Raw genomic sequence first — 288,358 nt, forward strand, 5'->3', positions numbered from 1 at the left:
TGTTCCACGCCTAGTGTGTCCAGTATTCCCCACAATTCCTCTTGAACCACGCTATCGTACGCTCCCTTGATATCCAAAAATGCTAGCCACAGGGGCCTGTGTTCTTTTTCTGCTATTTCGATGCACTGCGTCAGTGAGAACAGATTGTCTTCCAACCTCCTGTGTTTCCGAAACCCATTCTGCAGTTCCCCCAGCACCCCCTCATCCTCTATCCACGCCTGCAGTCTTTCCTTTATAATCTGCATCGCCAGCCTGTAGACCACTGATGTCACTGTTATAGGACGGTAGTTGTTTATGTCAGCTTTGTCCCCCTTTCCTTTATAGATCATGCTCATCCTGCTAAGTTTCCATCCATCGGGAACTTCACCATCGATTATTATTGTACTCACTGCCTCTCTCAAAGCCTGCTTAGACTTCGGACCTAATGTTTTTATCAGCCTAATTGGAATGCCATCTGGGCCTGTTGATGTACTACTAGGAACCCTTTTCTCAGCCCTTTCCCACTCTTGTTGTGAAAATGGAGCCATTGCACCACTTGATTCGTCTTTGTCTATTGTGGTGCATAAAGTACTTCTTTGTTGAAATTTTTCTGTCACCCTTGTTCTTATATATTCAATAGCTTCGTCCCCTTCTAGCCTAGCACCTTGGGCTGTAGTTATAAAGTTCTGCTCTAGGCTCGTCTCATTTCTTAGGGAGTTTAAATGGTTCCAAAATTTCGCAGCTGCCTTTCTATCTTTTTTATGTACTTCTGCCAGCCACTGAGCTCCCTTCTTCTAATCTTTTCATTGATCAGAAGGGATGCATCCCTTCTACAGCTTAGAAAGGTTGCCCATTTTCTTTCCACATCATCTGTCGGTTCACCCCGCTGCTTAGCATGTCTGTGTTCCCTAGAGGCTTCCTGACGTTTTGCTATGGCTCTCTTAACTTCCTCATCCCACCAACTTTTGGGTTTGTGTCTTCTTTTCCGGGGTGACTTGTCACGCGTCTTAGCAAGCTCAATCTCAAAGAGTCTAATTAAATTCGTGTATGTCCACACTGTCTTATTATCCTCCGTGATTACTTTCTCAATTTGTTTAGTGGCTATTTCAATTTGCCTTTCTGGATAAAAATTTTCCTGTAGTTGCTCATCTTGTCTCCTTCCCACTTTCACTGCTCTTCCAAAACTTAGCTTGATACGTTTGTGATCGCTACCCAGACTTCTGGAGCCACCTTCATCTATGTGCATTTCCCTGAGCTTATCATACATCCTATGTGACATCAGTGCATAATCTATCGTCGACTGAAGCCTTCCTACCTCCCATGTTATTTGCCCTTCACACTTCTCGGTACTGTTGCAAATGATCAAATGATGCCTTTCACACATATCCATGATCATTTTGCCTGTCGGGTCGGTATACCCATCTATATCTTCTATGTGCGCATTCATGTCTCCTAGTATAATTATCTCGCACTCTCTTCCTAACTCCTGAATGTCCTTTGATATACACTCCACCATTGCCTGGTTTTCCTCTCTGGCCTTTGCTCCCGTCCACAAGTACACGAAACCAAGGAGTGTCATTTGACCTGCCACTTTCCCTTTTAGCCATAAGTGTTCCTTGCACTCCTGCTTGACCCTTTGCCAGTCTGTACTTTTATGAATGAATGCCCCAATACCACCCCCCTTTCTGCTGCCTTCTGTTCTATTACAATACTCCCACGCGTAGTCCGGGTTGTTCGGAGGTTGTTCCATGTCCCTGAGATGTGTTTCTACAAAACCGTATACCATCGGCCTCTCTTCCCTTAGCTGTTCTTCTATCTCTTCCCACTTCAGCCTGTTCCTACCACCCTGCATGTTAATATACCCTATGTCTGAATTGGCTCGGCGCTCGTGGCTACGTCTATTTATGCCCCGGACTCTACGTATCTTAGATATTGGTGCCACTTTGGAATCGTATCTGTCCATACCACCTGTCGAAGAGTCTCCCTGGTTGTTTTCCTCGTTACTAGCTATCCTGCACCCCGAAGGGCTCGCTTGCCCCCCAAAAAAGCTACTGCGCGTCCTGCAAGTCGCCAACCCACCTCATGACCTAGCCGCCCATCGAAGTGAATTCTGTCTCGTTGAAAACCCCCCCACCTATGCACCTCTCTGTTTATTTCCACCACCTCAAAGCCTTTCTCTCGACTCATCCGCCATATCTCTTGGTTTGCCTTGACCACCGCTCTTTGCAGGTTGCTATCACGCACCGGTACCTCCGGTATCGTGCATATCACTACCTGCACCTTAGGAGAAGTGGCGCGCATGTCATCGACGCCTTTCGCCAGTGTGGCTGCTAGTCCTGCTGCATCTTCATTTAGGACATCGTTTAAACCGCCTGAAATTATCACGAGGTTGCGTCTATCAGCTGTCGTTTTGAGCTTTGCGCTCGCTTGCTTCATGACTGCTTCCAGCTTGCGTCCTGGGAACGCCCCTACTGCAACCCTCTTGTCACCTCTTACCCTCTCTTTGATGGCTTCTGTGCATCGATTTAAATTTGAGTCCCCGGCGATTATCACATTCTGTGACTTTTCCGCTGGAGCGTTCTGCACCTGGGGGCTACTTGCACCTGTGACGCCGGCTCTTTTGTTCCCTTCCTGCCCCACCACTACCTCGCTGAAGCTGGGCCTTGCGACAGTTGAACCGGCTAAACCTGTTTTTTCCAAGCTTGCTTGCTTTTCCTTCTCCACCGTTCTGGTTGCCGGTTCCCTACTGTTCTCTCGGTAGGTCGCTTCTTTGTTCAGCTTCGCTAGCACTTCCTCGGCGGACTTCAGTCTTTCTCCCATTGCCCTCGTTTTTTCTTGCTCTGTCGCCAACGCAGTCTCGAGTTTGGCGATTCTGATCAGCAGTTCACTCTGGGCAACCATCATTTTCTCCATTTTTTCCTCGACCTCACATTGCCTACACTTCGCGTCAGCCTCTTCTCCATCCGCTTCTACGCTTGGGTCCACTTTCAAACCCACTCCACATCCTGAACACTTTACAGTCTTTTTAACCATGCCTTTCTGACACCAATTGTCCCTATACTCGATAATTACTAAACTCGAGCCCTGCACTACGAAAAAAAAAAAGAAAGTCCAAGCTCTACTACAAAAATTTGCGTGTTCAATGTACGCGCACCTCCCCAACGGGGTGGCAAAAGAAAAAAAAACAACAACAACAAAATTCAAACACACACACCCGCACTAACTAATAAATACCTGGTGACTGGTCCCGAAAAAGCCGTACCATAAAATAAGTGCTACGAAGATTTCAACCGCTGCCTTATAATTATAGAGACAAGCTCAAAACATGCAACAACACTTATCTGCGCAGTCGATCCGGAGCGCTCAAAAAACACGTCCATCCACCTTGACAGCCTGAACTGAACTGAATAGGGCTTGTTGCGAAGCGCGCCTCCGACGACATTACAAAGGGCGCTACGAATCTCACCGCTGCAACCACTGTTTCGAAAGACGGCGACGCCAACACGGTCCCGAAGGCGCCACTGCTTCGAACTCCGCCGGGAAGGTCACCAGCCGTTTGGTAGCGTAGGTTTCGCAGCTCGCGACTGCTTCTGCGCAGAGCTTATAGACGAGCGGACGAGACGACGGAGAGTTAAACAAGGTTTATGTACAGCATATATACAGAGGCGTTACAAATTCGGCACTGGGGCCGACAGAGACTCGAAGAGCCGAGCTCTCCTCTCTAACACATAGCTCTACTCTCAAAATGGGTCTGCTAACACATAGCTCAACTCTCTATCACATAGCTCTCTTCTCTGACACACAGCTCAACTCTCTATCACATAGCTCAACTGCGACACACATGTCTGCTCTCACATAAGACTGCTGCGACACACATGTATGCTTTCCAACAGGACTGCTACTCGCGATGCGCCGCAGGGCTTCTTTTATATGCACAGGGGCCAACCAAAATGTCCAACCAAAAGCGCCGCTGATCGTGAGGTCAGACTCCTCCAATGGGGGCCGCCGCTGGGCCGCGTCATTCTTTCTCATCGAATCTGGAGAGGCTGCGCTGCAGGTGGCTGCACCCAAGGACGAGTGACGTCGCCAGGCATTGCGTCAGACCCGCCAGACAGGAAGACGCCGGTTGTTTACTCGACGGGCTCGCGGGCTGAGGTCACTCACTGCACGTGCGCGCCAGAAAGGCGCCGTCTCGTGATGACGCCGTTGAGTTGTTGATCGCGTCAGGCGGGCTCGCGTGCTGGCCTTGACACAGATTTCCTTTTTCCGCGGCATGGACGTTCGCCGCGGACTCGCTGGCATAACAGGCTCCAGACCCACACTTTCTTGCCTGGTTGATAAGTGACGTATCGGTGTCGCAGGTTATAACGTTGTGCGTCGTAACTCTGCTGTCGGGCGATTCGCACGCGTGCTAGCTGCCGTGCCTCTTCAGCTCGTTGGGTAAAGGCTTGAACATCCGTGTCTGTATCCTCGCAGTCGTGCAGCAGCATGGCATCAAGCATTGTCGCCACTTCACGGCCATAAAGAAGACTAAATGGCGTGCTCCGTGTAGTTTCCTGCTGCGCCGTATTATAGGCAAACGTCACGTATGGTAGAACGTCGTCCCAATTTTTATGATCCACGTCGATGTACATACTGAGCATATAAGCAATTGTCTTGTTGAGGCGTTCTGTTAAGCCGTTGGTTTGTGGGTGGTAGGAGGTAGTTTTTCGATGCGCTGTTCCACTCAACTCAAGCACTGACTTGAGGAGCATGGTCGTGAAAGCGGTACCTCTGTCTGTTATTATAATTCTAGGAGCACCATGCCTCAGAACGATGTTTTCAATGAAAAATCGTGCTGCTTCTACTGCGGTTCCACTTGATAAAGCCTTTGTTTTTGCGTAACGAGTAAGATAGTCCGTAGCGACAATTACCCACTTGTTTCCAGTATGCGAAGCCGGAAATGGTCCAAGGAGATCCATTCCGATTTGTGCAAAAGGCATGGTGGGCACTTGAACTGGTTGCAACGATCCGGCTGGTTTAATGGTGGCGATTTTCGTCGTTGGCAATCGAGGCACGTGTGGACGTAATGCTTTACAGTGCCTGGAAGCTTTGGCCAGTAGTACTTCTGTTGGATTCTGGCCAATGTGCACGTGTATCCGAGGTGGCCGGAGGTTGGCTCATCGTGGCAAGCGCTCAGGATCTCATCGCGAATGGATGTCGGGACGACAAGTAAGTGGGCGTTTCCGCTGGGGGCAAACTTCTTGTATAGGACACCACTGCGCAAGCAGAATGATGGCAGGCTCCTTGCAAATATCTTGGGAACGCTTGTAGACTGGCCGTTAAGAAAATTAATCATTATCATCAGCCTGACTACGTCCACTGCAGGACAAAGGCCTCTCCCATGTTCCGCCAGTTAACCCGGTCCTGTGCTTGCTGCTGCCAATTTATACCCGCAAACTTCTTAATCTCATCTACCCACCTAACCTTCTGTCTTCCCCTAACCCGCTTCCCTTCTCTGGGAATCCAGTTAGTTACCCTTAATGACCAGCGGTTATCCTGTCTACGCGCTACATGCCCGGCCCACGTCCATTTCCTCTTCTTTATTTCAACTATGATATCCTTAACCCCCGTTTGTCCCCTAATCCACTCTGCTCTCTTCTTGTCTCTTAAGGTTACACCTATCATTTTTCTTTCCATTGCTCGCTGCGTCGTCCTCAATATAAGCTGAACCCTCTTTGTAAGTCTCCAGGTTTCTGCTCCGTAGCTAAGTACTGGCAAGATACAGCTGTTACATACCTTCCTCTTGAGGGATAGTGGCAATCTACCTGTCATAATTTGAGAGTGCTTGCCGAATGTGCTCCACCCCATTCTTATTCTTCTAGTTACTTCAATCTCGTGGTTCGGCTCTGCGGTTATTACCTGCCCTAAGTAGACATAGTCTTTTACAACTTCAAGTGCACTATTACCTATCTCGAAGCGCTGCTCCTTTCCGAGGTTGTTGTACATTACTTTCGTTTTCTGCAGATTAATTTTAAGACCCACCTTTCTGCTCTCCCTGTTCAACTCTGTAATCATGAGTTGCAATTCGTCCCCTGAGTTACTCAGCAATGCAATGTCATCGGCGAAGCGCAGGTTACTAAGGTATTCTCCATTAACTCTTATCCCTAACTGCTCCCATTCTAGGCTTCTGAAAACCTCCTGTAAGCACGCGGTAAATAGCATTGGGGAGATAGTGTCCCCCTGCCTTACACCCTTCTTGATTGGTATTCTCTTGCTTTCTTTATGAAGCACTATGGTAGCAGTTGATCCCCTGTAGATTTCTTCCAGAATGTTTATATACACTTCATCTACGCCCTGATTCCGCAGTGTCTGCATGACGGCTGATATTTCTACTGAATCAAACGCCTTCTCGTAATCTATGAAGGCTATGTATAGTGGTTGGTTATACTCTGAGGATTTCTCTATTACCTGGTTGATAGTATGAATGTGGTCAATTGTTGAGTAGCCTGTTCGAAATCCTGCTTGTTCCTTAAATAAAATTAATAAGAGGGAGCAACTCACTGTCTTGTTTCTGCTTAGACGAAATGGTGACTGTGTCGACCACTCCTAAAAATGCCATGTCATCATCTTCTGAGACATCGTCTTGCTTTATAGGCGACCTGGATAAGCAATCAGCATCAGAGTGTTGCCGTCCCGACTTATAGACGAATGTCGTATCGAATTCTTGTAGGCGTAAGCTCCAGCGCGCTAGCCGACCGAATGGGTCCTTCAAGTTGGTCAGCCAGCAAAGGGAGTGGTGGTCGCTGACTACGTGGAAGGGACGGCCGTAGAGGTATGAGCGAAACTTCAGAACTGCCCATACTACAGCAAGGCATTCCTTTTCCGTTGTGGAATAATGGGACTCGGCACGGGAAAGCGTCCTACTTGCTTATGCAATCACTCTCTCGGCTGAGTCTTGCCACTGGACGAGTACAGCGCCTAAACCTACGTTGCTGGCATCAGTGTGGATCATGGTTGGAGCGTCCTCGTCAAAGTGAGCAAGCACAGGTGGTGTCTGCAGGCGCTGTCGTAGACCGTCAAATGCTGCTTGTTCCTCTTCGCCCCATAAAAATGGAACATCGTCTCTCGTTATGCGTGTTAAGGGCGACGCTATGTGCGAGAAATTCGCGATAAACCTGCGGTAGTAGGCGCAAAGGCCAAGAAAACGTCTTACGGCCTTCTTTTCTGTTGGCACCGGAAATTTTCGGACGGCGTCGATCTTGTCGGGGTCCGGACGAACACCTTCATGGCTCACCACATGTCCTAAGAATCGGAGTTCCTTGAAACCGAAATGACATTTCTCAGGTTTCAGCGTTAAGCCAGCGGACCGTATTACTCAAAATACTAATAGCAGCCGTCTTAGATGTTCCTCGAATGTTGGTGAGACAACAATGACGTCGTCGAGGTATACCAGACACGTCTGCCACTTAAGGCCTGATAGGACGGTATCCATCAGTCTCTGAAATGTTGCTGGGGCTGAGCACAATCCGAAGGGCAAGACTTTAAACTCGCAAAGCCCGTCGGGCGTAACAAAAGCAGTCTTTTCTCTGTGCCGCTCATCGACCTCGATTTGCCCATAACCGCTTTTTAAGTCCATCGACGAGAAGAAGCGTGCATGCCTCAGCCTGTCAAGTGAATCGTCGATACGCGGTAGTGGGTATACGTCTTTCTTTGTCACGCGGTTCAGCTTGCAGTAGTCCACACAGAAGCGTAAGCTGCCGTCTTTCTTCTTAACTAGCACTACCGGTGATGCCCAAGGGCTTTTTGACGGCTGAATGATGGCATCATTGAGCATTTTCTGGACTTTTCTTGGATTGCTTCGCGTTTTTTCGGTGCCACGCGGTATGGGTTTTGTCGAATTGGTTATAATTCGGTGCTTTGTCAGTGGCGTTTGATTTACCCTCGAGGTCGACGAAAAACAATCTTCAAACTGGCCGAGAATATGTAGAAGACTCTGCCTCTGCGCTGGCGATAAATCTGTGCTCACGTCAACAGGCAGTGGTGTTGAAGCGGCTGGCGTCTCTGCCTGTTGTACTGCGAAGCACTCGCGGAATTCTACAATTTCTTCGAAGTATGCAACTGTGGTACCCTCTGTAATGTGTCGACGCTCGTTGCTGAAGTTTGTCAACAGGACCTCTGCTTGCCCAGACACTACACTGACGAGACTTCTGGCAATAGCGATTCCTCGAAAGAGTAAAAGCGTCGATATTTGTTCCGCGACACCTTCTCCAGTATGCTGCGTGTTACACGTGACAGAGACGAGGCGGCATGACAACGGTGGCATGGTCACGTCGTCAATCACGCGCATGGGCTTGTGCTGCAGCGCTGCGCTATAGTCCGCTAAGAGGGTCAGTACACCGTCCGGTATATTTATGATGGCACCGTACTCCCGCAAGAAATCCATACCCAAGATGGCCTGTTTACAACACTCAAAAAGAATAACGAAGGTTGCCACGAATGATGAATCCCCGATCTTGATTCGTGCGATGCACTTTCCGGTAGGCGTCAGCAGCTGGCCTCCGGCTCCTCTAATTTGCGGCGTCGTCCATTCTATTTTTACCTTCTTGAGTTTGTCGGCCAGATTCGCAATCATTATTGAAAAGTCCGCACCAGTGTCGACCAGTGCGGTCACGTCGTGACCGTCAATTGAAAGTGTAATGTCGGCGGTGACAATCTCATCTTTCGTCGGTTCATTCGAATTGTGCGGCGCTTCGTGCGGCGGTAATGGGGGATTTTCAAATCTTCGGCAATTCGCAACCTTCCCCTCTAAGGTCGCTGCTTTTAGTTTCTCCGGCGTGGACTGGGAGATCTTCCTCTCGCCATGTCCGTGGTGCTACCTCTATTAGATTGGGGAAAATGACCTGGGGAGGGCGAGCATTACCGGAACCCAGGAGAAACGTCCCGCGGGATCGTCGTGCTCGTATCAACGTTGCGTCTTCCGTCAAAACAGCGCCGAGGGGTAGTGGACGGAAATCCTTGATACCCGGCAACGCGATGAGGGCAATACCGCCCGATGTGGCCTGCTTCCCCACAATGGAAGCACAGGGGCCTGTAGTCAGGGGTACGCTATATGTCGGTTTTGCGGAGTGGGGGTCGCATCGGCGTCGACGTTTCCCTGTAGTACCAAGGCACTGTCGGCGGTTGTTGCTGGTGGTACTGTTGAGGTGGCGGCACGTTAGATCTAGGCTGTCGACGGAGAATATCTGCATAAAGTTGGCCTAACTATTTCAGTGTTCGGCTCGGGAAGTGAAAGCACTTGTCTTATATCTTGGCGCACAACTTCTGTGACCGACGCAATCGCGCAGTCATTCGGTGTGGCGGTGAGCTTCTTCACCTCTTCTTGCACAATTTCGCGTATCAGGTCACGCAAAGAACGCTCGTCAGGTGTCACAGTGGTCACGGCGGTTGCGCTGATTTGTCCGCTGTTGTTTGGGCGGTCGTACTGGCGGTACCGTAGCTGTAGTGCGCGTTCGATGGCGGTCGCCTCCTTCGAAAATTCGTCGACGTTTGAAGGTGGGTTCCGTACGAGACCAGCAAACAGCTGCTCTTGAACACCACGCATGAGGTGGCTGATCTTTCTGTTCTCGGACATACCGAGATCGGCTCGATGAAAGAGACGAGCCATGTCCTCAACAAACATAGCAACAGACTCGTTGGGCTTTTGAATCCGTGATTCGAGGAGCCGTTGTGCATGCTCCCGCCTTTCGGTGTTTGCGAAGGTGTCCAGGAACTTCCGCCGGAACTCGTCCCACGTTGACCATACGCGATTCGTGAACCATGTGCGAGCCCCGTCTTGAAGACGGAAATACACGTACCCCAACTTCTGTGCGGCGTTCCACCCGTTAACGTTGGCTGCCTTCTCGGAGCTGTCCATTTTGCCGGCTACGTGAGAATTGGAATGGGACTTAAGACGGGCGCCGTCCATTTAGCTGTCTATTTAGCCGTCTACGGTGAGTATTGGAACACGCCCCGCGAGAAATAACGGCTGGCCAACAGCGTATACAGGACGCGCGTTGCCTTTCTCTCTATAGACGGGCATCGGGGAGTTTTAGAATATCGCACAGCAAGCCCTTGCGGTGCGGTCGCTGCCACAGCACATGCGTCGTAACGCGAGTCGGCGTTTGCGGACCGCACGCAGAAAATTCGAAATTGCGTGGGGCGATCGCGGCCCGCACGTGACCCGCAAGCGCTGCTTTCGAGCAACGCCTCCTCTAGGAAGATGCCTGCCGCATGAGAAAAAAAAAACAGCTGCCACACCTTTTCCCTCCTTCATTTTGAAAATGTTCTCGGTCGCGAGCGTCACTTGTGGCGGACGGTGCAACAACGCAACACTTTGCATAGCCTCCGAAACAGTGGCGCACAGTTGCAGGTCTCGAACGACTCTCGACTGACGCGCCCCTATGGGCCGCTGATGTAAAACGCTTAGGTGGTACCGCCCGTCGCCGTGATGATAGTGTCGGTCGTGAGTGCCACCGCGTGGAGCTTGTTTAAAACTGAAGGCAGGCCAACTCTGCTGGGAGCGCGAGCCATTCCTCAGGCATCTTTCTAGAGGAGGCGTTGTTTCGAGGCTACGATGTCGCTGCGATCGCGCGTTGCGGTTTGCAGCAGGGCAAACGCTATTCTAAAACTCATGTGGCGCCCCCCATGCCCGCAATGCCCGCAGCGCCTCCAAACGGCATTCTAAAGCTCCCTATTGGCATTGAATGCGGTAAATTGCCGCGATTGGGCGACCTTGGCACAACAAGTTCGGCGTCCATTCAGTGACTGCTTTCCTGGCTATCACACCGCTTTCTCCGATTCCGCTGTCACCGCAGCTACCACAAGCATCTACGACCACGAAGGAGGATTAAAAAAAAATGCTGGTGTGGAAATGAGTGCGCAGAAGTGAAGCCGTTCCTCTGGCAAGATGGCGGCTGTGGCGGCCATCTTACTAGGCCCTGATAAAGTATACCACCGTTCAGCGATTAAAAACGAAGCGTTACCCTCGCACGCCCAACGAGTTTAATGTGGGAACTCTTTCGGGTCACATAGTGCTCCAAGTGCGTTTTACATTTACTAGTTTTCCTTAGTGAGCCTGTAATTGGAGACGTTCTTTGAAGAATCAGCGATCCATACTCGTATCTGTGTGTTATTTCGTCGGGAACAAATGTCTTTTAATATAGAACTAACGTAGTATGTACATAACATATCAATTGATCTTTAAGTGGGCACTATCAGAAAAGAGCATGTTTCCGCCATCTTGTAAGTGGCAAAAACTGGCTTCACTTCTGCTGGCAAGGCATTGCGGGAGCTTCAACTCCGGCAATTTTTCTTTAATCCTCCTTGACGACCACAAGGATTCAATCATTGATTAGGGATGCTATAGTCGTCGAAGTGGAGATCTATCGCTAAGCGTCAGCGTGTGCACGTTCAGTTAAACGGTGCTTATAGACGGTTTCAAGGTCACAAGCGTTGTACCCAAAGAAACTCCCGGTCACCTCATTTGCCAAATCCTAACGTCAAAACTGGAAAGCACGTGTTCAAGTTCTTTTCAGGGGCGAAGAAAAGTCTCTCGTTTTTTCACACGAAAGGAACGTGCGTGAAGTACTGTTTCATAATTTGTATGTAGCTCAAAAGAACATGTAATTGAATAGATTTTTTCAAACAAGGGAAGGAAACTAGAAAGAAAATCAGCGGCCTATTTTCTAAAGCTCTTGCTGTCCACAGATACTATTAAGGCACATCGGTGGAGAAAACCGGATGTCTTCAAGGGGTTGTGTTTGTAAACATTGAAAGGGTCTATATAAACGTGCAGGGAATATTCGACGATTTCTGTAAGGTCAACATTTAACTTTCGTGGTCGCCCTTGCAGCTGTCATTGTCATTTTCGAACTAATCCGTAGAACAGCTTGTCCGTGGGTACACTTTGGCGACTGCAGTAGCTCGCGAATAGTCGGGACGAATCGCGGCAAATGATTATTTCTTGTTTGGTCTTGCCGCTGCGTGCGCTTCGTAGCCGCGGCGCCCTCCTCTCTGGTGGCTGGCGCTCTACTGGAAAAGCTTGGCTTCTTTCTGAACACACCTCGTCTGTTACTTCGTTCCTTCCCGACGTAAAGGGTGTATAGGGTCTTCTTGCTAAAGTGTTTCCAAGCACCGGCATGGCTATGTCGTGGAACACTGGGCTGCCGCGCATCAGGCCCACTTTCGCATCCCGTTTCATGGTGGAGTTTCTTTTTTGTTTTTGTTTTTTTAGCGGTGAAGTTTCTTATGGCGTGGCTTGTGCGTGCCTCGTTGTAGTGCGTAACAACCGCTGGCACATATCGTTAGAATGTCCGCTGGATGGCGGCACTTGTACATGATGAACACATGATGAAAGGATGTGAGGTGGCTGTACTTGGGAATGTTCACTTGATAGATGGACGGACGGACATACAGATATATGGACGGACTAAAGGACGCACAGACAGACAGACGGACGGACAGACAGACAGACGGACGGACGGACAGACAGACAGACAGACAGACAGACAGACAGACAGACAGACAGACAGACAGGTGGACGGACGGACGGACATACAGACAGACAGACAGACGGACGGACATACAGACGGACGGACGGACAGACATACAGACGGACGGACAGACAGACGGACGGACGGACAGACGAATAGATGGACAGAGGGGCGGATGCATGGACGGACGGATGGAAAGACACAGGGACGGCCGCACGAACGGACGTAAGGATGGGCGGACAGACAGACGAACGAATGAACAGACGGAAGAACGGACGTACGGAGGGACGCATGGACGGACGGACGGAAGCAAGAATGAATGGATGGATGGAAGCACGGACGGGCTGAGGAACGCTTCGCCCCACCAATGATCATTCACTCCGTGGATATGCTGTCATTTTTTTTTTTTTCTATTTCTCGGGAACGTGGCTATATGCAGACACCAGCGCCGGCAGCGATCAACTGCGGGGCCAAAAACGGCCGTTTTTTTGTGATCTCATAACCAGAGCTATTCAGTCATATGAGTTGCGAAACTCCCGATATGCTCCACGTATCTAAATCCGGACTCGCTAATGACCCAAACGGCGGGAGTGTGCAGACTTTCGCGTCGCCTGTTGATCATAAAACCAACTATCAAACGCATTATTTTGTGTTCTACGTTCTTTCTTCTAGATGGCACACTAGTCTGCAAAATACCGTGGGATGGGCCAAATACGTGTCCAGGTTTCGGAACATATTTTCGCGAGTGGTGTGAACATGATTGACCAACTGTGCTCACAGCAGCTTTCGCTGTTAAAGTACATGACTTTCGCCTTCGTGTCTACTGAGGCGCACGCGCGAAGGAGCGAGAGAAAAATTTTGATTCATTTTCCGGCAGATTGCTCGCGGCTGATCTCGTACCTGTAGGGCTTCGCGAGTTTTTATTTCGTGCTCCGTTTTCTTTTTTATTTCTAATGATACTTGGCACTGTGGACTATATAATTCAGCTGTGTGTAAAACTCACGGAGAAAGGAAAAACACAGGAGGGAGCGTGACGTCACGCACCCAGCCTTGGCAAGCCAACCCGTTTTCAAGCCATCAAAGTCGGCCCAACACGTGACCTTTTGTCGTGAGATCGCGCAATACACGACACTTGCCGATACCTTGGAGTACGACGCCCGGTAGCTTTTAATCGAAATGCGCTGGTTCGGAGCAGACATCCCGGCTCAGGCAGGTAAAGTGAGCTATAGCCTATAGAAGAGTGTACTGGGCTTGCTGGGGTACCGTACTTGAAGCCGCATATGTCACGTGTGTGGTGGCGCCACCAGGGACTTCGATGTAGGGCGCTGCCTGACGGTCGCGATTGTGCGCCACCAAAGCCATGGTTTCTTGCGCGCTTTTATCATATATACTGCACGGAAATGGGCGCGAATTTCGGCAGCGTAGACGGAGACGCGGACGTAGATGAGAATATATAAAAGAAAACTGAAACGAGCTCAGTGAGTTGGCCTTTACTTGCCCGTAAATCACGCTAACTTTCTAGAACAATCCAGCGTGGTGTATGCAGCTCTGCTGCATGATAGCTTGTTGTGTCACGTGACGTGAATGAATGACAAAGGTATATATGACTGGTGCAAACATGATAATCATGACATGCGTGTCATGTAAGAAAATGACTGCATGCCACGCTCAGGATGCTCTCGCGGCCGTTTCGCTAGCTTCACACGTACCAAATTCGGTATTACGTGACGTGAATAGACGACGAAGTTAAATGACACGCCCTAACATGTTAATCATATGACATGCGTGTCATGTAAAGCATGACTAAATGCTACGCTCATAGTGCGTTCGCGGCCGTTTCGCTAGCCTCACATATGCCAAATTTTGCATTACATGACGTGAATGGACGAACACGAAGGCCAGGCGCAAACATGATAATCAGTTACGTGCGGCACAATTTACGTCCACCTCGTAAGGTTGTGCTGATTTTAAAGTAAAATATCAACCTTCCTCATTCGCACTTCGCATATCATCGATTCCAATTGTGCGTGAGATCTGGCCTTTTTTTTTTAACTATCTCGTACAACGCGCAATTACAATGCATGCAGAAGTCGGCACATACTATAAGGACCATGCGTTAATTTCAGATGCATATAAATCCCACTTATGTGTTATAAGTAGTGATGGCGCGCTTCCAAAATCATACATTGTGCGGCTATCAATTGTAAACTCCATTCTATGCATTTATTTAAAAAAAAATGCACTGCTTTCGTCACGCACACATTTTACGAGTTTCTGAAAATACTGCCGATGCTGACTTGGACACATACTCGGGAGAGTTTACTACGAGCACTTAAAGGGGTACTGACACAAAATTTCGGGGCCGAGATAGCCTGCGGGGTCAATTCTCGTGAACGTCCGTATATCATCTGCTAGATATCAACAGCGAATATAGCTTGGAAGGTATCTTAGGTTAATTTTAAAGTTTGCGTTCGCGACCGACTCCATAGCGCTATAGACACCCTCGGAGGTGACCCCGAGGTGACCCCCTACTTCTTTCACGTCACCACGCTGCGGTCAACAAAACAAGTTATGATGACGTCATAGCCGCCATTTTTTCTTTTGCCGCGTTAGTTCCCGAAGTCTATATTTCTCGGCGGCGGGTTGCGAGTGCGTGGCCGTGGCGCACGCTTAGAAAGTTTTGTGTTTAGCGACATTCCAGTCCCGTTTCCTATTCGAAGGTAATTCCTGATGCGGACCGCGCGGAAGTTCGTCACAGCTCTGTGTGCTGACGTCGTCAAAGTTGCACACGCTAGGTGGCGACAGTTGCACCAAGTTTCAGGAACTCTCTCAAACCGAAACTAAAACTGATCGATAATTAGGGGCCTGCAAATAATTATATGTCGCGTGCTGCAGGAAACAATGTGTCGTGTCATGACTAACAGCCCTGCAGCAACGCGTTGCAGCAGAAAAACGCGAGGCGAATTTTTTTCGTGTCAGTAGCCCTTTAAGGTTATCGATTCCAAAGATTTCTAAAAATTGCAGCTGCTCATTCCTTCTGCAGATGTCCAGTACCTTGGCTCTGTAGTTTGGCTACTTCTGCACTGAATATTTCTATTCAAATAATGTGAAAATACACAGATGAGAAAAAAGGAGGCCACTCATTTGAATGAATGAATGTTCTTTATTTCACGCATATAATAAACAAAATGCGCACAAACTGTGCGGTCTCATACCAAAGGCCAGTGCGGGACCCGTTAGAAGTGTACATAACAGAAACTGTAATAGTTCTAATTAGTGTAAACAGAAGTACACAATTCAAATTTGAAGTCCTCATACAAGAAATAATGTTGATCGTCAAACATCACTTGAATTGGAAAGAGCAAAGACGAAAAAAAAAGGGGGGGGGGAGTGCATCACTTATACTTTATACAAACATTTGGTCATTAGGGGCGTATACAAAACTGCACAATGAATCTTGTATTTTCAAATAAGAATATGGTTACCTTATATAGCTTAATAAAGAGAACAAGGGTATTGCAACACCTAGGAAAGAAAACACATAAAGGGCAATATATATACATAATAAAAAATTACAACCCGAAGTATCAGTTGACTGAAGCAGAAAAAACTACTTCAAAGTAGTATTTTTTTTTCAGTTAACAGGTCGAGTTCCGAGTATTCTTTATATATTGCGGTATGCCATTCCAAACTTTCACTCCCGTGTATTGCAGTGGTCGTTTGCCGTAGGCTACTTTGCACGTGTGCGTATTTCCTTTCCTTCGATTATATGCACCTAGTCCCGTAGCCCATACCTCGTCTCAAAATGAAGTTCACACACGACAGATGTGTCGTCCACAACTTTATTCACTCTATGCAAATTCTTTTCGCATTGCTTCCTCGGGGCTGCACCCTTGGGAACACCGGACAAAGACGGCTTCTTGCTGCCTTTCACGTGGACGTAACCCGTCCGACAGCCTGGCGTGGAAATGTGGCGTTGCTGCCGTGGAGGCATTTTAACCCCGCGAGACGAACACTGCTTATCAGGCCACATCACTGTCAGCTGAAAAGCCCAGCGGATTGACGATGGAAAATGCGACGGGTAGTCTAGGGACAAAACTCGCACACACCGACCGCCGCTCCAAACACGCAGCCCCAGCGCCAACGCTCAATACATCTAAGGCGACGGTGGCGCCGCGCCGCGGAAGCGCGCCGAAACACATTTTTGTGACCTTCGCGACGTCACCACAGAACATTTATCGGTTACGTCATCGCGATGCATGGCGCCAGCTGGCGAGTGAGCCCACTACCCTCTTCTGGCCAACACTTCAAACGCAGGTGTTTCATATGCGGAACAGCACCGGGAATACCAAAAGCTACCGCAAGCTCTGACGTTTTGATCACGTGTTCGGCCGACAAGGTGGGCTTGACTCGTGTGACGTAGTGCTGCCTCCTTTCTTTTCCTTCCTCCGTGGGAAAACTTTGCTAGTCATTTTAGTGCAGCAGAACCTGCTTGCTCTGAAGACCTCTCCCATTGATGTCTGGCAGCAGTGTTCACGTGTGCTGGTTAAGTTCTTGGCTTAGAGCTTGCAGTAATTTATCAGCGTTTATTGTACATATTTCCTTTGTTTCTAGCCCCGCCGCGGTGGTCTAGTGGCTAAGGTACTCGGCTGCTGACCCGCAGGGCGCGGGTTCGAATCCCGGCTGCGGCGGCTGCATTTCCGATGGAGGCGGAAATGTTGTAGGCCCGTGTGCTCAGATTTGGGTGCACGTTAAAGAACCCCAGGTGGTCTAAATTTCCGGAGCCCTCCACTACGGCGTCTCTCATAATCATATAGTGGTTTTGGGACGTTAAACCCCACATATCAATCAATCAATCCTTTGTTTCTAGATCATTACAATTTCTGGGATAAAAGTCGCACGTGAAGGTAAAAACCATGCTGCAATGCTAACACAGTTGTCGAACCAAGTGATAATCGAACACAATATGTTAAGAAAATAGACCAGCGTGACTGGTACGTTGTTGAAGGTTGTTTGGATTGGCACGTGAAAAATGCCGCCGCTTGTGTTGTTGCGAACACGCCACACTTCTGTATTTGTCTACGGTCCGCGTCTGAGCAAGTGTCAGGCCTACGGACGGCTCTGTGCTCTCCTATAGTACAGTACGTAGTGCTGTAAATCGCTACCCCCGTTTTCTAACCCTCCCCCCCCCCTCGATTCTTCCCTGACTATGCCGCTGCTATGCGTGTGGCGTACGCAGCAACATCAGTGTCGTGAACTTAATCATGGCGGAATTTTCGTCAACACGGCCTCATCAAGTCTGAGGTCCACATGACGGCTTACTGCTGTCGAATACCGAACACTCTGTAACCATTAAACTCTTTTTTTTTTCTAAACACACAACAGATAGTTGTTTCGGCTGTGGCTTCTTGAAACTGGGACAGCTTATGCTCTCCCGTAGTTGAGTACATTGTACTTTAAGTCGTCGTCATTTGTTCTAAACACACATCAGTCGTACTCACTGCTGTCCCATAGTTGAGTTCGAAATACTCACCTATGGGACAATACAACAGCAACAACAAAACTTTGCCTCCAGTTAGAGGCTTACTAAGGAAAAACTAGCAACACTAAGACGCATCTGGAGCAGTATGGGATCCGAAAAAGTTTCCACGTTAAACTCGTTGGGCGTGCGAGGGGAAAGCTCCATTCTTAATCGCTGAACGGTGATACTTTATCATGCCCCTAGTGAGATGGCAGCCGCAGCCGCCATCTTGCCATAGGCACGGCTTCACTCCTGGGCGATGATTTCCACTCCAGCATTTTTTTTTAAACTCCTTGAATCCGAGCGACGCAGAAATAGACGCCGTGTAGCTGCCGAAACGACGAAACGCGAAGCTCTGCCGCTATGGTGCGCTTCAAACGCTGCAAAACCAGAAACGCCAGCATTGATTGAATGACAGCCGGTGAGGATGATTGTGAGCGTGAGTGGATGAAATAGCTTCTTCCTGACGAAGAAAACAGCACATGAACACGGCCGGTCCGGGGCGGTGGTACATCTCCTATCGTCTGAGAATGCTCTCGTCGTGAACGGCACCATGCTGAGTTTGTTATTGGTTCATCGTGACCGTTACGTCATGATTCAGAGCGGCCGCAGTTGGGCGCGCGTAATACATATTGACTGTGAGGCACTTTACCTTTTATTATTCTTAGCTTGTCACCGAATTTACGCACGCTACGTGTGTTTAATAAAGTGGGTAACAATTTCAAGTACCAGATACTCTACTATAGATTATTCAAGGTTTACAAACACAGCCCCTTTATGAGTTCCGGATTTTTCCACCGATGTGCGTTAATAGCGTTAGTGGGTCACAAAAGCTTTAGGAAATATCCTGCTGATATTCTACAGTTTCCTTCCCTTAGTTGGCAAAATATATCTAAATATATATTTCTCTTGAGTTACATAAAAATTACAAAACATTCCCTTGTACTTTACGCGCGTTTTTTTTTGTGAAAAACAAAGGATAGGATTTTCTTGTGCTTGAAAAGAAATCGAAAACGGGCTATCAGTTTCAATGTTAGGAGCTGGCAAATGAGGTGATCGCAAGTTTTTTTTTCTTTTTTGATACAACGCTTGTGACCTTGAAACTGTCCATGGGAGAGCATCGAGCCGTCCCTAGGGTGTTCGTTTGTGTTTAGAAAAAATGTGGTTAACGATTTTGAGTACTTGGTACTCTACTATGGGAGAGTATAAAGCCGTCCCTTCCGAGATGACCTCAGTGATTCACCTGGACGTTTGTTGAGACCTAAACAGTCTTAAGCAGTCCTAAGCGAAAACCCTAACGTATACGCTCAAGACGTAATGGCTTCTGTATGCCACTCTAAAGAGAGTAACAGCCGCGCTGAACGGTTTTGTTAATGTATCTCGTCCGATTATTTTCAAATTGACGACTTTGAAAAGGGAATGCTCTATTGTTCGGACCGTCACATATGACTTTTATCCGAGACATTGTAATAGTCGAGAGGAAAATAAAAGAAGTATGTCACGTGCGAGTAAAATACCGCAAGTTTTGATGTAAAAGTGCTTCAGGACATGAGATCGTTGCCTCGGAGTTCTTTATAGAGCGTTCCCGCGAGCTTCGTGTCCGGCTTCTTCTTTTCGGTCGCTCTCCCTTCTCGTGAAGTGTTCTGAGCCACTGAAACCATTTCTGGTATGTCAAGGCACCGACTCGTCCAACAGTCGACTCGATGCTCTGAGCCGTATTGACCTCGAGGACATACCGTGGCGCCACCTATACGTGATTACGTCACTCATAGAATACCGGGTTGTGTTGTCTGCTAGAAAACCGCATTTCCTGCGCTTTTGCTGCGGACACCGTGTGTGCTTCCCTATTGTTTTGAAGCTCATTGTTTAAAGAAGCGGCAAGACCTGATAATACGGGCAAGAAAACTAGGAATCGATGCCACCAGTGGCACTCTCGTGTCTGATTTGCATCGTGAAACCGCGACTAAGAACCGGTGTAGTCATGGTGGACGGTGCAAGTGTTGTCGCGAAAGCAAAGCTGTTGCATCTCACGACTACAACGCAGCCGAAGGCGAGCGCACTAATCACTACAATGTAACACATACATGTCTGCTGTGTATGTATGATCGTTTCGGAAATAAAATTCTCTTAAACACGTCAAAACGATCGCAGCGCTGGCTTCTCTAGTGGAGGCCCTCGTGGCCAATAGGGTTTCTTAGTAATACAATAGAGGAGGAAAAAAAAAACGTAGCGCTTGCAAGGCATAGCGCCTCAGCTTGCACGGGAATAACGGCTATGCAAGGATATACTATATATAGGCTTCGTTCCGTTTCCGCTCAGTTTTGCTCCGTGTGTGGTTTGCAGCCGCGTTCTCGTAAGACGTGGAGCAGCAAACGCTCAGCATTGCCACTTCGTTACCGCAAGATTTTCTAGTGCCGAATCCAGAAGAGGGTGTGGTGGGGTGGGGGTGGGAATCGCTTCCGAAAAAAAAAAAAAGTCGCTACATATCCATGCAGTGAGTGATGATAACTAGGGTGAAGCGTCTATCTATCTATCTATCTATCTATCTATCTATCTATCTATCTATCTATCTATCTATCTATCTATCTATCTATCTATCTATCTATCTATCTATCTATCTATCTATCTATCTATCTATCTATCTATCTATCTATCTATCTATCTATCTATCTATCTATCTATCTATCTATCTATCTGTCTATCTGTCTGTCTGTCTGTCTGTCTGTCTGTCTATCTATCTATCTATCTATCTATCTATCTATCTATCTATCTATCTATCTGTCTATCTGTCTGTCTGTCTGTCTGTCTGTCTGTCTGTCTGTCTGTCTGTCTGTCTGTCTGTCTGTCTGTCTGCCTGTCTGTCTGTCTGTCTGTCTGTCTGTCTGTCTGTCTGTCTGTCTGTCTGTCTGTCTGTCTGTCTGTCTGTCCGTCCGTCCGTTCGCCTGCCCGTCCGTCCGCTCCTATCATACTAGAGCACAATCAGACGGACGGAAGGATGGACGCTTCCCACTCATCGGCACTCACTCCGTGGGTATGCTGTGCATGTATTAAAACAGTGCCATCGATTCTTCTTAAACGTCAACTATACAAAAACCACTAACATCATCTAGAGATATCATTTTTAAAGATACATGTGCACAACAGCATCTAGTGAGCAATTCATAAACTGGAGGTGGCTACGTGCGTATGCTTTGTATACCGCTTGTACAAAGTATTCTATTTACTTAGATACCACATACATACGTACATACCACATAGGAGGAAATTACCCCCCCCCCCCTCCTAAGGAGCTTCTCTCCTAAAAATTACTCTATATTTCACTACAGGGAACCATGTGGGGACGAGAAGCAGCGCTGGTGTCCACTTGTGTTTCCATTTGTATGTTTCCGTGTATGTTTCATATGTGTGTAGAGTATTATATATGGTTTGTATACCGCTTATACAAAGTATTGTATTTTCTTTTTATACAGCCTATGTATTATATATGCTTTTTATACCGCTTATATTCTTCGTACCACTATAGTGTCGCATAAAAAAAATGGCAGCATATCCACGGAGTGAATGATGGAGACTGGGGCGAAGCACCCGTCCGTCCATTCGTTCTTGCTTCCGTCCGTCCATGCTTCCGCCTGTGTGACCGTCCGTGCGTCCGTTCGCCCGTCCGTGCGTGCGTCTGTTCGTGCGTTCGCAGGTCCATCTGTGCGTCCGCCCTTGCATTCGTCCATGCATCCGCCCCTGCGTCCGTCCATGCGTCCATCTGTCGCTGCAGCCTCCCGTGAGTCCGTCCATGCATCTGTCTGTGTGTGCGTTCGTCCATCTATTCAACGCTCCAAGTAGCACCATCTCGCATCTTTTCACCATATATTCCTCATATAGAAGCACCGCCATCCAGCGGACATTCCAAGGAATGAAAGAGACGTGGCACACGCACACTTCCTTACGGCTTGCGCTTCGTGTCTACTTCCCACCTTTAACCACCTCCAGTTCATGGTATATACTAGTTCATGTATACTAGTTCATGTATTCATGGCACTGCGGCCCAATGCTCGCTAAACCTTTCTAAAACAAAGGAGGTTATGCCCAGCGAGTATAATGTAGCAACCCTTTCTTGACAGATAGTGCTCAATGTACATGCCAATGGCTGCTAAGGGGGAATGAGAGACAGGAGAATTCGGCTTTTAGTGAACGCGCACGCTGCGAATTTTTTATTGTTCGACAACGCACAGAAGAAAGATCTCACCGGCACCACTTCGGAGGTCAAAATGTGAGACTGGTTACACACTACGACTACTACTACGAGGGACGAACGGGTGCTGCTATAAGGAGCTTTGCCACAGAAAAGAAAAATCCTCTCTCAAGGCGCTGTATGATCAGTCGGTGGTTGTAATGTTAGCGAAGCTTAAGCACCCTTCTTATACCTGCTTCTGCCTTCCACAGTTCTTTGTGAGTGCATTCGGCTGTCATAAAGAATAAATGCTCTTTTGTTTTTGCAGTCTTGTGTTGCACAATCTATGTTAAACAATGAAAAAAAATCGGCGATTTGACGATTGCAGCAACGCGGTTTCTTCTAGTGATTATTGTAAGGAATTTTATGTTTCCATATAATGAGTATACCTGCGGGCAAATGTGTACACAATCTTGTTGACCGGCCCCCCTTCCTGCTCCCCTGCTCAATGCCCCACCACTTCCCCGCTCACCCCACCACTTTCCATCCTCGCTAATTGCTGCTGCGTGTCAGTTCGAGGGAGTGCGTCCGTTTGCTTCGCAGATGCTCGCTTCTCGCAGTGTTGGACGTCGCCCGAAGTAAATCTGGAAGAGCAGATGTTTCGTTGAGAGAGAGAGAGAGAGTAGGGGTGAGGAAGCATTGCATCTTTATAGTTGCGTGCAGTTCGTGTCGTTCAACCTGGGAGATCATCGTCCTGACCGGGTCGTCATACTGCCATCATACGGCGTTAAGAGGCCATAAGTAGTTAGGTTGGAGACAATGGCTCAAAACACGATGAAAGGAAGAGAGAAAGAGAGAGAGAGAGAGATAAAGATGCAAGGAAAGGCAGGGAGGTTAACCAGACGCACATCCGGTTTGCTACCCTGCACTGGGGAAGGGATGAAGGGGAGAAAATAGGTTGCAGAGAGATGAGAAGGTATACACACAGTCACGAGCACACTCGGGGAGCACACACAGTCTACAGGCGGTCGCTCAGGTTTGTTGACTTAAGGTAAAGTAGCAGTGCTTTAGTTGCTTTCTGCGCAACGATGAAAGGAGTATAAATGAAAGTATGCCTATAGACTTATTCCATCTTTGTAAATTGCGGTAGGCACCGCGGACTTGCTCAGTCAGGGCGCGTGGGCTCCTACCAGCCCAAAACTCGCCACCGCCCTCCATGATCACGTGACAAGTGGCACAGCACCGTCACGCCAACAGGAATAGTAGTAAAAAAGGAAAACAAAAATAGGAGGAAAAGAACGGCAGGGAGGTTAACCGGCCTACAGGCAGCCGGTTTGCTACCCTGAGCATGGGAGGGGGATGTGGGAGATGAAAGATGGAGAGGAGAGACGGTAGCAGTGTTCCATACTCGCCTTGGGGCTCACTGGTGGCGCTGACTTGAGCTCCCACGTTTAAATGCAAATACGTACCCTAGAAAGTGGACAGAGGGATGACCGCCGTCGTGGCTTTGTGGTTGAACAATGCGCGTGTTAGAAGTTTGCAGGTTTGGGTCTCTATCGGCAGTGAGTCATCTTTTCGTCCACTTTTCTTTCTTCACATTTACATTACAATCACTTGTAATAACATCGGCTATATTTCACTCGGAAGAGAGAGAGAGAGAGAGAGAGAGAGAGAGAGAAAGAGAGAGAGAGAAAACAAGTTTATTCCGAGCGGCAAGTTTCCGAGGATTTATATCCTCTCCCCTAAATGGCAGTGAATAGTCCTTTGCTGCCATCTAGGGAATATTTGTTATTTTTCATTAATGACCTAGCATGCAGTATGACTATGTGTTATCCTTACGGCGTCCGTCTTAGCGTATTTATGCAGAAAACGGCAGCTCAAGCGACCGGCTGTGCGCTCCAAACAAATGCGTTTCCGTCTGTACAACTACCAGGCCGAACGGACCACATAAACCCAATGCCTCGATAGTCTTCTGTGCGGTAATGAGTTCTAACTTCGTTGCGGATTCCATTTTACTGCCGCTTTTTGCAGAAACAACGTATACCTACGAGTGAAAAGCAAATCGAGAGAGGTAACTAATGAAAGGGGAAGGCTGGCGATGTAAATTACAGTGTGACGCAATCTCGGCGTGGTGCGCAGAGCCGGCTGCGCAGAAGTGGGTTCGGCGAGGGACGTAATATGGCCGTCTGGATTCTCTTCTGGCAACAGACAAGAAGGAGAAGAGAAGAGCAAAACTAGCAGACGAAAATTAAAATAGTAGCCGATGACGAAGAAAGTAGCAGATGACAAAGAAAGTAGCAGACGGCAGACGCTGCGTGAGGTTCACCGACCGCGCCCCGACCTTGAACTTTCTTTTTATTCGGGACGCCTTAATAACCCCCCTTCCATCGCCTCGCGCACTCTAAACGCCCTTCCTATTTGAGCCCCCACCCCGCTTGGAGTCTCTCGCCCAGTCGCGTTCTTAATTCCCCGGTGCACCGCGAGACGGCGCTGTGTTTAGTGAGTGCAGAAACAACGATACCGCACTATGAAAAACAACGAGCCTTGGTGTCCCGACGCCATCTTCCTTTCCGTTTCTCCGGAAAAAAAGAGAGGGTACAGGGCGAATAACCGAGGCCTTCCACATGCGCGTGTTTCTTTCCGCAGATCTGTTCCGTGCAGCGTGTGTGGAAGCAAGGCTTCGGTTATAACCTAAGACGAAATATCAGCTCCGCGCACAGAAGCGTGGCGGGGCTGTCTTTCAACTATGAGAGGATTCTGTGCTCGCTAGTTTCTCTGCTCGAACCGAAAGTACTTTTTCTCGGCTAATGTAAGCACTATGCATGCTATGAGTTCTCTTTTTTTTTTTTCGTCTTTTTTAAAGGGGCGAAGCTCCTCTTGCTCGGAGCAAGTTCTTCGGTGCGCCGTGTACACTATAATTCTCGAGGCGAGCGAGGGTGCTTTTGGCTCGCTTCCTTTCTCATCCTCTTCTCCCTTTTTCTCATCTTTCTTGTCCCCTTCCCTAATCCCCCAGTGTAGGGTAGCCGACCGGATGTCTTTCTGGTTAACCTCCCTGCCTTCTCTCTTGTGTTGCTTCCTCCTCCTTTCTCATCGCCGAGAACTCGGTGAGTGCGCATCTCCAAACAGCTACTCATCATGAACACCTTGGTAGCAAAGGCAGTGGCGCGGAGAGCTGGCAACGCGGCTGCGGATACAATGCGGGCAACACCAAAAACGCGTCTAGGAGGTCTTGGCCCGCCAACCACAAACTCGCGGTGAGAGCTCGCGAGAACGAAGAAAAGGCGCCAACGTCGGCAGCAATCGCAAACCATTACCAGCATCGATCCGGAGGTGGCAGCACCGGCGAGGCCTTGGGCAGTCATAGCGGAAAGGACTCGTCGACAAGTGGATCCCCGAGTGACAGACCACGAACCGGAGGCCGCAAGAGGACCTCGAATCGGAGTGGGCGGCGGGAAGCAGTGGTTTAAGCGCCGAAACCGGTCGGTATACCTGAAGTTGGTGGCACCGCGACACGCTCTTCAAGCGTCACTTCCACGATTGCTGGTTTGGCCACAGCTGTAAGGCATATGCGCCCGATTGTGGTTTGTCAACAACCACGTCACCACCATCGCCTCCATCCGCAACGACCAGTCCTGCGGTGCCAACGCTACCACCGTGCACCAACGAGAAGTTAACGGTTTTAGCCGAAAAAGCCTTCGAGCTTCGCACCACTCGTCGTCGTTCACTTCGTGAAGATGGCGACTTTTTTTTTTCATTGACGTGATGTAAGTAGATGTTGCCGCACAAATAAGACGCCGGCTTCTCCGTATCTCTTAGGTGTATCTAACATACAGCACGTAGGGTCCAAGTCTCCAAGCGTAAGATGTTTATAGCGTAAATAGAATTTAGCGCAACAGTTAGTAAAGGTTCGTCGTTACTACCGTTAATATTGAGCATAGTTGAGCTGTGACACCAGAGTTTGTGACAATGTTTACCAGGGCGATAAGGCGTTTTTGCCTAAAACTGGAGACACCAATTTGTGCCTGTATAGCTATAGCTTCACTCGGTGTGGTGTGGGAGCTGATTGAATATTAATCAATCCTTCGCAGTTTGTGTCCGCAACATATCTTGAAAGTAGTAGTACCGTTTTCCCCAGTCCCGCGGGAAATGTATAGAAGTGGAAATTGAGGACAACGGGACGGCTTCAAACTCTCCCATAGTATACAGGGTACCTTGTATACTCTAAATTGTTACCCACTTTAGTTTCTAAACACACCATACATAGATGTGCTGAAGTGTATGTGCTCTAATACTGGAATGTTATGAGGCATTTGTGTTCTGATTACATACTGCAAGTGAATGTTTTCTTAACACTATACTCGTACACTCTTTCAGTATAATGCTGTCGTCGTGGTTAGGCCCGTGAGACGGCTGTATACTCTCCCATAGTAGATTACCAAGTACTCGAAATCAGTACCCCCCATTTTCTAAACACACTCACGAATTGTGTTTTCAGTGGCAGTGCACTCGAAGTAAAGGGCCGGCATTCAGCTCTCCCATATTAGAGTACCAAGTACGTTAAATCGTTACCCACTTTTTTTCTAAACACATCGTTGCAAGTACACCGCCGTGTCTGTTGTAGGCAGAACCCAAAAAATGTTCTTTGTGGTTACCACCCACTATTTTCGTCGATAGGGCCTCAACAGCTGCGAGGCCCACGGGACGGTTTCATGCTTTTCTCTTAGTAGAGTGCCAAGTACTCAAACCACTTTTCAATCATTAAACACTTTTTTAAACACATAGTAGAGTACATCGTACTCTAAAATCGTCGGAAATATGTTCTAAAAATTGCAGCATATCTACGAGGTGAGTGATGAAGAGTGGGCCGAAGCGGACGGATGGATAGACGGATGCACGGAAGCACGGACGGACTGACGGACGCTTCGCCCCACTAGTCGTCATTCACTCCGTGGATATGCTGTCACGCCGTTTTTATTGACATGCAATGCACTGAAACTGGCTACTACGACTACGACGACGCGGGACATACGACCCACGGCGTAAGAGGCTTCGCCCCTAAAACGCATAACAATACCGGTTTTCGCGATATATTGGATATAACAATGAGAATTGGCTGCACCGTGGACTTTTGTGTGTTTCTGTGGTGAACTAACCCGTGGACAGTGACGCCCGCAAGCCCCGTCGCGGTGGTGGCTAAGGTACTCGGCTGCTCACCCGCAGGTCGCGGGTTCGAATCCCGGCTGCGGCGGCTGCACTTCCGATGGAGGCGGAAATGTTGTAGGCCCGTGTGCTCAGATTTGGGTGCAGGTTAAAAAACCCCAGGGGGTCGAAATTTCCGGAACCCTCCACTACGGCGTCTCTCATAATCATATGGTGGTTTTGGGACGTTAAACCCCACATATCAATCAGTAACGCCCGCATGCTGCATTGTCGGTTCTAACACTGAACTCTGGTGATCGCTTGTTAATCAAAGCAATGCGAAACCATTGAAAAAAAAAAAGAAGAAAAGGAGAGAAAAAACATTCAAGCTGCTGAAACCCCTGCCACAAACCAATCCCCCAGCATCGCTTCGAATTCTTGGTAAGCTATGCCGCATTGCGTTCTGACATTGCGGCGAAGCTAACTTTTGAACTTTGCTACAGCAAGGGAGCGGCAATGGCTTCTGTTAATACATTTTCTCAGATTCAGTTTGAGTAAAACATTCAAATATGGAAGAGTTTCGGCGTACGATACTTGAAACGTTATCATACATCTGCCTTATCTGGCTTGTGACCACCCGTTGAACGCGTCGAAAGTTTCAGTCATGTCCGAAAAATCGGCGGCTTTGTCACCGTTATCACTGATATCTGTTTGTATTGCTTTTTACAGTATAGGTTTTTCGCAACAGCCTGCCATCACCCTTATTTCATTTATTTTCGTGCAACCTCAACCCGTTTTAAGGAATTCTCGGTTATAAGAATAAAATTTTTTGTGGCACTCGAGTAGTGGTATAAGTCTGTTCGACTGTACATAAATTTCATGTTTATAGTGCTTAGATGTTGGTTTATGTGACTGTATCTACATGTTGTACTAACAGTGCAGCCTTACGCAAGTTCCCTAAGTTCTGGTAGCGTTTAATAATGTAACTATATGCAAATACGGAAATGAGTAGGCGCGACTGGATGGAGTGTTCATGAAAACTCTTGCTTTGGAGGACAGCGTTGGTTGTTGGTGGAGCTAGCATTTTCTTCTTGGGTTAAAACCGAGTATTGAATGCGAGTGGCCGCTCACAAGTGAATCGTGATCTTCGAAAGCCCATGCACTGTGGATGTCACTATGGATATCACTGTGGATGTCACTGCACTGTGGATGTCACTGCACTGTGGATGTCACTGCACTGTAGATGTCACTGCACTGTGGATGTCACTGCACTGTGGATGTCACTGTGGATGTCACGTATATGTCACTAATACAACCTGTATCGTGTCAGGCCCAGGAGTGCAAGCTAGCTAGCTATCTTGGTTGCACTACACGTGCCTTTCTTTATTATCTACTAATCGCCTTCCCCTCGTTTCGCTATATAAAACTGATGGCAATAAACACAGGTGTTCACTACTGTCCTGACATGCGCTAGCTATAACTAATTCGCAGTCGGATTTGATTATCAGTGATTCAAAGACAGCCATCCGAAATCTGGCGAGGGGCAGAATATCGGCGACTGCCGGACGATTTCTGCAGGGGACCACGGGACGAGAAATTAGAGAAATAGAAATTGTCTGGGTACCAGCACACTCGGGGGACCCTGGAAACGAGGCGGCTCGCCTGAATGTTCGAGGTTTCGTCAGCCGGGTAGGTGAGCCGCCAGTTCAGGGGAGGTCCGCGAGAGATGGGCTGGTGTCCTTTCATGACATAACGAATCATTATAAACTAGAGCGGAGGTTTTATCCGCCCCCGCACAAGCGGTTGACTAAGGCGCAGGAATGCGTCTGGAGAAAACTGCAGACGCGATCTTTTCCCAACCCTTACGTGTTGAACAACATGTACCCGGAGGAGATTAAGCCGCAATGCAAATGGTGTCAGGCTGTGGCAACATATGATCACATACTTTGGGAACGTAGCATAGTGCCGCCGCCGGTGGATATTATGCGTGATCCCTCTCTTGAGCACTGGAAGGCCGTGTTGACCAGCTCGGACCCAGTCGTCCAGTTAAGGGTCGTGGAGTGGGCCACACAGGTCGCCGCCAAACTTGGGTTGATGGCCATCTAACACGGAATCATCCTCAGTTGCTTTCTGACCAAATAAAGTTTTACCATCCATCCATGTCCTGACATGCGTGTTGGTGTCATTGAACGTGGCCCGGCTCACACACAACCTAAGAATAGATGCAATCCCCACCGCAAAACAAAAAACAGAAAAACACGGTGTGCTTGTTTATCAACCATATGAGAGTTGAGCAAGCTGGTTTGCTATGGAGCTGTAAATGGGTTTCCTGTGCGAGCGTGAAAATGACGCGCATCGTAGACTAAATGTTTGTCGTTACTACGCAAAATATAATATTCGGCTGTGCAGTAACGTCATAATCACTCGTGAAATTTTACAGGACGTTCACGTATTCGACTCGAAACTGGCAGCACATACACGTCTTTGTGCACCAGTAACTGACCTGAAGAAAATGAGCAATGGTGATGGGACCATTGGACGACTGAGAAAGTAGGGGACGTCACACAGCTAGTGCACCTAGTGCTCTAAATTGTTAACTACTTATTCTAAACACAGATTTTTCATCCTCGCAGCCATAAATTGTTTTTTCTTTCAAGGGACGGAGTTCAGCTCTCCCACAGTAGAGTATCGAGTACTCCGAATCGTTACCCACTTCTTCTAAACACAGTGTTTGTGATTGCACTGAACTTTAATTCAGTATTGTGTAAGCATTTATTTATTCATATACGCATTTTGAAAATGTTGTAATTTGTTTCTTTTCATGAAGTGTACGTACCCCTGCGCTTTGTTTTCTCTGTGCACGTTAGAATTTCTCTTTACAGGTACAAACCATTCCTCTTGTGCATTTGAATGTATATTAGGATATATTGACAATGTCTTGAGAACGAAAAATGTCACATATGAACGTCTTCTGTGTATGTATGCTTCTTTGAGAAATAAAATTCTCTTAAACATGGATGTTGCGTCATACTATGTAGGCGCTACTCCAGGTTCGTCTGGTTTGGAAGGTTCGTCGGGCGTTATGCAGTAGAAACCCCTATACAGCTGGCCTTCTGAAAGTGACATGGCGTCACTTTACGGTTGTTAATAAACATTGAAGGCGTGGCACATTCCTTTATGCGTTCCATGATGTGCACATGCACGTATAGGTCAAGTTGCTTGCAGCAAGTGGCTTCTAGGTCGGTGTATCGAACAGGTCCGGTACACGCTGCGCGCAACTAGCGCGTCAAGCCGGTTCGTCTGTTCTGCACAGCAGACGACGCTTCCCTCCTCTTGTCTCAAGTCGCGGATGTGGCAGGTGGTGTTTTTACGCTACGCGGGCGAAGCCGGGAGATCGGCTTCTGGGAAGGCAGCGTTGCAGTGTGTGTGCAGTGTATATATGTAGTTGCTATCGCGGTAGCTTAATGGGTGCATCGCTGCGAGGTACCGGAAGCGCTCTCGCAATCAACAAAACGTTAAAGGCGACGCGATAGGCTTGGCTGGGACGGGCAGGCGTTTAATTGATGCCAGTTCAGACGGGAGGACGCTGGAGATTCGGGCCTTTTCTTGCCGGATGTCGTAAGCGCGGTAGTTTGTATCAGGCAGGTGCAGCGAATGGGTGCGTGACATGTACTGGATGCGTTAGGCATCGCTACTCCTGTTCGGTGCTCTCTTTCTTCTGTGTTGGATATAACGCTGCCTTCAACTAATGAATGATGTACCAAAAAGTTCACGTTCGCACGCTCCTCAAGTTTTAGAGCTCCCGTTCGCGAATTATATATTGCGACGGCTTACGCAGCTAAGCGTCTGAGTGGTGCATGTAAAAAGTGATTTTACTTCCAACCCATCGTCGCTGCCATCTTCGGCTTTCTTACTATGAAGCGAGGCAGATGGTAGCTCAGAGAATTCGGTGGCGTATTACGTGGAAAACCCAGCGCCCGTGCTTCACATTCATCGAAAGTCAGTCGTCTTGACTGGCAATATAAGCCGTGCCTTCGTACTTAAGTATAGACTGACATCGTAGCCTCTAAGCCAACGCCGCGGCTGGACTGAGCGGGTAAAGGATGGAGTTTCTGCTGTATACCACTGCGAGCAGACGACAGCGTCGTTAGGCCTAACTGCTTCCAGAAGCTGAGGAAATGGAGCGTGTATGTCGTTCGCCGTACGCAGTTTCGGCTGTCATTACACGCACGAGTTGCGCGGCCGCATTTCCAGACGTTCCGAGGCCCCTGAACCTCCCAAGAAGCTCCCCGCCCCCTTTACACCCTCCCCCCCTTTCGGTTTCAACCCCATCCAGACCGACTCCTTCGCCTCCATCTCGGCTGAACCCTGTACTTTCCTCAGCTCGGGGACCCACAGTGCAACGCTGCGAAGAAGTGTATTCGTGTCTATTATTCGTCGTCTGTGCTGCTTCCGCTCGGAAGCCGTCCGCCTCGGACGCCACGTATCCCGAAGAGGTGGGAGCATGGATACGCTCCGAAGACTCAACGACGCAACGAAGGGCCATCCAGCGGCTTGAGGAGGCCCTGGCAAAGCAGACGAGAAAGGGAACCGACGCCCTGGACAACGGGAGCGGAGGAACCCCAAGTATCCAACGCCTATAGCCGGAACACAACGTCCTCAAGATCTAGGCCCTGGGACTATAGGACTCTATTAGCCATAGTCTTCAGATAGGGAATACCCGCGCCCTGCGTGGCCGGTGACTTCCCGCACGCCGGATGCGTAAATAAATGTTGTTTCTCTCTCTCTCTCTCTCGGTGGTACAGTCGTCATGGTGCTCGGCTGGTGAGCCAATCGATCGTCCTGTGTTCGATACTGGCCGCTGCGATCGCATTTCGGTGCAGGCGGAATGTCATAGAGGCCTGGGTAATATATGCGTTATCGATGCACGTTCAAGGACACCGGATGGTCGAAATTTCTCGAGTCCTCCACCACGGCGTCCCTCATAATCGTATATCGTGGCTGACATGTACGCCCCAGACATTATTATCTGTTTGGAGGCATAGATAGTGTCGTCTTACCTCTCTTAAAACACAAACAAAAAAAAAACGAATTGCTGTCTTTGAACGTTTCGCGATTGCTTCTGGCAGCGTTGAATGGAGAAAAGCATGACCTGCACCAATGCAAAATAATACAGAAAAAAAAGACATGGTACAAACACAATTATTGGAATTTGTATTAAATGAATCTAAACGTGGACAACGTGGCTGCCACCTAAGGGCGCATCGCCAACGTTATTCAGTGGGGGGGAGGGGGGGGGTATTCGAGCAAATAAAATAGTTGTCTTTGACTTGAACCATCATAATTGGATATCGATCACCACAGCTCGTCACAGAAAGTTGGCGGGAGCGGCCCAAGAGTACATGCTCTTGTATATGGTCACACTATATGTCAATGGTTTCTACGTACATTCACAATGTTATGACGATAGTTATAGCGCGAGAACAAAACGACGACACAGAGACAAGAAGGACACGTGTCCTTCTTGTCTCTGTGTCGTCGTTCTGTTCTCGCGCTATAACTATCGTCATGCCATACCAACTAGCCCAAGCTGCCACACTTCTAAGTCACAATGTTAAAGTTGTCTACGGCACGGATCTCTGCGAAACTGTTCTAGACTGTATATTAAGCTTCAAGTACTCTATATCAAATGGGGTCGTGAAACGGTCGCTTCACAACGACAATGCGGCACCATCGGCAGCCACATGTGCTAGCTATAGTCATCAGCCCGAGTGGACCTGCATGGACGCTTTGCCTATCGATGAAGGCAGAACTCTACGGCGTCCGTAAGCGCGTGAAGGAGGCGCTCATTGGCGTCTGCCACACGCGATCCGTGACTCACAAGAACGCTGCTTCATATAGCGTCAGACTTAAAGTTAGCGCTGATTGCGTAAGGCGAAGACTCGAGATGCGTATCCTGATTCAACGCACTCACAAGTACCGAAGACTTCCGCGTTCCTCAATAGGCAGAGCATTATTTATGATGACGTCACCTAGTTAGTGCGTGTGCACGCCGGTGGTTTCGCATTGTCGCTTTAGAGTGAGCATTTCACGTCCCTTTTTTGAGCTTACTTACGATATGAGTCTCTATAACAGTATGATTGAATCTTCTACAATATGGAACTTGTCTACAGTCACGAATATCTACAACATACAGTTCTATAGGCAGCTATATTATGTAAGACTGTTTTCTACAATATGGTGCCCTGCAGCATTTATAATAATAAAGTTGTCCAGATTGTGGGCGCGCACATCTACAACAATAAAGTTGTCTACATATGTTATGAATATTCATTGCGTATTGTTCCAGGTGTCCACATGTTTGTGTCAACCATATGTCACAATATGGTGGCATTGTCTACAAGATCTATAATGTGCAAGTTGTCTGCAGTATAAGTGTCTACAATATTGTTGTGGACACCCATACTCTATGTATACGGCAGTTGCCTACAATGTGGGCGTCTACAACATCTGACATATTAAAGTTGCATTACAGTTTCGGTGTGTACAGTGTACTGTACTAGGCACATTTGCTGTGTATTAAAGTTGTACACAATATGAATATCTACAACTTCTGCAATATTAGTGCTACGTCTACAATGTATGTGTCCACATCGCACTGTTCCAGACATCCATACTGCGAATTAAAAATGCCCTGCAACACTTTTTGAGCATGGTCAGAAAACGCTGCCGATTGGTAGTAGAGGCTCCCGACAACACGCGAGCCAAATATTATAGCGAAGCACGCGGTCTGCAATTCGCAATGAATTATCAAAGTCAGCTAAATATAGCTTTCTCTTCCCTCGACAAATGACGGAATAAGCCCTAAATCCACTCGTAGTAAGCCCATCTATCAGCCATTGGCTGATTTTAACATGGCGCGCTCGGTTGTTACAGAGGCCACTACGAGAGGCCGTCACTTGTCCACGCGTGCGCGCGCGATCGCACTGAAAAAGCCGCGTATTCGAAGCAAAAAAAAATGTGCTCAAGGTCATGAGGCGCGAATGACGTTTTTCGTTTGCCCCTCCCGTCCCTCCCTGCTCAGCGTCCAGCGGGTTGCAGCGTGTGACAAATCTTTGTAACTCCGTTCGCACTTGACGGATTCTTAAACTTTATGCGGAGTTGAACTTGTGAGGTAATACGATTTTCCTGTGAATTGATTCCATGGTTACTCAAAAAAGTGTTTCAGGGCCCTTTTAAGGTTCTCTGCAATACGGGTGTCCACAGCACGCAAAGAACACGTGGATAGTGTGCGCGCTTCGAAGATTTAATGTGATTTAAAACCAGCACTGTTGCACATTTTCATTCCTGCTGGTGAACCGCTTGTTGTTTTTGTGTGCGCGTTCTTCCAGGCTGACTTGACCAGTATTTCTTGACAATGAAACTCATTCCTTGGGTATTTCATAAATTCAATAACCATTTCCAGGTTAGTCTTATATTCACTTGTATTTGATCTATTCTCGCTTCTTGTTACGTAGATATGATAGAGCCCGAAGTTTTTCTACATGTTGTTTAAAATAAACGGGAACTATCAACTATTTTTATTTCACGAACTACATATTTTACGCAGCTTTACAACAGAAGGGCTTGTCGCAACGAACTGTTTGAAAGACAAACGGTGTCACAACAAACCTGTATATTCGAGTCTGTTTATAAACGATGATAACCATGACGCACACCGTCACTTGGTGTATATAGATCTTTCAGCGATACGATGCCGTCCCGTGGTGCATTGCGGTCATTGCATGTACTGTGGGGTCGTCTGCCGCACGTTGCCTGCTATGGCGTCTGCTGTATGAGCCCACTATAGTGCGTTCACCTTTCTTCTTCGATTCCGGGTATTGCGAAACGCGTTTCTCTCTCCCTCTCTCTTTCTTCTTCTGGAAATAAAGGGAACAACTGGCAGTTATCGCGCCCGAGCGCCAGGCGGCGCCCGAGCGCGCACTGTAATTGCAGACGATATACTTTTTCGCAGGAAGCAGACGACCGTGCACGCAAGCAGACGGCACTCAGACGTACAAAAAAAAAGAACCAAAGGTTTCACTGAAGACTTTTCGTTTTGAGTGAGGTGATCTACCCCTTTTCAGGGAATGCTGGTTTTCAAAACCAACAGCCTCGGAGAGTGGGAAGAAATTGAAACGAAAGCCAACAAGCGAACGAATGATCAAGTATAACAAAGCGAAAGAGGTTTGTAGAAGAGTCTTGCGAAGGAGTGAGTGTTTGTGTGGTGGAACGACGCGTAATGAACAGAAATGTGGGGCCGGCGCCGAATCGGTACAAAAGGGAGGATGTACCAGTCGTTCGCTAAGGGCTTGTAAGTGCGAAACTACGTGGTCGCGCGTCTTGTGTATGTGCGGCTGAGATGTGTCTCGAACCACCACCCCATCTTTTTTTTTTTCTATGAAAACCGCAGTACGAGGGATCGTTGAGAAGGAAAGAGTTTGTTGAACTCTCCGGCTAAGAGGGCCTTGTTCATTGCTTTTTTTTTAGATGCGGAGCATCTTATACTCGCGCCTTGTAGTGCGCCGTCCGCACCGCTTCTCGAACATTCGACAGCTGACGCGCGCGCATGCGCCGTCGCGCCGTCGCCCACTCTTCCACCATCTGTGCATCCCTTCCTCCTCTACACACCGCGCGTGCTTCACTCCTCCACCATCTGTGCACCCTTCCTCCTCTACACACCGCGTTCGACATCTACAATTCTCCTGATTCTCCAGTGGACGCGCATGTGGCGTCGCGCTTCGAGAACATTCAACAGCTGACAGTGCATGCGCCGTCGCGCTGTATATATACTCAAGGTCGGCGCTCGCTCGCTCAGTTGCCGCTTGTCGGTTGGTTTGTACGGCGCGTCGACGTCCAAGGTCGCGGTGAAATGAATTCCAACGAATCCACAAACACAATGATCGACGTCCCTTCGACCAGCGCCGCCCTTTCGCATACGTGTGTACGTGTTCACTCATTTAACACCCCCTCCTACAACCACGTTAACCAATTTAGCCATCGACCCAAGTAAGTCGCAATTTAACACCCCATTTCACAACCACGTTAACCAATTTAGCCATCGACCCAAGTAAGTCGCACTTTAACACCCCGTTAACCAATTATATGGTTCGCATCCTCCTCAGTGTTCCCCCGAGGGAAGCTGCGGGCAATTTTTTTTTCTTTCTTATCTTTCCCGAAGGCTACTGCTACCCGTGTCCTGTGGCTTGATGGCGTTCGACAGCAAACTCACTAGTGAGTCGACTCACTGAAGACTCAGATCGAGCCGTGAGTCTGGGTCGGAGTGTGCTCGAGACAGTAATATTTTGGCGAGTCAGTCCGGTTGTGGAAACTTTCAATGAGTCTGAGTGAGTCCAGTTGACAAATATATATTTTGTCGGCGAGCTCCACATTTCTTGCCGACCCAAGTTCGACAGCGATGATTTTGAATGATTTCAGCTGTCTTAAATTCTTACAAGCTAAGAATTCTTACAAGCGACGTTCTTACAAGCTGGCTGAGCTTGACTGGTATAGTTCCTAGTTTTGGCTACTGCTAGCCAGAGTTGACTCAACCATTATGCCACTATCGTAACGGTGACATCGTGTATTTTTAACCTTATAAGGTTAAATTACTAAACTACAGTTTAGTCATTAAGCTTACCACCGTAGCCTACTTTTATTTTCGTCGGGGAGCAAAAGTCTTGCTCGGTGTTTCCTGTAACTGTATACGTTTAGCAGTAAACAAATGAGTGACGTAACCCTATTCAGGGTATTCAGGCCGCCACGTTATTGGATTGTGTGCTTGCCAACATCATTGGTAATCCGGCTGTCGATGTGACCTTGATAACCGGTGAACGTACGGCATAATCGAAACGTCTGATCCCTACCGAAGTGGCTCTCTATTCGCTGTGTTCTGTAAAACGGTCAAATTCATCACTCCTTGTTTTTTTTTGTAATATGACGTAACAATGTTTTTTGTTTCTTGTTTTTTTTTGCCTTTTTACTGCGACCTTTTTATTGTAAGATCAATTATATTGACACTCTTGACTGGTGCATGACATCGACGTCGGTTTAGATGTCATGCACCGTATATGTATACGCATTTATGTATATGAAAATGCAAAAAAAAGAAAAAAAACACCAGAAAAAAAAAACTCCGGTGCGCGGAATCGAACTGGAACCTCCGCGTCGTGAATGAGAGGTGTTAACTGCATGAGCCACAGGGAGGTTTTTTTTTTCTTTATTACCTTCTTGACTACAGGCCAAGCTAATCTGACAATCACTATCACACGTGTTTCACGCGTGATAACGCTTCGAACAAAGATATTACATCTTCAACACAGTCGGTAGTCTTATACACATCTCGCACTTTTATAACAGCTTCCACGAAACACTCATTAACGGATAGAACTCTCACATCACAGTGTCTGTACGATAGCATACTACGCCAAACCGAATGAAGACCAAGTAAAAATATAACATCCAAATTTTGCACAGAACTATTACAAGGCAAAAAACGAATTCCATATGGAGTAAGAGGTAAATCTTTTTTTAAAGTCCTCTGTAAAATGTCCCAAAAGAAATAACGTTCTTACAATCAATAAACACATGTTCAATGGTCTCAGGTTTGTTACACAGGAGCCAGCTGCTTCCCCATGGTACATACATCCCTCTCTCTTCAAGCCACGTTTTTTACTGGCAAGGTTCCCGTATGAAGTTTAAAGAAGAAGGTTCTCACATTGTGTGGTATACACATGTTTTTCACTCGCTTTAGTACGTCATGACCATATAATTTTTCATACTTTGAACGGTACAGGGGCACAGGAAAAACATTCTGTATTAAGTCTTTCATAAGGCGCTTTCTTTTCACATTAGTTAGGTAATCTATCGAACACCTTGCCCTTAAGAAACGATATGAGAACACAACTTCTCGCAAGAACGATGACAAGGTGTCTCGTTCTCCCCTCTCTGAAGATACACAGAAGTCAGGCATGTGGTGTAAAAGCGTTGTTTGAAATAAATAACATAAAAACGAGTCCCTCTGGTCTCTAATGAGCAGGAAACGTGATATTACTTGGTTAAGACACAGATGGCACAAAGACAGCCCTCCTTGCTTAACACGCCGAAACAAGTTTGTTCTAGATGTTTGCTCCCGTGTAGAGTTCCAGACGAACGTGGCTGTACCACCGAGAGGTACATCGTTTAAGATTCAAACGGCAAGCTATCGTGTTTTCAGTATTATCAGCAAGATGGCGCAGTGAGCGTGCGGCGGCTCTTACCACTTACCGCTGTTGGCGGGCATCTCGGGGGGGGGGGGGGCAATCGTGTTTTCAGCATTATGAGCCAGATGGCGCAGTGAGCGCGCAATGGCTCTCATCTCTCTCGCGTACATTGGCCCGCGTAGCCAAAGTACGCGGGCCAAAGTACGCGAGAGAGATGAGAGGGGGTGTACACTCGATCGCGCGCACTCATCTTGCAGTGAGGAAAATCGTACGTCTTGGCTAGCCTTTGAGTTTCGTCGGAACGATTCGCTTGTAGTTACTGGGCGCACAAAGGTCACTGCAGTCGTTGAACAACGTCCGTTTGCGAAAAGGGCGCGCTTTTCAGACGCAGTGAAGTAACAAGTGAGACGCTTATTCGCGTTAATCTGTGCCTGTGAGTACGTTTCGTTCGTCCTTTGTGTGCACGTCAGAAACGCGGGGCACGTTTTGATCCGCTTGCCATTCTGCGCGTGACCTCCCAATTTGTTGCTATCGCGTCTTTTGCTTCGCATTTGGGCAAAGCTGTGGCTTTTTTTTTACTTGCCGCCAGGCGGGGACATCTTCTGCTATATATTGTCATCTTGCCAAGAGCTAGGAATATTTTCTTTGTCTTCTTTTTTTTCATAAAATCAGGGACTCTCATAGTTCCAACTGTGGCAGTAAATGTTCATGACAACAAAATACATCTTTCTCCGAAATGTGAGCTAGAACTGCGTTTCACTGTAAACCAGTTTACACCCTTAAGGGTGCTTTGCGTGTCTCTATAGCTAACACTGTATACGATGAGGGTGTTTTGACAGAACACCCTCATCGTATACAGTGTTTTGAAAAAATAACACCATCATCGTACACAGTGTTAGCTATAGCGACACACCAAACAGCCTTAAGGGTGTAATCTGGTTCACAGGGTCGCATGTCAATTTGAAGCATGTCCATTCCGATGAGTTAGCCTCGTAAAGCTTCGTCTCCTGCTAACGCTTACAATGGAGGCATTACGCAACAAAGTTGGGGGAGGGGGTAATAAGCAGGAAGTTCAGGAAAGGCTGTTAAAAGGTCACGTGGTCGACCAGACCACCTATTATAAACGTCTGCTCGAAGTGTCTTTTTTTACTTTTTTTGTTTGCAAAGTGTATGTGTAAGCTCGACTTTCGTTTTTCTTTTCGTCCAACTTTTGCGAGGTTCCTTTCCACCTCACCGAGTTCTGATGAGTCGACCTTTACTTCCGCCCGTCTCGCGTTATCACGCTTTTCGCGAGAACTCGCGCCGTCTGCTCCCGTTTTCCACCGAACTAATATTGTTGCGTAATTCGTTTGCGGGAACCAGACGATCGCGCTGCAGGAAAGCAGGAGGAAGATATAAAATAACAGAAGGCGCAACTGAGGCTGCGGCACCTCGACAAAGGCGTGCTTGCCAACACCGTGCTCTGGAGTCTCGACTGTCAGCCTAAGAAGAAAAGAAAAAAAAAAGAGAAAGATAACGAGGCGATACGACGTTTCGGCTACTGCCGGCATACGGAGAGCAGTAAGAAACGGCGCTTCTCGGGGCCTCTCAAACTACTCATGAGAAACGCCACGAAGTAAAAAAAAAAGCTTTAATTGGTGTAACAGCTTATAGATTGAAAGCGTTTGCTCAGTTCTCTGAAGCTAGAAAAAACTAAAGAAACGGGAGAAAGAGGCATGCTGGGAACGTCTATCTATTATGTTATTTTTCCGTAAGACGTCTTTTTGATGCGCATGCGTCTTCCGTAACACTGTTCCTTGGCCTGCTAAAAATGCGAAAAAGACAATGGTGAACAGACCAGCATGGCGGCACTCAAACTCGTCCGTAAAGTAGTCCATCCACTTTTCAAGAAGTGTTAGGTAATGTTAGAAGAATGCAGTTGCAAGAGTTGCTTCAAGAGGGAAAAGTACTGGCTGGTTCGCTGTTAAAGGGAACACTTTCGTGCACACCACGTCTGAATTTCGCTCTCTGGCAAAATCATCTTATAGTGGCTTAGATTTTCCTGAGACTACTGATGGTTGACTGTTCCGATGTCTTTTGACAGCCTGGTCATGTCTAGTGGCGTGCACGAACGATTTTCCTACCTCTGCTTGCGATTATGAGGCCCGCAATATGACAGGTGCTCATTAGAGTGTTCCCTTTAACAGTGGATGGTACTGTACATGCCGACCGTAGAATGAAGTAGGAACAAAGGAAGATTTCAATTACACAGGGGCCTGTTTAGAGAGTTACCTGAAGCAGTGCGCGGCATGTGTAAATCGAAGCGATAGAATGAAGTAAGAACAAAGGAAGACTGGGAGACTCGAAATACGCCAAACAAAAATAAAGATAAAACAGGTGAGGATATAATGAAGTAAGAACAAAGGAAGGTCCTTTTTAGAGCGTGTCCATTAGCAGTGCACGGCACTGTAAATCCAGGAGATAGAATCAATAGGAACAAAGGAAGATCGGGAGACTCAATCAGGTTAAGATGAATGGTGGTTGGGCGCCAGAACCGGATGAAACACGAATTGAACGGACCGCAGAGAAAAAAAAAAAAAAACAGGAAACTTGCAAAATCGGACGTGCGTACACCGAACTTTAACCTTGCCTATTGGATTAGTCTATAGAGAAAGACGAATGATTGTAAGAGCATTTAACTTGATAATAACTGGGGTTTAACGTCCCAAAAACACCATGTGATTGTGGGAGACTCTGTATAAAAGGGGGGGGGGGGGGGGAGTTCTACGGATATTTCGGCCATTTGGGTTTTTTTTTAACGTGCACCTAAATCTCAGCACACAAGCTTCAAACATTATCACTTGCACCGAAAACGCAGCTGCCGCAGTCGGGATTCGATCCCACGACCTTCAGGTTATTTGTCGAGCGCCATACCAATAGACCACCGTGGTTGGGCAAGTATATATAACTCTTTTTTAACTTGACTAGAATTTTTGTAGCTTCAAGTGATAAGATCATATAATTTGAAGCTACGAAAATTCTGATTCAAGTTCAAGAAAATATCATTATGACGTGTCTTAGCCGAGGGTAATGAACGAGTCACTGGACACACAAGTATTCGAAGTATGTGAAGAAACAAAGAAGATGAAGAGAATCGGGTACACTATATATTTCGGAAGGCGTAGTTATACGACTGTTCAGTGAAAAATAGAAGTAGCGGGTTAATAGCGCCTTTACATGGTTGAAAAAAGGACTGTAAAATAATATTTCATTGCAATGATGAGCCCCGGAAGGCCTCGGTTATAAATCGCGCCCTCCATCGGCGACTGCTATTTCGCCATGACGCGTGTGACGTCAGCAGCTGCACTGAGATAAGCCGACGTCTTCTACCCTGATTTCAGCCGCTGAGAATCGTTCAATTTTTCAATTCCAAGCCGAAGAAAGCTGTAAGGGCTGCATTCCACGCGCAGCTGACCGCGAAATTATATCGCTGGGCGGAATGCAGGCGCTCGCCTATATAGCAAGCGGCTTGTTACGTCACAGCTATCGAGTGCGCCACTGTTGTCAGACTCCCGCACGCCGTTCGTGTTTCTAAAGTATTAATTTCGAAATAAATGCTCGACCGAATGCGCTGAAATTTCGCCAGTTTGTTTGGGAACAACCAAATGCTAACCCCCATCGCGCAGGTTATGATCGAAAACTTCGCATAACGACCCCTTTAATCGTTTTGTCTTTTGCTGCGTATAATAAGCCTTAATGATAATCTGACTTTCCATTGTGCATTTGAAAAAGTACCAGTGGCAGGTTAGGTTACAGTATTGCGTATTGCGAAGAGTGTCGGGAAACATTTTAAACGAGGGCAGTCGTCTAAGCATATAGATAAAGTAAGTGAATTGATTGATATGTGGAGTTCAACGTCTCAAAACCACCATATGATTATCGCCGTAGGGAAGGGCTCCGGAAATTTCGACCACCTGGGGTTCCTTAACGTGCACCCAAAATCTGAGCACACGGGCCTACAACATTTCCGCCTCCATCGTAAATGCAGCCGCCGCAGCCGGGATTCGATCCCGCGACCTGCGGATCAGCAGCCGAGTACGTTAGCCACTAGACCACCGCGGCGGGGCAAAGTAAGCGAACGCTTCTGAACATGTGCTAAAAGTTTTGTATAGATGATTTTTCGCTAGAGTACTACATTAAGAGTTAGGCAAGCAATTGGCGAATCGGAAAGGTATGTAATGACGTTCTACATATGGCCCAGAAGAACGCTGTGCAATTTTGATACGCGTAATGCACGTGCATGTTCTTTAATCCTTTGAGCAAATTATCTGAAACATCCATTAACATGTAATATCGCTCCGTACTATAGTGGACTGGTACTTCAATATTTGTGACTCATGTTCCGTCGGACCGCGTTGTCTTTGTCTCCACAGCTGGTGTTTTACTGGGGGGTAACGCATATCGTGCTATTTCTACGTTTCTCTCTCTCTCCCCCCCCCCCCCACCTCCATTTCCTGCATTGTATGTTTCGTTTTTTTTTAACTACAACGAGTATCCAGTGCCACCGTAAAGGCACACTGTCTTGACAAAAATTATTCGTGGCGCAACTGATATTGAGCAAGAGAAAACGAGAGAAGACATCATATAGTGCGCCAGAAGGTCGCTGGTTTGTCTTCTCCCGTTTTTCTTCCTTGCTCTCAGTAGAACCATAAACTATTCCGTACACTTTTCTTCCAGAATTTTAGTGCTTGCGCCGCAACCTCTATCAAAATTGAACCCTAAAAATTTCGTTAAGCCATTTACCAACAGGCGCAACGTTACACTCAGGTAATGACAACATTATTTCCTACACAACATTTCAATTAAGGAAATAAAGTAAAAAAGCATGAAACGAATGCATTTCAAAAGTTGCCGACTGCAAAGGGACTACGAAAGAGGGAAGTACCAAATAAGAACAAAGCAAGAAGTGACCATTGGCCTTGAGGACATGCTCCGGCGCCACCTGTACGTGATGACGTCACTCATAGGATGCCGGGTTGTGTTGTCTGCTAGAACACCGCATTTCCTGCGATTTTTCTGTGGATACCGTTCGTGCTTCCCTTTTGTTTTGAAGCTCGATGCTTAAAGAAGCGGTAAGACACAATACCGGCAAGCAAAGTACGAATCGGTGCCCCCCGGTGGCACTCTCGTGTCTCATTTACATCGCAAAATCGCGACTAAGAACCGGTGCAGCAGTGGGGGACGATGCAAGTGGTGTCGCGAAAGCAAAGCTGCCGTATTCCGCATCTACGCATCATATCTGTGACGTCGAAACGATCGCAGCGCTGGACTCTCTATATATAGATTATTCTTCGTTATATATAGATTATTTGTCTAACAAAATCATACTTGAGATGGTATACGTACTTTTATGTATTTGATGTATTGTATACATACAATCCGTTGTTTGCATGGAACAATGCTGCAAGATACTGCAAATGACTTATTACAAATATGTTTCCTTCTTATATTTTGTTTCGATTTTTTGTCTTTTTTTCTTGTATGATTGAAGTGTACTTATAAAATATCTGTTTTGTTAACACAACCTGTTCCTTTAAATGCATATTTATTTAGACCCCCTACTATCCAGTGGCTATGGGTCTAACCAGTGTTGTGTATTTTCATGTAATAAGAGAACTTGAAATAAAATAAAATAAAAAAATAGTGCACGGAGGCCTTCGCGGCCAATAGTGCACACGTCAAACTTTGCTCCCCGATTCCCAGAATACACGCTAAAGCATCAGTGCGAAAAGATCAGCCAAGAAGCGGAGGAAATGGAAGAGAAGCGTTAATAAAGGTTCCCTTATACCAGGAAAGCCGTGGAGACGTTTATTGGTTCTTACGGAGAAAACCGCGGCTGCAGGCTTCGAAACAGAGCATCTGCTAAGCCTCAAAACATCGGCTTCGCAAGAAGCCTCTTGACCGGCGGAAGTAGAAAAAGCGCGAGGACTTCCGGGTAAACGTGTAACGGTATACTCTCTTCTTCTTCCTTTTCCCCGGAAGCTGTACGGAGCGAACTGTATCTTCCATATCCCCGCAACACTCGACAGCGCCACCTGGAAGCGATGGATCAAGCCTGTCAGAAGAAAGGTCACCGGTTCTCTTTGATGGGGTCACGAGATGGGTGTGGGGGGGGGGGGGGGGGCTGTTGGGAAGCGTGTGGGTGTTACGTCTAGTATGTGGGCACAGTGAAGAGGGCGTCGCGTGTATGCCGTCGTGACGGACAAGTCTACGGAGGTTTTGGGAGAAAGCTGAGACGCGTACGAAGAAACGAACGCGGGGTCACGTGAGGCCACGAGAAGTTGTTGCGAAAGATTTCGGGTCGCAAGAAATGAAGGAAACGAATGAGAAATGAAAGAAGGAGAAGAATGAATGGCAGATGCCACGTGCAGTAAGAATCGATAATATGCGAAGCACGTATGAGGAACGTTGATATTGTATTGATATGGGTCATGGCGCCTTTGCGTTCACTGTCGAAAACTAAATACGGTCGCCAAAAAAAGATGTGTATCCGCTTCCTATAGAATTAATGACGTCATTGATTGCCTGCATTCCGCTGCCGACATTTCGTCGCTGGATTTGCGATCAGGATATTGGCAAATACCCAGCACCTCCCCCACAAAAAACGTTACGCTTAAAGTCGAAGGGTGTTTATTAGCAGGGCGAGGTTGCTGGTGGGCTAATAATGGCGTCGGTATCTGCACCAGTTCACGTCTTCCTCCTCTTCCTCTCTCTCGGCTCATACCAGTTGCAATATATTAATTTAAAATGAGCACAATGTTGCGAGGCGGACGTAAATAATGCCGTATATGGCTTCCATGTCTATAATTATCATGGCTGCGCCTGGCATTTGTGTCGTCCATCCACATCGCCTAGTAACAAATTTTGTATGTATATGTGAAGCTAACAAAGCTTTGGGCGTGGCATTTAGTCATGTTTTACGTGACACGCATGACACGATTATTATGTGTCAGCAGTCATATACCTTCGTCATCCATTCACGTTACGTAATACCAAATTTGGTATATGCGAAGCGACCGCGAGCGCACCATGAGCGTGGCGTGCAGTCATGACTTACATGGCATGCATGTCATGATTTCGACGCTAGGGCCTGTCACTTATGTTCGCCATGCAGTCATGGTATATCGTACCAATGCCATGTGAACGAAACCGCCGTAAGGCCATGACATTTAAATCATCACATACAGGTCATGATTTTTATGGTTTGGCTATAGTCACTATGCTCGTCGTACAGCCATGTTATGCCATACCAATTTTGGAATATTCCATTATCGAAATGGCCGGGAGAGCTAATTGTCGTAGGTGGCCGGACAGACAGACAGACAGACAGACAGACAGACAGACAGACAGACAGACAGACAGACAGACAGACAGACAGACAGACAGATACTGACTGACGATTGATTGATTGGTGGGGTTTAACGTCCCAAAACCACCATATCATTATGAAAGACGCCGTAGTGGAGGGCTCCAGAAATTTTGACCACCTGGGGTTCTTTAACGTGCACCCAAATCTTGAGACAGACAGACAGACAGACAGACAGACAGACAGACAGACAGACAGACAGACAGACAGACAGACAGACAGACAGACAGACAGACAGACAGATAGATAGATAGATAGATAGATAGATAGATAGATAGATAGATAGATAGATAGATAGATAGATAGATAGATAGATAGATAGATAGATAGATAGATAGATAGATAGATAGATAGATAGATAGATAGATAGATAGATAGATAGATAGATAGATAGATAGATAGATAGATAGATATGGTCAAAGTCGCCGAAGTTCGCTAAGAAAGGCTTCGCATTTAGAAGAACTAAAATGTGAGACTGGCTGCCCATATTGACTTCATGGAATGTCCCGGGTTTTTGAGGATTTCCATATGTGTGAGGTATGTAGGTACACTTGATGATTATTCCTTTTTGGAAAAACAGGTCCTGGGACACTGGATGACTCTGTCCTATAGGCACAGTGTGCGTTCAAACCGTTGTTGCGTTTCTCGAGGACAACCGGCCTAGAAAGGAAGCCTTTAAAGGGACCGTGACACCCAAATTTTGATCATTTGTATCATGCTGGCTAATCCTTGTGTGATGCGATGGTGATGCGACTGGTGCGCGTAATTGTGAATGATTGAAAAGTGCGCGAAATTAAAGGATGACCGAGTGCACGTGCTGGGTCGCCTGAACAACGACGACGCCGAGGACCGGTACACGTGAGAGCGTGGAGCGCAAGCATCCAAGACCATAAAGCAAACAAGGGCCAATGGCTGATCACCACGGAGTTTTGAAAGGCCAATCGGGACGAGACAAGTGTGCCCCAGAGGAAGCCAATCCTGAAGGGCAAAAGAGCTAGTAGTTCGAGGTGAACGAGGCAAGAGGAAGGTCACAGCTGGGAGCTGAAGACAGGCAGTCGGGTGGCAGACCTGAGCCTTCTGGACTTCACCCGGTCTGGACCTCCGGACAACGCCTTCCAAGGACGGCGAGCTGCCTCAACGGTCGAGACCAAGGCCTGCAGATTCCGGTGCGGGTGCAGCAACGGCAGTTCGGGTCACGGGCCTGAGCCTTGCAACCAGCCACCTCATCGGGCGAATCTGGGCCGCCACAGGCATCACCGAGCGAGTCCCGTTCCATCGTCGCCGCCAGCGAGCATCGGTACACGCCGTCGCCACCATTACAGCAGCAACGTTTTGGTGAGATCGAACTTGCTCTCTTCCCTGCACCGCCGAATCACCGCGTCAGAACTGCATCATGTAGCTGTGACTTTCCGTCGGCAGTTTCGGGACTTTAGATGTTTGTTTTCCTTCTAAATCCCGCTTTTAGCCAGCTACTCATTTCTTGTAGTTTGTGTTTGAATTTTGCTTCAGTTCTGCAGTAAATGTTTAGGTGTTGTTTGTTAAGCAAACGGCTTTGTCCTTATTAGAAAAACTCTCCGGGGCTCAACCAGGAGAAACAAATCAGCAACAAGAACCCGCATCACAAACTGGCGTCCGCAACGACAGGACGAAGCCGTTGGTTTGACACCTTCATTTATTGACGCGGTTGACATCATGTCGAATATGCGAGAGCTAATGGCCTTGGCGGATCGCATGGGAATTGATGGGGCGGATTTTAAAGCATGGTACGAGGAGAAGGAGGCACGAGCACGAGAGGAACGGGCTGCGGAACGAGAAGCTCGAAAGGAACAGTTGGAACGGGAGACGCAGGCCAAGAAGGAGCAGCTTGAGCTCGAGACGCGCGAAAAAGAAAAACAGCTCGAACTGGAGACACGCGCAAAGAAGGAGCAGCTGGAATTAGAGAACCAAAACCTGCAACTGCGTCTTAGACTTGCCGAAGCTGAGAATAGCCGTGTAGAGACAAGAACTGTTGACTCAGCACCAGGCTCAGCACAAGAAAGGAGTGTTTCATGCAGCGTGAATCCTCATAAGTTGATACCGGGATTTAATGAAAGCCGGGACGACTTGGACGCCTATTTAAAAAGGTTCGAGAGAGTCGCCATCGGTCAAGAATGGCCTAGGGACAAATGGGCCACAGCTTTAAGTTTATGTTTGAGCGGAGAAGCCTTAAAGGTGTTTGGAAGACTTTCGCCGGAGGATTCACTCGATTATGATAAAGCCAAGTTGGCGTTGCTCCAGCGTTTCCGTTTTACGGCCGAAGGGTATCGGGAAAAGTTCCGACAAAGCAAGCCACAGGACGGCGAAACAGGCAAGCAGTACGCAACTAGGCTACTGAGTTTTTTCGATCGTTGGGTCGAAATGTCGAGGACCGGAAAAGAATATTCGGCTCTTCGTAACTTGATAGTTACAGAACAGTTCTTAAGAAACTGTCATCACCGTTTGGCACTTTTCCTGCGAGAAAAGAACTTCAACAAGCTAGAGGACATGGCCGAGGCCTCAGATAACTTTTTAGAAGCTCAGAGGCAAGTCAACCTGTTAGTTTTCCGAGAAAAAGTGGAATCTAAAAGCAATACGAAAAAAAGCGGTAGTTACTCGGAGAGAGGAGCAGTACGTTGTTTTGTATGTGGCAAAATGGGTCACAGGGCATCGGAGTGCCGATCAAGGCCAAAACAACCTTTCTGTGGATATTGTCAGAAGACGGGGCATGATTCCAAAACTTGCTCAAAGAAGAACGGTTCAGCCAACAAGACGTCATGTCTTTTGTCGCCAGAGGAGCACTCAACGGAAGTGAAGCTTTCACCGGACAAAGAAGAGGACATGGCGGGCGCCGTGAATACTCACCCGAAGTTTGCCACACACAAAATGCCCGTGTTACAGGGCCGAATCTTTGGCCGAACCGTCTCAGTGTTGCGGGATACGGGTAGCAATACACTGGTGGTGCGTCGTTCTCTGGTACCCGATGAAGCCCTCATAGGTACTACCGCTACGCTATTCTTAGCCGATGGCAGTAGCATCATCGTTCCTGAGGCGGAGGTGGAAATTCATTCACCTTATTTTTCTGGTACATCTATTGTCAAATGCATGACAAACCCACTCTACGACCTTATCGTCGGAAATGTACCAGGTTCACGTGAAGTCCATGACCCCGATACCAAGTGGGAGGAAAGGATTCCGGTAAAAACCTACCCCAACTATATAGCGAGTGGAAAAGGAGCAGATAGAGAGGATGGTACCCTGAAGTCTTCAGTGGTTGGTATCAAAATCCGAGAGCAACGGTCAATCTCATCTGAAATCGATGTACCCACCTTGAAGACGACCCGAAAGGATCTTAGTGCCGCTCAAAAACAGGACAAAACCCTAGATTCTTGCAGGAGTAAAGTAGGTCAAGGGCTACAGGGAGGATCAAAGTCCTATTCGTTCGAGATAGAAAAGGGGCTGCTATACCGCTATTATCACCTACCATCTGGTAAGGTGATTCAACAAGTAGTAGTGCCCCAAAGATTGCGCAGCCAAGTGCTTACTTTGGCGCACGAAACCCTGATGTCGGGGCATCAAGGAATAAAAAGAACGATTGATCGTGTTCTACAATCATTTTACTGGCCAGGAGTTCAAGAGGCAGTGAGGAGATACGTGCGCTCTTGTGACGCATGCCAACGAACCTACCCCAAGAGCAGAGTTGGTAAGGCACCACTAGGTCGAATGCCTTTGATAGACACCCCATTCGAAAGAGTGGCAGTGGACATTATCGGGCCTTTAAAGCCAATATCACACATGGGTAATCGATATATACTAACACTAGTGGACTTCGCTACTAGATACCCAGATGCAATAGCCCTGCCATCCATCGATTCAGCCACAGTAGCCGAGGCACTGGTAGAGATGTTTTCTCGAATCGGGTTCCCGCGTGAGGTACTTTGTGATCAGGCATCATGCTTTACATCGGAGCTAATGAGAGAGGTCAATGACTTGTTGGCGATCAAGCATCTCAGCTCCACACCCTATCATCCCATGTGTAATGGCTTAGTGGAGAGATTTAATGGCACACTAAAGCAAATGTTGCGTAAATTGTGCCAAGAGGAACCCAAGACATGGGACCGACTATTAGCCCCACTCCTGTTTGCGTACCGGGAAGTCCCGCAAGCCAGCTTGGGATTTTCGCCTTTTGAGCTGATCTACGGTAGAAATGTTCGAGGACCTCTCAGTCTACTTAAAGAATTATGGACCGGAGACAATCAAAGCGAGGAAGTGAAGACAACATATGGGTATGTCCTGGATCTCAGAGATCGCCTAGAAAAAACATTGCAGTTGGCACAAGAAAACCTGTCACGAGCTAAAACAACGCAGAAGAAATACTATGACCGGGGAAGTCGGATGCGTCGGCTAAAGGTTGGAGACCGCGCCCTCGTACTACTTCCCACGACGGAAAACAAGCTTATGATGCATTGGAAAGGACCTTTCAGGGTCACAGGAAAGAAGGGTGACTCTGACTACTGGCTGGATATGGGACATACTACCAAGCTGTTCCATATAAACATGTTAAAACGCTACGAAGAGCGTTCTCCAGAAATATCACCCCAGTCCGCATCTTTCATTGTAGTGGAAGAGGAAGAGACAGACACGCCAGTGCCTACCTTTAAAGCTACTGAGGGCTTTGGTACTGAAGCTATCAAGCTTGGTCCTAACCTCAGGAATAGACAAAGGGAAGAAATTGACGAGCTCCTAGCCACCCATAAAGACGTCTTTTCCGAAGTCCTCGGCAAGACAAACTTGTTAGAGTGTCGTCTTAAACTGACAACGTCCGAGCCTATCAACACTCCACAATATCCGTTACCATTCGCAATGAAAGAGGTAGTTGAGAAAGAAGTCGGAGAAATGCTGCGACTCGGAGTGATTGAAAGGTCCGACTCACCTTACAACTCACCATTGGTGCTGGTGAAGAAGCCCGATAAGAGTTACCGTACTTGCATCGACTTCCGTCGCATCAATGATGTGTTGGTCTCCGACGCAGAACCAATTCCGAGAACGGATGTATTGTTTACAGAGATCGGCACTAGAAAATTCTTCTCCAAGTTTGACCTTACGAAAGGATACTGGCAGGTGCCCTTGGACAAAGAATCCCGGCTAAAAACGGCATTCTCCACCCAATCGGGACACTACCATTTCCTCTATATGCCATTCGGTATCAAAACAGCGTCCGCAGTGTTTACCCGGCTAATGAGACGTCTCCTTCAGGGCATCCCGAACGTCGTTCATTATATCGATGATGTTCTCGTCGCTACGACAACCTGGGAGGAACACATGCAGACTCTGAGTGAACTGATGAATAGGATTCGAGAAGCAGGACTCAAAATTAAGCCCCAGAAATCGGAGATTGGAATGACGTCGATTGTGTTCCTGGGTCATCGACTGGGAGATGGAACAATTCAGCCGGTAGAGGACACGATCATAAAAATCGCCAAAGCCCCATTACCCGCTACGAAGAAACAACTACGTTCGTTTCTTGGCTTGGCAGGATATTATCGTGATCTAATCCCTCACTACGCTGAGAAGGCACTGCCTCTGACAGAGATGACAAAGAAAAGGGAGAGTAACAAGATCAATTGGAATATTGAAGGGCAGACAGCTTTCGAAACACTAAAGCAAGCTCTGGCGTCTGGACCTATTTTAAAGGCTCCGGATCTCAAACGTGGATTTGTACTCCGCAGTGACGCCTCCGATTCTTGCATCGGTGCAGTCCTTATGCAAGAGCACGACGGTGTTTTATACCCGGTAAAATACGCCAGTCGTCAGCTACTGCCTCGAGAACAGAACTACTCAACAATCGAGCGGGAGTGTCTCGCGTTGGTGTGGGCAGTGGAAAAGTTCCACATATTTTTATATGGGACATATTTCACGGTTCAAACAGATCACCAACCGTTGCAGTACTTATCTCGAGCAAAACACCTCAACAGCAGAGTTCTGCGGTGGAGTTTAGTACTGCAAGAGTACAACTTTCACGTAGAACATATAAAGGGATCCGAGAATGTTGGAGCCGACTACATGAGTAGGTTGCAGTGAATATGTTCTGTGTGTTATTATTACAAGGTTATGCTTGTGTGGTGGACTGTTACTGGAGTTAATGACTGTATTTGTACTGTTCTTAGTTGCTGCCAAAAACTTTTCTTATTGTTGTTGGTTGAATGTTACGTTCTGTGGACTCGGTGTTTCGACGTGAGACATGTCAACGAAGAAGCAGTGTGGTGCCATCGGTGTGTTGTGATAGCTTGTGTGGTGCGCATCGAACGACAGTTTTTCAACGGGAAAAACTTCTTCGAAAGGGGGCCATTGTGATGCGATGGTGATGCGACTGGTGCGCGTAATTGTGAATGATTGAAAAGTGCGCGAAATTAAAGGATGACCGAGTGCACGTGCTGGGTCGCCTGAACAACGACGACGCCGAGGACCGGTACACGTGAGAGCGTGGAGCGCAAGCATCCAAGACCATAAAGCAAACAAGGGCCAATGGCTGATCACCACGGAGTTTTGAAAGGCCAATCGGGACGAGACAAGTGTGCCCCAGAGGAAGCCAATCCTGAAGGGCAAAAGAGCTAGTAGTTCGAGGTGAACGAGGCAAGAGGAAGGTCACAGCTGGGAGCTGAAGACAGGCAGTCGGGTGGCAGACCTGAGCCTTCTGGACTTCACCCGGTCTGGACCTCCGGACAACGCCTTCCAAGGACGGCGAGCTGCCTCAACGGTCGAGACCAAGGCCTGCAGATTCCGGTGCGGGTGCAGCAACGGCAGTTCGGGTCACGGGCCTGAGCCTTGCAACCAGCCACCTCATCGGGCGAATCTGGGCCGCCACAGGCATCACCGAGCGAGTCCCGTTCCATCGTCGCCGCCAGCGAGCATCGGTACACGCCGTCGCCACCATTACAGCAGCAACGTTTTGGTGAGATCGAACTTGCTCTCTTCCCTGCACCGCCGAATCACCGCGTCAGAACTGCATCATGTAGCTGTGACTTTCCGTCGGCAGTTTCGGGACTTTAGATGTTTGTTTTCCTTCTAAATCCCGCTTTTAGCCAGCTACTCATTTCTTGTAGTTTGTGTTTGAATTTTGCTTCAGTTCTGCAGTAAATGTTTAGGTGTTGTTTGTTAAGCAAACGGCTTTGTCCTTATTAGAAAAACTCTCCGGGGCTCAACCAGGAGAAACAAATCAGCAACAAGAACCCGCATCACACCTTGTGCGTTCAAAAATAAACTGGCAATAGTTAGGCGCATTTTGTACAGCGCTTAACTTATCAATGAATATTTTGTATGAACACTTTTTTTATGAGTCGGACAACACCATACCGCACTCTCGAGCCGCGACGCAACAAGCAGCCTAGTGCTATGGTGGTGCTACACTGCCGACCAGAAGGTCACGGGATCAAACTTTGTCCACTGTGACCGCACTTTGTCCACTGTGACCGCACTTTGTCCACTGTGACCGCACTTTGTCGACCGTGACCGCACTTCGAAGGAAACAAAATGCTCGAGACTTGTGTATGTAGATTTAGTTGCACGTCGAGAAAACCCTGAGGGGAAAGTCGAAATTTCCGAAGCCCTGCATTACGACGTCCCTCATGATCGCAGCGTTGCTATCGCTCATGAGACTTTTGGCCCCAATGGTTATCATTATTACCTTCGCATTATCCAGAGACAGTCACTGGCGTCCGTTCTTGCGCGCACCGACAACAGCCAAATGTCTGTGGACAATATTCTTTCAAGTGCCCGAGAGGAGACATTGCAACAGAAGGCGACAAAAGCTCTCTTGAAATTCCTACGCGACACGGACTTGAAAAAGCGGCTGTAACAGCAATGTCACACACCGCGAAAGACAAGACAGGACCATGACAGAGTGTGCGCTCGTGTGCTGCCTAATGTGCTGTGTTTATCTCTCTTCCCTCTCTCCTGTCTATCTTTTATTTCACCCTCCCCCTCCCATGTGCAGGGTAGCAAACCGGCTGCCTATAGGCTGGTTAACTTCCCTGCAGTTCTTTTCCTGCTATTATCCTTCCTTCCTTTTTTCCTTCGCGTTATACCAAAAGGCGTCATGTTTGTCAGGAGGAGGCCCTCGCTATGTAAAAGCATGGAAGGAAGTGAATTTTTAAAATACGATAGTATTGCCCCGCCGCGGTGGTCTAGTGGCTAAGGTACTCGGCTGCTGACCCGCAGGTCGCGGGTTCGATTGCCGGCTGCGGCGGCTGCATTTCCGATGGAGGCGGAAATGTTGTAGGCCCGTGTACTCAGATTTGGCTGCACGTTAAAGAACCCCCGGTGGTCAAAGTTTCCGGAGCCCTCCACTACGGCGTCTCTCATAATCAAATGGTGGTTTTGGGACGTTAAACCCCACAAATCAATCAAATCAATCAAAATACGATAGTATTTAGCGGGAGACTTGAACGCAGATATTTTTGGTCTGTCTGTTTGCCTGTCACACGAAAGACGAAGCGATTCAGCGACCCGGCCAAAGTTTAAGCGCCTGATGAACGCCCAGGCATCTCGAACTGGCCGCTTCGTTCACACTTGGGAACATAGTCGATCAAAATGCAAATATAACGCATATTTGAGGCGCAACATCATTCCGTAAGTAGTAGATGGTCTAGTTCTTTTCTAGAAAAATACAGCGATACGTAATTCTAAAGACCCCAGTGTTCCGTACTCTGCGCTGAAAATGCAACGATGTGCACGAAAGAAGGCCGGTAGAAGACTGTCGTCTTTCGGCGACATTTGCAGCGAAGCACGTAGACAAGGGGCCATTTGTTTTTTCTAGGCGTTAGTGTATTCATTAGATACAGCCAAATTAAGCAAATGAGCCACGTAAAGTATACTCATTATGTGGGTCATACAGACCTTACATGACACGGAAAGAGGGTTTCACTGCATTTCGTGGGCTCTGCTGATAGGAACGTTCCGCTTTCAACGCGAAACGGCAAGTGGAAAACGGGGATCACTCCATCATCGCTCGCTGACCGAGAAAGCACGAAAAAGCGAGGTGGTGACGACGGTTGCCCGTTCTGGCTCGTTGACCACTGGTCAACCGCCCTCTAACTATGTTCAAGGAACCTCGCTTCTCCCTATACCTCCTTCGGCTTCCTGTTTTCTTTCTTGCGGGGGCTTTGGTTCACTTGCTTTTGCGGGTCATCCGTCGTGCTTGCGTTTACCGCAGAAAGAAAGGTGGAGAGAGCAATGAAAAAAGTAAACGGAAAGGAACGAAAGGAGGGGAATTGTTCAAGGACTTGCTCTATTAGTTTGCTGCAACCCAAAGAAAACGACACACAAGTAAGCCTTTTAAATTAGAACACACAAGGAAACCAAGGGAAGTGTGGGGGATGTTTGTAGCAAGGTGTGATGTAAATGGGAACGAAGCAAAGCGGACCGAAAGTAAAACCGCCGTGGTAGCGCAGTTGGTACAGCATCAGGTGCGTTATTTGAATGTCTCTAATTGGGTCCCTGCCGGCGGCGAGCTATGTTCTCTTTCTTCATACTTGGAAGTACTTCTAAACATAACTTGCATTGAGCCCCACCGCGGTGGTCTAGTGGCTAAGGTACTCGGCTGCGGCGGCTGCATTTCTGATGGAGGCGGAAATGTTGTAGGTCCGTGTGCTCAGATTTGGGTGCACGTTAAAGAACCCCAGGTGGTCGAAATTTCCGGAATTCTTTAGTATACGGCGTCTCTCATAATCATATGGTGCTTTTGGGACGTTAAACCCCACATACCAACCATAACTTGCAGTTACGTCACTGTGGTCGCTATCTTTATGTACCAGCTACTTCAGAAGCTGCGTCAACCCTTGCTGGACTGCGCGGTGCAAGAAACCGTCTCTTCTGATTAGTCATCGGTGCATCTTCGATTTTTTGTGTTCCCCTTGGCTTGGCTGGCGAACAGAATAAAGGAGAGGGGGGGGCGCAAAAGAACGCGAGGGATGATCGACTTTCTGTCGTCCCTTGCAGTGGCACTCAGTGACTCTCAAATGCGATGAAAATTCATGGCGGCAGCCATATTTCGGTACCCAGCGCAGATAACCTGTCTGTGACGTCACGTGCAAGTTATGTATACTATCCGTGGCATCATTGTCTGTAAGTTTCAATTTATTTTACGTGTGACAAGGGAAACCGAGCCCTTAAAATTCCTTTTCTTTCGTTCATTCAATCAAAGCTTGGAAGATAGAGGGGACATTATTTGCAGTTTTTTTGAACTATTGTAGTAGTTTTGATGAAAGCGTAAAGTAAACGAAAAAGCAACTTGCCGCCGGCTGGGAACGAACCCACAACCTTCGGGCAACTCGTCCGTTGCTCTTCTGATACAGCGGCGGTCTTCCTACGCCGCCCACTTTGTAGGGTGTGCGTCTAAACATGGCAGCGTTGTTGGTATGCCGTATTTGGGCAACAATAGAAGTTTGCAGGGGGCTACGACACGGTCACCCACCTAATTGCGCTTTTCAGCGAAAGATAGAAGTAGAGGGTATATAGCGCCTGTACGTATCGGAAAAAAATTTACTGCAGAGTAATGTTTCGTTGCGAAATGATCCCTGGAAGTCGCCGGCTATGAACGCATCCCAATGGCGGCAACCGCCATTTTGCGGTGGCGCGTGTGACGTCATGCGCTTCATGGAATGGATTGGATTGGATTGGGTAAACTTTTATTTGGCCCTCCAAAACATAGATCACTGTGTTGCGGGCAGCTCCCACGTGGGGACTGAGATGCCAATGGAGCCGTCGTCTTCTATCCAAGTTTCAGCCGTTGTACAAATCGTTCCATCATCATCATCGTCGTCGTCGTCGTCGTCATCGTCATCGTCATCATCGTCACCATCACCACCAGCAAAAGCAGCAGCCTGACTACGCCACTGCAGAGCAAAGGCCTCTCCCACGATCCGCCAATCAACCCGGTCTTGTTGATGTTCAATACCGGACTAAAGAAAGCTGAGATAGCTCCGTTGTGTGCTCAGCTGACCCGAAACAACATTGTCGGTTGAAATACAAACGCTCGCAATGCAAGCGGTTTCTTACGTCACTGCTCGCGAGTGCGCCAGAGTTGCCAGACTCTTGGGCCACTCGCGTGTTTGTAAAGATAATCATTATAAATTAACTGCTCTACCAAATGCGCTGAAATTTCGGCAGCTTGTTTGTGAACACCAGAGAAAAAAAAACCCCACTTACAGATTGTGAGGGGAAATTGGGGTTCATGGCCCCTTTGAAGAAACATGACACAAAAACCACAGCGCAGAGACATACACAGCGCTAGGCTTACAGCGAATGTTTCATTATCGGGCACCACGTCGTCTTTATGTGCACTTTTTTTTTGCATATCACTGCGGCTAACATGTGAAGAATCGTGAACAGACTATAGTTGAATCGTTAGCATTATTTCAGGCGCTATTGTCACGAATGGAAAGCATGTCAGAGGAGGCACAATAAAATTCATTTCTTTCACCAGTTCAGCTCACCGGTTAGTTAGCGCTGCTCGTATCCATGACTCACCGTCATCCATTACAATTACTTCACATTTATTTCATTTCGTAAGTATTACGCTGCCTTTAAAAGCAGTCCCCCCCGATGAATGAGGGGCTACGATACTTGGCTGTTGGAGCCGAAGCTCGCGGCCGCGGTCTTTCGATGGCGGAGGAAATGCATAACGCCCCCGTGCGGAGGTTCATGCGCACGTTGAAGAACTGCGGATAGGGTGACTTTCCGGAGCCCTTCACTACGGCGTCTTTCATTCGTAATCATGTCGTGGCTTTTGAATGTAAAACCTCTGGTATTATTATTATTATTATTATTATTATTATTATTATTATTATTATTATTATTATTATTATTATTATTATTATTATTATTATTATTATTATTATTATTATTATTATTATTATTATTCTTATTATTATTATTATTATTATTATTATCGGGCCCCTCGAGGTTCGTCTAACGATATCATAGCACTCCCAAATCACACAGTTCACCCTGTATTCATTCTGATGTTACGTTGATTCATGGGATTCGCTTCATTATTATTATTTTGCTTAAGGACTGCAAAAAACGTCCGTTGCGCTTTCCTAACCTTCACTGTTCATTACTTTTCTTTGGTTGCGTATGAGCCTTCGATTCTCTTCTCATCTTTTTTACTGTTTCTAAAAGCAAGTACTTCAAGCGCAAACAAAGTCTTTCAGGGGGGTGGGGTGGGGGGGTTGAACCATGCTTTATGCATGTTCGGGCGTGTGTTTGTTGGATGTGTGTATGTATGTACGCAAGCAAAACTGAAAATTTTTGAGGGAGTTGGAACCCCTTCCCCCACAACTTCGCTTCCCCGCTTGGCCACGCCCATGGGCTAAAGTAGGAGCAACAGCAAATTGGCGTTGACAAAGGCGAGGATAGGCGTCCTAAGGGAGCGTGACTGGTGTTGTGGACTTTTTTTTTTTTTTTTTTGCTGACTGCTCACTTGGGGGTCGCGGTTTTTCGAGGCTGTGCCTGCCCGGTGGGGGTGCTAGCGTGTGGGGGGCTCTCCAGTTGCTGTTTGCAAAGCGGGAAAGCTGAAGGTAAGAAAAAAAAGGAGGACCCCCCCTGGGAGGCAGGCTTTGGAATGCGAGTCGTTGTGGTGTCGCCTTCTCGTTATCCGTTTGTTTGTTTGTTTGCCTATTCGTCTTGTACGAATTCTTCCGCCCTTGCTCCAGAAAGAGAAATATACGCGTTTACCCGAGGACTATACCAAGCATGTCAGGCTTTGTCCCTTTCCGCCAGGTCTACTTACTACCAGGACCCGTGCTACAGTTTACGCACACTTTGCTTACGCACACTTTGCTTTCGGGGTGGTAAGTACGTGGCTTTCGAGCGTATACGCTAGTGGCTTGTAAGGCGTCGACATGTCTCTGCGTGAGAGCGAAGAAGGAATGTTCGGAGCTGTTGTTGTTGTAGTCTACGAAGTCTGACTCATAGACTCGAGGTATGTAGATTGGCCTCAATGATTGTAGCGCGTGACCTGACCGTTCTTGCTTTCCTTCTTGGGGAGTTTCATTGCTTTTTCAGCGGGAAAGAAGTAGGAAGGAAGCCTCGCTCGCGGAACTTCGAAAAAGAAGACGAAAAATAAATTGGCCGCGTACCGGCGTGCTTTGCTCCGAATGCCGTCGAAAGGAGATAGCATAATGCCGGTCTTCTTTCGTTGCGTATAGCGTCGCGTTTTCAGTGCAGCCTAAGAAACACTGGGTTCTTAAGAATTATGCATATGTGTACTTTCTAGTACTTACTGATGTTTCGACTTGGGTATGCGTAATATTTGCTATTTGATCGCCACTGCTGACAAGTGTGAACCGCCAGCCGCCAGTTCAAGATGGCTGGACGCTCAGCCAGTGTTTAAACTTGGGTCGGTTGGCTGAATCGCGTAAAAGACAGGCAGACAAACGGATGACGCGATAGACAGATGGATAGATGGACAGACCGACAGAAAGACAGATGGAAGGACGGACGGACGGACGGACGGACAGACGGACAGACAGACAGACAGAGACAGACAGACAGATAGACAGACAAACGGATAGATAGATAGATAGATAGATAGATAGATAGATAGATAGATAGATAGATAGATAGATAGATAGATAGATAGATAGATAGATAGACAGATAGATAGATAAACGGATAGATAGATAGATAGATAGATAGATAGATAGATAGATAGATAGATAGATAGATAGATAGATAGATAGATAGATAGATAGATAGATAGATAGATAGATAGATAGATAGATAGATAGATAGATAGATAGATAGATAGATAGATAGATAGATAGATAGATAGATAGATAGTCGTCTCTAAAGAGGAAGGACGCGAAGCTGTGCCTGGAGTTCAGCCTTTGTCGCATTCTTCGTTCGACGTGACCGGCATTCAAGGTCAACTGGGCTGCCGGATAAAAGCACAGTGATGCATAGGTTGGTGGTCTTCATCTGGCTAAGGTAGGATGTTTCGAGAGCGATTCACTTCCTCGTAATCTACGTTCTCTGTGCCTGTGCCCCGCCCCCCCCCCCCCCTTTTGCATCGCTGGCCGCATTCGGGGAAGTTGTCGCCAAGGTCACGTGACCCACTGAACCCACGCGCTCGTAATCTGTTCAGCCGGGCAGTGTGAGCTATCCACTGCAGCTTTTCTTCACAGCGCTCTGGAAACTGGGGAGCCGACGCGCGTGCCTTCTACCACGACATGCAGAAATATCGTACTGATGATTTTCCCACGTGCCTTGGCGAAATAAACACTACTTTATTTATCATGTGGTTCAGAGTGTTACAGATAGACAGTTAGGTAAGACAGAGTTATTGTTCACTTTGCAGTAATTCGTTCCTTATTTTTTTTTTCATTTCTTGGATATCACAACTTTTTCAGGGCACTCTTTTTTTTTTTTTTTTGAACACCACATTTATGACGAAGTGGATCAGTGTACGGCTGCAAACGCGTTGCTCAGTTCTTTAAAAAATACACATGCTTTTAATATGCCACTAAAAGATACTTTGAACCATCGAAATGTCTCTCCCATTCGCATTTTTCGTGATAATAATTTTCTATACGCTTTAACAATGCGAGGGAGCAAAACTGAAATGATCCGCACGCGTCCGTACCTTACTTAGCTAGGCAACATTTCGCCCCGCCGCGGTTGTCTAGTGGCTAAGGTACTCGGCTGCTGACCCGCAGGTCGCGGGTTCGAATCCCGGCTGTGGCGGCTGCATTTCCGATGGAGGCGGAAATGTTGTAGGCCCGTGTGCTCAGATTTGGGTGCACGTTATAGAACCCCAGCTGGTCGAAATTTCCGGAGCCCTCCACTACGACGTCTCTCGTAATAATGTGGAGGTTTTGGGACGTTAAACCCTACATATCAATCAATCAATTAGCCAACATGTATGGCTGGAAGCGCCGCCTCCATGGCGTTCGCTCTATTGCCAAGACAAGATGTCGCCTAGAATATGGCTTTACGTTCCAAAAGCTACGATGTGATTATGAGCATGGTCGGCGTTATGGTTCTTTCAGGGGGGGGGGGGGTGGGGGGGTGCGACAAGTCAGTTTGTGCTGTGGGTCAGGAAGACGGGTAACTTGTGCATCATCATTGAACTGCTTGATCTTGGGGGGAGGCATACGGGAGGCAGCTGCCCCCCCCCCCCCCTACCAGTCACTAGCGCCACCGCTGTATTAGGAGGCACGCTGTGGGGAAGGCGCTTCGGAAGTTTCGTAGCCACCTGGCGTCCCTTGAAGTGAACCGACATCTCACAGTATCATCATCAACATCATCATCAGCCTGACTACGTCCACTGCAGGACAAAGGCCTCTCCCATGTTCCGGCAGTAAACTTAGTCCTGTGCTTGCGGCTGTCAATTTATACCCGCGAACTTCTTAATATCATCTGCCCACCTAACCTTCTGTCTCGCACAGTATATGGGTAATATAATGCTACATAGCTATCACATGAAGGGTGAACCATTCTGTGGACAGAAGACGACGAAGAGGACTGGTTTGCTCGCTCTGTGTGCTGCGGTCCGATATCATCGGTGTAAATACACTGGCAAATAGTCACGTCCCGTCTCATATTACGTAACATATTTGTGGTGGAGGTGCTGAGTAGCGTCTCATTTTACGTAACAATATAGTGATTTCGCCGCCACCGAATTGCAACCGTTGCTGTGGGAATCGAACCGGCGACCTCAGTGTGAGTAGCTGGGCACCGTAGCATGTGTACCACTGAAGCGCATTTTTTTGCGGAGCAACAACGAAAATAGCGAGCGTAGTAGAGGGGAAAAATGATTGAGCTGGCTGTCGATTTACACACGCGCAGGGCTAACTGAGGTGCTAAAATCGTAACCACGAGGTTACGGGTTCTACTCCCCCTGTGAGCCTGCCCGCTCATCGATGGCCGCGAAATTCTATAACAGGAAAAGAAAGCGTCTGTGAAACTATATATTAAAGTAGCGTAACCTTGACATCTTCAAGAAGCTTGTGTAAACACGTTTTTGGAGCACTCAATGTAGGACCAATACTACGCACACACGCACAAAAATCAAATCGCAAAATAAACAAAAAGAAATAAACCGATGTAAGAACAGTACTTGTGTTGCATTTTTTGCCGATCTCTCAAAGTGAGTACGTGCCATATACTGAAGGAAAACAAACAAACAAACTGGCGTCTCAGATCCTCAAACACCCACACACTACACGATCCTCCGCGGCGAAATTCCTCTTGAACCTTCACTTTTTGCTCGTTTGCTCTTTAGTTATCTCATCGGGGCATTCGTATAAACCTGCTCATCCGTAACGACTTCTTGGGAGTCGGAAGTAGGCTAAATGCAACAACTCGCCCCCCCCCCCCCCCGTCCTGTCCTCCCGCATGCACACTCAGACACTCCTTTCCTTCTTCAGGCCTCTCAAACTACTCAAAGCTTCCCTTGCTCGTTTTCTAGCCAGTGTCTCATCATGCTACTGTCACTGCTCTTTCTTTCTTTCTTTCTTTCTTTCTTTCTTTCTTTCTTTCTTTCTTTCTTTCTTTCTTTCTTTCTTTCTTTCTTTCTTTCTTTCTTTCTTTCTTTCTTTCTTTCTGTCTTTCCTTCTTTCTTTCTTTTTCTCTCCCTCTCTCTCTTTCTTTCTTTCTAATGCAACTTCCTTGAAGTAGTGGACAATACCTGAAGTCTCAAGTGTGCAACTGCCGAAGTAAGAGGAACAACGCTAAGCAGAGTTCTTCTTCAACGCTCCCATTTTTCGAAGAACGATACCCTAGACCCTTCACGCCGTGGTAGAACCATTCCCTACCTTTGTTTTTTTTTTCTCTTCTTTTTTCTAACTCTATTCTACAAGCGTATCGAGTGACTGTCAGGCCAGGTTGACAGGGGAGAGCAGGAAAGGATGTATGTGTGTGAGAGAAAGAGAAACTGTGTGTGTGTGTGTGTGTGTGTGTGTGTGTGTGTGTGTGTGTGTGTGTGTGTGTGTGTGTGTGTGTGTGTGTGTGTGTGTGTGTTCGTTGAACCCACACAGAGAAGAGAGATACGGTTCCTCGAAGGCTCGCTTTTCGGTAGCGTTGGCGTTCCTGAGAAGGAAGAGGAGAATGTTTGAGGAATGGAAGAGGAGGATGAGAGCTGGGGGGGGGGGGGTTCTAACGCCTCTCGCTTTTGTTTACGGGCCGCGCAAGTAGCAGCAATCGACTTCTCTGCGTATTGGTTCCATTGGCTTCTTCTGCTGAGGAAACGACGTCTTCTGCCTAAGCGCGCACTTTTTGGTCTGTCTAATATTGGCCGCAGCGTGAACTGGAAAGAAAAAAGAAAAAAAAAAGAAACAGATAGATAGATAGATAGATAGATAGATAGATAGATAGATAGATAGATAGATAGATAGATAGATAGATAGAGAGAGAGAGAGAGAGAGAGAGTGGGGGTGGGTAGGGGATATGTACTAGCGTTTATGACATCGGTAGAGGCTTCCACAGAAGGCCGTGTGGTTTTCTGGTTGCTGCTTCTGCAATATTTCGCATGAAGAGGGCTCAAAAAGAAAAAGAGCTGGATCGATGGATGGATGGATGAAATGCATGGCATGGCATGACAATGACAGACAGACGAATGGGTGGATAAGTCGGTAGATGTATGGACGGAGGGATGGACGGACGGATGGATGGGTGGATGTTAGGAGAGTCACCTATAAATTTGGATGCCCACAAGTGCCACGAAGCTATAAGCCCTCTCTGTACATAATGTGTAGCCTGTGGGGACAAGTTCTCGGTGCTGACCTTCCCAATAGAAACAAATAAGAGGGGGGAGGGCGCAGTTCTCTGGTCTCTCTCTAACACCGCTTCATTGTACAGTTGATTACGCCTATACGCGTAATACTGCCGAACCTTTACTATAAGCGCGTATTACTGCGAACCTTTAAGATATACGTGTATTACTAATGAACCTTTAAGGGCTGTATTTGCGCTTGTAGACGCCGCGGGGTTTCTTGCAGTCACACCTGAAATGCTACAGACGCATGTGAGGCAATAGTGGATTTGCTTGAAGATCCTTGAACAGGCTGCACGTGACACCCTTTCAAAGTGCCTCCTAAATAACTACTGGGGTTTAACGCACCAAAACCACGATATTATTACGAAAGATGCCGTAGTCGAGGGGGGCCGGATTTACTTTGACCATCATGGTGCTCTTTAAACGGGCAGCTGGGTCCATGTACGCGTTAATAAACTTCTAAGTGCGAGAACTACTAGCACAAGAGACGAGGACGAGTGCTGGTGTTAGTTGTCGAAAGTTTTCGCGCTGAGAATTTTAATAATGGATTACTAACTAGCCCGATCTTACACTTTACTGATAGGTACGCGGGCCTGAAGCGATCTTTTCTGTCGAACTGCCGGCGTCATGGCCCGCATTCGACCCCGCGACGTTCAAGTGGCGCTTCCTGTTCAAGGGTTATCCAAACGACACCTGCAGTTCAATCATGTTCTGGTTTATTTATTCATTCATAATCCCCTTTACTTCTGCCATGTGTCTTGATTATATTGTATATTAGATACACATGTTGGATACACATGGATTGTATAGTACTATATTACTTCATGAAGGACAGAAGAATTTTAAGGGCACCCCACCGCGGTGTTCTAGTGGCAGGTATACTCGGCTGCTGGCCCGCAGGTTGCGGGATTAAACCCGGCTGCGGCGGCTGCATTTCCGATGGAGGCGGAAATAGGCTCGTGTGCTCAGATTTGGGTGCACGTTAAAGAACCCCAGGCGGTCGAAATTTCCGGAGCCCTCCACTATACGGCGTCTCTCACAATCATATGCATGGTGGTTATGGGACGTTAAACACCAGATATCAATCAAATCAGAATTTTAAGGGCTCATTTTTTTTCTGGTAGGCACGATATTGATGAGAACTGGCAATCACACCAAGGAAAGAATAGGGTAGATTATTCGTATAGTTGTTGTAGGTTGAACAAGAAGACAAAAATGCGGACGAAAAGATCCCTTTTCGTCAGCAGTGACCGAAACTGCATGCTCGGTGTCTGCAGCAACGGCAGATTGTCTGTTCGTCCGCATTACTTTCTTCACACTAACATTCACAAAAAAAGTTCTAAAAACCATCCCCTTTGCACTCCTTGGAATTATTGTTGGTTGGTTATCACCAATATTTACGTTACGTTAAGGTTTTTTTTTTGTACTTGAAGTGGCACGGGAGGAGGTTTGATGAATTGCTAAATTGAACTCTTCTGACGAATCTGTGCGACACAAAATAGACGTCGAATAAAGGCGGAATACGCAGAATAAAAGCGGCTGTAAACACGTGTAATCGCAGCTGTAACGTTTTGACGCGTGCTTTTTTTTCTTCTTCTTCTTTAACGCGAGCGCGGAAAGAAAATCGACGTTCCGGGAAAGTAGAACCCGTTATAACTTCATTTCTTCTGAAACTACGCAACTGCTGTGTTATGAAAAAAAGAAGTACGATTTGTTGCGATGTGGGTGTTGTCGTCGTCATTGCTTTGGTTTCGGAGAATCAGCTACGCCGAAGCCTCGCGAAGTCGCGCCGTTCTTTCGAAAACAAAAGGTAAAAACAAAAAAAAAACGACTCCGCACATTGTCTTTATTATCTTCAACGAACAATGTTCAGCTATCGCGGTTGCTTTATTAAGATTTTAATTTTCCTTCACACACGTGTTGAAACAGGCCTGCTGCGTTGTACAGTTAGTTTACCCATGCACGTGTTTTGTTTTGTTTTTGTTTTTTCACGAAGGAAAAAAAAAACATTTCTGGCTAGATGGGGTTGTCGGTTCGGAACATAAAAACAAATCCGAGATTGGAAATTAAGCCAATAATCTTTTTTTCTCTAGCTCTTTGCAGGATGGTTTCTAAAATTTCTTAGTTTTATTTCTATGAATTAGCTATAGCTGAGTTAGCGAGGAACGTTTATGTTTTTCTTATGTATTTAAATATCGGGCCTTCTCCTGTATATGTCGAATGGCGATATGAAATATGTCTCCCGTTTGGGGAGAGTGAACAAAATATTTATTTATGTCCTGTGCGACAAACTTCGGTGGATGGGATTCCGTGAAAGCGAGGCGTTAACCACTGAGCCACCCCGGAGCTCATCAATGGGATTCCGGAGGCGCTGCGTTAGAGTGCTTTGATCGACGCGCACAGCGGGTATAGATGCCACCACTGTATCGTATCGTCTTAGGAAAGCACAGGAAACACCTGCCTTTTCGTGCATATAGCGTTGCATTGTCAGCTTACGGCGTAAAAGGCAATGTTCCTTAGAATTACTTATGTATTACTTTTTGTAGTATGAAGAAACACGCCACAGTATATTGACGTGTTTATTTTCTGTCCAGATATGCGCTGCATTGGCTTTTTAATCGATACTATACGCACAACTGTGTGAACGCAGAAACCAGAGCAATATTGGTGGGCACTGCAGACTGTGTGGTTGGATTTTGGAATTGAAGGCAAACAGAATGAAAAAACGTTGGCCCGAATCTGCATGTTACACTCCCATAGTAGAGTACCATGCAAGTACTCTAAATCGTTAAACCTTTTTTTACTAAACACACTGCAAATATCGTCGAAAGACGATAGTCCTGCGTCTGGAGGGAGTGAACAAAACGTTTATTAGATGTTCTGCGCGTCAAAATCGGCGAATGGTATTCTGGAGGCGCTGCGTTAGAGTGCCTCGAGCGTGTAGCGGACGAGTGCATCGAGGCACGTTAGACACGAGCGCCATCTGGCAGTTGTCTTTGAAAACGAAGGCGTGCGCGCCCGCGGAGAAAGATGCGCGCTAATCTCGGAGATGGTAAGGTGTAAAATGCAAAGCAATGAACAGGTGCCACTACCGTGTTGTCGTAGCAAAGCGTTGGAAACGCTTACCTTTTTGAGCATCGCGTTGCACAGTCAGCGCAGAGCGATAAACGCTACAGTTGTTAGAGTTACTTGTGTGTGCCTCTTCTAGTGTAAATGCACACACACAAAACATCGACGTGTTGTTATGACGCCTTAGACATGCGCAATAATTGCGTTTTAATTGACAGTCGCACAACTATGAACGCTAGACCTTCAGCAATAGTGATGGGCGCTGCGGATGGGACTGGCCGTTTGGTGCCGTTTGAGGTGTCGTTAAAGGCAGACAAACAGACAAATGTACACACAGACAGTCAGACATATCAAATTTTTTTTGTCGAAGGTCTCCAAGAAAGACTATCGTCTTTAAAAAACTAAAAGAGAAGCCGTTTTGGGTGACAAGCAGACAAGTCGATAGACCAAATTTTGTTGCGTCGAAGTGTCTCAAGGAAGACTATCGTCTTTAGTGTGCCGTATAGCCGGATACATACATACATACATACATGCATGCATGCATACATACATACATACATACATACATACATACATACATACATACATACATACATGCATGCATGCATGCATGCATGCATGCATGCATGCATACATACATATATACATACATACATACATACATACATACATACATACATACATACATACATGCATGCATGCATGCATGCATGCATACATACATACATACATACATACATACATACATACATACATACATACATACACACATACATACATACATACATACATACATACATACATACATACACACATACATACATACATACATACATACATACATACATACATACATACATACATACATACATACATACATACATACACACATACATACATACATACATACATACATACACACACACACATACATACATACATGCATACATGTCATACATACATACATACATACATACATACATACATACATACATACATACATACATACATACATACATACATACATACATACATACATACATACATACATACATACACACACACACACATACACACATACATACATACATACATACATACATACATACATACATACATACATACATACATACATACATACATACATACATACATACATACATACATACATACATACATACATACATACATACATACATACATACATACATACATAACTGACCACCCTCAGCTTGGAACTCTGCTTCTGACGTGATCAGTGAGGCGGTAGCAAACAGGCCGACGCCGCGTCGACAAGTTTTGATCATCTCTCTACCTACGCTGCCTGCTCTCTACGATGGACGATCCCCTTGACACTTCTCTCTAGTACACTCTGAAAGAAAGAAAGGAAGGAAGAAAAGAAAGAAAGAAAGAAAGAAAGAAAGAAGGAAAGAAAGGGAACTGCCTGATGTGTTTCAGCCCGAATCAGCCGGCTTGACATCAATCTATTTCACTGCGAGCCAGTAGACTCACAAGCTTGGTAATCAAAAAACAACAACAAAGAAACTGATACCAAGGACGCCACGATGCGAACAGCAAGGCACTTTCGTCAAGCTGTCTGTGTGCTTGTGCGTGGTTTCGAGGGTGGCGTTTCTGGAAGAACGAGACAGCGTGGATGTTTTCCGTGTATGTAAACATTTTTTTTTTCTCTCCCCTCTCTTCTTCGTCTTCCCAACTTCTCCAATCTTCCGGGAAGCGCAGGAGCCGGGGGAAAAGCGATAGCGGTGGGAATGAGGAAGTGAACACTCGTGACCTCGGCCGTCGGCCTGTGTGACCACTTTGGTTTTTCACGATACCGCGTCGTCACCCCCGCAGTGTTGTTGATATTTACTTGTTTGCCCGCCTTCATACACTCCCTCTGCTTTTCTCTTAGTTCGACAGCTGGGTCTCCGTTCAAAAAAGTGTGCAGTCCTTTGGACATTGCCTAGATTGGACATTGGATATTGCTTAGTTGTGAATTTTAACGAGAGTGACCTCTACTTCTTAAAATGTGTTATGTAAACTTCTTATGCTATTTATGTTTGAATTTTGTGTTTACAATTTCAGGTTGCTTGAAACCAATGTATTGAATATATATATTGTTTAAGCTTTGCACTGTCACGAACTGCGGAGGGACAAGGGCCTTTGTCAGGCTGTTCGCCTTTAGCCCTTTGCCCCTGCAGTGAGCTCTGTATCCGGCCTACTGTAAATAAAAATACTACTACTACTACTACTACTACATAGCTACGAAGACGGAAGCGTGGACAATGATTTATTTATCGATTGACTGATTGATTAACTGATTGATTCACTGATTTATCGTATGTGTGCAGAGAGAGTCATGAACTGAAAAGTGGCGACATTCCTGTGATTGATAGATTGATTGATTCTTTGAGATGGCCATGAAGACGGAAGCAAGGATACTGCCTTGATCGAACAAATATTTATTAGTTCATTGATCGACCGACTGATATGGAGGCAGCCACAAAGAGAAAAGCTGCAACAAGGGGTGCATTGATTAAGTGGTTGATCGATTTATCGCCTGACTGATGGCAATAGCCACGGAGACGGGAAGGATAACGCTTACGACATGATAGCCAGTAAGAGGAAAGTCAATGCAAATGTCTTATCGATTGATCAAACGATTGGTTAAAAATAGCTGGATGTATGGAATGATTGAATGAATGGATATCGCTGAATTCGATATATGGAGGGTTGAATTAAGAGGAGCAATATTAAAAAAAAATGAACACAAGATGGAAGTTGGGGAGGAAACCGATCAGCCACAGCTGCGCAACGACCAATTTGTAGCAGACGACAAACGCACATGCAAGATATATCCGAGTCAGCCAATTAAACTTGATGCAGGCCGTCCAATCAACTGAAAAAAAACAACAATTTTACCTTATTTTTGAAGGCACTTTGTTGTCTACTTTAATAATTGACACTTTGACACCTCCCTCACACAGGAACGGAACTGGATCATTAACGATGCTTGAGCTAGCACTCGCTTCCTGCAGTTTGATGGGGCATATTTCGATTTTCTTCTATTTAGATTCAGAGATTTCTGTCAATAGAGTTGCGGTATGCGGAAGTAGTGTTGGAAAGTTATCGAAGAAGCGCGAGAAGCCATAACCAGGGGTGTTTCAGGTAAGGTACAGGTCCGAAGCAGTGACCGTTTCCAAAAAAAAAAAAAAAAAGAGCGGCGTGTTCGTTACCGCCCTCTGGGGGCCGTTCTCCTCACTTCCGGTAAACGTTTCTTTTTTCCCGGAAGAGCAGCTGTTGCAGTGGGAATCGCAGTATATTGATGTGAGGATGAGGTCCTGTTTTTTTTTTTCTTCCTCTCTTAAGACATATGCTTTTCTTTTTCCCTCACGATTTGCCTCATTCGTCTGCTGAACACTAATTCTCTCTTTAAACATCTGCTGAGCCTGGTCTTTTTTTTTCCTTTCTGAATTCGAAGTAGGCACCTAAAACCAGCAAACAAGCAGGCTATGATTTCAGTGAGAATTAGGAGGATCAACGTAAGAAAGTAAAATAGACAACCTCCTGTTTGTAGCACGAAGTGTGGCAGCTTGGGCTAGTTGGTATGGCATGACGGTAGTTATAGCGCGAGAACAAAACGACGACACAGAGACAACCTTCTTGTCTCTGTTTCGTCGTTTTGTTCTCGCGCTATAACTACCGTCACGTAGCACGAAGCCAGGGTAACATGATTGACTGTGTCAATATGGCCGCAGGCGTAATGTTTCCTACAATATTTACTCGAAGGAAACTTCGGCGTTAGTGCCTGTGCGAGGTGCATCACATGACGCGCCAGCCAGCATGGCGATGATAATTATAGTACGCAAATTTGTCTTGACTTCGTTCTATCGACTCCGCTTGGCTCCATGTGGCCTGAAGCCGCTCTGTCGCTGGACAAAGTTCGGCAAATGTTCAACGGTCCCACGTCGCCGCCTTAACCTTATAAGCTGGCTAATTCAAATAGGCTCAAAAAGTTCGCAATGCATCAATTGTTTTAGCCAACGCAAGCATCGAAACCAACGATAAACGAGGATACAAGTGTGGCTGGGTTGCGATTCTTAGACAGCACGTAGACAGTCTACGCAGACTGCTTAGAAGACAGCACCGAGCCCATGCTGTCCGAGAATCGGAACACACCTGAACGGTTTTTACGCGACCATGCGCCACCTCGCGTCGAGAAGAAAAAGCTAAAATAATCTAACGCAACAGTTGTATTTTCTGGCTTATTTTGTGTTGAAATAAAAAAACAAATAAACGTTACTCACATTGAGTGTCTGGGAAGGCGTCTGCTTGTGTGCAGATGACCATTCCGGTGAGATTTGATCTATCTGAGCGATTTGCTGAGCCGCCATATTGTTTAGACATCAAAGTAGCCTGCATCGTATTTGTCTACGATGCGGTCTTCTCGAAGCTGTCGATTTTGCCGGCTACGTGAGAATTTGAATGAGACTCAAGATGGCCGCCGTCCATTTAGCTGTCTATTTAGCCGCCTACGGTGAGCATTGGAACACACGCTGTGTTCAAAGCCGCAAACGCAAATACTAAGTAAATCCGTGCGCTACGCTACTGTGTACAGTACGTAATGCCCAAAGATGGCTGAATGATCGCAGCGCCTGAGTTTTCTTCAGTTAATATAGGGAAACTTTGTGCTCGCAGCAACTACATTATTTGACCACGGGAATGAAGGGAAATTCTAAATACCCGCATTGGCTTCGTCTCAAGATTTTACTGCGGCTACGTGAAGAACTGGCCCTCCGGCTTCATTAACCGGAGTCGCCCGGACACAGCTGTAAAGGCGAAAAAAGACCGATCCTTGCAGTATACAGCATGCTTGTGACGTCATGAATGTACATTCTCTAACGCATGCTTGTACACCATGGCATGTCCGCTAGCAGTATACGTTGGTGCTCCAACATGGCGCTGGTTTTTGTGACGTCAGTCCGCGCCGTGTGTAGTGATTCACTCGCCTGCTCACCGTCTGTTTTAGTCGCAGTTATCGGATATATTTTATTACTAGGAACATTCTGGCACGGTTGTGCCGTAATGTTTCCAGGGAAAATAAAAATAACACAGAAAATTTCGTCCAAAGTCTGTTGTCCGCCGTCGCACAAAATAACGCCCATTGCGTAGCGAACTTCACCCGCTGATCGCTTGCTACGCGGTTCACACTTATCTATAGTGGTTAGGGTTCGAATACCTGCCGCACTTTCGATGGAGGCAAAAATGGTTGGCACTGCGCGCTCAGATTGAGGAGTGCCTCAAAGAATCACAGGGGGTCACAACTTCCAAAGTTTTCTGTTACCGCCTCTCTGATAATCATGTTGTGGTTTTAACATGCTAAACCACCGGCAAACACGGTATTTTACAACTGACATTTTGCGTACGTCCTGAGCTTAACAATCATTACCTGCGTAAACAGCACCAGCAAGGAAGGAGACTTATATGCGATCAGTTTCGCAATCTTTGAGGCAAAGATTCGCAGTGTAAGATTGCATCTTCTTGTTCTTCTCCTACTACTTTTTGCAGTCGTATGAAACCAGCACAAAAACTACAACTTTCTTTCGGTGCTACGTGCGCCGCACCGCATAGCTTGGTGCGCTAGCAGAAAAACCTGACTTACGGGGGCTGCTTAATTTTGAATTCAAGTTTCTGGGGGGTTTGATGGCCCCCTGAGGCCTTGTATTATACGCACTACTAGCGATGTTACTTAAACGTTTGTTATTTTTTGTGCTAATTACAGTACTATTTGTGAAGATATGTGGTGTGCGAATAATTAGAATAGCAGAGGTGGCTCGAATATTCGATATTTTGAATAACCCTCAATGCTCGCTCGAAGTTCGCAAACTTGACTAATGCGATTATTTGCTGCGTATTTCTGTTAAATATATAATTTTAGACCTTGTTCGTTCATTTTAACTCAAGCTTGAACATTGCTGACTTTGTTTTTAGGCTCGTACTGGGCATTTGATTGTGAACATGATCACGCCACATGAGATGGACGGACGGAAAGCTGAGCTCTTAAGGGGCTCCGCAGGAATAGCGGACATCTCTCCTTTTGCTCCAATCGGTTGAAGGCCTATAGAAGGCTTTACAGAAGAAAGTCGTGCTTCAAATCGAACTAGTATACATTGACTTGGTGTGTGCGCTACCAGCTATACCCTCCTAATCATGTCCTGGTCAAAGTGCTAGATACAACCAGGACACCGCGCCTTTTTCATCTGGTTTCCTGGTTATACCTATCGCTTTATGCGGGACACGATGAAGAGTGTAGAACACGCTGCAGTAATGATGTTGCGCAGGGGATTTAGGTGCAGATCAGATACACTGAGAATGGTATCGACGGTGGTGGGCCAGATGGTTCAACTACCTGGATATTTTAGGCATGCTCTAGTGTGTTGCATTTAGGGCTCTTACTACTTTTCTTGCAACATATTTAGCCTGGTAAACGAAAAGGGGTGGTTCCATTGTATTGCATTTAGAACTCTTATTACTTTTCTTACGAGCTATTCCGTCTGGTATGCGAGAGGGGGTAGCCTGTGCTACCATAATGATACCAACCTCTCCTATTCAATCATTGAAATAAAATTTTAAAAAAAGAACCTGTCTTACCGAAACGAATCTACTTGAACTACCGCTTGATTGTGAGAATCCGTCACTAAAAAGCCATCGTTATTTCTGCAATCTCGTTAGACATTGGTTACGTGTATTTATCGGTTCTATATGCTTTATCGTTGTCCAAAGGACCAGGTAGGGGAGGCTGTTTCCGTTCCTCTGCACACCTGCCCCGAATACTGTGTCACATGAGCCCGCTATCGGAAAAAAGAAATAAAGAAACCCCCTATCGCATATTCCGTGCGCAAAACAACAATTCCTCGAAAAACCCACCAGGGACGTAAGCACTACATCGCTTTCGTTTGCGCACGACCCCCCAACTTCCTGGATCCGATAAGCGACCAACTCCCATAAGCACCCCCCATGTTTGCTCTCCCCCGCCCCCAGTGACCCCCGCATATCATAGCTGCTTGCTTTTGGTAAACGATAAGAGAAAAGCTGCCGTCACACTTTCGCCTTCCGTGATTCCACGAAGAGACCTTTCCGTAGGTACGTGGCGACCCTAGTTATCTCTCGTGAACGCTGCTTTTTTTTTTTTCACGTGCTCCAATAGAGATGTCGTAATAGTTGCGACACTTGCCACGGGGTGTACTTCGCGCGCGTGTAGTGCGTTTCAAGCACGGTGGTCTTAACGATATAGTTTCCTATAAGTAAACTATAGAGGGAACTCTGTCGCTAGTGGCTGTGGCCATAGAGTTTCTCACAATACTTACTAAAGGAACTCTGGCGCTAGTGTCTATGGGAGTTGCAACACACGGCGCTTCAGCGAGCATGTGAATGATGGGTAGTACACACATTTGTCTAATTTTCGTACTTCTGGCCTGTTTCTGGCTCCATGTGTGTTCGTGTGGCTTGGAGTTGTTTTTTCACGAAAACATAAATTAACAAATGTTCACCGTTTGCGCTTCACAACCTTATTCTTTTAGGCTTAGCATTTTAAATCAAGTGACTCAGTTCAAAAGGGTTCGTTCTTTCTTTCAAAACAAAACCGTAACCAGCAATAAACGAAGCCGCAAGTACGATTCGCCACCCGCAAGTACGAAGACTAGGCAAATGTGTGTACTACCCATCATTCCCATGGTAGCTGAACGATCGCAGCGCCAGAGTGCCCTCTAGTTAATTTTGGGAAACTCTATGGCTGTGACAGCTGCTTCAGCGAGCATGGGAATGATGGGAAGAGCATGAATTCGCCTAGTCATCGTACCTTACGTTCCTTCTGGATTCGCGTGGCTTGAATCGCCTTTGTCAAGAAAGAACAATGAGCAATAGTTTATCAGTTGCGCTTCACAACCTTAATTTTTTTTTTAGGCTCACAAGTTCAAATCCGGTCACGAAGTTCAGAACGAACCGTTCTGAACCTCGTGACTAACAAAGCCACAAGGACGATTCGAGGCCCGCAAATACGAATACTAGGCTATTCCATGTACTGCCCGTCATTCCCACTACTGAGAGATTATGACTTTACTGCACAGCCGAATATAATATTTTGCGTAGTAACGACAAACCTTTAGTCTACGATGTGCGTGATTGTCATGCTAGCACAGAAAACCCATTTACATCTCTATAGCAAACCAACTTGATGAACTCTCTTTGGTTGATAGACAAGCACACCGCGTTTTTTTTGCGGGTTGGGATTGTATCTATTCTTAGGTTGTATTAGTCATAGAGTTTCCTAAAATTAACTAGAGGGGACTCGGGTGCTGCGATCGTTCAGCGACCGTGGGAACGATGGGTACACGAATTTGCCGAGTCTTTGTACTTGCGGGTGGCGAATCGCACTTGTGGCTTCGTTTATTGCTGTGTTTCGGTTTCGTTGCGAAAGAGAGAACGAACTCTTTTGAACTTCGTGACCCGATTTGAAATGGTAAGCCTAGAATAATAAGGTGGTGAAGCGCAACCGCTGAACGTTCGCTGATTTTCGTTTCGTGAGAAAACAGCTCCAAGCCACGGGAGCACAAACGGGGTTAGAAGTACGAAGATTAGACGAATCCGTGTACTACCCATCATTAAACCGTGCTCTATGAACAACCGTGAGTGGCAGCTACCATAGACACTAGCGCCAGAGTTCCCTCTAGTGTATATTTAGGAAACTTTATGGTTGAACGATCGCAGACTGCATTCCAAGAGAAAAGGGCAAGCCAGTGAAGTGGACACGGAAAGTTGGATGGGTAGATGAGATTGGAAAGTTTGCTAGCCCAAAGTTAGCGGTAAGCACAGGACGGAGTTGACTGCTTGAACATGGGAGAGGCCTCTGTCCTGCGGTGGGCGCAGTCAGGCTGATCACGATGACGATAGACTATTTTACGGAGGGTTTCAGTGCCGCCATGTCGGTGCCAAAGCCTTTGCGTTTTGCAGCTTTAGCAACTAAACGAACAGTGTTATGGTACACGTATACGCACAGCTGAGTTGCTGTGCATCAAGTTTCATGGACTTATTTATTCACATCGCAACGTACAAAAAGAAGAAAACGCCGGCCTACCAGTCCAAGATGAGAGCGTCCACACGTCCTTTTAAAATAGTCTGTGTGAAATAGGAGCGCTGATTTTGACTGTTCACTGGACTTCGTTTCAGTTCGGTAAGGTTACATGGCAAGTAAAAGTGCGAGTGGCTGGCTGTAATCACCCGGATATTGAAGTATGTGCGTGAGCATTTTGAATGTCAGGTTAATTATCGCCCGTTGATTGCACGGTGCGATAAAATAGAGGCGTTTCAAACATGGCGTGTAATTTTACCGGGAAAAGATGACGTTGCTCACAAATCGGGCGAATTCATTAATCGCTCTGGCGGCCATGAATCGGAACTTTACTTTTGCGAAAGCCTTTACGAACGTCAGGTCTATTTTCGTCTGCGTATTACCCTGTTAGCGACTAACGCGAGCACTCGACACGCTTTTGACATGGACTAACTTCGAGGAATGAAGTTTCTGCTAATTCCAAATATAAAGTGCCACAAATAGGCTCCCCGCATATACCGGGAGCCGTGTGTGTTATCGTCTTTTGTGCCTTTTTCCAGGAAAACGGCATTGAGCTCTCGCTTGAGCCCGATTGTTAAGCGCGCTAACTATACTGCGTATGGTTTAACACAACCGGGAGGGACGAAACAAAAGCTTGCGAGTGGTAGGCCGATGTAATAATAGAGAATTTTAGTACTGCGGAATTGTGCTACGTACGCATCACGCAAGCGCCTTGCGTTACGTGGCGTCCTTTGCCACTGATCGGCTTTTAGTACGCCGTAGTACCCGCGTACGTAACGAGCGTCTAGGGTGCCTGAATGGTTTCCCTCGCCCGCCGCTCCGTACAGGGTGGGGACAACCGCGTCGTCTGCTAGAGCGTCCGCCATTACATATCTCACCCCAACGAAACACACTGCCTGCGCGCGCGTATGAGGAGAGTTTGAGAAGAGTTTAGTGCGAGAAATGGTATTTCGCGCTATAAAAAAGCAGTCTGAATATGTGCGTCTGTCATTGGAGACTGTTTGCAGGATAAATCTACATTAATTCATGAAGCGCACGCCTTTTCCTGTTACCTAAACTCACCGCACTCCTCAGTGGCTGTGCAGCGTGCCAGCCACTCAGTAGTGCTCGCATTGTACGCGTTGAACTTACTTCATCCTGCTTTTTCCCCCGCCTTGCGTGCCCTCGCAGCTCTGAATAATCTTGCGGGAATGAGATTCAGATTTGTTACACAGCTATTTTTCTGTTATAGCTGGTTGAGATAGTGAAACAGCGTAAACATCAATTGAATCTCTCGTTTTTATGTGACCACTGAGAAAAAAATCTTACTAAGTTATTGGAAAATACAAGATGAAATGCAGTAATAACGATTTTGATGCCCTATACCTGTTCAGTTTTTCTACTTTCCATAGATATATGTAAGCGAGCAATCTAATTATCCGAGAAGTATCACTCTCGTATTCTGCCTCTGTGACGCTGTGTCGGTATTGCTTCGACCGCAATAATATTAACTTACCATAAACATTCTCCAAAGATCACAACCTTAGTCAGCTTAAAGATCACAACGCTGTTTTTATCTAAGAATGTGATATTGTATAACAAATAAGAAAAATGTCTATGAACTTAAGGAGGAGGATGAAGAAAGGACAGGGAGGTTAGCCAGTTCACAATGAACTCAAAATATTTTAATCAAACAATAAGTGTTCTGAAAGAAAAAATAATAAAATTTATAAGTGACTGGTCCAGTTCGGCTGGTCACGGAAGGCTTACCCCAGCGCACGTCTTGCTTCCGTGTTCATTGACGCCGTTTGAACTAACGTGGCGCAAATGCACGCGAAGCCTCAGTCTTGCATAATTCGCAATAAGGAGTTTTGCTACGGCGTCACTGTGCTCGGAGCAAGTCTTTACGCAAGGGCGCACCATCTCGTTCAAATAATCGGTCACGGCCTTCAACGGGGACCTTAAGCGCAGCAAGCCCTCACTCCAACTTATGATGCCCCTGAAATGCTCTTCACACGACTTGAGTGTCAGCAAAACATCCTTGCTGGGATATGTGAGGTTGCCACCTTCACTCCTGTACTCCTTCAGAATAGTCAGAGTTGCGTGCTCGCTTTCAGTTGAGCCTAACAAGGCAGAATTACAATGCCCGCATCCCGCTACAACACTCAGCATACCTTTTAAAAGGAAGCCGCCGATGTAGAAAAGGATGTTGCATTCGTTTTCTTGAAGTTCTTCAATGAACAAAATTTCCGAGTCATCAATGACATCAGCTTCCACCTCCCCGTGCTCTTGTTTGCCTTTTGCAAGCATGTCGGCGAGGTACTTAGCATCGTCGACTTCGTAGCTTGACGTTCCGGGTGCATGAAGGAACTGACTCACGCACACAAGCTTCAGGGCACACTTTAAGTCATATGCGTTAGGAACAGGCTTCCTGATGCGCACCACCGAAAACAAATTTTCGAGGCAGTCTTGCAAGATTCTGCTCGTGAGGAAGAATTCGTATCCTTCACTGCGCAAGAGAATGTCTTGGAGACGAAGAACGACTTTTGTTGTTATTAGTAAACCTGCTTGCGAAGGCTTCCACTGTGCCTTGCTTCCCATCTTCATTCCTTGAAAAACTTCGAGGGCCGAGTTCAGTAGCTCAATTGATTCGTGGTACCTCCGCATGTCTCGAAGGCTGAGAGCAACTGATGGGTGGCGGGAAGACATTAGCGTGTACCAGTTGAATACTAATTCTAGAAACCAAGCTGTTGTCTCTGCCTCCGGCTCTATCGCGTCCTCTTTAATTAGGTACCGAATCGCTGCAGGAGCTTCCCTGAAGAAGCGGACAGCAACTCCCACTTTCATTTTTGTGAAATGGCCTCGCGAAATGTGTAACTCTGAGAGCCTCGGGGCGACTTTCAGCTCTCGTTCAGCATCATACTTAATTACACTGCGCACATGGTCCACGTTCACTTCTTTTGATGGCAGATTGTGCTGGCATACTGTTGCATCACTCAGAAAGAATACTTCCGATGAAAGCAACTGTGACTTGACATTCTTCAGCACGTGTGCAGCATCTGCTGTGAAAAACAATTCTTTGTCTTCCAGACAGGGGTGAGGCACTGAACATACAGTAATGGAATTCCTGTGGCTGGAGAATCCGAGCTCGCGCCACATAGCCCGATTAGAAGCCCCCATGTCGCAAGTGACGACACGGATTCTTAAAGAGATTTCCGCGCAGAGCTGCACTATCTTCATGACGTAGTCCTTGAGGATACTACCCTCTACATGACTTCCGGTGAAGTGGTAGGCAATCACTTGCTTCCATCTCGTATTCAGGCCTCCTACCATGAACACTAGTGCGTGATGTGCAGGTTCGTCTGGATTTTCTGGCATAGTTTGCCCCCCCAACACCACATCCTCAGCGCGATCGAGCTCGTACCCGCGAGCAATCTCCATTTCATCCAAGAACAAAGCACAGTCTTTTTCAATGTCTTGCATGTTCTCTGCTTTGATTTTGAGAACATCGATGACTTCCGTCAAAATTCCGGGAAGAAACTTGAGGCCCTGAAGGCGACGTGCAAGGGTTTTTCCGGATGGCAAGGGGTAGCCCAGATTTCTTAGTGTCTGGTAACCAGTTTTTCCACAGGAAAACTTAATCTGAAGCGCCTGCTTGATTGTTTCTGCAGACCAAGTGCTTCCCTTATTACTCTGGCGCCCAAGAGCCTGCAGCTGGTCATCATTGAGGAATTTCAAACGCTGTCCGAATAATTCCATTTTGGTTTCCAATTTTTTCACCTGTTTTTTTAGTGCTTGAATGGTTGAGGTGGCTTTCCGATGGACTTGATGTAGCTGAGTGTATTTTCTGCCCATATCGGAGAGCTGCTTATTTAACTGCTTGTTTTCACGTGCCCCGTCAGGTGCATCGGCCGAGATCACAACTTCTTCCCTTTCCATAATGTGCGGTACTGAATCAGGCGTCTGAGAATTGCAGCTTTGCGGTTGCTGTGCGCCAAGACTGTCTGTGCGTGAATTTAAATTCGCCTGTGCACTTGTGAGTGGCGTACAATTAATGGCCGTAGAGTTGTCACCGCGTGTTTCTTGGCATGCATCAGGCAACACAGCAGGTCCTGCCCTGTCCTTTGGCGCCTTCCTTTGTGGAGGCAAGCCTGCAGTGCAAAAAAGGACAGTCACAAGCTGCAAGTATTACAAGGTAGCCAGCTCTAATCACAGGCCTGTACTGGATTTTAGCAGTATTATAGGTTGCAGACATATGCCTTTTCTCAGGTCGCAGGCACGTACCCCGACTTTCTTAATATCCTCAAACGAGGAATTCCACGGATCATCCTAATTTTTGAAACTAAATCATTTTAGCCTTGTACTGTTGCCACCTGTTAGGTTCATACAGAATCTTTGACGCACAGTGAAACAGTAACTTACCCCTGAAAGGGAACACCGTTGGCACAGCGTTCGGCTTCAGTTTTATCCACTGGTCAGCTCGGTGCTGCTCGAAATGGCTTGCTTCAAAATGTGCCTGTAAGTCCGTTATGAACCATGAATTTTAGCTTAGCTTAGCCTAGACAGAATTACTAGAAAGACACAGTATACCACACAACTTTTATTGAATTTCGTGATTTGCAATAAACGAATGAAAAACACTATTCTGTAAATACGCAATTTAATAACAAGCAGCCTATTTTGTTTATACATATAGTGACTAAAAACTGGTACAAACTTCAAATACTGCGGCTGCGCCACACGTTTCCATAGCTGCACTTTTAGAGATCGCAAAAAAAGAGAGAAAAACTGCAACTTAGACGTGAAGCGTTTACAGCACCGACAAAGTGACCCACAGACACGTATACACATTTAAAAAAACAAGTTTCAAAGTTCTCGACGAGAAAAGAACACATGTCGGGATACTCACACTGCATACACACGAGGACTTCGTAGGCTGCCACTTGTCTCGCTTAATCTTCACCATCCATAGCAGCCTTCTTTTGGGCTCTGTCGGAAAATGGTAGAGTTTCCAACCATTTCTGGAGTTGTTCGTGCACATGGGCACGCAGCACCCAGTCATTTCCCTAAAAAAGTATATGACAGAGCGGCCACAGCTCCTTCTTTGCTCCCGTCGCTATGCGAAGTGAGATCTGCAATGGCGGCGGCCGTCAGGAAAAACCGGTCGCGGCGGCGAGCACCCCGTCAAACAATGTCCCCACCCTGCAAGGAGCGGCGGGCGAGGGAAACCATTCAGGCACCCTACGAGCGTCAAGCGTGTTGCGCCATCTGGTAGATCAAAATAGAAGCACGTGTTGTTGACAGCCAATGTGAGCCAATCCAAGTGTTATAGCCAGATTATGGCCATATTTTAAGCCACAGAGCTGGTCGGTGCTTGCCTTCGATGCCGCCATTTTGCAAAACGAAGTCTCGCGCTGTCGCGAACTTGTTCGAGAGGGGCGCGATCACCTCATATACGTACGCACGCACGCATCTCATGCGTGCGTACGTAGCGGCTGCGTACGTAATGCGATACGTGCGCGTTGCGGTCTGCGCATGCGCACTACACAGAACGTGGCGTCCTTACGTACGCAACGCCGCCACGCACGCAGCGTACGCAGTACTAAAACTCTCTAATGCTTGAACAAGACAATTCGCAAGCCCACACTGATTGAGATCATGCGCGCCGAAGGACGGGGAAACGGTTCTCCAAAGTCGGCCGTATATTGTGCTCACGACGAAAATCCACAGAACACGCGTCTGACGCACTCATCTTTCGACTAACATGCGTTCGTTTGCAAAACAGCACACCGACGCCTCCTAGAAAAAACTATGCCCGGAACGAGGCTCTCTCTTCAATTGAGAGCTTGCTGCCAGCACAAGATCTCGGAGGCCGTGCCTCCTATACCGCGTGTTGCGACCGTCTGCCGCGTGGGACCGCTCGCCTCCGTACCGCTCTGTCACGTGACGTCAAAGCTGCTCGGAGGCAACTGTGAGAACATTGCTGTGTTCGCAGGGGGGCGAGCGCCACAGGCATTCGCCTCCTTACCGGAGGGGGAGGGTAAAATCCGAGGGTAGGGAGGCGCGTTCGCGGCTTACGTTCTATAAGCATAATTTTTCTAGGAGGCGTTGAGCACACAAATCAGCGATAGCACAATTATTCCTAAAAAAGTCGCAGCATATCCACGGAGCGAATGATGATTGGTGGGGCGCAGCGTTCGTCAGTCTGTCTGTCCATTCGTTCTTGCGTCCGCCTATCTGTGTGATCCTTGGTGCATCCGTCCGTTTGTTCATTCGTCTGTCTGCCCGTCCATCTCTTTTTGCGGCCATCCCTCTGTCTGTCCGTCCGTCCGTGTTTCAGCCTGTTCGTCCGTCCATATGTCTAGTGAAAACTCTAAGCACAGCCATCTCACATCTTTTCATCATGTCATATACAAGTGCCCCCATCCAGCAGACATTGTAAGGACCGCCATTTCGGGTATGTGCCACTGGTGGTTACGTACTACGAGGGACGTACAAGCCACGCCGTAAGGAGCTTCGCCCCTAAAAGATTAGATTAGTGTTTTATTGTTAGATAGCCAAGCTGAAGTATACTAAAGAAACAAGTGTCAGCTGTAAAACGAGGAACAATCAGCGTTTATTTTTCTTTTGACACGCTTTTAATAATTGATAATTGTTGGGTTTTAACGTTCCAAAACCGCGATGTGATTACGAGAGACGCCGCATAGCGGAAGGCTCCGGAAAATTTCCGGCCCTCTGGTGTTTCTCGACGTATACACTGACACCGCACAGCACACGCGCCATTCCGCCTCCGAGAGAGTGTGCCCGGAATCGAACCCTCGACCTTCGCGCCAGCAGCCGATAACCGTATATCACTGATCAACCACGGCGGAGAGCTTTTTTTTTTCAAATTAATGTACCAGCATTGTTAATTTCATTGATCCTAAGATGTTAGTTGATACTAACACAACCAGGTTCGCGGCTAATAATAACTTTTTACTTCCTAAGGTTCGTACTAACTATGGTAAATCAACTTCTCTCTTCTGTACCATCACCATATGGAATAATTTGCCAACTTCGCTAAAATGCAAAGTTTCTTTATTTTCATTTAAAAACTCATTGAAAGAGTACCTGTTAAATAGTTGATCTATCATCTTGTTTGTGTTGTTTTATGCTGTATTATTTGTTTTTTGATTCCATGCCTTTTTGTTTTCATTCTGCTTTATATATTTTTGCTTCTACAATTCTAACAGCTGCTTGTGCTTTTATTATTTTTAATGATCGCCGAGGGTCCCTTTGCAGTCTTGTACTTTGGGACCCTCTCCTGTATATTTTACTCCCTGTAACATCCTTTTATGACATGATAATAAACTGATTGATTGATTGATTGTTCCGGCGGCATCGGGGCTCTCTGTGTGCTCTGTGCATACACTGGAGACGCCGGCTCCGGAAAGATGTCGCTCGTTGACACGAACAGCAGAAACACAAACAAGGAGGAGCAGGAAGAAAAACAGGGGAGAAGGCATGCAGAGAGGTTGACCAGGCACTTGCCTGGTTGGCTACCCTACTATTAATAAACATCTCAGTGCAAAAACAAAAAAAAATCAGACAACGATCACAAGAGGCGAGGACGAGCGCTCGTCTCTTGTGTTTGTTGTCTGAAGTTTATTTGCGCTGAGAAGTTTTTAATAACGGATTACCAACTACAGCCCGATGCCACACTTTACTGGCTACCCTACTACGCTGGGGGAATGGGAAAAGGGAATACAAAGAGAAAGAGAGAAGGTGAAAAAAGAGAAGCAAATGGTCACCAAATGTGCTCAAACGTGTGTGCCGGTGACACTATGGAAAAGTCAAAGACTGAGAGAGGAAAATTAAGACAACCACCCGTTTGTACGCTGCACGAAGCCTCAGGGAAATCAGTACAAATTTTTAAAATAGAAAAGCTTCAGAATTGTCGAAAATTTCGTCCTGGTTATGGCTTTACACCAGGGAGAGACGCCTTTCCTGACGTGGTCGCTCTACAAACTGAGCTGACCAGGAAGGTAGCGATTGGCAGCTCGATAGTGAATTCATCGACAACTCGAAGCATGCAGATAGATGGATGCAGATAATCTTCAGAGAGCACAGAAGGGCGAAGAAAAAAAAAACGCAGACGAAAGGCGAGATGCAATATACGAGGTTGACTCATCTCTGCGCGCTCACGATGCTCTCAAAACAAGCCCGGACCATGGTCAGAGCAGCTGTCGTAGAGGGGGGGGGGGGTGCTCCTTCTGCTACGTGGTGCCCTAATTTCCTGGAAGTGGTTGACCTTTCGTTCCTCTTGGGGGGGCAAATAAAACAAACATTTCTCTGGAACTCCGGCACCGATAACGGAACGGCCCGATTCTTCGCCAAGCTTGGCGCCGCATCTCTTCATTTTTTTATGCTTTTGTTTTTCTCAGCCTGTTTGCACGAGGTATCAGCGTAACATTGGTTGCTTGCTCGATGTATGCGCATATAAGCACAAGTCTTCTTCGAGTGTCACTTACTCTTTTTTTTTCATTTTTCGTAGAAGCGCTCTAATGATAATACTAATTGTCGCGGTCTAATGTCCTAAAACCACCACATGATTACGAAAGACACCGTAGTGGAGGGCTCCGGAAATTTCGACCACCTGGGGTTCTTTAACGTGCACCCAAATCTGAGCACACGGGCCTACAGCATTCCCGCGTCCGTCGAAAATGCAGGCGCCGCAGCCGAGATTCGAACCCGCGACCTGCGGGTCAGCAGCCGAGTACCTCAGCCACTGGACCACCGCGGCAGGGCAATGAAGGAAAGAGTGAATGAAATGCGCTGGAAAGTAATGAACGAAGAAAAGGAGGAAGGATTTCAGTATTTAAGCGACAAGATCACCTTAGATATTTTATTGAACTTTCACGTTTTTGTGTGAACACTTAATTTTTGGCGTGATTAGTTGTGTGTTTTTTTTTTACAAACTCAGTGTGGTGCGGACACAGTTCTATGCAGTCTGGACCCATTTCTGTGTGGTGTGGACACTCAGCGTTGAAAAACGTGAACTCATTGTGTAAGTGTTGTGCTATGTACATATGTATAGCCCTGTGTTTGCTACAAAATGTGCGATGTTGACTTTTGTGCAAGAGAAGAGGAGTAACCGGCGCCACGCATTGGCACCAGCCTCTCCTTACATGCATTTAATTAAAAAAAGCATGAACGCTTTAATGAATTGGTAGAGGATGTAATATATTATTCTTCCGTTTCGTCTACTTTTTCACGAGCTCTTGTAAAGTTTTTTTTTTCGGAATGCCCTGACACGAAGTAGCTGACCAACCAGTTCGCTTTGTTGTTGTTGTTGTTGTTGTGGTTGTTGTTGTTGTTGTCATCATCATCGTCGTCGTCGTTGTTGTTGTGGTTGTTGTTGTTGTGGTTGTTGTTGTCGTCGTCGTCGTTGTTGTTGTTGTTGTTGTTGTTGTTGTCGTCGTTGTTGTTGTTGTTGTCATCATCATCGTCGTCGTCGTTGTTGTTGTTGTCGTTGTTGTCGTCGTCGTCGTTGTTGTTGTTGTTGTTGTTGTTGTTGTTGTTGTTGTTGTTGTTGTTGTTGTTGTTGTTGTTGTTGTTGTTGTTGTTGTTGTTGTTGTACTGGGCAGCCCTAGAGGACAACGAGGGTGCATTCTCGTTTTTTTTTCTCTTTCATTCTGTTCTTTAGTGTCTCCCGGAAGCAGGCCTCGTATCCATATCTCTTCCCGGAATCGGCAAGCCAGCCTCAAAGAAACAAAAGATCGTTGGTCGCATATCTTATCAGGGCTGCCGTGTGTCCCGCAAACGAAGCTTGCCTTCGGACAACGCAATGTTACCTTGACTGGAGAGCGCTGTAACGTACAGGCTTACGACGTAACGCTGTGGCAATGTTTACGCCACCTCGGAGCTTTTTTTCCGAGCTATATTACAACACGCCATAAACTCGCGTAACTCGAAACACGCCGTGACCACTTGAGCAACACAGGAGTCCCCGCAGCCATCCATGGCTGTCGGCTTATCTTTGTGAAAGTGGTGGCTGACTGATGGATGAACCCTCGTGTCGTGTGACATGAACGCATCCAGTGCTAATCACAATCACCGGGAAGGTGACTCTGTTTGGCATTAGAGCAGTTGTGATCTAGAAAAAAAAATCGATCGAGCTCCTCGCTCTCTCCTCTTCGTACATAGTTACGAAAAGGGCATTGTTTTGATGCGAGACAGTTATACAAAAAAACTGTAAAGTAGTCGACACTTCCGTCAATGTGTGAACTTCCTCAAGGATGGACACCGACATAGGTACTCTTCACAAACACGCAACACACAAACACGCGCATTTGTTTGTGTGTGTGCGGCTGCGTGTGTGTGGCTGTGTGTGTGTGTGGCTGTGTGTGTGTGTGTGGCTGTGTGGGTGGGTGTGGCTGTGTGTGAGGGGGCGCAAATGGTGTTGTACCTTTGTACTTTCAGATAGCGATGACTTTCTTTTATAGTTTTTCTTTCACTTGTTTGTATGACTTATTGATTGATTGATTGATTGATTGATTGATTGATTGATTGATTGATTGATTGATTGATTGATTCTCCTGGCTGCCTTTTCCGCGACGCCCGCGTCGTCGATTCTGTCGCGCGAAGGCTTGACGAGAGGCGGCACGTCGCGCGACGAAGAAGCCCTTGTCGAGCCAAGGTCGACTTCGGCGAAAACTTTCTTCCCCCTCCGCGTTCTTCTTCAGTTTGGGTGATGGAGCGCGCGGCCGCCGGTTGCGCGTTCCGCGTCGTGGTGCCAAGGGGCGCCGCGTCCTCTGGCGCCGCCGCTTGGCAGAGAGAGAGAGAGAGATTGGAGAAGCAGGCAGCGCTGCGCCGTTCCCGGAACGCGTAAAAAATCACCAAGGCATAAAAAGAAGAAAGAAAGCAAGGAAGAAAGAAATAAAGGAAGAAAGAAAGAAAGGAAGAATGAAAGAAAGAAAGAAAGGAAGAAAGGAGGGAAGAAAGGAAGGAAGAAAAATAGATAGATAGAAAGATATATAGAAAGAAAGAAAGGAAGGAAGGAAAGAAAGAAGGAAGGAAGAAATAAGGAAAGAAAGAAAGAAAGAGAAAGGAAGAAAGAAGGAAAGAAAGAAATATAGATAGATAGATAGATAGATAGATAGATAGATAGATAGATAGATAGATAGATAGATAGATAGATAGATAGATAGATAAAAAGGAAGTAAGAAATAAAGAAAGAAAAAAGAAAGAGAAAGGAAGAAGGAAATAAAGAAAGATAGATAGGAAGGAAGGAAGAAATAAGGAAAAAAAGAAAGAGAAAAGAACAAAGAAGGAAACAAAGATAGATAGATAGATAGATAGATAGATAGATAGATAGATAGATAGATAGATAGATAGATAGATAGGAAGGAAGGAAGGAAGAAATAAAGAAAGAAAAAAGAAAAACAAAGGAACAAAGAAAGAAAGAAAGATAGATAGATAGAAAGAAAGGAAGGAACAAAAAGATAGAAAGAAAGGACGGAAGGAAGAAAGAAAAAATAGAGAAAGGAAGAAAGAAGAAAAGAAAGATAGATGATAGAAAGGAAGACAGAAAGAAAGAAAGAAAGAAAGAGAGAAAGAAAGAAAGAAAGAAAGAAGAGAAAAAAAGAGAGAAAACGATCACGTCACGCAATACCAAATTACATCTATATCAAGCTAGCGAAACGACCATGAGCGTACCATGTACGAGGCATGCAAGTCATGTTTTACACGACACCATTATTACGATTCTCTTATCGCCACTTCTCGTATATGTTCGTCCCGAAGACACGGCCCGGCGTACCTAATTTGGTGTATATACAAAGCTCGCGAAATGACCACCAGCGCACCGTGAGCGTGGCATGTAGGTCGCGTTGTTCACGACTTGCACGTCGTGATGTTCATATTGCCACCGGTTATTTGTGTCGCTCATGCAAAAATGACTCATCATACCAAATTTTGAATATATCAACCTACGGAAACGGCCGCTGGTGCACCACGGCTATGGTGTGTATTTTTTTTATATATTTGGCGGAACGTGGGAAGGTAGGCTACGTCATAGTGCTGGCTATCTCGACGTCATAACGGTAATATACATTATAAACACACGAAAAAGCTAGATTAAGATTAAAATAAGAAGAAAATCTAATCAATGAAACCATGCCATTCACAACAAGTGAGTGACGTTTTTTTTTTTTTTTCGTGATATGAATACTGGAATACTCATTCAAGTTCGTCATGGAGTCATGTTGCGCCCTACCAATTTTGGTACAAATCACATTAACGATACGACCTGGAGAGCACAACGTTGTTGGCGGCTAAATAGGTATACATGGACAGCTACGCGCGCCGAGATTCGCTAACGAATGTTTTTTTCGTTTGTGTTTCGAACAATTGAGCGACGATTTAGAGTATGATGTACTCTACCAGGGCAGAGCAGTAACCTGTGCCAGAGTCTTAAAAAAAAATGGCGTGTTTAGAAAAAGCTTTTCACGATAGTAAAGTACCTGGTACTTTACTATGGGAGAGCATAAGGCTGTCCCGAAGGCCTCACCCTTAATTGGGCCGTAGTCCACACAATAAAGTTTTGTGATTATAGAAAGTTTACAGCGACAGTACTTAGTACTGTACTATGGGGGAACTGCTGAAAGTCGTCCCGTGGGCCTCACACTCGTAAGCACGGTAATGTCGTATTTTCCATCCACGAATGCCAGTTACCACGGTGAGATAGTGAGGTGAGTACTATATGCAGTCCTCTCAAGTTGAGAAAATGCCATAGACGTACGTGCAGTCCAGTTTCTTTCAAGAAGCCGATAACCATTCTTACGACTAGAGTTGCAACAAGGAGAAGTTTATTGACTTCCAACCAAGGATAAAGTACATGACAAAAACATCGACCTTCACGACTACAAAGGGTGCATGTACAATCAGGAAAGCACCACTACCGAGGTACAATGTATGTGGGGGAACGTACCCCTCTATTTACTGTACAGCGCGTGGTGCTCCAGCAGGCTTAATCATGCACGGTGGTAGGTCTTCTCAACACGCGTGGGGAACAAGTAGCGACTTAGCGCTGTACACTGTTGCTGTCATGCCAAAGATTCAGTAATGCCTCGCAAGTCGATGAACTATTGCGAGATGGTTCCGTAGAAAGAAATCGGTGTTTATCGTCCAACATTTCCACCGTTCGTATGTATACGACTCTCTCTTCATTAACGCGCTCTCCAGTATTAACGCAAACACGGGTCTTCGCGTCAAAGGCGGATGCACTGTCTTTATGTTCTCGTCTGTTCTCGGCTACACGGGAAGGTTCTTTCTGCGAGCGCCATCGTCACAATGGTGGGGCGTTTTTGTTTACGGCTTTCTCTTTCCGCATTCGTTGCCCCCCGCTCTCCACGGCGCTTTCCTTTCGCCAGAGGGCGGATCAGGTCACCGGCGATGGCGGATCGCATTCCGCGGCGTGTCGTCGCATGTCCCGAGAAACACTTCGCGCACTTGGCGAAGCTGGTTTCCCGGAACATCGCCGTTGAGAAAGCAAAGCAGGCCGCCGCCGCAGTGCTTTCTCGGAAAGCGTCTTCGGCGCGCTGCATTCGTCGTCGCCGCGGCCAACCTCATCTCTCTATCCGCCTCTTTCCCCAAACAAAAAACCTCCTCTCTCTACGCTATAGCCTCGCCTCCTCTCTCAACTCCTTACGTTGTAACAATAACAGACCCTTTGTTATTCAAGACTGCAATTTCTCAGCAATGCTTGTAACTATACGCAGTTTCCATTATCTATCTTTGTCTTGTATGTGCTTGAATTCTTACTTATACATTTTTAGTTGACTTATGTTGCCTTCTTGATTTGCGCATCTGACACTTGTTTCTTTATTTTGTCTTTTTTTTCTTGTGTGTTATAAATGTTGTACCCACCCCCTCTGTAATGCCCTACGGGCCCTGAGGGTATTCTAATAAATAAATAAATAAACCAATAAACCTCGCAACCTTCATACATATCGTCACGTCTTGATCGTCAGTATAAAGTTTTTATTCCTTTCTGCCGTACTAACGTTTTTTTCAGACTCCTTTCTGCCAAAGACCAGTGCCGAGTGGAACCACCTTCCCCCCTCAATCGCCTCCATTGAGGACGTGTCATCCTTCGAGACTGCACTAACCGATCATATCTTAAGCCTCTAATAACTGAATATTGTTCGAACATGTATTCTAATTAATTGGTTGTATTATTGTGTTTCTGTTATTGCTGCATTTTTGTTATATTACTCACCCCCTCTGTAACGCCTTTATGGGCCCTGAGGGTAATATAAATAAATAAATAAATAAATAAATAAATAAATAAATAAATAAATAAATAAATAAATAAAAGTTAACCATTGGTGTTCGCGAAACGCACGAATGACGAACTCGTAGCAAAAAAATAATATAAATAGTTTTTCGGTGAAGTACCCGCGGTCAACACTAGTGATTAAACGAGGTAATTATTATTCGTTCGTGGTACGTTGACGTGAAGACCTGAGGCAAAAAAAAAAAAACATCGAAATCAAATGGAGAGTTTTGGGTTGGTGGCGACGTTGGAAGTATGCGACCCCCTGCTTTCGTCCATGCATACACGACGGCGTGAACTCACTATCTTTTTCCATCGACTATCTCCCCTGAGCATATATATCACGCAATGCGGGGGTGTCGAGTGCAGCAGAAGGAACAGCGACGAAGTGCCGCTGTTGCCCCAAATACCGCACCCGCTGAATCACTTCGCTTACACAGAGAGGGGGAAGAGACGCGGATGAGCGATCGCTGCGGTGAGCCACTTTCGCTCCTTAAAAGCCCACACGCTCGACACTCGCGCCATCTCACGTCACCTCTTTTTGTTCTTTCGTTACTTCTGTTTTTTTTTTCGTTTTTTTTTCGACTCCGCATTCAGAGACTAAAAACATGCGCGTATCCATGTCTCTTTTGAGGGCTTGGATGAGGCTTAATTTCTAGAAATTGCGTGCATTATTTCCGTATTCTTTTTTTCAGACAGAATTTTCCTAGTAGTAGTCGTAGTAGTAGTAGTAGTAGTAGTAGTAGAAGTAGTAGTAGTAGTTAGTAGTAGTAGTAGTGGTGGTGGTGGTGGTGGTGGTGGTGGTAGTAGTAGTGGTAGTAATGGTGGTAGTAGTCGTGGTAGTAGTAATAGTAGTAGTAGAAGTAGTAGTAGTAGTAGTAGTGGTAGCAGTAGTGTTAGTAGTAGTGGTATTAGTAGTAGTAATAGTAGTAGTAGTGGTGGTGGTGGTGGTAGAAATAGTAGTAGTAGTGGTGGTGGTGGTGGTGGTGGTGGTGGTGGTAGTAGCAGCAGTAATAGTAGTAGTGGTAGTAGTAGTGGTAGTAGTAGTAGTAGTAGTAGTAGTAGTAGTAGTAGTAGTAGTGGTGGTGGTAGTAGTAGTAATAGTCGTGGTAGTAGTAATAGTAGTAGTAGAAGTAGTAGTAGTATAGTAGTGGTAGGAGTAGTGGTAGTAGTAGGGGTATTAGTAATAGTAGTAGTGGTGGTCGGGGTGGTGGTGGTGGCAGTAGTGGTAGTAGTAGTAGTAGTAGTAGTAGTGGTGGTGGTAGTAGTAGTAATAGTAGTAGTGGTAGTAGTAGTGGTATTAGTAGTAGTAGTTGTTGTAGTTGTTGTTGTTGTCACGCAGTTCATGTCACCAGAGTGGGACGCAATAAAGCAATAATTGACATCAAATTATGATGATGATGATGATGAGGTGATGATGATGAGGTGATGATGATGAGGTGATGATGATGATGATGATGGGCTGGAGAAGAATGACAGATTGTTCACGCAATTCAATTTCATCTTTCGAAATACCGGTCGGTTCGAACTGTTACTCGGTGCGGATTTGTCGTTCTAAAAGTGTGCCGTTATACTCCTCGAATCCTGGCGGTAAATTGTGTATGCTACATCTCGGTGGGACGAAAACTGACAATGAAACCAAGGAAAAGTATATAAGGGGGTAATATAAGTATATGTGTATAAGTATGTAAGACATAAAACAACCCCCTTGCGGGGGCTGTTTTATGTCTGTTGCTATAATTCTGATGTATATATATATATATATATATATTGTTAGTTAAAATTGTTAGTTCACTCGGTTGGCCGTTACTCTCCTCTAGGCGTAAATATATCAGGCTATGTCTTTTCTACAACCTAATAAACGACAAAACTGGGATCTATAAAGGCAAATACATCAGACCACCAACATACATCTCATCACGACGGGACCATCCTTTGAAAGTGCGTGAATATGTGTGCCGAACATCAACGTATGCAAATACTTTTTTTCCCTAAAACTATTCACGAATGGGACAGTCTTCCAAAAAAAAAAAACATTGTGACCACCCCTTCCACAGCGTTTCCTTCCCTTTTAAAGGAGTATGTGGTCACATAACGATATTGTATGCTGTGATGTAGGTGTTTTTGATTTGTTTTTAATTTTTGAGTGCCGTGCAATTCAACTTGTCCCCACTGATTTAAATGTACGTTGAATTTGTAAACCCCCCTACAACAATGCCCCCAGATGGCGCTGTAGGTATATGTATAAACAAACAAGCAAATAAATAAATAAATAAATAAATAAATATGAAGAAAGTAAAGTCCCCAAGAAATACAACTTTCCGATGACATACATACCCAACTGGCAACTCAATTGGCAGAGCGTTGGAGGCTGTGGCGGCTGCATTTCCGATGGAGCCGGAAATGTTGTAGGCCCGTGTACTCAGATTTGGGTGCACGTTAAAGAACCCCAGGTGGTCAAAATTTCCGGAGCCCTCCACTACGGCGTCTCTCATAATCAAACAGTGGTTTTGGGATGTTAAACCCCACAAATCAATCAATCAATCGAGCGTTGGACGCGCAGTCCTAAAGTGGCAGGTTGAGTCTCTGCCTGCGGCCGTTCGCCTCTTCGCCCACTTTCTTCCCTTCTATGTCGTAGTCACTACAATACACTTAAAACGCTGTGAGATGGCGCCGGCAGCTACGCCACTATATCCGCGTATGCGTGGTTTGTTCGTAAAACTGGTTGGTCCATTTTCTCCGTAAGGGATTTTAACAAACCGATGCTCTGAAATACCGTTACAAAGGGAATACCGGGTTTCAAACGTTGCGCGAGACTTTTTCCGGCAAGAGAGGGCTGCGAATCGATAGTTCCCCCCCCCTTCTCTCCAGCTGGCTGGGCCGTCTAAGAGTTGCACCTCAACACCTCCGCAGCCGCTTCCGCTGAAGAAGGAACCGAGTTGGTTCCGAAACATTGGACAATAAACCCTACTTTTGGTTAGAGCATTCTCAAAGTCCTAATAAATCATTATGGAACGGCCTAAGGGGACAAATGGGAATGATGAACCGGTTTTGAATGATGAATTCTCTGAATACTTCGTTAGTTTGACTATCATAGGCTCGTTAATAGAAGATGAACGGTTCAATTACATTTTTGAACTTCGCACCAAACTCTCCTCACGTGTGACGTCACGTATTTTTTTTTTTTTTGTATTTCGACCACACCGGCTCAACTAAATGATGTGAAACATGGCAACCTAAGCCCCTGGCCTCCAAACAGGGCTACGTACAACGGCTACGAACAACTGCGTACGACATAACAGCGATTTGTGTGGGAACTTCAATGCGGCGTGGCCACCCTCGTTCTCTCGCACACCCAGCGCCTTCTCTCGGCAAGTCCTTTCGTCCGTCCATCCGTCCGTCCGTCCGTCCGTCCATCCATCCATCCGTCAGTCCGTCCGTCCGTCCATCAATCAATCAATCTATTCATTCGCCCATCCATCCATCCATCCATCCATCCAATCATCCATCCAATCATCCATCCATCCGTCCTACCATCCGTCCGTTCGTCGATCCATCCATCCATCCGTCTGTCCATCCGCCCGTCCGTCCATCAATCAATCAGTCCATCCATCCATCCATCCATCCATCCATCCATCCATCCATCCATCCATCCATCCATCCATCCATCCATCCATCCATCCATCCATCGATCAATCAATCATTTCGTCTGTCCGTCCGTCAGTTCGTCCTTCCGTCCGTTCGTCGGTCCATCAATCAATCAACCAATCAATCAATCCGTTCGTCCACACGTCCATCCATCAATCAATCAATCAATCCGTCCGTCCTCCGTCCGTCAGTTCGTCCGTCAGTTCGTCCTTCCGTCCATTCGTCGGTCTATAATAAATCAATCAATCCGTCCATCCGTTTGTTCATCCATCCATCAATCAACCTATTAATCAATCAATCTATCTATCTATCTATCTATCTATCTATCTATCTATCTATCTATCTATCTATCTATCTATCTATTCGTCCATCCGTCCATCCATCCGTCCGTTCGTCCATCCATCCATCCATCCATTCATCCGTCCATCCAAGTCTGTGGGCTTTCGTGATCATCTCCTTAACTTGGGGCGAACCAAATATAGTATGAGATGTCACGATGGTTCGACGATATATATCACAATCCCATCGCGTACGTCGTCAAACCCGTTCCGCCAGACGCATGGCTCATATATACCCGCGGGCGGGCATGTGCCACAGGTAATTGACAGTTTACATCCATACCCAGGAATGGCGAGAACAGTCACTGGTAATTCTAACGCGTGAGTGCTTAGAAAAAAAAAAAGCTGACATGGGCAGCATTTGACCGGACGAATGAAAATAATAAATGCCAGGGCTCCAGCAGGAATCGAACGCCAGCATACATGCGTGGCAGTCAAGTATTCCACCACAGAGCCGCGCCCGGCAAGCTTCACAAGTGCTTTTCGAGTAGACCGTAATGTTCGTAAAGCGTCTCTTATGTTCGCAGTGCTGGCTATCCAATCTTATAAACAGTACATACGTACTCCTATCATAGAGGCGTCACGTCGGTATGCGACAATTGCAGCGAAGCGCCATGCACACTGAAGCTCATTTATTTAGCAGTTTCCACGGGGCCGCCATCCTCGCTGGCACACGCGCTGTACACGTATCACCTACTGCTTCTGGGGTTGCTCTTAACGTCGTTACGCAGCTCTAAACAACTGGTTATGTAAAACATAAGCGGCTGTTTAACGTGTGTCTGTGCGTATATATTTAACGCCGCTTTCCAAACGTTTCGTTCATTAAAATATACAACAGAGTCATTTTTCATCCTCGTGCTTCGCGCGATTCCCATGGTACGTGGGATCTGCCGGATCTTTCGTCTTAACCTTTGCTAGTGTATCTCCGTCCCTTTAACCTTCCCTACACATCACCGTGGCCTCGTCGCTGTGAAAGCGCTGACGCTGGCGTCCATTTTACGCCGTCAAAATGAAGTCACGCGAACTGTAACAACAATGCACACTTAAAAATTGTTTTAGATGCGGAGCATCTTATACTCGCGCCTTGTAGTGCGCCGTCCGCGCCGTCCGCACCGCTTCTCGAACATTCGACAGCTGACGCGCGCGCATGCGCCGTCGCGCCGTCGCCCACTCTTCCACCATCTGTGCATCCCTTCCTCCTCTACACACCGCGCGCGCTTCACTCCTCCACCATCTGTGCACCCTTCCTCCTCTACACACCGCATTCGACATCTACAATTCTCCTGATTCTCCAGTGGACGCGCATGTGGCGTCGCGCTTCGAGAACATTCAACAGCTGACAGTGCATGCGCCGTCGTGCTGTATATATACTCAAGGTCGGCGCTCGCTCGCTCAGTTGCCGCTCGTCGGTTGGTTTGTACGGCGCGTCGACGTCCAAGGTCGCGGTGAAATGAATTCCAACGAATCCACAAACACAATGATCGACGTCCCTTCGACCAGCGCCGCCCTTTTTTCGCATACGTGTGTATGTGTTCACTCATTTAACACCCCCTCCTACAACCACGTTAACCAATTTAGCCATCGACCCAAGTAAGTCGCAATTTAACACCCCATTTCACAACCACGTTAACCAATTTAGCCATCGACCCAAGTAAGTCGCACTTTAACACCCCGTTAACCAATTATATGGTCCGCATCCTCCTCAGTGTTCCCCCGAGGGAAGCTGCGGGCAATTTTTTTTGGTGTCATTGTAAAAAAACATAAATAGCAAAAATTTGATTAAAGACCGTATTGCTTCTCTAACGTGCAACTCATATTCGCTAAATTTATTGAGTTCTGCGTGCTGAATGAAGTTTCTAGTGTTCGAGTACGATAGCTATAACCGTCTTCAGTAGCAAGCGCTGCTCAATACAGAGCGAAATGAAACGCCATGTTGATCGCGTGGGTCCTGTGTGTTACTTTTAATTCCGCCAATTTTCTCAGAACAAAGTGTCCATGCCTTGCCTTCTTTACTGAAAAGGTAGACTATAGTGTTTGTGATTTCACTGAACCTGGATTTAGTATTGTATAAGCATTTATTTGTTCCTATGCGCATTGCTTAAATGTTGTCTTTCGTTCCTTTTCATGAATTGTACGTACCCATGAGCACAGTTTTCTTTATGCACGCTAGAATTTCTGTTTACAGGTACAAACGATTCCTGTTGTGCATTTGAGTATATATTAAGATATATTAGCATGTCGTGAGAACGAACAATGTAATACATAAATGCCTTCTGTGTATGTATGATATTTTTTTTCAGAAATAACATTCTCTTAATTATGGCCTGACATTGAGGCCAACGGGACGGCTTTAAGCTCTCCCATAGTAAAGTACCCTGTACTCTAAATTGTTACCCACTGTTTTCTAACAACGCCCCCCCCCCCCCCCATGCCCTACGAAATGTAAGGCGCAAGGGACGGCTTATTTCTCTCTGATAGTATATAGAGTACCGAATACTCTAAATCGTTAAATACCTATTCCAAACACGTTATTACCACGTTAGCCCTATCGTTACGTTTGTGCTGCATTAAATTGGTGCAGTAAAATTTGTCGACACGGTCTCATGAAATGTGAGGCACACGGGACGGCTTTTTGCTCTCCGATAGTAGAGTACCTAGTACTCTGAAATCGTTAACAACTTTTTTCTAAACACAACGTGCGCATTGAAAGGTGTTCTTGAAAGTACAAGACATCTTAATTCTCGCCAGTGTGGTACATAGTACTCTGTGAACCGATACACTGAATGAACAGGAAAGACAGCTTCGTAAAATGGGTTTCTGTAGTCGCCTCTAAGCGATCTACTGTCCTCTAAGCTCGCTTTCATCCTCGGTCATGCCATAGAGTTTCCTAAGATTAACGAGAGGGGACTCTGGTGCTGCGATTGTTCAGTGACCATGGAAATGATAGGTAGTATACATGTTTGCCTAATCTTCGTACTTGCGGGTGGTGAATCGCGCTTTCGGATTCGTTTATTGCTGTGTTTCGCTTTTGTTTCGAAGGAAAGAACGAACCCTTTTGAACTTCGTGACCCGATTTGAAAAAGTAAGCCTAAAAAAATAAGGTGGTGAAGCAGGACCGCTGAACGTTTGCTGATTTTTGTTTCGTCAGAAAACAGCTCCGCCACGTTTATGTCGTCTGCAGTGTTTCTTTCCTTCGCCCTTTCGTTGTGCCGTCAAAGTGAGTGGAATTTTATCTTAAAATATAATACGTGTGAATGAGATCCTCTTATAAGCGTTTTGTTTGAGAGACGCTTTATTTACGCAGTCGTATTCGCTTTTGAGCCGAAGCCTTGCTTGACACCGGCCAACAGAAGCCTCGCAGACACATATACCGTCATTCCCTGCGCTCCAACATCGCTCCTTAAAAAAATTCGCATAGACGGTGGTGCCACATTTTCTTCTAGGTATTTGTAAGAAGCTCTATGCCCCCCCCCCCCCCCATGTCCTTCAACATTTCTTCATTTTGCATGTATATATATAGACAAACGCACGTATACAAACATTCCCCAACATGCGCAATGGTGAGGGGGGGGGGGGAGTTGAGTGGAGCGGAACGGTTTTACTGGAAAAAAATTTGTCCCTTCACCCGCATACATTCACATTCAAACATCTATCTCGATTCGAAGACGCAGGTTCTACTGCGCTGCACCGTTTTGGGGGAAACTCGCTAATGCCTGAAGCTGTTTGCGGATTCCGGTTACGACGCGCGGGCGTCAGACCGTTGCGTAGCCTTACGCGAATGCCTGTTGCGTCACAAGGGGCTCGGTTGACGACGCGAACGCCGCCAACGGGGCTCCGCATCAACCTTGCCCTTGTCGCGAGTCAACGAGGTCGTCTGTTCTCGCTGTAAGAAAGCAAGAAAGCAGAAGTTCGGGCACTAAAGCTGGCGTGGTCGTCGTCTGGTCGTTTACACCGTTTAACGTCTGGAATGAATGGAACCGGGTGTCGTGTCGTCTGCTCGTTTATAAAACGCGGCGGCTGTCGTCGTCGACGTCTGCTTGCGTGAAGCTTCTGTAAATAATGTGTGTATGGGCGATTCCTCCGCAACTTGACGAGCTGTCGTCACCTTGACGCATATTACGAACCGTTGCCCTTTTTTTTTTGTTTGCTGTACTTTGCGCTCTTCGCGAGGTTCTCTGAAGTCGGAAGCTTTCTCGCGAATGGGCGTGCATGGCGCAACCTCTTGTCGACAGATTAGAATTCCTATTCTGGAAGGTATTTTTTTGGGGGGTGGGGTGGGGGGGGGGGGGGGTGGAGCGAATATTCGGCAGAAATACAGCCTACGAGTGAATGCCCTTGTGAGAGCTAAGCTACTCGATATGGGATTTAGCTCTTGAAACTGCAGAGGACTTAGGACCCTTTCGCTCATACTTAATATACCGGGATGGTGGGATGTGTCTTATTGGTTGGGGTTTATATCAGCATATAAGCGTTACGGTCTAGTGACATGAAGAGAGTGTTCGTATTATGCAGTTTTTTTGAGAAACTCATCTGTTGGAAGTGAGCTCTTGTGTTGTAACAACCTCCCTTTGTCCCTGTTTGCGTTCGCTTAAGTGTTCTACTGGGTTTGTAAAGTCTATATTGTTTATATTGCTACGTGCGTTAAGTTGTTTGTTGAGGCGAAAGCCTTAAATACCTCTAACGACAAGGTTAACCGTTGGCGTAAGCACAAATTCTGCTAAAAGTCGTCATCACGTGATGAAATTGCCACATGAAGTCATCACGACGTCGCAGATCGCTGAGATTTGTGAGTCGCCATGGCTTAATTATGTCATCACTATAGATGTCACCTAGTGTGACGTCATACTATGACGTCATCGCGTGACACCTTCGCGTGGTCAAAGGTGCACCGATAACGGAGGTAGTGCGGAACCAGGGGAGAGATGCACAATGCTGTTGGCTGGAGGCGTTGGTGGGATCACTACATCATCCGAGTATACAGTGTGGCCAACTCCACTTCGCGAACGCTGTCCGCTTCGGTCGAACAGTGGCAAGGGTGTGCGGCTGCGAACCGAAGGTCGCCGGTTCGATTGTGGCCGTGCCGGTCAAAATTCGATAAAGGTTAAATAGTAGAGGCCCGTGTACTATGTGCACGCTAAAGAACACCAGGTGGTCGAAATTTCGGCTCCCCTACACTATGGCACCTCTCATAATCATATTGTGGTTCATCATCATCACCATCATCATCATCATCATCATCATCATCTTTGTCAGCCTGACTACGTTCACTGCAGGTCAAAGGCCTCTCCCATGTTCCGCCAGTCAACTCGGTCCTGTGCTTGCTGCTGCCAATTTGTACCCGCAAACTTCTTAATCTCATCTGCCCACCTAACCTTCTGTCTCCCCCTAACCCGCTTCCCTTCTCTGGGAGTCCAGTTAGTTACCCTTAATGACCAGCGGTTATCCTGTCTACGCGCTACATTCCCGGCCCATGTCCATTTCCTCTTCTTTATTTCAACTATGATATCCTTAACCCCGGTTTGTTCCCTAATCCATTCTCCTCTCTTCTTGTCTCTTAAGGTTACACCTATTATTTTATTTCTCATTGCTCGCTGCGTCGTCCCCAATTTGAGCTGAACCCTCTTTGTAAGTCTCCAGGTTTCTGCTCCGTAGCAAAGTACCGGCAAGATGCAGCTGTTTTATACCTTCCCCTTGAGGAGTGGTGGTAATCTACATGTCATGATTTGAGAATGCTTGCCAAATGTGCGCCACCCCATTCTTATTCTTCCAGTTACTTCAGTCTCGTATGGTGGACGTGGTGTAGTGGAGGGCCCGGAAATTTCGAACACCTGGGGTTCTTTAACGTGCACCCAAATCTGAGTACAAGGGCCTACAGCATTTCCGCCTCCATCGGAAATGCAGCCGCCGCCGCCGGGATTCGATCCCGCGACCTGCCGGTCAGCAGCCGAGTACCTTAGCCACTAAACCACCGCGGCGGGGCGTGCACCATATATCCATTAAACCACCGTGGTGGGTAGCAAGTTAGTTTGCTGGTTACGTAATTGCTAATGTGGTTGCGTTGTGATTTATCTATTAGATAGACGACAGTAAGCTCGTGAGCTATAGTTGTCAATCAACTGTTTAGTTCATCAGGCAGTTGATCATTTAGTACGCTTGTTGTGAAGTTAGTTGGTTAGTTCGTTAGTTACATGTGAGAGAGTTGGTGAGTCCTCTGGTTAACTGTATGGTTAGCGTGCTAGTTCCTTAGTTTCTAACCGATGGTGTCTGTAAGTTCGCTTGAGGCCGTTTTCTATTTGTGAATTCAGAAATCCGAGGTGCTCATAATCTCGACCAATTAGGGGACTCCGTCTTTAGGGTAAGTGCGCTTCGAAGGAACTAAACTGTAGCTCTCAACCGGTGGACCACAACAGCGTATGTTTTCGAGCCCTCAATCGCAGCGCCACCGTACGTGCTGTGAAAAGCCAGGTAAAGCATCTACTTCGCCTTACAAGAGCACCAATTTTGTTTAGTTATGTCCGCTGTTCTGAATTACGCCGCCTAGTGTTACACTTACTGCTTTCCCCAGTGAAAGAGAGAGAGAGAAAAAGAGAAAGAAACTCGCGTTCAATGCTACGTAACATTCGCACCCTGTTCCAGCAAGTCACTTATACACTTCGACTTAAGACTAAACGCAGCACGAGGGAGTTTCCCGCAGGTGTCTCTCTCGTCGTCTTCCGTGAAATCGGCCTCCCATACCGAAGTGTGCCTTCTGCTTCAACTGGCTGGCTTCCGAGATCGCTGATCATATATATATATATAGTAGCCCATCGCTTCGCGGTAATCACGGAGGCCTCGCTCGTTACTCTTCCATACCCCGTATAGGAAGCGCCCTCGGTTCGTGGTACACTTTAAGCGTTCCGCGAAGTCCCGGCGCAGCATGGCGCTATACCGCGTACCGATGCCATGAAAGGGGTCTAGCGAGAAGGAAAGGGCAAAAAAAAAAAAACAAAACAAAGGCGCCGCAGGCGGCGCTTCTGATTACTCGTGCTGGTTCCGAGGTTTGATACAAGAATAACCGAGAACCCGAAGGACACAAAAGCAAAAAAAAATTGAAGTTACGGGCAGGAAGCTAGGCTGGCGGTGCAAGGCGTGGAAAAAGCACTACGAGCGCGGCAACCCCTTTGAAGCGCGTCGTCTGCTGTAGCAGCTTCCTCGTCTGCTTCTGCGTAAATCGTCTGCTTGGAAGTCGTTTGCAGACGACCGGCAGATGTTGTGTGTAGGCCCCGTTGAAGAAGGCCTGTGGCGTGCTTGCGACTGTTTCAGGGGTACGCAGGAGATTAAAGAAGCACTGGCACAAATTCCAAGTATTTTCGGGTTGATGATCCAAATAAAGACAAGAGGGTCGAAAAACCTTAAAGAAGTGCGTGTATTCAATGCATTCTTGTGAATGCATTCTCGAGAATGCGTTGAATATGTATTTGCAGTACCAGAAACTTAAACAACAATTTCGGTGTTGGCATGAACGGGGGGGGGGGGGGGGGGCGGCTTCACATCGACGTGTAAAAACAACTGTGATGCCACTTGAAGACTGGAACTATTCGAGACGTACAAGCAACGCCTGTCAATTTCCTGTCAGTCGCACGTGGTTCACCTAAGCAACGACGATTGATCTGCCGTTCAGACTCTGACAGATATTCCTACGATACAGACTGCACGCGGGACAGAGATTTCGCCAACTTCGTGAGCTCCGCGGACTTGTCGCGATAATGTCTCTTGTAGATATATTCTGCTTGATCTACATGAGATAAGTCTCATTTACATGAGATAGGGCTTGTACCCGTGCCACACAGGCACAATAAATGACATTGAGTAGCTAAAGCACTACGTTCCTGAATGATTTTTTCGTTTGGCCAAGCTGCCAGACGTGTAAATAGAAAGGCATTTGACACGATGCCAGTTGCAGTTACTTTCGAAGTGAGCAACTTTAAAGTAACAATAAAATATAAATGCCTTTTTAACAACTCTACTCTGCGTTCACAGACAGTGAAACGTAGAAGTAATCATATTTTGTTGCTATTAGCTTCAGTGTTTTCCTCCATTTTACGACAATACGACCGACCACAACAACTTCGGCCATTGTATATTCAATGTGGAGCCTGTTGAATCGGACGCGGTCCCTGTTCTGTCGAAACCGATGCGATTCCAAAGTAAATGTCGCTATAGTGCAACTAGGAAATAACACGCTATGTGTTAAAACTCGTGTGTACAAATTTTTTTGCATAACAGATGCTACTTCTGTTTTATGCGTACTGCACTCAGAAAGAAGACCAAAACTTTATTTTGAGGAAGGCGTAGAAAAAGGGGGTACACAGAAGCTCGCTGCTGGAGGCTCCAAGTCCAGGGCCCCACTGGCTTGCTACGCTCGCTTGACGCGACTCGGCAGCGCTAATTGCATCTCTGGGTCCGAGCTGGCAAGCTGTGCCTCCCACTGCTCCGAACTTCCTACAATGGTGTGGCCTGAAAAAAAAAAAGATTTCAAATTATCTGGCTTTCGGGCACACTCCCAAGAAATGTGATATAATGTTGGCAAACCACCGCACCCATAGAGTTTCCCAAAATTAACTAGAAGGCACTCTGGCGCTGCGATCGTTTAGCGACCATGGGAATGATGAGTGGTACACACATTTGCCTAGTCTTCGTACTTGCGGGTGGCGAATCGTACTTGCGGCTTCGTTTATTGCTGTGTTTCGGTTTTGTTTTGAAAGAAAGAACGAACCCTTTTGAACTTAGTCACTTGATTTAAAATGGTAAGCCTAAAAGAATAAGGTTGTGAAGCGCAAACGGTGAACATTTGTTAATTTATGTTTTCGTGAAAAAACAACTCCAAGCCACACGAACACACACGGAGCCAGAAGCAGGCCAGAAGTACGAAAATTAGACAAATGTGTGTACTACCCGTCATTCCCATGCTCGCTGAAGCGCCGTGTGTTGCAGCTCCCTTAGACACTAGCGCCAGAGTTCCCTCTAGTGTATATTAAGAAACTCTATGGCCGCACCACGGACTTGCGTCGAAGCATTGGTGTCGAGAGTAGGCATTTCTCAGTGGAATGGTTTCTAGGGAAGGCATTAGTTGAAGAATGGCACTAAGTTGAATGCCATTTGTCTTTCCCGCGTAGTACCGCGCAGGCATTAAGTCATGAGTTATTACAAAGTTGATGTCACTTTTTGTGCTCGTGGGGTACGGGTGTTACTTAAACATCCGCATTGTTGAGGTGAGCGTTCACGTTGCGGTGGGACTGTGCAAAGTTGCCCGAAAAGGGTGCAACCTCGGTAGCTGCTTGAACGCTGTCGTCTGCTTCCTCGTCTGCTTCTCTGTAAATCGTCTGCTTCTGAGTCGCCCCGCCGCGGTGGTCTAGTGGCTAAGGTACTCGGCTGCTGACCCGCAGGTCGCGGGTTCGATTCCCGGCTGCGGCGGCTGCATTTCCGATGGAGGCGGAAATGTTGTAGGCCCGTGTGCTCAGATTTGGGCGCACGTTAAAGAACACTCTAAGCCAAAAATGGCCAAAATGGGAGCAACGGCTGTTTTTACTCCTTCAGACCGACTGTTACTCTCCGAAAAGACCAAGCGGAACAAGATGGCCGACTTGTTCGAGAATGGGGGAGCAACTGTATTCACCTTAAGTTTGTAAGGGAGCAACGGAAGGAGGAACCGCTGTAAATGCTCTCGTCACGCAACGGTTACTCCCCGGCAGGACACCGCACACAAATATGCATGCCGCCCACATTGATATTTATGGGCCAGATTATTGTTTGTTCTGTGTGCCAAACTTCACCAAGCCAAAACAGTGATTTATTTTAGCATCCGTAGATAATAAGATAGCAGCGCTGGCTGAACACAGAAGGCCTGAGAATACAGTACGGAAATACCTAACACACGCAGCAGCAGAATGGAGAGTTGGCACGTCAAAGCGGACCGAATGCCGAAACACGTGCAAAACAACGATAAAAAAAGCCTAGACACGCCGTTCGTCCGCGAAGTAAGGGCGTCAAAGTCGATCAAGCACCGAAACACGTGCATAAGGAGCACCCCCCCCCCCCCCCCGCCCAGATATATCGGAGAAGAAAAAAAAAAGCGGACCCAGACGCGCTTCTCATCAGCCATACACTTAGTAGCACGCTTCACCGTGTAGTTTGAGGGCAGAATGACAAATCTGCGCCATCTGCGCCCGCACGACAAAAGTGGCGCTGGTGTAGCAAACGATGTAAGTTTCAAAGTAATTTTTATTCAGTGTTTATGTTGACTAGCACTAAATAAAAATTACACTCAACTTTTTATATTTATTTATGAGTTTTAGTGTACCTCAGTTTTTTTTATATTTGTATTAGGAGAACACACTGAAATTATTGCGCTGACGCCTGTGCTGCCACTGCTGGACGTTTTTTTTTTTTCGGCGCAACTAGGTTCCCGTTCGCACTACTTACTCATTTTCATATGGTCTGTGGTTGGCGAGCACATGGACGGGCGAGCTTGTGAGCTATGTTTTGATCGTGTGTGTGTGCCGCAGATTTGCGTTTCTGCTTATTCGTGATGAAGGTTAGTGTATATTTATCTTTATGGAGCGCGAAGTAGTTGTGGATTTTGCTGCTGGGTGGAACAAACACATCGTAAACACGTCTTCAGCTATCTGCAAGCCTGTTCGCTCGTCGGACAAAGGACCGAGCATGCATCAGCGTGCAGGTGAGTGGCATTTCCAGCAACATTTAATGCTCTTACAATACATTGTTGAGTGGTTGCGCTATTGAAAGAGAAATGATTTGCTCTTATTCACCGTATCCATTGCTAGCCGTATCGGACTAAATTACCTCTATTACCGCCTGCATACCCTCTTGCTTCCCCTGTCACCACTGCAGTGCCAGTGTACTTTTGCAGTTAAAAGTTCATTTCCGCAACACTACCTCGCTTGAAAAAACATTGGGGCGGGGTTGTAGCTGCATTCATACTGGCACTTTTCTACCATTGGCTTTATGTAATGTTAACGGCTGAGTGTTGGGGCCTTGGGCCGCATTTTTTAGAGATGTAAAGTGTATGTAAATCAGTAAGTGAACAAATCATTGTCGCATCACTTCACTGGCATAGCCAGGCGGTTGCGCACAAAATTTTTTTAGGCCGGGCGTAGGGAGCCCAAATTGACGACCATATTCGCTTGCCCGGCCTATTCAGATAAGCGGACCCCCCCCCCCCCCTCCCCGCACGCCTAAAAAAAAAAAAATCTGCCCACATCACTGCGTCACTTGCTTCACCTCTGCGCTGAACGTACTATTTTATAAGCGCACCATCAAGCGAGCAGTTTACATATTGACAGAACAATTGGAGGAGGAATGACCCAAATCTTTCAGATTTCTTTAGTGATGTAAAACCTTAGCAAAACTGAATATTGTAAAAGACAATCATAAATGCTGTATGTTCTCGTTAGCGCTGTCATTATTCTGCATCATGAAATCTTTATGCGCTGTGAAAACTTGGCATGCCGTTGAAGTCACATATCGACGTTAATACCAATCGACGAAAATTTCGACAACCTCAATAACGCCGTTTGGGATTTGCCGCATGCACATAATTCGGCTGATTCCCACTTGGCTGTTCTTAACCTGACTTCACTGCTACCAAATGAAACAATATTTGATGCATGTCTTTTACTTTTTTTTTCAGGGATATGACACAAATTTGGTTATACTGCAGATAAAGATGCTCCCAACGATGCTAAAGTACAGAAAGCAAGTGAATTTTGGTAAGTGCAGACTTTTTGTACTACGTATATGAAAGCATCGCTTTTTAGGGGCAAACTGTGCATGTGTTGGCCAGAGAATAAGTTCATTATGCCACATGGTTACACTGGCACTGACAATTCGACATGGCTCCGCTGGCCCGTGTGTGTGCTCACACTGTTACCGTTAAGATAAAATGTTTGTTTTCATTGCAGGGATTGCTGTTTGTACTAAAAAGCCAACTGCCAAGATTTGTTTACGCTGGTACTCCTAAAAGTATGCTTTCCCTATTTACATGGATTTTGGCTTGCACAAAGCATAACACTTGGGCCTAGATTCACAAAGCTGTCCATGCGCAGGCCTTCATAACAGCGTTTCTTGACTTGCCTTTACCCTGTTTTCTGCAGATGTTTCGTGAGTTTAAAAGTGCCACAGCATGTTGACCTCCCCCACTCTGAAATATTCGCGTTCAAAGTTCCGCAAGAGTGGGCTTAACTTTCTTGTGCACCTCTTTGCTAGTCCAAGATACTGAAGTGTTATGCTCTTACCAGAGGTGGCAGTGTTTCTAATGTTTGTATTTCCATCACATTGACCAAGTATGCGATCTTGGCTTGACTGGTAGCACATCCTCAACAAATGTCTTTGTGGCACATGTAGAAGGCAGTACAAAACAAATAGGCAGACATTCACACCGGGAGCTAACTTCTAATAATGCTTTTTTTTTGGAAACCATGGTGTGCTTATTCCAATTTGTCTAACAAGCAGTAACCTGTTTGGCTGTGAACCAACAAGACGTTGAACTAATAAAAGCTTCACATCTTGTTGCTCTCAAATATATATGTATTGGCAAGCTATCTGTGACACTGTCAAACAAAGAATCAGAATATCTGTGCATGCCTTAAGATATATTGCTTCGTTTACATATCTCGTGGCTGTGACTCGTCAACCGAGTGAACAAATGCACCCTAGTTTTCTTAATTTAAAGCATTTTTTGAAGGTAGCACGGTCTACATTTATTTGTCTATAGTTTTGTCCAGCCGTTTGCGTCAGGTACAAAGAAATATACTGAAGATTATCATGTAGCCTCTGCAAATTGTTGCTTTCAAGCAGGCTTTGCATGCTTGGCTTGTGCCTACAGGTATTGCACAATTCAAGACGCAGCAGCGTATGATAGAACAGTAGAATCGAGAGCAACTATGTGCACGAGCTAAATAAGTATTTTAACATGAGCGGACAGTACGTGTTATCTGCCACACACATGACCTCATTTAGAATGCCCATTGGTGACTGGGCTCATAGAAATGTAACTCAGCTGTGTATAGGAAACACGTTAACTGAACCTAAGGGTATCTTTAACTGCTGCAAATATGCCTTGTTGAGGTGCTGCACATTTTCTTCCAGAATATTGCTGTCCGAGACATCATGTGAAGAGCGTCTACCACATCAGCATTTATATGGTTTGCCAAGTAAAGTTTGGCCAAACCTTCCTTTTTTTCACATTTCGTTTTGCAGTAGACATCCTAGAATGTAAGCGCTGCTGCAGTGTGTGTGACTCATTGTTATGAATTGATTCTGGCATGTTTAACCTCACACTTCTATTTTTTTTCTTGCAGCAATGAGATGCTTCACATATGCCTGCGGTGACGTTCTGCTGCGCTAGCCTGATGGAAACACCAGCTGCGAAACTTGAGTTCTTCAGAATTGGAGAAGTTGCCCTTCTCTCACCAATGATGACACAGACTGCCCTATGCTAGAAATTCAAGATTGTTTTTCCACGGATGACGCAGAAAACCTTTGATGTATTATGGTGTTTGTTTAGTGCTGGCTGTGGTGTGGCGAAGTCTACTTTTACGTGTGGTCACACGTCGCCTCATAAAAAGAACAATAAAGCATTTATTTTCCTTTCAATATTGTCCACTTTTTGTGTTAGAAGCACCCAAGCAGTGCTCTTCCAAGGAGCTCTCGCCATGTGTTAAGCGTGTGACAAGCATACTCGAGATAAATACTCATTTCCCCAAGGAGTAACTGGAAGCATGTGCAGTTGGTTTTCAGAGAGTAACTGCAAACACGTGGGAGGAACGGTAAAGAGTAACTGTTGGTCTTAGAAGAGCAACTGGTGGGAGTAAGGGTTGGTCGGCAGGGAGCAACTGGTGGGAGTAACTGTTGGTCTGCAGGGAGGAACTGGAGGGAGTAACTGTTCATCCCCCGAAGGAGGAACTGAAAGGAGAGCAACGGTTCCTCCCTCTGCAGTTACTCCTTTTAGGAGAGTAATGGGAGTGGCAATGCAATTGCTCCCTGAAAGGAGCAACCCCTATACCCCTGTTGCTCCGTTTTGGCTTAGAGTGAACCCCAGGTGGTCTAAATTTCCGGAGCCTTCCACTACGGCGTCTCTCATAATCATATGGTGGTTTTGGGACGTTAAACCGCACAAATCAATCTGCTTCTGAGTCGACCGTCTGCTCGCAAATCCTCGCAGACTGCTTCTCCCCATTCAGCAGTACATTGAGCGTGCGAAGCTGCGGATGTACTGTTCACCTTGCCGCAACCCAAAGAAAAAAAAATCACAGCATAACGTCCCCTCATGGGAGGCTTAGGCCCGGCCACCTAAACCTGCTGGTTGCTTATAATAAAGTTTGTTCCTTCTCCTCCTCCACGGAGTGAATGATAAGTGGGAAGAAGCGACCGTCCGTGTGTCCGTCCGCCCGTACGTTCGTGTATGTCGGTCTGTCTCACTTGTCTTACTGTCTGTATGTCGGTCTGTCTGACTTGTCTGTCTGTCTGTCTGTCTGTCTGTCTGTCTGTCTGTATGTCGGTCTGTCTGTCTGTCTGTCTGTCTGTCTGTCTGTTTGTCTGTCTGTCTGTATGTCTGTCTGTCTGTCTGTCTGTCTGTCTGTCTGTCTGTATGTCGGTCTGTCTGTCTGTCTGTCTGTCTGTCTGTCTGTCTGTCTGTCTGTCTGTCTGTTTGTCTGTCTGTCTGTCTGTATGTCGGTCTGTCTGTATGTCTGTCTGTCTGTCTGTCTGTCTGTCTGTCTGTCTGTCTGTCTGTCTGTCTGTCTGTCTGTCTGTCTGTCTAGTGAACACTTTAAATACCGCCATCTCGCATCTTTTCATCATATATTCATCATATAAAAATACTGCCATCCAGCGGACCTTCCAAGGACTAAACGAAAGGTGGCTATACTAGTACAAACATGGGACGTACGACCCATCGTGCGTAAGGAGGAGTTCACTTCTAAAGAATGTCGGCTCCTGCCCCAGTCATCGCTGTAACTCTTGCAGATAATTTGCTAACATCTCCGACCGATAGTGCATCCGAATATATGTGTTGTCTAACAAGTGTCGGGTGTAGCATATATAGCTTCTTTATTATACAGTCCCACATTTGCGTCACTCCTATTAGGCCATTGCCGCGAATTCGGAGCAGTCATTTTTTTTTCAAACAAGCCTGTGAAAAATGCCAGCATACAATGAACTTAAGAATTATGTGGGAAATATTAATGAATTGATTGATTGATTGATTGATTGATATGTGGTGTTTGACGTCCCAATACTACCATGTGATTAAGAGAGACGCCGTAGTGGAGGGCTTCGGAAATTTCGGCCACCTGTGGGGTTCTTTAACGTGCACCCAAATCTGGGCACACGGGCCTACAACATTTCCGCCTCCATCGGCAATGCAGCCGCCGCCGCCGGGATTCGATCCCGCGACCTGCGGGTCAGCAGCCAAGTACCTTATCCAGTAGATCACCGTGGCTGGGCGAATATTAATGAAGCTGTTTGTATTGTTATGATGTGAGGCAATTAGCGTGGGCGAAAGGGCAACTTCTCGCCGGAAGAGACCGAACTTGCGCCCTTTGGATGACGAACCCGGTTTGTCACATCTGTATCAGACTTACAATACATTGCACTTAAAACTGTGGAACTGACGTCCCCTGTATACCTTCCGCGCTTCCATGCATAAAGGTGCACTTTCCCTTCGTGAGTGACCGGCAGTGTACACGAAAGATGATTTTTTTTAATCTTATGTAAACACCGTGATTCGCGAAGGGTGGTCATTTACCTCACCATGCAGCTTTCCGCTCCGCGTGACAAGATCCGCATTCGTCCGCAATGTCAGGCAAGCTCGCCATCTTCCGAGTCCCCGGGGAAACGCGCAAAGTTGCAGGAACAGTTGGCGCGCGCAAAACTTCCACGGCATCCCGCTGAAACGACGTCGTCTGCTTCCTCGTCTGCTTCTCGGAAAATCGTCTGCTTCTGCTCAAATCGTCGTCTGCTCACAGAAACAGTTGTAGATAGATATGCGGCTGCAATGCCGCAGACGTACGCGCCTTTTTGAAAGGACTGCGTGGAACGTCGTGATACGCGCTGCCAATCATTTTCTTGCTTCCTAGAAGGAGCTGCGCTTGACTACACAGTGTGTCCCAGTTAACTAATTCACTATTCTCTCTTTAAGTGCGGAGCACTTTAGGACGGCGGACTGTCGTAGGCTCTGTTCGTACGGTGTTGACGTCGCTTGGCATAACGCGGGCAACACTACACGTAGCATAGCCATTTGGGTGAGCGCCCTCGCCAAAGACACGCTTTTTTTTTCTTTTTCGTGGAGCGCTTTTACGACGATATAAACCATTTGTAGCGTACTGAACTCCTAAAGAGAAGTCCTCTTGCTCTTTTTTTTTCTTCGATCGCCTTGATGATGATATTGTTACGCGCGAAGCCCTGGACCGGTGGGACTGGTAAGACTGAAAGGTCCCTTTACTGGGCCCCGAAGTTGAGCGTATGAGGGGCCAACAGGTTGCATGTATTGGTGGCGCCGTCGTCGTCTTCCTTAGCGGCCTCGGAGTGGCAAGCAAGTGCATCGGTCTTTGTTTGCTTCGTCCCTGTGCGCAACGTTCCTTTCCTCGCATACGAAGGCCGAGTGAGGCGGGAACAACTTCGTGCGGGCGACATAAACAGTGTGGGCCACTTGCGTCTTGGCAGCTCGCCCCGCCACTCGTCGTAATACGAGCTGTGGTTTATTGCACCCATGTGAGCCTGGTGATGAAAACAGATGGTCCATCGTAAGCGGCCAAAAACCTTTGGCATCTCTTAAGTCTCCCACCGGTACTATATGGGAGGTCAAAATACAGTGCCTATATATATCCGATGGTTAGATCTCTGTGGTGTAGCGCTGGCGGTCAGTGTTTGCGGTGTTTTACTTTGAAATAGTAGTGCGTGTATATATATATATATATATATATATATATATATATATATATATATATATATATATGTGTGTGTGTGTGTGAGTGTGTTGCATGTCCAATGTACCGCGTTTTTCAGTGCTGAATAAATTGGAATAAACGTCAAATACACTCCACAAGGACAGAGTCACCATTTTTTTCTCTATTCGTCCAGTCGGTTCTACCATCGGTCCCAGTGGAGCATTCTACGAGGATCAACATTTAAACCAAGTGGAGGAAGTGCTAGAGGGTAACAGTTGAACCCTTTCAGTTGCTCCCGCAGTTTGTCCTAAATTGGTTCAACATCTGTGGCTGCCCATTTAGTCCCCTAAAGGAGCAATGGAATTCCCCATTTTCGTCGTTTCGGCTTAGAGTGTGTCGTCTGCTCTCAGTAAGTATTCTGCATGGTTAAGATGTGTTGCCTACTTTTCTTTTGCGATCCCTGTCGTCTTCACTCCAAAAATTCATCGTCTGCTTTGCCACGAACCGTATGGCTTCTCAAGACCCTATACGGCTGCTCGTGAGCATCCTACGAACCATGACACTTCTGCAAGTGACACCAAAACCCTGAAGTTAACATATTTCCTTCGATATATGTTCTTCTTGAATGTAAGAAATGAACACGTTTCGCGTTTGAACAAGCAATGTGTCATCCACGCGTCCCCCTTCGAAAATATAAGCAATGTCAGCATACATACGTGCCAAGCATCAGTCCTTTCTTTGTTATACGACGTGTGACATGTATTTTTGTTTAGCGCTTACAGGAAGAGGCATAATTTTTCCTATAGAGTGTTTCCTATACAGTTGCGAATGCAAAACTGAACGAGTTTTCCGGTGTAGACTGTGTGTTGTGTGACTCTAGTTACAGGCGCCATGTTCTGCTTCCGAGATCACTGTCTATGACAAACGTTTCATCTTCTGTCATCTCTCTCCAAGTGTCGTCTGTCTGCTGTCGTCTGCCTGCTGTCGTCTGCTTGGCAGCCGTCTACCCCCTTACCTGCACAGGGCTAAAATGGGGTATGGAATTACTTCTGTCAGGGACTGAACGGGCTTTCGTAGCTTTTCAACCGATTTCCAGCACGATGCTAAGCATCCCTCATTTGCTTTTTACGACGCCTGACATGCAAATTTGTTTAGCGCTTAGCGGAAGAGCCATAAGTGGGCTAAAGACAACGTGTTGCCTGGAAGTGCTCACGCAAAACTGAACGTGAGTGGACTGCGTGTTTTGCGACCGTTCCCCCCATGCATCGTCTGCTTCCGAGATCACTCTCTTTAAGACGACAAACATTTCACACTCTGCCATCTCAAGGCGTCTTCTAGCGTCGTCTGCTCGCTGTCGTCTGCTTCGGCACTCCCGCGTGCTCAGAGCCGGTCCTGAGAAAATAACGGCATACCGCGAAAGGCCACCGTCTGTTGTTTTTGTATTTATGTATTCCTTTCCAGCGCAGCGCTAAGCCTTTTTCGCCCGCTCCACATCGGCGCGATCCGTGTTGTGTACTGAACGAGATTCGTTCCGAGAACGAGCGCAAGGCTAAGCGCAACTTCCTTTTTCCCCGAAGGGCTGCGTACATATATATACGCTTGTATGAGCCCACACCACCACATCCGGTTCGTCTGCTTATGTATTTATTTCGTCGTAAATCGTGTGCTATATGTTCTTACGCGGGAAGAAGGCGCTAACAAAGTAGATTCGACGAATCTTTCTGGTGTTTTAGCGTAAAGGAAGGGATTAATTGGAAAGTTGAGTGTTTGGAGAACGCAGATGGGTGAGCATATTAAGGCTTTCTGTGCAAACATGCAGCCGTTCTTATATAGGAACGTGAAAAAAGCTACGAGTAAGACTTGGTCGACGCAAATTCATCCGTAGGGTGAAAGTTTGGAAAGTCTTTAAATGTCGTTCTTTGAGTGCGCAGGATGTGATTAAGGTCAAGAACTAATCAAAACTCAAATGAAGAACGTTTTGTCCTTCGTCCTCATCCCTTAGCTCTGAATCCCTCCACGTTTTTCCTCTTCCGGGAAACCCAGGAGAACTCAAGCATAAAAAAAAAAACTCTTGAAAGAACGCTCTTTCAGAAGTCTCGACCGATTTGGCACAGCTCTCTGCAGTGCCACTTTTATCGTTGTTAGTACATTCGCGCTAATGACTGTTTAAAAATAAATGTTCCGTGTTTTGAGTTACATAAGCCGACCACAACTGAGCTTCCACTGTAAACCTGCTTGCGTAGGGCTCGAAGGAGCTCCATCAAGGACCGTATTTCCGGCAACAGCTGTCCTGGGAGAAGTCTTCCTGGTGAGCCAAGCTTCAAGACGAATCGGTTCCCGGCGGTTTTCAAATCGGGACGCACATTACGTCATCACGCTTCTCTGCTGTCTTTCTTTTTTATACTGGTGACATCATCAAGCTGCTTCCGTGCTTCACCACAAGGCTCACCTAACGCGCGTAACTAATTAAAGTTCATAGCTTAAAGCACGGAACAAGGCGTTGGTCTAACAACTGAACCTACCACAAACAGTGCCTTGCCCTGTGACCTTCTCTGTCTCGTGCTTTTTTGCCCCGCCGCGGTGGTCTAGTGGCTAAGGTACTCGGCTTCTGACCCGCAGGTCGCGGGTTCGTATCCCGACTGTGGTGGCTGCATTTCCGATGGAGGCGGAAATGTTGCAGGTTCGTGTGCTCAGATTTGGGCGCACGTTAAAGAACCCCAGGTGGCCGAAATTTTCGGAGCCCTCCACTACGGTGTCTCTCATAATAGTATGGTGGTTTTGGGACGTTAAACCCCACATATCAATCAATCATGTTTAGTGCTTTAATCTTTACGCCACTTTAAAAACAAACCTGAACCAACTCCCTCGGTCTAGCAATGTTTTGCACTGAATGAGGTAAACGTCTACGAACGTTGTGGCAGCCGATTTCCTAACGCCAAACCATCTTGTTTTTGTTCCTTGATTTTGTTGTTCTTGCTTATGTTGCCTCTAACAGTGTTTTACCTCAATTTGCCCTTAACAGGAGGTCCTGATACAGTCTTTGACTTTGGGACCTCCTTTTGTATACTAAACACGTGTCACATTCTTGTATTCGTACCAATAAAAAATCTGAAATCTGAAAATCTGTTCCTCGCAAGTCGGGTGGTTCTTGGCGGTGTTGTCCCAACTGTATACGACCCGCGTCCATGACGTCATATGCCATCATCTTGTTCGTTGTTTTGCCAAGAATTGCCTAAGCGCGGCGAAATTGAAGGGTCACGAGTTCGCCTTACGAAATTAGGGCAGTCGCGGAAAGCTTATAACTAAAGTTCCATGGCATCACCTTTCGTGCATCGTCAGCTGGTCGTTTTTGGCCAGGCAGCGCTGAATTCATGGAAACCGTGCAGGTCCTTCAAAACTGGGTGGCCTAACGGTTTTTTTTTTTTTTTTTTCAGGACGAGGCTTCACCTAGAAATGAACTATAGCAGGACGCTTATATGAGGTGCCAATTAGTCGTTGTCGGCAGTGTACAAGGAATAGCTTGAACCCACACGACGCAGCGCGTGGACGCCAGCGCTCCTTCACAATATGCAACGACAGCTTTGAGCACCAGGTACACAGACTGCACATGGAAAGCTGCACACTGTCTTCCATATAGGCGATGCTACATCTATTTGCCCGCATTCAACGAGAAGGTACCGGAAACAAAGTTCACTTAGGGCCCCCAGCTCGTCATCGGGCGATATCTTGAAAACGTTGAGCAAATTCTTTTGCGCGAGACGAAACTATAGGTGAAAAAACATTTTTTTTTTGGGGGGGGGGGGACATTGAAGGATTCGTTTCATCGCCACCTTCCTCATCATCGCCGGGCTCTGCTTCGTCGCCGTCCTCGCTCAAACCTTAGAGCCACAGCCTTTCTTTCATGGTCAACTGCAGGGAGGAGTACCCCCATCCCCTCTCCCACGCTGCTTCGCGGAATAGCGTACCCCCTTCCGACGCCCCCCCCCTTTCCCCGCAACTTGGCTTCTGCCAATCTGCTCTTGATTTTTGCGAGTTTACTCTCGGCGCCCTGTTTTTCCCGTGAGGATCGAACACCTGGCCCCTGCAGCTCGGATAATCTGCAAGGATTCGCCGAATGCGTACTCGCTACTCCCCATGAGTGACGTGGGCTGCTGGGCCTGGTGCGAATAAAGACGCGCGTGGCTGCTCTCTTGTTTCCCATCGGGGCTCTATATATCCGCCCTTCTCGTTGAAATGCGCGCGCCTGTTTATATATATATATATATATATATATATATATATATATATATATATATATATATATATATATATATATATATATATATACCGTGCCCAGGGCCGAATCTACGATCTTTCACCGTAACCGTAAACGCCGAGCTTCGCCGTGAGAGCTACCACAAGGGGGATGAGAGGAAAGAGAGAGAGCCCCGGAATTGTAATGATGCGAGGATGAATAAATGAAGTGGAGAGATCAAGGAGTGTTTTGGAGCGGGGTGGGGACAACAGTGAATGGGAGAGAGGGTTCCAGAGATCTGGTGTTAGCGGCGGTTAATGGAGAAGGAGTTTTAAAAATTACAGCATATCCACGGAGCGAATGATGATGAGTGGGGTGAAGACCGTGAATCGTCCATCCGTCTATCTATCTATCTATCTATCTATCTATCTATCTATCTATCTATCTATCTATCTATCTATCTATGTATATATATATATATATATATATATATATATATATATATATATATATATGTATATATATATCCATCTATTCATCTATCAATCAATCTATCTATTTACCTATTTATTCATCTATCTATCTGTCTGTTTCTCTGTCTGTCTATCTATTCTTCTTGCGTGCGTGTTTGCATCCCCTGCCTTTTTACAATGGTGAACCTTGTACAAACCGCGACTGCCTTGAAACAGTGATAGCGGATGATCCTTAACACCAGCGCTCCTCAAAAATATTTCTGCCTGGGAACCCTGCTATTCTACATGAAGTGTCAAGGATCCCCCCCCCCCCTTTTGGGGTGGGTGGGAGAGGGGGGCCCACAGCGAGGTTTTTCATTTTTGTTTTCAATAAATTTAACAACAAGGATAGATATTTAATAACCTTGCTTTATATGCTATATAAAAAGTTCATTCACCACGTGATGCAGAATCCTTTTTTTTTTGTCTTTTTTAAGCCTTCCGGCTTACCGCGTACTCGAGCGGCACCTATCTTCAGATGGCCGTAATGTGCATGGTGGTAATATGAGGGCCCCGAGATTCAATCCACCGCGCGTTTTTGGAGTCTGACTGGCTCCAAACTGCTGGTGGTATTTATTGCGGGCAGTTTGCGCGTTTCTTTTACGCACTGAGATGTGCTTATTCGCGTTCGGGTGTGAATAACGAGATTCCCCCACATCGATCAGATCGCCGTCCAGGTTAGATGAGTGGGTGGGTGCAGAATCGGGGAAAATTTGTCAGTGACTTGCGGAACTCCGAGGAGAAGTCGGCGGAACCCTTTTTGAGAACCCAATCTGGTGGCCTCCAGGTTGTTTGTAGACCTTAGCAAGGAGGCGCAGGTTCTTTCATGGTTGCTTCTGAATGGTTTCAGACTTTATCTAGGGGACGCTAGGTTGTTTGTTGCTGTGTGGCAGGAATGTCAAGGTCACTCCTGCGGTTAGCAGCTTAGAGGAAGAGCAAAGTTTAGTTCACGTTTACCAGATAACGATTGGTGACATTAATAAACTTTAATGTGGCAGTGAACGTACGGATCTTGGTTTCCAGAGTCGCAATGGCTAACCACCTGCAGTGCCGGTGGCCAGTGGCTCGACATGGTGAGAAATATTTTTTTAAACAAATCAGGTGGTTAAATCTTTTACCAGCAAACTCATTCGCCCACAAACAAGTCGTTGCAGCTGGTAAAATAATGAAGGCATGTTTCGTCACAAGGACAGGGTCAGAGCGTAAGAAAGGTTCGAGATAAACCACCGACATCATCTCGCAACCGCTGTTCCCTCACCCGTTCCCTATAAAGTTCTCTTACGTTTTTTTTTCTTTTTTGGTGAGTGCCAACTTATAGATCAGGTATGGCTTTGGTCTGTTAATGCATGTAAATCCTATACGTTAAGTATAAATTAAAACACCGTTGTTCCTGATTAACGTAACTTATGGATATGCAGTATTGGGGGAATCACCCTTTAACCTTTTTGGTTAGAACCCTGAGGATAAATGGCAACCCCGCTTCAAGAACAGCGGTTTTAGCCGTTCAGTCTTTACGAGAAAGTCGTGTTTCGTGGCTTCCGTTCAAATCGTAACGACGTAACCGGTGTAGATGGTGGGTTTTGCTTATAGTGGGACGGCTCAGTGCTCTACCATAGTTGAGTACGAAGTACTCGAAATCGTTAAACATTTTTTTTTCTAGACACACAAATCTTAAGTACGGAACTACGTGCAAATTGCACAAATCTTGATACCTGTTGTATATATTTACTAACATCTTCAACAAGTCTTGTAAATTCTGTACATATATCATCATGTACATTGTTCATATTGTTATTAGCGTATATGTTTAGTATATGTATGACTATAGTCATTAGTAACCTGTGTTAGGGACACCCTACGGACTTGGACACTGTTGTTTGAATGTGTCATGTGTGTCATGCTTTGTCATTTTGTTATTGTGCTTGTTGTATAGACACTAGTTCCGTAGGTTTGTTGCGTCCCACGATAGAATAAAACTTTTTTTCTAAACACAGTGAAGGGTCGATTCCCTGTAAGGTGCCGGGTACAGGGCCTCATTCAGTGTGAGGCCCACGGGGTGGCCTAAATATCTCCCATTGTAGAGTATACCAGGTACTTTAAATTGTTAACCACTGTTTTTTAACACAAATAATGCGCTTATTAACAACTACAAGTTGGTCGTCCCTGCTTCGAGTATATCGTTTGCCCGACAAGTGATGTCGCCATCATTCCTTGCCTAATAATAATTGTTGGCGTTTAGCGTCCCATAACCACTATATGATCATGAAAGACGCATTCGCATCCATCGAAAATGCGTCCGCTGCGGCAGGGATTCGATCCCGCGACCTGCGGGTCAGCAGCCGAGTGCCTTAGCCACTAGACCACCCTGGCGGGTGCAATCCAATTTCCCGAATTCGCCAGTAAGTTCAAAGCTTTGGATTGAAAACAAGTACGATCATGTGAGAAAATGTATGGAACGCATACGAAACGTGTATGGAACAGCACGAACACACGTGGATTTAAATAACCACCTCCTGATATAAGCGAAGATGGTATACGTGAAAAAAAATGTGCGAACTCGTTTGGATTGCTTCACCCACGGAGAAGTGTGCAGGACAGCGAAAACTGTAGGTGGAGCTTACATTTATTCTGAGAGAGACGGTGATTTTGTTTCCAACAATACATGAGGGGAGCCGAGTCGCTGCCATCGTTCAGCCAACGTGGAAGGAAAAGCGGTGCATGAATTTGCCTGGTCTTCGCGCCACGAGAGGCACTGCGCCATGCTCCAGACCGGGCTGCAGTAATTAGGTGCCTTTCTCCTCTTCTAACCACTACCACCACCACCACGAGCGTTGGCGTAGGGGTGCAAACGGTGCTCTTGCCTCCCCACCCCCAAGCCACACAAATACTTGCCCCCCCCCCACCCAGCGAAGCCTCGCAAACGGTACCCACCCCCCCCCCCCGTTTTTCCGACCACCATGCAACATGAAGTTTGCACCTGACCTCCCCCCCCCCCCCCAAGACAGGATTCTGTCGACGTTTATGCTTCGTGTTTGGAACTTGCCGACATTTATGCTTCGTGCTTGAAACTTCAAAAGCAAAATAAAATGAGACAAAAAAAAGAGTGTAAGCGGAAACTATTCGAAATCGCGATGGGGTCCCGGAATGGCTACCGTTATGGCTTCCGTCCAGCGTAATATACGATCGCGCCATCTGTGCACCGAATGGCGCACCAACTAGGACCCGCTGTTACTTGTGGCTCTGTTTATCGCCGTGTTCGGCTTCTGTTTCGGTCAAAAAGGAGATAACATTGTGAACCTGTTCGGGCCGATTTGCATATGTGAGCCTAAAAGGGTTCGAGGTGGTCAAGTGAGACTGCTGACCTCTGCTGGAGACCTCGTTTCGCAACGGAGCGGCTGCACACCGTGCGGAGCATGAATAACGAAGCTTTAGACAAACCCATGCGCTACCCACCATTTCCGTGCTAGCTGCAGTGTGACGTGTTGCTGTTCCCATAGAGTTTCCTATAAACACACAAGAGAGAGAACTCTGACGCTCGTGTCTACGAGAGCTGCGACGCACGGCTCTTCAGCGAGCGTGATAATGACGGGTTGCACACTAATTTGTCTGAATCTTCGTATTTTAGCCTCGAGTTGGCTTGGCTTGGCTTGGAATATCTTTGTCACGAAACGTCAATTGACAAATGTTCAGCAGTTGGCCTCCATCATCTTAGTCATTTAGGCTGACCGATTCAAATTAGGTCGCGAAGTTTGCAGCGATTTGTTCTTTTATTCGAAACAAGACCGAAACAACAAGAAGTAAAACCACAAGCGCGTTTGAAGTCCGCAGGCATGAAAAATGGGTAAGACTAGGCAAGTTTGTGTACTAGGTTGTGTACTAGGTTGTGTACTACTTATAGGTTGTGTACTAGGTTGTGTACTAGGTTGTGTACTAGGTTGTATATTAGGTTGTGTACTAGGTTGTGTACTACTGTAAGGTTGTGTACTACCCATCATTCCCACGGTCGCTGAACAATCGCAGTGCGAGGGTACCCTGTAGTCGAGTTTAAGAAACTCTATGACTGCTCCCATAGACACTAGCGCCCGAATTCCATCTACTGCATTATCGCCAAACTCTACAGGTAGGGGTTAGAGAGAGGAGAAAAGTAGGAGTTGCCGATTGTATCTTGGTTTTATTCCGCGACAAAAAAGAAAAAAACAAAACGCAGATTAAAGAGAACGGTTGGGAAGGTCCCTTTGTTCGACAACCCCTTTGTACGCGTCCGCCTGTTTCTACGCTCACCGTGCCCCGTCCGCTCCACTAAGTGCCCTCTTTACCTCCTTTCATGTTAATAGCAACGACGCGGTTTAGTGTTTCCAGATGGGTGCGTATACATTTCGCGCTTCGTTGGCTGTCGCATCGCGTGGGAAACGAAAATCGCGTTTGCGGTCCCCGAGATAGCAGAGGGAAAGGCAGCCGTCACCCCCTAATGGCGGCGAGGGGTGGGCGAGGTTAGGGCTGGAGTAGAGATACTGTATACGCTACCTTCCCGTAGGGAGCATATACAGTAACTCTAAGCTGGAGTAGGAAAGTGGAACTGCATAGAAAGTTGGCCAGATGAATGAGTGCCGCATTTACGGTTGCGTGGAGGCGTCAAGGTTAATTTTTTTTGTTGTTGTTGTTAGGGACGAAAGACCGTACAAAGTCCCTCCGTTCATAAACCACAGCCCGCGGCGTCTTCAGCAGTTGCAGAAATTGAAACATCTGTGAACGACCAAAAAGTACTCAAAAGGCTGTTGACCTGAAATAACAATATAAAAAGCCACTACGGCGGAAAAACTCAGACATTTGACATTCGTTCAATCAAAGCATGTGACAGTAGAAAAAGTTAACAAGAACAAAGTAAACGGCTGCCAACCTGAAAAAAAAATGAGAAGGCAACGATTCATGATTCGATTCACACTGTTTCGCCCCACATAGGCATTCACTTGGTGCATATGCGCGTTCTTTTTTTCTTTGGGTGCTTTAATGTAAAACATGCCACCCGAAGTAAGCTGGTGTTTCCGAGCCCCGCCGTGGTGGTCTAGTGGCTAAGGTACTCGGCTGCTGACCCGCAGGTCGCGGGTTCAAATCCCGGCTGCGGCGGCTGCATTTCCGATGGAGGCGGAAATGTTGTAGGCCCGTGTGCTCAGATTTGGGTGCACGTTAAAGAACCCCAGGTGGTCTAAATTTCCGGAGCCCTCCACTACGGCGCCTCTCATAATCATATAGTGGTTTTGGGACGTTAAACCCCACCTATCAATTAATCAAGCTGGTGTTTCCGAGTCTGAATTCGAGTCAGTTCCAAGTGTGCAGACAGGTATTCCACCCCGCGGATATTCGAATTTCGCCATGTTGTCGAATTCCATTACAGGGCCACTTTGATTGGCGTGGAGAAGGGGGTGTATACTATACAACCCCTTCGATCGGCTCAAAATGCCGTCATTACAAAATTTAGCAAGGTGGTCGAATCTCACAGCGTTCTGTGCAGCACTATTGATAGCAATTGGCAGTGTATACGTAGGGTTTCCGAAAGCGGTGCAACTAGCTATTCAGATATCGATTTCGTCTGTTTCCGGTAGGGCGAGTTCGTCTGCTACGTTGGTATTCACACAAGCGGAACGTTCTGCAAGAACGTTGTTGATGGAAAAGCAGAACAAGATGGCGGTACGAGCTGCAACGATTATTATTTTTTTTCGCTTCCCGACCGAGTTACGACCTCTCCAGGAAGCGGTTTCGGACTCTCGTTCTGCGTATTCCCATGATCGTGTTTGCTGTTTTTTCTCGAACGCCGAGAATCGGTGAGGGGAAGGAGGGGGGGGAGTTCCGAGAAAAAACATTTAGGCGACGTGGCGATCCGTGTCGGTGTTTACGAAGGGTAAAAAAACCGTTGCGGCGTAGCCCCGGTTTGTGTGCAATGAAACGCGACGCAGAGCGTTGGGGAACAATAAAACTTGCCCGCCGACGAGACGAGCGTCAACTTGCGTTTGTCTGTTTCGCCGAACGAAGCCGAGAGGGCAGCAACCTGACCCTTTCGCGAGGCTGGCTTACTTTCGTCACTGTGCCGGGGAATCATGGGAACAGCAGAGATTATGCGTACTGCGTATGACGTAGGCAGAAGGGAAGGGAAAGTTTCAACCCCTCCCCCGTGAGTTTTATCATTTGCACGGCAATGTACAGATGGGTCCACTGTTAAAGCTAACAGCTGCATGAGCAGCATGTTTATATTTCGCTGTCTTACGGAGTCATGGCGGCTTAGATATGCATAAGACTACTGGTGGTTGAAAGTTCCGACTCATCTTGAAAGACTATTGATTAGCATGAAGAATGTTTCTTAATGCGCTTGCTCTTAGAGGGCCGTGAATATTGATGGTGTGCATTAGAGCGTTCCCTTTAACAGTGTACCCTACTGTACATGCACGCATACAAACGCGCACCCGAACACACAAAGTATGGCATGCCCAGCTTCGCACTTCCTTCAGATTTGGCACCATCATTGACGAGTTGTGTAAATTCCGGCAACGCTGGCAAAAGTCCCGAAGTGTTCAAGCAACGCTGGGCTGAGCCGCCATTTCGCATGAAAAGAAATTAAAGAAAAAAACACGCAACACGTAGCTCGTGCGAGTGAAAAGAAGTATGAACGGGAAATAGATGTTTCATTTCTGTGTGAGCATTTTATGTGATCCAGGTGCCAGGCATGACGGTCAATTGCGCGAAACTGCTCATGCACAATGGCGGGCATTGGCTGTTTCTTGTACATATGTACAGATGGCGCTGCGACAATTTTTCTTTTTTGCATCTCGTCGATTGCGAAGCTTCCTTAATTTTTCAGAAGCGAAGCTCCATAGGTGGTGGTGGTAGTGGTTAGAAGATGAGAAAAGGCACCTAATTTCTGCAACCCGGTCGGGAGCACGACGCAGTGCCTGCGGGGAAGGGAAAAGGGAGAAAAGTGGAAAGAAGAATAAAGATTAATTGAGCAGTGGAACGGTTGTCATCAACAGAAGCAGCAGTCCAGAAGCAAGGGTAGGGGTGGCAAGGGGCCCATCCTCAGCGGTAGGCTCCGTAGGCTAGCACTCTGCTATCGTCGTTGCCGCCGAAGCTCCCAGCGCCGGACAAGTGCGCTAAGCAGGACAACAGGTGCGCGCTCCTGACGATCGAGGGCGCGGCGGCAGATGGCGCGCGGCGCACTCGCTCGCTCAGTCGTTCCTGCCACCGAGCGTAGTAGACGCTCTCCACACCCCACCGCCTTCACGAGCGCCAGCAGCGACATCAGGCGCATGGTCGTTCGCGTCCCATTTCTATGAAGCTTCACTCGCAGAATCCAACACATGCACGAACTTGCACAGGCTGCATGTATTCTATCTACCCCACAGCAAACGGAGATATTATGTCCGTGGTGTGGGGCCACACCAACTCAGTTTCACATCACGTGGGAGTGTACGCATCACCATGAAGAACACCACAACATGAACAACACAGAATAACAATGGGAGGTACTGCTGTCCAGCTCGGCCATTCTTGATCAGCGCTGGCTGGTCCAACGGGTAGTGATGATGGCTAGGGCCAGTGGAGCCCTGGAATAGGGGCCCGACCATTTGGCATGCTCCGCGTTATGCGCAAATAAAGTTCTCTCTCTCTCTCACTCTCTATTTCTCTCACTCTCATAGGTTGTATTCGTACACGACACAACTGCTAGTTTTCTTTAGGCTGTAACCGAGTCAGCCTAAGCATAAGTATAACAGCCTAAGCATAAAGCATAAGTACAAGGTCTGCCTTCGAAACTTCTATGCGCTTTTTATTCACTCATGTAAAAGAGTCGCGCAAGATTCGGGGCTTACTTTCGAGCAAGAAGTATTTTGTTTTTCTTTTTGCACTAGTGTATACAAAGGCTGGTCACTCTTGCCTCAAATATGAGCTTTCGTGAAGCAACGTCTTTCTCTGTAGAACACAGGTGGTCCTCTTCAGTGTATATATATATATATATATATATATATATATATATATATATATATATATATATATATATATATATATATATATATATATAGCACTGTATGTCTCTATGGCAACAGACGTTGCGCACAAAACGAGACTGTTTGTTCTTGTTCATGGTCCTAGAATATGTGATGGCCAGATCTCCGCTGTATTCTATGCAATGGGTGTACACTCCCCCCGTAAGTTGTACAAGGACGTCGGCGGAAATTTCAGGTTCAAAGCTCCTTAGGACGTGGGTCTGTGCATCCAGTGGGGTTTGTTGTTGGTGATGTACGTAGCCACCGGTGGCACATACCCGCTCTAGAGCCGGTATGTGCCACCTATGGTGGTACTTGTAGTTGATGATGCTTGTATTTGATAAAATTTAAACTATTGTGAAAGTAGCAGTCGATGAGGATTGTATTTTGATAAATTTAAAACTACATGGCGGTACTTGTAGTTGATAATCAAAGATGCCAGATGTTATAATATGAATTATGTCACATATGGCGCGTATCATTAGTGGAATGCATTTGTTCGGCGACGTCCGCTAGGAGGAGCGTTGTACTAGTTGGTGATTTGAACGTTGACATCGAAGACACGACCAATAATTGGCTTATCCAGCATGTTGCTTCTTGATATCTACTCAGATGTATATCGTATGACTATATGAAACCAACCGCGATCCGATGAACATGCATTGACTTAGTATTTGCAAATTTTCCACTGCAACCTATACAGGAACAGCTCACCCCCCTTCATTTCACGGACCATAAAGCCTTCATAATGAAGGGACATCGCAAGCCATTCAACGTCTCTAAAAACAAATAAAACTTGATTTCTATACATACACACAGTATTTCTCGTGATTTATTTAGATCATGATCGACTGGGCGAATTACACATGGAAGATTCACGGTTTTACCGATGATTCTCTCCGGAGCTTCGCCCACTCGTCGTCATTCACCCCGTGGATACGCTGTGATTTTTTTTCGGAGGAGGGGGGGGGGGCACCCTCTTAACACGAACAATTTTCGCTCTGTATGTCATGAGTAAAAATATTTCGTGCGAGTAGGTGCGGGGCACGGGCCTGGTGTACCGCCCCTTAGCTTTCCCACTGACGTGTATATGATGTGGTTTAATTGTAGCCCGCCATTTTAACAAGAGTGCCTGGTTGCGTTTCTATCTACGTTCTACCGCTAGATAGCTAAGTGCCTCTATGGTTGCAGGCTGATACTCTAAAACATCGTTTCCTAAAAGGTGCTTGGAACCGCATTTATGTAGAAACTGAAGCAGGGCAGCCCTTGAAGCAGTCTTTATGCAGAAAAAATCGTACTTTAGGAAACTAAATCTTAGTCGTGTAGTTCCGGCAATAAAGAAACTGGACGGAGGAAATTAGGGTTATCAACCCAAACCGCCATGCCGCCATTTTCGCTGGCGTGTGTATAATGCAGCTTCCAACTTTTTTTTTCACGCGGACAGGCAAATATCTTGAATGGGAACCAGCTACAACATGGAGGTGCCGCAAAAGCCTCTGCCCCCCCCCCTCCCTTTTCACCCCTGCTCTCCTAGGGCAATAAATTCTGCGTCTCGCTTTTTCACCACCCCCACAGTTCTCCTCAAAATAAAATGATACAAAAAGAAAAAAGAGTATAAGCGGAAACGATTCGAAATCGCGATGGGGTCCCGGAATGGCTACCGTTATAGCTTCCGTCCAGCGTAATATACGATCGCGCCATCTGTGGACCGAATGGCGCACCAACTGGGACCTGCTGTTACAAAAACGGCGGGGGAGCGAGCGGGAGGGAGGAATAGAGCACAGCTCCCTTTTTCCCCCAGTGGTCGTAATGGCCACTCACGCGGGAATGGTGTTTGGGGAGAATGTTTTCCCACCCGCGAGCGCTTCTACCGCGGCTACGGCTGTGGATCGGGTCGGATTCGCGAACCATCCGTACACGGTACAGCACTGGCTGCAGGAGGTGCTATGAGAGTATACCGGTCGCTTGTTTGCGTTTCCTTGTCGCCTTGCGCGGGGGTGTATAGTGTTCCTACATTTTGTAGGCTCGAGTACAGTCGTTGTTGTAATGGCCGATACAGCAGATGGGCTGTTATCTGGGGAGGCCCGTGGGCTTACAACAGCGGCTGCGACTGCGGCTATGGCCAAGCTTGCATGATGGCCTCGGGGAGTTGCACATTCTCTCGTCTGCTTCGGCTGGTCGTGTCGTCTGCAAGTTTCGTCTGTTTGCGTTTCTCTATACCATTGGCTAAGACATCGGCTACGCCAAGCTCTGTGTAGTCTGATGTGGTTTCGATTTCTCTCGTCTGCTTCGACTATCGTGTCGATTGTACGCCTGTTTCCACAGTACTTTCATTGGAGCAGCGACCTCGGCGTAGACACATCGAACTAATGTGGTCGTTTAGGGCGCTAAATACTCGGCTTTATTGCGCCTTCTCTTTCGTTGGAAACTATCGAGAGGAATAAGCAACATTCTCCCGAGTAGATGACGTCAGCCATTGCGACGCCGATTGCTAATTGAAAGTGAACTTGACAGGCATCCCGGCAACTTGTAGTACTGTGCCAATCATGTGGCGTTTAATTTCACAAATATTTAAAAAATAAACATACACTTGTCTTCGTTCCCTCGCAGGACCTACGAGTCACGAGGCGCACAGTGTGAAGTCGGATAAGTTATCTTTAACCACCGCATTGCCACGAAGAAACTCAGACTTGGACGATTCCGCACTCTACGTTATGTTGACTCCAGGTTCGATTCTGTTACTTTTGGCGGATGACCATAAACCGACTTGAATTTTGATAAATGTCTGCACATAGCGATTGCATGCCTTGTTTACACGTAGTCACTTGTAGCAGAATATCTGATTTTTTTTTTACGGTCCACAACTTTTACATCTGCATCTTTTAAAAAATCTGGGGTCGAAATACGCAAGGAAAGAAAATTGAAGTTTGTGACCTTACACTGGCGTTCACATGTTCAAGTTTCGGCGCAAAATTGAAGCGTACGAAAAAAAAAAAAAAAACCTTCATATCTCCTACAATCAACCTAAGAGGGCCACATTAACAACAGCTTCAGTGGCAATTTCTTCGTCTTAACTATTGTAATGTTTTGCTTTAGTGTAAATTTAACGTATGGTTATGCTTTGTTAACAAACACGGCGACTATACTCCACGGCTCTTTTATACTACGACTACCGCCAAGCCAAGCACGCTGCAATGGGCCTCCGTTGTCGCTTAAATATTTTAGCACGTTGGTTCTGCTTGGTACATCATTTTGCGTGGCACCGAATTCTCGCTTCTGTTCCGTAGCTTCAGCGAGGGTGTGTGTTTAGTGGAAGAGAGTCCCACCGAAAGGTGAAGGGGGGGGGGGGGGGTGCAGCCATTTCCTGACCCCGCCAACACCATGCAGGGGGATTTATGGGGAATGCGAGAACACCGCTGGCGTAAGGGAGAAAAGAAGGAGAAAGGAATGTTTATGCTCGTCATTACGGAAACGACGGCCACCTCGAGACTCTCGCGAGAATTCCCGGGAACACGCGAGAGAGTCCCCAGGATCTCCTCCACCCTCTCCACACCCACACGTAAGCTCCACACGGGTCGAACTGTACGTTAATAAAGCTTTCTGCACTCGGCGAGACGTCCGTCTGGTTTGTAGGGTGGAGGATGGAGCCATCTTCTGTTCGCCGGTCTCACCAGCGCTAACGCTTGTAGTCGCTCTTTCCCTCTCTTGCTCGCTGAAAGCAAGCGAATGGCGGACCCAGGGAGTCATCTCTCTATTTCTTCTGGGAGTCGTGGCGCGTCGTCTGCTACGTTTCTTTCGCCAAAGGCGCGTATCGTCTGCTTGTTGTCGTCTTGTGTCGGCCATGTCTTGCGTCAGTTCTTAGGCCTCGTGTAGACTTTCTCTTCGTGTTTTTCGTATGTGTGCGTTATTTAGTACAGCAATTTCGCTTTTTTTTTTAAATCACGTATCCATCAGATAGAAGCACTGCCATCCAGCGGAGACTCCAAGGACTAAACGAGAGGTGACATGACCGGACTAAAGGAGCGGCCCGCGCGCACTTTCTTACGGTCTGCGCTTCGTGTCTATAGTTCCCACCTTTCACCGCCGCTAGTTCATGGCGCTGCGGCCCAACTTTCGCTGAACCTATGTGTTTAGAAAAAGTGGTTAACGATCAGTACTCGGCACTCTACTATGGGAGAGTCCAGAGCCTTCCCGTGGGCCTCACACTCCATGTAGACTTCAGCAGCGAATTCGCAGCGTGAAAAGGCTATCCTAGCCCCGAGGAGGTTACGTCAAAAACCAAGGAGGTTACGTCAAGCAAGTTGAACGTTGCAACCATTTCTGGTGACATAGTGCTCAAAGTGTGTCCTTCAAATACTAGTTTGTTTCTTTTAGTAGGCATCAAATTCAAGGCTAATTTTATTACAAATTAAGTAACTGATACTCGTCTCTGTAGGCATACTCGTCTCTGTATTTCGCAGAAACAACTATCTGTTTAATTATAATTAACGTGTGCGGGTTTCCTCCTGAATTCAAACGAGGGCGCCCGTGCCGCTTCTCTATAGTCCGACCGTGGAAGTGGCTACCCACTACTACTACTACTACTACTACATACACTGAGGACCCACGACCCACGGCTTGAGGAGCTTCGCCCCTAAAAAAAACTACGCCTGGAGCGTGAGCCGCGAACGTGCTGCCCTACCCTACGAAGGCAGCGCCTCTGGCGTCTACACCCTGCGAACACAGCAATGCTATCAAAGTTTGCTCCGAGCCAAGTTTCGCCGAAAAGAGAAGATGGCATCTGGGCTGAAATTCGCCAGAAAGCTTAACTTTTTAACCATAACCCAGAGACGGGAACATGGGTCTGTATGTAAAGTTTAGATACCAACTGCGTACGAAGGTGTGATAAGTGCCGAAAGTAGCCTCCACAGTGCTGAAGCTAAGCAGCGCCCGTTGAGCTCTTATATATGATTTCATTTGTTACGAATCGTGTTTCGTTGCATCTATTGTATCGTTGTGCCATTGTATCACGATATCGCATTGAGTTCTTGTGTACATGTATGCCAACATTGGCATGTACATTAAAGCAATGATGTCTACACTGCAACGTAGTGATGTTGGTCGGGATACATAGATGTGCCGAAGTGTACGTGCCCTGTTACTGGAATGCTATGAAGCTTTTGTGTTCTGTACATACTGTAAATGATTTTTTTTCTAAACAACACACGCACTCGCCACACTCCATTAGTAGGGCCTACCCTGGGCTACGCAGAGGGCCCTCCTCTTTCCTGCGCGACACCACAGCCAGGTCTTCAAGGTGATTATTCGCTTTCTTGATGGCACAAGACTGGAAAACCAGCTACAAAAGCCGCCCGTCGCGTCATCAGTCATGGACGCCATTTCTCTTCTGGTTCTCCTGTCTTCTGCGTGTTGTTGCGGGTCGGGGGCTGCCCGGTCTCTTGTGGTAGCGTGGTGTAGCTTCGGGTTGAGGAAACGAGCGCTGACAAGATGGGGATACGAAAAAACAAACAGGTTTATGGCACTATTTACAAATATTTACAGCATAAAAAGGTTGAGAGTTTTCACAAACCACGAGCGTGGTGGTTGAACCGTTACATGGTTCAGAGCGACGTCCCGCACTCCGCGGCGTCGTTATAAGCCCTGTCGGGCTTCTCCTTCTTGAGTAGAACACCAATCACACACACACAACAGGCGAGGGGTACGAGCATGCACGGCCCACGTGAACATCCAATATTGAGTCGTCATCACTGCACTGCGAAGTGGCGCCAGAGGGGCTCTTCCTCGTCGTGTGTGTGTCGCTGGTCGAGGGGTCCCAAGCTCCGGACAGCAGACATCAAACGGTCCGCCAAGCTGTCCGCTCAATTAGCAGGGCACTTTGTGGCGGCGGCCACCGTTTCTTCCAAGGAAGACGCTGTCTTTGTTGTCCTCTCTGGAACGGCTCACGGCGTCGTGGCGACACGACGTCTCATCCTCGGGCTAGCAGGGACAATGCCTGGCGAGCATAGGCAGCCGGCCAGTCGGCTACTTGTTTGAGGATTAAAAGAGTGCCGCTCCCCCATCATCTCTGGACGCTGGTTCCGAGAAAACTGGGTTCCAGGTGTGGGAACGCTGCCCGACTCCGCTTCTCAGCGACAGCATGGCGCCTACTGACGACGGTCATAACAGTGTATACCATTTCCCCATTTGCCTGCAGGCGCCAAACGGTGATCCCAACTAGGGCTGCAGAACTTTTGTCTTACCCTTTCCTCGGCTTCTACTCATCCCCTCCTCATGTATATACGAAAAATGTACATATTCGCGTTTTCTTTTTTGTTGACCACGTAATGTGCATTTGTATAGACATCTTTTTGTGACGAATATGTGTTTGTGTGCGTGTATACGTGTGTGTGTGTGTGTGTTTGTGTGTGTTTGTGTGCATGTATACGTGTGTGTGTGCGCGCAAGAAACATGGATTCCACGTATTGCCTCCACTTCGTTCCATGTTTCGTGTCCATGTAACTCAACTCTGCTTTGCTGTTTTCGTAAACGTATGCCGGCAAATGTCACGATGGGTATGCGCTGCGAGCAATGGGTAAATCCCTAAGCTCGCGACCAATCCACTAAAATTGAAGAAAGCAACCACAAGCCCAGCAAACTTAGCCGACGATGCTTGTGGAGCTGAAACATCCTTCCTTACATTGAGGGAATTGAAACTGAGCGTGTAAGCAAAAAGAAGGAAAACACTGCATGCTTCGCCCCTACCCTGATTTCACGTTAGTGGAGCTCAAATACCCTTCCCTACATGAGTCGCTCCTCCCCATTTTTTAGGGACGTATCTTCTAAAGCTGTGGGTTTGTCCATGCATGTCTGTGGCCGGTTCGTAACCACCTAGTTGTATGACCCACTCAGCAGGTGGCGCTAGTGTGTGTGACAGACAGACAGACAGACAGACAGACAGACAGACAGACAGACAGACAGACAGACAGACGGACGGACGGACGAACGGACGGACGGACGGCCGGACGAACGGACGGATGGGCGGACGGACGGACGGACAGACAGACAGACAGACAGACAGACAGACAGACAGACAGACAGACAGACAGACAGACAGACAGACAGACAGAAGGACGGATGGACGGACGGATGGACGGGTGGCCGGATGGACGCATGAATGCATGGACGGATGAATGGACGGGCGGAAGCACGTACGGACGGACAATGTTAGTGCCATCGCCCTTCTTAATTGCAACTAGTTTTCAGGTGGCGTTGAATTTCTTCTAGTAAGAAAAAAAAAAGTACATATTCGTGCATCTGGCAAAGGATGCGACAGGGGTATGTTAATTGAACAAGCGTGACAAACTTCGCGCTTGTAGTAATGTGAGAGTCTGCAAACACGACGATTATTTCGAGCACGCGTTATTATTCGCTCCTGGTACACGCGCGTGCTACGTAGTCCCGTAAATATTGCGCGCAACTGCAGCTGGGGACATGAACGTAGCTCCCTCTGTCTCATTCTCGCATCATGGTGTGATTTAGTCGCGTTGTTTTCCAACGTCGCGATGTCGCCATTCCAACAAGAGACCCTGGGCCAAGCGAACAAAGGGAAAGCAGACGATCCCTATCATCTCGCATTCATTATTAGGCAGCCCAGTCTCTCTGTTTTTATCGTCTGCTACACGCTTCCCAGAATAGCAGACGATATTATACGCGTCGCCTGCCGTGCATGTAGAGTCGCTAAGGCTAAAACAAAGTTATTCAACCGTTTCAGTAGAGTGAATTCTTGTGTTCTCTCCCTCGTTACCGTCTATGGTTGGCTGAGAAATAGACGCTAAGGAAGCCAGGTGAATTAAGCCGTGGCAGACGACAAGCGCTCGTCTCGTATGCACAAGACAGACCCGACAACTTTTCGTCTGCTTCTGTCGTCTGCCTTGCTCGTGTTTTGAAAAATGGCGCGCCGTAAAAACGGTGAAATTACGGCAGTGAAGCAGGTGCGCTATGCCTAATTTGCTCGCTCTCATTTTCTTTCTCTTGCAGGAGTCGAATGAAAGTGCGCAGTAGCGGAAAGCTCTCTGACGTCACAGGTTCGAGCATGTAACGAGTATTACCGGGAAAAACGTGAGTGGTCGTTATTGCGAAGGGCGCTGCATAGTGTATGAGATAATATATAGGTGGCTTGTCTGCTGCTGCGATAGCAGCCGATATGTGACCCAATGGGCCGTGGCAATATTCAGGCCGCAAGATACGACTGGAACGCATTTTTTTTCCCTGCTTCCTCGAACTAGAACTACTTTCTATTGTCCGCGACATTTGAGTGTTTTCGTCAAGGGTGTTATCGCAACACTTATTCTTGAAGCAAGTTGTCGGCGTATAGTTACACTCCAGAAGCAGTAAATACACCGTTATAGCTATAGGAGGGTCTCGCACAAGAATTTCCTTTTTGGAGCAGCTATATACCAGCAGCTAAGGAGCGCCCCTGAGTACGTGCGGTAGCTAAATAAAGTATTTACACAAATGTTTTTCTCAATAGGCGATTTTGTTGACGGTTGCCGAAAGTGTAAAAGGAAGAGCCAAGCTGTACGGAATCTCTATTGATGAATTTGTCAAAAATCTATAGCATTTGTCAAAAATAAAATTTTAATTTATCTAACTAGGAGTAAGCTGGTGGCTGAAGTCAACAGCTTCGTAAGAATCAAGCAATGGATGGTTCAAAAAATAGGGAAACTATTTAGTATAGTGATGACATTTTCATGTCCCAGCACCGTGCCTGGTACTGTGTCTTCCTATTCTGCTCATGTCCTTGTTCCCCGGTGGAAGGTTTCACACTATTTTCTCAGATTGCCCCAGAGCACCAGGTGCTGTGGAGATTTTCATTGGTCCATGTTGCCGCAAGTACAAGATCGTACGATAAATCCAGTACAATGGACTAAGCAGAAAGGGAAGAACAAGAGCGGGGCTTTCACCTTTGATCACGTGGTATCATCTGCCGCGCTACCGTGGGACAGATGCTCCGACGTTCCTGGCATCGCGTTGCTAACCGCAATTCCTGCACAAATGTCCGTATACGCACACTCTCACGAACGCGCCCTCGCCTATAGCTTCCGCCATGCGCTAAGTGTGAGGTGAGCAGAGATCTTTCACACGTCAGGCGAGAATCTTTATGAAGCCCATAAATCTGCGGAGAGCATTGGACCAGTGGGAAAACGATGGTGAACTCCGGGTAACGACGGGGAAAGAGAAAAAAAAATAGCAAAGCAAATAGCACGAGAAAAAGGCTGGGAAAAGGGGGGGGCAACGCGGGCGTAATTCTTGGCAACAATGCTGGTAGTTTCGCCGAAGAAAACGCACCGCGCCGCCAATGGCCATAACTCTGTCATGGCGGAAGGGGACGGGTCCGCGGTTACGGCCTTCCCGCGCACTTAGGTACGGGAGCACTAAATTACCGAGTCTCTCATTAAAACGGTGCAGCTTGGCGGAACGGTGTTGCTGCGTCTCTGCGACATAAGCGACGTTTCGAGACTTGTGTAGCAGAGAAAGTTACGGGGAACTACAAATTAGGTTGGGGCGGCCGTGAGTGCATAGAAATAGCGTCACTCAGTCAGCAGAAGTATACTTTCCCGGTCGCTTTATCGTCTGCGAGTGTCTTAAAATTATCCCGGGCTCAGAAGCAGACGATGCTCCGTCGCTAAATGTTATAGGCAGCTACAAATCAGTCTTTTAGTCGCTGTGTATGGGCTAGAAACAGCGTTAGTCAGTCGGCAGAAGTATATACCTTGTCGCTTTGTCATCTGCTTGCCTCTTAAGCCTCACTCGGCACAGAAAGAGACGATGTTGCGAGACTTAGAGGCTGTGTAGAAAAAGTTATATAAAGAGCAGTAAATAAACTTTGTGGGGGCAGCCAAAGCTAGAAATGGTGTTATTAGACGAGCAGAAGTATCTTCCTTGTCTCGCTTTGTCGTCTGCTTGCTTTTTAAACATCACCAGGTCACAAGCCCATGACGCTTCGTCTACGTTTGTAGACGTTACAAGGAGCTACTAATGAATTATTTAGCGGTCACATATACAATGGAGATAAAAAAACTACGTGGGTCGTTCAGAAAAAATAATGATTTTTTGTTGCTTTGTCGTCTGCTTCTCTCTTGATAACACAGAAAGTGCGTGTCTTGCACCGAATGCTGCTAGTAGCATTCGCTGATGACGTAAGAAAACCGCTGGAGGAAAACATGCCGTCCGGTAAGAGGTGGCTTGTTCGCCTGCACTCCAATGTTGAAGCCAACAACGCAGTTCTCTTGCGAAGTTACAAGGAACTACAAATCAACCTTGTGTTCGCTGAAAAAGCTATTAAAAGCGTCAGTGATTCAGCAGAAGTCTAGTTTCTTGGAGACGTTGTTGTCTGCCTGTAAAACAAACAACTTAAGGAACAGAAACCAACGAAATTACTTTGTAACATTACAAGGAACTTCAAACCAACCACGTGGCTGTTTGTAAAGCTATAAACACGTCGACAGTCGATAAGCAGAAGTAGTTTCTTTTCGTCGTCTGCTTCGTATCTTCATAGCAGACGACGACAAAAACGAACGGTGTGGTTTCTGCGGAAGCTAGAAATTGAAACAATTGAACATTTCTTTTTATTCTGTCATCGTTATTCTTATCAGAGAAAAAGATTTTTAGTAGCCCCTTTACAAAAGCTAGGAATACAAGTAAATTTACCAGTAATTTTATCACTTGGCGGAACTTCATTTGGTTACTGCCACAGGGATGTATGCTCCGCTGTGTTTGATTACATCCACGCAACTAAAAGATTACCATGCTAGTGAACCACTACCTTTTCAGATCTTTAGTTTATTATTCGTAGTTATGTCTTTCAAAAACAAAAGATGGTTTGACCGCTTGCTCAGCACACATTTTTGTTTTTTGGTAGTATTATTTTAAGCTACTTTTTCAGATTGGCTTCATTTTCAGTTTAGTTTCATTTAAGTATCCTGCCGCCCGGTTCTTGGCCCATCCCCCTTTGTGGGTAAGCGCCATCCATCAAAGGTCATCAGCATCAGCATCAAATAGCGGCAGTCTGTCATAAGACGTAGTTTGTAGTTTCGTTGTTTAGGTCTCTCCGTGGCGCTGGCATACGAGGCTATGTTGCTAGCTGGAATGAACTGTCAACCGCTTGATCGCTGCTGAAGTAAAAAACGAATTCAGTCAATCAACAGGAATCCTTTTTATTGCGGCTTTGTGGTCTGCTTGTTTATTAACGGAACGGAACATTGAGTGTTTTAATTTATCGCGAATATATGAAAACGTTTATTTTTCTCCTGGAATATCTGGAAAAGGAAACATCATGGTGCCTGAACGGAAGAGATCGTGTGGTAATAAGTTGCTTGTGCGTCTGCTCCGCTGAACAGAAGCAGACGACGCTATTGTGTGCTTCGAATAAGCTACAAGTACACCGCCTGAACGCTGCTGCAGCTTCAAGCGTTCAAACAGCAGAATTACTTGCTTTGCGGACTTACCGTTAAGTCCGCAAAGTTTGAGTGTTAAGTTTGAGTGTTAAGCCTATATGAGGGTCACGTATACGCTGTGACGAATGCACACAGCGAGATACTAGCAAATCGTGTACGTCACATCCTTAAAGAGTAGGAGATTGCGTTAGCATCGCAATTCTCACTTTCATATACAACTTACAGCCTTTTTTTTTTTGATCGCGCGCGTACAGCTGCACACATCTCACATACGAATGCGTGCATCAACGAAAAAGCACATAACCGTTATCTTTAGATCATTTACCGGTACCCACATGTGCTGTTTGCTCGGTGCAAGGGTACAAGTGCATATTGTGCAAGCCGTAGCTCGAAACCTGTGTAAGTTTTCACACTATAACTGCGTTGTGACAACCTGAACAATAATATTATCTCCGTCCACAGCCATCGATTACCTTTGAATAGAGAAAACTTGCATAAATGCTCCATCCAAAAGCGCTCACCAATGTTCAGACCGCAGCTCATTTTTGATATAAGTTTAAGGAAGTATTGTGCTGCCATCGATGTCCTTTGAATAGAGAAAAACTTGCATAAATGCTCCATTCAAAAGCGCTTACCAATGTTCAGACCGCAGCTCATTTTTGATATAAGTTTAATCAAGTATTGTGCTGTCATCGATGGCCTTTTATTAGAGAAAACTTGCATAAATGCTCCATTCAAAGGCGCTTACCAATGTTCAGACCGCAGTTTATTTTTGACATAAGTTTAATCAAGTATTCTGCTGCCATCGATGTCCCTTTAATTGAGAAAACTTGCATAAATGCTCCATTCAAAGGCGCTTACCAATGTTCAGACTGCAGCTCATTTTTTGACAAAAGTTTAATGAAGTATTGTGCTTTTCAGCACTGGCATAACCGATGCGCCGTTTCGCCCCCGAATCGTTCGTTCATCGGTGGTGGTGCATCATCACTCGTGCATGCAGCGCCGACGAGGCAAAGCGGCCGTTCGAGAGACGAAAACGATCCACTTGCGCCTCAGCAATCAGTACACGCAGAACTATCAGGCTTAGAAATTGTTTCGAGTAATCCTCCGGAACCGACCGAAGACGAGTGTGACGGTGAGGTTCTAATCATGGTTCAGGCCCGTTCGAATCCCGTACCTAGCCTATTATGAAGGATATACTGGCTATGTTCCAATACTCACCGTAGACGGCTAAATAGACAGCTAAATGGATGGCGGCCATATTAAGTCCCATTCCCATTCTCTCGTAACCGGCAAAGTAGACAGCTCCGAGAAGACCGCATCGTAGACAAATACGATGCAGGCTACTTTGCTGTCTAAACAAAATGGCGGCTCAGCAAATCGCTCAGATAGAGCGAATCTCGTCGGAATGGTCGTCTGCACACAAGCAAACGCTTCTCCAGGTGTTCAATGTGAGTAAAGTTTAATTTTTTTTAGATTGCAACACGAAATAAGCCAGAAAACACAACTATTATGTTTGTTCATTTTAGATTTCTCTTCTCGACGTGAGGTGGCGCCTCGACGCGTAAAAGCTGTCTAAACGTGTTCTAATTCTCAGACAGCATGGGCTCGGTGCTGTCTTCTAAGCAGTCCGCGTAGACTGCCTAGGTGCTGTCTAAGAATTCGAACACAGCCAATGTTTCGAGACGTGCCAAAGCAACATGCAGTGTCAAAGCCACTGTCAGAAACCTAAGCTGTGGACAGCTTTGTCTATTCTTGCTCTTCAAGGGTCCAAATGAATATTTTAGAATTCTTTTCGAAACAAATTCTATTTCAAATTTTCACTTGATATCTTTTTCCAATGCTGTTCCAAATTCTAGTGAACATTCATTTTAGTGAACCTTTTTTTAAGTCAAATATTTCCTTCTTGAAGTGCACTCAAGCGGTAGTTCACTGCATTTACATTAGCCGAGAAATCGTACTTGTGGTTCGCGCGCAAAAACCATCAATCACGACTGTCTTTCACGAATGACAGGCAAGCGCATGCCGACGTTCTGTGGGCGGAGTTGACATCTTTTACTAGGTTGCAACCGAGCGCAGAACGACAGCTTCAAGTATACTGCACGTAATTTTTCAGCTAAGCGCAGCCTTTCGCGAAAGCAGAAGTGAAAGTGTGAGAAGGGGGCCGGTCGAGTCTGACGTAATTTACGACGTAGTTTCCGCAGTTACCTCTAGAGGGCGCAGTCTGCCGAGTCGCGCTTATCTTTTCGCACGGGATGGCGTGGTACAATCGGGAGAACGAAGATTTTCTTTTCGCTGCGGACACGTCGTTTGTATGCTCGCAAAACGAGCGAGAAAAATGAAGAAGCGCAAAAGGTCGAATTCTGCGAGAGCGCGGCCACATAAAGACCGCACGTCGCGAGTTTTAACGTTCTTTCGCGGGAAAGGTTGAAAAAAAGGAGGCGTTATCGGAGATAAGAAAGCCTCCTAACGCAAGAAGGAAAACCCTTGGAACTTTATGGCCTTCCAAGAGGAGAGGGAAATCCTCGGCCGTAAATTTGTTTTTTTTTTCTTTGCACCCCACCTCAGAACGTTGTCCAGATCTCACCTTCGAATCCCTCCCGGCTCTTCATGTAAGCACGCCGCTGTTCGCTGTAACCTTGCAAACGTGCGTGTATTTCTCTTTTTCGAAAGTATAAGGGTCAGTGATAAAAATTAGCAAAAATAAATAACAGAGGTGGTAAAAAAAAAAAAACAGGTGTGGAGCGCTCGTCTGTAATGGTGTACAGCAGACGAAAATGTTCCTGCTGGTGAAATAAAGAAACGACAACAGACGGCAAGTGCGATCGTCTGTCAAGTTGCGTGTTTTTCTGCAACTGACTCTGGCCGTTTTTTTTTTTTTTTTTTTTTTGCGAGCGCGGTAGCAGACGACATACCTCGCCACCGCTTTGAAAGTGAGATACTGTTATGGCGTCGGCTGCCGGAACATATATATTGTGTTTCCTTTTCCGGGGATCACGCGATCGGAACTTTAACGGTGGCGCGCTAGGCTTAGGGAGTGGAGGGGGAGTGGGACAGGAGCGGTGAAAAACGACCCGCGGAGCAAAAGTTACGACTGTGTTCTTATTTTCCGAAGCGAGAGAACTTACACGCTGCCTTTCGGAGTGTTGCCAACTCTCGCGAACTCGCACGTTAGCCCGTTAACATGAAAAACAAGCTCGTACCTTGTAATGCTTGTTCCCGAAACAATTAGCCAGTTCTCAGACCCAAAAGTTTATTTACTACGCCACACCATATCTCGCACGCTTGCTTTCTCATTTGCTTCTTTTTTTTTACATTTATGAATCTACTTGCCAGTTTTCTAGGAATGCACTATAGAGGAAGGCGGCGTACACACAGTGCCACACGTCACATACGTCAAAAAGTTTTCTCCACTTCCAAGATTTAAAAACTAAAGCGGCCACTGTCTTTCGGAGCCACGGATTCTTGTTAAATTAAAAAAGAGCAGACGATTTTCGCGAATCCCAACAGACGACTTTATAGCAGACGTGCGACAGCTAGGCCTAGGTGCTTTGGCGAGAAGTGTATGCGTGCCCACGAACAATTTGTGTTCCGAGAGCAAACCACGCGCTTTTGTTGAAGTTGTCAGCGCGGAAGACCGGTTTATTAGGACAGCATCGGCATACCAGGAACATTTTTTTTTTTTCTGCCAGGCACAAAAAAAAAAACGAAGAGAACGAAAATGAACGTTAAAACACGGGCCGTGCCTTATACCCTAGTAATCGGTCATAAATTATGTCTATACGAACGTCGCCAAAACACGTGTCGCTTCAGTGGAAACGGAACGGCATGCTGTAAACCGGAGTAGAGCAGAATGTTTCCTTCTGGGAGCGCGTAATTTAGACGTCTTTCAAAACGACGTACCGCGAGAGGTCGCGGGATGCGCGGAAAAAGTCGGCCATGTTTTTTTTTTTTTCTTGCTGTTAGCTCGCTTTGTAAGCGTTCGAATCACTAAATAATGTCGGAGCTAAGTAAAGTCGGCGAATAGAAGGTGCCGTCACGACGTGCAACGTTCGGTAGAAGTTCGTCACGCGTCTGTTCCTTGACGCGTGCTGCCGTTTATTTATTCAAATGTTCGCAATATGAGATTTGATGTAGTGGATTAGTGGCTTAGCTTAACCCTAACGTAGGCGTCTGCAGGCCTTCTAAAGTTTTTATTTTGTGTCTCGGTGTAGTTTCCTTGGTGAAATGAAATCGGGAGTTCGATGGAAACCCGTCTCTTCTGGGGGAAACTTGAAGATAGAAGGAACGAGCACCACCAACCAAATAACACTTGAAAAAAAAAAAAAGAGAGCGACGTTTCGGCTGGTGAACAAGGCTTCCACATACGGAAGCCGAAACGTCGTTTTATTTTTTTATTTTAAGTTTTATTTGGTCCTTGGTTTTCGTTGTCTTCAGTTTAGAGAGGGTGTTTATATGCTTAGGAAATTGGTCAAAATATACACAGCTGCTCCGGAGAGTTGTGTCGATAGAAAACAACGATGAACTATTATATCGAATTACTCTTGATAAATAAAGACACAGTAGTCAACTTAGTGACTGGAATCTCACAATCGGTATTAAGAAAGCATTGCTGCCATAACTGGCGGCATGCAGCTATAGCACTCGTGGTCATGTGGCCAATAAGTGGCATCGTTTAGCCAGTACACTATCAATACTGTGGCTTCACTGTTTCGCATGCAATGGTTTTGGCACCAAAATTTTAAAAGAAACTTCAATCGTCGTGTCTTTCTCTTCTAAAAATTTTGATCTCTCCAAAGTTTAACGGGTACTGCCTCCAATTTTCGAAGCTTACTTTACCTTGCCATTCATTCTATTGACTTCAGTTTGAACATGCAATGACCGTAGTTGCTGTGGTCAGTTGCAATTTTGTAAAAAATGAGAACAAACTCAAGCTAGCGGCACCATAGAAGGCTTTTCTACATTTGAATAGTCGTAGACGCCCAGTGTAACAAAACGTGTCTTTTTTCTATTTTATTATTACCCTAACATTGCTCACTTCGAAGGCCACTGTTATTGATATTACTAGATCAAATACCTTGGAATTTAATCGTGTTGCAACCGTTGGCTGAAAAAACAATCTCATTTAAAAATACTGAATGTCATTTCTTGTGTCCGTGTTGAACGCGTGTATCCACCGTTACTCTTCAATGTCCTCTTTAAAAAAAAATAAAGTACATCGCCGCGGACAGCGATTTCGAGATTATGAAAGGTTGTCTGTTTTCTTTTTACTGCATTCGCGTTGTCTGCTCACTTATGTTTGGCCGCCTGCTCATTCTTATTCTGTCGCCTGTTCACATTCTGTCGTCTGCTCTCGCGTGCTTCTGTTCGTGCAGCGCAGCTGCGACCAAAAAGTGCTCGCATATAGTTAGCGCAATACCCTATCGTATATACAGTAGCCAAATATGGTGCGCCCCGCGATTCCCAGAAAGTTGCGTTACGCAAACCCACTCGCCGAGCGTTAACGTGAAGCTGACGCAACCGACGCGGCGCTGTTAAATCGTTAACCGCCCCGCGGCGTCGTTAGCGCGCTGTGTGACGTCACAGGATGCGACGCGGGCCGCGGAGTGCGGCATGCACGTTTCATCACGCAGCGCAGTCTGCGTGCCATGCGAAACTTCGGTTGCGTTTGAACCGTGCCACGTTTCTGCGAATGCGTCAATGCACTCTGCGACCTCCATAAACTTGCCAAGGTTTATTGCAAACACAGTGGCGCTTATAACGTGTGGAAGCAGAAATTCACGAAGTTCGGGTGATTTTACATGTTTTTTTCTTCACACACACACACACACACACACGCACACACACGCACACACACACACACACACACACACACACACACACACACATATATATATATATATATATATATATATATATATATATATATATATATATATATATATATATATATATATATATATATATATATATATATATATATATATATTTCTTGAAAGTCTTCCTGGATTCCGGTCGAGTTATAAGTCACCAGAAGAAGCGAACGAGCAAACGAAAAACGATGCTTTATTGCCAACGTTACGGCCGGGGACCGGCCTTCGTCAGAGCATACGTGCATCAAGGCATACGTGCATCAAGGCATACGTGCATCAGGGCATACGTGCATCAGGGCATATGTGCATCATATATATATATATATATATATATATATATATATATATATATATATATATATATATATATATATATATATATATATATATATATATATATATATATATATATATATATATATATATATTTAAACTTGTGAGGGTGGGGGATGCTCAATAAAATCGGTGCTTCAGTCCTGCTATTATAGGTACTTTTTTTTTTTTGCAGCGAAAGCTGTTATGCGATCACCACAACGGCTGCTTCTGGCACCGCCGGTGTCAGTAACCTCTATAGCGCGAACCAGGATGAAACTATAGGCTTCAATCCTGGGCCCTTAACCATGGCAACACAGCTGCTATTCTAGCTGATCGCCATACCGGTGCTCGAAAACGCTTCGCAAAAAGACCGTAGGCAAGCTTCGTGTCGGGAACGAACGGCGTTAGCATATAGACCACGACCACTGGATGATTCAGCGGCCGTGTAATATGCTATGTACAGCGTGGTAGAAGAGTATAATGTAACAGCCGCGCGTCGCACTATGCGAATTGCGTAACCAGGCCTCTCACAAAGTGAACTGCGTAACTTGTGGGTCGTTGAGTGTTCCCAACCCATTACAAAAAGCTCAGCCACAATTTCTTCATAGTCATCAAACACTGCATCAATCAAGTACACATAATACCTTGCTGATGTGTAGTGGGTGCCTTGCTACACAGACAGACAGACAGGCAGGCAGGCAGGCAGGCAGGCAGGCAGGCAGGCAGGCAGGCAGGCACAAGATCAGACAGACAGACAGACAGACAGACAGACAGACAGACAGACAGACAGACAGACAGACAGACAGACAGACAGACTGACAGATGGACAGATGGACAGATAGATAGATAGATAGATAGATAGATAGATAGATAGATAGATAGATAGATAGATAGATAGATAGATAGATAGATAGATAGATAGATAGATAGATAGATAGATAGACAGACAGACAGACAGACAGACAGACAGACAGACAGACAGACAGACAGACAGACAGACAGACAGACAGACAGATAGATAGATAGATAGATAGATAGATAGATAGATAGATAGATAGATAGATAGATAGATAGATAGATAGATAGATAGATAGATAGATAGATAGATAGATAGATAGATAGATAGATAGACAGACAGATAGATAGATAGATAGATAGATAGATAGATAGATAGATAGATAGATAGATAGATAGATAGATAGATAGATAGATAGATAGATAGATAGATAGATAGATAGATAGATAGATAGATAGATAGATAGATAGATAGATAGATAGATAGATAGATGCATTCTAGGCATCCTTGCCCCTTTTTTCTGGATGGCAAGGGCTTTTGCACCCAGCCGCATCATCCCCCTCCCCGAAATATCGAGGGTATGGACCTTTCCGTTGCGTGACAATATGCTTGCTAAGAATATATATCGTAAATGAAGAGTCGTAAATGCTTTCGTGTGAACTTCCCACGCACCCCGCCGACGTAAGTAACAGCCAGCCAGCCACACATGGAAACAGCCATTCGTAGAAGCCATTTTATCCGACAGCCGACCGAAAGACAATGCAACAACCTTGATCGACGCCGAACTTTTTGTCGTTTTTTTTTCTTCCTCGGTGCAGTTAACGCGACGTCGACTACGTTAACAGACGTCGCATTAGCAAACGCTGGCTATGTACGTAACGCTAAGTCATCGTGTTACCCGTACTTTCACGTCGCTCTCCACATGGGTGGTTTCGAGTTATAATCGTCGCCTTAACGCAACTGTCTTGGAATAGTTCACAGAATAATCTTACGTAACTCCACAAAGCCGATTACTGAAGCCTACCGTTCGTGTGAATACGTGGCGCGCTTTCGTTTGAAGTCTTGCCCAATTATCCTTTTCCCGATATAAAGTTCTTCGGTAGAAGCGTTCTGAGAAATAAAGTGCACCTGTTGCCATAACCTCTTAACTATACTGCATTGAAGAGGACAGAATAATGCAGATTGCAACGCGCATGTAGCAATATGTTTGAGGTTACTATTTCGTGGGTGTGGTTTTTCGAATATTTTATTTGATAATGACGTGCTGCTGCTGCTGCTGCTGCTGCTGCTGAGGATGATGATGATGATGATGATGATGATGATGATGATGATGATGATGGCCTGTATGCATGGCTCGCCCCAACTCTGGGAGATTAGCAAAGAACTGATTAATAAGATGGAAAGGATGACACAATAATTGTATATCTAACGCACCGTTGAAAGGGTTAGAAGAAATTAATTTTACAAATTTACAGATTTGCGATCTTGCGATTGTCTTCGGTGTCTTCTATCGGAATGCTTAGCCGGACACAGTGCTTACGTTTTGGTGTCATCATAAAGTGACTAGCACCACCGGCGTAACCAAGAGGGATAGCTCCCCCCTCCCGACATATTATTATAGAAGTTTTTTAAGCTAGCCGTATCAGTGCGGCCTATCAGAAAAAAATATCGTCATCATCATAAACAATGTTCCACAAATATCGGATAAATCCAACGACTCGCCTCTGCAGGGTCCGCCAAAAAAGAAAGTAGGCAGCATTTAGGTTAAAACAAAAATGGCTGCAAAGATACGGCTGTGAGCCGACGACACTGAGTACCTATATACAACGAGCGAATAGAAGGGAACGGAAGAGGCAATGGTGGTTACGATAAGGCAACGAACCAATACGTCGATTATGATGTGCCCGTTGATTCGTGAGCTATGAGAACGCTTGGTTTCCTGTTTTTATGAGTTTTATGTAAGCTGAACACTGTCGTTTCAACTTTTTTTATTTATTAGTGTGTGCTAAATTACCCTATCGTAGTGTTCTAAATGTACCCATCGATATGACCCGAAATGTCTATCAAAATATCTCCGACATACTTCCTTGGAAAATTTTATTTGTGGTTATTTTATTTGATTGTTCGAATGATCTCTGTACTAACAAATTTAAATATGTCTACTAAATGTTATGGAAAAAATTTTCATACTCCAAAAGTCTTCGTGCAAACGTAAAATTTTTAAACCAGAATATCCGCAAGGCTTCCACGAGGTCAACCCTCCAAATATTTCGTCCGGTTGTTCAATTAAATAGCCGTCAAAAGTCTCGAAAATTGTCCGACCAAATGTTAGATAATGTTTCGTTGGAATGTTCTTAATGTATCCGTGAAAAGTTTCCAAAAAGTTTAACAAAATATCTCCTAAGTGTTCCACGCGCTCAACCGTCAAAATATTTCGTCCAGTTGTTGAAAAGATTTCTACCTAAACGTTTTGTTAATGAAAATGAGTTCTGCGGAATACCACAAGGTGGCAGATCAGGTTAGCTTCTGCTTAGCTCAATTGGTAGAGCGACCGCCCCGGAGAGGCGTTGTTACCGGGTTCGAACGACGGACAAGAACGACATTTTCGGGAACTAAGAATTAAGCTTTTCTCTTCGAGACATTCCTACGGATTTCCATGTGGCTTCGTGCTACAATAGGGTGGTTTCTATTTTCGCTTTCCTAAACGTTATATAGCCCTATTAAATGTTTCGAAATATTTTTATCAAAATGTTATTGAACTCCGCATTCAAACGTTCTGAATATCTCCTACCAAAAGTTCTAAAGTATTGCGTTGAACTGTTTTTTTTTTTTTGAACACCCCGTGTAAACGTTATGAAAGCTTTAAAGGGGTAATGAAATAAAATTTCGGGGCCGAGACAGCTTGCGGGGTCAATTCTCGTGAACATTCGTATGTCACCTGCAAGATATCAACAGGGAATATAGCTTGGAAGGTATTTGAAATTAATTTTGAAGTTCGCGTGAGCGACCGACTCCATAGCGCTATAGACACCCGCGGAGGTGACCCCGAGGTGACCCCCTACTTCCCACACGTCACCACGCTGCGGTCAACAAAGCAAGTTATGATGACGTCATTGCCGCCATTTTTTTCTTTTGCCGCGTTAGTTCCAGAAGTCTATATTTCTCGGCGGCTGGTTGCGAGTGCGTGGCCGTGGCGCACGCTTAGAAAGTTTTGTGTTTGGCGACATTACAGTCTCGCGTTTCCTATTTGAAGGTAATTCTTGATGCGGACCGTGCGGAAGTGCGTCACAGTTCTGTGTGCTCACGTGGTCAAGAGCTGCACACGCTAGGTGGCGACAGTTGCACCCAGTTTTTGCAACTCTCTCAAACCGAAACTGATTGATAATGGGGGGCCTGTAATTATTTATCTGTTGCGTGCTGCAGCAAACCATGTGTCGTGTCATGACTAACAGGCCCCCAGCAACGCATTGCGGCACAAAAAACGCCAGGCCAAAGTTTTTGTGTCGGTACCCCCTTTAAACCAAATCTTTTCCCAATGTTCCCGCGCAGCTGTCTCAAAAATGTTTTTTTTTTTTTTTTCACAAATATTCGGACAGTCGCGGATATCAGCAGTCACTTTTCCGTCACCTCGTCCGACTGATCACACGGTTCTCGAGGTCACTCCTTCCGCCACTTTTGAGAAAGAGAGAGTTAGAGAGAAAGCTCGCGATGTAGAAGTTATAGGAGGCCAGGTGTTAGGAAAGGAGGCATTTCGGTTCGGCGAAAACGGAGATGAGCAAATTTTTCCATCCTCTCCACGTCGGCCGCACCTCCCATGCAGGATGGACGGCAAAGGGGCGGGGGGCAACGAATGCACGTTTTCCGAGTGCTCGATTGAGACGCGTCACAGGCTCGAAACGGTTTCTATAAAGCCCCGGAAGAGGTACGCCGTGGCACGTTTTGTGGCTGCGGCTCTTCTATGAATAATAATAATAATAATAATAATAATAATAATAATAATAATAATAATAATAATAATAATAATAATAATAATAATAATAATAATAATAATAATAATAATAATAATAATAATTATTATTATTATTATTATTATTATTATTATTATTATTATTATTATTATTATTATTATTATTATTATTATTATTATTATTATTATTATTATTATTATTATTATTATTATTATTATTATTATTATTATTATCGTCATCATCATCTCTATCGAGTTTATGCCAGCTTAACAGATGCCGGGTTATCTAAGGTGCTGGAAGTATACCTGGGTTGCTATTCCGGACACAGTCTAATTCCGCCATATTGTCCAATTTCGTAACGGCCGAATTTCAAGCCAATCAGAGCGGTCGTAGCAGCTCACTTGGCCAATTATCATCGATCAATGGCGGAATTCGACAGTGTCCAGAATTATAGCACCCCCTGCTGCTGGAAACTGAAAAATTTCGCCTTACATAGCCCATTACGAGTTTCCCAGAATCGCACGTCTTCGCGGAAGGCGGCGCATTGTGATTCTTCGACGAATTCTCTCGTATCATTCAATTTCCAGTTAACTGCTTCCTCTCACTGACGTTCACACGAAGGAATTAGGTATTGATTATTATTCTTGTTATACGTTTCGTTCTACATTACGAAACCGCGACATGATTGTGAAGGACTCCGTAAGTGGAGGGCTCCACAAATATCGATCATCTGGTGCTCTTCAAGGTGCACTCACATCACACATTATACGCGGGCTTCTGGAATTTCGCCGCTATCGAAATGCGACCGCAACGTCGGGTATCGATCCCGCGTCCTTCAGTTCAGCAACCGAGCACCTGAAGCGTTGTGCACCACCACGGTGGAGGTTTTTACGAATGTAACACTGAGAAGATGATTTTAACTAATTCATCCTTTTTATATCGCAATATCAATTGGTAAAGTCATAGAACCTGGAATTCCCCAATCCAACCGTTTTTCATGCGTGTGCGCCTGCCGTAAGACGGCTCGTTTAGTCGTCAAAGATGCAAAACTTCAAGGCTAAGTTAGCCCAATGTGGCGCCACCGAAATGCGCCCGAAAAACAGCGCACAGTAAGCTGAACTAAGTGGAACGCTGCTCACTCCAAAGTCGTGGGTTCGATTTCCGTGGCGGCGGTGTGGTAGCATTTCGATAGCCGCGTAGGCTGGGCCACGTCAGCACGAGCAGTCTCGTCTTGTCTTGTCTTGTCTTGTCTTGTCTCCTAGGAGATCTTGGCTCATACCCACATGGGGAATTGGCCACACTGTACCTCATAATAGATAATTTTTTACAACGCTTGCTAAAAAAATACAGAAATTAGATAGGAACAATAATAACGTTGCTTTGAAAAAACGTGAAAAATTGCAGAAGAATGCGATAAACCAGAATATATAAAACAAATTATTAAGAATGAGGAAGGGGAAGAAATAATTGGTTATATCTGGCAACATCACTAGCAGCGTATCCTTCCGGTTGTCTGAATGCATTTATGTAGCGCTGACAGAATAGCACTGCGGCCCACACCCAACTGACTGGCTCCAAACGATAATAGGGTGGATGTATTGACTGGCAATCCGAGCATACCAATCGGTCTTTCAAGAATTATTCGGCGCAGTGAGGCCAAGCGGCAGTCGGAATTTTTGGATCCTTTCTTCTTCGGCATCCGTCACAAACACGTCGCGGTTTTGGGATGTTAAACCCAGATAATATTTTGTTATTTAAAAGCTTGTAAATTACTATTCTTTTAGGCAGTCGGAACGTATTGCCAATAATTATTGACCCCTTATCACAACCCACACGAAATGAGATTGGTGGCATAGCGAAGAGCAGAGAGTCGTCAATATCGGGCTGGCTGTTATCTGCGAACATGTGAAAAACTCAGTGGACATGCTTTTTTTTTTTCGTGTCTATGTGCTTATCATCATCATCATCAGCCTGACTAGTCCCACTGCAGGACAAAGGCATCTCCCATGTTCTGCCAGTCAACTAGGTGTTGTGCTTGCTGCTGCCAATCTGTAACCGCAAACTTCTTAGTCTCATCTGCCCACCTAACCTTCCGTCTCCCCCTAAACCGCTTCCCTTCTCTGGGAATCCTGTTAGTTACCCTTATTGACTACCGGTTATCTTGTCTACGTGCTACAAGCCCGGCCTATGTCCATTTCCTCTTCTTGATTTCAACTATGATATACTTTTAACCCTTGGTGCTTATACCAAGGATATTTAAACAAAATTAAAACCTCTTTGGCTTATATGTTCAAGCGAATTATACTACTACATACGTTGACGCTTTCACGATTCTCTAATGTTGATTCTTCATAGCACTGCCTCAAAACTTTTTTTTTTCATTAATGCTAGAACTTTGCGGTTCTCACCATTTCGCCGGCATCACTATATAGTGCTAAAACTCGGTACCGACAGCGGCGTGCGCCGCTCTCCCAGTGACGTCACGCGAGACGCTTACACTCAGGTCACGTGACCTTATCGCGTGTGACGGCGAACGACCGGAAGTGCCTCTGTATACTCGGCTCTTTAAGGCGGCGGTCTCACTCCGGCGGCACGAGCACATCGTTTTTGTCACTTTTCCAACTGACGTGGCGGCTGTTCTTCTTGTCTTATATAGTTGGTTTATGTGTCATTGAAAAGCTTAATTTTTGTACATTTTAAACATATCTATTAAAAATAAGTAAGCTTTTAGCATTTGGGTAGGGAGAGCCAAGAATAAGCACTAGTTACACGGTTTGGTCTGACTGTGTGTCAGCAGTGACCATTTTCTGAAAAATCTGCTGCAGTTACAGCACTGTTCTTTGCGCAGAACATTTAAGACATGCTAAGGTTAAAGCTTGGGCGAGTTGGTTCAAATACATGATTAAAAAACACAGCGCAAACAACGGCAGGAAGAAAGGAAGTCTGTCCTGTCTCTTCCTTTCTTCCTGCCGTTGTTTGCGCTGTGTTTTTTAATCATTTAAGACATATTTATCTATTTCCTCAACGTAGCAAATTATTCTAGCACTTTTACTGTATTGCTGATTAGCTTTTGAAAAGAGCCAAATTTAGTAAATGTCGATGCGAACTATCCGGCACCTATTCGCTAGAGAAAATTCATTTTCTGGGTGTATATAGAGGATGTCATTTTCCGTTTGAGTGCTCAATTTTATTTATGTACGCCCGCTCACTTTTTAATTATATTGATCTAAATTGGGCAATATTCTCATTAGATAGACCTACCGTGGCCCATTTTTGCGGAGAACTACTGAAGTTCGTTTGCTGAATTTGCACGTAGATAAACTAGAACCCCTGATCTATTTCCTCAACGTAGCGTTTTTCAATAAAGTAAGCAGAAATGCGAAACAAAGCTCGCGAATTGTCTTAATTTATCGTGCCGTAAACATCAACAAAGTCGTTGTTATCTTGAAATAGCAATGAAATCTAAGCATGCATAGCCTAAACTATAACAGTTACGGTCTCCTGGTATACTTATGCACACGAATCGCACACAACAGCTGCAGGAATATTGAGAAATCTACATTATTCCTATGACTACAACGAAAATCTTCCCCTAGCGCCACCTAAACAAAAATAAGGAAAGCGCTGAATTTGAAGGTTCCCTGTCTCCCCGAATGCGGCGTGCAAAAACATTTTGCCTCAGGAGGAAACGTCTTTTCTAACTTCAAACCATGCACCGTCATCTGTAAGCCTTCCTCCCCTCAGAGTCTCATAAGGCTGCGCGGTACCGCGGGAGAGCGTGAAAACAGGTCGGCAGTATCCTCCGAGAGGGTGGGGTGAGCGTCTTCACGGGAAAAGAAAGGCCGAATTCATGGAAAGTCCCTCTTTTATGTGTGCACGTCTTTGTCGCCCTCCTCACCCCCCACGGACTAAAGCGAAAAGCGAGGGCTGTGCGACGACAGTCAGAAGAAAGCAGAAAAACGAACGACAAACGAGCGATACGAGCGAACTGAGCAGACGTGCGTGAGTAAGGTATTTGTGAATATCTTTTTTTTTTACCGTGAAATATACGGAGCTTCAGACGTGCTGCGCTTGTTCGTATGAACCCATCACAACAAACAGCACAAACACGAAACGAGGCACACCTACAGGAATGAGATGAAGTCTGTTTTGTACTTTCTGCGTGTTTATTTCATTTATTTACTTTGGGGAAAACTACGGTGCGGCAGGAGTTGAGGACGCGTGTTCGCTTTCCGCCTTTATATACGACAAGCGCACATTTCCATAGCGCCGAAATGCGCGAACACCAATGTTCTGGAGTACCCCATGACGGCGCTCCTCATAATCACTGCAAACTTGCTCTAAGGGGACGCGGGCGCTTGCAAACTCTTCTCTCGGAGTCGCCTGTGAATATCCGTCATCGGTTTCAATAAACCACAAAATAGAGCAATATTTATTCCGTTGCTCACTGCATAAACTGGCTAAAATCATGCTACTGCCTGAAAATCTTGCAGATTTTTCAGCCAGTAACAACGAAGCGAAGTGGCATGAAATTTGCTGAATGCACGGCGTGGTGTAACAAAGTACTTCGGTGCGGGGACAGCAATGAGGCACCAGGGCTCTTTTTTTTTCTGCTTTGAAGCACCCGCGACAAGTGAGGTCCTTCAGGGAGGCAGAAAGGCGGATAACGTTTGACTATGCTCCCACTAAGCAGGTCTGGTGGGGGAGCGGCAGTGGTGAAGCCCATCTATATTTCCTATGCACTGAGGGTTTATGCCACTCAATCTAAGGATCGCAACGTCGAGTAGGGAACTTGTTGGTTTTCTTCAGTGCCAGTGTACAACACCATGCGACAAGGCACCCTGCCGACGTTTTCGCCTGAAGGAGAGAGAGAGAGAAAGGCAAAGGAAAGGCTTATATGCTACCCTACACGGGGAGGGGGAAGGGGAGAAAAAGAATAGAGAAAAATGTCAAGGGCATGCGGCACCTGCTGACAATTCGTCATTGGGAAGTCTGCCGTGCGGAGAACTGTCAATGCGTCAAGATAGCAGCTCCTTGACTCGTTAGCGTGAGTCATACACCTGACGAGTAGAAATAGCCGATCTTGGACTTACGCCTAGTAGCTCGAAAAGAACAGAAACGTTTCTGAAACGGATAAGTTTATAAGAAAGTGTGGTGACATCGGTGTGCATAAAACACGTTTACATGAGTGCGAAACATGCGCTTCGCATTCATGTAAGCAATGGAAGGCGCATTGCACTAATGCGTAGGAAATGGGCAGTTTTGCGAGTGCCGGTCGATTCACGGGCCGTAAATCACGATGAGGGGAATGGTGACCCCCCGTTGTGCGAACTTCGGCGTCCCTCTTTCGCTATAAGGAATTAATTAATATTAGCTCAAGAAAACAAAAACACTCGAGAAAGAAGTGGGACGAAGCAGAAATGTCGGGAGCTGAGATATTCCTGCCTCCTGCCACTCCTTTCTCAAGTCATTGTTATTTTGCTTGCGCTAATATGTACCTATTTATATAGTGGTTGATGACGCAGAAAATTGTGCGAATTTCTGTTTCCCATGCTCGAGGCACGACTAAGCTAATGAGTTATTTTTTTTAATTCTTTTACATAAACCAACTGGCCCAGCTACAAGTCGCTGTAATCCGATACTCGCTCGCTGTAATCCGACACCACATGGTAGCTGCGGCGCACAGAAGACGAGAGGTCCTGCAAACGGCGTCGCATCACCTTTCCGAAACGCGCTTGCAAAGTCGATGGGCTACTCTGGCATTCGTGTAAAATTGATTACAGCCTGACAGCTCGAGGCAACTGCCAGTCAGTCGGCTGCCAGCTGGGGCGACTAACTAACTTCATTCAACAAGAGGCCGGCACGCCGTCTCCATGGTTGTTGGGAGTGGGGTCCAGTTCGTCTTTACTCGATAAGAAAGCACGTTTGCGTATAGCCGGGCGTCGACAGTTTGCCGTAAGCCGGCACGGCACGCACAGCGTTTATACGAATGCGACAACTGGCGCATCACGACCATGTAAACGGGGGTAATGCGCTAGAAAGACGTATCGCACAAATGCGCCAGGCAGGTCTGGATTTCGAGGGGTAAGTCGACCCAGAGTACTTTTCACGACAAAGGAACGCCGACCACTCGTCGTGTTGGCCTAGTGTGCACTTCTCGCACACTACAAGACAGCTGCGAGGACAGTAAGCAAGAGCTTCTCGGAACTAAAGTCCGCTAAATTTTTCTCTTTTACCTAAGTAACGACAACTGCCTCCTCTCCCGATCCTCTCTCACACACAGCCGGTGTCTGCCGCCATGTGCTTCCTAACTAGGAAGACTTCCAAAGCCACGTACATATAAGTAAATTAGCCACGCGCCTATCAGTGAACAATGTGCGAACGCGACGCGCTTTTCTCCTCCAGCTAGTCCCCCGTCAATAGTGAGCGAGGAACGCGTTTTACCAGGTACCAAGAAGGGGTGCCCAAGGCGACACCACTAACACCTGAATAGTCTAGATGGCCCCGCATGAGGGCAGGGGATGTGGAATGACAGCCACTATGCTAGCCTGAAGGTGCGAGGCAGCATGACGAGGGGGAGGCGGACTGAGTGAGGATGAGGACGGACACAAAAATGCTTAGCGTGCGCTGCGAGTGCGTGTGGGAGTACCTGCAGCACGAGTGCCTTGCCGGGCTTCACACGAGTCATGACAAATCATAAGGATAGAGCTTCACGGTAGAGGAAGAGAGCCGCCATCGCGACATGTCGAGCACGGGCAGCAGCTGCATTTTCACACCATTCAAGGTAAGACCATTTCGATTACTGTGGTTTCTTTTGATAATAAAAGCGCGCAGCTACAGCAGCAAAAAAGAAAAAAAAACATTATAGAAGCCTATTCTTGATACGGTGGCGAGCTCGTTTTGTACCCCAGACGCAATGTGGGCTCCGTAAAGGAAGGAAGGAAGCAGAAGGCAAATTGTCACGTTGTGGGCGACATTCTTTCTATGATCAGCTTTACGTTGCCAGCTACACTGCTATACTTTACTCTTTTTTATGTTGGCATGTTAGTTTTGGCGGCTATATATGTACAAAGACGAATTCGTTAGAACTTCTGTTTTACGGCTTCAGGTGAACAAAACTGTCCAATGCTATAGCCCGTACTTTGTCGCTGCAGCGCCTTGAATAACAAAGGGTCTGTTATTGATACAACGGAAGAGGGAAGGTGGTTCCAATCGGCCGCTGTTTTCGGTAAGAAGGCTGCTGAAAAGAATTTGGTGCGGCAAAACGGAATGGCAACCTTATGCTGATGATCAATGCGCGATGAGTGGTATGATGGTTGTGAAATGAGGTCTCGCTTCATTGATGGATTGTGAAAAAATATCTTATGAAAAAAATGCAGTCGCGCCAGTTTCCTCCGGACAGTTAAATTGGGTAGGTCAAGGTTAGATTTCATTTCTGATAGGCTAGCAGTACGGGAATAATTAGAACAAATGAACCGAACTGAGCGGTTCTGAACAGATTCTAACGCGTTAATTAAATTTTGCTGCACGGGATCCCATATAGCGGACGCGTACTCAAGCTTTGGGCGAATTAGTGATCGGTATAATATCCTATCCACCCAACCATCCTCTCAAAACGCTATGACGCACTTGTCAATCCGTAATGGTTCATATTTTATCCCGGCCATCCTTTTATACCGTAAATATGCTTTTTTGGAGCAAAATTATTTAGTTTATATATTGATTGATTGATTGATTGATTGATTAGGATCAAGGAAGGCAGCACAAACACCTGTATCGTCTATCTTGCCTTTTATCGACATTCAAGCAACCCATAGTAGACGACTGTCGGGAGAAATTCTTTTCAGTAATTATCCCGACTGAGAAAAGGACTCGCCCTTTTATTTTGAGTTTTGCATCGGTCCCTCACCACACCAGCTTATTATTCATGCCAGCTTTGGAAGTGTAGTTGCTACGATCCCTGTGCATCTGGTGCTAGCTCACTAACCACATGATGTACTTTCCTGTAAAATTTTCAGGAAGGCGAATTCGCCGGAGAGCAACAGAGAGCAACGCCAAAGCGCCGCCTGTACGCCATGCTTGGACGACAGTGGTTTTGCCAGAGAGGATGACGCAACGTCTTAATACTGGGACAATTTCGGCATCGTCGAGGAGTCGCTGCCGGGCCTGAGTCTGGAGACAAGCGTCACAACTCAGCCAGAGGAGCCGATCATCACCGGAAGAAGAGTTGTGTCGCTGGCCCATTTCGTGAACGCTGTTCGTAGTCTCGACGACCACAGCTGTCTATATAAGCTGACTGGACGTTTTGCACCCGTGAAAGAACGGAGAGTGGGGCTCTGGTCGGAGCTCACGTTTACCTGCAGTGAATGTCAGGAAATCAGAAAGTTGACGACTGACTCCGTCACAGAACCAACGTCCCTCACTGACAAAGCAAACGTAGGAGTCAATGATGCTGCTGTTTGGGCATTCATGAGTATCGGATCGGGCCACTCGCAGTTCGAGGAAGCAATGGCAGTCATGGAAATTCCTGCTATGAGCAAAGGGGCTTTTCTACGCCGGGAGGAGTCCCTGGGAAAGGTAAATAAGCTGATAAATATTTATTTTCTCTTTCTGAAGACGATGAAGGATGTGCTTTATTTTTAGTAAAATTCACGTGAAGTGACAGTGGCACGTGCATGGCAAGCGTTTTGAACGGGAGTACGGCACAATGAGAATTTCTCTGCAACATTTCGTCGTATACAATGAAACAAAGAGTCTCTCAGAAGAAAACTGTTTGAAGAAAATGGCCACCAGCAGCATAAGCGCAAGGAATCTACGGTGAACGACTCAATGACTCATTATGGTCCGAATTGCCAGCAGCCAGACATGCCACCAGAGCAATATGCCGAGAAACAACGGGCTGTTTTAGCAAGCCTGCAGGTGAATGAGAAACAGCAGATGGAAATTGAGAAGGCTACTCGAGGACAGGCTGATAATCCTACATGGCATTTTGAAAGAAACATGCGCCTAACGGCGTCGAATTTCTATGCAGTATGCCGAAGGAGGGAGTGGACACCGTGTGACACGCTCGTGAAGACCCTGCTCTATAAAAAAAGTTTCACCAGTGCCGCTCTTGAGCATGCATGGAAGACAACAGGAACGTGTCGCACTCCGGTTATACGAGCAAGAAATGGAAACTGCTGTGCAACCTTGCGGGTTATTTGTTTACCCAGAGTACGGATTCTTGGCGGCGTCGCCAGACGGATTAATTGCGAGCGACGGTATCGTGGAGGTGAAGTGCCCATTCACTGCGAAGGACATGGAGCCATCCGAGGCAGCTAAAAAGTACAATCAAAGGAACCAAGTACACGAACCACCCAAATTGAGCCGCTCTCATAACTATTTCTACCAAGTGTAAGGCCAGCTGCATATCACTAAAAGAAGTTTCTGCCACTTCGTCGTCTGCACGTCGAAGGGCATCCACGTACAGCGGATCGAAAGAGATAATGACTTTTGGAAATTCAGAATGCTTCCACAACTAATCAGATTTTACAGAGACTGCATGTTACCTGAAATTGTAGATCCCCGTACTACGCGCAGCATGCCCATACGCAGACCACAGTGTAATGTGAAAGCAATTGAGTCACACCAGCAGTCTAAACGAGCTTCGATGAAGAACAAGGAGGCAAAGCAGAGTGGCGACTCGGACATTTTCCACAGCCTTGAGTCGTAGGACTGCCGGACGCGTGCACTCTCAAGAAATTCACCAATTGTGACGATGCTACCTAATGGTGATTTTGAGCGCACTTTCGTGTTGGGGCAACGCCAAGTACGTCTGTAGTTTCGGCCATGTGCAGTTGTAGCTATTTACATATTTCCACGCAAATTGCCAGCGCTCGAGCGTTACGCATACCACTTTGTGCATTGCAGGCGTCGCGAACCAAGCGAAATGCCGAGAGCCCCGTTACGACAAGCGAAGCCAGCCGCAGTGCACGTGCCAGCCCTGCACGCGCGCGAGCTGCGACCGGGGGGGCTAGCGAGCGTGACGGAGGAAGAAGGTGAGGTTAGAGGCCATGGAGTGGCGAGTGAAATCGGCAGACTCCGCGTTCGCTCTCTTTCGTCCTTGTTCGCTCTATTGGTTACGCCGACGACGCCAACAGGCGCCGCCGCTCAACGCAGCAGTATGTGCGTAAGAGCTTCGCTCTAAAGAACTGCACATTAGGAGAACGACCTTGTATATATCGAATGGCAGATGCAGGCTCAGATTTGACGATAGCAAAGACTCTTGTTCGAACAAGCTATGAGGTAGCAATTCACTTCCTTGTGTCGGGTGTGTCATCAGCCATTCACGTGCGTTCTGCAGCAGCAATGACCAAGAGACATGACCACAGAAGCTCCAATGACCTTTTGTAAAAACTTCGTGTTGAATATAGAATAACGGAAAATAATAATAAAACATACACCTTCATTCTCTGCTGTCACAAGTTCGCATCCGAAAGTCGTGATTATATGTACTTTTGCTTTGTGCGATTTCACATTTCTCTGAATGTATGCGTTGTAGTTCTGCGGGCTTTTTTGTGTGTGTTATATTCAGGTGTCTTCGTGGCTGTAACCAAGTGCTGCCGACGCTCGTTTAGTACTAAATAAATTGCCACAACAACGTGTATTGACTCAATCTTGCTTACTGCATGACAGCCCTTCATTGCATAGCATATACACAACACTAAGACTCGTTGCTTGAAGATATGTTAGCCGACATAGTTATTTGAATTGACCAATCATGCATCCAAAAGCCTTATCCAGTGCGACAAGACCTTTTCTTCAACTCCTTTGCAACTATTGTATTTGTGTACTCATGTTTTTGCCTTGCATGCGCTTTACGAACTCGAAATGGGTACGACATAGAAGTAATACAAGCAGCGGCTGTGTAGAAAGATGCATGGGAGATGCACTGTATCATAAGTCTTCCCCTCCCTTGTTGCACTCCTGGGAGGTTTGTGTGAATCCGCCCCAGTTTTTATCATGAGATGTTTATAGAGCTTGAGGTAACGGCCTCGAATCTACGAGCTTGCAGTCAATAACTGATATGGGCGAAACGATCACTCTTCATGTTATTGCCACGACCTTTACAGGAAAAAAAATGATGTTGAAATAGCGTACGCGAATAGAGAAGTCGTTCCTTGGACAAGGGAATAACGCACCTGGACCATTCAGGCCACGCATGTGCGAGTCTCGCTCATATGACACACAAGAGGTAATTGCTTCATTTTCGTCATAAAAATAGTTTGTCGACTAGTCCGATGCTTTGCGTACGGCAACGTGATAAATAAACGCTGCATCAACCAAAACATGAATTCATATTAGCCTGCTGAAGTTTCAATTCTAATGAAATAAATTACGCTACGTATAGTGGGGGAAAATAATGATTATGCATTCGGCACGTGTTGGGCACCGTAAGTCACAGCGGCCGCACTTCTTAGCACGCGATTTGCCTAACTACCCGTTTTGTTTTGTTTTGAAAATTCGGAAGCTTAGGTCATACTGAGAAGGAAGTATACATAGTCAAATATATTTTGCCTTCTCCTGTCCCACCGAACCGCATCATGCTCCAGCAACCCCAATTATATGTAGAACGAACTGTTCCGTTGAACCTCGCATGAATACTCATAGTCCAAGTTTTGATCTCCGTTGTATACATTGTTGTGACCTCCGCGATAGAGTTTTTCACTCAACCCCGCATTCCGGCACTGTATGGAACGTAGAGCAGCTGGCCAAGCAGACTACGCAGCCTACATGAGGGATCTCTTGAAAAGCAGCGACCGCAGGGGTCAGGGGCTAGTGAGCATGGAGAGAGATGGAGGTGTCATTGAAGGGGAGAAAAAAAAGCCCCTGCTCCGTGCCTCATTTCTTCGAACCGTGTCAGCGCGATTTGCACCCCCTCGTCATGCAGTGTGGCGCGCCGGCACACGTGTGGCAGTTCACCTCCGAAATGTTGGCCTTCCAGTCCTGACTTGGTGGCGCCGTCTGGTGTATTTTCCAGAACTACTCGCAATATGGCGACAGTAGGACCGCCACCTTAAGATACGGAAACACTGCGTCACCGCTTTTTTTTTTCGGTAGACCGCTTGGCGGCTTTTTACATGACATGCACTTCGTCGTCTTCGTCTTCCTCCTCTTCTTCGGATGACTAAAGAACAAGGAGAGAAAGAAAAACGAGTTACGAAAAATCCCCGCAATTCAGAAGAAGGAAAAAGATGAGCTTCTGAGTAGCGCTGATTAAGGGAGGAAGGGGTTGGGTTGGACTCTCGGAAGACGCGCCCTCTGCGTCAGACTGCGTGGCGACACGAACGGACGCCCTTGGAATCGAGCACGGGAGGAAATGAGCAACAAACAGCAACAACCCCTCTAAAAAAACAAAAACAAAAAATCAATCGGAAAAGCACACGTATGAGAGTGCGAATACTCCGAGTTTATGTATTCCCCCTCCCCCTCTCTCTCTTTCTTCTATAAGGCCTTTCTTGGACGAAAAGAATAAGAAGGCACATTAACACCCTTCTGAAAAAAAAAAGGCCGTATTTGAAAGAGAGAGCTTATAATTCTGATGTCCTCTCCTCTTTTTTTTTTTTTTTTGCTCTTCTAGGAAAAAAAAAACATGCCATTTGAGAAAAGGAGGTGCATCTAAAGTTGCGAACACTCTTCGCTTGTATGCTCTCAAACCTCCTCTTTTGACTCTTCGGATAGCACTGGACACGGTAAGAAAAAAAAAAAACTCGTTTAAGAAGGATGTGCTTGAAAGAAGGGACATTTTTTCCTCCCACGACGTATCCGGGCCAACAATGAAAAGGATAATAGAATAGCGCCCTTTTCGCAAAGTGGTATTCGCGTGAACGAACTCTCTTCTTATTGCGATGTTCCAGCACTCGATCATTCGAATCGCCTAGGACGAAAAGGAAATGATCGAAGAAAAAAAACACTCTTTCAGAGGGGAGTGTACTCGAGAGAAGGCACGCTCATCCTTTCAACGCTCTTTAGCTTCGTCTCTTTTGTTGTAAACAATACGCATATCGTATCGGTGGTCATGTGAGATGCAAAGGGAGTCACAATGGCGCGAGTTGTAGTTTCGTCCTCTGTCCGCAGCGTGGCGCTGGCACTGCGAGCGACTGCGATTGCGAGTGCTGCAAGTTCCGCAAGCGTCATCTAATGACAATGTTGGCTGCCCGAAGTGGTGGTCATTACGAGGCCGGCGTCGAATGAGTGGGCGCCTTTGGTATAGTAGCGGGAGGACGAAGTCTGCTTGCTTTTACGGTTGGACGAACCGAATTCAGGTTCGTCGATTCCAGGAACGGGACGTTTAAAAAAGGGGTCTGAAAAGGCTATTACACTAATAATCACGAAAGTTTCATAGATGTTTCTACGTGACCGTCTTCTTTGAAGCGGAACAACTTAGAGGCCACCTGAGTTTCGCCTACAAGAGCTAAACGCGGTTGTGTAATTGAGCCCCGTTCGCATAGCCTTCTCAATCCGTGGCCTCGCTTCACTTTTCTATATGGCCTCCTCAACTATTTCCCAAGCATAAAAAACATCCGTGCGACTAACTTTCCGTCGCCTAAAATATCCTAGAAATCTTACTGCAAGCACAGTTTGCTTGCTTGTCTTGCTTTCTTTCTTTTGCCTTGTCTATAGTCTTGCCTTGTCTCGACTTGCCTTGCTTTGCTTTGCCTTGCCTTGCCTTGCCTTGCTTTCCTTTGCTTTGCCCCTTTGCTCTGGCTCTTACCCATTAAGTGGGATTGGCTGAGAAGGCGGCAGTTAATGTACGCGAAAAAAATTAAAGTTTACGCAACCGGGGAGAAGGAAAAGTGATTACATTGTTTTTTAGCAGAATACGGTAGTTTTGGCTCGAATAAAAACTTTAAAATACGAAGTAAACATGGTTCCGAAGTGAAAACAGTGGCATATGATTCTTCCTTTCGCGAATCAGCGAAGTTGCCTAACCACTGCACGTCCGTTGTGGGCGAAGGTACGCAGCTGTTCATTTCGTGGATGCTTTTGCCGCCGATTACCATCAAATAAGTCGTAGGCCCTGCGTAATTCGTGGACCCCTACAAGTTCCTCACTCGTCGTTCAATTCACGTGCCTCGACGTCTGGCGCCATAGTCTACTCTTCTGCCGCGCAACATTGAATGCGTTAAGGAGACTCCTCTCATTGCATGAAGATATTGGAGGTTTTTTTTTTTTTCGGTAGCAGTTCCAATCGTTTAACCTCCTAACCATCTGTCTACCCCCTCGCGCGTTTGCCTTCTCTTGCAAACCAGCTTGTTACTCCTAATGAAGAGCAGTTATGTAACGTATACGAGCTGCATGCTCTGTCTACGACCACTCTTGATTTCTACTAGTGGTGAATTTCATTGCGAGAACAGGACTAGATTGGGGAACATAGGGGCGGGAAGAGAGAGAGAACTGAGAGCAGGGCCACTCGACTTGCCACTGAAATGCGGCAAGATTACGGCAAGCAGTTGAGGCCGGGAAATATATATATATATATATATATATATATATATATATATATATATATATATATATATATATATAGATAGATAGATAGATAGATAGATAGATAGATAGATAGATAGAGAGAGAGAGAGAGAGAGAGAGAGAGAGAGAGACAATCAGTCAGCTGCCCGCTCATAATAAGTTCACGTGCTACGTGACGCCAAACATGCGCATAAGAGTGTTTTCACACTCGTCGTTTGGCTTATAGATGGCGCTGACTGTCACTCCTACTTCTAAATTCACATATAAACCCAAAAAAGTGGCTGGAGGGAAGGCCGCTGTGGTAGCTCAGTAGCGGTTAGAGCATCGAACGCGTTGTTCGAAGGTCGTAGGTTCGATTCCTGCTTACGGCTGGTTATTTTTTCATCCACTTTTCTTTCTTCTTATTTACATTCAATTGGTTCTAATAACTTCCCCTGTACATTCCTTGGCATTACTGTCTGTTAGATCTCATATATATATATATATATATATATATATATATATATATATATATATATATATATATATATATATATATATATATATATATATATATGTGTGTGTGTGTGTGTGTGTGTGTGTGTGTGTGTGTGTGTGTGTGTGTGTGTGTGTGTGTGTGACGTATGAAGTCATGGTTAGTAGAGGTCGAGAAGGAAGAAGTCAGATGAGAATAAACATGAGGTATGAGCCACGCCACGTCGCCCATTCTTTATAGCGTCACACGAGTCGACAGGATGAAGACCTCGCAACCACTTCATCGCCCGGCCATCATCATCGAAGACCTCAGCGAGACGCAGTGACCGAACGCGGACCACCAAGCATCATGACAGCAGCGTCAGAAGACCTTGACATCCCTAAGTACACCGGATCGGCGGACGACGGACCCGTACAGGACTGGTTCAACCTGTTCGAGCTCCATGCCACCGCTGCATCATGGTCGGAACGGGAGATGATCATCAACTTCACCGACTACATCTCCGGTGAGGCATTCAAGTTTTACCTGACACACATATTCGAAAACGACGAAACATGGCAAAAGATCAGGGAAGAGATGATTACCCGTTTCAAAGAATACGATGAAGACCTGTTCATACCTCATCAGCGGAAGGCTTTTCAACTGACCCATCACAGTTACGCGAAGTCTTCCCGCAGTAAGCCTATTTTCCAAACGAGACCTCAGAGAAAATATACCACCATTGTACCATCATATGACTCTTCCGAAAAAACGTCACGCATTCGAACACCGACTGGTAACTTGCACGTCGCGACAGACAAGGTCAAGCGTCCGTATACCGAAAGGAATCTAGACAATTTCGCCAAAAAACTGAACCTAAAGCCGCCTTTCCCAAGAGCAATGAAATCGGCATTTTCAACGTGTTCACTGCACCACAACACTTCAGATTTTACTGAACCTCCCGAATGCCTTGATGCTTCGTGTCACACACAAGGCCCAAACGGTTTCGAGCGTGTGACGGAATTTGCGGGTGATGAGCTGGTGAATCCTCGCAATACCAGCCCCCACCCTGACGTTCCCGACCAGGGTCGTTCGACAGACATTGTCAGACTAACTACGCCGCAAAAAGAAAAACATACGCCATCAGAACCACCTGAAGCCATGTCTGTTGTGCTCTCATCGTCAAGTGACGTCACACATGTTAGTCAAAGCACTGCAGGAATTTCGAATCCACCAACGCCGGCGCATTGTCAACTGACAGAAGCATTTACAATCAAGGATGACTCACAACCATCTTGGGAGCGTTCTCATCAGCCTGTCACGCTGCTTTCATCGCAGGACAAGCCTAGCAGTACAGTGTCGATTACCGACAATCTACTGATCACATCACCATCTAAAGAAAAGCAGACTCATGTTCCTGAAAAAGGCCCATCTGACGAACTTTCACAAGAAGACGAGCAATTTCAACAAAGGCAACTCCACGAACTCCAAGAACTGCAACGGCTACTCGAACAAGAACAACGATCAAGTGAAACCTCCTCACGAGTACACTTGTGGCTGAAAGATCATCAGAGACAACATCAATTAAAGAAGCTAAGACGAAGTCGATGCCTAAGCCATCTTCGCAGAAAGCAATGTCGACAAAGTTTTCTGCACCAGTTCTCAACGCCGTGTCTACGATTCAACAAACTTAGAGAAGACCACAGAAAGCTACGAAAGAGACGTGCAGCTACCACGTGTACAATGAAGGAAGAAAGGCATCATACCATCAGCTTCGGTTCTCGCACATGCAGGCTGCAAGTACTCGTTCTGTCTCAGCCACGACACAGAAAGCAGCGTCTACGACGGAGAACTTCGTGCCTACGACATCCGACTCCCAAATGCTACAAGCACTTCGACCCTTGTTCATTCATGACGAGAATCGCTGTGTCATCAGTAATTTCTACGTTCAAGGCGTGCTTCAGTTGGCCAGAACGCAACAGTCAACCTCGCCCACCAGAGTTGTCATAAAATTCATCGGACTGCTCAATCGGCCTTGAAGATTTAGTGAGATTGTGGAACTCCATCTGGACGTGAAACTGTGAATTTGGGCATTGTTTTGTTCGTTCACTTCTTTAATTTGTTATAGTTTGTAACCAGTGCCATCTTTCGGGAGGAGGGGGAATCGTGTGACGTATGAAGTCATGGTTAGTAGAGGTCGAGAAGGAAGAAGTCAGATGAGAATAAACATGAGGTATGAGCCACGCCACGTCTCCGGCATCTAGCGTCACATATATATATATATATATATATATATATATATATATATATATATATATATATATATTGCAAGGGGGTTTATTAGCGACGCCAGATAATAGGCAGACAGCCGGTACAGAAACAAATGCTCGGGCAGTCCAGTGTCTACAGCTCGTGCTCGCGCTTCGCACTCAGCGATGGTCCCACTATCATTGCCTTGCGAATTCCCCACTACAATGCCCCGGAGACGAAGACGAGCCATCCTGGCGACTCAAGGTGACGAGAGAACAGGAGGGTCGTAACAGGGCTTGAGGCGACTGACGTGGACCGTCTCACGACCAAGGCGGCGCTTGTCCGTGGACGGCTTGAGTGGTTCAATCACATAGGTGACAGAAGAAGGGTGTTGTATGACGCGGTAAGGGCCCGTATACTTCGGTGCAAACTTGGGAGTCAGTCCAGGAGAGTGGAAAGGCAGTCGGAGCCACACGAGAGAACCGACGGGGAAGGTATTCTGAACAAGATCATGGTCGTGGCGATCTTTTTGGAGGGCTTGGTTATCGGCTGTGAAGGACCGTGCAAGTTGACGACACTCTTCGGCATGTTCAGCCATTTCAGAAACTGGACTGAACTCTGAGGCATCAGGATTGTATGGCAAAATTGTGTCGAGTGTGTTGCATGGGTCACGACCATATAAAAGAAAAAATGGAGAAAAGCCTGTTGTTGATTGAATCGCCGTATTGTAGGCGTACGTCACGAAAGGAAGAACAACGTCCCAGTTGGAGTGGTCGGAATCAATATACATAGCGAGCATGTCTCCGAGGGTTCTGTTGAAACGTTCCGTTAGGCCGTTTGTCTGAGGGTGATAGGCTGTTGATGTGCGGTGTACCGTACGGCATGAATGTAGGAGCTGCTGCAGAACTTCGGACAAAAATACGCGTCCTCTGTCACTCAGGAGCTCCCGTGGTGCACCATGACGAAGAACAAACCGGTGCAAGATGAAGGTTGCAACGTCACGAGCACCAGCCGAAGGCAGCGCTGCCGTTTCGGCGTACCTTGTCAAATGGTCGGCAGCCACAATCACCCATCGATTGCCACCAACAGAGCACGGTAGCGGGCCGTATAGGTCAATCCCAACACGGTCGAATGGGCGTGCAGGACATGGCAAAGGCTGCAGTTGACCGGGTGAATGAGGGAATGTCTTGCGCTGCTGACACTGGGAACATGAGCGAATGTGTTTGCGTACAAACGTGTACATACCCCGCCAGTAGTAACGTTGGCGGATCCGCTCATACGTCTTTAGCGCACCGGCGTGTGCGTGTTGCGGTTCAGCATGAAAATATTTGCAGATATCAGACCGCATATGGCTGGGTATGACTAGCAGCCATTTACGACCCGTCACTTGATAGTTGCGACGGTATAACAGGCCATCCCGTATGGCGAAATGCGTTGCTTGGCGGCGAAGAGCACGCGGGTAGCCGGAAGTTGATGCGTCAGAAAGCATATTCAATAGCGAGGCGATCCAAGGGTCCTTGCTCTGTTCGGATGGCATGTCTGTGACGCTGACGGCAGAGAGGGGAAGGTCCAGGGCTGATATATCCGTATCATCGGATTTCACGGGTGATCGTGAAAGCGCATCTGCGTCAGAGTGCTTTCGCCCCGATCGGTAGACGACGCGTATGTCGAATTCCTGGAGGCGCGTGGTATGGAGGTCGAAACGAATAGTCAGGATATCTTGGTGCGTTAACTGTGAAGCGCCGACGACATAGACGTGCAACGTGACCTGGAATTCCGCAAAAGTAACATATAGGCCGGTTGTCAGCGGTGCGCCAAGGATTTCCGGCGTGTTGCTGTGGAAACGGCGCGGTGGACGGTCGCACAGGTTGTGGCGTATACATTGGCAGACGAGATGCAGGAGGCATTGCCGCGACGGCCGCATAAGTCAGTGGCGCGGCAACAGGCGTTGGTTGAGAGGCAGGCGTAGGTAATGGCAACGCCTCGGAGACCTGCTCCTGAATAGCCTGTCTTATTGTCGGCGTTAGGCGGTTCGTTGGTGCTTCGGTGGTCGGCAGATACGAGAGACATGAAAGTTGTCGTGCGACCTCTTCGCGTACATATTCTTTTATCTGCTCCAGCAGGGAGCTGTCACCACCGACGGCCAGGGCAGCGAGAGAGTCGTCTGCTGTCGTCGACCTCCGAACTGCTGCACGTTGTTTCCGAATCTCTTCCAAGCTCTGGCACAAGGTCACAAGTTCGGATACGGTACTTGGGCTCTTTGCCAGCAACATTTGATAGGCATCATCGTCTATGCCTTTCAAGATATGCCTGATCTTGTCATGTTCGGTCATCTCAGGGTTGAAGCGCCGGCATAAATCGATTACATCTTCAATATAGCTTGTGAAGTTTTCGCCCTGCCTTTGTGCACGTCCGCGTAGGCGCTGCTCAGCACGCAGCTTGCGCACTGCGGGGCGATCGAACACGGCTACGAGGGTGGTCTTGAAACCGGCCCAAGTGATAAATTCAGTGCGGTGGTTTGTGAACCACAGGCTGGCGACGTCTTTGAGATAAAATGGGACATACTCTAATTTCGAGGGGTCGTCCCACTTGTTGGCGGCGCTCACCTTCTCAAACAGCTGCAACCAGTCCTCCACATCTTGGTCCTCGGTGCCACTGAAGAAGGGCGGATCTCGTTGGCGCAGGGTGGTAGGCACGATGACCAGTTGAGATTGGGCCGTGCTTTGCTGGGTGGTGCCTTGCTCGGTCGTCTGATCAGGCATTGCTGATGTAGTGGGCAGCTTCCGGCTTCGAAGTTCCAGGTTTGCGTACCCAGCACACTTCCACCACTTTGTAAGGGGGTTTATTAGCGACGCCAGATAATAGGCCGACAGCCGGTACAGAAACAAATGCTCGGGCAGTCCAGTGTCTACAGCTCGTGCTCGCGCTTCGCACTCAGCGATGGTCCCACTATCATTGCCTTGCGAATTCCCCACTACAATATATATATATATATATATATATATATATATATATATATATATATATATATATATATATATATATATATATATATATATATATATATATATACCACGTGATCAAAACATTCGACGTCCCGGCATTTTCTGCCGGAGCAGCAGCAAAATACGCCCGAAATCTGTCAATGCAATGGCATGCTCGCCATTATCTCGCTTCGCAGCAGTTAGGTGGTACGTTTGTGCAACGAATCATCCAGCTAACGTGTATAGCTGCGCACTCTTCCTATTCGTCGTCGTCGCTACTCGCACAAACCGGGCGCCAGTGCGGCCGACATCGGGTGTGTCAAACCGCACGTGGTTGCTGACATTGCCGCCCCTCTCGCCACGTTAGAGCAAACTCAAAACACACACACAGACAGACAGACAGACAGACAATGAACTTTGTGTGATCCTGAGGAGCTTTCGCGGGAACCCCTATCGGGGACCCGCGGAAGCCGCTGGCCGCGTCCAAGTCGGGGCTGGGACACCGTGATGTTCCGCCCTTTCTTGGGCCCTCTGGATTGCCTGGATTTGTGCTTGAAGCGATGGGCTCCGGAGTGCTTCTTCCCAGTCGGCTTCGCTGGATAGAGAGCCATTAGGTAACGCGGGGCATTGCCAAACACACGGAGAATGTAACGTTTAAAAGGCGCGCGAATCTCGTCGCACTGCGCTTATACTCCAATTTTCAGGCGAGAGCCGTACAAACAGTTTTTAGCTGCTATAGAAGCAGCAAATGCGTTTTCGCCCTATAGCACTATAGATGACAGTGCTCCTGCGCCTGTTCGACTACCGAAACACGCCGGCTCTGAAGAGATAGCCTTCAGGGTGCTTGTGAATGCTGTTCTCCCAGTGAAACGTGCACTTAAGATGCCCTTATCACCCGTCGATTTGTTGACCCATCCTGCCCTTTTCATGTTCCTCAAGGTTACAGCTATCGTCTTCAATTCCAATATTTCCTCTGTCATCCTCGATTGAACACCCTTTGTAAGCATCCAGGTTTATGCTTCCTATTCAGCTCCGAATTTCTGCTCTGTATTGTTTATGATAACTCAAATCCGTCTCGTACAACCTGGCTCTACAACTCTTAAGGGCCGCTGAGTTGCGGTTTTCTTTTTTTTAAAGGTGAAGCTCCTTATGACGTGGCTTGTGCGTCCCCCATTGTCGTTGTGCGTAACCGCCGGCGGCACATACCCGAGAGAGAGCGGGTATGTACCACATGGGAAAGAGAGAGACGATCGCGTGACTACGATCGCTATGAAAATGCGAGATGGCGGTACTTGGAGTGTTCACTAGTAGGACGGCCGGACGGACGCACGGATGGACAGACAGACAGACAAGCAGACGGACGGATGGGCAGAGGAAAAGCCGGACGCATGGACGAACGGATTGAGGCACATACGGCCGGACGGACGCACGAATAGACGCATGGACGAATGAATGGACGTACAGACGGACCGATCGACGCACAAATGGACGCATGGACAGACGGATTGACGCACGGATGAACGGAAGCAAGAACGAACGGACGGACGACAGGCGCTTCGCCCCACTTGTCATCGTTCACTCCGTGGATATGCTGTTACTTTTCTGCGTTTTACTTTCACACTCAGCAAAGCGTAACAAAGTCAGTGTACAGCGTACGGGACAAAAATATTTGTCCGCTTGATCGCACTTAGATGAAGCTCGCGAGAGAAAAAAAGAAAGCACTTCCTCATGAGCCTTCCAACCAGGCAATCCCCACGGAGGTTTTACGAGTGGCATTCGATGCAGATCAAAACGTCGACACGAAAAGCGCCGCGGTACCCTGTTCCGCGAAACGTTGATGAGTCCGCACTACAACGAATCCGAAAACAAGTTGTGACGTCACGAAAAGGCATTCGTCAACGCGATACGGAAAACAGGTTCGCTGTTCCCCGTATTTTATCGCCGTTTTTTGTTTTTGTTTATAGCGTGAAACGGCAAGACAACGCAAAAGGTCGCAATGTATGCGTCGAGCCCTGTCCTCTGTTTTTTTTCGTAATTAAGTTTTGCAGACCAAAACAATACATAGTGTTCTACAGCTAAAAAAGAGCTTACTCTGACGTAAGACACAAAGTGTACATACATACGAGTGGTTGGCGTCAAGCTCTTAGAGACCTTAGTTCAACTTACACGGTGGAGGTTGGAGAGAATCTTAAGGACGCCCAGGCGGTCGAAATTTCCGGAATCCTCTCTTATATGGCGTCTCTCATAATCATATCGTACTTTTGAGACGTTAAAGCTCAGCTATTATTATTATTATTATTATTATTATTATTATTATTATTATTATTATTATTATTATTATTATTATTATTATTATTATTATTATTATTATTATTATTATTATTATTATTATTATTATTATTATTATTATTATCTCTACTGAGTTTATGCTTGCTTAACAGACGCCGCATTCCACGTCCGCGTTATCATAGGTGCTGGAAGTATACCTGGGTTGCTATTCTGGACACTGTCTAATTTCGCCGTATTGTCAAATTTCGCAACGGCCGAATTTCAAGCCAATCAGAGAGGTCGTAGCAGCTCACTTGGCCAATAGACATCAATCAATGGTGGAATTTGACAATATCCGGAATAGCACCCTCTGAAAACTAAAAAATTTCGTTTTAGCCGATTACGAGTTTCCCAGAATCGCACGTTGTGTTCTTCGCGGAAGCGGCGCATTATGATTCTTCGACGAATTCTCTCATATCATTCAATTTCCAGTTAACTTCTTCCTCTCACTGACGTTCACGCGAAGGAATTTAGCATTGATACGTAGAAGAAGTGGGCGCGCGTCAAATATATTGAGCTCACCATCACTCACACAACCTATCCGACCGGCCTCCCCCCCCCTTTTCCTCCCACACACTGAAGAAAAGAAGAAGAAAGACCATACGGTGCTTTTATGCTTCCGCGTAACCCGATTTGAAGACGCACAAACTTCTTGCTCTTCGTCTCCTCGATTGAAATGGTACCGATCCTTCACTACCTGTCCTCCACCAAGCCGAGGCAGATTTGGGTGCACGTTAAAGAACCCCAGGTGGTCGAAGTTTTCGGAGCCCTTCACTATGGTGTCTCTCATAATCATAAGGTGGTTTTGGGACGTTAAACTCCACATATCAATCAATCAATCAATCAATCAATCAGGCAAGCCGAGGCGTTCTGCACCTAACGTAATTTTCCAGTGCCTCGATAGTAATAGTTGAGATTTGACGTCGCAAAACCACCACCAGATAATCAGAGAGCTGCTGTAGCGGAGGAGTTCGAAAATTTCGACCACCCGACGTTCTTTAACATGCACCTAAATCATGGCACACGGGCCTCTGGCATTTTCGCCTTCATCGAAAAGGCGGGATTCAGTCCCGTGACCTGCGGTTCAGCAGTCGAACACCATAGGCATTCCATGATCATTATCGTCACCACCACCACCACTATCAGCCTGATCACGCCCACCGCAGGGCAAAGGCTTCTATCCTATGCCGCCAATTAAGATGGTCTTGTGCTTTCTGCTGACCTACAAACATCATTTCATCTGTGCACCTAATTTTGGATTTCCCTCTCACGTGCTAGGGGTACACAAATATAATCATATATAAATACGTAAATACTTAGGAGTGCACCATAGCTACTAAACCCCCGCTGCGGGTAACTTTCCCACTGCCTCCATGCGGAAGTGTAGGTGTTGCGAGCTTTCAGAAAGTCACGTGGTTGTCCGTGGCCTCCGTGATGCGCCAGCCTCTGACTAAGCGACGATGACGGGTCAAGGCGTCGCATGACGTCAGACTGCGAGGCTATGGAGGCATCACCTACACTTGTGACTTCAGTCACGTTATTATGACTTCATGATGCGACGCCATATCATAACACGTGGGATTTCTAGGCGACATCTTTGTGGGACCTTACGAGATCTTAAAAGGTGTCTTCAGTCCCTCGCAAGGCTCATGGGCAAGAACACCATGGCAGTCACTTAAGACCTTGTTATTTTGCAGTTCGCAGTGTATACTAACTCACACTTATTTCGCAGGTAACAGTTGTTGACCTAACAGTCAACAAACACAATGTGCGTACTCTCCCCCCCCCCCCCCCCCATGCGTGTCATGTGTTCTTTTTGTCTTTCTGCGTGCGCTTGAACCACAGCAATACCATGTAGCCCTCCTCCATTCAAGCCGGGTGGCACAAAGCCTGCACTATACTTCTATTCAGCCGTATCTTCACCGACATTGCTTGAAGAGCAGAGTTACGGCCACACGGGCTCTCGTTGGTACTGACGCCCGAATTTTCCTGATGCTGCATTCGAAGAAGAGGAAATAAAAAAAAAGAAAATCGCACACATCCCCCTTAATGGGAACCCTGAGTAGTACGCGAAACCGCCAGAAATCCATGGTTCTGTAAAGAGGTGCTCTTTATTCATCACTGTAGGCGGTCATGGTTGCGCACACAGCGGCGTTATGAGCCTTCGCCTCCGCCACACCCACTCTTATGCCTTCATTAACACTACTAAGCTGCGTGTTTGAGAGAGAGGGAGACGAGTGAGCGCTTTTATTACGCAGAGCAGCGCAGCACCGCTAGCGGTCTCCACTCATACCAGTGAACACGCCGGAGTGGAGCGAGCGTTCTGCCGCAGAGCCATCTAGTGGGCGCTCCGAGTACTACAGTGACTACGACGACGCACAAGGGACAACCCCGACCATAAATAAGCTGCTCATTGAAAACGCCAGGAAGGGAAATATGAATGCTTACTATGAAAAGAAAAACAGCAGTGGATTAGCTCAGATATGCAGTGATGTACGTAGAGTGAGCTACGGACGGACGGACAGATAGACTCCCGGATGAACTAGCGAGCGCGCTCACACGAGTGAACCGCCAGGTCACCCCAGGAGCTTCCAAGCCTCTTGCAGCGCGCCAGCTGTGCGCTGTGTGACGTCACTGTTTAAAATTGGCTAGTGTAGCTCACGCTATATACAATATTCATTAAAGGTCCAGTCAACAGGCTCCGACATTTTTTTACAGCCAATAAAGAAGCTCAACGATTCGTGGAGTAGATGGTGGCGATCACGTTTTCCGTATATTACAGCGCCGCGCCGAGCCCCATTTTCGAAAAACAATTCCGGCGTTCCTTCCCCACGCCTGCCTAATGCTCCTTTCACGTGCAGTGGCGCAAAGTGTCCGGTCGGCGACTTCATGTAACACGCAGCTCGTCGATTGCTCTAAAACCAGTCACGATTGATTGATTGAGTGATTTGTAGGGTTTAACGTCCCGAAACCACCATATGATTATGAGAGACGCCGTATACTGGAGGGCTCCGGAAATTTTGACCACCTGGGGTTCTTTAACGTGCACGGGCCTACAACATTTCAAAAACCAGTCAAAACGACGGGCTGCGCCTTCCCCTCTCTGTGAGGGGAAAAGGGGTGGCGAGGGCGCGCGAAAATTTGAAACCAGCTGAAACCGATGTTGTAACCCCTGTAATTTCCTTAATATAACACGTATTTGCGAAATATAATAATACATGCGGCAATATGTTCACAAAGCAAAACAGTACATATTCCTGTATATAACAATTTTTGGACCTCGGGGTTGTTTACTGGCCCTTTAACAAGGTTTGTGTGTGTGCTCGAGCCCACGTTTCAACAAGTGAACGTGTCTTCTTCAAGGATGCTACGCTTCTTCAAGGCTGTTCAAGGTGGTTTTGAAGAAGTCAACTCCACTTATCGAAACGTCCGATTGAGAACACAACCCCTGCTTACGGATTCCTTTTCGATCCAAGAAATGTTTATTTGCCATCTTCACTTCCGGGCATCCATGAACAATAGGTAGACCATTGTTTGAGCCATCGCTTTTAGCCACGCTGTGTCTTTCGATTCTTTATTTTTCTCGTCGACACTTAACCATTCTGTCTTCGGGACTTATCAAACAAGGGGAAGTAGTGGTAGGGGTGGGGGAGGGGGAGGGTCTGCTGTGAAAATATATACCTCCACGCCCCTCTCCTATTGAGGGACCCTGTCCATGCCGGCGCGCTTGCGTATACTTCCGTAGGTAGGAGTTTCTGGCTCAACTGTTTACCATTCACCCTTTGCATACCTGCAGTCATACGTGCGAAAGTTAGTTTAGACGTCTTCCAGGTAAGTATAGCATGCCTGACGGTGGGCGACTGCTGTTTTAAGCGGAAACAAGGTGACGTGGTTTCTTCGCAAGTTATAGAGCTACGACGCATTACTTGATCTATAGTTGGCGTTTCAATTGACCTTGCTTGCCAGGAAAAACGACAGGGACGTTTGATACTGAGAAAGCGTGCCGAGATTCTTGGTAGCGTTTCCATTTATCCGAACAGGTGGAGATAATGACATTTTCTTATGGGTATACTAGTTCGTGTTAATTTACACCGTGATTGACGGCGTCACCCTACACAGGCTCGCCTCTACAGTACACGAAGTCGTGCATGCGATGCCTTGACGTGCATTTCGTTGAAGTCGTCTGTGATCAAAACATTTTATTTCTCGATACGATCGTATGAAAGCAAAACGTTCCCGGCTGCACCATCTTGTCACATGTCTGGGACCCTCGTCAGATTTTTATTTGCTTTTACAGAGAAATCTGTTACAATATCACAACAAGGGCCGATTGTGGTGCCGTATAGTTGTCCGCCGCCGCTGGCGTCCGCGATCACTATAGCGCGAACTGGGGAAAACAATTTTAATCAAATGAATGACTATGGCAGACCAAATTGAAATCAAACTCGGGTCCCCTGCGAGCCAGCCCAGTATACTACCACTGTGTTTGAGACTCCGGTGCTTGAGCCGGTGCTTGAGACGCCGGTGCTTGAGACGCCGGTGCTTGAGACTCCATTGCAAACGGACCCTTGCAGACTTTATGTCGGCCTGGGAATCGCGTTAACATGTGTTACAGCGTTTTATAGCGGTGAAGTGTAAGAACCGAGTGTCACGCAATGCGAATTGCGTAACGAGTTGGTCGTCGGATGCACCAAACCATTACAAGAACCTTAAACACTCATCGTCGTCATTCATTCGTCGTCACTCGTTATTCGTCGTCAGCCGCCACAGTATCATTAAGGTGTACCTAATGCCTTGTGTAGCGGGTACCAAGCTTTTCTGAAGAATGCCGAAGGATGTCATAGTGAATGAGTGTATAACCCTGCTGCACAAAGTTTGTGAATATTTATGGCGTAGTGGGTACCCTCAAAGTGTGCTAGTAGCAGTTACCCGAAGAGTGTCTTAAGAAGGCTCTGGAAAGGCCGCTCTTCCATATTTAGCTGTGACTGTGTGTTGCGCTCAGCCCTCGTGGTTTTTAGCTTGACTGCTTCTGTCAATCGCTGTATTATTTGGGAGGAGTAAATGTGACAGATCATGACGTTGGTGTGAACAGCAAACTTCCGTATGCATTATTTTCACATTAGCACACAGAAAGTATTTATGGCAAAGGGACATAATGTTTGCACCAAGGAGGTTTCCAAAGAGATAGCAATTTTACTAAACATCCTTCGTTTGCACGACTCTCTTATACATAGAAGACTGACAGGCACGCCTTGATTTTCCGGCCATAGCTTTCATTTACGCCTAGGTTGTTATAAATAATTTCGCGATTGCGTTCGAATGGCAAGCTTTAAACCTCTCCTGGTGATCTCCCTAAATCGATCTACATAACGCCAAAGTGGAAAGCTTGTTCTTAAGTTGTGTCAGAGAAAGAAAAATTCCTTACGCAGTGAACGCTGTTAGGAGATAACAGTGCAGGGTCGATTTTGGTGGCGTAGTTGTCCGCCGCCGCTGGTGTCCGTAACCGCTATCACGCGAATTAAGAAAAAAAATTAAATTAATTAAAAATATTCTCGCCAATATGTGATTCTAACACGGGCTCTCTAAGTGGCAGCCCAGTATTCTACTACGCAGCCAAGCTGTTTTTTTTTAACCACACAGTCACGTTCGTGCTTGACACTCCGCCGCAAACGTACCCAGCGCAGGCTTCATGTCGGGCACGAAATCACGTTAACATGTGTAATCGAATGTTTTGGAGCGGTAAATCAACAACCAGGCGTCTCACAATGCGAATTGCGCAACGAGTGGGTCATTGAATGCTTTCAATCCATTACAAAAGGCTCTGCCATGATTGACCCATCGTCATCAGCCACAACATCGGCGAAGTGCGCACCATTGCACACAAATGTGTAGCGGTTATCACGCTTCTCTGAAGAGTTACGGATAACGGCGTTGTGAGTCCGTCCCCGCTTCGCAAAGGTTATAATTTATGGCGTATCGGGTGCTGTACAAGCGTACGAGGAGTATTTGCACCAGGGAAAAGTGTTTTAAAAAAGGCTCTAGAGGTGGCGTGTCACGCACTGACCTGGTGGTTTTTGCGGTTTCGAATGAAGTGAGGGGGGTGGGGGTAAAATTCGAGTGTTTTTTTTGGTCATCTTGCTAGGAAGCGCAGCCACTATTACAAAGAACACACAACACAAGCGCTTAACTTCAACTATGATTTTGATTGTGTTAGTGCACCCTCTATCTCGCTCACGCGGAAAGAACTATGTTTTTTGGGTGGGGTGATAGACAATAACGGATAAGTAATGTACGGGACTGGCACGTGGGCTTTTTGTTGTCTACCATTTTTATTCTTTTTCTCTTTTCACCCCCTTTATAAACTCTGACGTTTGCAATAAACGTTTAGTTGAAGTTAAGCGCTTGTGTTGTGTGTTCTTTGTAATAGTGGCTGCGCTTCCTAGCAAGATGGATCCTTACCAACTGGCCCGATGCAATTGTTTATTCTTTTATTGTGTTGTCTCTAGCTGAACTTATATTTCAGATATCGGACTAAAGACATAAATGTGTTGAAAGGCACGACCGACTCGCAAATACGTCCCTACCAATGCTATCGTGCTACGTTGGCGGACAAAACCGGAAGCCGTAAAAGGCATGTGTTTGCAAGTGTTGAAATGGTCCTCACGTTTACTCTTAAAGAAGACCAATGATAAACAGGATCCGGTTGGATCCGGTTAGAGGACCGATTGCACGGTCGTGGTACGCCAAGATGTCCTTTTGCACAACCCTAAGAACCGCAAAGTGTTCCGGCATCGTGGTCGTTGGATTTCGTGCCGACCGGTTGTGCCCCCCGCGGTATCCGACGACAGCGCAGCTCTGGCCGGCTGGCTCGCCCTACGCCATCTTCTGACGCCGACAAGAGCTCTCGCCGAGTGGTGCCCCGTCCTCGCACCTCTGCGACCGTGTCCATCTTTCTTATCTTCTCTTTACTCCCGTATGTGTGGCTGTCCCTGAGCCTCCCTCTCTTCCTGCTCCTCTCTCTATCTCTATACCTTCAATTCTACGCCGACTAAATTTCAAGGCCGGAAGGCTGCCGCAGTGACGTCAGAGGGTGGGGGCCCAGTTACGCCGCGAAGCGGCGGAAAGCCTGTGTTTCGTTCGCGTTTTAGGAGAACCGACGCTCCCGCTCTCGCAGCTGCTGCGGCTTGATTGGGCCGAATAAAAGATGTGGAAAAAAAAGTCTTACTGAGCATGCTCAGTTGGGCAACTGGGCCCCCAACCTCGGACGTCACTGCGGCAGCCTTTCGGCCTTGAAATTTAGTCGGCCTTGTTCAATTGCTCCGTATATTAATCTCCTGCGCCGAATGAGGAACGCCATGCGTGACAGTACACGCCCGGGCTTTGCCCGATGTGCGTCGTGTTGTAGGTATAGAACGCGCAAGACCAGCGAGTTACTGTATATGCTATAGACCTTTATGAGTGCCTCGATATCCGCTGCGCGCGCATGCATTGAGGCACCGTAGCTTTAGTATATACAGTAACTCTAGCAGAAACTAGGGTGCCTCGATGCCCGCGCAGCGGATATCGAGGTACTCTATAGCGGAAACATGAACACTGGTTGCCCATGTCGTCACAAGTACTAAGTTACAACAATAGTTCGACAGTTTAGAGTGTGCTGTACTCCACCATGGGAGAGCTTACAGCTGTCCCAGTAACAATGAGCCTTTGTGATTCTGCGTTTTGAAAAAAAAAAGGAGGGGGTGGGTAATTATCGAGAACTATACCCGGCGACAACTTTCTGTGGCAGCACGGCCAAGGCTACGTGGGCGGAGCCTATGCACATGTGCTACTGCGCCAAGTAGTCCGACCGCTTCGACGGGTGTTTCGGTTTCGATTTCACCAGCGCATACTTTATCCTTTGTGTGTCCGGCGTTGACCCAGCTTTCGTCAAGGTAGTATATGGGTCTGGAAGAATAAACAACAAAAATGAAGCATGTCATCTGCAGCGAAGCGCGGCGAATGCAGCGAAACTCGGCTCGTGTCACAATTATTAAAAATTGCTCGCGTTTCGGCTCGCGTTTGCTCGCGTTTCGCTGCAGGTTTCGCTGCTCGCGTTTCGCTGCGTTTGCTCGCGTTTCGCTGCTTTTCCTTACTTGCACGTAAACGTTGTACGCCACCTTCTTGGCCTGTACGGACAGCTTTTGATTTGACAACGCCTGGTACGGCTGCGCAGCTGGTGGACTCGCGGCACGCGGCGGTGGGTGTTTCCTCCGTAAGCGACATTGACGAGCTGTAACCGGCGGACGCCATCTTTCACAGTGAAGAATGCGGTGAAATAAAAAGGCGACGGAAGCCAAAAAACCCCCAAAAAACCTGAGAGAGCGTGAAACGAAATTTTTTCTACTGCGCAATGTTTTTATTCGCTAATTAAAAATAAATCCGCGAAAAATGTAAGTGACGAATGGTAAAATCTTAGTTACCCAGAACAGTATACAAACGTTTTCGTTGAGGGACTACATGCTGTGGCGCAGTAAGACAAGCGTGCTTCGGCTCCGTAGCCTTGGCTGTGCTGCCACAGAAAGTTGTCGCGGGGTATAGGTAAGAGCGTATTGCCGTCCTGTGGGCCTTGCACTTTATGAGGCCCTGTTGACAAGATTCCGGTGCGTATTGCAACCACGGCAGTCATGTGTGAAGAAAAAGTCGTTGACGATACAGAGTACTTGGTCTATGGGAGAGCATAAAGACGTCCCGCAGTAATCACGTTCCGCTTTGGCGCGAAAGATGCCTACACAGTCCATATTTTTTTATAACACTCCACGTAATGATCGCACGAGCGTTAACGTTCTCGTAGAGATTCACGTTTGCGCTGCTGGTTTTATCACAAGAAATTGAACGTATCAGTGAATTTTGCGTGGAGTTGTGACTTGAATGATTGTCTAGGATGCAATTTTTTGTGTAGTAACAGACAACCTTTATCCCGTAATAAGCGTAGAAGCTTGTTTCCTGAACGTGGCTTCTGCGTGAATCTTACGAGTCGTCTTCACTTGTTGAACGGCTGATGGCGAAAACGTTGCAAAAACTGTCTTGCTTCGGCGTGCAGCAAGCAATTTGAGGGAACTAAAGTACAAATGCTATTGGCACGTCTTACTTGCTTGGGAAGAAGAACGCGAATACGTGATTCGGGAGCAGCGTAGTGGAGCACATGCTGGAAACATCGTCAGCGTGAAAAAAATGACAAGGGGCAATATTTACGGCTTACCCTTTTCTTCAGCATTTCGTGTTCCACAATGTGTGCGGCAACGGACGCAGCAATACGTCGACACTGCGATTATCAGCCGATACACGCCTCAAGTCGATACGCCTTGCGTGTACGTAAACAGACGCGGACTGTGCGTATAGACCCATTCCATGTTTGTACACAAAGGTAGGCCGACGTCGACATTATGGTTAAAATTATAGCGACGTCCGCACGTAACTTCTGCCATAAGCGCAAGGGCTGCGATGTGCGCCAACAAACTAAACTAAGTTGTGAGACGCGACTCACATCCAACCGCGACACAGCTCGTCGGCATACAGTTTTTTTTTTTTTCTCGTTGCTTGACGGAGAACACCACATGCACCATTGAAAACCCAGCAGAAACTGCGGTAGGCAGAGCGTCTTTTGCCTCAGCAAGACAGCGCCACCACATTTTCGTGACGCAAGTCCGGTGGAATTTGGTCTATACTGCGCCGCGCTCAGCCTTTAACATGGCGGTACACACACAACGGCCGACAGATGGGAGCAATTAGGCATGAGGTATATAGAAGGTTGCAAAGGTTCATGGATAGAAAAAAAAATTTCCGCAGGCAATGCGACGGGTAGTGTCCCCGGACCGCTGAGTGTCCCTTCCCCTCACATGCCCTCTCAATGTTCTTAAAGGCAGACGCCTCATAGAACGGGAAAATCTACCGTCGATGCATGGACGTCGTCGTAAACACGACCGTGGCACTACAAATCATCTTCTTGCCCCTCCGTGGTGGTCTAGTGGTTAAGACACTCGGCTGCCGACCCGCAGGTCGCGGGATTCAATCCCTGCCATGGCGCCCGCATTTTAGATTAGTGTGCTTAGATTCAAGTACACGTTACAGGACCACAGGTGGTGTAAATTTCCGGAGCCCACCACTATGGCGTCTCTCAAAACCATATCGTGGTTATGGGACGTTAAACCCCATGTGTTATTATTATTATTATTATTATTATTATTATTATTATTATTATTATTATTATTATTATTATTATTATTATTATTATTATTATTATTATTATTATTATTATCATCTCTACCGAGTTTATGCCTGCTTAACAGATGCCGCGTTCCACGTCCGCGTTATCATAGGTGCTGGAAGTATACCTGGGTTGCTATTCTGGACACGGTCTAATTCCGCCATATTGTCAAATTTCGTAACGGCCGAATTTCGAGCCAATCATAGACGTCGTAGCAGCTCACTTGGCCAATCGACATCAATCAATGGTGGAACTCGACAATGTCCGGAATAGCACTCCCTGGAAACTGAAAATTTCGCCTTATAGCCCATTACGAGTTTCCCAGAATCGCACGTTGGTGTTCTTCGCGGAAGGCGGCGCATTATAATTCTTCGACGAATTCTCTCATATCATTCAATTTCCAGTTAACTTCTTCCTCTCACTGACGTTCACACGAAGGAATTTAGCATTGATACGTGGAAGAAGTGGGTGCGCGTCAAATATATTGAGCTCACCATCACTCACACAGCCTATCCGACCAGCCCCCCCCCCCCCCCCTCCCTCCCACACACTTAAGAAAAGAAGAAGAAAGACCATACGGTGCTTTTATGCTTCCGCGTAACCCGATTTGAAGGCGCACGGCCTTCTTGCTCTTCGTCTCCTCGATTGAAATGGTACCGATCCTTCACTACCCGTCCTCCACCAAGCCGAGGCAGATTTGGGTGCACGTTAAAGAACCCCAGGTGGTCGAAGTTTTCGGAGCCCTTCACTAAGGCGTCTCTCATAATCACAATGTGGTCTTGGGACGTTAAACCCCACATATCAATCAATCAATTAATTAATTAATCAATCAAGCTGAGGCGTTCTGCACCTAACGTAATTTTCCACTGCCTCGATAGTAATAGTTGAGATTTGACGTCCCAAAACCACCACCAGATGATCTTGAGAGGCGCCATAATGGAGAAGTTCGGAAATTTCGACCACCCGACGTTCTTTAACGTGCACCTAAATAATAGCAGACGGGCCTCTAGCATCCTTGCCTTCATCGAAAAGGCGGGATTTGATCCCGCGACCTGCGGTTCAGCAGTCGAACACCATAGGCATTCCACCACCATCAGCCTCACTACGCCCACCGCAGGGCAAAGGCCCCTCCCCTATTCCGCCAATTAACGTGGTCCTGTGCTTTCTGCTTATTTGCAAACTTCATTTCATCTGCGCACCTAGTGTTGGATTTCCCTTTCACGCGCTAGGGGTACACAAACATAATCATATAGAAATATGTAAATATTTAGGACTGCACCATAACTACTAAGCCCCCGCTGCGGGTAACTTTCCCACTGCCTCCTAGCGGAAGTGTAGGTGTTGCGAGCTTTCAGAAAGTCACGTGGTTGTCCATGGCCTCCGTGATGCGCCAGCCTCTGACTAAGCGACGACGTCGGGTCAAGGCGTCGCATGACGTCAGACTGCGAGGCTATGGAGGCATCACCTACACTTGTGACTTCAGTGACGCTATGATGACTTCATGATGTGACGCCATATCGTAACTCGGGGTAACCACGTGGGATTTCTAGGCGAGACCTTTGCGGGACCTTACGAGACCTTAAAGGTCTCTTCAGTCTCTCGCGCAAGGCTCATGGACGGCAACACCATATGAGTCACTTAAGACCATAGAGTATTTTGCAGTCCGCAGTATATACTATACGTATTTCGGAGGTAGCAGTTGTGGACCTAACAGTCAACAAACACAATGTGCGTACGCCCCCACCCCACTATGCATGTCATGTGTTCTTTTTGTCTTTCTGCGTGCGCTTGAACAATAATACCATGTAGCGCCCCTCCATTCAAGGGTGGCACAAAGTCTGCACTATTCAGCCGTATGCTCACCGTCATTGCTTGAAGAGCAGGGTTACGGCCACGCGGGCTTTCGTTGGTAATGACGCCCGAATTCTCTTGATGCTGCATTAGAAGGAGTGAAAATAATAAAAAAGAAAATCGCACACATCCGCCATAATGGGAACTCTGAGTAGTATGTGAAACCGCCAGAGGTCCATGCTTCTGTAAAGAGGTGCTCTTTATTCATCACTGCACGAGGTCATGGTTGCGCACACAGCGGCGTTATGAGCCTTCGCCTCCACCACACGCACTCTTATGCCTTCATTCACACTACTAAGCTGCGTGTGTGAGAGAGAGGGAGACGAGTGAGCGCTTTTATTATGCAGAGCAGCGCAGCACCGCTAGCGGTCTCCACTCATACCAGAGAACACGCCGTAGTTGAGCGAGTGCTCTGCCGCAGTGCCATCTAGTGGGCGCTCCGAGTACTACAGTGGCTACGACGACGCACAAGAGACAACCCCCCGACCATAAGCTGCTCATCGAAAACACCAGGAAGGGAAAGATGTAGGCTTACCATGAAAAGAAAAACAGCAGTGGATTAGCTCAGATATGCAAGGATATACGTAGAGTGAGCTACGGACGGACGGACAGATAGACTCCCGGATGAACTGGCGAGCGCGGTCACACGAGTGACTCGCCAGTTCACCCCAGGAGCTTCCAGGCTTCTTGCAGCGCGCCAGCTGTGCGCTGTGTGACGTCACTTCTTAGCCTCGGCCAGCGTAGCTTACGCTATATACAATATTCATTAAATGTCCAGTCGACAGGCTCCGACATTTTTTTTTACAGCCATCAAAGAAGCTCGACGATTCGTGGCGTAGATAGTGGCGATAACGTTTTCCCGTATAGTACAGCGCCGCGCAGAGCCCCATTTTCGAACAACAACTCCGGCGCTCCTTTCCTATGCATGACTAATCCTCCTTTCATGTGCAGTGACCCCAAGTGTCCGGTCGGCGACTTCATGTAATACGCAGCTCGTCGAAGGCTTTGAAACCAGTCACGGCGACGGGCTACGCCTTCCCCGATTGATTGATTGATTGATTGATTGATTGATTGATATGTGGGGTTTAACGTCCCAAAACCACTATATGATTATGAGAGACGCCGTAGCGGAGGGCTCCGGAAATTTAGACCACCTGGGGTTCTTTAACCTGCACCCAAATCTGAGCACACGGGCCTACAACATTTCCGCCTCCATCGGAAATGCAGCCGCCGCAGCCGGGATTTGAACCCGCGCCCTGCAGGTCAGCAGCCGAGTACGCCTTCCCCTCCCTGTGAGGGGAAAAGGGTGTCGAGGCCGCGCGAAAGTTTGAAACCAGCTGAAACCGATGTTCTAACCCCTGTAATTTCCTTGATATAGCACGTATTCGCGAAATTCTTGCGGCAACGTGTTCACAAAAGCAAAAGTACATATTTCTGTTTATAACAATTTTTGGACCTTGAAGTTGCTTACTGGCCCTTTAGCAAGGTTTGTGTGCGTGCTCGATCCCCACGTTTCAACAAGTGCCACGTGTCTTCTTCAAGGATGCAACGCTTCTTCAAGGCTGTTCAAGGATGCCTCGAAGAAAGTCAACTCCACTTGTCGAAACGTCCGCTCGAGAACACAACCCCGATTCGTTTTCGTTCGAAGAAGTGCTTATTTGCCGTCTTCACTACCGGGTATCCATGAACCATAGGTAGACCATTGTTCGAGCCATCGCTTTTAGCCACGCTGTGGCTTTCGATTCTTTATTTTTCTCGTCCACACTTAACCATTCTGTCTTCGGGACTTATCAAACAAGGGTAAGGAGTGGTAGGGGTGGGGGGGGGGGGAGGGTCTGCTGTCAAAATATATACCTACACGCCCCTCTCCTATTGAGGAACCCTGTCCACGCTTGCGTATGCTTCCGTAGGTAGGAGTTTCTGACTCAACTGTTTACCATTCCGACCGTTTGCATACCTGCAGTCATGCGTGCGAAAGTTAGTTTAGACGTCTTCCAGGTAAGTAAGCATGCCTGACGGTGGGCGACTGCTGTTTTAAGCGGAAACAAGGTGACGTGGTTTCACCGCAAGTTATTGAGCTACGACGCATTACTTGATCTATAGTTGGCGTTTCAATTGACCTTGCTTGCCAGGAAAAACGACAGGGACGTTTGATACTGAGAAACCGTGCCGAGATTCTTGGTAGCGTTTCCGTTTATCCGAGCAGGTTTAGATAATGACATTTTCTTATAGGTACTAGTTCGTGTTAATTTACACCGTGATTGACGGCGTCACCCTACACAGGCTCGCCTCTACAGTACACGAAGTCGGCATGCGATGCCTTGACGTGCATTTCGTTGAAGTCGTCTGTGATCAAAACATTTTATTTCTCGATACGATCGTGTGAAAGCAAAACGTTCCCGGCTGCACAATCTTGTAATATGTCTGGGACCCTCGTCAGATTTTTTTTAGCTTTTACAGAGAAATCTGTTATGATATCACAACAAGGGCCGATTGTGGTGCCGTAGTTGTCTGCCGCCGCTGGCGTCCGCAATCACTATAGCGCGAACTGAGGAAAACAATTTTAATCAAATGAATAGCTATGGCAGACCAAATTGAAATCAAACCCGGGTCCCCTGTGAGCCAGCCCAGTATACTACCACTGATCTATACGCCGGTGCTTGAGACTCCGTTGCAAACGGCCCCGTCGCGCTGGTCTAGTGGCTAAGGTACTCGGCTGCTGACCCGAAGGTCGCGGGTTCGAATCCCGGCTGCATTTCCGATGGAGGCGGAAATGTTGTAGGCCCGTGTGCTCAGATTTGGGTGCACGTTGAAAGAACTCCAGGTGGTCGAAATTTTCGGAGCCCTCCACTACGGCATCTCTCATAATCATATGGTGGTTTTGGGATGTTAAACCCCACAAATCAATCAATCAATCAATCAATCCGTTGCAAACGGACCCTTGCAGACTTTATGTCGGCCTGGAAATCACGTTAACATGTGTTACAGCGTTTTATAGCAGTATAGTGTAAGAATTGAGTGTCACGCAATGCGAATTGCGTAACGAGTTGGTCGTCGAATGCACCAAACCATTACAAAAAACCTCAAACATTCATCGTCGTCATTAATTCGTCGTCACTCGTTATTCGTCGTCAGCCGCCACAGTATCATTAAGGTGTACCTAATGCCTTGTGTAGCGGGTACCGAGCTTTTCTGAAGAATGCCGAAGGATGTCATAGTGAATGAGTGTATAACCCTGCTGCACAAAGTTTGTGCAGATTTATGGCGTAGTGGGTACCCTCAAAGTGTGCTAGTAGCAGTTACCCGAAGAGTGTCCTAAGAAGGCTCTGGAAAGGCCGCTCTTCCATATTTAGCTGTGACTGTATACTGTGTGTGGCCCCGCCGCGGTGGTCTAGTGGCTAAGGTACTCGGCTGCTGACCCGCAGCGCGCGGGATCGAATCCCGGCTGCGGCAGCTGCATTTCCGATGGAGGCGGAAATGTTGTAGGCCCGTGTGCTCAGATTTGGGTGCACGTTAAAGAACCCCAGGTGGTCTAAATTTCCGGAGCCCTCCACTACGGCGTCTCTCATAATCATATAGTGGTTTTGGGACGTTAAACCCCACATATCAATCAATCAATCAATCGATAAATCAATCAATCAATCAATGTATACTGTGTGTTGCGCGCAGCCCTCGTGTTTTTTAGCTTGACTGCTTTTGTCAATCGCTGTATTATTTGGGAGAAGTAAATGTGACGGATCATGACGTTGGTATGAACAGCAAACTTCCGTATGCATTATTTTTACGTTAGCACGCAGAAAGTATTTGTGGCAGAGGGACACATTGTTTGCACCAGGGAGGTTTCAAAAAAGATAGCAATTTTATTAAACCTCGTTGGTTTGCACGACTCTTATACATAGAAGACTGACAGGCACGCCTTAATTTTACGGCCATAGCTTTCATTTACGCCTAGGTTGTTATAAATAATTTCGCGATTGCGTTCGATTAGCAAGCTTTAAACCTCTCCTGGTGATCTCCTTAAATCGATCTCTATAACGCCAAAGTGGAAAGCTTGTTCTTAAGTAGTGTCAGAGAAAGAAAAGTCCCTTACGCAGCGAACCCTGTTAGGAGATGACAGTGCAGGGTCGATTTTGGTGGCGAAGTTATCCGCCGCCGCCGGCGTCCGTGACCGCTATCGCGCGAATTTAGAAAAAAAAATGAATAAATGAAAAATATTCTTGCCAATATGTGATTCTGACACGGGCCCTCTGAGTGGCAGCCCAGCATTCTACTACGCAGCCAAGCCCCCCTTTTTTTTAACCCCACTGTCACGTTCGTGCTTGACACTCCGCCGCAAACGTACCAAGCGCAGGTTCCATGTCGAGCAAGAAATCACGTTAACACGTGTAATCGATTGTTTTGGAGCGGTAAATCAACAACCAGGCGTCTCACAATGCGGATTGCGCAACGAGTGGGTCACTCAATGCATCCAACCCAATTATAAAAAGGCTCTGCCATGATTGACCCATCGTCATCAGCCACAACATCGGCGAAGTGCGCACCATTGCACACTAATCTGTAGCGGTTATCACGCTTCTCTGAAGAGTTACGGATAACGGCATAGTGAGTCCGTCCCCGCTTCTCAAAGGTTATAATTTATGGCGTATTTGGTGCTGTACAAGCGTACGTGGAGTATTTGCACCAGGGAAAAGTGTTTAAAAAAAAAAGGCTCTAGAGGTGGCGTGTCACGCGCCGACCTGGTGGTTTTTGTGGTTTCGAATGAAGTGAGGGGGGTGGGGGTGAAATTCGAGTGTCTTTTTCAGTGTTGTCTCTAGCTGAACTTATATTTCAGATGTCGGACTAAAGGCGTAAATATGTTGAAAGGCACGAGTGATTCGCAAATACGGCCCTACCAATGCTATCGTGCTACGTTGGCCGACAAAACCGGAAGCCGTCACTTGCGCTCGGCATCACGGGCCCTTCGCCGCGCTGCCTTGTCTTCAACAGGCGCGACATCTTCAACGACGCGTGCAATGCTCGCATTCGATTGCGTTGTACTCGTTGTTGGAGGTATCGCAGTCGAGGTTGATGCCTGCGATGGATCCACACCTATGACGACTTGCCGATCCCGAGCAAGTCGTGGCCACGGAGCGAAGGGCGGAGCGCGCGCAGTCACGTGGTGTGTGACGTCGCTGCGCCGTTGCTACAGACGCTCCTGTCTGCTTCTCGCGCCGTTGCTAGGGGAGAGGAGGAGGCGCAACGCGGACGGCGAATTCAGGGTCGCTTATAGAGTGCATTCGCACTTAAAACTGTTTTGCCTCGGCGTGCAGCAAGTTGAGGGAACAGGAGTACAAATGCTATTGCCAACACACACAGCTAGGGCCAAGAAACTGTACACCAATACCGGAACAGCGGGAGGCTGCGCTATCCTGCTCGTAAGCCTGAAGAGCAGCTCGAGCTGATCGACAGAGCTTGCAAGATGGCAAAGGCCACAGGGGCCCTGGACTGAAGGTTCCACCTTCACCGGGAAAAAAAATTGTAATAAAGTTTTGCATTCATTGCACGTCTTACTTGCTTAGGAAGAAGAACGCGAACACTTGTTTCGGGAGCAGTGTAGTGGAGCACATGCTGGAAACATCATCAGCGTGAAAAAAATGACAAGGGGCAATGTTTACGGCTTACCCCGTGGTTTTTTTAGATGCGGAGCATCTAATACTCGAGGCTTGTAGTGCGGCGCCGTCCGCAAGCTTCCTCCTCCTTCTTCCACCATCTGTGCATCCCTTCCTCCTCTACACACCGCGCGCGCTTCACTCCTCCACCATCTGTGCACCCTTCCTCCTCTACACACCGCGTGCGCTTCTCCTCTTCACGAACATTCGCTAGCTGTATAATGTAGCGCGCATGCGCCGTCACGCTTCGAGAACATCGGCAGCTAACGCGCGCGCATGCGCCGTTGCGCTTCTCCCCCTTCTCGAACATTCGACAGCTGACAGTGCATGCGCCATCGCGCTGTATATATACTCAAGGTCGGCGCTCGCTCGCTCAGTTGCCGCTCGTCGGTTGGTTTGTACGGCGCGTCGACGTCCAAGGTCGCGGTGAAATGAATTCCAACGAATCCACAAACACAATGATCGACGTCCCTTCGACCAGCGCCGCCCTTTCGCATACGTGTGTACGTGTTCACTCATTTAACACCCCCTCCTACAACCACGTTAACCAATTTAGCCATCGACCCAAGTAAGCCGCAATTTAACACCCCATTTCACAACCACGTTAACCAATTTAGCCATTGACCCAAGTAAGTCGCACTTTAACACCCCGTTAACCAATTATATGCTCCGCATCCTCCTCAGTGTTCCCCCGAGGGAAGCTGCGGGCAATCTTTTTCTTCAGCTTTTCGAGTTCCTCTATGTGTGTGGCAACGGACGCAGCAATACGTCGACACTGCAATTATCAGCTCTCGTCGATACGCCATACGTAAACAGACGCTGACTGCGCGTGTACAGCGCCACGCTGAGCCTCAAACATGGCGGTATGCACACGACGGCCGACAGATGGGAGCAATTAAGCATGAGGTATATGGAAGGTTGCAAAGGTTCTCGACTCGAGACAACGGTGCTTTGCCGACTATGGCTTGGTGTCGGCTTCACCAAAGCTTTCGCCTTCCGAATCGGCATGGAAGACAGTGAGTGCTGCTTGCGGTCATTGCATCAGCGATGGAACTATAGAGCACGTTCTCTGTCACTTCCCTCGTTACAGTGTGCAAAGACGGCAACTAGCTGCTGCGTTAGCTCGCCTTGACGACAGACCTTTGTCTGAACAATCAGTGCTGGAAAGGCGACATGATTTGTGTGCTCACAGAAAATGAGTGAAGGCCTTACTTAACTTTTTGCGTGGCAGCGGCCTATTGTATAGACTGTAGCACCCCAGCTCCACCCCCACCCCCTTTTTTTTGCGCGCGTCTATTTCCTTCTTCGCTTTCTTTCCCATCTTTCTTCCCCATTCCCCCTTGCCCCAGTGCAGTGTAGCAAACTGGATGCTCGATTTTCTGGTGAACCTCCCTGCCTTTCCCTCATTTTATTCTCCCTCTCTCATGGATGAAAAAAAAATGTCCGCAGGCAATGCGACGGGTAGTGTCCCAGGACCGCCGAGTGTCCCTCCCCCTCACATGCCCTCTCAATGTTCTTAAAGGCAGACGCCTCATGGAACGGGAAAAGCTACCGTCGATGTATGGTCGTCGTCGTAAACACGACCGTGGCACTACAAATGATCTTCTTGCCCCGCCGCGGTGGTCTAGTGGCTAAGGTACTCGGCTGCTGATCCTCCGGTTGCGGGATAGAATCCCGGCTGCGGCGGCTGCATTTCCGATGGAGGCGGAAATGTCGTAGGGCCCGTGTGCTCAGATCTGGGTGCACGTTGAAGAACCCCAGGTGGTCGACATTTCCGGAGCACTTCACTACGGCGTCTCTCATAAACATCCGGTGGCTTTGGGACGTTAAACCACACATATCAATCATTACAAATCATCTTCTTCTATTTCTTCCATCATGACGACGGCGATCACTACACCGCCACCAACGCTCCGGTCGTCTTTCCATGGCGTCAACGCGGAACATGTTTAGCTTTTTCCGCGCTGCCCCTAAAACTCAGGCTCGACGATTGAGTGTGCATATCAGCGTACACGACAAGAGCGGGCAAAACAGACGACACGGAGCGCCGAACTTCCCTTCTGTGTCCTCACTTCTGCACTGTTCAATCGCCCGCGGTGGTCTAGCGGTTAAGACACTCGGCTGCCGACCCGCAGGTCGCGGGATTGAATCCCTGCCGTGGCTGCCGCATCTTACATTAGTGTGCTTGGATTCGAGTACACGTTAAAGGACCACAGGTGGTGTAAATTTCTGGAGCCCACCACTATGGCGTCTCTCAAAACCATATCGTGGTTAGGGGACGTTAAACCCCAGGTGTTATTATTATTATTATTATTATTATTATTATTATTATTATTATTATTATTATTATTATTATTATTACACGTACCGAGTTCATGCCGGTCTAACAGATGCCGTATTCCACATCCATCCACGTTATTGAAGAGTCTGGGGTATATACTTGGAAACTGGAAAGGTCGACTGCGCCCATTATCACTTTCCTGGAATCAAACATTGTCGAGGAAGCGGCAATATTATTCTTCAACGAATTATCGGGTAGCTTCGAGCCTTCAATTTCCGGTAAATTTTTCGCTCTCACTGACGTTCACACGAAAGAATTCAGCTTTAATTACTTTTTGTTCGAGTGGGAACTGGCTATAGCGCGATTGTTTCTACGTTGTTCTGTGGGTAGAGCTGCCAGCTTAAAGTGCGGAGCATTTGGAGGGGGCCTTACTGTCGTACGCTGTCGTCGTTGCTTCGCGTAACGCGGGCAAAAAAAAATGGCGGCTGCATCTTTCCACGGGTGGAGGGGACACAAGTAAATGCGTTGTAGAGTTGGTATCGCGTTAATTTCGCGTAATCGGGTATGGTTTGAGAGTGCTTAATTGTTATTTCGTCGTTATTATTCTTATTTCTTGAACGAAGGAGAAGCGAAAGCAAGGAGGCCAAAGCTAAAGTGCGTCTTTAATTGCTTAGTGCCGTCATTGTATTGTACGGGAGGAGACGGCCTCGACTGAATTCCGAACGCGCGCTAGATTCGAGAGAGAGGAGCACGAAGGAGAGGTCCGAAAGGACGCACTTGACTGAATTTCGAGCGCGCACTGCATTCGAGAGAGAGGAGTAAAGAGGAAAGGTTCATAAGGACGCACTTGACTGAACTGCGAACGCGCGCTGCATTCGAGAGAGAGGAGTAGGGAGGAGAGGTTCGCAAGGACGCTCTCGACTGAATTCCGAACGCGCGCTGCATTCGAGAGAGAGGAGTAGGGAGGACAGTTCCGCAAGGACGCACTTGACTGAATTCCGAACGCGCGCTGCATTCGAGAGAGAGTAGGGAGGAGAGGTTCACAAGAACGCACTTGACTGAATTCCAAACGCGCGCTGTATTCGAGAGAGAGGAGTAGGGAGGAGAGGTTCACAAGGACGCACTTGACTGAATCACGAACGCGCGCTGCGTTCGAGGGAGAGGAGGAGGGAGGAGAGGTCCGCACGACGCACTCGACTGAATTCCGAACGCGCGCTACGTCGCTTGTACACACACTGTAACACTCCGCCCTCGTTCGAGGGAGACGAGAGGAGGCACGAGCCGAGCATGCGCAGTGGGGGTGTGGACGACGCCGACGCCGAAGCGCGACATCGTGCGACTAAAAAAAGACTCCGCATTTAAAACCCCGTATAGCATAGCCCAACGTGACTAGAATAAACTGTAACGTTGAGCACAGCCATCTGTATGGCTTATTGAGCGTGCTCTCAGCGCGCCAAGGACAAATCGACTTCCTCTTGTTGTTCGAGATCTTTGATCATCATATTATGTGCCGAGTACTTTAGAGGCCCGCGCTGTCGTGTGGTGGCACCACTGAGTGCAACGCAGGCAAAAGCACGTATGAAAATGTTTAAAGGAATGGGGGACCCGCGCTGTACGAGAGCTGAAGCAAACAACTGCTGTATTAACCGGTTGCCAGAAATGCCCATGACCGACGGCTCGTAGAAATTTATAGTTATCTCATTTGTAACGCCATTCCGAGTGTTGTGGAAAAGGGGTGAGTAATTTTTCTATGGTCATGAAGAGCCTTATGTGCAGTCTGTAAGTGGTGAAGTGTATAAGTTGTTACTTGGTCTGTTCTTTTTCCCAGTGCATATGATACGTGATTTTTTTTTCTACTATATGCATCCAGATTACTGTCCTTTGTCACTGTTGTAACCGATTGCGGAATTTTAATAGGCATGTCGCACAGTTGGTCCCGCTATCCAGCTGGTCTCTAGGGGACCAAACTGGCGTTTGTGAAAACTTATGTTATAAGGATATCAAGGTTGGCAATAAGCAATAGAAAAAGAAAAAGAAAGAAAAAAAAACTGCAAAATAGAAGTGCGAAGTTTGAAATTGCAGTTTGAAATTTGTTGTTAGATCGAGAAAATACAAGTGGCATGGTTAATAAGTATTACAGGATGAAGTCCCGAAGCAAACACTGTCAGGGGAACCTCCTAAGGATATTGTATTGATTGAACACAGGACAGGCAAACGGCGAGCGAAGAAAAGCGTGTTGGAAACATAAAATTAATAATAATAATAATAATAATAATAATAATAATAATAATAATAATAATAATAATAATAATAATAATACAAATACTTTCGGAAGACCCACAAGTACAGCCCCAGCGAAGAAGCCTGTGTCGATGGAATGTTTAAGGTATTCTGCGAATTTGATTTGCGCGAGTTCTGAAGAAAAGTTGGGCCGGAAACCAAACTGATAAGGTGTTAAGATAATTAATGTTTATTTATTTATTTATTAGAATACCCTCAGGGCCCGTAGGGCATTACAGAGGGGGTGGGTACAACATTTATAACACACAAGAAAAAAAAGACAAAATAAAGAAACAAGTGTCAGATGCGCAAATCGGGAAGGCAACATAAGTCAACTAAAAATGTATAAGAATTCAAGCACATACAAGACAAAGATAGATAATAGAAACTGCGTATAGTTACAAGCATTGTTGAGAAATTGCAGTCTTGAATAACAAAGGGTCTGTTATTGTTACAATGTTGTTCAGATAATAGTAAGAAAGAAAGCAATCAAGGAGAAACAATGAAGGCAGCCCAGCATGGCAGCATCGCACTTCCTTCAAATCTGACGGGACATGTGCGAAACGGTGTGCCATAGCCCAAGTCTCGACAAATCTCGTTTCATTGCGTGATCTTGACGCGAGAGGTCACGTGTTGGGCCGACACTGCTAGCTTCAAAGCTGGTTGGCTTGTCAAGACTGGCTGCGTGACTTAAAGCCCCCTCCTTTTTTTTTCTGCCCCCTTGTTTAGGGCCGCCAACTTCTGGGGGTTTCCGTTTCACTGAGACATTCCGTCTCTCTTAAGTGATTATGTAAAAGAAAGGAAAAAAAAAAGCGCCGCCCGTAACTGTCTATCACTGGGATGACACCTCAACAGCCCGGCACGAGGGTAAGAGGAGTGGGGAATAAAGCATTCCGTCACAGACTTGTCGCATCTGTATAGGCGTAATAGAATCTCTACTTCGTCCGAGCCCATGCTCAGCCCAGAAGGCTTTGAAAGCTTTGCTGCGCTTTTTTGCGGACAACTGGCCTCAGGGACAGACTTTAGTGTCTTATACTCTTTGATGTTGCCTTTCCTCTGTCGCTATCTTTTTTTGTAATTTCTCTCTCTCTCTCTTCGCAACATTCCTTTTTGTTTTCTTGTATTCCCCTCACCCCTTTCCCCAGCACAGGGTAGCCAGCGGGGTCTAAGAACTGGCTAACCTCCCTGTCCTTCCGTTTTTTGTTTGTTTGTTTGTTTTATTTGTCGCAAAAAAGTATACACGCATTGAACTTTTGAACCGTTTAAACTTTCTTCCTCCTCCTCCTCCTCCTCCTACTTCGTCCTAGCTGAAAACCACGAGTTGTTTTAGTAACATATGGCCCATTTAAAGTATCCGCCCGTTCAGTTACTCTAGGCCCATTGACATCTTTGCAGAGACGGTGGCTCCCCCTTCACTGAGTCAGCGACCCACACAACGCCGCGCTGATGGAAGTGCCTATACGCGACTGTCGCTTTTACGTCGAAGCGCAGGCGCCTCCAGGAGATGACGACGTCAGGGACCGCGCTGACGCCCGACTAACCCAAATAAAACGGGCGGCCCCCCGCTCCGTGGGGAGAAGGCGTACAGTACATGCACTGTATTTTCTCGTCTGTAAGGCGCTGGGCGTTCTTGAAGTTCGTATTGTTTGCTTAAAGAAAGGGTCACACAGAAGCGAAGACGGAGTGGAATTATGTCCTTGCTTTGCATAATCTCCCAAACACCCACGAAGGCTTACACAGCTAAGCAAACAGGCGTGTGCACAGCGGGAGGCACGGGGGGCCCCCTAATCACCTGAGTTGGAAGGGGGTCAAAATTTTCCCCATGCACTGGCCTAATAGAGACGAAAACGCTGCGACAAACTATCACCCCCCCCCCCCTAAGAAACCATGCGCAAGCCTAGGCCTAAGCACCATCTGCAGAAGGAAGCACGAGAAAAAGGTATTATTAAATGCAAGCTATTCTTGTTCGCTCTACATCCGGGGTTCTCGAACTGACTGTCTTTGGGGAACATCAACGGCTTTTCCGAAGGGTTGCGGATCCCTGACTTTTTCTTGAGCATGAAGACAACTAAAATTCCAGAGGTTCCGTGAAACCCAGTTTCAGAACCCATGCCCTGGATCATGGTTTTTCAAAATGGGTACCGCGGGCCCCTCCGGGTTTCGTGAGCCACTGATAAAGTCTAACACGTTCCACACACCAATTCCTTTACCTGGCGAAACCGAGGTGCGATTTAAGGAACCACCATTATTCCTGTCCAGCTGTTGGCGCGATGAAAGTGAGTTTTATAGCACGTCAGCCAATAAATTTGTCATATGCCCTAGTTTTTGAATTTATTGCATACGTGAAGCGAATTTACTCCACCACGTGATAGATCGGTGGGACCCCCCCCCCTTCGGGAATGAATGAATCAATGAATGAATGAACGAATGAATGAATGAAAGAATGAATGAATGAATGAACAACATTACTCGACCCTGGTTGAAAGGAAAGGGGCAGTGAGGCAGAGGATGGTAGGGAGGAAGAACTGCTTGAAGTGCTCCTCCTCTACCCTCTCAGCCCACTCCACGATGGCTTCCTGAAATGTCTGGTCTAGAGTCTAAAAGCAGCCTCCTGCAGGGGTGGGGGGTGGGAGAGAGATTCTTGATATAGAAGATCGTGAAAAGTGGGGCTAAGTGACTAAGTGACGCTGTAACTGCCTCTCAGGCGAGGACGCCACATCGGTGACACTTGGGGGAGAAGGGGGAAAAGGTAGGGGAAGAATTACAGGGGAGTGAGTGGTATGGGCGGTGAAGGGGGGGGATAACAGGGGATCGACAGCAAAAAAAAAAACAGAAGTTCCTTGCCATCAGTTCCAAAGTTCTTCACTAGAAATTAGTTGATTCAGAAAATGAGAAGAGGGTACTTAGGACAGTGCCACATGCTGTGTGTTTATGTCTGCAGTGGAAGATGAGCAGAACTTGCAAGGGGGAGTAGGGTAAGAGGACGGATGAATGTGGTGTAGGAGGTCTGGGAAAAAAAAAAGGTGCAAGTTTGCAGCTGTAGACGGAGAATTTCGCACCTGCGCGCGGATTTGCGCGTGAGTGCGGAAAGTTTAGGCGTTCTTATTTTCGGTGCTTCGGCTGTAGGTTCGAGACGCACGAATGTTCTTGTGCGTTCTTTGTGCGTTCTTTTGCGAATCAAAACCAACGCGATTTTAAGTTCCTACTGGTTAATGAACCAATAACGTTAACTTGCTCTTCAATACTGCTATTCTGATTCAGGGTAACACTTACCTATTTGGAACAATTAGTGAACAATTATTGCACTTTCAATTCTATGTTTAATTTTTCGGTTTATTCATTGTTAATTGCTATGTATATTTAAAATTTCTTATGATTGGTCATTCGCCAATCCTTCAGTGAGGATATGGGACATACGTGAGGAAACAACGTGATTAACAAGTGTCATCCTGTTTCCTTGGGCTTTATGTTTCGTTGGGGACGCTTATGTGTCCACGTCTTTGTCTCTTTTTTTTACCCCTCAACCTTGAGTGCCGAACAACCAAGCAACCAGTTCTGATAATCACCCAAAGTCACGCACTTCTACCAACGATGCATGAGCAGCTGCAAGCCATTCCAGTAGAACCATTCATTTTGGATATTCCAGGAAGCTGACGTTATTCGGGGAATTGAGGATGTTGCGCGAAACGAAAGGTTGACATCGCTTAGTTTACATCTTACGCACACTTCAAACGTTGCCACACTTCACCGATTCTGTAGATCAATAAGTCCGTGAAGCTCCAGCGGACGCCAACCTCACGTGCGTATAGTTAACGGGATAATTAGCGCTGTACGCGCGTAGTAAAGTGATGATTGATTGATTGATTTGTGGGGTTTAACGTCCCAAAACCACTATATGATTATGAGAGACGCCGTAGTGGAGGGCTCCGGAAATTTTGACCACCTGGGGTTCTTTAACGTGCACCCAAATCTGAGGACACGGGCCTACGACATTTCCGCCTCCATCGGAAATGCAGCCGGGATTCGAACCCGCGACCTGCGGACGTAGTAAAGTGCGTGTGGTTACCCGCGATGAAACACGGTACACCCTCTGTCCTGTGCTCCGAAGCAGCTAGGCCCCGCTGCATACTTTCAGTGGTGGAGGCTGCCCACCCCCTCGTCACTGTCTTTCTTGCTTGCTTCATTTTTTTTTTCTTTCTAGTTTCTTTACATCAGCGCGCTTGCTTCACTTCCACGAACGATGGGCTCACGTATACGCTCGTGTTCACGCGTTTCGCCGAAACGTTTTTTTCGCCGCGATGAATAACAACGCCGCGTTCGTGCGCACACAGCGGCGAGTCAGCGAACAAGGAAGGAACGAAGGCATTGCGCGACCTGTGTAGAGCGATGCGCGAACTTCGTGCGTGCTCTGCCCGGATCGCGACGCCTTTTACAATTCCTGGAGCGCACAGCGCATCACACACATCCGGGCGTGTTTGGCGCGTGCCAGCTCTTTATACGGGTTTGCGATCAGCGCAGTAAGGGGTGAATGCGGGGGACTATGCTGTATGCAACGGTGCTTTGGCTTTTCCGGGGAAACGCGCCTTGCCTGCACCGGCGTGCGCTCCGATGACATCGCGCTATGAGCGACGGAAACCGAGCAAGCACAGGTTAAGAGTGGAAGCCCTTCCGTGCATCCTGTATTTGCGCGTTGGTCCCCGCGACCGCGCGCGTGTGTGTGTGTGTGTGTGTGTGTGTGTGTGTGTGTGTGTGTGTGTGTGTGTGTGTGTGTGTGTGTGTGTGTGTGTGTGTGTGTGTGTGTGTGTGTGTGTGTGTGTGTGTGTGTGTGTGTGTGTGTGTGTGTGTGTGTGTGTCGTTTACGTCCTTCTCCTGGAAACCAGATGATTATACGGGCTATTTCTCTCACAGTTAATACGTGCGTTCGTTCTGACACATGGACAACGGCAGACAAAGACGGGCAGACACGCAACAGCAGACGGACAGACAACATCAAACAAGAAACAAGCAGATAACAGCGGAAAGATGGACAACATCAGACAGACGAACAGGAATGGATAGATAGATAGATAGATAGATAGATAGATAGATAGATAGATAGATAGATAGATAGATAGATAGATAGATAGATAGATAGATAGATAGATAGATAGATAGATAGATAGATAGATAGATAGATAGATAGATAGATAGATAGATAGATAGATAGATAGATAGATAGATAGATAGATAGATAGATAGATAGATAGATAGATAGATAGATAGATAGATAGATAGAACGAATAAACACTATCAAACCTCCATGCCTCTCAGTCTGCTCAAACCTGCGTCGTATAACTTGGCATACAATGTGTGTCAACAGGCTTCGAATGAAACGTTGTGTAAGCTTAGCACTGCTATGTCCCTTCTAGTGCTTCCCTGTAAAAGTTTGCCTGCCCAACGTTAAATATATGGTTGCCAACTCTGCATGACAGTGAGCCGCTAATTCTTTCCGAGTGTGTATGACCGTCGCGATCCGCGCGCATCATACTCTTATGTCCGGCTTCTGAGGCAAGAGGAAGCGAATAAACATCTCCCATCGGGTCAACCTGAAAGCTCGCGCCAACTTTTTTTTTTTTTTCCGCCTTCAATGAAACAAGTCTCTGGCGTTTTGCCAACGATGCTACGCCATCTCAAGGAATGCCTGTTCACTTTCCTGGAGTCCATTGGCGCGCTGATGAGTAATCCCACACGCGCACACACCCAGTTAGAGCCTATTTTCGAGCGTCTACTGCAAGCGCAGCTGATAATTTAGCGGCTGAAAAAAAAAGTGGAGGGGGGTGGTAGCTGTGTTGAGTCATTGCTAGCCTTAAGGCGTGCATGGGAGTGTGGCAGCTTGGGCTAGTTGGTATGGCATGATGATAGTTACAGCGCGAAAACAAAACGACGACACAGAGACAAGAAGGACACTTGTCTCTGTGTCGTCGTTTTGTTTTCGCACTATAACCATCGGCGTGCACGGGATTTGCTATGCGAAAATGTACCAGTATAGGAGTGTTCGTTTGACTGCAATGGATGATGTGCTTGCGCGTATGTTACAAAAAACAAGTAGAAAGTTGTAAAGAAATTCTGAGATGGCAAAGTTACTCCTGAAAAAAAAACAATTGCGTAACTAATTATATTTTGTAAGTTTTTAAAATGTTGCCTCAGGTCCCGCCGCGGTGGTCTAGTGGCTAAGGTACTCGGCTGCTGACCCGCAGGTCGCGGGATCAAATCCCAGCTGCGGCGGCTGCATTTCCGATGGAGGCGGAAATGTTGTAGGCCCGTGTACTCAGATTTGGGTGCACGTTAAAGAACCCCAGGTGGTCAAAATTTCCGGAGCCCTCCACTACGGCGTCTCTCATAATCAAATGGTGGTTTTGGAACGTTAAACCCCACAAATCAATCAATCAATCAAAATGTTGCCTCAGATAGTAAACTACGGTTTCCCTAATGTAATGACATTGCATCGCTGTTAAATACTTCTGAACAGTGATAACGCATTTTTGTTTCTGTTTTGTTGTTGTTTTGCACCATGTTTGTCCCCGACCGGACGGGATTCAGTCGTAGTCTTGACTATAGTGATAAAACTGCTTTTACTAAGGACCTGTGAACACGAATTCTATCCCGGCCGAGGCGGTTGCATTTTGATGGAGGCGAGATAGTAGTAGCGTGTCGGCTGTGCAATGTCAGTGCACTTAAAGAAAACCAGATTGACGAAAATTCCCGGAGCCTTCCAGTACGACATCCTTCGTAATCATATTGTCACGAAGGTGACGGCTGGCCGGCGTACGTTTCACGTTCCTTCAATGCCACGTTCATTTGAAAAAAAAAAGTGAACTGGCAATATCGTTGTTTTTGGTACGTGGAACACCAGGATATTATCATTGTTGTCTTTCTCTTTGTTGTGTGTTTTTCTGCGGCCACATTGAATCAATTCAATGACGATAAATTGACCGTAAGCAAGCTAATCATTTTGTCTCTGCCAAAGTGAGCAAAAAAATGCTCTGTAACCTTTTTACAAAAAAATAAAACGAAGACCCATGACTCTAATGTTTATAACACCATCTTCGTAATCAGTCTTCGTTAAACAATTTTTATTTTACTTTAAGTATTCTAAACAACCAGTAATGAAAGCATAAGGTATCCAAGTGATTGACAAAAGTATCAAGGCAGCTTCGAACTATAGGGGTGTCATGCCCGGAGGAAGTGCGGAGATAGTGATGATGGTGATCATGATGCTTCTACCATAGCTCATACCCATTCAGTTGTATTGGCCAAGAATTTATTGCATGAATCATTTAGACATTTCAACTAATAAATATTGGTAACAAAAAAGCAAGAAATAACGTACATAAATATCCACGGAGTTAATGATGGTGAGTGGAGCGAAGCGCCCGTCCGTTGGTCCGTCGATCGGTCCGTGCAGCTGTTTGTGCGAGTGTCCTTTCATCCTTGCATTCGTCCGTGCGTCCGTTCGTACTTCCGTCTCCGCTCGTCCTTCTGTTCGTCTGGCGACGAGCACGAGCCGCCACCGCCCTCTGCACCCGCAGCTCCGCTTCGTCCATGCCCCAACAACGACCCGCCACGTACGGCGACGATCCAGGAGACTGAGAGAGGCATCCGTTCACCGCGCACTCAGGCACAGCCCGCGCAGCAGCCGATCGGAGAGTAGCGGTACAGCGCCATCTAGAATATCCTCACTCAACTGCAGTTCGTATGCACACCTGTGATGCAGCTCGGGAGGTACTGTTCGGGAGATTCTGCCGGTTACGCCTGACGCGAGACGAGGTTAGTCTAAGAAAAGCTTCCCTCGGCTAAAACAGAAAAAGTGAATTTTGTTATCAACCACCTGATCTACCTGATGTATAGAGACAGTAAGACGGTTAGTTGGGCCAGTTGGTTAGGATCCATCGTGAACTTACTTACAGCGCAACACCAGAAAAAATACGGGATAGGGACGGAGCAAAAGAGAAAGAAAAGACAGCGCTGACTCACAACTGTTGTTTATTGGAAAAAAACGGGGCGAAAAGTGTATATGTAGGTACTGGCATTCTACATCAATACATGTGCAGAATACGAGGCGCACCGAGGTAGCGTTATCACACTCATTGCAATAAACAAGATTGGCCTAAATAACCTAACTCTTTTTCATGCAGTGTGACGGATGGTTCACTAACGCATTTGCTCCCCCTAATCTTTATATGATATGCATAAGCGATTTCTCTTGTTAGCTGGTTAGGATGCTTGATGATGATGGTGGTTCTCTCAGAGACATCTGTCCGTGGTTTGGGGCCACGCGGACACTTAATTGTTTCGCATCACGTGGGATTGTGCAGTGAATGGAGAAGAGAACTCACTACACAGATGGCGCGTGGGACGAATGGGACGCGCTGCAATACATAGCTCGGCCCTAGAAGATCAGCGACGAGTGTTCCAAAGAGCTGAATGGATGACTCGTGCTATTGGAATACGGGCACCACCTGCTGCCGGACAGAATGTGATGTTACCTACGGGGCACTGAGGTTCCAACCTGTCTGGTCTTGGTACAGAATAACGTTTGTATACTACTACTACTACTACTACTACTACTACTACTACTACTAATACTAATACTAATACTACTACGGCTGCTATCCACCCAGAGCAGCCAGTGCAACCTTTATCTTGAATAGAAATTACAGTGACAACAGCGCAGCCTTCTTTATTTTTGTTTTTTTTCCTCCTATCTTATCTTTTTCTCCTTTTCCGTTTCTGTCTTCTTTTTCTGGTTATTGCAGTTTATTATTTCCTCAATGTTTCTCGATTCATTTTTCTTTCTTTCTATTTCTATTGTTTTTCTATATTTTTTTTTACTTTTCTCTCTTTCGATTTCGCACTTGCTTGCTCTTATTTTTTTCTACTTGTATACAGTTTCTGTCTACGTTAGTCAAGCGCATTGGTTTTTTGTTGTTGTTGTTGCTGCTTCTGATGATGATGATAAGTGATTATCGTCATGGCGCTCGAAGAACAAGGGGAACACAAAGTGCTTGGCGCGAGCTTGATCTCGGTATACGCACGAAGCGTTACAACGATCGACGACGACAGCACACGATAACCCGGTGCCCCAAATTGTTTCGCGCTTAAAAAAGTACTCCTCTCAAAACAGTTTTCTCTAATTGAATTCTCTAACTCAATTCCCTAGGCCAGACAGCAACAGTGCAACTGTGGTCATAAGAGCGGTTATAACCTGTTTAGAAGCAAGTGGACTATATGCGCGGCTGTAACATTTTCCTCAGCTAGAAAGAATTCTATATACTCACCTCTGTATCTCACCATCGTCATCCATTATCCTTTTATCTCCCATTTCCCCTTCCCCAGTGTTGAGTAGCAGGCTAGAGCAAGCTATCGCTCAGGCCGACCACTCTGCCTTTCTGGTAAATAAACCTATCTCTCTTTCTCTCTTTCTCTAACTGAATTGTTAAAATCTATTTTTTTTTAATTTGCACATGCTCGTGCTAACTCCGGTCGTGTGTACACTCAGCCAAAATTTTAGCTATTGTGCGCTGCGGTCTTTTTTTTTTTCTTTCCGTGCCATAAGCAGAAACGAAGTTACAAAAAATGCTTCGTGTACATGTGCTTTGTGGGCGTATACACTTCGCCACAGCTTTTTTTGAAACTTAATTCAGTCGTAGATAAACAGAAAAAAAACGGCCACTGATGTATACGATAGCTAAAGATTCGGCTGACTGTGTACATTCAGAAGAAATCCTTTCCAAAGTTGAACTTTCCTGAAAGATTTCGAGTCGATCCCCGGCCAACGACTTCGTCTTGGAAGGTCACCACCACGGCGATATCCGGCTCAGTTTTTTTCACGGATTTTTTCTAATGCCAACGCGTCAATCGAAACACGCGGATGAATAGTACGAATTTCAAAAAGGCGTTGCTCCGCGATAATGCAATCTCCCGACAGTGGTGAGTCGTTGCTTTCGATAAGACTTCCGAGAGGAGGCGGGGAACGACCGTGTAATACGAACTGTCGAAGAATGTTTCTATGTGCTTTCCTTCGAGATTTCTTAAACTGCCGGGCTGCCGCCGAGGATTCTCAAGGTCTGTGCACTGCGGAGAAGTCCCATTTTTACACGAGTCTTAAAGGGGCACTGACACTAGATTTCTCAAACAAATCAGCATTAAACAAATGTTTTAATGTTTACGGAGCAAGACTGATACAGTTTAATGGAACAAAAATATGGAACACGGTCCCCCTAGAGATTAAAACGGCACGTAATTTCAGCATGGCATGTAAATCATTTTTTCTGTGGAGTCAAGACATGTAAGCATGTGTGTGTTTGATTCGATTTTCATTGTATTTTTTTAATAAGTGCCTATGTATAGAAACTAGCTGCAAGCTAATAAGTATGCATATTTGCAAGAAAAAATGTATTACTGTGTTATCTGTGTCATATGATTGTTTTTTTTTTTTTGATGTTACCTCAGAGCTGACCTGTACACTTTTTTATGTTGCACATTGTATTGGACCGTCCTCGAGCCACTTTAGGCTATCGGTCCAAATAATCCCTGTAATTGCATATATCTATTCATGAAAATAAAGTTTCATTGATTGATTGATTGAGCCTTACGCACATGTGGCTCTGAGCTAGGGTCATCATCACGGTCATCATGATCAGCCTGACTACGCCCACAACAGGGAAATGACCTCTCCCATTTTCCGCCAATCAACACGGTCCAGTGCTTTCTGTTGCCCCGTTATTCGTGCGAACTTCTTTATTTGAGCAAGTGTGAAGCCATTCAAATGCTGATTAGATATTTTATTCGGGTATTAAAGCCAATTTTCGCGTGGTGCAGCTGCTAATATTTACAAGCGTGACGTCAGGCTATACACTTTCAGTTCTGGTGACTTCACGTGCCTATACGGCCAGTAGCGATGACGTCATGCGCCAAAAAAAACGAGCGCGTTATTGTGTGCAATTTAAGAAAAAAAAACAAAGAAACTGAAAAGGGTGAAACTTCGGCATTGTCCGAAATATCTCACCCACTTGCAAAGCGATCACCGGGAACTTTTAATGTGAACAATCTTTATTTAGAAGTTTGTAGTAGTTAGGCACTAGCTACATCATGCGTCATTGCGTCCTTTCAGACGTTAGACATTAGAGAGTTTTAGTACTGCGTACGCTACGTACGTGGCGGCGTTCCGTACGTAAGGACGCCACGTTCAGCGTAGTGCGCATGCGCAGACCGCAACGCGCACGTATCGCATTACGTACGCAGCCGCTACGTACGCACGCATGAGATGCGTGCGTGCGTACGTATGAGCTGATCGCGCCGCTCTCGAACAAGTTCGCGACAGCGCGAGACTTCGTTTTGCAAAATGGCGGCATCGAAGGCAAGCACCAAGCGGCTCTGTGGCTTAAAATATGGCCATAATCTGGCTATAACACTTGGATTGGCTCACATTGGCTGTCAACAACACGTGCTTCTATTTTGATCTACCAGATGGCGCAACACGCTTCACGCTGGTTACGTACGCGGGTACTACGGCGTACTAAAAGCCGATTAGTGGCAAACGACGCCACGTAACGCAAGGCGCTTGCGTGATGCGTACGTAGCACCATTCCGCAGTACTAAAACTCTCTATTAGTGAGGTTGTTTTCAACAAGTTGCGGGATCGCATCCCGGACGTGGCGGTCGCATTATCTATGGAGGCGAAAACGCACGATTCACGTGTGCTTAGACTTGGATGCACGTGAAAGAACCCCAGTTGGCCGAAATTTCCGGAGCCCTCCACTATACGGCGTCTCTCGTTATTATACGGTGTTTTTGGGACATTAAACCCGGAGAATTGTTATTGCGAGGCTGTTTTCAATACAATAGCAGGTTGTTTTCAATACATCCTGCTGCGTATACCGACCAGCCAACAGACGACGCTGACTGCGTCGTGTTTTTTTTTGTTTTTGTTTTTTAGGTATTTCTATGGAAACGAGCCAAAGACTTAGCCTTGAGGCCTCGCTTCGATATCGTCTCGCGTAGTATCAACACTACGTAGTGTAACAACTCGCGTAGTATCGACACGGACGAGGAGGTGAGTATGATGAATCGTATGAGTGTATTTTAGGAGTCGTTTAAGTTGTAAGGAGGTGCACATTAGGTGAGTCATGGTTGTAGTTGCATCGTACGAGCGTAGTTTCGATGAGTCAGCGGCAAGTGACCGCTGCGTGACCACTGAACGCGTCTCAAACTTACGATAGGTGTGTCGTGCTGTGACCTGGCCGAAGCGAATCAATCGCACTTCCCCTCTTTAAGGGTGTGCACTTGTGCGTTTTACCAGAGTCCTTCAATGCTTTTAAAATTGAAGGACTCTGGTTTTACGGGAAAAGTTTTGGCGCTCTAACTTGTGCTCGATAGGTGCTGTACTTGGTGTGACTGTATACACACTTGAAAATAAGGTAGTAGTACTTACAAACTTTGGGGTCGTTAATGATTGCCACATACTTTGTTACTATCCTGTTCGTATGTTCTAATAGTAACGGCAAGGGTGGCAACTGTCACTGCATTTGCCGTGATTAACGGCAAACAGTAACTGTTCTTACCCTAGCCCTTACAAACCATAGGTAGCAAAATAAAGGTTGTGAGAAAAAAAAGTATGCACTATAATGTCGCTATTGCGTTCAACTCTTAAAGGCGAAGCTTGAGGGTCCCCCAATGTTTATTTATTTCATTTGCATCTTGTTTCTCCGTCGTGCACAATTAAGATGGTCATTTTTTCGCTCACAACCAATGCCGCCGACGCCGGAGTTTCGGAAAAACGAGCTCTAACGCTGTCATGTTTGAATGCACGAATGCACGCCTGAATCAGAAGGCGAATTATACGCACAACTTGTGCCTCGTTTGCACATGGAGGCCTATACAACATTCAGAAAAGCAGTCGTGGCCTAATGCACGTGTCGCGCGCGTACGTGGTATGTCTGTACTTTATTACGCATCATCAAACACGAAAAGCGTTCGTTGGCTGCGTCGGCGACAACATGAGCGATACACAAACCACCATGATCCGATGACGTCATCACGACGTCATAGATTGTCAAAATTGTGACGTCATCACCACGTCACTCGACGACGTTAGTGCATGACATTGTTGCTTCGTCACAGGCTGGTCGATCCCTGGTGCATTTCAAAATAAAGCGAGCTGCTTAAGTTGATCAACATCGCAGTCGTCTGAGCAGCAAAAGAAAACAAAAATAGCAAGTATGTCTTTTACCGGGCTTATAGGCAAGAGGGTTTTTGAATAGAATAACAGATAGGACTGCTAGTTCGTTTGCGTTCACAGCGACTTGAAACAGCAGTGCTAGAACGAAAACGAAGGACTAAAAGTAGACGGTACAACAGCGCACGTCCTGTTGTTTCTTTTTTTGTCGTAATTTTATTCGTATATCACTGTCTCTTCTATCAACGCCATCATTTATTTCTTTGTTTTAAGTTTCGTCTGGCGAAGCAGACGATCTTACAACGTTTCTCGTGACGTCTGCAACTCCCGCAGTACAGACTGTCGAATAACGAGATCCCAAAGTAACGACGCACCCTTCTTTCCTTCTCGTTCTCTCCTTGCTCACAGACGTGACTAAAGGTAAGAACGGGACGTCGTCTGCTCGCGTAGCGTTAACATTGTACGCGGCGTGGTTTCTTTCCTGGACGGTTTCGCGCGGGGAGCGCAATTCAATACCCGAGTAGGCGGTTGTAACAGCTCGCGAGAGATAAATGTTTCGCTGGGACGCGTGTATACATTCGTCTCCGTTCCCGCGCGCTGTCTCTTCCTCGTGTTACGCCGTATATATTGAGCCACTTCCGCCATATTGTTTGGCGGCCGTTATTAGCGCACGTGTCGTCTGCATGGGAGTCGGTTGCAAGCAGGCGTGACCGACATTGAAAAAAAAAAAAGGTAATAGGAGAGGCAGCTAGGGAAAGCCCTTTGCAATCGCCGTCCGCGTCTATTTGTATATATTGTGCGGTTCTTTTTCTTGTTGTGCCCGTCTTTTGCCGTCTGTTCTTTCGTTTACGCAGAGCCGGCTCTTTGAAAAAGGATAGAATTACGCGAGCCCCCTGATCGCCCGATAAGTTGCGTGCAGTGTCATACAATGTGTACGTCCAGGACTTAAGAGTTTCTCACACAATTACCGAGAGGGAAATCTGGCGCTAGTGAGCTGCTGGGTGCAAGGGAATGCCGGGATACGTGAGCTTCGAACTTTACTTGGATTTTTACACCTCGAAGAGGCGTCTGGCTTCACATTAAAATGGCTGATTTCTTACAAAAAGAGCACGCAATAAGCTATTTATTTTTCGTCGTTGCTTAGAAATGAGTTTTATTTAACATAATCTTCCGTGTCGTTGTGCAATTTTAAAACGAAGTGTGAGAAGTAACCAACGGCCTCTGCCACTTTATGTCGTCTGTTTCTTTCTTTCATCGTTTGGTTGTGCCGTCAATGTGAGGGAAGTTTTATTGTAGAATATAATACGCATGGATGAGATTCGCTTATGAACGTTTTGTTTTAGAGAAGCTGTACTTACGCAGCCTCGCTCAACACCAGCCAACACAAGCTTCGCAGACGCAGACACATATACCGTCATTTCCAGCGTTTAACGGCGCCCCTTAAGATATTAGCATCGACGTTGGCACCAGATTTTTTCCCCTAGGTATTTTTGTGAGAAACTCTATGGTGCAAGATTTTACGAGGTTATATAGGCAGCCAATGACCTCGACTGAGAGCAATAGCTCTTATTGCCGGTAACAACCTGAGAAAGGCGTGTTAAATCCGCCCCAAGGAGGATTAAGAAAATTGCTGGAGTGGAAATGATTGCGCAGATGTGAAGCCGTTCCTCTGGCAAGATGGCGGTTGTGGCGGCCATTTTACTAGGGCATGATAAGGTATCACCGTTCAGCGATTAAAAACGAAGCGTTTCCCTCGCACGCCCAACTAGTTTAATGAGGGAACTTTTTCGGGTCACATAGTGCTCCAAGTGTGTCTTACAGTTACTAGTTTTCCTTAGTGAGCCTCTAATTGGAGGCTAAGTTCTTTGAAGATTCAGTAAACCATACTCGTTTCTGCGTGTTATTTCGTAGGGAACAAATGTCCTTTAATATAGAACTAACGTAGCATTTACATAAAATATCAAAGCCACTTGATCTTTAAGTGGCCACTATCAGAAAAGAGCATGTTTCCGCCATCTTGGCAGTGGCAAAAGGTGGCTTCACTTCTGCTGGCAAGGCACTGCGGGAGCTTCCACTCCAACAATTTTTCTTTAATCCTCCTTGGTCTGCCCACAGTAATATTCGTGTCTCCCACAAACTATACGCATAATAGTTCTATCCAATAGTGCTGACTAAATTCGTGACGTTCAGTGCTTCTCGAGTGTTTCAAAGTGTTAAGTCTACGGATTCCCGCTTATGTCGCTGGTCGGAAATTGAAACGTCCTTGTAAATTTTGTCGGGGATTCCGACGTTGCTGATCAGCCAAACGAAAGGTTTTATATAGTAAGTAGAACCTTTGACTAATGATATGCGTATCGGGTACAAGAGCGGTGGAAAAGTAGAAAAAGTGATATCTCTTTGAGTGTAATTCAGCTAGCGTGACTCTCTTTCACATGTCAAAGGCAGGCGTGTCACTGATCCGTGGACGGAGCTCCGAATTTTCCTTATCTTTGTAAGAAAGTTGAAGTTACTGCATGCAATAACGATGATCTGCTTGCCTGGTTCATCTTGGTCCGGCTAGATGGCGTCACTTGTACCCGGCGTCTCACGTTTACCGTATCCGTAGGGACCGTATACTATCCGATTCATACGCTCTACCACCTGAGTTCACTTTGCCTCGGCTTTCTTCAGAACGGAATATGTTTTAACTTTTCGAAGCAATAGAAAATAAAAAAAGAACAGGAAAGATAGCATAGAGTGCGCTTGCCTCTCTCAGTGAGTTGCTCCGGGGGAATCCCTCAACCCGTTTAACACGTAACACTTTCTACGTGCGGTCACTCAAACACAGCGCTCGGCACGCCACCGTGTAGTGGAGAAGCGAATGCGGTATCGTGTTCCCGGTATACATGTATATACTTATCCGACTGTGTATGTACCGAGTCTCGTTTTTTAACCGAGTGGTTCTCGCAACTCAGAACGACGTTGTTCGGAGCGTTTTTTTTTTTTTTTTCGGAACCAGAGTTAGCTGCGCAACGCTTCGAGCTTCCACGCCTGTCTCTTTGAATCCGGTTCGCCGTAGCTTGCGCGCAGCTAAAAAGTTCAAGTGATCAACAAAAAAAATACTTAGAAAAGTGTACTAAGAAAAGTGTAGTAAGAAAAATAATAAGACGTTAGTGTACACGCGTATACCTCGTAAAGGTCCCCCCCCCCAAAAAAAATAAAAATAAAGGAAGAGTCAGTCGAGCTTCTATTTCGAGATTACTCGAAGTATCCCCTCCGTTTGGATTCCTCAAAGTACTCCAGCATCGTCAGATCGTTTTACAGCGAAAGCTGTTACGAGATCACAGCAAGGGTCGCGGGCGCCGTAGATGTCCGTGATCAGTAACGCGTGAGATAAAAAAAAAATAAAAACACCAAAGACGCGATGGGATTTGAACCCGAGTCCCCCTGCGTGCCAGCCCAGCGTTTTACCTCTGAGCCACGCCGGCTTTTTTTTTTTTGCTTTATTGCCTGTTTTCAGACACTATGCAGATGAACAATTCCGTAAAGGTCGCATAAACAAGTGGTGGCAGTCGTACTGAATAGACACTAGTTTTAAAATTCCTTGAGAACTGTCAGGGGGTTCCACCTTCGACAACCACTCAGGAACAGACTCCTGTGTTTTCGTTAAGTTCCACAAAGTTCGCCATGCACTCTCGAAAGTGCATTCTCGCGGGTCGTGCATCTGAATCACCGTGAAATTCTGCCATACGGGCCCGCCACAAACAGTGGAGGCCGGTGCTTGAAACTGCGTATAGCAAAATGATCCTATAGGCAGGCTTGATGTCGGGAAAGGAATCGCGTTATATAGTACGAGTAATAAAGCGTTTTAGGAACAGCCAAGGAACAACCAGGCGTTAAAACAATGCGAATCACATGAGGAGTCAGTGGCTGAATGCTCCAACCCATTGCTAAAGTTTCAGACAGAATTCTTCATCGTCGTCAGTCACAGCATAAGAAAAAATGCGCAAAACTTTTTGCAGTTGCGTAGCAGGTACCACTTTTCCCCGAACATTGACGAAGGTTGGCATAGTGAATTCCTCGCCAATACACAATAACTATGACGATTGATGGTGTAGCGGGTACCCAGCAGTTGCGCTTGTAGCGGTGACCCAAAAAGTATTTTAATAAAGGCCGCGAAAGACCGCTCTATCACCTACACACCTGCACGTCTATCACCTACAGAAATGAGTGTGATGCCGCTCCACGCTGTAACGGGCGCCTAAGAGCTGTGCTCTAAAATTGAAGAGAGAGAGAAGACGTTTTCCATAAGAATATAAAAAACAGACATGTGGGTGGGCACCCTAGTCAGGGTCCCCTATGATGATGTCGACGACGATGGGCCCGTCGAACCAAGGGTAGATACGCGGCGTCACATTCTTTGGGCGATCAGGAACGAAGGAAATATTTATCTGAGAGGTTCAATACAACAGGGAGATGGTAAGAATAAAGTAGTTTCTGCCTTCGGGTCGTTTTTTTGGCGAATGAATTGGGGACTGTGTGACATGTTGTTGGTGAACAGAAAAGCCTAGAGCGACGACAGTAATGCAAGACGGGGAGAAGCCTCAGCGGGGGGGGGGGGGGGGGGGCGTTGTTCGAAAGGGCCACTTGGTCCCTTCCTCCTCCGCGCCGCGCCACCTTCACCTATAGCCATCGTACATATCAACACAGCTTTGCATCCCCCAATGCCAAATCCTGCCGACGCTCACAGGCATTCTAATCCTTGTATATTCGTTTTCATTTTGATGATGGCTTTTCGGATAACTGGCACCGGTGCTATGCGGTATTTTTTTGGAAGACTGCGAAGTGTGTCACTCGACGTTTCGGTTTTTGAAGAAAAAAAAAAGAAGCAAGAGCAGTTAATTTGATGCTTTACCATGGCCTGTCTGTAGGCAGATATAAGTAGGTATTATAAAGTTTGTGTACGTTCTGCAAAAGTCACGCCCCCAGGTTTCACTGGACTTTATTTCTGGATCGAAATGTCGTTCATTACCCCAAGCCTGTCTCTTCTTCACAGGTGTTTTAGTGCATGACTGCTCTCGTACCATGTCCGCGGACGTGCATTCACCCTGTTGTCAATCGATCGATCAATCAATCAATTAGACTGTCAATCAATCAATCAGCCAACCAAACAAACAAATTGTCAGTCAATCAGTGAACTTTATTGATGTGACAATTAGCGTGGAGAGGTGAAAAGGCTGGCCATTCTTGCCTTGTCTGCCGACTTGTACGGATCTTGGCGACGATCAACGGTTCAGGCTGTCCGTAAGTCATTCGAGTCAAGTGAAGACAAGTAGTGTCAATAAAATTAGTCAAGCTAGTCAGTCTAAAAATGAAGCGAATTGTTCATCAATCAGTCTGTCCATGCGCTTCGGGTCTGTGCGCCCTGGTTCATATATTTTCCGGCGATTCCCGACATACTACGGAAGATTACACAAGTAATTCTGGCATCCGTATATTTTCCGTAATAATTGTATAGGTAAAAAATGCCTGGAATCATTAGACCCAGTGGCGTAGCGAGAAGGCGGCACACCGGGCCCTTTTGTTTTTGTTTTTGTTTTTTTTCTTCTGCCTTGGCATACACAGCAACCATCTCAAGGGGTGCCCCCTGCCACCGCTTCCCTTCCCGAAAAATGTATTTCTGCCTATGCCCCTGATTAAAAACTACGCCCCGCCGCGGTTGTATAGTGGTCAAGGTACTCGGCTGCTGACCCGCAGGTTGCGGGATCGAATCCCGGCTGTGGCGGCTGCATTTCCGATGGAGGCGGAAATGTTGTGTAGGCCCGTGTGCTCAGATTCGGGTGCGAGTTGAAGAACCACAGGTGGTCGAAATTTACGGAGCCCTCCACTACGGCGTCTCTCGTGATCGCATCGCGGTTTTGGGACCTTAAACCCCACAAATCAATCAAATCAATCTGACTAAAAACTACGCAGAACCTTCCAGCAGGTCTTCGCTTGCGTGCACTCCACAAAAGTGCGAACACGGTCGCTCCGTGCAACGTTGCCACCTCGACAGATTGCGTGCCGTCGTACGCGACCGTTTCCCGCTTTCGAAGCGGGACCGTCGAGTCTTCCTTTTTTTCTTTATTTCTTCCGAATTAGCTACGAAAAACCCGTTAGACGTGACCGTGAAGAGATCACACCACCACACCGGTTCGCCGCCGTTATTGAAGGTGCGCGCCCGAACGTCAGCTGCTCCTCTTACGTGGGCGGGTGCCCGGTGAGTGAACGTGCACTAATAAAGTAAAGAAAGAAAGAAAGAAAGAAAGAAAGAAAGAAAGAAAGAAAGAAAGAAAGAAAGAAAGAAAGAAAGAAAGAAAGAAAGAGACGAGAGCCGCAGCCCGCTTTTTTTTTTTTTTTCGCTCGGTCTATAAACCGATTTCGCAGAAGCGCCAAAGCGGTAGCACCACTCTCGGCAGAAGCAGGCAGCGCCTATATAGTTGTGCAGTGTATTTACGATATAAAGCGGCCGGTTCCGCGAACAGAGCAACGGCGGTCGGCGGTGCTGTTTGGGGAATGATTGTATATAGCGGCGCTCCGGGCGCTCTTTATGGCGGTTGCCTGCATGCTTCTGCGGCGTGGTTTAGAGGATCACTGATGCCGTACGTCGAATGGGCGCGTGAGCTTTCGCTAGCGAGCATGTCAATCCATGACGTCACCTATTTCCTGATGATGATTATGATGATGATGATTATGATGACGATGATGCCATACTTCTGTACCCTTTCTTTTCTTAGCGGGTAAATGTAGTGACACGATCGATGGTAATGGCAATGATGGTTGAGGTGACCCACCAGGAAACAATCGTGGCGGGTCACCTTCGGATCGGGTGACCCGCCACGATTGTATAGTCCGAAGGTTGCCAGATTAAATACCCGCCGCGGTGGTGTCATTCTCGACGGAGGCGAAACTGCTCGAGTCCCGCGCGCGTAGATTCGAGTGCACATTAAAGTGCCCCAGATGGTCGAAATTTCCGCTGCCCTCCACTAAGGCGTCTGCTCGTAATCGTTTTGTGGTTTTCGAAGGTCAAACCCAAGCAGTTATAATTTATTGCTACCTTTGTATTGGATGGACACCTTGTGCCCTGAGCGAAAAAAAAAAACAAAATGAAATTCCACGATGTTGTACGAACTCCGTGGTCGTCCACTATTATACACTCTTAATCAGGTCCTAGTTAAATGCTGGTTATATCCAGAGAACTCGAAAAAATCGGTTTCCTGGCTATATCCAACTCTTTAACCGGGATCTGCTTAACAGTGTGAACTGACAGACGGGCCCCGCAATGGCGTGTGCAGGCGAACTTCATGTTTAGGAAAAAGAAAAGGTTATTTCATCGTAGGATGGTACTAACACTTGGACACATGATGTCTATCAAGGACATAAACATATACACGCCTCAGATTCTTAGAACTTCTCACATACCGCACATTTCGGTCGCGTACGAGTGAAATCCCACGGGACGGCTTTTAGCTCTCCCATAGTAGAGTACCGAGTACTCTAAATCGTTAACCACTTTTTCTAAACACACGAGTGAAATCCGATGCGGGCGAGCGTATACAGAGATGCGGCCCTCGCGCTGGTTAGGCGCCTAATAGTTTACCCTGTTTCGCGATAATTGATTCTCTGGTGGTGCTCTGTTTAGAACTATGAACTATCCATCGTACTTAGCACAACCGAAAGCTCACTATGATCTGTTAGAAGTGTATTCGTTGTTGTTCTTTACTCACTACATTCTGTTACCTATTGTTTGAGTTCCATCCACTCTCCCCAGTTTGCTCTTGGGCTTGCGGTGCACAAATAATAAAACAAACAAATCAATACACAAAAAAAACCACTCCGTTTACTCACGTGTGGCTGGAGTACCAAGTAAAAGGGAAACATGTATTATACTTTTATGTTTTTGCTCACTAAAACTGGTATTTATTTTGTAGTAGTACAAATTATACTCATGTTACCACTTTATTTTTTCTATGTACACAAATATTGCGATAAAGTTAAACGGAACGGTTACTTTTAGCTTGAATTCCGGCTCTTTTTTTTTAAATCGACTCAACGGCAACCCTGGTAATCCTCAACATGATAATGACTCTGTTTATAATACGCGCACTGTTATATTACGCTACTTCGTAGCTGTTGCACGTGTCATTATAAGACCTTGTCGGTAATACTCGCTATATATTACATGTCTTCGTTGATATTACACCCAATGATCTGCTGCCTCGATGAAATCATATCTAGTGTTTAGTCACTTTGTCTTGCCACAAAGTATCGAACTTGGCTTACATTACGCGAAATAACCGAAACGATATTGTTGACGTCATTATCAATATTATAGTACCCCTTTTTATATTACGCGCACTCCTATATGTCACTGTTTTTTCAATATTGGTTTGTATGCTTTTCATTCCGCGGATTCTGAAGCATTGCTCTTAAAAAAAAATGGCAGCATATCCACGGGGTGAATGATAAAGAGTGGGGCGAAGCATCCGTCCGTCCATTCGTTCTTGCTTCCGTCCGTCCATTCGTTCTTGCTTCCGTCCGTCCATGCGTCCGTCTGTGTAACCGTCCGTTCGTCCATCCGCACGTCCATCCGTGCGTCCGTCCCTGCGATTGTCCATGCATCCGCCCCTGCGTCTGTTCATGCGTCCATTTATGCATTTGTCTGTATGTCCATTCGTCCATCTATTCAACACTCCAAGTACCACCATCTCGCATCTTTTCATCGTATATTCCGCATATAGAAGCACCGCCATCCAGCGGACATTCCAAGGACTAAACGAGAGCTGGCACACGCACACTTTCTTACGGCTTGCGCTTCGGGACTACTTCCCATCTTTAACCAACTTGAGTTCATGGGATATACTAGTTCACTGTATTCATGGCACTGCGGCCCAACACTCGCTAAACCTTTCTAAAACCAAGGAGGTTACGCCCAGCGAGTATAATCTAGCAACCCTTTCTTATCAGATAGTGCTCAATGTACATGCTGATGACTGCTAATTGGGAATGAGAGACAGGAGAATTCGGCTTTTAGTTGACGCGCACGCTGCGATTTTTTTATTGTTCAACAACGCACAGGAGAAATCTCCCACCGGCACCACCTTGCAGGTCTAAGCGTAAGACTGGTTACGCACTACGACGAGGGACGAACGGGTGCCGCTTTAAGGAGCTTCGCCCCTAAAACAGTGGCGTGCTTGTCTGCAAATGTCGTCGAAAGACGATATAGTCTTCTGTCGGTCGTACTACATAAGTCCTGGTCTCATCCACAACCCCCCGTGATGCTGTTCTCGTAGTTCTCGTACCGGTTTGTTCTGATAAGTGGCAGCACCTTATCGTTGGCAGTTTGGTTGGCAGACGGCTTTTAGTGCGTAGTGTTGCATTTTCAGAGCAGCGTACGGAACACTGGTGTCTTTAGAATTCGTGTATTAGTGTATCTTATAGTAAAGGAACACAGCTCATAATACTTCCTTATGAATGTTGCGCCTTAGACATGCGTAATATTTGCTTTTTGATCGACAATCTTCACAAATATGAACGCAGCCACCAGTTCAAGGTGGCTGTGCTTTCAGCGAGTGATTAAAATTTGGCTGGGTGGCTGAATCGTGTGACAGACAGACAGACAGACAGACAGACAGACAGACAGACAGACAGACAGACAGACAGACAGACAGACAGACAGACAGACAGACAGACAGACAGACAGACAGACAGACAGACAGACAGACAGACACAGACAGACGGACGGACGGACGGACGGACGGACGGACAGACAGACAGACAGACAGACAGACAGACAGACAGACAGACAGACAGACAGACAGACAGACAGACAGACAAAAATTGCTGCGTTCAAGTATTCCAAAAAAAGACAATCGTTAAAAAGCACGAAGTCAGTCACACCAAATTTTTTTCGCAGTATGTCACCTCTGTGTGTACTCGGGTACTTTATTCTTAGAAGAAAGTTGAACTTTGTGCGTGGTGGGTGTATGCAAACAATGATTCTACAGTGCATGAGTGAGTCAAGAACTTTATTAAAGTTCTTGAGGAGTTTAGGCCACCAGAGTTTCGACGAGGGACATCCCAGCAGCCGCTACTGAAGGCGACGCCCGAGTCGGGGCTGGAACGCGGTGGTGTTCCGCCAGTACTTAGGCCCTCTCAAGGAGGGCCTAAGCACCCATGGACTGCCTTTAGTAGGTGTTGGAGCTTGGGAATCCTGAGTGCCTCTTCCCAGTCGGACTCACTTAGGTAACGTGGTACATTGGGTCCCTTAGGTAACGTGGTACATTGCCAGATCATGCGTGCGAGTGAACAGTATACACATCTGTGCAGCCTGGGTGTTATGGATTTATGTCCGAGTTGTAACGGCTGAGTCGGCCCCGTAATGGGTACACGATCTCGTTTGTAGCACGCGAAATGCTATACTTCTTGCGCGCGTTCGAGCTTTGCATGGGGTAAAGGGTATTGGCTCCTATCGTTTCGGTAGTGGGAGGTAATTTCGTGGAAGGTGAGTAAAGGGTGATCAAACTGGGCCCGGCCCTTTCAATGGCTGATTGATCATCGCGTCGGCTCAGTTCTCGCGATCGATCACGAGCCATTTCGACGAGGTTTGGTTGCTGTGGGTGGACGTCTTTGCCCATGTGGGCAGGTAACCGAGAGAGGTATACAGTGCAAGCTATGTGTATTTGCGTGTTTCTAAAATGTGGGCTGCTTCTCGAGCGATGCTTCGTAAGCCCGAATGGCGGCGCTATAGTCTGTGAAGACGTTGGTGTGTGAGGGGTCGATCATCGCTATACAGTTATAGCAACCTGCTCGGCCATGGCCAGGCACGTAACCGGGATTTTTCGGGGAGGAGGGGTAAGGTCTGATTGTTCGAAAGAAAGTGATGATGATGATATATGGTGTTTTTTGGCGCAAGGGCCATTTGATGGCCAAAGAGCGCCAGTTCATGGGATAAGGAATGTGGACAATGATTGTGATTAGCGGCTGTATAAGGGCCATAAAATTCCTCGCGGTAAGGCGGGTAAAAACATACAAGTAATAAAATCATGACCATGCCATGAAAGGTGTGTGTGGTGCGAATAAATGACAAAAGTTGGTGATAATAAAAACTATGGTGGACATGCATGACATTAGCAAAAGTGCCTCACTCGATCGTACCCTTGCGTCCAAGGGTACGTTCGAAAGAAAGTGTTCACATGGAAATTTCAAAGAAAGCTGCCAGAGAACATTGAAGTCGCGTATTATTAGAAGAAAGTGAGAACAAAGTGGAACGCAGCACAAGAGACGAGTTATACAGTGATATGGAACGCAAATTTTTCACACTGTTGTGAAGCTTGTGCGCGTGAACCAGAAAAAAAATGATTTCCTTCCAAATATATAATCTCGACCAAGAATGGCCATATACAGAGTCAGAAATGGGAAAACGAGTGACAAAAAAAAAGCGGGGGGGGGGGGGGGCTGGGAACCCAAGAGAATCGTTCGTCCACTTTCGCGTGCGCGTATAAGTGGACGACTGAGTCTTTTTCTGGGTTATTCTTCTTTCTTGCGTTTTCATATATATATAGATACGTATACATATACGGTGAGTGCCGGTGACGCCGACGCTGGCGGCAACATACAGCCGAGAGTGACCATCTATAATCGCTATCGCAGCAAATTTAGTTAACGATTTAGAGTATACTAGGTACTCTACCATGAGACAGCTGAAAGCCGTCCCTTGAGCACAAACGTTGCTGAGGCCGTATAGACGAAAATTCAGCAAAAGATGCGGTTGCTTCTTATGATACGCTCCTAATTGTGTTTAGAACAATCACAGCACATTCACGAATCGCATGATGATGAGCGGGGTGATCCGTCCGTCAGTACGTCTGTGCTTCCGTCCGTCCGTTCATTCTTGCTTTTGTCCATCGAGTGAACACTCCAAGTATACCGCCATCTTGCATCTTTTCATCATAAATTCATCATAGAGAAGTACTGCCATTCAGCGCACATTCCAAGGACTGAACGAGAGGTGGTTACCTACTATAGTGAGACTACTACTACACTGCATACATCGCAGACGCACGAACCGCGGCTTAAGGAACTTCGCCCCTAAAAGTGGTTAACGATTTAGTGTACTTGATATATACTCTACTATGGGAGAGCATATAGCCGTCCCGTGTGTGTAGAAAAAGTGTTCAACAATCTACAGTACTTTAGACAAAGTGTTCAACGATTTAGAGTACTTCGTATTCTACTACACATGGGAGAACAAAGAAACGTCCCGTGGGTTTGAAAGGCGTAATTAAGGGATTTTCCATTCGCCACGCAGTTATGTGTTTGAAGTGGGGAACGATTTAGAGTAGATTAGAAAAAAGGGGTAACGATTTAGAGTACAGGGTACTCTACTATGGGAGAGCTTAAAGCCGTCCCGTCAAACAACCGGAGTACTCGTTGCTAGCACCCAGTGGGTGCTTTGGAGCACCAATGGGGAAAATTCACAGCGGTGAGCCTCGCAACCAATTAACCATCGCTGCGGCACTGACACCTTTTGATTTGTAACATCCCGACTGTTTCTAGTTGCTAAAGCGACATCTGTCAAATTGTTAACATTGTACTGATATCCAGTCGAGAAGTGCGCCGTTTTTGGGCGATAATTTCTCTTGCAACGCTGGACTCTTATGATTACTTCACTATAGAGAAAAAATCACAACCGCGATGTGACAACAGAATGAAATTTTAACGTCGGCGCTGATGTGAAACGAGGCATTGGAAAGCTTCAACCCACAAGGTATCTCCAAAAGCTTAATAATGAAAACAGTATCTTAGAAAAATATCAAGTTATGCCATAGGTGAATCGTGACCAGCCTATTAATCCACGACCTTTACACCACTCCTTGACTGTTTATTTCTTTAGTTGGGATTATTAGTATGAATATAATTAGGATGTTATAACTTGAAATATTGTAGTTCGTTATAACTGAAAAATAGTTTAAATTGATATTATAACTGAAATGTAATTGTTGGCGCGTTGTAGTAATTGTCGTAACGTTGTAGTTGGGATTGCGAATATGACTGGATTATGATTGTTTGTTATTATATGTTTATTGTTATTATAGTTGCGACTTCAATTATCCCGATTGACAGTATACTTGGGAGTATCACACTGACATTTCGTAGTCTGCCACGTACCCTGTCTCTGCGTCCTATAGCCGTTCTGAGACTCGAAAGTGGGACATCATTGACGTCATCGCCTGCCCTAATACGGCCTTCCGAGAAATCGCAGCAACGCTTAGCTCGCCGACGTGACCCTCCTTTTTTTAAGGATGGGTGGCTGGGAGTCGTGTGAAATTCGCCAATCGAAGCGTGTATAGGTGCTCACTCAAGCCTGCGCGCCACTCATACGTCCACTTTCAATCGATAAGCCTCCCTCCATTGTCCTCTTGCTTCATTCCAGGAATCAACCGACAGGTGGCACACGTGTACATCTGCAACAACGTGACGTCACGCTCCACGTTGCATCTGGCATTGTGAGACGGGAGGGGTGTCTAAATTTGTCGTCTGCTGGTTTGTTCTTCTCGGAATTGGACTCGGCGTCACAGACGTTACACTTTTTTCCCTGTCGATCTGCCCATAACAATGTCGTGGTCTTTTCTATAGAGGGCCGCAGTGTCCTCCCTACGTCTGATCTGTTTTTGTTATTATTATCTTGGTTAAATCGATATTCCTATTGTTCTTGTAAGCTTTTGTAACCAGCCGGGAGGCATCACACGCAAAGCTCAGAACTTCTATTGTGGGAGAAACTGGTCGTCTGCCGGATCTGTTCTCAGAACTTGACTGGACGTACGTGACGTGTTGTGCATGTCGAATGGGCCGTGAAAAGAAGCCCCCTTGAGACGTCGTATTTGTTGGGTGCCATTACTGCTCGTGATTCTTTCTTTCACGGGCAATCAATATCTCTATCGTCATGTCTGTATTTGGGAACCAGGTGGAAAGTGACGCACACCTGTCATCGCTCACCATCTCCAACGTCATAAATCCAAAAATTCATTGTGGGTAGTTACTGGTCGCCTTCCCCTATCCGTTTTTAGCACGCTACTAAATGTGCCTTACTTTTCTTATAAAGATACATCAAAAATACAAGGAATGTCATCGAAGCGTTCTTTATTTTTCTCATGAAAGCATTCATTGTAGTATAGACATTCGTCTATTTTTACAAGCGTCCATGCACAAAAATGGGACTGAATGTTGCCTATCCACGTGAGTGCTTTCGTAAAGTCCTTGATAAATACAGAGTTTAGTTGAAGCGTTCATTTCCTTATCTGTGACGATCAATTCGCGATCGATTTGCGATCTGCCTGCAGGTATTGATAACCACTAATCAAAGTTCGAGTGCATGCGTAAGTTCGCCACACGTTGTGTGACGTCAAACATTTGAACGTGCATTGTCGTCCATCTGTCACCTGCCCCGCTGTTCAAACTGTCGTCGGCTCAAATGTTCGAATTACCGTCTGCTCCATTTCGACCTTGCAACTAGTGCCCCAATATAAAAAACGACACGCCCGGCACTCGTTTCAGCATCGTCCTGTCGGCATTAGCAATCGTTTGCATCGCCACAGGTTCTATGACGTCAACTCTCCGAACGAGCATCGTCCAACAGTCGTCGTCTGCACTGTTCGAACATTCTTATGCTGCACTTTATCAAACGTCGTCTGCTCCACTGTTCAAACTGTCGTCTGCTCTGTTTGCCGTCCTCGTTCAAATTGCCGTCTGCTCTATTCCTCATTGCGACTAGCGGTCTGTATGAAAACAGCACGCATGTGAAGGGTGTTTGCGTCGAAAGAGTTATGATGCCACTATAAACTCTAATGCGTCCTTGAGCGTCGAGGGGTCGTTAATACGGACTCTCTCGTTCTTCACTGGGGGGTATATTCTAATTTTACGCTTCCGCCAGTTCTGGGAAACCAGCGGACAGGTGGCACATCGTGCGTGGTGCATCGCTGTGACGTATATCGAGTCTCGTACGCTCGATGAGTACTTCTCAGAACCGCCTCGTTCTGTTGACGAGATGCGCGCGCGTGCGTACGTGACTTCAATTCAGAGGCTTACGTTACACCGCGTAATATTGACCACATGTGTAGGAACCGTGGTGCTAACGCAAACTTGCCTCTTCTTCTTCTTTGTGCACAACAATTTCGCAACGAACGGCACGTTGTTTTCCTCTAGTTCCAGGAAACGGCCGCCAGGAGATGCGCACGTGACTGATGACGTAACACGCGCTACTGCCCTCTTCGACAGTCAAGCCCGTAGGGTCGAAGCGTACGCTATCTATTGCCATCTCTTCTGGGAAAAAAAACGCTGGCAGACGTTGCGACTCTTCACCTTTTACAAGTTCCCGTCCTGCTGCGTAGTTGAAAACACTCGAGAACAATTCGAATCACTAGATGGACGTGAAGCAGCCATCGAGGTCTTTACCTAGATGTATACCTTTGGGCATAAAGCCCATTTTTTCTTCTTCTATCGCCGGGTTCCGGGAAAGCACATTTTGCGGTGTGCGCAGTAAGGCAACCTCGGTTGACGTCACGCGTGCCCTGTCATCTGCGGGCGATCTTCTTCTGTTCGAATGCGTCGTCAGCTCTTCTCTGCATCAACTCGAAAGTGCAGAAACGACAGTATACGTAGGTTTACGGGCAGGTTACTACAGGCTTTAGATCCATGCAATATTTATTGGAGGGAATTGTAATCGTGGGATTCTGGGAAATAACATGCAGTGCGCGCATAAGGGTCACTTCGGTTGACGTCATTCGTCCCCGGTCTTCTGCGTCCTTCTGTTCAAGTGCGTCGTCTGCTTGGCACTCCTCCATTGCAGAAGGACAAAAACGACTCTGTACTCAGGTTTACGGGCACGTTAAGGAACTGCGAGCTATAGTTCCCTACAATACTAGAGAAGAGTGTAGCACTGCGATCACTAACCTCCTTGGGAATCATTAGCACATTAGTTTACCTTAGTCTACGAGCTTGTAGCTTCAAGTGCACTTGTGGCTTTGTTTATCGTTCTGTTTTTTCATATAAAAAATTGGCCTGTTATGAACCTTCGTCAGCCGACTTGAAATGGTGAGCATTGGTGAATTGGCCTACTGAAGATATAAAAAAATAATTAGTTTTAATTGTCAAAAAGTCACGTGGAGTCATAATAACGAAGCTTATGCATATTCATGTACTATCGCACCCATCATTGTCATGCTGGCTGAATATCCATGCATTGCAGCTGCCACTGACGAAGGTGCCTGATTTCTTTATAATGTGTCTGTTACGCGTCGGCCCAGTCAGTGACCTTTTTTCTCCTTCTCTATAACTTTCCTTCCCCCTCTTCTCTTCCTCGGTGCAGGGTAGCCTACCGGGGCTCAGCCCTGGTTAACCTCCCTGCCTTTCTCCTTGTGTTCTCTCTCTCTCTCTTTCTCTCTGTGTTAAACCATGACAACGGCGTGCCTCGTTCTCGTGTCGCGTATTCGGCACGCTAAGCCTGAAATTCCTTCCGTTTCGTTTCTTTTGTTTTCTGCAAAGCGAAAGTCCGTAATTGACGTACAGCTCGCTGCTTCAGCTTTTATCGCAGTACGTACACACTGACAGAATGTCCTCGATGGTTTAGGCACACTTAGGGAACGCAGTGCACGTGTCGCCTTGATGTGAAGGGCTGAATTGCCTGGAAACTTCCACACATACACTACTCTGGCCACAGTCTGTGTTGGTGCAACAGTGGCTACAGTGCTCGGCTGCTGGCCCAAAGGTCGTGGGTTCGATGCCGGCCATGGTGGTCTTATTTCGATGGAGGCGAAATGGTACGGGCCCGTATACTGTGCAATGCCGATGCACGTCAAATGACGCCAGGCGGTCAGAATTTCAGGAGCCCTTCACTTCGTCGTATCTCATAGTCATGTGGTGGTTTCAGGACTTAAAACACCACATTTTATTATTACTACTCTGGAGGAGGAGGAGGAAAGTTTAAGTGAAAGGACAGGGAGGTTAGCCTTCTTCTTAGACCGGCTGGCTACCCTGTGCTGGGGAAAGGGGTGAGGGGAATAAAAGATTACTACTCTGGCTTCGAACAACAGCACACTGCCCTTTGGAAGGGTCACACGAACAATACGTCTACTGGTTTCATTTTCTTGTGGATGAATCTTAACTTTTTTCATAGCGGAATAGTGTGGCTCTTCATCGCTGGGAACTCGTTCGCCGGATTCCGTGCCGACCGGTTGTGCCCTCGCGATCTCCGACGACACTGCAGCTCTGGCCGACCGAGTTGGTCCTACGCCATCCCCTGTTGCCGACAAGCGCTCTCGCCAGTGGTGCCCCGTCCTCGGACTCCTGCGACCTTGTTCATCTTTCCTATCTTCTCTTTACTTCAGTGGCTCCCTGTCCCTGCGCCTCTCTCTCTCTCTCTCTCTCTCTCTCTCTCTCTCTCTCTCTCTCTCTCTCTCTCTCTGCGGCGGCTGCATTTCCGATGGAGGCGGAAATGTTGTAGGCCCGTGTACTCAGATTTGGGTGCAAGTTAAAGAACCCCAGGTGGTCATAATTTCCGGAGCCCTCCACTACGGCGTCTCTCATAATCATATGGTGGTTTTGGGACGTTAAACCCCACAAATCAATCAATCAAATCTCTCTCTCTCTCTCTATCTCTCTCTCTCTTTCTTTATTTCTTTCTCCATACATACTTTTAAATCTTATCCTTTTAATTCCTCCTTACCCCCATTCCTTGTGAGCTACTGTTGAGGTTTCCTCCCCCTGAAAGACAGTTACGGGGCTCACTTTTCTCTTCTTTTCCATTTTATAACCACATAACCACGTAAAATTGATTGCTACGCTCCAGTGCGGAGCTGTTCGCGCATCGTTGATTTTTAATACTATTTTTCGTGTCACTGACGCGTGTCTAGGGTGCACTTTCCAAATATTTCCTCTTTGGTTATAAGTTAATCACGTGCAAATGCTGGTTGAACATGTTGGACGGTAACGAAGGTCCCCAGTTATATTAGTGTCACTGTGGTCGTCGACAAGAGAAAGGAACGGATGGCTTCAAGTACCCCCCCCCCCCCCCCCCTCTTGTATTGTTTACCTTGTAATCAATATAATCAGTTACAACAACAGAAAGTTCGACCAGCCAGCCCCGCTTCACGGCCACCGATAATAGAGCGAAGCTGGTTGTATTCGCTTCGTCGGGCGAATGTATTTTCTTTGTTTTGCAAGTCTTTCAGGTATTTTGCATCATTGCACCTTATTAAACACCCTTTGCGAAGCTGTGAGCTGGTATAGTATATCTTTATTACATCTTAAACATACTACTCTCGAACACACACACAGAGATAAAGATGCAAGGAAAGGCAGGGAGGTTAACCGGCACACATCCGGTTTGCTACCCTGTACTGGGGAAGGGATGAAGGGGAGAAAAGAGGTTGCAGAGAGATCAGAAGTTACGCACAATCACGAGCACACTCGGGGGAGCACACACAGTCTACAGGCGGTCGCTCAGGTTTGTTGACTTTATAGGTAAAGTAGCAGTGCTTTAGTCGCTTTCTGCACAATTGAGGCAGACGCCCAATGTTGGTTTACAAAGAAGCTTTCGCTTGAGATGTTTTGATGTATTGTATCATTCCTCTTTATTAGACACTGTTTTTCAAGATTTAAGGTTGTAGTATCGACACCACCTTTTATAACTACAAAGTATCGCATGGTATACCGATGTGACTATAGTAACGCGTAAGCTATTTGTTCAGCTGAAACGGTTGCCTTCGTTTTTTTAGTTGAAGTTCTGTGTGGCGGTAGTATTTACCCCATTTCAAACACGCATACGCGTTTGTGATGATGTTAGTAGTTTTCTGACAGACCGCCGAGATTTCTTTGGTACGTACATGTTTCTTGCGTGCGTTTATACCAGTGCTCTTGGTTGGAAAACTTAAGCGCTTTGATTAATTTCTTCGGGATTTCTTCTATCGTTGTTATCCAAGAGCAATATTTTGCTAGTAACTTGAAACCATAAATTGTTAATATGATTAGCATTTACATTTACCAGTACAGAAAACCTACGTTTCTTGAACAACCAGCTTGTGCAACTGACGTTTTTTTCGTTTAGCTTGTAACCGATGGTATCTGGAACACTCGAGAAGTGTTTGAGGCCACGAAAATAAGTAACCCCTCTTGGATGGAGAATTTATGCAAATTCTCTTTGTGCGAGTGGTAGCGATGGCTGTGGGAGGACCTTGCATGTTTTAGGATGTAACCGATGACATGCGCAAGACTTAGGAAGTTCCTGTCCTCACGAAATTGTGGGAGAGTGTTTGGATGGAACGTTTATAAAAAGATTGGCTGCGTATCGGCGTGCTTCACTGCGAATGTCATCGAAAGACGGTAGTCTTCTGTCGGGAGCCGCTGCGTGGTATATGGACGCCATCTGGTACTGCCGTCGGAAAAGATGAGCTTGTGTAGAACCCAGAGCCACCGCCAGGTGACAGCACCATATCGTCAACAGAGTGCTCTTTCGCGCATAGTTTTGCATTTTCAGTGCAGCGCAACAAACACTAGTGTCTTTAGAATTACGCATGCATATTTTCTAGTAAATAAACACACCAACCAATGCTGACATATTGATGTTGCGCCTCAGATATGCGTAATATTCGCTTTTTGATCGACAATGTTCAAAAGTACGGACGCAGCCTCCAGTTCAAGATGGCTGGGCGATTTGCAAATGCTCAAACTTCGGCCAGGTGGCTGTATCCTGTGACAGACAGACAGACAGACAGACAGACAGACAGACAGACAGACAGACAGACAGACAGACAGACAGACAGACAGACAGACGGACGGACGGACGGACGGACGGACGGACGGACAGACAGACAGATAGACAGACAGACAGACAATTACGGACGGACAGAGAGACAGACACACAGACCAAAATATTCTCCTAAGAAAGATTGTAGTCTCGAATATTGTGTTTGGGAGGGACAGCTGTAGCTGTAGGTGGAGCTGACATTTTTTCTTAGGTTCTAATCGACCTCTAGTGATATGGGTCGCATCTTGGTCACTGATCAGGAAAGTAGACGTATGGCTTTAAACATTTTCTTCCCCACAGACTTTCATCATTCCGATAACTAGAAAAGTAAACGCGCTTAAGTGCCTTTCGTCACCGCAAAAGATGGGTCACACACGACGCAGAGTGCCGATTTCGATGTAGCACTCCAGTCATATCGAAAACTTAATCTGCCCCGCGGCCAGTTCCCTTAAAAATGCGTGAGTCGTCTGGTCGGGAGCAGCGTCGCATGGGCTGCTGGATTTAAACTTCTGCGAAACCAATCGACGTGCTCGACGCAATGCATCGAACGGGTCGAACTTCACGCGTCAAGCGATGTTAAAACGGGCAAGTTTTCCTTTTTTTTTTCTTTCTCCTTCTTCTCCGACCTGTTTCGCGGTCACGCAAGAACTGGCGACCTCACTTGATCGGCGTTATAGTCAAACTGTAGTCTCGGATTTCGCCGAAACGCCTCCCCCCCCCCCCCCCCTCTTTACTCCTCTAAATACTCTCAGCCGTTCATTGCAGGTGACCCCTCCCCACGTATAACGCTCCTAACTCACTCTCCACCACGGCCATCACTCGCGTCGTGTTTCCGGGAAGCGCCGCCAGAGGGGGAACGTCGCCCGGAGCGACACACGGCATTGGCGCCTCCAGCGCGTGACGTCACTTCACCCATTTCGTCTGCGAGCCGAAAAAGCGGCCTTCTTCGAAGCGATCGAGTCAGTGCGCGGTGACAGTTTTAGTTCACTAGAACAACGACATATTTTTCTCGTTTCTTTGTGCTCTTTAATTTCATTCTTTTTCTGGCGCGGCAGTCTCGCTCCCTGTCGATCGGGAAAGCCCTCGATCGTCGTTTCTCTTTTCTTTGCCGCGAAGCCCTGCTTTTTTTTTTTTGTTGTTCGATCCACCTGAGCCGTTTTTAGAATTCGGGCGAAAAAGAAAAAAAAAAAAAAACGTGGTCGCAGTGGTAGGTATAACGTACGACGTTTCATCGCTGACCGCGCCCTAAGGCAGGGTTTCGCCCTCCCCTGATCGAGGGGCTCGCAAGGGCGCGGCTCTGCGGATTTGAACCCGGTGACCTTTCCGGAGATTCGTGTCTCCCGGGGTGTCCGGTGTCGTACATCGGAGGTTTGACGTGGCGGTTAGGTACAGGAAATCTCTCTCTCTTTTTTTGTTATACGACTTCTTTTTTTGTTTTACTTCCTTTTCGTGCAGCTAATTTTCGATTGTAATCTATGTTGTGTGGGTCAGTCCTTGTGCATCCGCAAATAAACCGGCGAAATGTCGGCGCATTAGGTCGAGCGCCTGATATGAAATGTATTAAATTCATAAACGACTCTGAGTGACCTGAGAGTCGGTCAACACTGGTCGTGACGTAAGAGTCGTGACGTAAGAAGCAGCTTTCTGTGCGAGTGTCTGAATTCTGGCGAACCATATTGATCCGTCGTCAGCTGTGCATAATATCGAAATGTTTGGGCGTTCTCTGCTTGGCACTGAAATGGAATTACTGGCAGCAGCTGGAACATTAGTATACAAGACGTCGCACAACGTCACACGTACCACAACTAAATGACGATCGCTGGCGGTGGGTTCAGTGACAGCCGGTGGATTGTAGGTCCTCTTTTTTTCATTAAAATGTTCTTTCACACCACTTTTTTCATATTTCGATTGACATAACAGACCATCTACTTCTAGTTTTCGCTAAAAACAGCATATTGCTGGGTGAACGTCTCAAGGCCCCATTAACTATGGCGTCTAACGTGAAACCGCCGAAGTTTCGTATCGTAACAGGCACGTTGAAACGAATGCCTCTTCACGCGCGAATATCGATCGTCAGTGGCGTCATGAGCGCGAGTGACGAAAACAAAATCATAACGTGAGTATGCCATCGTGACGCCACATATTCCCGAAATTCGTGACGTCACCATTCCCAGGATTTCTGGACATCTGTATGTGGTGCCATCTCTCGACGGCAGCAACAACGTCCTGCCATAACTGAATGGGAAACGGGTGGGAGAAAATCAGGTATTTTGAAATAAGATACTTATCAATCCGGAATCTATACAGAGGATACCTACTAGAACACTTCGGCAAAATTTTAGCATCGCCCTGCGAAGTGCGTGGCTTCTCAAGAGGAGTGATCAGCGCCCATCGTATATACATGAGATCCTATTGTTAAATATCCACAAGCTAAATATCCCAATCTACAAGCTAAATCAGAATGGCGCGTTCTGCTCTCATGGGTTACACGGAAATAAATTGGTCACTTTCTTGTTCTTTTCGTGGAACCACCCCTGATTTAGATTGTAACGCTGTTTAGAGGATTATTAGAGGCGCGCTGACGTAATCACAGCAGTGACGTGGAGTGCGACGTGGTTTTATTGCTTTCAGGGACAAAGCTCTTTATAGCATCACTTGGTCGGTCGTCCTTCTACCCAGCGTAGCAACTCTTGGAAAAACACTTTTGTAAGCAATGTGTTTTGTTGTGCGATACTGTTATTTTAACAATGTTTAATTAAGTCGCTTCTTTGTAGAACCGGGAGTCGTTTTTTTTTTTTATATTTTTTCGCCTACATTTCATTCGATTATGACAGTCCGCCACTGCCGGCGCCCAGAGATGGCGCTACGTGCAAATGTGCGCCAATCCCATGACGCTGTCGCTTAGTCAACGTTCGGTTGATCACAGAGGTAACGTTAGTTTTTGTGATGTGTGGACGTCGTCGTGGGACGCTATATGACGTCATCGAATTATATCGATGCGTGCTCAATTTAGGCTGATTACAAGGGCAATCCGGAACCAGCTGAAGTGGAGAGAGCTCGCAACGATCACTGTTATGGAGGCAGTACAGAATAGCGCTACGTGAAGAGAGCTTCCGCAGGAGGGTGGGGCAGAATCAATACATTGAATGACCGGGCGGAAATGTAGATGAAGGCTGTCGCTTTCGAGCCCAAAGCAAGTGCTTAAGAGCATACCGTTTACTAGAATTAACTAGAGGGGACTCTGGCGCGGCGATCGTTCAGTGACCATAGAAATGATATAGTACATGGAATTGCTAAGTCTTCGTACTTGCGCGTCTTGAATCGCACTTGTGGCTTCATTTGTTGTTGCGTTTCGGTTCTGTTTCGGATGAAAGAACGGACTGTTATAAACTTCGTGAGCCGATTTTGAATGGTAAGCTTAAATGTATAAAGTGGGGAAGCGCAACCGCTGGACGTGTGCTGATTTTTTTTTTTTTCGTGACAAAGCAGCTCCACACGCGAACACAAACTGAGGCGGAAGTGCGAAGTTCGGACAAATCTTTTTACTGTACCATCGATCCCATCGTTCGCTTAAGCGCCGTGCGTTGCCTCTTTCATATAAACTAGCACCAGAGTTTCCTCTAGTGTATTTATAGGAAGCTTTATGTATAAGAGAGCCTGTGAGTTTTTCTGTACGAATACCCCCCTCCCTATGGGGGCGGATAATCCAGGGCTTAAAGGTTTCAAATGAATCAGGCCCTCCGGTTTTAGCCCCACCCCCCAAGGGCCACAACAAATGGCCGATTTTGTTGTTTCTGTTCTAAGAAGTTTAACCTTCCTGCTAGATTCCTTTGATAGAAACAAATTATTCGATTAATCAACATACATGCTTCCAAGAGGTTATTCGTTGCATAACGTGCATAATCTTGAAGTCAGCTCACAGTTCTGCAACTTGCGGTAAACACCTCTTACTCGCCTAAGACCCTGCGTCGTGCCGAAGGAACGAACATGATCCAGCGGGTGGACACGTAGCGAAGCCTGACAAGGATTTTAGCAGCTACGTGCCTCTTGTAGGCCCGTGTGCTCAGATTTGGGTGCACGTTAAAGAACCTCAGGTGGTCGAAGTTTCCGGAGCCCTCCACTACGGCGTCTCTCATAATCATATGGTGGCTTTGGGATTTTAAACCCCACATACCAATCAATGCTACCATTATAGTGTAAACAAATAAGGCCCACCTGTGAACTTCACCAATGCTTGCACGCAGGGAACCAAAGCGTGCGCTACCCAATCAGTGAAGCTGGAGTATAGATGGAGGACGCCATTTGTCGCAAAGGCGCTCCCTGATTCTCGAGGGAAGATGTGCTTCTTGAAATAAGGGTAACCAACGCTATAGGTTGTGTCGAATGTATGAAACACACACGGTTCTTGGAGTGCACTCCTGAGCGTCGTATGCATTCCTTCTTCTCCCCTGAACTTCTCGCTCAGTTTAGTCTTCTTTCAGTGTGATCCAGCGAACCGAACAAATCTTAATGTTGTCCATGTGTGTTCGTCTCTTGGTATAGTTAATTATTACGACGACAATCTCTACACGTGCTCTGCAAGACAGATACCCCGGGTGATAAACACTTCGGAGATGCTTAGAATAAATATGACTTGTGTTATTTGCAGCTAAACCTGAAAAAGCGTCGAGTCTCAGGCATGATCAGATGACAAAGTGGGTAAGAAAGGGGGCGGGGCGAGGGGTCCCCCTTATCTCTTGAGCCGGGCCCTCCGCACTGTTATACCATTGTTACACAGGCTGGCTAAAGCACGCTTATACACTAACCGCGGTTACATTAACCGTGGTTTTTTGATGTTATAGGCGGCACACAATACCGCGGTTACGCCGCTAACCGCGCTTTTAAGAAACCGAGCTTGGCAACCTCGGTTAAGCAGATAACCGTGAAAATGGCGGCGCCAACCAACGATGAAAGCGCGTGTCGGCGAGGACACGTGACAAATGGGCGAAATGGACGGCACAAACCACGAAAAACCTGATAAGGTTGCGGGAAAATCACTTTCACGATCTGCGGAGCACATCACGCAATGCGAAAGATGTACGCGGCAATGTAAGCCGAGTTAAACGCCGAAATTTCCGCCTGACGCAGAGCTATTGACGCCGAAGGAAGTCCGGACGACTGAGAAAGGGTATTAGGACACTGGCCGAGACCGTCCTCTGCACGCAAGGCACTGAGAGCGTTGTTGCGCTTTCTGCGGCCAAGTGGTCTTAGAGACAGACTGTAAACAGCGTCGTGGATCGTCTGATGACCTCCTCTTTTTTTTTTTTTTTACAACGTCTCTTTTCTCTCATCCTTTATGCCCCTTACCCCCTTACCCCCTTCCCCAGTACAGGGTAGCCAGCCGGTCTGAGAACTGGCTAACCTCCCTGTCTTTCCTCATTTATTCCTCCTCCTCCTCCCGGACGACTGAAGGCTGTTTCACATGCCGCGATTGCAGCGAAAAAAAAAAAAATCGTTCCATTCGCTCCAGTCGCTCTGTCACGGATGGCGGTTTCGTCTCACATGGACCACGAATGGTCCGCGATTTTCGCTCTGCGACTGGAGCGGCGAGTTTTCGCCACCGCTCATATAGTGACAGGCACGAATGTAACGTAATAATATGTGCATCATGATATCATGAAGTTACCGTGAACGGTATACGAAGGACCCGCTTGTTTCGTCATTTAAGAACACTTTCCAGTCTGAATTCATTTTAAAATGCCCAGCAGCGGCCACTACCGAAACGAACACGTCGACTCTACTTCGACGGCCTGGCCGGGCCAGCCCTATTTCGACGGGTTGCGACCAAAAATCGCTCCCGTCGCTGCGATCAAGGCGAAAATTTGCAAAACGTTGGAAGCTCGCCACTGACCGAAGCGGCGGGAGCGAACTGCCTCTTTTTTTTTTTTTTTCGCTGCGAGAGAATTCGAAGCCTGAAAATTGCCACTTTTTGTGTCGTGTAAAACGGCCTTGAGATAGACAATCTGAACGAGAAGTACCGGTGAGTACACGAATACACTTTGGGGCATATATCACATTTTTAGGGGCGAAGCTCCTTGGGGCGTGGGCTGTGCGTCCCCTGTAGCCTGTATGTAGCCACCTCTAGTTTAGTTCTTGCAATGTTCACTAGATGGCGGTACCGTCTCCTGTATGTAGCCACCTCTCGTTTAGTTCTTGTAGTGTTTACTAGATGGTGGTACTTGTAGCTGATGATGAAAAGATGCAAGATGTTATAAACTAGAAAGGGGTACTTGTAGTTGATGAAAGACGCGAGATCTTATAAAATAGGAATGATGTCACATATGGCGCGTGTCATTGGTTGAAGGCAATCGTTCTATTTAGTGCGGCGACGTACGCTAGGGGGAGCGATGTAATAAAATCGAGTGGGCAAAATGTACAGAGGATTCATGGTTTACCAGGTTTACCTCCGGAGCTTCGCCCACTCATCATCATTACCTTCGTGGATATGGCCGAAATTTTTCCCTGGTTGCTGCTCAATGTATACGGAACATACATACGCAATCAAGTGGCTCTGTTGATTAGTGCGTCAGTTATAGTTAGTTTTCCGCCTGATGGTGTTAGTCACCTGAACCGCGGATGCTTCCGCACTGTGTAACATCGGCGAACCGTGGTTGGCCCTAACCGCGGTTCAATACGGTTAACCGTGGTTGGTCGGAACCGCGCCTACTTTGCCTGTGTAACACGGATATTAACCAAACTCTGCACCCCCCCCCCCAATCCCCACTTTCGTTACCACGTGCGCATACGATTGGAAGAAGTTTTCTACGCAAACTGACACGGAAATCCTTTCTTTATAGAACGCCTTCATAACCGCTCACCGCTGTGGTGCTCGACTATTTACCTGGAGGTCTCGGGATCGAATCTCCGCCGCCGCATTTTGTATGGAAGTGAAAACGCTTGAACCCCGTGTAGTTGGGTTTAGCTACTCCGGGTGACTGCAGTTTCCGGAGGCCTCCGTTGCGGCGTCTCTCATAATCATACAAGGTGGTTTTAGGGTGTTAAAGCTCAGGGAACTCTTTATGTGTACTAAAGCTTGCGCGTATATCAAATTTTACACTTCGAAGCGGCCTAGCGTAATGAAAACCAAGTGCGAATTTACTCGAATATTCTTCGAATGTTTTCGAATGCCAATTTCGAATACTATATATTGATTCAGTTTTTGCAAACGAAAATTCTTTCGGCAACCAGACACAAAGTACTAAGTTGCGAAATAAAACGCCTGTGGGTCCGTAAATTTCAATAACACCAGGTGTAGTTTAATTTATGTCCCCCTCCCTCCCCTCTCCCTGCGGTGAGCTGCATCATAGTATCATGGTGTCTGGCTCAGAACAACTCCAAATTGAATCTATTTATAGGTTTCTCTGCTGAAACAATCGTCCCGACCTTTGAGCAGCGCATTACGGATGCAGTGAGTACGAATTTAGGACGCATCTGAGAAACTCTTGGAATTCACTCAGTCATCGCTGTCGCGTTTCGTTTCCCATCGCTTCTATGTATGAGCTGACAAGAACAAGCTGCGTAGAAATATACATGTGCGCGCGATGACAGGAAAAGACTGCCGTTTTTCTCTGCGACTAGATCATGGGGCTATTAGTCAGATTGCGATATCACAGAGTATAGCGCAAAAGGCCTTGGCACAGTACACTAATTGAGTCCGAGTTATCGATCATTTTTATAATTAGTGACTCGGAATTGTCGGCTCTCCGGCATTCAGTGGCTAAGAATATTCGACTCAATTTAGCCCCGCCACGGTGGTCTAGTGGCTAAGGTACTCGGCTGCTGACCCGCAGGTTGCGGGATCAAATCCCGTCTGTGGCGGCTGCATTTCCGATGGAGGCGGAAATGTTGTAGGCCCGTGTGCTCAGATTTGGGTGCACGTTAAAGAACCCCAGGTGGTCTAAATTTCCGGAGCCCTCCACTACGGCGTCTCTCGCAATCATATGGTGGTTTTGGGACGTTAAACCCCACAAATCAATCAATCAATCAATCGACTCAATTTAGATTTGGAATCGATGTGGAAACCGAACCCCCCGCGATACGCGGAAGAGCACGTATTTGTTACACCCTCACCCCCCCCCCCCTTTTTTTTTTCGCGATAAGAAAATCATTGTTGTGGATCATGCGACTCCAGATTGCGATTCGGTGTGGCAACACCCCTCCTTTCCAAAAAAAAAAATTAAAACGTCAGTCTTATACGCCGAAACCACAGCACAGTCACAGCGAATGCGGGAAAAGCGGCATTTCTATAGAACCAGATCTAGAAATGCCACTAGTTCCTCATTCTACGCAGAAGCGAGGGGCCCATTATACTCGTTTGCTAAGCATTACGCGCACTTTGTTGATGCGCTGGCTAACGGCGATGAAGAACTACGGCTGAGAAAATTTTATTTCTTCTTACTTTTTTTTAATTCATTAGGTTTAAAAGTGATATGTCATCCACTGTCTAAATAATCGTTTCTTAGCCAATCCCCCAGAGTGGGTGAAAACCATTCGTTTAGGCCACCACCACCACCACCACCATCATCATCCTCATCACCATCATCACCATCATTATCATCATCATCGTCGTCGTCATCACCATCATCGTCGTCGTCGTCGTCGTCATCATCATCATCGTCGTTGTCGTCGTTGCCATCATCATCATCATCATTTCTGTAATGGTCGGAAACATTCAAAAACCCCTTCGTTGCGCAATTGTTATTGTGTGATGACGGGCCGCTATTTTACTCTTCTAACGCGCCGAATTACTACAAATGTTAACGAGGCTCTTTCTCGACATAACACCCCTACAGAGTCTTTTCAAGCACCAGCATGGTTCTGGGTTACAACACTTGGCTGTCACGGAGTGGGTTCAGCTATACCCCGTTCTACTCTGTATCTCTTTTATTTTTGTCTTATTTCGCGCGATATATATTTGTTACGGACACCGGCGGCGGCGGCGGACGGTGCCGAAATTGGCCGTTGTTGTGATCTCATAACAGCTTCCACTGTATAGAACCCGCGATACGTGCATCTATTTGCATACGTAAAAAAAAAAAAAGAAACATCCCCTTATCACGACTTCGCAAACATACCGCACTATACAACGTCGTCGAAACCCGTTTTTTTTTTTTTTGCGGTTCGTGTGACTCTCGAAAGCAGGACACGGCGGTTGATTGCGCAATGGCCAGTGACGACCCAAGAGCGCGCGCCACTCGAAAAGGGAACCACCACATCTTATCGTCGTTGCAGGCATAACACTTGCCCTTCTGCGCGCTCGTTCGCAAGCATATCCTTGGCCTTGCGCGGAGGTTATCTTATCGCCTTCTCTGCATGCACGTGTCTAGCTATTGTCTGCGTGCTCTTTTGTTCGCATATTCGAGGTGTCCACAACACCTGACCCCCGTATTCAGAAATGCTCCTCTACTCGACTTTCCCCCTTCACTTGACAGAGTTGAGCACTGCGCCGCTGCTCGGCTGAAAATGACGCCGCGCTACTCAAGAATAACAACAAATCATCACTGATATGCAGTGTCTTGCCCTGCCTAGAGATGGCGCTCCAATCGGCTTTCTCAAGTGAAGGAGGAGCGTTGGTTGAGTGAAGGGGCGTTCTAGAATACGGGGGTACGTTGCCTATCACCTTCGAGGGCAGCTGAAAGAGAAATAGCTCGTGCGTATTGGGGGCTATCTAAAAGAAAAGGTGATGGACGTTGATATAATAAAAAAAGGTCGTCACTATTTGTAGTCTCGCGTCCGGAGATCTTGCCTTATCAGGCTATGTATATAGTTCAACCATGCGCATGGCACCTAGTGCCGTGTCAAGTGTCGTGACGGTGGTTCGAGAATGGAAAACGGAACGAGCTATAGGTGATGTTCGAGCGCGGTCTCCAAGATATGATCCCGGATTCAATCACGGTTATTGTACGAAGAATATAGATAGGATGCACTGCGTTCCCATAAGGTGCGCGACGGCACGTGCAACGCCAGCGCCACGAAACGGCCAGTCGGAAAATAAGTGGGCATGCTCGCCACGACACCACCCGATGTGGTGTGCGTTGAATGCCTGGATGAGGAAATTTTGGGGGAGCTAAAGAATTGGCTGCGTATCTGCGAGCTTAGCTGCAAATGTCTTCGAAAAACGACAAGTCTTCCCTCTGGAGGCGCTGCGTCAGATATGTAAGGACGCTATCGGGAAGTAATGTCGGGAAACTAAAGCTTGCGTAGAACGCAAATCCACTGGTATACGTGGCAACATGCACCGTATCGTCTCAGCAAAACGCGTAAGAAACATTCGCTTTTTCGTACATATAGCGTCAAAAACGTTGGGGTCTTTAGAATTACGTATCTATGCATTTTCTACTAGGGAAACACGCCACATAACATTCACGTATTGATGTTGCGACTCACATATGTCTATTACTTGCCTTTTGATCGACAATATTCGCAAACAAGAGCGCTGTCGTGAGACCAAGATGGCTGGGCGTTGAGCAAGGGCTTCAACTTTCGCCATGTGGCTGAATCGTTTGACGGACGGACAAACAGAAAGACAGACAATCCAAGTTTTTGCGTTGAGGTATACCAAGAAAGGCTATCGTCGTTAATTAAGATTACCTCAGCCTCACCAAGCAAACAAGGTCTCCAGATTCTGGCGAGAACACTTCCTAAGTCGCATGCACTGCACAGGTGCGTCTGCGTTCTTACGTGCATGCAAATCCGTTTTATATGAAGACAGGTCATTTCTCCAGTTCGTTCTGATAACAGGTACCCTTTTTTTTTTACAGTGCAATTTTATCGTCGCATTGCTCTTCGTCACCTTCGATTTCCTGTTTTCATGAACTTTCGAGCCATATTGGTGTATTTCACAACATGTTCATTTTTTTTCTCCACTGTTATCGTTAGTGTATACCAACAGATACAGCACTCAATATCAGTTTTATGGAAATAATCAGTGGAAAAATTATCAATAATAAGCACCTGACGTAGGCTGCCGACTTCATTTAGGTTCAGATTACGCCAGATTATACTGTGGGACAGGCAACGCTGAGAGTCGTGCAGGTGCGCTGATCATCCGCTTATACTTATCGCTGCTTTCGTTTTCTTCGTACCGACATTATCATTGTCGTTAGAGTGCTTTTTCTTAGAAGCGTTATCATTGTCGCGGTTGTCACCTGGCTATCACTTCACCTTTTCATCGAATGATGGCGCGTGATTTTTTTTCACGTTTTTTTTTTTCCAGGACCTAACTCCCCCCCCCCCCTCATGTCCTCTTTATCCTTATCTCTCTGCCACGCATAAAAGGGCACGTGCCATGCACATTTGATATAATGTAGCCTTTTTATTTTTTATATATATTGTTGCGAATCGGGGCCTGAAGGCTGGTGCACACCGGCGACTAGCAGCGGTCGCGCTGGGACTGGTCGCAAACAGTCGCGTTCGGTCGCAAAGCGACTGCTTTGGCTAGTCGCTCCCTGACCGATTTTTCAGTCGCGCGACTGCAGTCGCAAAGCTGCTGGAACCAATCAGCGACGCTCAATTTTTGTTCTGTTGTTTTTTCATTGCGCTGACTTCCTGCCGCCAGATACAAATGAGTGCGTTCCTCTGGGTCTGTGGCACCATGACCAGCACGGAGTTCTTGGCTTGGAGATGGCGGGACGAGCAGCTCGAGCAAAGTGTCGAATTTACGTGGCGGTATTCGTAAGGAGGTAAACATCCTCAAAGTAAAGAGAAAATAAATTGTGCACTATCTTTTCCCCGTGTTCGGAACCATTTTATTGTCTTGAACTTGATTTGTCACTGCCTTCAATGCAGCGCGTTTAGAACGCGTTTGTGCTTCATGCCTTGGCAACGACTTAGAACACCGCGTTCGAGACGCGTTGGTGCTGTAATGCTTTGGCAAGTCAATTTAAATTCAAGGACCGTTTCTGAATACGTACGACTCTCGGAAATACTCCTCGTCGTCTCAGCGCAGCTCGGGAGGCCGGTGGCTTGCACGGCCGGCCAACTCCCGCGATCGAAAGGACGCTCACACCCACTACCGGCTTTTTTAGATGCGGAAGCATCTTATACTCGCGCCTTGTAGTGCGCCGTCCGCGCCGTCCGCACCGCTTCTCGAACATTCGACAGCTGACGCGCGCGCATGCGCCGTCGCGCCGTCGCCCACTCTTCCACCATCTGTGCATCCCTTCCTCCTCTACACACCGCGCGCGCTTCACTCCTCCACCATCTGTGCACCCTTCCTCCTCTACACACCGCGTTCGACATCTACAATTCTCCTGATTCTCCAGTGGACGCGCATGTGGCGTCGCGCTTCGAGAACATTCAACAGCTGACAGTGCATGCGCCGTCGCGCTGCATATATACTCAAGGTCGGCGCTCGCTCGCTCAGTTGCCGCTCGTCGATTGGTTTGTACGGCGCGTCGACGTCCAAGGTCGCGGTGAAATGAATTCCAACGAATCCACAAACACAATGATCGACGTCCCTTCGACCAGCGCCGCCCTTTCGCATACGTGTGTACGTGTTCACTCATTTAACACCCCCTCCTACAACCACGTTAACCAATTTAGCCATCGACCCAAGTAAGTCGCAATTTAACACCCCATTTCACAACCACGTTAACCAATTTAGCCATCGACCCAAGTAAGTCGCAATTTAACACCCCATTAACCAATTATATGCTCCGCATCCTCCTCAGTGTTCCCCCGAGGGAAGCTGCGGGCAATATTTTTTTTTTTTTGGAGGCGTCTGTGATGCCAGCGCTGACACCATGGCACAGCGCACCTGCACCGTGACAATGTCTTGTTCTCCACTTGAATCGAACTAGACGCTGTTGGGAACGCTGTGCGAGAACGGACGGAAACAACAAACGCGGCGCGCTCGGTTCGTTCCGCTCACTCAGCTGGCGACGATCAGCTGATCGGCGCTGATCTCCAGAGTTCTCGCTGATAACGAGATCCGGACGGGACTCTACGGTACTGCGACTTCCGATCGCTTGCATGCAGCATCTGCCGGTGTGAACATCAGTCGCTTTTTGGTCGCCAGTCGGGAATGTTCGGGCGACTGCTGCTAGTCGCTGTTGTGCACCAGCTCTGGACGCTGGTTCCGAGAGAACTGGGGCTCCAGGCGTGGGAGCGCTGCCCGGCTACGCTTCTCAGCGACAGCATGGCGCCTACTGACGACGGTCATAACAATATCGAAACAGACTTACTCCTAAAAGACCTCTAATCAACATCCACTCATTTTTAACAATGCAACTAAACACGCCCATTGTGTGCAGAATTCCGTGACGATCAACGTTGCCGCACGGGGTAGCGCTTCGAGCCGCGCGTGATCAACAAATTAAAAAAAAATCCCTCCGTCTCTCTAGGCCCCCTTGTGACGCCACGAAGTGGAACTTGTGACGCGCAGCGGAAGTCATTCTGCGATTGGTCGAGCAAGAATCAGTGAGGATTCCAGCATGCAAGAAGCTTCCCGTGCTCTTTGTGTTGTTGTTGCGGCGCTTGGTGAGGATGGCAAAGAGGCTCAGGAGAGAAGACTATTGTGGAGGCCTGGTAGCGAAGGAAAGAACGAAAGAAGCGATCGCCGCATTTCGATCGTGAAATGCGTTCAACTCCGCTATTGCGCCGCCATTGCGAAAAAGAATTATCACGGCTACGTGTTCGTTGTGGAACGATGTGTCGGGTTTAAGCGTCCCAAAACCACCATATATGTTTATGAGAGACGCCGTATAGTGGAGGGCTCCGGAAATTTCGGCCACCTGCTGGGGTTCTCTAACGTGCACCCAGATCTGATCACACGGGCCTACAAGATTTCCGCCTCCATCGGAAATGCAGCCGCCGCATGCCTCGATTAGATCCCGCGACCTGCGGGTCAGCAGCCGAGTACCTTATAGACCACCGCGGCGGGGTTGTTATTTGTAGACTCGTGCGCAACTTCCCCACTACAACCGCATTTCGACGTCTGAGTAGTTTAGGGACACTTTAAGGCACAACATTTTGCGTGTATGTGTATTGGATGTGCGTGTATTACAATTGCGACTGCCACGACTGGGATCGAAACACGCGACCTTCGAGTAAACTGCCGGGCACCGTACAACTGCTGTTCCACCGTGGTGGACGCATCCTTTATTTATTTATTTTTTTCGAGAAAACGCGTCAGACAAGTTTGCACACTCGAGAAGACAAACGGAGGCGTTGTGTCTTCGTTCGCTAGCGCAGTCCCGGTTAAATAGAGGCAGTGAGCGTTCAAGTTGACCGACCTGCTACGCGCAGCCTTACATGCCTCTTTAACCGATCTCTCCATTATCTCATGAAGCTACAATGTGCGAAAAAAGAAAGGCAGAAAGGGGGAAAAAATAGGTAAGGCTGCTTTGCTGTGGTGGTGCCGAGCTTGAAGCAAGTTCGGAGCTTGCCAGCCTTTGTTTGTTTCTTTCTTTCTTCTGCAACATATGGCACGAACCAATTTTGGGCGATTGGCCAAAAATGAGACGCTGAGGCTTTCAAATGTTATTTTAAAAACGGTAGGTGACTTTAAAAAAACAAAGGAATGACATGGCGATAATTGGTAATGCATTAATTTAGACTACAGGTATTATGCTTTTGAGCTTGTATTCCAGACTGCCGTATAAACCTGATGGGAACAATTTTGAAGAACTGAACCCCATTGAAATGACGAAGCCTTGTGTGTTTCTCTTCTGTTTTCTTTTTCTTTCCTGCTCTCTTTCTTTTTTTGGTAATTTTCTGTCTTCTCTGTCTTTTATCTCTTTATTTGTATTTATTTCTATTTTTCCTTCCCATTTTTTATCTTTCGTTATCTTTCTCTCTCTTTCTTTATTCCTGTCTTATTTCGTCTTCTTTTTTTTTACATTTTACACGTGATTTTATTTAAAATGATTCGCACATCATATCACCATCAAAGTGGTTGGAAAACAAGAGGAATAAGACTTCTCTTTGCGCGGAGCACGCGCTGCATGCAGTTGGCTATGCTGAACGCGGTTTGGCCATCGTTACGCCAAGTGATGACGACGGCATATGGTCACAGCGTATGCGACCGCCGGGCCCCTTAAAAGTGTTCCGCACTTTAGAAAAAGAACAGGTCAATGTCTCGAAAGGACCGGTATTCCGAGAAATGTACCTCTCTTCCTCGAGGCGATATGTGCAGTTTCCAGCGTTGATACGATGCGGCACACTATTATAGACTCGCAACTATAGACCGACTCGTGATTGCCGCGCCTGAATACGAACGGTGATGATGATGATGAACCTTCAGCTTTGCCGGCACTCGCCCACAAAGGGGGATCGGCCAAGAACCGGGCGGCAGGATCATCAAGTGTGCTAAGTCAGGCATTCAGGTAGTCTCGTAGCCGTAAATAATAACGATAGGCTAACAGGGTAATCTCTTTGTTGCCCTTATGCACTCGCACACAGCAGAGAAAACCTCCCTGTGGCTATAACCTAATGTAATCCCTCCGAAGGATAAATTTAGTTCCACGTTTATTTTTAAACCTAGCTTCTCAATTGGTTCGACCAGGTATCTTTGCCTTTGATAAGCATAACGTTGACGGTGGAAAAGAGCCTTCGATAACAGTGGCGCGAGTGGTCGTTAGAAGTAACAAGAAAAAAAAAGAATCGGGCCATACGATGACCGAGTGGGACGCTGCTGTGCAAACCTGTACACGTACCGGGGAAAAACGAGCAGTACATCAACAGGCGAGTTTGACCCCTTCGAGAAGGCCCTGCACGCTTCACTATAAGTTAGTCCACCACTTCACCAGTTTGGCGCGGGGATGACGACAGCTTTGTCCGTACGAGTTCCGTGTACAGCCCCAGATTTTTACCGTGGTAGACAGGAAAGAAGGAAGAAACGTGCAAACAGTCCACCTAGGGGGTTCAGTAGCCAAGGTGCTAGGGTGCTATAACCCGAAAGGTCGCGGGTTCGAGCCCGGTTGCGGTGGTCGCATATCGGCGGAGGCAATAATGGTAGGCGCCCGTGTACTCTGCGATATGCAATGCACGTTAAGGAACACCAGATGGTCCAAATTTCCGCAGGAGCCCTCGACTACGACGTCTCTCATAACGGTACACCGTGGTTTTGGGACATGAAAACACCTCATTTTGGAAATGGACATGGACTGAGCACGTAGTGCATAGGCAGGATAACCGCTGGTCACTAAGGGTAGCTGACTCGATTCCAAGACAATGCAAGCGGATGAAAGGGAGACAGAAAGTTAGTTGGGCAGATGACGTTAGGAAGTTGGCTGGTATAGAGTGGCAGCAGCAAGCACAGGACCGAGTGGACTGGAGGAACATGAAAGAGGCCTTTGTCCTGCAGTGGGCGTAGTCGGGATGATGATGATGATGATGATGATGATGACGATTTATTTATTTATTTGAGCATACTGTTAACCCACATTTGTGGGTCATTACAGGGAGGGAGTACATAAAAGTAATAATTGGTATATAAAAACACTCAAGTAATGTCCACTGTCAACAATAACAAAAGAAAAATCATCAACATTGGCATGACAAAAGGAAAGCAAAACATCAACACATCATCCAACAATTTTTAGGTAACATATAGTTGTCAAGCAAATATTCAAAAGCCCTTGCATCCGTGCACTCAGCAATATGTGCAGGTAGCGCATTCCTGTTTTCGATAACATTGGGGAAAAACGAATACCGAAAGACGTTTGTGCGGGTGACATATGTTCTAATGGCTGCACTATGGTTTATTCTTCTGCTAATTCTACCAGGTCCCCGTATGTACATACATTTATCAATATTTATTTGACCCTGGAGAATCTGAAATAATAATTTTATTCTATTCCTCTGTCGCCTAATTTCAAGCAGTTCCAATTTACATGATTTTAGCATCTCGGTAACTGAGTCTGTTTTTTTGTATCTTGAACATATGAACCTGGCTGCAAGTCTTTGGATTCTTTCCAGCTCATTTATTAGGCCTTTTTGGTGGGGACTCCAAACTACGGCAGCATACTCCAAAACAGGCCGAATAAAAGTTTTATATGCCATCAGTTTGACGTCTTTGGTTGCGTTTCGTAGTTTTACTCGAAGAAAACACAGCTTTTTGTACGAAAAAGAACACACATTTTCAACTTTGCTGCGCCAGTTTAGGTCATTTGATATCACAACGCCTATAGATATCGAAAATTAGAAACATTTGTCAAAATTGCACTTCCCATACGATACTGGAAATCAAGAACGTTTTTCTTTCGGGTAATATTCGCAAAAGTGGTTTTGGCGTAGTTAATTTCCATATCCCATTTTTCACACCAGGTATGGAGATCCTCAAGACACTGATTAATTTTTTCCTGGTCGTTTTCACAGTTAACTGGAGCTTAAATTAAACAGTCATCTGCAAACAGTCTCAAGACCACTGGCGGCTGAACAACTGTGGCTACATCATTGATATAAACTAAAAACAATAAAGGGCCTAGCACCGAGCCCTGTGGTACCCCGGAAAGTACATCCAAAAAGCTTGACACAGAATTATTAACACGCGTACTTGCCTCCGCCCTGTTAGATAAGCTTCAATCCATTTTAAAACATCATTGCTGATACCAATTTGACACAGCTTATAAAGCAGCTTACCATGTGAAACCTTGTCAAACGCTTTTTTAAAATCGACGCAAATTACATCAGTTTGTTGGTGTTACTCCAAAGCCCGCACAAAGTCGTGAACCGTTTCGATAAGTTGTGTCACCGTGGATAGGCCCCTTCTGAAGCCATGCTGAGTGGCGCAAAGCAGCTTATTTGTTTCCAGAAAATGAATATGTTTCGCGATTGCGTGCTCCATGATCTTGCAGCATACAGAGGTTAAGGATACAGGGCGATAGTTGTTTGGATGCATACAATTTCCACTTTTAAACACGGGTATAACAGCAGCGCAACGCCAATCTTGTGGAACGGAATGGCTACGTAAAGATTGTTCAAAAATAATTACCAGATAGAAAGACACCCACTCGGCGTATCGCTTTAAAAATACCGTTGGTATTCCGTCGGGGCCACAGGCTTTCTTTGTATCTAAGTTCAACAGTTGTTCAAACACGCCCTCCTGATGAAACGAAAGAGGCTCCATGGGGCATGCGCAGGAATAGTTTATCTCGTCTGCGACGGAACTTTGTGCATCTATATTAAAGGCTGAATGGAAAAACTCGTTGAAACCATCTGCTATCCTTTGCGCATCTGTCACAGGAGCATCTTCTATACTTATCTGGTCTATTTTTTATTTCTTTGCTCCCAAAAAAACGCCAGAACTTGGGGGGCGAGCTTTTAAGGAAGTTTCCCAGCGTCTCATTGAAGAACTTTCTTTTTGCTTCTGATAATGCTGTTTTTAGTCTACTGCGTGCCTGTGATAGTTCAGTTGACTTCTTTGGCTACCTGCGTAGTCTTTTTATTCTGCGTTTCATGTGAACAATATCGCGAGTTATCCATGGATTTTGCTGTTTCTTTCTTTTATAACGATTTGGTACAAATATGTCCGTGCAAGTAGCAATGATGCATTTAAAGCGCTCCCACAATTTCTCGACTGTCTCTGAGTGGGAGGCAATTTCAAATTCATTAAATGATTGTTCTAAGTAATCTAAGATCGAAGTATCTTCCGCTCGCTCGTAATCTTTGACCAACAATCGTTCTTTAGACCCCAAGTCATCAGAAGGCTTGCTCGACAATGGCAGTATGTTCACCGAAATCATCTTATGATCAGATATACCTTACTGAATTGACAAGCTATAATCTTCAATCCTGCTGGACAAAAAGACCAAATCTAATAATGATCGTGATTCGGGTGTTACCCTTGTGTAATCGTTAACAATCTGTCTTAAATTGTGAAAGAAGGCAATCTCTAATAGCTTATTTGCACTCATTATCTCAGTATGTTGACTAGACAAAGCCTCCCAATCAATGTGTCCCAAGTTGAAGTCACCAGCCAATATTAGTCGAGTAGTACTGTTGGCATGAGTGCAAAGAAATTCATTAAGCTCATCTAAAAATTCTGGTGGAGTCGCTGGTGGTCTGTAAACTACACCAATGAGGTACGTAATGTTTTCAAAAGTTATTTTACACCACACTGACTCGGACATATCGCTGTTCACCATTATGGCCCAACAACAATCCTTTACAATAATAGCAACGCCCCCACCGCGTGCATCTCTGTCCCATCTGAACATGCTATACCCTGGAGCTGTAATACAATCACTGGTAATGCAAGTGCTTAACCAAGTTTCCGTTAATAACACGACATGGAGACTCTCCGACAGCAATATGTATTCCAGGTCAGTGATTCCAGGTCAGTGACGATGATGATGATTTTAAGAAACATGCAAACATATGGGATGTCAGTTTGTTATTTGATCAGCGGGCTAACCCTACGCTTAGTAAACTGAAAAGTGAAGTGAAATGAATCGGGTGCTACAATAAAAAAACGAAGAAAAAAATGAAACGAGCGCTTGCCTGGTGCAGGGAGCTTCGACAACGACGGCGAAGTGCGGTTCTAAGGAGCTTCGTTCCCAAAAAGACTAAAAGGGGAAAAAAGAACGGGAAGAGGGAAGAGTGCATCTAGGGAAGGGTGTTTCAGCAGTGCTCCAACATAAAACTTGAAGAGGGGCCAAACATGCAGCATCTTCTTCTCCTTCTTTACAAGCCCAGTTTCAGTTCCATACGGAATGTAGGAAAGAGTGTTTCAGTTTTGTACTAACGCCGTCGGCTATTTATTGGGGTGACTGTTGTTACGACATTCCTTTTGGCTGACCAACGACGAGTAGTGGTATCCACGCCTTTTCTGTGGCACGTATACCCGTTTTCGCAATGAACCGCGACTACGTGACACACCGTGAAGACAGACGCGGACAAGCTGACGCCCTAAGGTGCTTCACCACGTCATGATCACGTCGTGATTGCGTCACGAATTTCGTCAACCTTGTGCCGTCATGATGCCATGATAGGATGACGTCATCGCACGAAGTTGACCTTATGATTAATTGTGGCTACGTGACTAACCGGAAAGACAGGAGATCTGTCTGTCTGTCTGTATCTTTCTCTGTCTGCCTGCCTGTATGTATGTATGTATGTATGTATGTATGTATGGCGCTGCGGCGATGGCGTAGTGGTTAGAGCATCCGCCTCGCATGAAAGAGGTCCGTGGTTCAAATCCCGGTACCGCGCAGTTCCCAACCGGATTAAAAAAAAAAAAATCCGCGTGTTGATGGAACTACATTAAGAGGCCTGGGGTGCGGCCTCACCGGCAAACACCGCCGAGAACGCACTCCCTCACCAGAGAAGGATTGGCCACCCTGGTGCAGTATCTGGCCACTACCTCCCACATGCTTACGTCAAATAACTCACGGCCCTCAGTCCCCAGCAGCTGCGAAGCAACTGACCATGGCGGCGGTCAGATCTGCAACGCAGCAGAGGGTGCTAAGAATCTCTGGATCCGGACAGGCCGCCATTGGAACCTGAACTTGGCAACGTTTAATGCTAGAACCTTATCTAGTGAGGGAAGTCTAGCTGTACTATTCGAGGAGCTAGAGGGTGTTAAATGGGATATAATAGGGCTCAGTGAGGTTAGGAGGACAGATGAGGCCTATACGGTGCTACAGAATGGGCACGTCCTTTGCTACAGGGGCTTGGCAGACAGAAGAGAACTGGGAGTGGGGTTCCTAATTCACAGAAACATAGCTGGCAACATAGAGGAATACTATAGCATTAATGAAAGGGTGGTAGGTATCGTAATTAAACTGAATAAAAGATACAAGATGAAGGTAGTACAGGCTTACGCGCCTACATCCAGCCATGATGACGCTTCAGTTGAAAGCTTCTATGAAGACGTGGAATCGGCAATGAGTAAGGTAAAAACACAGTACACTATAGTGATGGGCGACTTTAATGCAAAGGTAGGGAAGAAGCAGGCTGGAGACCAGGCAGTAGGAGATTATGGCATCGGTACTAGAAACGCCAGAGGAGAGCTACTAGTAGAATTCGCAGAACGCAATAATTTACGGATTTTGAATACCTTCTACCGAAAACGAGAAAACCGCAAGTGGACATGGAGGAGCCCTAATGGCGAAAATAAGAACGAAATAGACTTTATAATGAGTGCACAACCTGGAATCGTGCAGGATGTGGAAGTGATTGGCAAGGTACGATGCAGTGACCATAGAATAGTACGGTCTCGAATTCGCCTAGACTTGAAGAAGGAACGACAGAAACTGATACGCAAGAAGCCAATCAATCAGCTAGCACTGAGAGGGAAAGTACAGGAATTCAGAGTGTCGCTGCAGAACAGGTACTCGGCTCTTAGTGAGGAAACGAACCTTAGCATAGATACAATGAATGATAATCTAACGAGTATCATTACGGAGTGTGCAGTGGAAGTTGGAGGCAGGGTAGTTAGACAGGACACTGGCAAGCTTTCCCAGGAAACGAAGAACCTAATTAAGAAGCGTCAAATCATGAAAGTGTCAAGTACAACAGACAAAATAGAACTGGCAGAGCTTTCGAAGTTGATTAATAGACGTAAGGTATGCGATGTAAGAAGGTATAACATGGAGAGAATTGAGCACGCTCTGAAAAACGGAGGAAGTGTCAAAGCATTGAAGAGGAAACTTGGGATAGGCAAAAGTCGGATGTATGCACTAAGGGACAAAGAAGGCAAAATAACTACCAATATGGATAGGATAGTTGAAATAGCAGAGGAGTTTTACAGAGATCTGTACAGTAGCCGTGACAACCACGGCCTTAATACTATAAGAACTAGCAGTAACCCAGATTACACCCCACCAGTAATGATAGAAGAAGTCAGGAAAGCTTTGGAGAGCATGCAAAGGGGCAAAGCTGCTGGTGAGGATCAGGTAACATCAGATCTGCTGAAAGATGGAGGACAGATTGTGTTAGAAAAACTAGCCACCCTGTTTACGAGGTGTCTCCTGACGGGAAGAGTACCAGAGTCTTGGAAGAACGCGAACATCATCTTAATACATAAGAAAGGAGATGACAAGGACTTGAAGAATTACAGGCCGATCAGCTTGCTCTCTGTAGTATACAAGCTATTTACAAAGGTAATTGCTAATAGAGTAAAGAAAACATTAGAATTCAATCAACCAAAGGAACAAGCAGGATTTCGAACAGGCTACTCAACAATTGACCACATTCATACTATCAATCAGGTAATAGAGAAATGCTCAGAGTATAACCAACCCCTATACATAGCCTTCATAGATTACGAGAAAGCGTTTGATTCAGTAGAAATATCAGCCGTCATGCAAACACTGCGGAATCAGGGCGTAGATGAAGTATATATTGTTGCGAATGTATTTACTACTTTAGAGTAGAAAAGTACTCCAGCAGTCAAGATGGCAGCCGTTGTGTATTTCGAACAGCCCAAAAACGTCGTCGTCTTCTTCTTCGCACCGCCCGCATAGCTGCATAGCCGCGAACCCGCAACATCGACCTCCGGCGGCGAAAAGCGCCGACCCGGCGCTTGTTAGCAGGTGTTGGACGAGATGTACGGCTTGAGGCGAGCGACGTGGACGATGTCGGAAGATGTGGAAGGTATCGAAGGGTTTAGAGGTGCTATTTCATAGGTAACATCAGTTACCTGCCGTAGCACACGATAAGGTCCGGAATACTTGGGTAGAAGCTTTTCAGCCAGACCAACATGTCGCGACGGAGTCCACAGAAGAACGAGGTCACCTGGACTAAAGTGGACGTCCCGATGGTGGCTGTCATAGCTACGTTTCTGACGGAGCTGCGAGTCCGAAAGGCGCTGGTGGGCAATCTGACGGGCTTTCTCCGCGGTGCTAATAGCGCGGCGAGCATATGCTGTGGACAGGTCGGTAGGGTTGGGTACAAGCGTGTCGAACGGCAATGTCGGGTCTCTTCCATACAAAAGGTAAAAGGGAGAATATCCAGCAGTGTCGTGGCGTGAGCTATTGTAAGCGAAAGTGACAAAGGGTAGCGCAATGTCCCAGTCACGATGATCCGTCGACACGTACATGGCGAGCATGTCAGTGAGTGTGCGATTCAGACGTTCTGTGAGGCCGTTTGTTTGAGGATGGTAGGCCGTCGTAAGCTTGTGCTTGGTTGCACAAGAACGAAGTAGATCGTCAATTACCTTAGATAAAAAGTAGCGACCGCGATCGGTGACCAGTTGACGAGGAGCACCATGATGTAAGATGACGTCTTGAATCAAAAAGTCGGCGACATCTGTAGCGCAGCTGCTTGGAAGAGGTCTCGTAATTGCGAAACGGGTCGAGTAATCTATGGCGACGGCGACCCACCTGTTACCGTCGGTAGAAAGAGGGAAAGGGCCCAGCAGGTCGAGGCCGACACGATAGAAAGGCTCGGCAGGTACGTCGATCGGTTGAAGGAGCCCGGCGGGGTGTAGCGCTGGCCTTTTGCGGCGTTGGCACGACTCACAAGACCTAACATAACGTTGTACAGAACGGTAGAGGCCGGGCCAGAAAAAGCGTCGGCGGACACGGTCGTACGTTCTGGCAACACCAAGGTGGCCAGCCGTTGGTACATCATGTAGTTGCTGAAGTACGGTCGAGTGCAAATGAGTGGGTATTACGAGTAGTAGTTCGTTTCCCACATGGTGCATGTTGCGGCGGTATAAAATGCCGTCTATGACAACGAACATGCGAAGCGAACTGTCTGTACAGCCTGTGTTCAGGCGGTCGATTAGCTCGCGTAGGGACGCGTCACGCCGTTGCTCACATCCCATGTTGCCGAAAGCAGAGAGCGAGGAAATACAGATGGACGCGTCGTCGGTTACTAGATCTGGAGCGTCAACGGGGTACCGAGAGAGGCAGTCGGCGTCTTGGTGTAAACGGCCAGACTTGTAAACCACTGTGTATGTGAATTCCTGGAGGCGCAGAGCCCAACGAGCAAGGCGCCCCGTTGGATCTTTGAGGGCTGAAAGCCAGCATAGAGCGTGATGGTCAGTGGTAACTGTGAAAGGCCGGCCATATAAATAGGGGCGGAATTTACCAACTGCCCATACAAGCGCCAGGCACTCGCGTTCCGTAATAGAGTAATTGCGTTCGGCAGGAGAAAGGAGCCGGCTGGCATACGCAAGAACTCGATCGTGACCGGATTGACGCTGGGCTAAAACCGCGCCAATACCGTAGCCACTAGCATCAGTGCGGACCTCGGTTGGAGCAGACGGGTCGAAGTGGGCGAGAATCGGTGGCGTGGTCAGAAGTGTTATGAGCTGGGAAAAGGCCGTGCCTTGATCAGGACCCCACTCAAATGGTACATCTTTCTTCAAAAGATCAGTGAGGGGGCGTGCGACCTCTGCGAAGTTTCTGACAAATCGTCGGAAATATGAGCATAGGCCCACAAAACTTCGAACGTCCTTGACACAAGTCGGTACAGGAAAATCCAGGACAGCTCGGACTTTGTCGGGATCGGGGCGGATGCCGGAGGAGTCAACGAGATGCCCTAGAATAGTAACTTGGCGATGCCCAAAATGGCATTTCGAGGAATTAAGTTGGAGCCCAGCCTCTCGAAATACTGAAAGAATAGAGGAAAGGCGCTCGAGGTGAGACTGAAAGGTTGGGGCAAACACAATCACGTCGTCCAGATAACACAGGCAGATAGACCATTTAAAGCTGCGCAAAAGCGTGTCCATCATCCGCTCGAACGTTGCCGGCGCATTGCACAAGCCAAACGGCATTACCTTGAATTGGTAGAGACCGTCAGGCGTTACAAAGGCGGTCTTCTCCCGGTCGAGGTCGTCCACGGCGATCTGCCAGTAACCGGAGCGTAAGTCTATCGAAGAAAAATAGGTTGCGCCATGAAGGCAGTCCAGGGCATCATCAATACGAGGAAGCGGGTAGACATCCCTTTTGGTGACCTTGTTTAAATGCCGATAGTCCACGCAGAAACGCCAGGTATTGTCCTTCTTTTTAACTAAGACTACAGGGGACGCCCACGGACTCGATGAGGGCTCTATGATGCCTTTTGTGAGCATCTTATTCACCTCCTGTTGGATAACTTGGCGTTCTGATGGTGACACTCGATAGGGACGCCTGTGAATTGGAGCTGCATCACCGGTATTAATGCGATGTTTGACTTGCGATGTTTGACTTATGGGCCTACCGTCAAAGTCAAATATGTCCGAATAGCTCGTGAGAAGATCAGTGAGGTCTTTGACCTGAGACGGCAAGAGGTCTGAGGCAATCATCTTAGTTACATTGTTGAGCCGTGTAGATTTGGCTGCGTCGGTGCTATGCGGGTTCGGCGAGGCGACTGTGGCCAGTTCACGTGACACTGATGAGATCTGGCACTCGTGTGACGGTGAAAGAGTGGCGAGAACAATGCCTTGTGGTAGGATTTGAGGGCTGAGTCCGAAGTTCAGAAGAGGAAGGCACGTCTTGTTCGCTGTGACAGTTAATATGGTGTATGGGGAGGAAACGTTGCGGGCCAATAAAACACCGGGAGAGGGAAAGACCACGTAATCCCCATCCGGAACACTGGGATATGGTTCAACTGTGACACAAGTTAGGGCTTGGGGTGGGAGGCGAACAAACTCAGCGCACGAAAGCTTGTTCTGTACCATCTTCGACTCTTCGGTGGCCGCAGGCAAGTCAAGTTGCACGACGCCGGCTGAGCAGTCAATTACAGCGGAGTGGTCGGACAAAAAATCGAGTCCAAGGATGACGTCATGTGGACAGTGAGCGAGAACATGGAATAGAACGGACGTCTGGCGGTCGGCGAATCTCACACGCGCGGTGCACATTCCGAGCACAGCCGGGGTCGCTCCACTAGCGACACGTACAAATAGGGACTCTGGCGGCGTAAGGACCTTGTTTAATCGTGCACGGAGGTCAGAGCTCAGAATTGAAATATGTGCGCCGGTGTCAATAAGGGCAGTAACAGGAAGGCCATCCACTTCTACATCAAGCAGGTTCTTGTCCGTAGTCAAGGTCAGCAGAGGGTTTTCAGGTCGGGAGTCCAATGCAGCGTCACCTCCGGGAGCTGCATTGCTCAGTTTTCCGAAGAAGGGCGTCCACTAGGGTGGGGCGACGAATAGCGGCGGTGCTGAGGTGACCTGGAGCGACGGTCATGCGGGGACGGCGAACGGCTGGACCGGCGGACTGGTGTCGCAGGAGTGCCATTGTACGGTCCATCGTCACGAGCGCTGTACTGCAGGGGCCGGTGGTTGTCGTCACGTCGATAGCCAGGAAACGACCGAGGTGGATACGTGCGGAAACGACAGTAGCGGGAGATGTGTCCTACACCATGACAATGAAAACATATAGGCTTGTCGTCCTGTGTCCTCCACTGAGCAGGATCACGATAGCGGCGGAATCTTTCTGGTGCAGGAGAAGGCGCTATGGTACTGACCCGAGGTTCCGTCAACGAACACACAGGCTGCAGCCCAACGTTTGCCAGCTCCTCTCTCACGACCTGTTGGATCAACGAGATCGTTGGTCGATCATCAGATGGGCGGGTCAGAAAAGACGGAGACGCGGCCTCGATTTCTCTACGAACGATGCGAACCACACTTTCGTTGTTATGTGGTTGACTGCATGGCGGCTGAAGGTCCTCGCAAGATGACGTAGCGGCCGTGTTCGGAAGTCGCAAGAAATTCTTGGCGACCCGGCGACTCTTCAGCTCTTCGAATCGGCGGCACTCTTTGATGATGTCATCAATGGTGGAACAGTCTTTGGAAACCAGTATGTTAAAAGCATCATCTGCAATGCCTTTAAGTAAATGGCTTACTTTGTCTTCCTCGGACATGTTGGGGTCGGCACGATGGCAAAGGGCGAGAACGTCAAGGATGTAGGTGACATATGATTCGGTCGTAGTTTGTGCCCGACCAGAGAGTTCTTTAGAAGCGGCCCGCTGGCGTCCGACGGCCTTACCAAACAGGTCACGAAGCTTCTGTTTGCAAGTATCCCAGCTGGTTATGTCCGCTTCATGAGCCTCGAACCACGCGCCAGCTGTTCCGCAGAGATAGAAGCCAACGTTGGCGAGCATCATCGTAGGGTCCCACCGGTACACTGCTGCAAACCGCTCGAACTTCGGAATCCAGTCGTCAACGTCAACATGGTCGGTGCCGCAGAAGTTGCCAGGGTCGCGCGGTTGCGTCAATACGACCGGCTGTACAGGCTGCGCCGGAGTCGCGGCTGAAACAGGAGCGGCAGAATTGGTTTCTGTTGCCATGGTCGGGCAGTCGAGAACACGTCCGCTTCGAAGTTCCGTCTTGCGTCGTACCCAGCGCCACCACCAAAATGTTGCGAATGTATTTACTACTTTAGAGTAGAAAAGTACTCCAGCAGTCAAGATGGCAGCCGTTGTGTATTTCGAACAGCCCAAAAACGTCGTCGTCTTCTTCTTCGCACCGCCCGCATAGCTGCATAGCCGCGAACCCGCAACAATATAAACATTCTGGAAGAACTCTACAGGGGATCAACTGCTACCATAGTGCTTCATAAAGAAAGCAACAGAATACCAATCAAGAAGGGTGTAAGGCAGGGGGACACAATTTCCCCAATGCTATTTACCGCGTGCTTACAGGAGGTTTTCAGAAGCCTAGAATGGGAACAGTTAGGGATAAGAGTCAATGGAGAATACCTTAGTAACCTGCGCTTCGCCGATGACATTGCATTGCTGAGTAACTCGGGGGACGAATTGCAACTCATGATTACGGAGCTAGACAAGGAGAGCAGAAAGGTGGGTCTTAAAATTAATCTGCAGAAAACGAAAGTAATGTACAACAACCTCGGCAAGGAGCAGCGCTTCGAGATAGGTAATAGTGCACTTGAAGTTGTAAAAGACTATGTCTACTTAGGGCAGGTAATAACCGCAGAGCCGAACCACGAGATTGAAGTAACTAGAAGAATAAGAATGGGGTGGAGCACATTTGGCAAGCACTCTCAAATTATGACAGGTAGTTTGCCACTATCCCTCAAGAGGAAGGTATATAACAGCTGTATCTTGCCGGTACTTAGCTACGGAGCAGAAACCTGGAGACTTACAAAGAGGGTTCAGCTTAAATTGAGGACGACGCAGCGAGCAATGGAAAGAAAAATGGTAGGTGTAACCTTAAGAGACAAGAAAAGAGCAGAGTGGATTAGGGAACAAACGGGGGTTAAGGATATCATAGCTGAAATCAAGAAGAAGAAATGGACATGGGCAGGGCATGTAGCGCGTAGACAGGATAACCGCTGGTCATTAAGGGTAACTGACTGGATTCCCAGAGAAGGGAAGCGGGTTAGGGGGAGACAGAAGGTTAGGTGGGCAGATGAGATTAAGAAGTTTGCGGGTATAAATTGGCAGCAGCAAGCGCAGGACCGGGTTAACTGGCGGAACATGGGAGAGGCCTTTGTCCTGCAGTGGACGTAGTCAGGCTGATGATGATGATGATGATGTATGTATGTATGTATGTATGTATGTATGTATGTATGTATGTATGTATGTATGTATGTATGTATGTATGTATGTATGTATGTATGTATGTATGTATGTATGTATGTATGTATGTATGTATGTATGTATGTATGTCTGCGGTTCCCAGGCACGTTTTTAGGTAGCTCAAAAGAACATTTATTTGAATATGTTTTGCCAATTGACTGAAGGAAAACGTAAAAAATCAGCGGGCTATTTGTTTTAACGCTCTCCTTGCCCACCTATGCTATTCAGGCATATCTGTGGAGTAAACCTGAAGTCATCAAGGGTCTGTGTTTGCTATGTTTAAGGGCCTGTTTAGAAAAAAAATTTATTTACAGCATGTACAGAACACAAAGGCTTCATACCATTCCAGTAACAGCGTATATACACTTCGGCACATCTATACTTCACGACTAACATCACTACGTTACAGTGAAGACATTTGCTGTTATATACATGACAGTGTTGGCATATATGTAGACAAGAACTCAATGCTATATCATGATACGGGGGGAGGGGGGTTAGAAAAAGGGGGTAACGATTTAGAGTGCAACGGTATTTTGATGATATCTCGTTTCGTTCACCAATGTGCAGTAATAGTATCGGTGGGTAAGAAGAGCTTTAGAAAATAGCCCAATGATTTACTACAGTTTTATTCTCTTATTTGGGAAAATATATTTAAAGAAATGTTCCTTTGAGGTACATAAAAATTATAGGAAGATTTCCTTAAAGTTTACGCACGTTCCTTTTATCTGAAAAACTAAACAGCGCCTTTTCTTACCCTTGAAAAAAATTGAAAACGTGCTTTCAGTTTCGACGTTAGGAGCTGGTAAATGAGGTGACCGGAAGTTTTTCGGGGTACAACGCTTGCAATCTTGATATTGTCTATAGCGATCGCAATCGCAAACATTCAGCCGTCTGTCAGGATTAGGTTTGCTGGGATTATCACAAATGCACAGCCTTCGGGCAGGATTAGGATAACATGACTACGCGAGAAAGAACTGTGTATTCGCAGATGATCATAATTATTGTTAATTGACAACTGCGGAAGAAACATTCTTACAGCCCGAGCAAAGACAACCGATGCTAGCATGGGGCAGGTAGGGAATGTTATGTGAAGAATTAGCTCGGCTATGTTCAAAGTTAGTAACTGTTTATCGCGGTGATACCGATGAGTAGCCTCAGTTTTCTGAGGGCACATGCCGCCATCACAGAAAGGCATGAGCCCCACGGGACGGCTTTAAGCTCTCCCCTAGTAGAGTACCCTGTACTCTAAATCGTTACCCTCTTTTTCTACCCCCCCCCCCCCCACGTGGACGGTGGCATCTTTTAAAACATCTGGGACTGCCTTTGGGCCGTCCATAGTAGAGCTACCAAGTATTCTAAATTGTTAAATACTTTCTCTAGACACATTACATGGGTTTGTTGCTAAATGTACGCGGACCAGAGGATTTATCCCTGGAATTTTTCTCGACGCTGCCTTATCAAGTGTGAGGCCAACTGGATGGCTTCATGCTGTCCCGTTGTAGAGTACCAAGCACTCTGAATCGTTGACCACTTTTTTTTTCTAAACACACATTAAGTGTTAGGTATAGGGACGGTTTTCTGCTCTCCCATAGCAGAGTATTAAGTACTCTAAATTGTTAAACACTTCTTTCTAAGCACACACTGTGTCCAATTGTTTTAGAGGCGAAGCTCCTGAAAGCGTGGGTCTGTCCAACCCTTGTATGTATGTAGTGACACGTAGCTACCGGTGGCACATACCCGCTCTAGAGCGGGCGTGTGCCACAGGAGATACGAGATGGGAGATAGCGGTACTTGGAGTGTTCACTAGATGGACGCACGGATGGACGGACAGACAGAATAGCAGACGGACGGACAGATGGATAGACGCGTGGACGAATGGACGCACGAACAGACAGACAGGCAGATGGATGAACGGACTCATGGAGTGACGCACGGACAGACGGACGGAAGCATGGATGGACGCATGGATGGTCGCGCGGACGGACGGAAGCAAGAACGAACAGACGCACGGATGGGCTGATGGATGGGTTGGTCCTACGCCACCTCTTCCGCCGGTCCCCTACGACGATGTCAGCGCAGCTCTGGCCGACTGGATTAGCCCTACGCCATCTCCTGTCGCCGACAAGAGCTCTCGCAAGTGGTGCCCCGTTTTCGGACTCCTGTGACTGTGTTTCATCTTTCCTATCTTCTATTTACTTCCGTCGCTCCCTGTTCCTGCGCCTCTCTCTCTCTCTCTCTCTCTCTCTCTCTCTCTATATATATATATATATATATATATATATATATATATATATATATATATATATATATATATATATATATATCATCATCAGCCTGACTACGTCCACTGCAGGACAAAGGCATCTCCCATGTTCTGCCAGTTAACCCGGTCCTGTGCTTGCTGCTGCCAATTTATACCCGCAAACTTCTTAATCTCGTCTGCCCACCTAACCTTCTGTCTCCCCCTATCCCGCTTCCCTTCTCTGGGAATCCAGTTAGTTACCCTTAATGACCAGCGGTTATCCTGTCTACGCGCTACATGCCCGGCCCATGTCCATTTCCTCTTCTTTATTTCAACTATGATATCCTTAACCCCCGTTTGTCCCCTAATCCACTCTGCTCTCTTCTTGTCTCTTAAGGTTACACCTACCATTTTTCTTTCCATTGCTCGCTGCGTCGTCCTCAATTTAAGCTGAACCCTCTTTGTAAGTCTCCAGGTTTCTGCTCCGTAGCTAAGTACCGGCAAGATACAGCTGTTATATACCTTCCTCTTGAGGGATAGTGGCAATCTGCCTGTCATAATTTGAGAGTGCTTGCCGAATGTACTCCACCCCATTCTTATTCTTCTAGTTACTTCAATCTCGTGGTTAGGCTCTGCGGTTATTACCTGCCCTAAGTAGACATAGTCTTTTACAACTTCAAGTGCACTATTACCTATCTCGAAGCGCTGCTCCTTGCCGAGGTTGTTGTACATTACTTTCGTTTTCTGCAGATTAATTTTAAGACCCACCTTTCTGCTCTCCTTGTCTAACTCCGTAATCATGAGTTGCAATTCGTCCCCTGAGTTACTCAGCAATGCAATGTCATCGGCGAAGCGCAGGTTACTAAGGTATTCTCCATTAACTCTTATCCCTAACTGTTCCCATTCTAGGCTTCTGAAAACCTCCTGTAAGCACGCGGTAAATAGCATTGGGGAGATTGTGTCCCCCTGCCTTACACCCTTCTTGATTGGTATTCTGTTGCTTTCTTTATGAAGCACTATGGTAGCAGTTGATCCCCTGTAGATTTCTTCCAGAATGTTTATATATACTTCATCTACGCCCTGATTCCGCAGTGTTTGCATGACGGCTGATATTTCTACTGAATCAAACGCCTTCTCGTAATCTATGAAGGCTATGTATAGTGGTTGGTTATACTCTGAACATTTCTCTATTACCTGATTGATAGTATGAATGTGGTCAATTGTTGAGTAGCCTGTTCGAAATCCTGCTTGTTCCTTTGGTTGATTGAATTCTAATGTTTTCTTTACTCTGTTAGCAATTACCTTTGTAAATAGCTTGTATACTACAGAGAGCAAGCTGATCGGCCTGTGTTATATATATATATATATATATATATATATATATATATATATATATATATATATATATAGGGACTAGAGATATGAAGCGAAGGCAATGCGTCGTCGTTACCGAACACAAATATTCTATTAGAGAGCGAAACAGAGGGGCTAAAATGCTACGCAAAGCGAAACGGCAACATGAGCATAGTCGTTGCTGTTCACAACACACCAATATAGTGGTGAAGTGATAGAGCTGCCATCTTCAATGTAAGGAGGTGTGGTGGGTTCGATTCTCTGTACCGCCGTTGTTGTTGTTGTTGTTGACCCGCCACCCGCCTGATTTTTTTTTTCTTTTTAGACCGATGGTGAAGAGAGCGTCACTTTGCAGATGTGTTTGAAGAAAGGATTTTCAACTAGGTAACCTCACTGTATCTATGCGCGTTTGTGTCTCTGGTTTAATGTGAGAAGCTTTGAGGGCCTTGGAAAATTTCGTTGGGGATTCTGACACCGCTCCTGAGCCAAATATATTGTATATTTGGCAGTAACGACGAACCCAACTAATACTCTGGATGGTATGAACCGGTGGCTAGTAGGAAGTTTGACGCAATCGTTGTGGCGTATAGCCGTTTGTGATGGATCATGACGACGTGACACGACAACAAACCAAGACCCTATAAAGTATTTCGCCCTTATAATGAAAGGCGTATTTGGGGCATCTTATACTTCTCTCCCACGACCATAATTGCCGTCAGACTTGGCAGTAACGAAGTTACAGGAATGAAATGGTTGAACTAAAATTATACTGCTTCTCTACGTGGGGAGTAATGTCGGCCCAGCAAAATTCGATGCCGCGAATTTATCCGAACGGGCAATTTCAGCAGAGTTACTCGTTACTTTAACAATTACTTGTGATTAAAATATAGGATGTCGACTGCCATAATGGCTACGAAATTACTAAAACTGAAACAAACGTAGCGAAGGTTAGTTAATCCGAATGCCGAGCCCCGAGTGGGAGAACAAAACAGCAGCTTCGGTGATTCATCAAATATCTCCGAGATTTGTAACACTTATAGGGGTTTTAAATTAAACGCGTGAGTGATTTACTTTTGGATAATGTACAAGTAATTTCATTACTTTTCGTAAATTATGGTAATGTAAAAATAATTCCTAGGAAGTAATGGTAACGTTATATTGTGACTTTCACATATTTGGTGTTCTATAAGTCCGCGCTTCACTTGCTGCAGCACCAGTTTATATCCCACATCAAAGCACTCAGCGATCATTCGTTTGACGTGTGCGAGAGATTATCTTGTGAAGGTTTCTTGAAGGAGAACAATCCACAAGGCTCCATATCAAGCTCGTGTTGTCCACGGACGTTCCCGAGAACAAACGACGCTGTCGTACCGCACCATCCCATTCCACACTGCACCGGATCTTTTTTTTTTCTAACGCGGGCTTTAACATTTTAGGCCTGGGCGGTGCGCTATCCCGCTCTCTGCTTTATGCGTTGACATGGGCGACGTTGAGCATTTTGTCTGACATTGCCTTCAGTCTGACAGATAAGCAGAACTATTTTTCGCAGCTTGCAAAGAGGTTGTCGTGTATGCACCGATCAGTTCAAGCATATATCCGTCCGTCCGAGCGTAAGATCACTCAATTGGCTCATAATCATCATGTTGATGATTGTACTCGAAACGACTTCTAAACATAGATGTCAGGGACAGGCGCAGAGGTGGGGTAAACTGGTGTTTTAACATTTTAGGCCTGGGTGGTGCGCTTCTCCGCTCTGTGCTTTATGCGTTGACATGGGCGTCATTGAGCATTTTGCCTGACATTGCCTTCAGTCTGACAGATAAACAGAACTATGTTTCGCAGCTTGCAAAGAGGTTGTCATAGACACCGACCAGTTCAAGCATATATCCGTCTGTCCGAGCGTAAGATCACTCATTTGGCGCATAATCATCATGTTGGTGATTGTACTCGAAACGACTTCTAAACATAGATGTCAGGGACAGGCAGCGAGGTTGAGAAGCGGGTACAGAACCAGCCCCCATACACTGACATTAGGGGAGGTGGGGTGTACGTTCATCACGTCTCGCACACACGCGTTCTCACAGCTTCACGATCCGACGGCTTTGACGGCTTCAAACTGGCTGTAACTCTTTCATTTCTTTTGCCACAGTGAACGAGGGACGTGCGAGACTGTCGGCTCGGCTATAAACTGAGTGAAATAAACTCTTCCAGGAATGCGGCAATCGGAGCGACGCTGCAGCGACCGCTTGCTCTATGCCCTTTTACGAAACTGCGCGCGCGCACGCAAGGACATAAAGTTGTTCCTCGCGGGTTTCGTGGAAGTCCTTGCCGGCCTCGCGCCGGGCTTTGCCGCATTCTCGGCACGGTGTCCGCCATGGCGCCCTGTCGCGCGCCGACCTTGGCACGAGCGAAGGCTGATCGTCCCGGATTATCCGATTAAAAAAAGAAACGGTCATTCTCTATATATATTGAACGTGGGATGAAGGGTCGCTGATCTCTCGCCGAGGATCGATTTAAACTTGGTGCTTCGGTTCGAGTCACCGATCGGTTGTATCGCCGTGAAAAGGAAATCGGCGTTGGGCCAGTGTTGTGCGTTGATCGGGACCTATACGTATCAAACTTCTTGTGGGGTATTTGAAGGCGAAATGCCAGAATTGCCTGATCCAATGATTGATCCAATGATATGTCAGGGCACCCTTGCCTGATCCAATGATATGTCAGGGCACCCTTGCCTGATCCGTTGATTTGTCAGGGCACCCTTGCCTGATCCAATGATCTGTCAGGGCACCCACACGTTTGGCGGCACGCCTTCTGTGTGCTCTCAAGGGCTTCGCCTCTCATTTGACACAAGGAAGGGATGGCCGGGGATTGTCGTGACAGGCACAGCCCACTTTCTTTCTCGCTCGTCTCCGTTTTACTGCGCGAGTGGCCGCTCCTTGTTACCGCAAAGAAAACAGGAAGTCGTGCCCTGGAACTTGGTTCCCTGGCAGGGCTGGACGCCAGCCAGCGTGACCCGGCGAATATTTCAAAATTGCGTGTGATGCGCGTCGAAAGGGACTCACGAAATGGGTGCCACGCAGGGAGCCAGCGCGGAAGTCAGAGTTGTTATTATTTCTCGTCGCTTCTCCGAGAAACCTTGGCACGCGCTGATACATGGCTCTTTCGGGAACGATCCAGCGAAGATTTCGCCAGTAGAGCGCCTCTTTTCTCGAGAAAAGACGACAATCAGACAGGATGGTTGACGCAACGAATCGTTTCCAAAGCCACGACGAAGTAGCCCAGAAGGATTAACGCAACGCACGAAATTAATTAGCTCTTGCCCTGACGGGGAGATCAGGACAAGCGAAGCTTGACATGTCTGCATAATTTATTGCTCTGTAGTTCTCAAACGAGCATGTCTACGGTAAAGTCATCTATTTGAATCACCACTTCTTGAAATTATATATGCGTTGTACCTCACAAAAAATTGGGCTAATCCCACTGCTCGGTAATGATCCATATTGTGCATATTATTAGTTAAAGGTTCGTCCTTACTGCCTTAAACATTGTTCGGCTTATAGCGGCGGTGTCGTAATCCCCACGAAATGTACCAATGCGCTTGAGTTTCTTATTTAAACCTTGAAAAATATGTAAACACGGGCTGTGTCGAGCCGACGCGTTTCGACAAGCCGACTTGTTTTTCTCAAACCGAGAACGGAACTGTTCTAGCCTTGAGGAAGACAAGTTTGCTTGCCAAAATGTCGGCTCGGTGCAACCCCTGTTCACGGATTTTTCGTCGCAAGCTTGCATTTTCCCCTTCCTGCCGTTGTTGTTGTTGTTGTTGTTGTTGTTGTTGTTGTTGTTGTTGTTGTTGTTGTTGTTGTTGTTGTTGTTGTTGTTGTTGTTGTTGTTGTTGTTGTTTATCTAAAACCAGAAACACGAACCCGCATCTCTATGCGGTAAGGTCATTTATTTTAAACTGCACTTCTTGAAACATATTTGCATTCAACGCCTCGCGAAAATTGGGCAATTCTCACTTCATAGGGTATTATGAGTATAACGTTCGTACTTCTTATAACATTATGTTAGGCTTAGTAGCGATGTCAGAGTCGGCGATGAACTTTTACCAAGTCGCCTAAAGGGGCCCTGAAACACTTTTTCAAGTAGTCATGGAGTAAACTTACAAGAAGAGCTTATTGCCTCCCAAGCTCAACGCCGAAAAAAATTTAAGAATCCGTTGTCGTGGCTCTCGGCGCTGTTCACCAGTAGTCGCACCGAATCCCAGCGCTGATCACCAGTTGTTGTGGATCCCGGTGCTGAGTCGTATCTCACCGTTGCCACCAGTTGTTGCGGATCCCGGCGCTGATAACCAGTTGTTCCGGACCGGGGTCTACCCGGTCTTTCGTGGTAGCGTGGTGTAGCTTCGGGTTGAGGTAACGAACGCTCACAAGATGGGGATACGAAAAACAAACAGGTTTATGGCACTATTTACACTTATTTACAGCATAGAGAGGTTGAGAGTTTCACAAACCACGAGCGCGGTGGTTGAACCATTACATGGTTCAGAGCGACGTCCAGCACCCTGCGGCGTCGTTATAAGCCCTGTCGGGCTCCTCCTCTCCGATTGGAACACCAATCACACACACACACAACACGTGAGGGGGACGAGCATGCACGGCCCACGTGAACACCCAATATTAAGCCGTGATCACTGCACTGCAAGGTGGCACCCGAGGGCCTCTTCCTCGTCGTGTGTGTGCCGCTGGTCGAGGGGTCCCAAGCTCCTGACAGCATACATCAAACGGTCCACCGATCTGTCCGCTCAATTAGCAGGGCAATTTGTGGCGGCGGCCGCGGTTTCTTCCAAGGAAGATGCTGCCTTTGTTGTCCTCTCTGGAACGGCTGACGGCGTCTCATCCTCCGGCTAGCAGGGACAATACCTGGCGGGCATAGGCAGTCGGCTACTTGTTTGAGGATTAAAAGAGCGCCGCTCCCCCGTCAGCTCTGGACGCTGGTTCCGAGAGAACTGGGGTTCCAGGCATGGGAGCGCTGCCCGGCTATGCTTCTCAGCGACAGCACGGCGCCTACTGACGACGGTCATAACACCGTCCAGTGCGACTGTGGAGTTACAAAGATTTGTCGCATGCTGCAATTGCACTCTCTCTTCTCTCGTCCCGGCGAAAGCGCTGGAAGCTAAGCAGGGAAGGATGACAGAGGCGAAGAAAATACGTCACCCGTGCCTCATGACCTTAAGCACTTCTTTTTTTTTTCTTCTTCGAATGCGCGGCTTCTTCTGTGTGATGCACGTGCACGCGTGGCCAAGTTGCGGCCTCTCGTGGCGATCTCTGTAATGACTAAGTGCGCCTTGTTTAAATCAACCAATGGCCGATCGATAGGCTTTCTACGAGTGATTTTGGAGCATCTTGCGTCATTTGTCGAGAGAAGAGAAAACAGTTTTTAGCTGGCTTTGATAATTTAGTGCGGATTCCAGACCGCGTGGTGCGCTATAATATTTGGCTCGCGTGTTGTCGGGAGCCTCTACTACCGATCGGCAGCGCGTTTTCTGACCATGCTCAAAAAGTGCTGCAGGGCCCCTGCAAGTTTGCACTCTAAAACCAGAGACGCAAACGTGCGTATCTACGGTGAAGTCGTCTTGACACACGTCTGCAAAGCAATGGTGCGTTGATAGACCGGCGGTGAGTTAAGGTTGAAAATTTCAAAATGGTTCATTGTTGGGTGAGTCGGTGCTTCGACATATTTAGAAACCATCGTGAGGGTGCAATTATAACCAACACTCAGGAAGATCGAAATTCGCCCCTGTCCTCGTCTGTTTCTTCCTGTGTGTTCTGTTTAGTTGCAGCCTCACGATGGTTTCTATATATGTAAAAACTTCTGCTGTGGGAAACACCAGCGCACACTGCATACATGCTTCGCCCCTCCCGTTTGACGTTATTAAGTGCAGCTAAAACACCCTTCCTCGCATGCCCGTTTGCCACATCTTTTTTAGGGGCGAAGCTCTTTAAACCGTGGGTCGTGCGTCCGCAATGTATGTAGTAGTAGTAGTAGTAGTAGTAGTAGTAGTAGTAGTAGTAGTAGTAGTAGTAGTAGTAGTAGTAGTATGTAGCTTCCTCCACGGCTAGACTATAGACGAGCACCACGCGCGCCCTCTTTTGGGTTGAGGAGGGAACCCACGCACGTTCATCATGAATAAAAAGAAGGTTGTGTCTGATTAAATAACTCGCTGGAACGAGCATCGGTGGCTTAATCTGCAATAAAATTTGCCTTGAATTTGATGCCTACTAAAAAAGTTTGCATCAGAAGGACGCAATTTGAGCACTGTCTGGTTGCCATGGTGAACTCGCTGGGCGTAACTTCCTTGGTTATGGTTTAGCGAGGGTTGGGCCGCAGCGCCATGAACTAGCGGCGGTGAAAGATGGGAACTAGACACGAAGCCTAGTCTGGCCTTGCCACCTCTCGTTTAGTCCTTGGAATCTCCGCTGGATGGCGGTACTTATATTTGATGAATATGTGATAAAAAGATGCGAGATTGCGGTGCTTAGTGTGTTCACTAGATGAACGGACAGACGCACGCACAGACGAATGCACGAACGGACGGATGGACGCACCGGTGGACGGATGGACGCGCGGGCGGACGCATACAGTTTCCTACAATACTTACTAGAGGGAACTCAGGCGCTAGTGTCTAAGGAAGCTGCAACGCACGGCGCTTCTACGAGCATGGGAATGATGGGTATATAGTACACACATTTGTCTAATCTTCGTACTTCTGGCCTGCCTTTGGCTCCGTGTGTGTTCATGTGGCTTAAAACTTTTTTTTTTTCTCACAAAACAAAAAGCACCAAATGTTCAGCGATTGCGCTTCACCACCGTATCTTTTTTCGACTTACCTTTTCAAATCAGGTCGCGAAGTTTAAAAGGGTTTGTTCTTTTCTTTAAAACGAAACCGTAACCAGCAATAAACGAAGCCGCAAGTACGATTCGCCACCCGCAAGTACGAAGACTAGGCAAAATTGTGTACTACCCATCATTCCCGTGGTCGCTGAACGATAGCAGCGCCAGAGTGCCGTTAGTTTTGAGAACTAACTCTAGTTAGTTTTGAGAAACTCTATGGGCGGACGGACGCACGGTTGCACGGATGGACACAAGAACGGACGGAAGCAAGAACGAACGGACGGACGGCAGCGCAGACGGACTGACGAATGCTTCGCCCCACTCATGATCATGCACTCCTTGGATATGCTGTGATTTCGCCCCTCTATCACGGTGCTCCTTCCTGACTGATTCCTTCTTTCATGCCACGAATCATACCTCCATCCATGTGCTACGCAGCGCAACACTTCAGTTGCTTTAATCGAGAATGCCGGTCGTGCGGTCATATTCAGACAGCTACAAAAAGTGACGACGTAGAATACCTGGTGACGCGGATAAAGGATCGAAGTGCTGTATCAGAAACGGCAGATCACCGGGAAGCCCATGCGCGCTGAATAATCGTCATTCATTGCAAAACGACTCGTAAAAATGCGCGCCTAACTTGCGTCTCTTTGAGGGTCGCATTTCTGAGCGCTCGCAAGCTCCGACAAGTTCGCGCATTCACAAGAGCACCAATCGTGTCTGTGCACTCGTTAAAGCACCATTTTCCGTTACACCCATGACCAAGTGTGAGGCCCAAGGGACGGCCTCCAGCTCTTCCGTAGTACAGTACCCAGCACCCGAAATCGTGAACCACTTTTTTTCAAAACACACAGCTGGGCCAGCTCATTGCTCTCCCACATCCGAGTACGCCGTACTCTGAATCGTCGAACATTTGTCCTTAACACTTCGTTTTTTTTTTTTTTTTGGTTAAATAGGGACCGTGGAGGTGGCGAAAGCTCTCGGCAAAATTCGGCGGTCTTGATCACGCTGCGATGGCGTGTCAGGTCTCGTGACCTTTCTGTGACGCGTTTTTTTAGCTCTCTGCACAAACAACTCGGTGAAGCAAGGCACGACCTCTTCTGTAACCTCACAAGGGCTTAAAAGAGAGAGCGTAGAGACCTCCCAACAAACTGCTCAGATCAACACGCTGCACAAAAAGAAGTACTCGTCAGTAAGACTTGCGTCTTTCTTAGAATCCGGCGCGCACTCTCGCAACTACTTAAGAAATGTACAAAGATAATAACAGCTTCGTCGAGAAGTTGCGTTATCCCCGGAATGCAACCTGGCTTTCCTCAGATACGCTTATAGTGTGGGGAGGGAGATGGGGGTCAAATAATAAAAAAAAGGAAACATGTCTGTGAGTGTAAACAACGCCATGTTGACAGCGTCGTAGTCTTTTTGGCGTCTGGCAAGGGGCCCAGCGCTCAAGTTTCGCAGGCGACGCTCGCTCTACAAACTTGCAGATGTACGCCGCACACCAAAAGGCTTCGAGCGAAGCAGACGACACCACTGCGGCGGTGGTGGCAGATTCATAGCAGACGACGGCGCGTGCGCTCCCGGAATCGTGAGCGAGGATGTGACGTTAGCGACGCGTCACTATTTACGTCATTGGTGACGCGTGTGGCGAACACTCCCTCCCGAAGGGGGGGGGGGGTGTTCTCTGCCAGAAGGCCAAGGAGAAAGGGAGTGAAAGAAAAGGCCGCACGTTCTGCGCAGGCGCGAGAGAGGGTGTAGGGAGGGAGTAAAAACAAACACAAAAGCGCCGGTCGGTTCAAAAGAAGTGGCGCTTCTCGGAAGAACTCCTCGGACCGCGGCAGTTTGTGCGTGCGCGGCCATCGATTGAGCCGCGAGCGCTGTGTGACGGGCGGAAAACAGCCGAGCGGAGGGGAGCGTGCCGCGCTTGGCCGCCTTTCTGTTTCAGGAGAGCGTATTTTCGTAACCGCACGCTCTATAACTTTGTCCCGTACAACCTCGTACGTGCGTGCGTCGCGCAAAATAGGGCGGGTTCCTCCAAAAGTGGTTCGATGTCACTCTTCCGGAGGGTTTATTCCTGACTCGCGGTTTGATTTTTAGTCTTTTATTCGAGCGGCTAGCTCGGCGTGTTTGCCAGAACTGGCGCGTCGATTTTTGGCAAGGCCGTTCCAAGGGCGGCGCCGCATTCGGAGCAGACGACAAACGATCGCTCTGCGTCGTCTGCTAAATATTCCGCAATCACGGGGAGGTTTTGGCTCGGTTACGAAAACTACGCTTAGAAAGATTGAAAGCTAAGATGTCCAGAAAGCGAACGAGTTACACTAAGGAGGGATCAAATAGACACGCGTCGAAAACTTGAGGCTTTTGCCGAAGCTCGCAGAAAAGTGCTTCATGGGTGTCGCAATTAGTCTGCCAGACGAAATTCACCAGAAGTATTGCAGAAGTTCGACCGACGGACGATTCGAGGACCAACGTGTGTTCTCGGAGACAGTGATAATATATGACAGCGTCACGTCGAAATATCGGTCGTGCGACGTCCTTGGAAAAACGCGGTCCTTCAGCGTGTGCATGTTAACTAATATAATGAGGTTTCCCGATACTTATGCAAAGCCGGATAATCCCGCCCGTAACCTGAATTAGTGAAGAATCAGCCCTCACATTACTTAGTGCAAGGTTTCTCTTCACTACATAGTTTCTGTTTTCGATTCGCATATTCGATTCACATTCAATTACTTCTTTTTCCGTATACCCATTATAAGATTTACTCGGCCCCGCCACGGTGGTCTAGTGGCTAAGGCACTCGACTGCTGACCCGCATGTCGCGGGTTCAAATCCCGGCTGCGGCGGCTGCATTTCCGATGGAGGCGGAAATGTCGTAGGCCCGTGTGCTCAGATTTGGGTGCACGTTAAAGAACCCCAGGTGGTCAAAATTTCCGGAGCCCTCCACTACGGCGTCTCTCATAATCATATGGTGGTTTTGGGACGTTAAACCCCACAAATCGATTGATTTACTCGAAATCGGGGTACGCCTGAGCTTCGTTATCAAGAGTAGTTCGCGATAGTCTTATCGGACCTCGTGCACATCGCATTCTGATTAGCTAGCCTGCTTTTGTTTTCGTTGCATGCCTCAACCATAACGCAAGGAAACGAGTGACTGTGTGCGTAGCATTGGTTGTGTCAAAGAATCACTGCATGCTTATATAAAGCGCAGTTGTTTAGGGGCTCACCGTACGCCACAATTATCACTTTTGTCGGAACCATCGAAGGGCCCACCACGAGTACGTAGAGGGCAACAAGCGACCGTACGCAGCGTTCATTTTGTGGATGGTTGTGCGGCTGCTGCTTTGGATGTCTCGCGACGCTTTGCAGTTGGCGGGAATTTCAAAACACCCCCTCGTCGCTCAATGCACGTGTTCTGACGCCATGGCGTGACTCTATATACGCTTCTGCCACGCAATATACGATGCGTTAAAGGCGCAGTGATGCCAAATTTCAAACTCGAGATGTGGCGTTCATTCGATTGCTTGGTGTGCAAAAGTTTTTTTTTATTTTTTTTTTTGCGAAGTATGAATCGCGTCTGTTACGTAGAAGTTATTAGGCAGTTTTAGAATACCGTTTGCAAGCGCTGCGGGCGTTGCGGGCGCCATATGAGTTTTAGAATAGCGTTTGCCCTGCTGCGATCCGCAACGCACGATCGCAGCGACACCGTAGCCTCGAAACCAGGGCTTGCATGCCACATCCGGGCCGCCATCACCGCCCGTAGTCTCGAAACCAGCGCTTGCGGGCCGCCATCGCCGCACGCAATTTCGGATTTTTTGCGCGCGGTCCGCGAACGCCGGCTTGCGTTACGACGCATGCGCAGTGGCAGTGACCACACCGCAAGAGCTCGCGGTGCGCAATTCTAAAACTCCCTAACCTATTCTTAACGCAAAGAGTACCCAAGGCTCATCGGCGCATTCCTGACCACAAGGCATCGACAGAATTTGACGTGTTGAGCAAGGTCCTATAGGCCACGCTTCAAGCGCCTAGTGACGATGAGCGAGCAGCGATGACGTCGACAACTTTAGTGTTGTCATCGCGCAGTCATAGCGGTGTCTACTTGTGGTCTACTGAATCTTTTCAGATGCCTGGGCACGATCTTCTCAATACTCGCCGCTCGCTCGCATCCTAATCGGTTAGCTTACACGTTAACAAGTGAACCGAGCCCCGCCATGGTGGTCTATAGTGGCTAAGGTATACTCGGCTGCTGACCCACAGGTGAGAGAGAATAAACTTTATTGAAGAATTAAAATTACGTGACTAATCCCGGGTGGAGCCCTCTTGTAGAGCCCCACTGGCCACAGCGGCTCGCCGGGCCTGGTCTAGGGTCACCAGTTGGCTCCCCAGTGCCAGCTCGGAAAGCCGTGCCTCCCAAGACCACGTTGTGAGTGTTTGTAGTGAGCGCACCAACCTAGATACTGCATTGGCTGGCCGCTCGGTACATTGGTAGGTTATGTGTGTAAGTGTGGCTGTGTGGTTACTACACCATGGGCATACCCCTGTTGTGTATATATGTGGAAAAATTGCGTGTAGTTTTGATATGTGGGGGTATGTGTTCGTTTGGAGGCGGCGCCAATCCCGGGCTTGTTGGCTGCTTAAGTTCGGATGTGGAGGGGCGTACGTGCGTCTTGTAAGGCGTTGGTTTTCCAATATCTGCCTGCTTGTTACACTTTGCTCTTCATGATGCCCTGTGAGGTGTCCTGAGGAGAGTCCTGCGTCTCGGCCAGTAAGTCCGCGAGCTACGCAGTTTGCCTCCTCGTTTCCCCCCAGGCCGTCATGCCCTGGGCACCAAGTGACGCCATGTGCCTCCATCAACATGGACCCCAAAATATCAGTGACGCACCTTGGAAGTGTGCCTCTAAGGTATAAGCGACATGCAGCTTGTGAGTCTGTCAAAATATACGCTGAGCGCCCCCTTCTTTCGGCTTCTCTGATTGCCAAGGCTATGGCTGCTGCCTCTGCGGTGGCACTTGATCTGGTGCGTAGGGACGCGCAGGCCACGACTTTGCTTTGGTTAGTCACTGCCAATGCATATGCTTGTTTTCTGGAGCCTTGTGGTGGCGCGGGATAAAGACTGACGTCGGTAAAGTAAGCGTCTGCATGGAACGCTACTTCTCTGCAGGAGTTTTCGTGCTCGCGCTTGATGGCGCTTTTTGTTGTAGAGCGGGTGCATGTTTTTTGGAACTGGTTCCACGATTATTTGATCACGTATTTGCTTGGGTGCAATGACTGTCTCATCGCCACAATATTGAGGGGTGAGAGGGTATCCCAGCCTCTGTAGCAGTGTTCTTCCCTGGAGCGTAGTGGTGAGTCGTTCTCGCTGTGCGATTAGCGTGGCGGCGGCCAATTCTTCATACGTATTATGCATGCCGAGTCCCATGAGTTTTTCTGTGCTTGTGCTGTTCGGAAGTCGCAATGCTGCTTTGTACGCAATTCTGATGAGTCTGTCAATCTGCTCTATTTCGGGCTTGCGTGTTGATTGAAAGGGAAGAGCGAACGTGACTCGGCTGAGAACGAAGGCATGTACAAGGCGTACCGTGTCGGCCTCTGTCATCCCATCATTACTTCGCGCAATTCTAGCTATAAGGGATGCAATACTCTTTACGGTGTGTTTGAGTTTGCCTATTGCAGTCTTTACGCTGTTGTTTTCTTGCACGTACATGCCTAATATTCGAGCTACTGGGGTCCTGTTGATGATCTGTCCGGCAATTTCTAGCTGCAGCGCTGGTGCACGGTTGGACCGAGTGCGTGGGGGTCTTATTTGCAAATATTCCGATTTGCTAGGTGCGCACGACATGCCTGCAGCAGTGAGGTAGCCTTGAATCATGTCTATAGCGGTTTGCAGTACATCTTGTCGTTCTCCATAGGAGCCCTTTGTTGCCCATAGCGTAATATCGTCCGCGTAAAAGGCACAGCCCAGGTTTGGTACAGTCTCCAGCTGGAGGACCAGTTTCCGGAGGCCGATATTGAATAAAAATGGAGACAAGATGGAGCCCTGAGGTGTGCCTTTCAGTGGGAGGTCGTATGGTGATGATTTGGTACCAGCTATGCCAATCTGCGCCTTGCGATTTCCAAGAAAATCAGATGCATATTTGTATATGCGTTGTCCGCATCCAATGGCTGCAAGACCGTCTAGTATAGTAGAGTGCGCAATATTATCAAATGCTTTTTCGATGTCGAGTGCAACGAGTAGATTGTTGAGACTACCTGGCGCTGGGTTAAGCACTTCCTCTTTGAGCAGTAAGAAGATATCCTGGGTAGACACTCCTCGCCTAAATCCGTACATAGATGTTGGTAGAAGCCCCCGTTCTTCTGTGTATTGCTCAAGGCGAGTGAGTATAACTTTTTCGAAGAGCTTGCCAATGCATGACGTTAAAGAAATTGGTCGTAGTTGATCAAGGCTTCGCCGTTTGCCTGGTTTAGGTATGAGTACAACCTGTGCCAGTGTCCATTCTGCAGGTATCTTTCCACTCGGTGTCCAGACTTCCTGATTAAAGTGGTCTGTGATGGCTTGTAATGCTTCATCGCTGAGGTTCCGTACCATGGCATTTGTAATGCCATCCAATCCGGGCGCTGTATTTCTTTTGAAGCTTTGAGCCGCTGCATAAACCTCAGCAAAGGTTATGGGGGCGTCGAGCTCAGTGTTGGGTTCTCCATTGTATTCTTGACTGGGTGTTGGGCTAACGTTTCGCTTGCGTTCTCCTGTGTAGCGTTGTTTCAGCTCTTCTATTAACTGATCCGGATCACCTTGAAATTCCCCAGCTAGCCGTTGAAGGGTAGCGTTTGTTTCGGTTCTTGTTGCAGAGGGATCCAAAAGACTCCGTAGGATGTTCCACGTCTTTTTCGTGCTTAATGTGCCTTTTAAGGAATCGCAGAAGGTGCGCCAGTTGTTGTTGTAAAGTTCCTTTGAGTATGCGTTTACTTCCTCCGTGATTTTCGCTATACGGAGTCTGAGTTTCTTATTTAGCTTTTGTCGGCGCCACCGTTTCGTGAGGCCTCGACGAGCTTCCCAAAGATGTGTCAAGTGGGTGTCAATGGCAGGTGCGTCGGTAGTTGTTTGATATATCTTGGTGTTCTTGTCATAGAGACCCTTAATGTACTGTGTCCATTGGGCTATAGTTGTTGGCTTGGGCCCGTCTACTTCCTGTTGCTCTCTATATTTAGTCCAGTTAGTCAGTCTGGCTTTTCCGAGCGGGCGTCGCAGTCGAGCTGTTTCATATGTTATTTGCACAATATTGTGATCGCTGCCCAGATTGTCGTCCAGCACACTCCAGCGCATGGTCGCGGCATTGTTGGTTACGGTAAGGTCGGGAGTGGTGTCCCTGTTGACACTGTTTCCTATACGAGTCGGTATGCCCGGCGTCGTGAGGAGTGTGTAGTCGTAGCGCTGTATCGCTTCTAAAAGTCGCGTACCTTTGGGTCTGTCTGCGCTATAACCCCATGTGGTGTGCCAAGCGTTGAAGTCCCCAGTGATGATCAAGCGGTCGCGTGGTTGAAGCTTGTTGTTCAAATAGTGGAAGATATTGCTGAGTTCTGCTTTTCTGTCTTGTGGGGGACTATATATGTTACATATAACCTGCCTCGGGCGTCCTTTCTTCGCTGGCCAGAGCGTTACGATAAGGTGTTGCGTCTCTTCGTTCGGTGCCGTTATGCATGTAGCTGCCAATTCTTTCCGGACGAGTGTCGCAATCTTAGTTGTATTTGGATCCATGTACAGTTTGTAGCCAGAAACTGTTTTAGGCCTAGTTCCCACCTCTTGCAAGCAGATTACGTCAGGAGGAACCAGCGCCGCCTTTATGTATAGAGTGAATGTAGCGTGCTTGTTGTGCAGGGAACGACAGTTCCAGGACCATATAGTGAGATTCTCGTTTGCTATGCGTCGGTTAATTGCCATGATGCGAGGAGGTGGGTGTGCTTTCAGCGTCCGAGGTAAGCATGCTTTTGGCGTCGGACTCCTGGGACCGCGTTTGGCTCTGCTTACGTCGACGCTTCGTTTCTTTGTCGAGGCTTTCATGAACGTATCGCTTCAGGTCTTGAAATTCGACAAAGAACTGTTTCATTTGGGCTTCTGTTTGCTGCAGTATGTGCTGTTGCATTAGCTGCAGTTGTTGTTGTAAAGTGGGGTTTGTCGCTGTTTGTTCTGTTCCTATATTGGCTACAGGATCTCGTGGTGGTGTCGATTGCGGTTGGATGTGCCTATTGTCCCGTAGCTTTTCGCTTGGGTGGCTAGTTTGATTTTGAGAGGCCTGGACTATAGTTTTCGGGGTGGCTCCCATTAATTGGGCCAGCTGTTTTTCGAGCCACATTATTTTGTTCTCGTATTTGTCAAGGCGTTGCTTAAGCTGTTTGTTTTCAGCGATTACTGCTTGATAGTGTACGTTTTGTGTGATGGGGGGAGTACATGCAGACTTGGGAGCCACGGCTTCCGCCCAGCTTACCGGAAGTGATGATGCCTGTTGGGTGCATCCTTGATCCCCGCCGTTGCCTTTGGCTCCCCCTCCTGGAGGACCGCGGTGGAGGTTCTGCTGAGTCGGTGCTGGCGCGCTCTTCTTGGATGGCGGGTGCGGCTTTCTGCCCGGGGACCGTGAACGCGACCGGGATCTTTGCTTGTCATCTGCTGACTTGTAGGCGTTTTCTTCCTCTTCAGAGGAGAACCAGCGGAGATTCTTGGTCCTCGGTGGGTCGTTGCTAGTGCCCTGTTGAAGCTTATCACTGTGGCCTGCTTGTACTTGCGGCTGTTTAGGCTTCGGCGGCTTAAGTCTTTTTTTGCAAGTTGGATCTCCTGTAGGGTGAGCCTCCCCGCACGAGGCGCAACTAATAGAACACGGATGTCCATCCGTTGGATTAGTCAGTCCGCACAGCCGGCAAATGGGGCGATCCGGATGCGGGCAAACGTCCGCGCGGTGTCCTTTTTCTCGGCAGACCTTGCAGACTTGAATCGTAGGTCGGAAGGGGTAGCAGCGGAGTTCACCCCCGTAATAGTAGACGGTACGAGGTAGCGTTGGACCGAAAAATGTAATGGCTGCGCTTTTCGTTGTGCCTATCATTCTGGCAGTGATGATCTCCACACCGTGCGTTCTGACACGTAGACCCACAGGTGGCGGAATCAAATCCCGGCTGTGGCGGCTGCATTTCCGATGGAGGCGGAAATGGTGTAGGCCCGTGTACTCAGATTTGGGTGCACGTTAAAGAACCCCAGGTGGTCAAAATTTCCGGAGTCCTCCACTACGGCGTCTCTCATAATCATATGGTGGTTTCGGGACGTTAAACCCCACAAATCAATCAATTACTTGTGGTATAACCGTTTGGCGGTGACTCCCGGCCGCCTACCAACGGCTTCACTTGCTTTTGTTTCGCTTGCTGCGTGCAGCGCGTTCGCGTGAATCCTGCGTTTTCGTTGGGGCCGCTTTGGGTGATTTGTCGTCGAGTCGTGAGCGGTAATGTGATTATTTGAAGCTATACGGTCATCGCGAACAAGTAACGCACAAACAGCGTTCGTATGTTTCACCAGCCAACGTGGCCCAGACATGCGTCTCCAGCTGTCTCGTCGCTGCGTCTGTTTCGAAATCCCTGCAGATGAAAATCGAACCGCAAATTACTCGCCACGGCTCGATTGATTGATTGATATGTGGGGTTTAACGTCCCAAAACCACCATATGATTATGAGAGACGCCGTAGTGGAGGGCTCCGGAAATTTAGACCACCTGGGGTTCTTTAACGTGCACCCAAATCTGAGTGATTGAAGTAATTAGAAGAATAACAATGGAGTCTGTGTGTGTGTGTGTGTGTGTGTGTGTGTGTGTGTGTGTGTGTGTGTGTGTGTGTGTGTATTGATTGATTTGTAGGGTTTAACGTCCCAAAACTACCATTTGATTATGAGAGACGCCGTAGTGGAGGGCTCCGAAAATTTCGGCCACCTGGGGTTCTTTAACGTGCACCCAAATCTGAGCACACGGGCCCACAACATTTCCGCCTCCATCGGAAATGCAGCCACCGCAGCCGGGATTCGAACCCGCGCCCTGCGGGTCAGCAGCCGAGTACCTTAGCCACTAGACCACCGCGGCGGGGCTCGCCACGACTCGAATTGCTACGATTTCATACGCCTCGGTGTTTTCACCATCGCTTGTGGACGCCGATGACGGGAGCGATGACAACAGGTGTGGTGAAGACCTGCCTACATGTGGGATCGCCGAGTCGACGACATTTCGACTGAAATTAGCGTCACCATTTCGTGTGGCCACGTGATCGGATGGGGCGGGACTGCGGGTTGTGACTGCTTGGCGGCGCTGAGAATCGGTGGACTTCACCAATAAAAAAAAAGATAAATTTAGTATTTGTTCACTAAATACCACGGCTATAGGCGGCATTAGCCGCCGCCGGATCTAAAGGGTACAACCATATCAATCCATCCATTCATCTTTGAGCCCGTTTTGAATTGGGTTAGGTACAGGACAGACAGACAGACAAAGAACTTTATTGGGACAAAGAACTTTATTGTCGGTAGACAAAGAACTTTATTGTCGGTAGACAAAGAAAAGACCGACAAAGAACTTTACTGTCGATCAGCATGACCGGTACAGGTCATGCTGATCGATGATACGCATATCAATTCGTCCATCGGTTCCATTATTTTACCGAATCGTCACTCTAGGATAAGACGAGAGCACGCCTACCTCGCACCCAGGCGCCTTCGGCGGTATACTCTCGCTCCCAGAGACGCCATAATTTGTTTGAAACTGCCAAGGCGCGCCTCGCTATAGCATGGCAAGCAGTGGTTCTGGGAGTTTAAAATGAGAAAAAGCACCTGTTCACGCTCAGCGCCCGCTTATAAAATGTCATCTGGGTAACACTGCGCTGTCATCTGATGCGACAACAACCAGCGCAAGAGGAAGAGATTGCAGAGCACTGCCTGTGAAGTTCACGGCGCATTGCGCGAATCGTGCCGGTGCGGTGTTTTGTGATTGCACAAATTTGATTGATATGTGGGGTTTAACGTCCCAAAACCACCATATGATTATGAGAGACGCCGTAGTGGAGGGCTCCGGAAATTTCGACCACCTGGGGTTCTTTAACGTGCACCCAAATCTGAGCACACGGGCCTACAACATTTCCGCCTCCATCGGAAATGCAGCCGCCGCAGCCGGGATTTGAACCCGCGCCCTGCGGGTCAGCAGCCGAGTACCTTAGCCACTAGACAACCGCGGCGGGGCTCGATTGCACAAATTCCCGTCCACAACGAAAAACGCCGAGCTTCGCCGCCTTAGGATATAATCGCAATCGACAGGAAAAACTACGAGCCCAGCAAAGTGTACGAGTAAGTACACTTATTGCGTTTATTCAAGCGTCACTCCAGCTGTTCCACTTTACCGAAGCGATTTGCGTGCAGTGTGCCACTAGTATGCGGCACAAAACTATCGTCCTACTCTTTCGCAGGCCGCATGTCAATAAAAAAATGCCGCCATATCCACGAAGTGAATGATGATGAGTGGGCGAAGCTCCGGAGGTAAACCTGGTAAACCATGAATCCTCCGTACATTTTGCCCACTCGATTTTATTGCAACGCTCCCCCTAGCGTACGTCGCCGCACTATATCGAACGATGACACGCGCCATATGTGGCATCATTCCTATTTTATAACACCTCGCATCTTTCATAATCAACTACACGTACCGCCGTCTAGTTTATAACATCTTGCATCTTTTGGACGGACGGACGAACGGACGGATGGACGGATGGATGGATGGATGGATGGACGGACGGACGGGCGGATGGACGGATGGATGGATGGACGGATGGATGGATGGATGGACGGACGGACGAATGGACGGATGGATGGATGGATGGATGGATGGATGGATGGATGGATGGATGGATGGATGGATGGATGGATGGATGGATTGATGGATGGATGGATGGATGGATGGATGGATGGATGGATGGGCGGACGGACGGATGGACGGACGGATGGACGGATGGACGGATGGATATGGCTGTACCCTTTAGATCGGGCGGTGGCTAGCGTAATACTTAGAACTGAACGAGAGGTGGCTACATACAGGGGACGCACAGCCCACGCCTTAAGGAGCTTCGCTCCTAATAGGATATACGTATTATGACTCACGTGTGGATTCACGCACCGCGCATGTTTAGTACAACTGCAACGACCTACAATCGCGATACGTGAACGGCGCGGAAAGCATGACTTTCGACTCGGTCGAACTGCGACATGCCTTCACTGTCCGTATAGGTGAATCTGCATGTGCTTTCGGCCGGCGTCACCGTAGCATTTTAAAATCTTGTTCTGGCTGGCACTTTTGCACCACGTGTGTGTTCCGAGTGCCTGGCAGGACTGGAAATTGATACACATGCGGCGCATGAGCGTACCTGGAGCCAGATTCTAGCGCTACGTTGACGTTAACTTACAGCACAAATTCTGCCTTGTCAAAGCCAACGGGCACGCCGCAGTTAACGCTTTCCGCTGTTCGCGTTTCTTTCAGTCGGATAATACGTACCTGATGAAGTTGCTTCCGCAGTCTGCAATGCACGTGCTGCAGACATTCGGGACTGTCGAGGAAGGTCTCCTCGACGTTTCACATGAAATCAGCAAAATATTCTAGCTAAGGAACAGCGCGAAACATGCTTACAGCCGGACTCGGGTTGTGAAATTTCGCGTTTGATTCGCAGAGCGTCCGCTCGCGTGGCAGTTCAGGGTGTTGCTTCGCCCCGCTTGCAACAGGTGGCGCCACGCGCTTTTCAATATGGCAGCAAGCACTGAGCTCGCTGTATTCTGGTGTATTGGCGTTGACGAAAAAAAAACGCGGCATTTGTCAAGTATGTCAGTGCTCCTCTAATTCCACTATATGAGATTCATACACTATCTTTATATGATCAGTTTCAACAAATATTGTGGTTCTGTGAGAACACCTGCTTTTGCCACGCACAGTGCCTTGGTTTTATTCTAACTCATGCCCGTAAATTTTTGTTATTTATTTTCGCATACTTCTAGATTTTTGGGACACGTACAAGATGATAATTTTCGCTCAAAACCAACGCAACTGACGCTGGAATTTCTGCTAAACGATCTTTAACACTGTCACAGTTACAAAAAAAACATTCCAACTTGTAAAGCCGAAAGACGACATGCATTCGTACGCTATATACAAGACGCGTGGAACGGGTGAATGGCGTAACTTGATGACATAACAATTAGCAATGCGACCCGCTTGGTCCTCGCGTGCTGCTCATGCCGTTCACATTGTTACTCTCCATTTCTTTTCTTTTTTCTTTTGTCTTCTCGGCCGATAACAGATACTGAGAAAGAAGCGGGTACGTGTACAGCCTATACGACGAGGGTTTGTGCGATTAGCCCAGATATGAGACTGCGCCCTGCACTTCCATTCCGCGAAAAGCTTGTAGTCAGTGCCGTGATTCCTGAAAATACTGTGTCACATTGTGCCTTTCATAACGCTCGCGTGTCAGCTCTTATCTACATGCCAGCAACGGCTACGAGGTCTCTCTCACGTATACACGCGCACACTGGGATTTCCTCGTTTCGTTTTGTGTGAAAACCTGTAGCTCACAATGGGGTATACGTATAATAGCACAAACATGAAAAAAAAGACAGATTTGATAACAGAAGTCATCATCATCATCATCAGCCTGACTACGTCCACTGCAGGACAAAGGCTTCTCCCATGTTCTGCCAGTTAACCCGGTCCTGTGCTTGCTGCTGCCAATTTATACCCGCAAACTTGTTAATCTCGTCTGCCCACCTGACCTTCTGTCTCCCGCTAACCCGCTTGCCTTCTCTGGAAATCCAGTTCCGGTCTGAGAACTGGCTAACCTTCCTGTCCTTCCTCATTTATTCCTCCTTCTCCAGTTTGTTACCCTTCCACTGTGCATCCAATGTGGATGCACAGTTTGTTCCACTGTGCATCCTGAACAGGCTTGCATTTATGTTCCACTTTTATCACTTTTTTCATATCTATGCGTTGTATTTTTGAAAATGTTGCCGATTTTTAACCTTTATATGATATTTGTTTCTTAGTTCTGTATGAGCAGATGTTTGTCATCATAGTGGTTTTTTTTTTGTACGTGTACGCGTAAACCCCTACAATTGTGTAAGTACTGGCGTTTTACTTTGATGCACTATAGTTCTTCATGGTGTAGAATACGCGCATAGGTTTCACTTGTAGGATTTGAGACGCGCGCGGAGGTGAGCGGTCGCATGTGACTTTGGCTCCTGCAAATTTTCCTCTTGTGGCTGACTGATCACTCCAAACGCCCCGAATACTTGACTGGACCTATATGTGAGTGTTACCGACGCTTCCTGTGATACTTTTTCAATACTGAGACGTTTTTTACGCAAGCCGCAGCCCTTTTAGGGCTGTCGGCTGGCAGTGTCGCTGCTAGGCCTACCTCTCCCTAGCATGAGCGCTGGAACAGGGCGCGACGCAGCCGGCGTCGATGGTGCGCGTTCCTGGCGCGCGATCCACGAGAGCCTCTCAAGACAACGCCAGCATCCTTCGTCACCACCAAGCCATGCAGTGGCTCAGGAGCGCCAATCAAGAGCAGCACCGAAGCCCCCACCACTGCCGCGCAGTGATTACAAAATCATATTAAGAGTCCGTGGAGGTTTAAACTGTGCTGTGATACATCCATGCGTCCTCAGACAAATAATCCTCAAGGCGGCGGGTCTCCCAATCTCTGACCGCACCAGTTCTGACCAAATACGCGTCAACTCCATCAACCATACCGTTCTGATTAGCACACCAGACCTGGATCGTGCCGACCTCTACCATGGCATACGGCTCTTGAACTTCAACGGCACCCCTCATGAAGTCGCCACCCATGTCGCTGATCCCGTCGATACCTGCAGAGGAACCGTTCTCCTGCCTTCCGATTACTCGGAAGACGAAATCATCTCGACCCTCCGCCGATGCAACCCAAAGCTGACTATCGGAGGTGCACGACGCCTAGGCAGCACTGAAACCATTCTAATCATATTTCAAGGCAAAATCGTTCCTTACTACGTCCACTACGAAGGCTGTGCACTTCGATGTCGTCCCTTCAGGCAAAAGGTTGAAGCCTGCACACGGTGCCGTCAGATTGGTCATCGCCAAGACGTCTGCACCAACACCAGTGACACACTTTGTCCCAAATGTGGACTAAAAGATGCACCTATGGACCACGAGTGTGACCATGTTTGTGTTGTGTGCAATGGAAACCATGAAACAGGTTCATCGCTGTGTAGACAACGATTTAAGCCGCGCCCTACACGGTCCATGGAAAAGCAAGACCCACCCATCCACCGATCTCCTAGTCGCGAACAAACTCACGGTTCAAGCCAGCGGAAAAGTCGAAGCAAAAGCAAGGAACGCGGGCGGAAAAGTCGAAGCAAAAGCAAGGAACGCGGGCGACGCTCCAGTGCCAGCAAAAGTAAAGATCGCGGTCGTCGCTCCGATTCAACGACGCAAGACGACGCCTGGCCAGCCCCATCACCAAGCCCTGCTCTCACCAACTCTTCGGTCAACTCACACCAGGTAGGCTGGGCTAAGTCAGCCTCTTCTAGCTGCTCCTCAAATCACACCAGTAACAACGACTCCACCCTCTTTAAAGAAAATGCAATCCTAAAAGCTGAAATTCAGAGGCTTAAATTACAACTCGAGTCTTTTCACTTATCCGCTACTACCACTCAAATTGATTCTCGTCCTCCTTCCGCATCAACCACCCAAGCCCCTCCCTCTCATTCCGCCTCTTCCATGTGCCATTCATCAGCCCCACCTGAACCCTCTGCACATTTGCCCATGGACACTAGCCCCTGTGCTCAACGCGAACCACTTCTCCCTCCCCCCAGCAAACGTAAAACTCCGAGCACTCCACGATCAGAAGAATCCCTGGAGGAGACAGTTTTAAATTATAATGACAGAATAACCGCATTAGAAACTAAATTTCATAATATACTCACCGCAGTTGAAAAACTCAGTGCAGATTACGCAGCCAAACATGAAGCACTCGCCAAATTTATGGACCTTGTGCAAGCTCATATCCAACAAACTACAAGTTGGATAGCTGAAGTTAGTGCCAATAATCCTAGCATAGCACCACTTTCCACCTCAGCACCAGCTTCGCTTAACAATGGCCAATAACCCGACTCGCTCCGAGCTTCAGGTTTGGCAATGGAACTGTAGGGGGTTCCGAAAAAAGAAAGCACATCTGCAACAGTTCCTTGCCTCCCGTTCTAATCTACCCGAAGTCATTGCCCTCCAAGAAACTCACGGGCCAGTCAGCTTCCCAGGTTATAATGTCCACCAAACTAAAAAGCTGTCCCGGCCTGATACGGCAATTCTTACTCAAAAACACCTCACTGCAAATCACTCCCACTTCGACGGCGTCGATATAGAGCATGATTTTTTGGAGATTATTCCTCATAAGAATAACACATCTGCTCTTTACCTTCTGAATGTCTACAGCCGCCCTCGAGACAAACATCACCGCTTTGACTCCCTTTTTACTCAAGCCATTTCCGCTGCCAAAGACCATCCCCTTTTAATTCTTGGTGATTTCAATGCACCCAACCTGTTGTGGGGTCACACTGTTTCTACTCCTAAGGGCAGAGCCCTGTGGATACACATACAAGACCACAGACTCACGCTACATAATGACGTCGATGCACCAACCAGGCTAGGAAACAGCGTATCGAGAGATACCTCTCCCGATCTTACCCTTACACGCAGAATTCAGCACGTTACATGGAGCAACTTGCAAGTTAATCTCGGTAGTGATCACTACATCATTACTACTACAGTACATTTCAAGCACAAACCCTTCGCACCTAAGCCAATCAGTCACACCAATTGGGACAAATTTCGAGAGGCCCGCCAGATATCAGCTCCCAGAAACATCCAAGACATCTCAGAATGGGTGAAGCAACTTCACTCAGATGCTGGGGTGCATACTACAATTTTGCCCCCCGAAACCCCCCTCACCACGGTTGATGCCAAGCTTTTACATATGTGGGAAGCCAAACAGTCTCTCTTGAAGAGATGGAAAAAAGGACGGCACAACCGAAAGCTAAAACTCCGAATAGCCAAGCTTGACCTGCAGATCCAGGAGTACGCCACACAACTGGCCTGCCAGCAATGGGGCCAGGTGTGTGACAGCATGCAGGGAAACCTTGACAGCAAACGCACATGGCAACTACTGCGCCACCTCTTAGACCCTACCACATCACGCACACATCAAAACCAGAGCATAAAGAAACTTGTATATGCTCACAAAAACGATCTAAACGGACTCTTCGACGACCTCCGCGATAAACATCTGCCTCCTGCTCAGAAGTATAACACACCAAAGTACACTGGAAAGCCCAACGAGTTATTGAGCGCCGCTATCACGGAAGCAGAGGTTCGGCATGCTATGGCCACTCTGCGCACAACGTCAGCACCAGGCCCAGACCACATTAACAACAAAGTACTTCGCAATCTGGACGACAACTCCGTCACGGCAATCACAGATTATTTCAATCACTGCTTTGACACTGGCACCCTTCCAAGTTCCTGGAAGGATGCCAGGGTAATCTTCATTCCAAAGCAAAACAAACCAGTGAACACTTCCAATCTCAGGCCTATTTCACTAACCTCTTGTCTTGGTAAAACGCTTGAACACGTTATACTCAACCGTCTGAATAAATACATGGAAGACAACAATGTTTATCCACCAGAAATGGTGGGTTTTCGAAAATCTCTGTCATGTCAAGATGTCATGCTTCGACTGAAGCATGATATCATTACACCCAACAGCAGCCTAGATACGCAAGCAATCTTGAGTCTGGACATCCATGGAGCTTTCAACAATGTTGCTCATTCCGCCATCCTCCGCGAGCTTAATCTCATAGGGGTTGGCGCAAAGACATATAACTATATAGCTACTTTTTTAGCCAACCGTACCGCAACCATACACATAGGCGCAGATCAATCTCAGTCTTACGCTTTGGGAAGTTACGGCACGCCACAAGGGTCTGTGCTGTCACCGTTTCTTTTTAATGTCTCTATGATGCCGTTGGCGCAAGCATTGAGATCTATCCCTGACCTCAAGTTTTCACTCTACGCCGACGACATCACTCTTTGGATGACTGGCGGCTCCGATGGAGAGATTCAAGACACCCTGCAAGCTGCGGCAAATACGGTTGTAGCACTTACAGGGTCTATGAATCTTTCATGTTCCCCACAGAAATCTCAGCTACTTCTCCTACCATCTCACAGAGGGGGCGAAAAACACATATCCAATATACAGGTAATTCTAGATGACGTACCAGTTACTCGAGTGGATAGGATCCGCGTGCTCGGTTTACACATTCAAAGCAATCGGCTCAACACATACACACTAAAGACACTTCACACCACCGTTGATCATACCTTGCGACTTTTGGGTCGGGTCAGTAATAAACATGGCGGACTAAAGGAGGCCGAACTCCTCCGCTTGGTCCAAGCCTTCGTTATCAGTAAAATAACTTTTACAACGCCTTACCTACACTTTCTTAAATCAGAATCCGACCAGATAGACATCCTTTTACGCAAAGCGTATAAGTTCGCTTTAGGGGTGCCTATACGGACCTCCACTGAAAGGCTTATGCGTACTGGCACCTTCAACACCCTTGCTGAACTAGGAGAAGCCCATATTGCATCTCAGTATAACAGACTTTCTAACACCGTGACAGGCCGACACATTCTACAAACCCTTTCTGTCACTCCGGCATCCATCACTAAGGTCAAGTACACCATTCCACACCACATACACGAGAACCTATACATTCCACCACTTCCAAAAAACATGCACCCTGAGCACCAGAAACAGCGCAGGATGCAGCGCGCGAGGGCCCTCAAAAAACAATTCTCCTCCTCCAATGATGTGCTCTATGTTGACGCCGCCGATTACGGAAACAGGCATCATTATGCAATATCGGTAATCAACTCTCACGGCCAGGTCGCTGCGGCCGCCTCCGTTCTTGCTTCTTCTTCGGAGGAAGCGGAAGAGGCGGCCATAGCCCTGGCCCTGACAATACCTAGTTCATCCGTTATTATCAGTGACTCCAAAACAGCTATATATAATTTCGGAGCGGGCAGGGTTTCTAAGCCAGCCCTTTCCCTACTTTTGCATCATCCCCTTGATCGACTTGTAGCACTAATCTGGACTCCCGCGCATGCGGGCCTTGCCGGAAACGAGGCGGCTCATGCGAGTGCCCGAGGATTCACAGTCCGGGCACACGCATCCGATGTGTCGCAATTCGCTACGAATGAGGCGCCATTTACAGCGCGGGATCGCCTTATTTCATTCCACGATATTTGCACACACTACCGTTTAGAGCGATTAACCTTCCCGCCACTCACGCGCAAATCTTCACGCAGGTGCGAAATTCTGTGGCGACAGCTGCAGACTCGCACCTTTCTTTCGCCTTACCTCCTACACCGCATTCATCCATCCTGTTATCCTTCCCCCTCATGTAAATTTTGTGCCTCTTCCACAGCAGACTTGAACCACATCATGTGGCGCTGCCCTAAGCACCCTCTTCCCCCATTCCTGAAACGCCTAATTTCTAGTGAGGAGCAGTGGGAGGCTGCCTTGCGCAGCTCGAGGCCCGCTACCCAGGAGGCCATCCTGGAGTGGGCTGAGAGGGTAGAGGAGGACTACTTCAAGTAGTTCATCCCCACCACACCCTTTCCTGTTGCCCCCTTCCCTTTAACAAGGGATAAATAAAGTTGTTCATTCATTCATTCATGGTGTAGCTCTACGTGACGTGTTTCTGTTCTTGTTGTATCTTCATATTTGTTTCCTTTTTTGTATCACCCACCCCTGCCTAAGGCCTCATGTGTGAGGCTGGCAGCACTTCTGAAATAAATAAATAAATAAATAAATAATGACCGGCAGTTATCCTGTCTACGCGTTACATGTCTGGCCCGTGTCCATTTGCTCTTCTTGATTTCAACTATGATATCCTCAACCCCCGTTTGTTCCCTAATCCACTCTGCTCTCTTCTTGTGGCAGCTTGGGCTAGTTGGTATGGCATGACGATACAGTTATAGCGCGAGAACAAAATGACGACACAGAGACAAGAAGGACGCGAAGGACACGAGCGCTCGTGTCCTTCTTGTCTCTGTGTCGTTGTTTTGTTCTCGCGCTATAACTATCGTCTCTTCTTGTCTCTTAAGGTCACACCTACCATATTTATTTCCATTGCTCGCTGAGCCGTCTTCAATTTAAGCTGTAGAAGTAGGAGGGAACAAGAAGGTCGCACGTTCAACTGTTTATTCGAAAGAACAAGCCACCCAGACTACAAGTCTCAGTGTACGCGCACGTGAAAATCGGTAAACAGTGGTCACACTCGCTTGTCAGGAATCTGCAACTCGTTTTAAGTAAAGTGAAACGCACGTGTCACTAACGAAACCCGTGCCATGGAGCTTCTTGACACGCGAGCCCGACCAGTGTTCACCTGTTTTGATGCACGCATGCACTGAGACTTGTAATCTGGTGGCCTATTCTTTCGAGTGAAACGGTTGAAGTTCAGCACCCAAATTTTCTACCCCCCCCCCCTCTATTTCTTTCATCTAGCTGTTTTTTTTTTCAAGTTTGCACTCTAATGTATCCCACTGATGTTAACCAATTAGCCCAAGAAGTCTTACCCAACTAAAAGTGACAATCGAAGGTAATCGCAATAGTCGTAGTCGTCATAATTATTTATTTTATCTTAAAATACGGATGCCCTACTTCGTAAACCTTGTACCCTTAAAATAGCTTATGCACTGAAAACGCGCTTTTGCTAAATAAGAATTTGCAAAAATCAGGGTGTTAGAATGTCTTGCCTTGGCGAATACGTTTTTTTGTTTGTTTTTATTTGAGAACGAATTGATGTTACCTATAATAGCAATGAGGAGATAAAAATTGTGTGATTTGTCAGAACTCCTATGGCCCATATAACGAAGGGTCAGCTCATAATTAAAAATTAGTCACGATGAAATTAATTAGTCGGGTAGTAGGTGAGTTTAGAAAAACATAACGAATTGGCTTACCGGGGCTAGTGTGTAGTGCATATATATATATATATATATATATATATATATATATATATATATATATATATATATATATATATATATATATATATATATATATATATATATATACAAGAATCGTATCCTTGCATCTGGAACCTTTTTAAATGCGAAACATTTCTTAGCGAACTTGGGCGGTTTTGAGCGTATCTATCTATCTAGCCGCTTACATTTGGGTGCTTTCGTGATCCCCCCCTTAACTTGGCGTGAACCAAAAATAGCATGGAAGAGTGAGATGGTTTGATGAATATGACGCGCTGGTAAAAACATGAACAATGTCACATTCCCGTCGCGTACGTCGTCAAACACCTTCCAGCCAGACAGTGTTGCATACTCACGGATGAGTATGCGCCACTCAAATGCGTGTGTGTGCCACAGGTGATTGACACTTAGTATCTACCCAGGAACGACGAGAACGCACTTGGACAATTGTAATGCGTTAGCGTTGAGAAATACCTTACAGGAGAGTGAGATGGTTTGATGAATATGACGCGCTGGTAAAAACATGAATAATGTCACATTCCGATCGCGTACGTCGTCAAACACCTTCCAGCCGGACAGTGGTGCATACTCACGGGTGAGTATGCGCCACTGGTATGCGTGTGTGCGCCACAGGTGATTGACGCTTAGTATATACCCAGGAACGACGAGAACACACTTGGGCAATTGTAATGCGTTAGCGTTGAGACTTACATCGGTAGCGTCGACCCGAAGAATGCAAAAATAAATGTCAGGGTCCCAGCTGGAAGCTGGAATGGAACCCAAGCCTTCTGCGTGGCAAAGAAGCATTCTACCACAGGGCTACGCCAGGTCTCGGAACTAAACTTTTCAAATAGACGCGCTAATCTTCGTGAAACGTCAATAGTGGTTGCATTGCTGCCTATCCAATTTTATAAACATTACACATGTACTCCTTTTATACAGCCGTCATGTCGGGTTAACGTCAATTGTGGTTAGGTGCCATGCGTTGAAATTGATTCATGTGGCAGTGTCCAGGGCCAGCATCCTCGCGAGCATCAGAGCTTCGATCATGTCAGCTTCTCGTGTTGCTAATAGGCGTGTTGCTGTTGGCATCGTTGCGCAAGTGCAAACAGCTGTTTATATAAACCTCTGCAACTCTTCTACATATGTCTGTGCGTGCGACATTTGTACATATATTTAGCGTCATTTCATGACGTGTCGCTCAATAAAAGAAAAATGCGACACGCTCACCTTTTCTCCGCATGCTTCGCATAACGGTTATTCCCAAGGTACGTGGCATCTGTCGATTTTTTTTTTCTCTCTGTTGTTTCTGTTCACTCGGTTGTATAAGATAGCCTGCTTGTCAATAAAATTTCAGTTGGAAGTCATCGCCTGTCCTGTCTTTTGCCTCCGCCGTGTGTTATTTTCGCGCTGTTATAGCCTTCAGAAAAAGAGTTTGTGTGTTTTAGGACTATACCTATACAAGTTCACATCAATCTACACGCTTTCCGTGAATTTTATTATTTATTGTGTAGAGCAGGAGTGATGTCACCGGCACTCACTTGCAGGTCAAGATATCAGAGCTATACTGATGCAGTGCGAGTGGCATATGCAGCGTTTTTACACTTTTGTGTGTGTCTTGCAGAACCGTGTGCAATTTGACGCTGGTGAAATTCGACGTTTTATTTCACTATAGCAGCCGCTCCCTTACTTTTTCTTATGTTTGATTTTAACATCCGTCCGCGTGTGGTTTAAACTGCTGAAAGGAGGCTGCATTGCAGTGGTACATTGCGGTGGCATTGCGGCGTTACGCCTGTTCCATCTGTGATCCAGCAGTATATACTGTAGCCCACATTGGGCAGATCGCGCCCGTATGGTGACGCCCCGATTCTACGACGAGACTGCGACACACTTGCTGTGGATTTATACGGGCCTCCGTTAGTTCATTTTACCCTCAGGGTACGGTGTACATGTCAGTCAGGAAGGGCACTGCACAACTACAGAAAAAATGAGGTACACAAAGCACACTTGGTATACAAATACAGCAAATGGTCAAAGTGCCAAGAATACTGAAACTAACTTAAAACAACGTATATTATATAGCAAATAATCAGCATTAAATTTGTGTCCATTTGGGTGGTAAAGGCAACAAGCACAATGGATCAGATTTTGAAGAAATTTAGATCATCATTTGATGAACATTAGACGGTCGAAATTTCCGGAGCCCTTCACTACGGCGTCTCTCATAACTACATCACCGTTTTTGGACCTAAAACTGCAGATAATATTAATTAGGCTGCTATTATTTTCGGAGAACTCTTAAACTGAGTGGTGTCAGTGAAGTTTCTTAGTGATTCAGGCAGGGAATTTTATTCTTTACAATTTCTTATTTTTTAGCCATCTTCGCCACCTCCGCGCAACATGCCTCAAGCCTAGCCGACCGCCCGATTTTAATCACTCGATTCACGGACCATTACAGCGATCACTACACGTGAAGCGAATTGTCATGTGCTTTTCCCACTCCTTATTCGTATAGACCTAACTGCAAGGTTTCAAAATAATAACGTTGAAGTAACCTGTTCACGAAATTGAGTTTCTCTCTGGCGTGCACGTGTTCTGTCTAAGTGAGCTTCAGTGGTACGAATATCCATCTATAATCGGTCCGCGTTAGGATGATGATAATAGAAAATCCGTGAACTGTGGCTTGTGAGACTTTTGTTAATCAAGCCAAATGAGTGGTCATTTTATACGTAGTCTCTGGCTAACATGGACTCGGCCCCCGTGGCCGTCTTGGACTCTTGAGGTGTTCCCTTGTATACTTCAAGGTGCACTGGTCGACAGCTTGCTTTTGAACGTCAATCTTTTTTCTCACCAGATTCTACTGAGTGTTTAATAGAATTTTATTTCTGAAAGGAGCATACATACACAGAAGACATTCACATGTTACACTTTTCGTTCTGAAGACATTGCCCCGCCACGGTGGTCTAGTGGCTAAGGTACTCGGCTGCTGACCCGCAGGTCGCGGGATCAAATCCCGGCTGTGGCGGCTGCATTTCCGATGGAGGCGTAAATGTTGTAGGCCCGTGTACTCAGATTTGGGTGCACGTTATAGAACCCCAGGTGGTCGAAATTTCCGGAGCCCTCCACTACGGCGTCTCTCATAATCATATGGTGGTTTTGGGACGTTAAACCCCACAAATCAATCAATCTGAAGACATTGTTAATATATTCTAATATACATTAAAATGCACAACAAGAACTGTTTGTACCTGTAAACAGACATTCTAAGGTACACAAAGAAAACTATGCGCAGGGACACGTACATTGAGTTGGTGTGCGCAAAGGTGAAGCTATAGCAAATGCCACCGATGGCCACGCCATTACGACACCCTTTTTTTCTTGTCCCCTGCGGTTCTTGACTTCCGCTGGAGAGCTATCGGTTATCCTTCGTGTGGATGCTTTTTTTTTCTCTCGCAATACATTTCCAGGTAGTCGCGTCTGGCACAGGCAGGTGGCCGGAAACGTCAACCCGTTATCGCTATTGACTCGGAGTTTTCTCGCAGTATTATCAATCGGGCAATTAGATTACGGTTTCTTGGTATCCAGGACTCTCGTGGTCTTGTTCGACCCGGTTGTAAGTCTCGCGCGTTCTCTGTCTTTTTAGTTTTTTTCTTCTCTCTCTTCTGCGCTTATTCGCGTGAGCTTTCAGCGCGCATGCGCACATGACGCTTCGGGGAGGCACGCGTACTACGCATGTCCGATAGGTCACGTGACGAGATTTTGCACACAAGACGTGCGTGATTTTTTTTTCTGCGAATGAACTGCTTGTGTGCCCCCCTGTGATTGTAGATGTTGTCAGCTTTTCATCGAGGTGGGCGAAGATTGAGGGCAGGAGGAACGTGGCAGATGCCTTCTGCACCTGGCCCTCAGATGTGTGTCCTTCTGGACTACCTTTTGAGAAATGATGCTCCACCGTCATGCACCACCAAGACAGGAATTAAAAAAATGAGCAGAGACTTGTTCATCTGGAAAACAGAAGTTATTGCCTTCATGGACAATTACTTCTGTTTATCTGGAAAACAGAAGTTCTTGTCTACGGAGGTTGGACCAGG

General features: G+C 47.0%; 1 protein-coding gene and 1 long non-coding RNA gene across 4 annotated transcripts; one reads left to right on the top strand and one right to left on the bottom strand.

Annotated features, from left to right (window-relative positions):
* Window positions 1-77,590: 77,590 nt before the first annotated feature.
* On the bottom strand, window positions 77,591-81,130 carry LOC142767370 (uncharacterized). The gene is made up of 3 exons (XM_075868890.1): window positions 80,837-81,130; window positions 80,350-80,443; window positions 77,591-80,078 (listed from the first exon to the last, which is right to left on the bottom strand). Exons 1-3 carry the CDS (start codon window positions 80,987-80,989, stop codon window positions 77,683-77,685), a joined length of 2,643 nt encoding a protein of 880 aa, XP_075725005.1. The 5' UTR covers window positions 80,990-81,130; the 3' UTR covers window positions 77,591-77,682.
* Window positions 81,131-104,651: 23,521 nt separating this feature from the next.
* Window positions 104,652-108,054, top strand: LOC142767372 (uncharacterized). 3 transcript variants are annotated; one of them, XR_012884842.1, is made up of 3 exons: window positions 104,652-104,947; window positions 105,920-106,251; window positions 107,589-108,054. It is a non-coding gene; the product is annotated as an uncharacterized LOC142767372 (long non-coding RNA). The 3 variants fall into 3 exon arrangements; XR_012884841.1 differs by having other exon boundaries at window positions 105,920-105,998; XR_012884843.1 differs by lacking the exon at window positions 107,589-108,054 and adding an exon at window positions 107,377-107,580.
* Window positions 108,055-288,358: the final 180,304 nt, after the last annotated feature.

This window comes from Rhipicephalus microplus, chromosome 7 (assembly GCF_043290135.1).
Source record: "Rhipicephalus microplus isolate Deutch F79 chromosome 7, USDA_Rmic, whole genome shotgun sequence".
Lineage (NCBI taxonomy): Eukaryota > Metazoa > Arthropoda > Arachnida > Ixodida > Ixodidae > Rhipicephalus > Rhipicephalus microplus.

Coding starts and splice junctions, on each gene's coding strand:
- LOC142767370 (XM_075868890.1), bottom strand. CDS start 80,989: ATGACTGGGTGCTGCGTGCCCATGTGCACGAACAACTCCAGAAATGGT. Junction 80,444..80,836: donor AGTCCTCGTGTGTATGCAGT/GTGAGTATCCCG, acceptor ACGGACTTACAG/GCACATTTTGAAGCAAGCCA. Junction 80,079..80,349: donor AACGGTGTTCCCTTTCAGGG/GTAAGTTACTGT, acceptor TTTGCACTGCAG/GCTTGCCTCCACAAAGGAAG.